The following is a 288,358-nucleotide window of genomic DNA, read 5'->3' as shown; positions in this document are numbered from 1 at the left end:
GAGCCTTAGACACCACACCACACAAATATGCAGTATGCAAAGCACACTCTCAATGGAAGAACAGTAGAACGATACCATCAGTTTCTTCCCAAGCTGCTTTTTGAGTACTCTCAGGAAGCGTAGCGTTTGCTGAGCCATCTTAAGTACTGTGGTGGTTTAGCTAGTCCCAGAGAGGTTCTCTGTAATCTGGGTTCCCAGAAATCTGAAGATGGGAACTCTTTCCACACTGACCCCATTGATGAAAAGTGGGGTTGGGCCTGTGACACACAGAATAATATGCGCGTGAATAACCCAAAAACAATGAGATAAGTACAATTGAAGATCAAAAACATCTAGTTGTAAAATTTGTTGCAGTGAAAATCAACAATTGCGATCGTAAAGGAAAGGGATTTGAGACCAGGGCATGAGATTTTGGCAGTGTGCTGACTTTGACTCTTAAGACATTTCTAATTATATATACAGTTGTGGTAAAAAAATTAGGCAACAGACAGAAAATGTTTGGGAATGGCCACCCCGTATACTGAAAATCACCAAAAGAAAAGAAATACGTCTTTACATAAGCAGAGTTCGCAACTGAACTGACTAGCAGGTTGAGTTTGCTCTATAAATATAGTGGATAGGAAGAAGAAGTGGAGTCAGAGCAGCCAGAACAGGAACTGGCAGGAAGGTGGATTTTGGGTACCGGAAATGACATCATCAGGGTTTGCCAGAAGTGATGTCACTGAGAGGCAGGGCCTTTGGCTGAACTGCAGAGGAATAAGATGAGAGAGGATCAGGTGAGAGCGCCAACCCCCAATCAGGCTGACGAATAACACTATCTGAGCCTGTAAACTGTCCTTGATTTGCATGTGTGTGACACAGTATAAGTGCATATAAGAAGTATTCATTCCCCTGGATGCTGCTGTTTTACAAAATTGAATCACAACGGATATATTTTGGCTTTTTTGACATTGATTAACCGAAAAAGAGGCTTTAATGTCAAAGTAAAAACAAAGTGATTTTAACGAATTACATCTATTAAACACAAAATAAGTATTCATCCTCTTTAAGTCAATATTTAGTAAATGTACCTTTGGTAGCCTTGACAACCTTGAATCAGTGGAGGTATGTCTCTCTCTATCAGCAATTCTAGAGAGTCATTTTTCACACTTCTTTTAAAAATTGTTCAGGCACAGTCAGGTTTCAGGGGGATTGTGACTGAACAGCCTTTTTTAAGTCCATCCACAAATTCTTAATTAGCCTAAAATCTGAACTCCAAATTGGCCACTCCGGAACATTAACATTGTTGGTTTTTAAACATTGTTGGTTTTTAAACATTCTTGAGTAGAATTGGCCATACGCCATGTTGCTGGAAAACAAATCTTCTCCCAATGTTCAAGTTTTCACGAGACTACGTTAGGTTTTCTTCCAGGATTTACGTGTATTTTGCTGCATTCATTTTACTCTCACAATCCTTCCAGAGCCTGTTACAGAGAAGTACAGTATCCCCAAAGTATGAAGCTGCCATCACTACACTTCACGTGGGTGTGATGTGTTTTGATAATATGAGTGTTATGTAGCATTTATTATGATGGCCAAAAATCTTAATTTTAGTCTCATTAGACCATATAACCTTCTTCTAGCCAACTTTAATCTCTAATGTGCATGTTTTTTTTTTAAAAAAGTGGCTTTTTCTTTGCCAGTCTACAATAAAGTTGCAACTGGTGAAGCATCTGGACAAAAATTGTTGTTAATGCAGTGACTCCAGTCTTAGCTACTGTAGCTTGTTATACCACCAGTGTTATTATAGGTCTATTGGTGACCTACCTCACTAGTCTTCTTCTTCTTGCATGGTCACTCAGCTTTTGTGGGTGGCCTGCTCTATGCAGATTTACAACTGTGCCATCCTCTTTCCATTTATCAATGATTATTTTAACCACACTCCAGGAGAAATTTACTTGGACTTTTTCTTGTCACCATCCTATGACTTTACTTTTCAATCACCTTTTCACTGAGTTGTTTGGAGTGTTCTTTTTATCTTCATTGCATAGATTAGGCCACCATACTGACTTACCACAAGCTCGATCTCCCTTAGGTGCATTTATACTATAAGCAATTGAAACCCCTTGATTACAGACATATGATCTTAATTTAACTAACTTTTGACTTTTCTAAAACAAATTTGCTGCACCTGTGTTGGTTTAGATTTGTCATATTAAACAGGATGAATACTTATGTGATCAATTATTTTGTGTTTTAAACTTGTAATTAAGGTTGGCACAGTGGTAGTGATGCTGCCTCATAGTAAGGAGACCAGGGTTTGTGTCTTTCATGTGTGGTGTTTTCAGATTCTCTCTTTGTCTGCATAGGTTTCCTCCAGGTGCTTTGGTTTCCTCCCATAGTCAAAAGACATGAAGGTCAGGTAGATTGGCATAGATAAATTGGTGTGTGTATGTCGGTGATGTATGTGGGGGTAACATCACCCTGGACTGGCACCTTCTCCAGATGTTGTTCCTGCCTTGTGTCCTATGCCTCCTGGGTTAGGCTCCAGCCCCTTCACGACTATGCCCAGGATTAATTGGCTTAGAAAATCACATGACATATTTGTAATTAATTTAGACCACTGTGCAGAGATCTGTTTTCACTTTGACATTAAAGGGTGTTTTTCTGTTGATCATTATCAAAAATCAAAAATTAAAACTACCATAAAACGTATTAATAATACAGTATATATTGTTGACACTTTTTCTATAGTGTCGTTTCTTGTGACTGAAGACAGAGAGATATAATTAAAGTTAGTGAAAAATCTTTTATTAATACACATCACCAAAGGTAAAATGACAGAGAAGCACAGTCCTAGGACACCTGCCCTTCATCTGCCTCGAGGGGTCGGTGTCCCAAATCTTTTATAGGGTCTTTGTCTTATGACTTTAGTTGCATAAGAATTTCAAACCGTTACATCTTACAATATTTTTCTTGGATCAGCATTTACCACATCCTTTAAGTTCATCAGTTAGTCACTTGTGGTTTTTTGTTCATTAGGAGAAACAAGAAGTTTCACTTGTCATGTGCACTATGGACAAGACACGGTCTGCATGGCTTTTGTCACATACACCAGATTGATCAAACTGTTTATTATTTTTCCACAATATGCAACCTAAAACACAAAGCTGACTCTCAATACTTTAGCAAAACCATCTTTATTCAACTTGAAACAGAAACAGCATGGTTATTTATTTCAGTGGGAGCTACCAATCTCCTATACACAGACACACCACACGGGCAAAGTTGGGGCCAGGTCAGTGCCCAAGTTATACTGGTCCCTATATTTATAATGTTCCTTGCATCACCCAGCTGCCACAGGCACATATAGCGTGATCTCAATTGCCTCATAGTTGTTTCCGCAGTGCTATGCTGCTGCACTGCGAAACCTGTGGTTGACACAGCGACAAGGACAAGCAGTCCTCCACTGGCTTGGCAAACGCACTTCAACCTGCCATCCCGTTGGGGTGGGGAGTCCTAAAAGAGTTCAGAAACCTCACAATATATAGCTTTCTGAGCTGCTGAATTCCAAAAAAGACATGTAGGAGATGACTGAACAGACAGAACGTTTATTTTGGCACTTGCGGAACAGCACTCAACCTTTAGTCATAGCTTAATTCAAATTCACAGCAATGAAGGCAACTTCCTACCTGTCTCTGTTACAGAAACTCTATCTTCCTTGAGAGGATTCAACTATAGAGAGAGAGAGTGATAGGTGCAGCAGGTTGCGACTGGGTCAGAGGCAGAATGCACAGGACAAGAGAGAACAGGACAACAGGTGAGAGACCCTGGCTTTAAAGACATGTAGTAATATGCAATGAGTGCTTTATTTGATATAACTGCGCCTGAACTTACAACTGCCATCTTGAGAGTGTATTTCTTTAGCACCAGAATGCTGTATAGATGACTGTTGGTCATTCTAAGGGTGCTGTTTTTTTCTGCATTAGAACAGTATATAAAACAGTGTTTTACATGTAAACAGATCTCATTGTTAAATGGCAACTGGTTATGGAAAAAATAAACAATTTATATTTTAGAATATTAAAAAGTGAGACAATTAAAATCAAGGCAACAAAGTTTGTTTCATTAGCAGCAGCAATTTCCTTCTAATTAAGAATGTGGCTGAAATAAAAACCTGCAGCCGCTACAATCCTCCCAGAGTTGAAAGTACTTCAGATTAATCTACTTGAATCCTTTAAGGAGGAAAAAAATTGCCAGGCATGATTTGAACCCTGCCTCTTGAAGCTGTTATGCAGCAGCACTAAGTATTGCACTGCTATGGTATTTTGGAAGGAATAAGAAAAATATTAATTCATTTCGTGAACTTTTTTCAACCCAATTAAATTGCATCGGTTGATGTGATATTCAATGATTTGAACCAGTCCAGGATGGGTCACATGGCTTTTTTTTTGTCATAGTGCATATTCATTCATGCTCGTGCACTGGTTCAAGTTAACCCAACAGACCTGTCCTTGGGATGTTACAGAACACTGGTGTTTCTTGAGATCACACAGACACAGGAAAAAATATGCAAGCTTGCCTGCCTTATGTCTACCGTAGTCCCCTGGAGGTGTGAGGCAGAGTGCTTACCACTGTGGCACTGTGCTGTCCTTATTATAACCAGTTAAATATAAAACACATATTGATATTCAGTGCTTAAATGTCATAAGTTGTTTTTTGATTTCCTAGCCTTTAAAATATTATTTCTGAAATAAATAATTTAAGAGAATAGTTAAAAGAACTTTTGATTGAGATTTCTGATTGCCTGGAGCAGGGGTACTCATTCTCAATGAAATCACATTCTTAACCGATGCTGCCACAAAGGCACAGTACATCAGTTGGAGAAAGGGCTTCATGGCATTTACAAAGGTAATCGCTCATGTTCCTCATTTCAGATGGATTTGAGAAAGAAGATAAAAGGAAGCGGCATACTGAAATAACAGAAAACAATTGAATTTTGATGTAATATTTTAAGATAATTTAACATGAGAAAAAAGTAAAAATTAAATTAACAGATTTTCGCTCTTTTGTAAAATCTCCTACAGGCCAGTTTCTGCAGTAAAAAAAAAAAAAAAAAGCATTGCTACTAGACAGTCTTGTTCTAATCATTAGTGCCTGTTGTCATAGATTCTACACGTTTAGCAAATCCTTTTTTGCCACCCATTTTAATTTCTCATTGCTTTATCCAAGTCCAATATTTTTCAAAGATTTATTTTTTGCTTCTATATGAAACTGTCAGTTTTCATGCTACCCCCAGTCCTGTCCCTTTTTCTTCTCCCTTCTTCACTTTAATGATCAATCTTTTCATCAGTCTTCTTGCTTTGCGATTAATGAAACATGGAAGCACATATTTTTGTAATGCAATAAATCTGGTATTAGATGTAGAGTAGCAGCCTGCGTACGCTCGCAGCATATGATTAGATATTTTAGACTTGGCTTCAATTTAAAGTCATCTCTCAAACATACCCTACCCTAATCTGGATTTATGGCTTGCATATTATTTGTGGAATATGATCATGTTTGCCTGGCGTGCTCTTTTGTATGATGAAAGTTACAGCATGTTTCTTTTTTTAATCTAGTCATGCTTTGCATGCACACTGGACAAAGCCCATACATTAGTCACAGCACTTGCTTCAACAGCACATTTTAGGCTTAAAGAAAAGCTTGAGGATACACTGGGCATCAAATGCAAGACTGGCACCACATCCAGGATTGGTTCCTGCTTTACAGCTTTTGCTTCCATGCCCTTTAAGCCTGATCAGGAAAAACACAAATTTATTTTTAAAATGAATGTGTGGATGAACTGTTAGTTGTGTTCAGCACTGCAATTTAAATAAAAGGCATATCCATATTTAAAAATGTAAAATTTAACCAGTGTTAGCTGTGGCAAGCACAGATAAAATAACACAGGGACTAACTCTGCTGCTTTTCCAGTAAATCAGATTTTACAAGCGAAGCCTATGGTTTAGTTGTTTCTAAGGATTTTCTGCAGTCTGTTTTTCATTTCAGTATGTGTAAGTTATTTTATAGAAGTATACATGACAGTCTGCCAATATGGGGGACATTATACTCTGATAGGAAATCACCTGCTTAAAAAGCCCTTCCATATTAATTTTGAATGAGGACACTACAGTGCAAATATCTACATTGATGGTACCCTGTCTTATATGTATTAGATTGTCCACCAAAAACAGACAAACCACAAATACCGTGCCTTAAAGTTTTATCTTGGTCTTAATCAAGAGCTTATAACATGATGAGGACTTCTGTGACTAAAAATTGTAGGTAAAGGCTACCCCAGTATTCAGGCCTCAGGTCCTTCTCAAGGCAAATGGTGGCACAGGCACACAACATGACTGACGGGGAAAAGAATAGTCGTGTGGAAATAAGCCAAGGCTGACAGGAAAATTGAAAAGCGGCAACATTGGCTGAGTGTGAAACAGACTGACTGTTTTCATTGCAGCCAAAAATCATTCACTCTGGCTGCAAAACAAAGTCATCCACACAGTTATGCTGTGAAACACAACAAGATCCAAAACTAAGCTTAGCGTCAATCCCAAAGATGGAGTCATTTCTTTGATAACACTCAGAAGGCCACTGCCACACATTTCAAAGTGTAAGGTCAGCCTCAATATAAAGTCACTGTGCAAGTTGCTAACACTGTGGCCCTTCGCCTTGCCATCCTGGTGCAGAATGTATTGCATGGCAATTTAAAGAGCATTATTCAGAAGAACTCTGCGATAGTAAACAGGGAAAAGAAGACCATTAACCACCTTTCTTTGTGGACCATAGGTTTTTAATTTTTTTAATAGTTTTAAATAACAAAAAATTTAGCATGTAAGATGTGCAGCTGGAGTTGTCAATGTACACACCATCATTTATTAATGCAACATTCTTTTTAATAATAAAAATATATTGTACTATACATCTTTTGTTTTATTGTTTGATCTGGGTAATTATTTTATCTTGAGGTGCAGGAAGAACCACCTATGACTCAACATCAGTAAGGCAAAAAGAATGCCAAAGAGCTTCTGAGGTGAGTCACCATTCAGGGGAAGGACTTGGAAGTGGTGCAGAGTTACAAATACCTGGGAATTTGTGCAAACAATAAACTGAACTGGTCTGACAATAAAGTGGCACTGTACAAAAAAGGCCAGATCAGACTGTACTTGCTGAGACTACTCAGGTATTGTGATGTATGCATCAAGATGCTTTAAAAGTTCTACCAGTTTGTAGTAGCCAGGGAACTGTTCCAGGCTGTGGTGTCCTGGGGAAGCAACTTGAGTCCAAAAGGCACACAATGTCTTAACAAACTTATCGGGAAATCCTGCCCTATCACAGGTTTGACCCTGGGCACATTGGAAGCTGTTCTGGAAAAGTAGCGTGAAAACAGAATGTCATCATTGAAAAATCCACTCTATCGCCTCCGGGAGGCACTCACTTGGAGCACTTTTAGCCTCAGGCTCATTCCACCATTGTGTGCTCAGAAATGCCTCTGGGAATCAGAATCCATTCAGTGCTTTCTCCTGATGTCCCAAACTTCATGCTTATACTCATTTAGCAATTTCTGCACAATATACATTTGTTTATTTATTGACTCTATTATTTGTCCTGTGAGTCTGTATCTTTGTTTTTTATATTTCCTCTTGGTATTTATAAAGTTTATCTAATCTAATCTAATGGTTCTATAAGTTTTGTGTCAGATTTTCTAATGAGATGAAGATAGGCACATATGGTATAAATAAAGGCAATTAATTCTTGTGAAGGACGGCCGGGTCCCATGCCCGGCAGGGACGCCCCTGCTACTTATTTTCCGGGGGAGACGCCATGGGCAGTCCAATACCTCCCCCGGGACGCTTGGTGGCAGCCTCCCTGGCTGACGGTGACTCCCCAACCGCCCGCAGGGCTCCATGGGAGATGGAGTCCTCCACAGCTTGGTTGGGGTCCGGCGTGGCCGCTAGGGGTAGCTGCCTGCCTCCCACAGCCACGAGCTTTCAACCCCGCCCGGAAGTTCAATTAGGACCAGGTGGTTAATCACCTGGAACTCTTCCGGGTGGGCTATAAAAGGGCCCAGCCACCACCACTCGGAGAGCCAGGGTTGGGAGGAGGAGGACTAAGCTTACAGAGGAGTGGTAGAAGAGAAGGTGAAGGAGAATTGTGGTTTGTGTTTTGTGTGGTGCTTTGGGACTGTGTTTGGGCTGTGTGGCACCGGGGAGAAGTGTCACACAGCTGAAGAAAAATAAAAGCCTGTGTGTTTTGTACATGTTGCCTCTGCGTGGTCTGTGCCGGGTCGGGCGCTATATAGCGCCTTTTACATTCTTTATCTCCTCAGTTTGTATGTTTTAAATCATTGTGTTGTCAGTGATAATATTAGTAAGTAATCACAAATGCAATGGAATAAATCTTAATAATATTACAGGATTTGCAGTCTTTTTTTAAGTCCAACTTAAACAAAGGATGTGGACTGGGACCCCTATCAAATACCAAATTCAAGCTGCCTCTGGGTTATGTGCAGCAACAACTCAAGTATCTTTCTAAATGTCCTTGCATGGCCAGAGGGTCCAAGGTTATATCTTGATGGCATCAGAGAGAAGGCAAGTTATATACAGTATGTGGATGGGGCACACTCACACTTACTGGCACTAAGACAATTTAGAGTTGCCATTAATTTTATGCTGAGCATCAGTGGAATGTGAGAAGAAACTGAAATACCCTGAGAAAGTAGACCAGACACAAGGAGAACAATAAAATTTGCATGGGCAGGTTCAGGTTCTTGCTTCTGTGAAGTGATAGTGACTACCCACACACACACACAAATGTAAATTTGTAATCCTATTTATAACAACATTTAAATTGTTGTTGAAAAAAACAATTTTGCCTCAAAATGTGTTTGTTTTGCTAATGAGATTTAGCAATAGGGATGTCTAATGTCTCTTAAAAGTAATATTTTCCTGTTTTAGATGCAATCAGTTTACAACATTTAAAGAAGTGTTATTCTGAAATAATGCTGCAATATGATAAATTTCTATTAAAGGAAAGATTAAAAATATCTGTGGTTGATTAACAATTTATAAGTTATTCAACATTTATATGCATAGGCTTTACATATATTATTTCAATTACTGATTGTTCTGATAAACAACATTTTGATTAATGTGATGCAAAACAGGTTCTTAACCTCATCAAAGAAATCAATAGGAGTAGGCTTCAGAACTTAGCTCACTTGTACTTTGAGACAGTGCCTGTCAGTGAGGAGACACACCGCAGGTACTGTATACAGTATGGCTGAAAAAAAATTGAATGGGTTTTATTAAAAAATGAAAACAAAAGGTAATTAAATGTTAAAAACATACAAGACACTTTTACATCCTAACTACAGGGTCATGGGGGTCTGCTGGAGCCAATCCCAGCCAACACAGGGGGCAAGACAGGAAACAAACCCCAGACAGGGCACCAGCCCACCGCAGGACACACACACACACACACACACAAAAAACATCCATCCATCCATCCATTTTCTAACCCGCTGAATCCGAATACAGGGTCACGGGGGTCTGCTGGAGCCAATCCCAGCCAGCACAGGGCACAAGGCAGGAACCAATCCTGGGCAGGGTGCCAGCCCACCGCAGGGCAGACACACACACACACACACACAAAAAACATATAGGACATAAATGTGAATCGATTAATTCATCGTCATCACACTTGAATTCTAATTAACCAAAGTCAGAGTTTAATAAAAATACTTTGTGTAAATATTCAATCAATTTGAAAACACACATACTCACACAAATGCCAACATATGTTTAAATATTTTTCTTCTATTATTTATTTTTCACAGTGAACAAATAGCTGACCAGAAAGAAGACCCTCAACTCTGGCCAATGCTCCACTCATCATCTCCATGAAAGATCCCTTCTAAAGCCTGCAGTTCCTCTGACTACCGACTATTAAATGGTGTGTGCCCTATTGAAACTCCCTTTGTTAGATTTTTTTTTCATATTTGTGTTATAAAACATCACTACATTTTCTAACTCATCAAATTGAATGAAGTATTGTTAACTTGTGTTAACCTGTGAAATATATTAAGTGTATTATATAATGCAGGTAAACTACATTCCACACAAAGCTGGCAGTGTGGACAAACAGCTTGAGAAAAAGTTGATAGTTACTGTTCTCAAAGTAAGGCCTTGCGCCTTAACAGCAGTCATGGAGCTACGACTGTTGTGATGGCATTTCATCTGAAGTTAGGTAGCTTTAATGGAAATACCTATTATCTTTTTCCTCATCCTATTAAAGTTGTCACTGCTATCTATCATTTTGGTGGAGAGTTTTAACCTGAACTCATGTTCCATTATGCAAGTTTATAGTGCTTAAATTGCTTGATAGGATTATCAACACTAAAATTTTTAGTCTAATGCCCAGCTTCACTTCCCAAAGGCCTTTATTTATTTCTTACTCAGATTAAACTGTTTAAATTTAATTTTATCCTGTGCTATCTGCAGTTGACAGATTTTTTTTTTTTAATATTAAACCTTGGCTTGCATATTTGCCAGTTCCTTTTGCAGCATTGTCCAATGCTGTGAATTTATGGCTACCATTCTTTTTCAAAATAGCTGAGAAAAAAATGTATGGCCAATGTTCTAATTTGAACTCTCCTACCATTGCCCTCTTTAAAATCTTCCTGTTAGCTTTATAACATTTAGGAAAAAAAGGTGCAGACCCTGTTTTAATTTTATTTAAATGAATTGTATTATTATTTACAGGGTGTTTATTAAAATAGATTTTTCCAAACATAAATATTCCACCTGTGACTGTTTCTTGTTTCAATGGCCTTTCATTCTCCGATTGATACTTAATATTTGTCTAATTTTAAGCTTCATCTCCTCAGCATATACAATGTTAGCCCACTGCTAACATTTTCCAGCGCTGGCCTCACTCAATTATTCTTTCTCTTTGTAGAAGAATGCAGTGGCAGGTGTATTTTTCTAATCTGTTAACTAAGAAATACCAACAGGGTATTTTCCTCTTTTTTTCTTTCCAAAGCACTGTTGTGAATTCCAGCCATTTACTACTTCTAGACATTTCCACTCTGTCAATTTCATTCTTATAAAGGTTTTGTAGATTGCTTTCCGGTATCATTATCTGTGGAATTACCTCAGCTGAATATCTGTAGAATTACTTTGTTGGCTACTGTTAATAAGTCATTTAACAATGTTTGCTGCATGGCTCTACTCAATTCAAGCAGCTGAATTACACTTTGGTGGTTTTGTTTTTAATTATAGAGAAAAAGAAGTAAGCAACATTTTACTTTACGTAAAATCCATGTTCCACTGTGGGTATTAATTTTTTTATTTGGCCTTATCAGCTCTGCAGATTTGACATGAGGCAGCTTCTTTCTTCATTTTACATGTTCAGTAGGTCATGTTAATTGCTTTAATGTCCTCTTATTTTAGGAATTACAAAGCAAACTATCTAATATTGAATAGTAATTGATTCACTTCTGTATATTAAAACTGGTGGTGTAAAGAAGACAGCTACTGTCATTGTCACCATAATCAAAGAGAGGAAGGAGAGACAAAATGAGGTCCTCATTTGATGTAGTGATACAAATGAGACATAAATTCAATTCCATGAAAGTGGGCCAAGAGTAAATTAAATTCTAGATGTTGATCTGTTTTGTGCCAGCATCATTAGTATGATCTTTAGGATGACCAGTCCAATGGGTAAAGCAGATACTTCTATGTGAAGCTGTAATTAAAATAAACATTGAATGGTTAATATGCCTAGTTAGAAAAAAGCAGTCAGCCATATCATTAAGTAAAGGTAATAGAATATCAGTAAAGTAAGGAATTATGCTTGGATCCAAAGTTCAATCCCAGGTAGGGGACTCTTCTTTTTAGAATGTTAACAATGTTCGGGTTAGTTTTTGCCCATAGTCTAAAAAACTATTTATCAAGGTAACTAACATTTCTAAATTACACTGGTGTAGGTGTAGTAGTGGCAATACTATATATACATAGTGTATTTATTTAATGGAATATAAGTGTGCTAGATTGACCTTGAACCCTGGACGAGTGGATGTATTTCTTGAAATTGGCAAAACTGAATAATTCAAAACATATTTTAGAATGAAACTTACATTATCAGAATCAGAAGTGACCATGTTACTAAAGCTTTGCTGAGAAACTAACCATGGATTATTTAACCTCTTTAACCAATGCATGTCTATGTTTGTTTGGTCCAATATTTAATTAATGTAAATATCTTTCTTTATAGAAAATTTAAAAAGACGATATTATAATTTCAAATATTTGTTATTTTAGTGTTGGTTAAACACCATTTGTGTATTGGCTTGGCTAGGTTGCTAGGTAATTGACCAAGAAGTTGTGTGGTTACACTGCATGAAGTTTATATCTTTTCATTCCTTAGCTATTCAAGTTTGAGGATATTTTTAAAAAGTTCAGGAGAGACATATGTTATTTTGTTACTATACTGTTTCTGACCCTTTTCTGATTCTTTGACTTGGATTCTTGGTTGTTGCTTAGGCTTTTCTGACAGGTAGGTTGGACTTTTCTTTTTTTTTTTTATCTTTGCTTGATTTTTGCTGTCACCTTCATCATTTTTACTTTCTCGTATATGAACTATAGGAAAAGAATTGTAATCGTCCAAAGATTAAATGTCAAGATTTTGATGAACCTCTGCATTTTAGACCTTCATGATTTTCTCGTATAGGGAAAGTATTGGAATCCTCCAAAAATTCCATTTTGAGATTTTGATGAATCTCAACATTTTATTCAGAAAATACCATTTTTGGAATTATGTCTGCGTGTCTATCTGTGTGTGTGTGTATATGTAACCACGATACCTTGAGTATGCTTTCACTTAGGTCAACCAAGTTTTGCATACAAGTATTAGGTACAAAATGTAGATTTCAATCAATTTTTGGGCTATTTCTGTTAACCGGAAGTGGTACTTTACCTTTTAGTCTGATTTATTTCCGATTCCAAGTCCGATTTAATCAACTCTACTTTTATAATAATTGTTCAATGTCCTATTAATTTGATTTCATTTGTTGTTGATGTTTCTTTAATGTACATAACATAAAAATATAATAATTCTCTTGTGGTTTACTCCTCAAATATCCATCCTCATATCTGAGTATATGAGAAAGTCTATGAGAGACCACGTCCTATTTTTTTGTACTTTATTTCTTTAATAAACCATAACAGATGAGCACTTACATATTCACCATTTTTTATCTGGGTATAACTGAAAACATTTCGTGATGTGCTATGAAAACCTCACAAAGGCCTAAGAGGGTGGTATAGAAAGTAGTGAGTGAAATTATTGTCACAATATTATTAATTAAATATTAAGTATTTTAATTCTCCTAAAACTTTTTCCTTTTAGTCTTTATTGGTTTAACTGTGAGCCTAAGTGTATTTCTCACAAAACTAATTCCAATATGTAGTGTGTGTTGTTACCTTTCATTACCAATAAATTAATAATAATAAAGACCACTTTCTTCTTTATAAGATTCCAAACCTGAAATTCCTATATTACACAATAATTGAGCTCTTTTTTCTTATCTCTTTCAACATGTACTATTTATACTTAAATGCATGTGTGTGCACTTTAGAATGAACAGGCTTGTTCAGGATTACTTTCTTCCTTTCTCCCTTTTATGCATGGATATGTTTTGGTCCTCCATGCCCATGAATTTAATTAAATTGAGTTGAGAATATTATATTAGATAACAGGGTTACAGTATGTGATACATATATACAGTAGATTTAAATGTTTACCTATTGCTGAAATAAAAATGATGTACTGTTACACAATGACAGCCCTAAGCTAGTAAATATTTTATAAGCCTACTGGGTGCATAAGATTCAAATATTCTTAATGCCAGATATAGTATTTTAATATGTAGCATAATATGTCATACATCAGCACTGAGTGTGTACTAAAATCCTCAAATGACAACACACTAATTCACACACAATAGCCTGACAGATATGCAGATCCCTTAACCTACTAGATTTTTAAAGCATAATAGGATAAAGTTGTTTTTAAGTTCCTTTTTTAAGTGTAAAACTGTTAGAATTAGATTAATTTTGCATAAATTAGTAGTTTAACATTTGCCATGCCCTAAATCCTGGCACTCCTTGCATCGAGCCTTCAGCCCAAATATATAGAAACTGTTATTTATTTTTGCTTCTGTCAAAATAGATTAGGAAGATCAACAAAGCTCATCTGTAAGGTTTACAGTTTGTTGCATCACTGTAGAAAGAGTATCAAATGGCAAGTATGTTTATCAAAACACCCACTATGACACTTTGCATTTACCTGCTACCAGTTTGTCCCATGGGAAGTAATTACAGATCTGCCTGAAATATCGAGAACCACCATACTGAAGATACTGGAAAACCTCACACTTCCCCTGTGGCAGTGCCTTCAAAGTGACAGGTGAAGGCAAGAGACAAAAAAAAACTGTATGATTTTTTTAGGAAGATTGGCTTAACAAATGTAAAAACAATATAATAATACGTGCCAAACCCAGTATATGCTGTATTACCTGCACTATTCAAAATATCGCTTTTGACTACAATGATTATTTTTAGTCTGTGAGAAAAAAATTGGAAGGAATATAAAAACTAGGATTTGTTTGACTTTTTAAACATACAGCAGTGTATATAAATATGAAAATTCAATGCACACAAAAAATCGCTACTGCAATAGTTTATTGTCAGAAAAATATTGGAACAAATTATTGGGTACCAGTGGATATTCTTTGCAAGCGCCAAGTTCTCTGTTTACCTGAAACATGATAATGATGTCAGGTGTTTCCACTGGTTGCTAATACTAAAAAAACACCAGTTGCATCATAAAAGGTAGTTCCCTCCTGCGTCTCTTTAACCTTTCACAGTAAGTGTAGCATGTACAGTGCATCCGGAAAGTATTCACAGCACATCACTTTTTCCACATTTTGTTATATTACAGCCTTATTCCAAAATGGATTAAATTAATTTTTTTCCTCAGAATTCTACACACAAACACCCCATAATGACAATGTGAAAAAAGTTTACTTGAGGTTTTTGCAAATTTATTAAAAATAAAAAAACTGAGAAATCACATGTACATAAGTATTCACGGCCTTTGCTAAATACTTTGTCGATGCACCTTTGGCAGCAATTACAGCCTCAAGTCTTTTTGAATATGATGCCACAAGATTGGCACACCTATCCTTGGCCAGTTTTGCCCATTCCTCTTTGCAGCACCTCTCAAGCTCCATTAGGTTGGATGGTAAGCATCGGTGCACAGCCATTTTAAGATCTCTCCAGAGATGTTCAATCTGATTCAAGTCTGGGCTCTGGCTGAGCCACTCAAGGACATTCACAGAGTTGTCCTGAAGTCACTCCTTTGATATCTTGGCTATGTGCTTAGGGTCGTTGTCCTGCTGAAAGATTAACTGTCACCCCAGTCTGAGGTCAAGAGCGCTCTGGAGCAGGTTTTCATCCAGGATGTCTCTGTACATTGCTGCAGTCATCTTTCCCTTTATCCTGACTAGTCTCCCAGTTCCTGCTGCTGAAAAACATCCCCACAGCATGATGCTGCCACCACCATGCTTCACTGTAGGGATGGTATTGGCCTGGTGATAAGCAGTGCCTGGTTTCCTCCAAATGTGACGCCTGGCATTCACACCAAAGAGTTCACTCTTTGTCACATCAGACCAGAGAATTTTTTTTCTCATGGTCTGAGAGTCCTTCAGGTGCCTTTTGGCAAACTCCAGGCGGGCTACCATGTGCCTTTTACTAAGGAGTAGCTTCCGTCTGGCCACTCTACCATACAGGCCTGATTGGTGGATTGTTGCAGAGATGGTTGTGCTTTTGGAAGGTTCTCCTCTCTCCACAGAGGACCTCTGGTGCTCTGACAGAGTGACCATCGGGTTCTTGGTCACCTCCCTGATTAAGGCTCTTCTCCCCTGATCGCTCAGTTTAGATGGCTGGCCAGCTCTAGGAAGAGTCCTGGTGGTTTCGAACTTCTTCCAGTTACGGATGATGGAGGCCACTGTGCTCATTGGGACCTGCAAAGCAGCAGAAATTTTTCTGTAACCTTCCCCAGATTTGTGCCTCGAGGTCTACAAACAATTCCTTTGACTTCATGCTTGTTTTGTGCTCTGACATGAACTGTCAACTGTGGGACCTTATATAGACAGGTGTGTGCCTTTCCAAATCATGTCCAATCAACTGAATTTACCACATGTGGACTCCAATTAAGCTACAGAAACATCTCAAGGATGATCAGGGGAAACAGGATGCACCTGAGCTCAATTTTGATCTTCATGGCAAAGGCTGTGAATACTTAGGTACATGTGCTTTCTCAGTTTTTTTATTTTTAATAAATTTGCAAAAATCTCAAGTAAACTTTTTTCACATTGTCATTATGGGGTGTTGTGTGTAGAATTCTGAGGAAAAAAATTAATTTAATCCATTTTGGAATAAGGCTGTAATATAACAAAATGTGGAAAAAGTGATGCGCTGTGAATACTTTCCGGATGCACTGTAGATGTTTCATAAATGCTCAGTGTCTGTATGAAACCTGATTAGGCTAAGCTTAAAAAATGTCTCTGTCCTGAATATAGCAAATTATATTGTGTTTTCACAATGGCCTTGTTTATAGATATCACAGACTTACTCATCATCTGCTAAGGAGTTTAATCACATTGAAAAATTAATGCAACCAACCTGAGATTTCTCAAGAGCCAACCAAAACCATGTTTAGATGAAAAAATAAGAATTTCAAGGGCATTAGAAATAATGATTATTTTTTTATCAAATTTGCAAGGTTTCTCATTTGCATTCCAATGTCACTTAAGAAGCCAAGTGTTTTTTTGCCTTCCAGTTTTCATAATTATCTTTAGTGTCACTATACCTTTTAGCTTGCCTGCTTTTATTAACGAACACTTTAGCAAGCTGAAGGTGAAATATTTTGTAAGATGTAATCAAAAAAATGAAACAGAATGTCAAAGCTTCACTTTCATGCAAAACGTGTTCAAGCAGTGCATAGAAATAAGATAAAAATAGCAGGAAATATTTTCACAGCTATTTCTGTAAACAAATTTAACCAGAATCTATATAGGAAATGTGTCTAATCTTTCTATTATATATACATTACACACACTGTATATACTGTAGTAGAATGTATCTAAAATGTTTATCATATCTTTGCCCCAATCCAAACCAGAGCCTCCTTGCATAACTTATTTGACATTCCCGCTATTATTGTCAGTAGAAGGATCAACATGGGCCCTCTGCTTACAACATGAACTAAAGGAAAACACTGTAAAGCTATCCTGATTATTTCATAGAATTCACAGGGACTAATCCCAGAGCCACCGAACTGAAACAAATAGGAAGGACATCTGCTAAAAAGTGTTCTTTTATTGAGCTAACATGAAATATATTGTTGAGACACTTCATAGGTATATGAAAAAGTGTTTTCTTTTTTTATCAAATTTCTGAAGCCCAAGCACTAAACAACAACGTCTCCGAGGGAATCAATAGTAGTGGTAGGGATATAAAAACACATACCTTTCTAAACAGATCCTTTCTTTGTATTTGGTAAGTTCTGTCTCTCCTAATTGTTGAGTGTTTTGGTTATGTTCTAGGCTGGAGATATACCTAAATCTGCCCCAATTATTTTCTGTATAAATTAGAAATGGAATTCTGTCACACAAGGTAAGTCATCAGAGTCTGGGGTTGTGCAGGCTAGTAGATGTACTATACTGTAAAAGAAAAAACATTCAAAACTTTCACCAAATGATAGGCTAGATTACTTGCCAACTCTAGATTCTATTCTGGCTGTAAGTGACCTTTAAACCTTTTGCAAGTATTTTTAGATAATTCTAGGAAGTATATGTTCCACCTTAAAAGAGTCAGATGGCCCTTGCAGACTGTGCTTCACTTATTTCTGAAATTAATTTAAAGTGTCTAACACCTTAGGCTCCTAGCCTACTTGTTCATGGAAATAGGCTGTTTTTGCATCATCTACTGATTTGAGGGATACAAAAGTTCTCCTTTATCTATTAAAAATTTTTTGGGTTACAAGCACAGAATACAGTTTCTGGACAGTGTACCACCTGCAGGTCTGGTAGCATTTAATATTTACTGTCTTGTTCTCTATAGCTTTTTATTTATGCTAGTTTCTTCCCAATATTTACATGGTAGGTTGTTGTATGCTAAGGTGATATAGGAGCACAAATATACCTAAAGTGTTTTTTATTACATTGCAAAAACACAAGGAGAGGGTTAAACAAGAGGAAAACACAATTTATCAAGTAAGCAGAATAAAAATTTCAAAAATGTTAGACTCTTTAGGCCTTCCTTGACAAACTTTTGTCATTGTCTAACCAGTAAAGCTGACTTAAACTGTCAAAAAGCACCCATCTTTCAATAAGCCTGCACCTCCCTACTCATCTCTCTCACTTTTTACCATGGTCATTTTATCTCATGCCAGTTAAGACCTTACACCACCTTACATCAGACTGCCATTGTTGTCATTGATCCTGAGGAGGATGTATGTCCAGTGTTGGTATAACTTCTAGCCAGCACTGACATCAATTGTGTACCAAGTTAACATACCTATACTCTCTAGTTGTCCCTAACATTTCTGCATTTCTGTTTTCTCAAGAGAATCACATCTCAAGTATGACATGTTTCCTGCTCAGCCAGTGGGTAAGTAATGGATGCTGTTAACCCATCCTAATATTCTCATTCCAGTCCTCCATCGATTCTCTTTGGCAGAAAGATCAGAGATTCCTGATGACTGCTGGGACATCTCATTATTTTGTCCCAACTGCATTTCACTGCTTTTCAGGTACACCTGTTGCATATCCTGAACTAGCATCCATTTTACTGTTCATACACTTACTCTAATATTGAGTGAACAAAGGTGGATCCCATCAGAGTCGGGAGTAAGGAAGGAATGAACCCTCATTGGGATACCAGTCAGATGCAAGTCACATCTATTCATACAGCCACATCCTCATTCATACCAGGCCAATTAAGATTCACCAAACAGCATACCAAGAAGACATTTTTTGGAAGAAAAATCATATTTTTTTTTTCTAGATGAAAAAATAAAAAGTATATGTTTTGTGTTTTATCCAGGATTACCATTAAGTTTTACCCATGCCAAGACTATCCAAAAAAACTCAAATAATTAAATAGTGAGTATTGTGGTCAGGATGGTTTTGTGGTGCTTATAATTCAAATGCATTTCTTTGTCTGGCCAAACTAATATATTTTATGCATCCCTAATCTAAATTATACCTGATTATATATCATTTTATTCATGGATTCATTTTCCCCAGATTCTCTGAGACCAGGTCACAAGAGCATGTCTTAGCAGTGAGGACCACACATCCTCTTCCCTGGCCACCCTTGTCAGCTCATACTGTTGGATCTCAAGACATTCCCGGGTCATCTGGGAGATACAGTCTTCACAGTGACCCCCTAGGTCTTCCTCGAGGTCTCCACCCAACTGGTGGTCCGTGAAACCATCACAGGGAGACATCCACGTAGCATCTGTATCAGATGCCCAAATCACATCAGTTGGCTTCTTTCAGTCTGGAGGGTCAGCAGCTGTACTCTCTTGGATGTCTGTGCTTCTCACCCTATCTCTAAGGGAGAGCCCAGCCACTTTGCAGAGAAAGCTCATTTCAGCCTCTTGTACCCATGGTCTCATTTTTTTAGTCATTACCTAAAGCTCATGACACTAGGTAAGGGTTGAAACATATAACAACTGGTAAATCGATAGCTTCACCTTCTAGCTCAGCTCCACTATGAACTGGTATAGTGACTGCATAAGTACGCTCACTGGCCCTAACTATTTGTCAATCTCACCATTACTTTTCCCCTGACTCATGAATAAGACCCCAAGGCACTTACGCTCCACCACTTGAGGCAGTGACTCACCACCAACTCTGAGTCAATAGTCCTCCTTTTTTCCTACTGACGATTAGGTGACTCAAAACCTTTAAGAGAAAACAGGTAGGAGGAAGTTTAAACCATACACCATTCATTGTCTTCAAAGAGGAAGCAGTCCTATCACAGCATGCTGTCACAAGGCACACACAGCACACTGCATCAAAACACAAAACCTTTTCTGCAAGTTTAGGTCTTTTTATAAACTAGTAAAGGTTACAAAATTCAATTACTCACTGTACGTCATACAAAGCTCCTATCATCATTGATTGCTTTTTTAGTTGCTAGCTGGATACAGGGCGAAAGAAATCTTACATAATTATGAGTGACCATGGTCAGAAAAATATACATCTGACTTACAAACAATCCTTACAATAAAAAAATATTTTTCAGGATAGTATGCGAGCCTGCCATTTGCAGCTTTCTTTCAGCACTAAAGCCGGACATATAGCTTCCAGACAGCATAGAAATAGGACAACAACTAGTGAATACAGGCTGAGGTAGTTCACAGAAGCAGGCTACAGCTGTCTGCTTGCATCATGTCTTAGAGCACAATACGTTTGCTTAAATGCTTTTACATTAAGTCAGTTAGCTAAATGTAGCCAATACTTTAGGATATATAAAATTCAAACTTCATAACTATTAAAAATATCATAACTGCCAAATCAATTACTACAATATCATAGCCTGAGATCTGGAGGTGCTGATCCTCATCCCTGTCGCTTCACACTCAGTTGCAACCAACCCAATATGTGCTGGAGTTCACAGCCCGATGAAGTCAACAGGACCACGTCATCTGCAAAAAACAGTGACACAATTCTAATGCCCCTGAACTGCATACTCTTCCCTCCTTGTATTTCATATATATGAAATACAGCCACCCTCCTTTGCAGGTGTTTTAAGGAGAGTTCAACTAATTGAATGCTGAAAACTTCACATTGTAAAAAAAATCTAATATATGTGACTCCAATTAAAAGACAAAAAAAAATAAGGATAATTAAAAAAAAATTACAGAAAAAAATAACAAATCAAATATATAAGCAATTAGCAAGACATTTACTTAAAGCAGAAAAAAAATCTGAAATTAAAGATTATTGTAAGGATATGAAGGATTGCTTATTGAATATTTTAAATATATTAAATACATGATATGTTTATTATGTTACTTACTAAATTTTGCTTTTGGCAAGAGCTATAAGAAGAAAATCTGAGTGAGGAGTTACAAGAAACCAACAAGAAACAAAAAGTTGTGGCTGACTGTAATTTGCTTAAATAAAAGTGACAAAATCTACAAGAACTTCAAATCAATTCCTTCTTAACATTTAAAATCCAGTGCAGAAAAAGGAAGGTAATAAGTCGACATACTGATAGCTTGATCTCTTACTGCAGAAAGTTAATTGACCAGTTCGTCAACAGGAGATATGCAGTTGTTTTTTGCAAGCTGCAACAACGTTCTCCTGCTGCTTAATCTGCTTGTTGATAAAAGCCACACAAATTGTTTACATTAATAAAATGTCATAAACAAGCAGATATGGATTTAGTGTTTTTTTTATTATGAAGAGAATGAACAATACCACATTGGACTCATTAGAGGCACATCTGTCTTTTTCAGAGAGTGTGATTTCTTCCACTAGGGCATTGCAGCATACACATATGAAGGTGTGGAAACTCCCTCCCCAGGGTGCCCCTATCTAAAACAGACGGCTTGCCTCAATGGCTGTGCGTAGGGGAAACCTTTGAGTAAAATAAACAAAGTCTAAAGGTGAAATTCACCAGAGACATGAAGCATTTGTGTAATTTTGCTTTGCACTCTGCTGGCAGAATACAGATAATCTAAAGACAGCAGTTATTTCATGGGACTAAATATAAATAATTAAGTCTAATTTCATACTTTTATTTTATAGGTTTAATCACAGCTTTGAAATTATAAATTAAAATTCAATAGTAAAATCCATATCTGTGTTTAGAAAGCATTCCTGTATTTCTCCCTCTGAAACAGGTTACACAATTATGTAAAAAGTGACTCACATTGGAAAAAAAAATTTTATTATAGGCTTATCCCTATACACTTGGTATTTTTCTGGTGTACTTCAATACTAGGAAGGCCGTCTGGCTGAGTGATTTTCAGCAACAAGGATTCTGCTTAATTTCTATCTTTCACTCAGTCTGAGACTCTGAGGAGCTCATTTAACCTGCCTGTCCTCCATTTGTATATAACAGTGTGGCATTTTAACCTCTAATGTCGTATAAAGCAGCAGAAACAGAAAGCTCAGGGTGGGTTTTGCACAAAGGTAATTCACTGGCAAAATGCTGTCAGAAGTCCAGAAATTATGAAAGGGAGTGTTTCACCTTTTTGGTTCGGTTATTTAGGAGCTGACAGCAAAAAGAAAGGGTCCCTGGGGTCATAACATTGGGTTTTAGTGAGTTAAAAAACAGATCAGCAATGAAGACAGTTGGCAGTTATAAACAGTATCTATCTGTGTCCATTTGAATTTTTCAGAGTGTTAAAATTGGTATCAGATGTGCAGCAGAGAAAACCAACAAAGCACTTGGAATAGACACACAGCTTGCAGTGGAAGGCCAACACGATCTACACAGAAAAGTTGCAATTAAAAGCAAACCAAAACCACCTGTACTGAAATATATATGGTAGGAAAAAATACAGTACAGTTTACTCCTAAAGGATCTTATGTGCCTTGCAGGTCCATGGAAGAACCACACAGGACAGCAGATTTCACACAAATGCTAGCTGGACTGAGTAAGACAGCAGCAGTGTCCATCTATGGTGGATATAAGAAGAAAAAGAGGCAGAGGAATAAGTAGTCTATCCATTGACACTTGATTAGTCAGAGTTAGAATGGTATTTTAAAAGACTAGCAACTAAATGTGACTGACTTCAGATTGCAATTGCCCTATTTTCATGAAGGCGTAAGTTGGCAGAGATGTTAGATGAAATTATATTACATTGAATTGCACAGTGAACAGAACTTGGGAAGAACTACAGATGGACTGTAAATGCAAATGCAAAAAAAATCAGCTTTTGGCCTCATAATGGAGCAGGTTCTAAAGTAACATCACATCTTTTTAATGGCCAGTCTGAGTAGGAGAAAAATTTGAGGATGTTTTTCAAGACCATATATGTGAAGTACAAAAGCAAGCTGTGCATCTAGCAACCTCAATTGGATGGTGAAGGTCTCCCAGCATTTGATGACTGGAAAGAAAAGGAAGTAATAGACTACCGTCCCTTACTACATCCTTTATTAGGCATTTTAACTGGGTTGAATCAATTGCTAGCCAGTTGGGTCTAGGGTGTGACGAAGAACATAGGGGAAAATTCAGTCTAAAGCTAGGTGCAGTTGCCGTCATTTTGAATCAACAATTCAGGATAACCATGCATATTGAGACATTCATTCATCCATGCTCTTTTGACGGTGACTTTACATTAATACAGGACTGGCTCTATCATTTAAGCAAACTAGGCAGTCACCAAGGGTAGCAACATTTTGGGTGCAATCCTTTTTTAAATAATTTCAGACTCTGACTTACGAACCCATTAACTAAGCACAACTGTCCAACTCCTATTCTCTATCATATTTCTTTATATGCAATGCACACCTAAAGTCCACTCAAAATGTATGTACATGAATGTGAATGTACTGCATACAACAGTTCATAATCCATTTATACTACCGAACTACAAACAAAATGTTATATGGGTAATTCTATGTGAAAGGATAAAATAGAAATAATCATACATTTATGAAACTCTTATGTCACAGAAATGGTCATACGGTTGGGCAGTTGCAGGGTTGGAGTTTGAAGGCTCCATTTTCAATTTTGTCTGGGGCTACAAAAATGCAAGAGCTGGCCCTGCATAAATGTGTGTGTTAGAACGGACTTTGTCTCGAAAGCTGGAGGTGCAGCATGTGATGGTTATAGTACTGGGCATCTGCCTTCAGGCAGACTCTCATAGAATCATTCTGGACAAAATAAATGGCAGCCCACCGCAATCAGCATGCCAAGTGTAAATAAAGGAAGAGGGATCTATCAAATAGGTGGAAATCTACCAGCTCAGTTTGTCTAAAGCCACCTAAGGAAGATTGCTGAGAAGATAAAGGCCTCCCTTATGTAGGTGTTGTGGTGATCCAGGGCAAATGTGGTTTTCACCATAAAGTAGACGGGCTATTAGCCCTTCACCAGGTAAAAATAAAGTGAAACTAATGCAGCTGGGATGGTGCTGATCCTGCAGGCTGTGTAGATGATCAGTGTAGGAATCAAGTGTTGTCCCGAACCCTTCCTCCAAGAAGAGGTAGTTACACCGGACAGCACTGGATTTGTAATTTATTTCTGCTTAAATACAGAAGCTAAAGACAGATTCTATCAAATGTTTATGAACAATAGTCCTTTTTCACCAATATGAGACCCAATGCCTTTCCTGAAGGAGGTTCCTGAGAACCTATGATAACCAAACTAAGTAGAGTCAAAGAGTATAGAGGGGGTGGAGGATGTAAGGTTTGACTAAACACAGCCCAGGTACCTGATCAGGCCTTGCTTCATTAATTTAGGTGTGAACTGCAGCAATACCATATCCTGTCTCCTGGGTCTGGACATCCTCGAGAAAATGGGTGCTTGTATTGACTGTCACTCAAACAAGATAACCTTTAACAGTGGGTGTAAAATGGCCTTTATCTGATCAAGTGAGCTTCAAAAGAGAACCACCCAACAAGCCCCCTGACCCCCTAACCCATCCATATTCCCAACAAGAAAATAACAGATCTGTCTCATGGATACCTAAACATATGCCCACATTCCTCAGCATCCAGTGAGAGAGTCTGGTAGTCCTCAAAATAGCCACAGCACTAGTTAAGAGAACCAGAGACTAGTGGGGGCTAGACAGCAGTTAATTGTATTAAAGTCCCATTACCACAGGAAAAATGAGCCAAAAGGATTTAATTTTTCTCAACAAGGAAAAATGTTATTACATGTAACAGAAACATGTAAATACATCAACATAAGTACAGTAGAAAAGGTATGTCTAGTGTCCACTGCCATACTAATGCAAAGTTAGTACACATCCTATGTGTCACATGTTTTAAGACTGTTACCAATGCATAGCTCAGTGTTTTCTTATATTTTTTCTGTTGCTTGTACATGAAAGGGCACAATGTCAGTACCTGATTCACACTAGTGAGGTAATCCTTGTGTTATTGTTATCTACCACAGCACAAGGCTTAGTGACTTCCACATTTCCCCTGACATTAACATTGACAGTTCCTGCATTGTAAACAGTGCTTATAGGGCTAACATCTTGCTTGTCCCTGCACTTGATCGCAATTATTTTGCCTTTCTGTCTTGCGGCTACTGTCGCAACACTGTGAAACTTCATTTGACAGAATTCATCAGGCATATTACGTTGTGCTATATCATGTAGTGCTGTATCATGCACCAGTTTTTCCTGTCAATATCTGATGACCAATTCACATCGTCATCACTTTCCATCAATTAGACAAATGGTTCAGTTCTTTCTGAAACCGCTTTAGACTTTTCGCTCTCCATTGTGTTTTTTGTTCTGCCCGACTCATGAATATCAATCAGCTACTTTAGAGTTATCATAAAGTGACAGAAAGCTTAGAAATTTTCATGATTGTTTTCTGTGAAATGTTATTTTGTACATAGATGGCAGCAGTTGTCCTTAGAGTTAATTGGGCTTAACATTATAAAATGTATCATTACACATCACCCAAACCCGACTCAGGTTTATCCATAATTCCATAAAATTCTGTGCCTGAGTCACACCCTGTGTTATTACCAAGGAGGTTAAAGAATACTACAAAATCCTAATGGTTCTCTTGGGATTCAAGAATATTGCACTGTCCAAAAAAAAGAAGGTTAAGGAACCATTTTCTGGTCAGCTAGTGTACGAGTAATTGCTACAATGTTAGTCATGGTGTGTGAGACAGTCAAAAGACCCACTTCAAAAATACTAGGTGGGAATGCCAATGGGAGTAGTAGCAATAGATGTCATTGAAGCTTTTTTCCCATTCTGAGAACATGTTTGTTTAGGCTGACATACACGTCTTCACAAAATGGCCTGAAGCTGACATAATTCGTGATCAGGAGGCTGAGACAAGGTTATGTTATTGATCAGATCACTGCTCCTGAACTTGAATATGGTCATCATTTTGGTACAGATACAGTCTCACTTGAGCTAGAGCACTGCCACCAGCTTGAGGTCCACCTACTGTATAGATTACTTCTGCCTTTGCTCATGATTAGATTAAAGTGAGAAACAGAAGAATTTTTATATTATCCAAACCTATGGCTGCCCTATAAGTGACAGATAAAAATGTATGAATATTTAGCCTACATAATAGAAAAGGTCATAGCTCAAAGCTGGACAGTTCCTGAAAGGGACTTTGCCTGGTATGGTGAGACAGCCCTTTACCTTAAAGCACTTTGGAGATGCTTATCCACTGATAAAATCTATTGGCCAGAGTTAATGACCTCTGGTGAGTCTCTGAAATGATCCTGGCTTTGTTTGCTTGTCAGAGTTGGGAAACATGAGTGCTAATGATGTTACCTCTAACATCAAATAAGCACTGTGAGGTGAAGCTAATGGCAAGAATGGGTGGGCAGGCAGTGTATGAAGCAGATGAGAGAGCAAGGATCTGCATGGGAAGAGCTGTAGACCATTGGTGTGGTGATACCAGTCATAGAAAAATCCTTATGAAGCAATATTTCTTGGTTTTCATCTCAAAATAATTTGAAACTGTCTAAAAAATTCACGGTCAGTTTTACAAAACGTTATGCAAAACAAAACACAGCACTTTTGCTCATCTGTAATTGTCACCTTATTGGGTTTACATTTAACACTAGAATTACCGCAGCCTACAAAAATACTTGTAATCCCAGCCCACCTTAATTCCCTTCGCACCTCTCTATCAGCATCTTTTGTTTTGTAAATATGTTGATCAGCACAAGCAACAAGCAGCCTACTAACCCATCCAACCCCAGCCACAGCTCAATTCGCAAAGAAAATTCTCTGCGCTCAAGTGGTTTATCTGGGAGGCGTGTAAACACATCGCTAAAACAGAAACATTCTTCATGGTTTAGTAGTAATTGACAAAATGAAGACATGATGTATATAATGTGTGTAGACTAAATTCCAAATATCAAATAAACACTTTCACAAAAGGTAAAAGTATAACAAAACAAGTGCACTTTTACTCAAGAATATAACCGAAGAAAAAGAAGTTGCCTTAAGGTAAGTCAATGACATGACTGCTTTTGTGGAGCAGTAGTAAGAACTGCTGACTCTTCACTGGTTTGATACTGGCTTCCTTCCATAAAATTAATTATTCCAACTGTCTTATATACCTATGTCTCTCTTTTTTGTCAGTGCAGCTTTAACATCATGGACCAGAAGTTGCATACTAATTCAGCATGAGCAGGAACACTCAAGAATAAAACTGAATAAAAAAAAATCACATCCACAATTATTCCCAGTCACACACACCACTCACACCCATGTCCACAGTTTTCCCAGGCCCAGTCTCATTCACACACAAGATCTGAGACTGTTTTCAAATAAAGAGGTGGTATAACAAAAGAAGTTTGTTATACCACGTCTTTATCTGAAAACAGCGTCACATTGGGAGTTTTGGATATGTGGTTGACGTGAACGTGACTAAAAGAATAAAACTGAAAAGAAATGCTACCTTTTACAACCATTCATCATCTAACCAGTTATATCCTAAGTACAGTGTCATGGGGGTCTGCTGGAGCCAATTCCAGCCAGCACAGGGCACAAGGCAGGAAACAAACCCCAAGCAGGGCGCACACATACACACACACACCAAGCACACACTTGGGACAATTTAGAATCGCCAGTTCACCTAACCTCCATGTCTTTGGACTGTGGGAGGAAACCGGAAAACCTGGAGGAATCCCAAAAGACACGGGGAGAACATGCAAAATCCACGCAGGGAGGACCCAGGAAGCGAACCCAGGTCTCCTTACTGCGAGGCAGCAGTGCTACCACTGCGTCACCACTACCTTTTACAAGTGCTATAAATTTACACCAGCTATTACAGACACAAATCAAATGTAGTTTTTTTGGTATAATATTAACAATAAGAGCAGCTCGCTACTCAAAATAGTAAATTTGGGAGGCAGCCAGTATCTAACCAGTATCTAACTATGGCAAGTCATGCACTTTTAGATGCAGCTAAGCATCTCAACATAATCACACTACCAACACCATGTTTGACTATTTCCAGGTAAATAAAACTTCTTGCCAGAAGAAGGGGCCTAAATTGCCTTGAAAGCTTGCATATTGTAATCTTTTTAGTTAGCCAATAAAAGGTGTCATTTTGCTTGACATGTCATTACATCATAAATGGCTAACACAGTACAACACCCTAGTACTACTGGTAAATGAGAAAAAGACAAAAGCATTTTTTTTGGCTAACAGTGACTTCCATCTTACTGTTCTGTGGTAAAGCCGGTTTTGCCAATTGGTTTTCATTTTGATCTTTGTTGAAGTAAAAGAAGCCTTTAAATATCTGGATGTTTTTTGTATCCTTTTGACAGCCTGAATGACTTAGCACTGTACCCTTTCAGTAATTTTAGCAGACACATCCCTCTTAGGAAGGTTCGATACTTATTTTAGTGTTTTGCATTTGGGAATTGTGGCTATCACTCTGGTTTGGGGAGACATGGACATGGATTTGTAGCCCATTCCAGACTGATAGATAGAAACGGCTTTTTTTCCGATTTCTTTAGGAATTTCCTTTGATAGTGACATCATGTGTATGCTTAATTGATGGGCTGGTAAAAGGTCAAAATAAGTGAGGTTTATATTGAGCAGGGCAGGCTGTAATCATTCCAGGTTGTTTTTAGTCAGAATTATCTGACTCTAACTTTCTCTTTAATTGGGTTGATTAAACTAATGAGAAATTGCTTTTTACACAATGTCAGTTTGTTCATTAGACAAATGAAATTCATTGAAAAAATGTGTTACTTATTCACTCTGGGATCCTTTATTCAAAATCAGATTTTGTTTGAAAGTCTGAAAACATTTAGTGACTAAAATATCCCATAATAAAGGAAACCTAAAAGGGAAAGAATTCTTTTTACTATATTGTGTATTCAAATGAATACATATGTTAAATATAGAACATTTGAAGCGCAGATGCTCAGTTGCGAGAACTACCCTTAAAGTATATTTATTTAATCAGTAAAGGAAAGAAGTGTTCATGTGTGTCATATGAGCTTGTACACTTTTTGAGGGGGCCATAGTCAGAGGCTAATCGAAACAATTTACATTCTCCTGTAAACAATAGCTTTAACTTCATGAGGAATATGGTATAAATTCTTGTGAAAATATCATTGCTTCTGATGGTTAAACATATCAATATTTTTAATGTGTCAGTTCTTATACTTCTATTATTTTTTCATTAAACTAGTTACAACCTGTGAAATTTAAAAGAAAAAATATATTAGAATCATTAAGAAATATTATCTTTATTAATGCAGTTTATTAAGAACTCAGAAAATACAAAACTCAGCATAATGGAAGTAGTTATTTTAAGACATAATTTTAAAACATTTGAGGTAATCTATTACATTGCAAAATAATTTTATACAGTTATTCCATTGTTCACAACCTTATAATAAAGTCAGACACCGTAGAATAAAATTGATTGTGTTTGGGACAAATGCATGAGACTGAAAGAAAATACTGTTATTTTTGAATTTGAATAAAAAACAGTCTTGTCACAGTAGTTATTTTTATCATTTAAAAAAAAAAACATAAGTTTTTAAATGGTATCCACAAAATCTCAATTTCTCAGCTTTTCTCAACACCATATGTGCACACATTAACCCATTTGATACCAAAGATGAACACATACAGAGTTTCCTCATGTCATCATCCTTCTGTGGCTTTCACAGCCAGTTTTATTTTTTGCACTGATAATAGCAATTCTTTCGCTGTCTCTTTCAGATAGGGAAAATTTAAGTTTTGAGGTGAAGATGAGATTGGGCTGCAACATGGATCCTTTGGGAGTCTGCTTGTTTTTGTCATATTTGGTAGAAATGATGACCAGAAAAGTATGTTTTGGGATATCCGTTGGAGCTCTTGCATGCTGATGATCTTGTTTTGATGGCAAAAAGCGAAGCAGAACTGAAGGTGAAAATACTAAAATATAAAGCTTGTTTGGAAGCAAAAGTCTTCAATGTACATGCAGCAATGCCCAAGGCGATGATTGCAAATGAAGGGGCAGAAGATGTGGAGGAAGTAATGCGTGGCAGAGATATTAGGATAAACGCAATTTAGTGCACAGGCTGCCAGAAATGGGTATATAAAAAGAAACAGTGATGCGAAAGATAGTCTGCAGGTGGCAAGTGTTTGTTTATATACAGAAGTGAAGCATGCTGATGTAGTAAGTGTAAATTTATATATCGGAAATGGAATTGTTTTTGGAGAAAGTAGGAAAGCTCTGCTGATTAGGTGACATGGTGAGTGCAGAAAGAGGTACAAGCACAGTATTGTTCACAAGGGTCAGAGGTGTGTGTTCTGTTCCCTTTCTTACTTCTAAAGGAACCTCTCTGGCTTTGAAGGGAAACATTTCTGAAAGTGTGTGATGAAATGTTTGCTGAATGGAAGGCAGACATGGAAGACGGCAGGAAAGAACAGAGATAAAAATGATCAGAGCAGAGATCAGGATGATTAGGTAGATGTATGGAGTGTAAAAAAAAAAGGAAGGCAGATGCTGAGTTAAGAAAAATGCTTGGCATGGAGATGAGAGGTGGTGTGCTGAAGAGAAACAGACTAAGATGGTTTGGGCACATGGAGTGAAATGCAGAGGATGATTAACTGAGAGTACACCAAGGTAGACCTCAAGGGGATGCGGCCCAGGAGGTGGCTGAAAAAGACATGTTTGGAGGTGGTGTTCGATGATCTGAAAAGAGTGGTTCTCACCACTTTGCCAATTTGCTATTACTGCATGGCTTGCTCTTCTCATTTATTGCAAGGGAATGCATCATTGTAGCTTTTTTTCTGCAGGAAATATGATTCCTCCCTGATGCTTTTAGCATTTGCGCTCCTGACCTAAAAATTTAATTTGTTTTTTTGGCCCTTTGTCTTTTTAACCCAATTGAATCTCCACTGATGGACTCTAGCTATTTCATTTAAGTCCTGTTTTGTCTACTCCACAATGTCCATGAACCTCTGTGGATTGCTTTTCAGGTGTCAGCATCAAGTGAGTTACCATTTCCTTTTGGGAAAACCAATTGCAGCATCACAAGACTGAGATGTCATAATGAGTTATCTTTGTTTTATTCAGGTTTCCATTTGTGGTCAAATAATCGTTGGGAGTAATACCATCAGTGTTACCAAAGCTTCCTACAGTTGGGGTGTCATGTTTCCATTAAATTCAATATGAAGGCTCTTGTATGCTCCTGAGGAGTAACCTAAAGTCTGCTTCCCCAGGATATAGTGCTAAATCAGTCTTATGTACTTGCTGTTCCATCTTATAGCTATGATGCCAATTTATCTAACATCAGAAATTATGAGGGCAAAGAAGTTTTGTTGAAAACAACAACCAAACCAACACTACCCACACAGGTTCCAGCTACAGTAAATGCAAAATTCTGTGAATAAATAGTATTCTATATTTACCCAAGAATGTATTTTTAGCAAAATCAAAGAATGTATAAAGGAAGGACCCTAAAATGAAACAGAACAAAGAATAAAAAACAGGATCTGGAGACACCACAGTATCCATTATCTTGACAAAGCTGCAGTTCCTTTAAATAAAAGAACAAAGAAGCAATCCTGTAAAATTGCTGTGTTTTACCTCTCAAGATCTATTTTCCCATTCCAAACACTAATGGTAACAAAAAAAGTTTAAACAGTCTTGCCACTATTTCTTTATACTTTACATGATTGTTTTTCTTATGATCATTCATAACTGTGTATGTGTGAACTGCTTATTGTGACAGTTCTACCGTACATCTGGTACAAATCAAAAACTGACACACATATTGAAAGCTTCTTATCTCACACATATTGAGTGTGACTGACTTTATAAATGTCTGAGATAATCAAGGTCATGAAGCAGCATAATGCATGGACAACTGAATTGTGCAAAGCTTACACAACTCTGTCAACGCTTATTCAAAAAGGAGATTAATGATTATCCTGGTGCTAACAAGGATACCTTGAAGTTATAGCAGCTGAATAGTCTATAGATGATAAAGGATTGGGAACTGGCTATGCCTTGCTCAGCACTATCAGACTCAGAGGGTCAGAGAAGCTGTGAGGTGTTATTGGGCTGCTTGGTGTACTTGAAGCCCTAGAGTTTATCGCCATCATAGCAGGTGTTCTTGGAAATTAACTGACCTCTTTTCACCTCCTCAAACTTTATGATTTATAGTTTGAAAAAATTGCTAATTTAAAAAAAAAGCACTGTTACAAGTGGATGTTAGTTATACATTTAGTAGTACAAAGTTAATCACATCCATCCATTATCCAACCCGCTATATCCTAACTACAGGGTCACGGGGGTCTGCTGGAGCCAATCCCAGCCAACACAGGGTGCAAGGCAGGAAACAAACCCTGGGCAGGGCGCCAGCCCACTGCAGGGCGCACACACACACACACAGCATGCACACAGTAGAGACAATTTAGAATCGGCAATGCACACAGCCTGCATGTCTTTGGACTGTGGGAGGAAATCGGAGTGCCCAGATGAAATCCACACTCCACACAGGGAGGACCCAGGAAGTGAACCCGGGTCTCCTAATTGCAAGGCACCAGTGCTACCCACTGCACCACCTTACAAAGTTAATAATAACGTAAATAATGAAGATATACAGTATAGCGGAAACCCGCAACACAATGGAAGATAGCATCTTGAACCTTGTAGAGAAGGAATTTATAATCTAATATTTGTGAATTGTACACAGATAGCTAGATCTGTGTTTTCAATCTCAAAAATATTAGATTTTACAGCTTCATAATTTCAACTCATTTGGGAAGTTAAAAAGCCCAAAACAAAATACAAGTTGTTAAATACCTTGCTTTTAAAAACATAACAGCTAATGTCAGTTAGACAAGAATTCATCAAACAAGAGAATCTTCAAATGCGTTTTAAACACATTGAGGACATCGGAAATTTGAATGGAGTTGGGCAGTTTGTTCTGCTAGCTAAGAGCTGTACATGAAAAAGAGTCCAGATTGAAATGTGATGCCTGTATCACCAAATATCATTCATCTGTGGACCTGAGTTGTCAAGGAGCACAGGACATCATATTTTTCTCCATATATATATATATACAGTAGGTGCAACCAATTGACTACTCTGTTGGCAAGCATCACGGATTTGAACTTAATACGTGCCACTACAGGAGGCCAGTGTCATGATTTCAAAGTAAAAGTGTCATGAGTGTGCCTTGGTTGGTTGAGCATCAAAGATTCCACTGCATTTTGAATCATCTGCAAATACTTGGTGACACATGTCAGCAGAAATTTGGAGCGGTCCAGCTGTAACAACACCAAAGCTTGGACCAGGGGTTGTCCTGCATACTATGTTAGATATAGTCTGGTCTGTGGACATTGCATAAAGTAAACCTGCAAGATCAAGAGACTATAACAGCATGGTCCCTGAAGGACAGCTGCCCATCGATTATACCATCCCAAGGTTGAATACCAACAGGTGTTAGTGATAACGAGCCAGGCAGAGCAGAGATGGGGTGCTGAATGTATAGATGAGCTGGAATAACAAGAAAGTATGTCTTTGCCAGATTATACTGGTTATGGTTTTCTTTCATCAAGCCTATAATATCAGTGAGACATGTAGTAAATCTAGCTGATACCGCATGGTCCACTGGAGGGATCTACAGGTATAGCTGTGTATCATCAGCAAAGCACTGATAAAAAAAGTCATGGGACCGGATGAAATGACTTAGTGAGGAGATGTACAGAGAGAAAAGGAAAGGGTGAGACAGCGATCCTTAGGTCACCCCCATGATTGTCTGGTGCACCCTTTGCATCTCTCCACACAATGAAACATGGTTGGATCTGCCCAAGAGGTATGTCTTAAACCACCTGAGGGCAGTCCAAGTGATGCCAAGATCACAGAGGGTGGCAGAAATGATCTGGTGGTTGATTGTGCCAAAGGTAGAGAAAAGATCTAGCAGGACAAGGATAGATGTTGTTTTGGTATCTCTAACTTGTCTTAATGTGTTAATATTAGTAAGTAGAGCCATCTAAGTGGAATGGCTTTATGTAAGTACCTTGGGCTATATTAAGCATCTTTACTAATGCCTATCTGTAGTGGCATTGCCCTCATGTTGTGTTCTTCTGCTCTTTTTTGTTCTCCTCTTTAAAATTTCATTGAGCATCAGTTTCCCGACTAATTCAGTTGTGACTTCTCTGGTTTTTGAATTTTTGGCTGCATAATATGGATTTTTTTTTTTAAGTTGGATTTTTAGACTTTATAATAACTAATAAATTCTTTTATAGTATTTAGTATTTTAAAATTAACAATTACATTTTTTGTTTTCAGTTGGTATTTTGAACTTTAAATTTTGCATTTTGTGTTGATTCTTTTATTTCAAAAAACATAATTAGGTTTGGATTTTGTAGGCAGAATTTATAACAGTTTGCATCTCCATTTTGGCGTTTGTTTTGGGGCACTACACATTCATCTATTGACCTCCTGCCTGTCCTTAACCACTTCTCAGCCTTCTTCCTAAAAATCTGTTACTTTTCAGATTTATTGGTTTCCTTTTTACTTCCAGTGGGTTATGCTTCTGCAGGATTATAATAAAAATATTTAGAGTTTTCTTTAAAGTTTATTGAGTTTACATGATAAAGTGTATGCATGTGTGCATGTTACTATTACGTTAAATGACAATTTTATATAAAAAAAGCAAGAAAAAGGTTACTTAAACTCTAACTTCAAAATTAACCAGTAACAGAGTTGTGTTATCACAAGACAAAACCTGCCTTCTCACATTTCAGCTATCAACGAATGAAACATTCTCTTACCCTTGTCTTACGTTGTCTTCATAGAAATTATTAGATTGGATGAACAGGCTGTACATGCTACTGAGCTGCTGTGGGCACAATATCAAGACCAAGCTGAGAAAGATTACTTCCAGTCTAGGTTGGTAGATAGTAGCAAGCAGATCAGTTTCAGTATATTTCATGGTGGAAAACACAAATGCATCAAGTTTTCCATACCAGCAGAAATCTTTCCATGTTATAGTGAAAAGAAAAATGTTCACACAAATTGGCACTGAACTTAAGAACAGGGTTTCTCCACAAAATACATTATTAAGAGTGTGCAGTCCATAAATGAACATTCAAACAAAAACAACTACAAATAAAAGTTAATTTATTTTAACATTTTCTTTAAAACAAATGGTTTAAAATTAAGGTTGAATTAGCATGGATCAGTCTCTTATAAGGCCCAGTGCTACTGAGAGTGTCTCTACTTTACAAATATTTGGAACAATCTGTCATGTGAGAATTTTTGATATGTATGAATGTTAGAATAAACCATCTGTCTTCTTTGCTTGTCATTTTATTTTCAGAGGGCTGTAACAATGCAGCTAGCCCTCGTGGGCTCTCTTTCTCTGCTTAAGTAGATTCACATTTACATATTTCCTGGGCTGCAATTAGCCCTTCTTGGGCATGTCTTAGACACCTGGCTTCCACTGCCACCCACAGGAGACAGTGAAACAGGATGTGCATATATATATATATATATATATATATATATATATATATATATATATATATATATATATATATATATATATATATATATATATATATATATATATATATATATATATATATATATTTATAAATATTATGCAAATTTTATTGAGTTATAGATTTAATTTTAAATGGATACATTTGACATTTTTGCCCATCACTTTCAACTAAATAACTTATTATGACAAACTGAAAGCACGCTTTCAGAATGATTTGCAAATTCATTCAGCTGAAATCTCCTGTTCATATAAGTATTCAGACCTTTCATTCAGTATTTTGTAGAAGCCCCTGTGGCAGCAATTACAGCTTTGAGTCTTCTTGGGTAAGCCTCTACAAGCTTTGGCACACCTGGATTTCGACAGTTTATCCCATTCTTCCTGGCAGACCCTGTCAAGCGCTGTTAGATTGAATACAAAACATATATAAACTGCATACTCTTCAGGGGCCTCATGTATAACGCCGTGCGTAGAACTCGCACTATAACATGGCGTAAGCACAAAAGGCGAAATGTGCTTACGCACAGAAAAATCCAGATGCAGGAATCTGTGCGTACTCCAACTTCCACGTTCTTTCGTTACATAAATCCCGATCAGCGTGAAAGCTAACGCTCTTGCACGCGCTTTATGTAACGCCCCAAATCCTCCCAGAATTACGCCTCTTTGAATATGCAAATCAATATAAATCGTCCTTAAGCGCAGCCTTCTGTGAAAAGACAATGGGAAAAGCACGGGGAAAATATAAGAATTTCAGCGAATACCAAGTGGAGGCAAAGGAAAAACATACTATTTGTTCAAATAAACTGTGATATAATCAACAAAAGGAAGTTGATCGAGTGACATAGCGTGTTGGAGAAACTTGAAAGCTCACATTCACAAAATCGCACAGTGCCGGAAATAAAAAAGAAGTGACATATCAAAGTTGCCGTGAAAAGAAGAGTTGTAAGCCCACTGTCTGAGTGTCATATGAAAGCTTATTAGGGTACAGAGAAAAAAGGCACACAGTGGGGAAAAAGCTCGAAATGTCAACTTCAATCTCGAATTTTCCACTTTAATCACGTAGTTTATTTTTTAATTTAGTAGAACATTATAAACTTCATCTTAAAATCGTTTAATTAACCAGTTTCTCAAAATTACATCGTAATTAAAGTAGCACGTTAAATGCTTTGTTTTGTATTTGATCTTCTATGTGCTCTGTGTGTGTGAATCACTACTTGCTTCTTAAACCGTCTCTCTTCCTCCAACTGGACACAGAGTCCATTACATTAGTGATATTACAGCTCTCTGAATAACTAAAATACTGAGATGTATACGTGATGTCATTTTCATGATGATAGGAGCTAAAGCACATTATTAAACATGTGTTTCATGAGCCTCGTGCTCATGACAAGCATTTATCTTTTGTCGAAATTTGTCGCTGCGTTTTTAGCTGTGTTGTTATTTTCTCTTTCTGTTTTATATTCAATATATATTGGCGTGGCCGCCCCAAGAGTCCTTGCTTTTCTTTCCCCAAGTAACCGATCGCCACACAATCAGCTCTGTAATAGAAGTTAAGCCATCTGTAAGCTTAGCGCCGATTCTTCAAAACGTTTAAAGAACACTGAAATATCTTCGTAGTACATGTTTAATTATTCTATCCTTCACGACACTCCCAGTGAAGAATATAGATTATTTAAATGAAGTTAAAGTTTTATCTGTATAATATAATAAACATATTTTGCTGCATTTCATCTTTAAAATGATATCGTCATCATATGTAAATACGCGCTTTATAAAGTGGCCCAGGTTGTGAGATATTATAACTATAGTGCAAGTTTACAGTGGGGTGATTGTACTTATAAGTACAAACCGTTCTACAAGGAGCAATTGATTGAATGCATTTAAAGTTCTTGGGATGAAACTGTTTCTGAACCACGAGGTCTGTACAGGAAAGGCTTTAAAACATTTTGCAGTGGCTGAGGTAGCGTGTCCTTAAAGCTGTATACCGATAATTCTCTTTCCGATCAGCTGCTGCTGTGATTCACACTCAGATACAGTGATATAAATACTCCGAGTCGTGCAGTGAGAGTAATATGGATAAAGATGATCCACTGTGGAAACTCCTAACGGGAGGAGCTGAAAGAAGAAGAAGAAGAAGAAGAAGAAGAAGAAGTGAGAGTAACAACGCTAAAGCAGTTATGGTATTTGGAATACTATGGCTGTTCCCTGGACCATTATATTGTTACGAGTTAATTACAATCAGATGCATTACACTAATAAACGATATGCGGTTAGTTTCAGTGTATTTATAAAGCCGCGTCAGGAAAATAATGAGTAATCACACAGGAACAGTAGCATTGCTTTGACGGTGGGTGCCGCCAGTCTGCAAAACCGAGCTGAGAACTTGCGTACGACAAGACATGAGGTACCGTGGAAAAGTGCGTGGCTTTACGCCAAGTGTAAGTTTTATACATCGCGATTTGAACGTGGAAAAGTTCTTACGCAACATTTCTTTGCGTACGCACCGTTTATACATGAGGCCCCAGGTCTCTCCACAGATGTTCTATGGGGTTTAAATCTGATATTTGGCTGGGCTACTCTAGGACAGTCATAGACTTGTCCCAAAGCCACTCCAGCACTGTCAAGTGGGTCATTGTTATGCTAAAAGGTGAACCATCACCCACTCTGAGGTTGCATGCATTGTGGGCCAGGTTTTCTTCAAGAACATCTCTGTTTGGATGCATTCATCGTTTCCTCAATTTTGACAAATCTCCCCATTCCTACTGCACAGAAGCTCCCCCATATCATGATGCTTCCACCACCATGCTGAAAACATTGGGATGGTACCAGGCAGTTAATGAGCATAGTCTGGTTTTTGACAGACATGGAGCTTAGAGTTCTGTTTTATCAGTTCATTTGTTGTCTTTTCAGACCAGAGAATGTTCTTCCTCATGGTCTTAGAGTCATTTGTATGCCATGACTTACAAAGGGTTCTCCCATCTCAGCAGAGAACTTCAGAAGCTCTTTTAGTTTGACCATTGGGTTCTTTGTCACATACCCGGATAAGGCCCTTCTTCTTCAGTTACTCAGTATTGCTGGATTGGCAATTCTAGGAAGAGTCCTGGTATTTCCAAACTTCTTCTATTTCACAATTATTGAGGTCAGTGTGGTCCTGGGAACATTCAAATGTTTAGAAATATTTTTATACCCTTGTCATGATACAAAGTCAATTAAATTTACTATAGGTGGACTCCAATCAAGTTCTAGGTAAATCTCAAGGATAAGTAAAGCAAATAGGATTCACCTGACTACCTTTTGTAGTGCTACAGAAAAGGGTCTGTTGTATACTTTAATTCAAGTAAGTCACTTTATTGTTACATTACTTAACATGAATGTACAGATGAATGAAACAAGTGCAAGGTCTACAGCAGTGGGGTAATATTAATTTGATTTCTTGAATAAATAATAGAATATCCACCTATCATCCAACCCGCTATATCCTAACTACAGGGTCATGGGGGTCTGCTGGAGCCAATCCTAGCCAACACAGGGCGCAAGGCAGGAAACAAACCCTGGGCAGAGCACCAGCCCACTGCAGGTCTGACACACACACTAGGGACAATTTAGGATCGCCAATGCACCTAACCGGCATGTCTTTGGACTGTGGGAGGAAACCGGAGCACCCAGAGGAAACCCATGCAGACACGGGGAGAACATACAAACTCCACGCAGGGAGGACCCGGGAAACAAACCCGGGTCTCCTAATTCCTAATTAGTGCTAGTCTACAGACCACTAGGGCCATATTCATTGTTTATGACTGAATTTAGCAAACTTTTATCTGATTTGGCTATAAATTATGATCACATAGTACTGATAGGGGATTTTAATGTATACATTGATGTGGAAACTGACACTTTTAGCAAATGTTTTACTTATTTGTTAAATTCAGTAGGATTTTGTCAAATTGTCAAATGTCCAACTCATAATCATAACAACACATTAGATTTAATTATAACTTACAAAGTTGAAATTAAAAATTTATATATTACTCTATTAAATGAAGTTATTTCTGATCACTACTTAATTACATTTGATTTAGTCCTGCCCTTGCCAACACACTCACAGATTAAAACAAAGACAGTGTGACATCTAGATTTTAATTCTGCTTCAAGATTTATAGATACTTTGAGTAATTGTAATTGTGGAAAACCATTCATATCAGTTAACATCAAATGTAAGCATGGAAAACAGTTTAGATCAGCTAACATCACATTATAATGTGACCTTGAGAGATGCTTTGGACACAGTGGCTCTCCTTAAAACAAAAGTGATCAAAGCACATAGAAACTCTCCCTGGTTTAATAAAGACATTCAAGCTCTTAAATTAGAGTGTCGAAAACTGGAGTGCAGATGGAGAACAACAAAACTGCATTTCTTTCAAATTGCATGAACAGAGAGTGTTAAAAAATTTAAAAAAGCTCTCTTTAAAGCTCACTCAGAATACTATTCTACAATAACAGACAGCAATAATAAAAATCGTCGGGTACTGTTTAGAACAGTGGCTAAATTAACAAATGGGAATTCAGATCTACAGTGCAAAATACCAACAGATATTAGCAGTACAGACTTTATGAACTTCTTCAATGACAGAATTAAAAATATACAATCCCAGATCTCAGCATCACAGTACAAACTGAAAAACTAGCTTAGCAGACCCTGCCTCATATTGCATTCAGCATTTTAGTAATTTTAATCCTGTGACTGAGCAGGAAGTCTTAACTTTAATTTCTAAAATGAAACCCACTTGTTCCCTACATCCAGTGCCAACAAAACTAGTAAAAAGTCCAATGGATGTTCTAGCAGTACCTATTCTAAACATTATCAATAGTTCATTATTGCATGGCACAGTACCTGATGCACTAAAAGTGTCAGTCATTAAGCCATTACTTAAAAAGTCAGACCTAGACCCACACATACTAAATAATTATAGGCCTATGTACAGAAATGTGCTGACAGTACTCCATCATTATACACAGAAGTGAGATACGGTGTCCCACTGGGCTCAGTACTGGGACCTTTACTGTTTTCACTTTACATGCCTTCACTGGGATCTATCATTAGGAAAACATACTGTTAATTTTCATTCGTATACAGATAACACCCAGTTATACCTTTCATTTAGATCAAATGAAGTTTCTCTGATGTTGTCTTTAATTAGTTGTGTTAGTGAATTAAAGGAGTGGATGGATGAGAACTACTTGTCTTTAAACACGATAAAACAGAGATGTTAATTGTTTGAGGGAATTACACTGATCACAACAATATTTTGTCATAATTTAATAATTAATTTTACTGAATCAGTCCACAATCTAGGAGTTATCTTTGACTCTAGCATGTCATTTAAAGAGCATATTAGAAAGTTGAGCAAATTATGTCTCTTCCACCTTAAAAATGTTGGGAAATTAAGGCGCTTTCTAAATAAACAGGGTCCTGAGAAATTCATTCATGCATTTATTTCTCGTAGGATTGACTACTGCAAATCAGTATTCACTGGATGTTCAAACTATTCTTTATACAGTCTCCAGTTAATTCAAAATGCTGCTGCAAGAATTATTACAAGAACAAGAAAATACGAACACATAACTCCAGTTCTTAAATCATTACACTGGCTCCCGGTTAAGTTTAGGGCAGATTTCAAAAACCTCCTTTTAACATATAAAGCATTAAATGGCCAAGGTCCAGCTTACTTGTCTGAACTTATCATGACTTACAAACCAGAGCGCACATTAAGACCTCAAGATGCTAGTCCGCTTATGATTCCAATGATTAATAAAATAACAGTGGTAGGTCGAGCTTTTAGTTACAGGGCCCCTAAACTGTGGAATGGTCTGCCTGCTACTATAAGAGATGCCCCTTCGGTCTCAGCTTTTACATTCTGGCTGAAGACTCATTACTTTAGCTTAGCACATCCTGACTAGAGCAGCTGATTAGCTGTACAGACTGCATCTCTGTTGTTAGTCATTAGCACTAAAACATACAGTAAGTAACATGATAGTTATAAATTGTTACTAATCCTCACCTATTCTGTTTCTCTTCTCGGTACTCAAATGTGGCACTTGGTGCCACAGCCAACCTGCCAAGTTGTTTTGCCTACCTAAGGTAAAGTCATCCCTGATGGATGATGCAGGAATCATGGGGCAGAGAGGTCCTTTCATCGGATTGGCTAGCCCAGTGCTGTTTCAGCTGTGGAATGGCCAAATGGGGAGGCATCTTGGTGCCTGAGGTCTCCAAGACTCTAACATATCCAAATCATATTATGTGATATCATCTACTTTTAAATTCTGTTCCGTACTTTTTTTTTTAATTTTTATTTTTATACTGTATTGAGGATTTGTTCTGTTTTGTGCGTTGCATTGTATTGACCCCATTCTTTTTGACATCGACTGCACGCCCAACCTACCAGGAAAGGGGTCTTTTTTTGAACTTTTTTTCCCTACAAGGGTTTTTTTTGGGACTTTTTGAGAGTCAAGGCTGGGGGGCTGTCAAGAGGCAAGGTATGTTAAAGCCCATTGAGGCACTTCTTGTGTGATTTTAGGCTATACAAAAATAAATTGTATTGTATTGTAATAACACAAAATTGTCATGTTACTGTGTTACGTATGTGATAGAAGAGCGGTAAGCTTTTGATTTTAAAGAAATTTACAAAGCTTTCTGAAAATATTTTTACTTTATTATTTGATTTTCCTAACTCTACTGGGTACAAGTCAAAAATCAAAAATGAATGAGGCACCAGTTCATGAAAGGGCTCATGAAAGGGTATTAATTAATCTAATACATGTCTTTGTGATTTGTTAAGAAAACTTAACCACCATGAGGGGAAACCCACAGAGACAGGAATCCACAATGGATGATAAAGTTAGGGCTGGCCTGTGAAGATACATACATTTTTATAGGCATTGCTCCAGAATTTACTGAGGATGGTTTCTGCTTCTTTGGACATGATTCTATTTCACTCTGGGAAAAAATGAAGTGCCTCAATCACAGTTGATTTTTATCTGGAGAATTTTTGTGAGATTTGTTTCAATGAACCTGAAACTCAAAATGCTTTTTAGATTTTTGTCTTTTAAAATAAAAGGTATTTAATGAATATTCACCTGTAAAAAGTGACTGAATGCACTATTGTTCTGCTGCCCATATGTCAATTAGCGCAGATGTTTTCTTGTCTAATTGGTATACTCTATATTGTCGTCTGAACTCTTTGTCATATTGCTTAACTTGATTAAAATTCATGTGTATATGCTGTGAACTGGACGCTGTATAGCGCCTAACCCGACACAGACTCACACTGTTGTGTAAAACACAAGAAGACTTTTATTTTTTCTTCACCTGTGGGGCACGTCTTCCCCATGAACCTCACAGGAACAACACAGTCCCAAAAGCACTAAACACTAAATCACACAACACTGAACCACCAACTCCTCTCTGGCAACTTCGTCCTCTTCCTCTCGATTCTGGCTCCTGTGTGGTGGTTGTTAGCCTTTCTTATAGCTCACCTGGGGCTGTAGAGTCATCCAGGCCAGTGCCGGGATCCATGTAACACCTCCTGGTGGCCGCCCCAGATCCCAAAAGGGCTATAGAGAACTCCATGTCCCATGAAGCCCTGTGGGAAACTGAGGCACCATCGTCAGCCAGGGAGGCTGCGATCAAGCGTCCCAGGGGAGGTACTGAGAAGCCCATGGTTGCTCCCCCGGAACATATGTGGAAGGGGCGTTCCAGTCGGGCATGGGACCCGGCTGCCTGCCACAATGCTTATGTGTTCTTCACAAAATATGTATTCTTGTAAATGACACATCTATCATTGTCAAAAGGCCAGCATGTGAGCCTGCTAGCAGATTAACCAAAAAATAACAAAATTGTACTTCTGCCCTTGTGATTTAAAGCTCTGTTTTTTAATATTTTGTGACTGAGTGTTATATATAATAAAACAGTACTGAGTCAGCCAAAGGTGTATTCTTCTTGTTGCACTCACAGAGAAATATCAGAGTATTTCAGAATGTTTCTAATATTGTCAATAGAAATATTACAGTTCTTTAGTTGGGGAAACAGATTTATTAATTCAAAGAACACCTATACTATAGAACTATATTATTCTTCACAACAGGCAGAGTATAAACAGTGAATCTCATTTTGATACACCACTGAACAGCAATCAACCATCATTGAGTCATCGGCTCAGATAATAATAATGGAAGCTACCACATTTCCCAGTAAGTCAGACATCCAAGGGCAGCACAGTATTCTATACACTACGTATTTTAGTTTGAACTGTCCAGGTTGCAAAATGATGGAATGACATGAATCTAATTTAAACAAAAATAATAAAAAGAAAATGGAGGAATTAGAAAATGCTGATATAGGATTACTTTAAGGCAAAAAAAAAACATCATGCATTACAAATTGATGAAAATGAAATACAGTGGTATTGCATTCTTTTATTTTTCTTTAATATTTTCAGTATTTATCACTCCAGTGTGTCAATGTTTTTTGAGACAATTCACTTAGAATTCTTTCGGCAAGCACAGCACTTTCTGCAATGGAGACACTGATAAACTATTTCATTTGTTTTTCTGAAAGTAAATTAGTTGTTTAGTTTTATATCATAGTTAGACAGCAGAAAGCTTTTTTACTGTTTAAGCAGTCTCATATATATCTAAGTTTGTTTCGGCTCGGCTTTTTAACCCATTTATTATTAGTCAATGTAATTACCAGTCAAGGTGAAAACATTAATTGTTTGAAGCTATTAGACCTTTTTTAAGTTTAGGATATACATTAAGGCTTATTCGACCAGACTGTTTTATCAGCTTGAATAGGCTCCCCAGCTCTATCTTCATCACTCAAGCTTCAGTGCTTTACAATGAATCTGACCCTTTTTATTGTTATGTGCTGATCAAAGCTAAAAGCATTATTCTATGGAAATACATATGATGTTATTATACAAGTGGCATACATTCTCCTTTGATTTATGCTCCACATGTTTATTAATGTCAGCTTTTGAATCTATGGATGAAAACTGAAAAAAGATGGCAGAGTGTCTTCATTATTTATTTTTTTCAATAATGGTTCGGTCTACATCAATGTCTCCTTTTGCATTTGTATGCTGCACTGATTTCACTGATGCCCCCACCTCACTGAAGTAACTGATAATAGCAATGTATTCTGATGTAGGCAAGTGTTGTTTTCCGACCTGGAACTTTTTTTCAATATATTCAGGTGCTGCAGATGGATTTGCTACCCTACATTCATGATTTATTTTGGCTGCAGATTATATAGATTTTGCAAAGGATTACTTATAATCCTTTAGTGCTGTAGCCTCTTCACAGTTTTGACTGAAATTCAATTTTTCAGCATGAATATGTAAAAATGCAGCAATCTGTATAGAAATTCATTTTTTTAAATGTTGCCCATCTCACCAGAATTTTATGTCAACTTTAGAATCCCTACGAATCACTGTGCAACTAAATGAAACACCATACACATTTTCAAAAACAGTAAATAAATAAATAAATAAAAGAGGGAAATGCTGATCTTCTTGCATCAATTAAATTAGTTGTTAAATTGTCAGCCTAACCTCTATTACATTAAATGAAGTACACCAATTATTTTTTGACTATGACATTTGCTATTTTAACACATGAAATGCGTGCTAAATTAAATATGTCACATTGGCTGTGAGTGGAAAACTGTAATGACCTTTACATATTAATTAAATAAATAAAACAAAAAAGACTGTCAATTTTTTTTGGAAAACGGGATGTACAAAATGTATGTTTTGGTGGTTAATGTCACTAACATTTTTTGTTTCTAGGTTTAAATGTGATGAACTACTTAATTGAGCAGACGAAAATAATTGAATAAATTGGAATGAATTATGCAAACAGTGGTAAAAGCATCATTATTTCTTCTGTCATCTCAATAAACCAGAGTTTCCAGTAGCCATGAACAGACAGTCCTCTTTTTATAGTAGTATTTGTCTTCCTGACAAGGATTTCCGATTAGTGTTCATTGCCTTGCTCACTTTTGACATGTGGGCATTGGATCTGCCCAACTCTTGACAATTTTCTGCAATTGCTGTTCCAAGTAGCTGATCCCTAAACGAAACCTCTGTCAAACTTTTGACACATCTTCTGCGCATCCCATTTTCACTCTAATGTTACGAAACAATCTGAAAAAAAGAAAAGACTTGTATGTCTATAGTTTATAAAAGGGCTTAAATATGTATGTGAATAAGTTTGACTTATTTTATTTTTAAATGTATAAAAAGAGGGAAAATTCTAAATAAAAACAATAACCTATACAGAAAAGTTTACATAAATCGACTGGCCGCTTTATTATTAATTTAAACTCAGTGATTTTTTTCCTTTTTCAATGATAAGTAAGAACATTATGTTTGAAACCTCCTATCCACTGCCCCTTTAACCAGGAACATAATATTGAAAGTGTTTCCTATTTCCACAAAAAACCCTCTTCAGCTAATTACTCAATTTTCATCACACCTCAAAATCATTAAGCTATGTGTCTGGCCACTAACCTTTACTGCTACCTCTGTTCTTTAAGTACCTCTGGTATGTTTCATCATAAGTACTGCACCTTGTTACTTCTTTCTGTAACTCTCTTTTCTTGATCCCTTTCTCATTATGTTTATGTTTTCTTCCATCTGGCCCGCTATACTCCACCTTTCTCTTAAGTATTTTACAATGAATCTTTTACTCCCAAGAGTTTCTGTGTTCTAATCTCAGGAGTTCTTAAAGTCATAATGCTTCTGTTTATTGACATACAGATCATGTACTATGTGCTGACATCATCCCTGTGGGGCTGTGTTTTGTCTGTGTGTGAAAATTGACTAAAATGCAGTACTTGCTCCCAAAACTTGGGTTTTAGTCACGACAAGAGACCAGGTAGGTCTTTTTCAAGCTTTTTGCCTTTTAGAAGGGTTTTTCTGTTTTTCAATAACCTAGAAATGAGTTTCCCAGTAAAGTAGGAATTAAAAGATTACTAGTTAATTTGAGTATATTAAGCTCAAGCCGGTCAGCATTGGTGCTGGAAGTAATGGTAAAGAACACTTTTTAAAATGAGGGTGATTAAAAAGTTATAGTAGAAAAAAGGAAGTGGTAAAAAGCATTTTATAGGGGTTACAGTCTCAAGGGGAAATATATTAAGAAATAAAATCTTTAAGTAGCAAGCTTTGATGAGTCAGTAGTTGTTGTGGCAAAAACATGCTATTCAAAGAAGGCACATGCAGTTCCAGGAAGGCAGCAAAATCCAAATCAAATGAAATGAGCAATCAGCAAATTCAGCAAGTTTACATTTATTACAATTCTTATCACTTATGCAAAATGTTCTCTTCCTTCTAGCTCTTCCCATTATTACCTAATGTCTATCACTTGATCAAAACTACCATCATTACTTCATACCCTGTGTAGGTGTCCAAAACTTATTTATCAATCGATTACCACCAACAAGTCGAAGTCAGGTGGACCCAAACATTAGATATTGGGCTAGAGGTTGGGGCAGATACATCCCTAAAACAATAACGCTGTTTCTTATAAGTTACATTTTCCTTGACTTGTCATCACCTGTCCAGGCAGGCAGACAGGGAGGCAGAGGCCCAGCCGCTGCGAATGGAAGCAAAAGGCCTATCTGGTTTTCTGTCATGGCCAAAGCCTCAATGGCTGCATTTCTTAAAACAATGGCATGTTTACCCATTTAAAAGTACACAATGTCCTTGAATGAAATTTTTAAGCTTAGCATCTGCAAAGAGAAAAATGATAAAATAGACAAGTGAGGACTTTTTATGGTTTAACCCTTACTATGCTAATGTGCATCAGAATATATAATACTTTTTCTCATACATGCTTTATGATTCTCTTTAGATATACGCAAATCATCAACTTTAAGAATATTTTTTTCTACATAGTAAAGGGGAGAATACATTTAGTAGTGAGACCGCCTTAAACAGTTCATACAGGGGGTTAGATTGGGCCAGTAAGTATTAGGTTCTGTTGTTTGTTAAACACATAACTAATTCATATTTAATTATCACAGGCTATAACTGTCACCCAAACAAATTTTAAATAGGAAGCCAGTGTAATTCAAGGCCTGAATTTTTGGATGCCTGCTTCAACAAAGTCTGCTTCCCTGAATCATACATCTGTGGGAGATGCCAGCTTATCCAGCACCTCCAGCTCAGATTCACTGAACTCGATAACATGGTGGCTAGCCTGTTTTGTAGTAAGGATCTTGCCCAGGTGTCCTTTAGGTAGATAGTATGCACCTGCAATGTGGTGTGGTAGGAGACACAAGATCAGAGAATTAAAAATAGGCACATCTTGATCAGATGTAAGTGCAAGGCAAGAGGTGCACACACCAGAGGTTGATGTAATCAACCATTAGCCGTTTTCAGGACTTTGTGAAGCTGGACAGTGGTTCTGAAAAATTTTAAGTGATAGGTAGGAATTGGGAGCCCCAACAGGTAATCTCAAAACCAGTCCCCAGAAAGAGAATAGTGATAATCAGAGACTCAGTCATTAGAAGCATTGATACACAGGTTTGATCCCTAAACAGAGTATCTCTTACGGTGTGTTGCCATCCGGGTGCATAGGTAGGTGACTTCCTTTGAAAGGTGGATACACTCTTGGCTAGAGCGGGGATGGATCCAGTTGTCATTGTTGATATTGTAACAAATGACATACTGTACATAAAGGTAGGATGTCTGTTCTGCAATCCAAATTTAAAGAGTTGGGTGCAAGCTGAACCTCTGAACTGACAAGATAGTTTTCTCTGAAGTCCTGCCTGTGTAACTCACCAGTCCAGGTTAGAATGATTAAACATGACGCAAATCTTGGTGTAGGATTGAGCAGCAAAGTTTTATGGAGCATTAGAATTCCTTCTGGAACAGATGGGACTTGTTCTGCAATGACTAGTTACATTTGAACAGATGGGGTACCAATGTACCGGGGAGGCATATGAGTAAGTTAGTGGAGGATTGTTTAAACTAGATGCAGGCAATTTAGTAAAGAGAAAATGTAGAACCTCAAATGAAAGAGTGAACAATAGTGCAATATCAAATAAAAATAGCAACTTAATTTCCAGCCCAATGTTAAACAGCAGTTTGTCTGTTTGTGGAGAGAGTGTCAGCTGCACCGAGAGGTTTATTAACCTTGGCAGAGAAAGTCATGTCTCTGTTCATTCTTCCTATGAAGTCAGTAGATGGATCAGTAGAGCATGATGGGGGTCATGAGGTTGCTGAATAGTGTGTGTGTGTGGCACTACCAATATCTTTGCAAATGAACAAAGGTCCAAGTTTTTAGAGTCCTGGTGCCAGCTGCTTTGCTATTTGGTTGTGAGACATGGACGCTATCCAGTGACCTGAGATGAAGACTGGACTCTTTCCATATGGTGTCTCTTCGGAGATTCCTTGGGTACCGCTGGTTTAACTTTGTGTTGAACGAGCTGATGCTCACTGAGTCTCAGATAAGGCACATTACCTGCATTGTAAGAAGCATCAGTTATGGCACTACTGCCATTTGGCGCAATTCCCTGAGGATGATCCAGCTCATGTGATTCTCATTGTTGAGGACCTGAGTGGATGGACCAGGTCAAGGGAACATCCACGTAACACCTGGCTACGGAAGATAGATGGTCACTTCTGGAGGGTGGGACTGGACCACGTGCCTGCCTGGGAGGATGCCAACCAGGATCCCGAGCTGTTTTGTTGTGTGGTGGGTGTGGTAACACACTGTACCGCTGCATGCTCCCCAACCTGAAAGTTAAAGTGCCATAGTAGAATAAGTAATGCATCAAAAATTGCTTACCTTAATGCTAGGACTATTAACAATAAAATAAATTAATTGAAACTCAGTGTAGCTGCATATATATTGTGACAGATAGGGGTTGCTATCGCTCCCTTGAACCCTTGTCCAAGACTCCAGACATCAGATAAAAGTCCAAATGTTGACTTTATTAACACATCACAGTGCACAAAGCACCCTCTCCTCCACTATACTCATCCAATACACAATAATAAACACAATAAACTAATCCTCCACTCCCAGACACGTTGCCACCCTTCCACCCAGCTCAGCTCGCCGTCTGGGAGCTCCCACAATCCTTTTATACTTCCTGACCCGGAAGTGTTCCAATCCCCAGTTCATGGGATCCTTATCACTTCCGGGTCAGATAAAAAGTCCTTTTCTTCATCCCGGAAGTATACATCACTTCTGCTGTCGCTTTGCCTATGACGCACTTCCGGGTTATAGGGCACATATGACTCTTTGCTCCTACCTGCAGCTCCCTCTAGCGGCCCCTGTGGTATCCAGCAGGGCTGTGGATGAAAACTCCATTGTCCATGATTCCCTGCTGGTCTTCGGGGCACCTCCATGCTGCAGGGAGGGCTCCATCTGTCGGCCTGGGTGCATTGGCTGGGATGACAAGCCGGCCATAGACCACAATATATAATTTTGATATAACAGGAATAACAGCAATCAACAGGAGTATAACAGACAGGTATGAATTATTTAGGAAAGATGGACAGAACTGAATAGGTGGGGGAGTTGCCATTTATATAAAACAGAATTTAAATACAAGATAATGAACCACCGTTTATGAGGATGTTTGGATTCAGTTAAACAGCATAAGGGACCGAGACCTCATATTCAGAGTTTGTTATAGACTCCCTAATGCAGATAATGATTGCAATTTATAACTTTTTAATAATATCTAAAAGACAAGTTTAGAGATGAATATTAGAGTCATGGGGGACTTTAACTATTCAAACTGGGCTAGCCTTACAAATGGCAAACCAAAATAACAGGAGATTTTAGATGTTATCAGTGACTGTTTTTTAACTCAGTATGTTAACATTGGGGGAGGCCTGTCTACATTTATTATTCTGTAAAAATTAGGAGAAAATCTAAAGGGTAAATGAGATTGAACCATTGGGATCTAATTATATATAAATTGGCCAAATATTTTGGCAGAGTGCATATTAAAAAAACTTAAACAGTTACATTTAATTTTAGTAGGACACGCTTTGAGCAGATTAGTTTAAATTGGGAAGAGCTTTTAAAATGTGGAAACAGTTGTAAAGATGTGGGGTAGGTTTGAAAGTGTTTCATATATAATGCAGGACACATTCATCCCAAAATTTACAAGCAGTAAGAAATTAAAGAAAACTCTAAAGTGGATAAATCTTTTCTTCTTTTTCTTTCGGCTGCTCCCATTAGGTTGCCACAGTGGATCATCTTCTTCCATATCTTCCTCTCCTCTGCATCTTGCTCTGTTACACCAATCACATGCATGTACTCTCTCACCACATCCATAAACCTTCTCTTAGGCCTTCCTCTTTTCCTCTTCCCTGGCAGGTCTATCCTAACATCCTTTTCCCAATATAAATATAAATCTAGATCTAAAGTGGATAAATAAGGAGTTCAAAAGTTACAAAGGAAAAAGACTATATAAGAATTTAAGACTAATAGTCCAGTACTAACTGTAGGGTATATGACAGCATGAGTGCACGAGTTAATAACCATATTAGGAAGGCTAAAAGACAGATGGAGAGAAATATTGAAAAAAAACAAAAGATAGGGGGTGTCTTCAGAGAACCAATCCAGGTTGAAATACAATGCTGGTATGGGATGTAGGATTGTTGGTTCTTTTGAAAATAGAAATGAGGGGATCAAATAGGAATGAATGACATTGCTTTAGCCTCCATCCCCAAAGCTCACGCTCCTTCCAACATGGACAATTTATACAATCCCTTTGCTTATGGTTGGACCTATAAAACGGCAAAGATGACTTCAACATTTAATGTAAGTTCTATCTGCTCTCTGCCCATCGAGGGCACGTTTATATGTTGTGTGTCCTGCAGTATGTACAGCTCAGGTTTTCCGCCGACAGTGCAGATAGCTTCACCTGCCAAAATGTTTAGTTAATTTAGAGTTGGTCGGGAAAATACGCAATTGGAGGACCGCGTTAGGAATCTGATAGCGATTAGGCAAACCGAAAATTGGATCGACTCGGTTTGTTTAGACAATTCGGCTACATCTGATTCGGCTTCAGTCTCTCCAGGTCCCACTGTAGTCAGTGCGAGGCAAAATCAGCAGCACCAATTCAGCCACAGGGCGAGTGGGTAACAGTAAGACGGGGTCTAAGAATCCAAAATTTAGTCCCCAGCACCCAGGTCACCAATTCGGACCCAGAACAGGTTCTCAGCTCTCCGCGCCTGTGGAAACTGAGAATAATAAAGTGCTCATAATTGGCGATTCCATAGTGCGGAATGTTAGAATTCCAAACTATGTTAAACCAGCAGTTAATGTTAAGTGCCTTGCAGGGGCCAAGATTTCTGGCATAAAGGCCGCATTGGACCGTGTTGCCGACGATGAAGTATCTACCTTATTGCTGCATGTCGGCACTAATGATATTTATTTACAGCAATCTGAGGTATTAAAGCGAACTTCATCTCTATGCACCAAAGCTAAAACAAAATGTCGGAATTTAATTGTATCTGGTCCCTTACCAAGATTGTATAGAGGGATGTGATTTATAGCAGATTGCATTCCTTTCACTGCTGGCTAGAAACCTGGTGTGCAAATAAAAGCATAGCATTTGTGAACAATTGGGATGATTTTTGGGAAAGGCCTGGATTTTTCAGAAGAGATGGTCTTCATCCTAACTGGAGGGGATCTTATGTATTATCCCAAAATATGGCAGCAAAACTGCCTGGTTGACTGATCAGAGCACCATCCAGGCCGCAGTCATGTGATCTTAAATCACAGGCTGTTGTTTATCCCACCTGTTATTTTCCTGAAGCTGTTACCCATAATCCCTGTTGTGGGGCATCCAGTAAATTTAGTCTTGAACAAACCATAAATTAATTGATAACCAAAAATAAGGTGTATAATTAGACCAAGGGATAAAACCAGACACTCCACCAGGGGCATCTGTAATAGAAATTTAATTCAAATTAAAACAAAAAATATATCAGCAGTTCAGAAAGAACCATGCAGTTTTAAATGCTGTTTATTGAACATTCGCTCTCTTGGCACTAAAGCTGTTTTGGTAAATGATATAATATTAAGTACAAAATCTGATCTGTGTCTTCTTACTGAAACCTGGCTTAGTAAATGTGACACTGTCCCCCTAGCTGAGGCGTCACCAGATGGATACTCGTTCCTTCATAAGTCTAGAGATTCTGGTCGAGGAGGAGGCCTTGGAATAATTCATTGTAACAAAATGCAAATCACTCCTAAAAATTTAGGCAACTTTACATCCTTTGAGGCATTCATTTTAAATATTAAAACAGATTCCAACACAATTATAGTGCTAGTCTACAGACCACCAGGGCCATATTCATTGTTCATGACTGAATTTAGCAACCTTCTGTCTGATTTGGCTATAAATTATGATCACGTAGTTCTGATGGGGATTTTAATGTACACATTGATGTGGAAACTGACACTTTTAGCAAATGTTTTACTTATTTGTTAAATTCAGTAGGATTTTGTCAGATTGTCAAAGGTCCAACTCATAATCATAACCATACATTAGATTTAATTATAACTTACAAAGTTGAAATTCAAAATTTAAATATTACTCCATTAAATGTAGTTATTTCCGATCACTTCTTAATTACGTTTGATTTAGTTCTGCCCATGCCAGCGCACTAGCAGATTAAAACAAAGACAGTGCGACATCTAGATTGTAATTCTGCTTCAAAATTTATAGATACCTTGAGTAAGTCGAGTGTAATTGTGGAAAACCATTTAGATCAGTTAACATCAAATGTAAACGTGGAAAACAATTTAGATCAGCTAATATCACATTATAATGTGACCTTGAGAGATGCTCTGGACACAGTGGCTCCCCTAAAAACAAAAGTGATCAAAGCACATAGAAACTCTCCCTGGTTTAATGAAAACACTCGAGCTCTTAAATTAGAGTGTCGAAAACTGGAGCGCAGATGGAGAACAACAAAGCTACATGTCTTTCAAATTGCATGGACAGAGAGTGTTAATAAATATAAAAAGCCCTCTTTAAAGCTCGCTCAGAATACTATTCTACATTAATAGATAGCAATAATAAAAATCCTAGGGTACTTTTTAGAGCAGTGGCTAAATTAACAAATGGGAATTCAGATCAACAGTGCAAAATACCAACAGATATTAGCAGTACAGACTTTATGAACTTCTTCAATGAGAAAATTAAAAATATAAGATCCCAGATCTCAGCATCACAGTACAAACCAAATACTAGCTTAGCAGACCCTGTCTCACATTGCATTCAGCACTTTAATAATTTTAATCCTGTAACTGAGCAGGAAGTCGTAACTTTAATTTCATATGGCAAGCCGAATTAACATTTAGAGATATCTCAAAATGGATTTTAAGATATCTGGAAATGCATTTTAGATATCTCAAATTGACTTACAGATATCTAAAATGCATCTATTTTAAGATATCTAAAAGCATTTTATGATATCTTAAATAGATTTCAAGATATCTTGAAATGATATGCTGTACATTTTGAAATATCTGAAATGCATTTTAAGATATCTTTAATACAATTCGAGATATCTTGAAATACGTCCTGTGCATTTTGAGATATCGCAAATACATTTCGAGATATCTTAAAATAACTTCCTGTGCATTTCAAGATATCTCAAATACATTTTGAGATATCTCAAAATCACTTCCTGTAACATTTCCTATTCTTTTCATGGGACTTCCTGTCTATTTTGAGATATCTCAAAATGAATTTGAGATATCTTGAAATACACAGGAAGTTATTTTAAGATATCTTGAAATGTATTTGAGATATCTTGAAATGTGCAGGAAGTCATTTTAAGATATCTGAAAATGCATTTCAGATATCTCAAAATGAATTTGGGATATCTTAAAATGAGAAGGAAGTTATTTTGAGATATCTCGAAATATAATTTAGATATCTTAAAAGCATTCAAGATATCTTGAAATTCATTTTTTTTCAGATATCTTAAATACATTTTTAGATATCTAAAATTAATTTCATGATATCTTAAAATGGGTCTCTGCTCCATTTCAGATATCTAACAATGTATTTCAAGATATCTCAAATTGTATTTCAAGATATCTAAAATGCATTTTAAGATATCTTTAAAAGGACACTCAATTATTTCAAGATATCTCAATAGCATTTTCAGATATCTACAATACAATTTAAGATATCTCAAATACATTTCCAGATATCTTAAAACAGCTTCCTGTCCATTTTCAGATATCTCAAATACATTTTAAGATATCTTATAATAAACAAGTAGTCCCATTGAAATAATAGGCAATTTTACAGGAAATGATTTTGAGATATCTTAAAATGCATGAAAGGTCAATTTAAGATATCTGAAAATTCATTTGAGATATCTTTAAATGCAGACACAATTATTTTGAGATATCTGAAACTGTATTTGAGATATCTTGAAATACATTTGAGATATCTCAAAATGTATTGCAGATATCTTAAAATGTAAGGAAATTATTTTAAGATATCTCAAAGCGAGTTTCAGATATCTTAAAAGTAAATTACATTTTAAGATATCCAAAATTCATTTTGAGATATCTCTAAATGTTAATTTGGCTTGCCATAATTTCGAAAATGAAGCCCACTACTTGTTCCCTAGATCCAGTGCCAACTAAACTAGTAAAAAGTGCAATGGATGTTCTTGTAGCACCAATTCTAAACATTATCAATAATTCATTATTGCATGGCACAGTACCTGATGCACTAAAAGTGTCAGTCATTAAACCATTACTTAAAAAGTCAGACCTAGACCCACACATACTAAATAACTATAGGCCTATTTCAAATTTACCATTTCTCTCTAAAATACTAGAGAAAGTAGTCGCCAGTCAGCTTCAGTCACACCTTACGCATTACAATTTATTTGAGAAATTCCAGTCTGGCTTTCGACTGGTCATAGTACAGAAACGCACTAACACGGGTTGTAAATGACATTCTGATATCCTCTGATGAAGGAAATTCCACTGTAATTATGTTGTTGGACTTAAGTGCAGCGTTTGACACCATTGACCATTCTATTTTACTGCACAGGCTAGAAAACGATGTTGGACTTACAGGCCCCGTGCTCGCTTGGTTCAGTTCTTATTTATCAAATCGATTGCAGTATGTACAGAAATGTGCTGACAGTACTCCATCATTATACACAGAAGTTGAATATGGTGTCCCGCAGGGCTCAGTACTGGGACCTTTACTGTTTTCACTTTACATGCTTCCACTGGGATCTCTCATTAGGAAACATAATGTTAATTTTCACTCGTATGCAGATGACACCCAGTTATACCTTTCATTTAAATCAAATGAAGTTTCTCCGATGTTGTCTTTAATTAGTTGTGTTAGTGAATTAAAGGAATGGATGAATGAGAACTACTTGTCTTTAAATACAGATAAAACAGAGATGTTAATTGTTGGAGGGAATGACGCTGATCACAGCAATATTTTGTCGTCATTTAACTCAGTTGGAATCCCAATTAATTTTACTGAATCAGCCCGCAATCTAGGAGTTATCTTTGACTCTAGCATGTCATTTAAAGTGCATATTACAAAGTCGTCCAAAACCTGTTTTTTCCATCTTAAAAATATTAGGAAATTAAGGCGCTTTCTAAATAAACAGGATTGTGAGAAATTAATTCATGCATTTATCTCTAGTAGGATTGACTACTGCAATGCGGTGTTCACTGGCTGTTCAAACTGTTCTCTATACAGCCTCCAGTTAATCCAAAATGCCGCTGCAAGAATTATTACAAGAACAAGAAAATATGAACACATAACCCCAGTTCTTAAATCTTTACACTGGCTCCCAGTTAAATTTAGGGCAGATTTCAAAATCCTCCTTTTAACATATAAAGCATTAAATGGCCAAGGTCCGCTTACTTGTCTGAACTTATCATGACTTACAAACCTGAGCACATTAAGATCTCAAGATGCCGGTCTGCTTAGGATTCCAAGGATTAATAAAATAACAGTGGGAGGTCGAGCTTTTAGTTACAGGGCCCCTAAACTGTGGAATGGTCTTCCTGCTTCCATAAGAGATGCCCCTCGGTCTCAGCCTTTAAATCCCGGCTGAAGACTCACTACTTCAGTTTAGCATATCCTGACTAGAGCTGCTGATTAACTGTACATACTGCATCTCTGTTGTTAGTCATTAGCACTATAACATAAGTAACATGATAATTATATTTGAATACTAACCCTCACCTATTCTGTTTCTTTTCTCGGTACCCAAATGTGGCCATTGGTGCCACGGCCCACCTGCCAAGTTGTTTGCCTGCCTATGGTAAAGTCATCCCTGATGGAGGATCACAGGAATCATGGGAAAGAGGGGTCCTTTCATCGGAGCAATGTTTCAGCCGTGGCATGGCCAAATGGAGATGCAGCTAGATGGATGAGGTCTCCAGGACTCTAAAAATATCCAAACCTAATTATGTCATATCATCTACTGTTAAACCGTAATTCTAAAATTTTTATTATGCTGTCTTAAGGAATTGTTCTGTTGTGTATATTGTATTGTATTGAACCCTACTTTTGACACCTACTGCACGCCAACCTACCTGGAAAGGGGTCTCTCTTTGAACTGCCTTTCCGAGGTTTCTTCCATTTTCCTACAAGGTTTTATTGGGAGTTTTTCCTTGTCTTCTCAGAGAGTCAAGGCTGGGGGCTGTCAAAGGCAGGGCCTGTTAAAGCCCATTGCGGCACTTCCTGTGTGATTTTGGGCTATACAAAAATAAACTGTATTGTATTGTATTGTACCTGAATCTGTGAATGAAGGAGCTTGTCAAACTTTGTTTTCTTTTATTATTTTTACTTCCTTTTGGCACAGACAACTGTGCCTTAAATGGGTTTGCTGTAAGGTGCTCCAAAACCTTTACTTTGTTCTTTTGATTTTAAGACTATATTTTAATAATAAAAGAGGAGGTGAAGAATATTAGAATTCTAATGGTGAGTTAGAATACACAGACAATGACATAGAAAATGCTTTGAAACTGCATTATAGGGACACTTTTATGAGTGAATAATCTGATAACCTCCCAAATGTAACACAAACTAGTAAGGAGGTACTTAGTGACTAAAGATCCGTCACCCTATGATGGGGGTATTTACCTATTAGGGGCAGATGTCTCTGGAAAAGATCCTCTTGGGAAATTCATTATTCAGTCACAGCACCAACACCCAATTCTGTCACCCCTACCTCCTTAACCTTCCCTACCACTGTCCTTCCTGATGACTCTCCATCGCACCCTGTACAGTATTTATGATCTGGCAAAATCGGATAGCACTTGATATGCTTTTAGCTGAGAAAGGCGGTGTATGTGCCATGTTTGGGGACAATTGCTGTACCTTCATCCCTAATAACACTGCTCCTGATGGCTCAGTATCTTGTGCACTTGCTGGTCTTACTGCCCTTTCTGTAGAACTTGCAGAAAATTCTGGTATCTCAATCCCTTGATGAACTATTTGAACTGTGGTTCGGAATTTGGGCTGGATGGTGTAAAACTATTTTCACCACTGTCCTCATTTCCCTTGCAATCATGGTTATTTTTGGTTGCTGCCTCATCCCTTGTATTCGTGGCCTTCTTCAGAGGCTTATTGACACCTCTCTCACAAAAGCCTATTTTCTTCATGCTGACAATTCCCAAAACCCTGATTACAACCCTTTGCTTTCAGAACTTTCTCCCTCTTCTGAATATGATGATATTGGGTCTGTTCATCCTCATGTGCACATTTTTTGTGCAAAAGGGGAACTGAGAAAGAAAAAAAGACTTACAACATTATTAGCTTGCATTTCTTTATGAGGAAAGACTGACCTTTGATACTATCAGAAGACCCTGTGAAGATTGTAAGATCTTTTTAGACTATAAGAATGTTTAAATTGATTCTAAGTGTGTAGAAATAGAAGGGTGTATTCCTTAGGAATGCAAATGGCTGTTTGTTTAATGGTTTAGGACATTTCAGTATGTCATAACTTAAGAGTTAACTTTTAACTATGTATAACCTCAGAATGAACTGCTAGGGTTTTTTCTTTTCTTTTTTAGGATATAAAAGAGAGAACAGGTTTACTTTAGGTATTCTGCTAAAACCCAAATCAGTCGACTGAGTTGGAAAGAGGCAGTCTCACATTTTTTCTACTCACCAAGAATTAAGAATAAAAGAAATTATTTTTACTTTAATTGGGTTTAAGTTCTTCCGTTGTTTACGACTTCAGCGCTCACAGTTTGAAAGTGTTTCATATATAATGCAGGACACATTCATCCCAAAATTTACAAGCAGTAAGAAATTAAAGAAAACTCTAAAGTGGATAAATCTTTTCTTCTTTTTCTTTCGGCTGCTCCCATTAGGGGTTGCCACAGTGGATCATCTTCTTCCATATCTTCCTCTCCTCTGCATCTTGCTCTGTTACACCAATCACATGCATGTACTCTCTCACCTCATCCATAAACCTTCTCTTAGGCCTTCCTCTTTTCCTCTTCCCTGGCAGCTCTATCCTTAACATCCTTTTCCCAATATAAATATAAATCTAGATCTAAAGTGGATAAATAAGGAGTTCAAAAGTTACAAAGGAAAAAAAGACTATATAAGAATTTAAGGCTAATAGTCCAGTACTAACTGTAGGGTATATGACAGCATGAGTGCACGAGTTAATAACCATATTAGGAAGGCTAAAAGACAGATGGAGAGAAATATTGAAAAAAAACAAAAGATAGGGGTGTCTTCAGAGAACCAATCCAGGTTGAAATACAATGCTGGTATGGGATGTAGGATTGTTGGTTCTTTTGAAAATAGAAATGATGGGATCAAACAGGAATGAATGACATTGCTTTAGCTTCCATCCCCAAAGCTCCGCTCCTTCCAACATGGACAATTTATACAATCCCTTTGCTTATGGTTGGACCTGAATCTGTGAATGAAGGAGCTTGTCAACCTTTGTTTTCTTTTATTATTTTTTACTTCCTTTTTGGCACAGACAACTGTGCCTTAAATGGGGTTTGCTGTAAGGTGCTCCAAAACCTTTACTTTGTTCTTTGATTTTTAAGACTATATTTTAATAATAAAAGAAGAGGAGGTGAAGAATATTAGGAATTCTAATGGTGAGTTAGAATACACAGACAATGACATAGAAAATGCTTTGAAACTGCATTATAGGGACACTTTTATGAGTGAATAATCTGATAACCTCCCAAATGTAACACAAACTAGTAAGGAGGTACTTAGTGACTTAGAAATTGTAGAGGAGAAGTATTGCTTAGATTAAACAGACTAAAATGTAACAAATCACCATGACCAGATCACATTTATCCTTGAGTGCTTAAGGAAGTTAGTTATTGCATATAAAACCCTTGGCATATACAGTGCATCCGGAAAGTATTCACAGCGCATCACTTTTTCCACATTTTGTTATGTTACAGCCTTATTCCAAAATGGATTAAATTCATTTTTTGCCTCAGACTTCTACACACAACACCCCATAATGACAATGTGAAAAAAGTTTACTTGAGATTTTTGCAAATTTATTAAAAATAAAAAAACTGAGAAAGCACATGTACATAAGTATTCACAGCCTTTGCTCAATACTTTGTCGATATACCTTTGGCAGCAATTACAGCCTGAAGTCTTTTTGAATATGACGCCACAAGCTTGGCACACCTATCCTTGGCCAGTTTCACCCATTCCTCTTTGCAGCACCTCTCAAGCTCCATCAGGTTGGATGGGAAGCGTCGGTGCCCAGCCATTTTAAGATCTCTCCAGAGATGTTCAATCTGATTCAAGTCTGGGCTCTGGCTGGGCCACTCAAGAACATTCACAGAGTTGTCCTGAAGCCACTCCTTTGATATCTTGCAAAAATCTCAAGTAAACTTTTTTTCACGTTGTCATTATGGGGTGTTGTGTGTAGAATTCTGAGGAAAAAAATGAATTTAATCCATTCTGGAATAAGGCTGTAACATAACAAAATGTGGAAAAAGTGATGTGCTGTGAATATTTTCCAGTTGCACTGTATATTTTAAAAACCTCTGCACAGTGTGGAAAATCCTAAGACTGGAGACTAGACAAAAGAGTAAAGTGATCAGGCCGACCTAAGTAACTATAGGACAGTAATGTTAATACAGTATGTGTCACTAGTAATGGTGAAAGGAACATTTTTAGAACAAGGTGATGATAAAAGTGGTGTCCCTCAGGAATCAGTGCTAGGGCTGCTTTTATATTAGATATACATAAACAATTTGAACAAAAATATAATCAATAGGCTGGTTAAGTTTGCAGATGACACCAAACTAGGTGGGAGAGCAGAAAATGTAGAATTAGCTGAATCATTACAAAGTGACCTGTGCTTGGGCAGATTCTGAAAGATGCCAGAAAAGTTTGTCTTTGAGATCTGAGCATCTGAGAGAGAAAAACTGTCTGATTCAGAGTGTCTTCTGACTACTTTTTGCTTTGTCCTATTGTGTGTGGCAATTGCCCATTACTTTTATTAAACAGGCCAATTTTTGTTTAAAAAACCCATGGAAATGGGGCAACTACATGGATCCCAATCCTCAAACCTGGTCTTATCTGTTTATTAGTTGACAGTGGCTAAAGAAGTTTATCAAGAATAAATTTAGCAAGCATTAAAATACATATAAAATCACATAATGAAGAATATTAAGATAGGTAGTACTCTAAAGATTTTTAAGACCTATGGAGGATGACCTAAGTATTTATTGAATACTGGGAGCACACTTTCTATTTTTATTTTTTTTTTTCATGTGTTAAGGAGGAATTTAGCAAATGTAACTGTAGGATAAGGCAATGGGGAAAGAGAAATCTTTTCAGCTTAAGAAAAGACAGATTTAATGGAGATGTAACAGACATTCAAGTATTTATATAGGGCTGATTTCAGGTGTTACTTTAAAAGAATGTTCTTCAAAAGTTACAAACATCCAAAAAACGACAAATCTCAGCGAAATGAAATAGAAATGTGCTATACAGAACATGTCACCTACAATTGCATTTGAAAGAGGAATCACTGGAACCTTTATATCTCAACATTAGTTTCTCTTGCTGACTATGACAGGTTTTCATATCTATTTTGCATCGGAATTTGCCAGGCTTTAGTACACAAAAGCTTACACATACTGTAGCTTGATGGTACCACTGTAGTGTTTCACTGAATGTATTAAAGTAATCAGTATTGATTATAAGAACAATTAGTTTCAGTGCTTTAAAACCACAGAATCTTCTTTTGCTATGTGTCAAAGTCTCCCATATGCCTGAAGAGCTGAAATCTGATGAGCACTTGTACACCAATTTTAAAGTCTAGGAAGCCCAGATTTGTTTTGTATGTGCAATTTTGTCCATTTCAGTAATTTTGCATAAAATTTTGTGAGATTTTGGAACTCTTTTGAGACCCTCCCCAACTGGGTGACATGCTGAAATGTGATTGACATGTCTGCCGAGGGCTGCTCCTCCATCACCGAGGCAACTGCAGGTTCTCAGAGCCCTGCAGGTTCACAGTACCACAGGCAATGGCAAGCTCATGAAATGGCCATTTTCTGTCTGTGTGTAGTAGTGTGGTAGCTCCTGCTTCAATAAATAACCTTGCTTTTCCTGGTTCAAGTTGAATAAAGATGGTTTTCCTGAAGTCCTTAGACTCAGACTCATCTTTTGGGTGCAAAACAACGACTCACATGTCACAATCTATTAAATGTGCAGTAGGTATGCGGTTTTCATTTACTGCTGCCCTTCATAGTCTTGGAGGACGTTCTATGGTACAAAGATTCATAATTGGCTCATATTTATATGTCATGCTTCATTTTGCTTTGGAACATTTTCAATCTCTCTATTATAAAAAAAAATCCTGGGAGAGAAAGACTAGTGAGACAAGACGTGATCTTCACGTGAAGATCACGGTAGACACTTAAAAGACCTGCGAGATGAAAGAGATTGGCCACAGAGTGTCCTACAGGGATCTTAAACATGACACTTGGTGCCAAGAGATTGACCCAGGACCATCTCAAGGGGACGTACAACATGAGATTCTTGCAAGACACGCACAACTTACAACCAACATCAAATAAGACCACGGGCAGAAAAACACTCAGTCGTGCAAAGGCTTTGAGCACACGCAGATCCAGGGCTTTCAGAGAATATAAAGCATATAAGGACAATACATTGTAGATGAAACGTCGACGACTAAGCAAAGAAGAAAGAGAGAAAGAAAAGTGACTCAAAAGCATTGGATAGAAAAAAAATGCAAAAAAGAAAAAGAATAATCAAGGTGCAAATTCAGAAAATAAGGAAAGTAATAATCAGCATGGAACAAGTGGAACTGAAAAAAAGCACGTCCAATCGGGCTCAGAATTAAAAGACAAAGAGTAAAAGACAAAGTAGAACTTCATAAAGATGTTCAAAAGTGTTGCCACTATTCACATGCAGAGCAGGTTAGAGATAATGAAAACAGTGGAATTCAAAAGACTCAAGAAAAAAACGTAGGCGCGATACAAATGCAGAGCAAGATACAGAATATGAAAACAGAAAAAAAGAAATTATTACTCGGAAAAATAACGAAAAGGTGAATAGAGATCGAATATATGGACATAGGTGATATGTCAGAATTATGTAAATATTGTAAGGCTTTGAAGTTTAAGTCAGAGAATTTCAAAAATGTGATTTACCTCACATGCATTTATTGGTTACTTTGCAAAAAAAAATTATTAACTGCTGATGATGTAGATCGTTTTGTATGTGCTGAAATTCCAAACAGAGAACCCTATCCTGAATTACTGTATGGTACAATGTCATTAAACACAAGTCTCACAGACCTCATGAAAAGATTCAGCATGTTGGGACTTGAAAGATTCCAAATGTTGTTTTTAACGAAGTTAAATGAAATTAAATAAAAGTGAAACTAATGAAATAGCAACACTTCAAAGAAAAAAAAATCTGGAAAACCAAACACGGGAGTTGGCGAGTGAAGCGAGCACGGGGCAAAGCCCCCTAGTACTTTCAGATGTTTGAAGGCTCCTTAGTCTTCATGATTCAGTTTTTAAACTTAAGTCAAGTGCATGACAATAGCTATATGTAACTTTACCTAATGTTAACAACCTCACAAAAGATGTGCCAGGGCCTATTTAGATTTGTCATTACAAAATGTCATGTCCTAATTCCCTGCTTGGTTGCTAGGCAATAAATGGACATCCTAAGACCGTCTTGTGAAAATTAGATGACGTGTAGAAGAGCACATGGATTCATCAGTCAGTTATTTTGTATATGTTCTATGTGCTGGGATTTAATGATATAGAAAAATTAAGTTATCGTGATTACATATTGCAACTCAATATAATGTTAATAATATAATAATTTTAGAGCCACTACAAACAACATTTAAAGTGAGCTCTTGTCAATAAAAATGCCAAGCAGGAGTTTCAGTTTTGTTTAACTTTTCTTTTAAAACGCTAGAATATGTAAGGCAAACAATAAAAACACAAATGTTCATTTGCATATGAATTCTGAAAAGTGTTGAGAGATTTTAGTTGACCTTGTAAGAGCTGTGATGCTTTAAAATACTTGCTTGCTTGATGTTGACATTTTAACAGGTGTTGCTCTGCCTCTGTGCTCACAGCCCAGCGAATTTCTTTGTTCATGCTTTAAAAACATATTTTAATGGCCCCTATTGCCAATTCAGAATTTAACAAAAGGCTTCCTTTATTAACAGTGACTGTGCTATATCCTACACACCATGTAAGAAACACATGACAATGGGGTACCTGTCTAAAGCTTGAATTGTGAGTCAGTTTATTCAGTCTAAAACCACAACATTTCTTTCTCATTTGCAGACCCCAGTCTTTCCAACCAAATGTCTGCACAAGAGAGTGGTTTCTATCCTGCATCGTTATTCCACATCCTGCATTTATATGCCCTGCATGGTAAATGCCCACAATGTAAATAACACTTTATCAATAAACTTTGTTTTGCATTTGTATAAGCCAGTGCCTGCTGAAGAGGATGCATCCTGTCAATATTGTACAAGATTTTTGCATAGGTTAAAATATTTTCTGAACATTTTTATTATACCGTGTATCCTTATTTAAAAAGTGAGCCATATTTTTGTGGCCTACATCTTAAAGCAAACGTTTTTATGCTTGTGGAACTGTGGAAAATTGTGAAAGATGGTTTGTAGTCAATTTTATAGTCTTAGTCCAATTCTTACTTTTAATGGAACTATTTATTTAATTGGACAATGTATCAGTCAGAAATCCACCTCTGTGAATGATAACAACTGTAGACAACAATAAGCAGGTGCTGATTCAAAGAGCCAATAATTGCAAGTTATGGTAAGTTCATCTAAAATAAAAGATTAAACTTATGTAACTTCTAATTAAAATAGTATTTTTCAGAAACTGCTATTTTCCCTTCTTAAACTTCCAATGTCCATCTACATGAAGAAGTCCATGTCTTTACAGTCATTACCTCCAAACTATTTCTTTTTATCTATAACAAATATTCAAAGCTTTTTATTTAGAGAAATTTTGTTCTTCCTTTGATCCCCACATTTTGTCATTATCCGCAATATACTATTATTAAAAATGTAATATCTATCTTTGCTCTTCAATAAACTATTGCATGATCCATTCTGGTTCATGCCTTTGTCCTAAATTCTACCTGCATTGGACCTGCTTACTGAGACCCTCTATTTGGATTTAATAGATTCAGAAAATTGATAGATATCCTCTATCTTGAAGTTTACCATTAAATTTGGCAGCCAGAGTATGACATGTGCTTTGTGGAAATCAGTCTTTCCCTGTTTTGACTGGGCAAAAGGAAGAATGTTCATCTCTCATTTCATACAAAATACACTGCAGGAAGGTGGCAAATTATGGGATTCCACTTATTTTTTGCTGTTCATTTTAATAAAGACTTAAGATATAATTCTCCAAAATATATCTATTAATAGTCTTGCCTAGTTCACCCAGAGAGGTTTAGCAGTGCAGCAAACACCACCAGGCCAGGCAGACTTCCGATGTAGGACAAAGTGGATATTTCTCTTTTTTGCTAGGCTGTCAATGGCACAGAAAGCTACCTCTCGTAACAGAATAGATTTAACAAAAATAAAGAGCCCGTATAAAAGAAAGCTAGCAGTATCCTCTCCCTCCTCTATGATCTACTTGGTCGAATGTCACTGATTTGAGTCATTGAAATGAATTCTGATCTTTTTGCAGACTTATTATTAGCCAAAATCTTTTCAACAAGCCTTCTGAATTACGGATTATGAACCCTCGTCATTACTCAAGACGACAAGATGACAAGACATCTCTGCAGACTACCAGACCAAGAGATACCTATTTTCTATTCTGGTAAGTAAACTCAAGCACCAGTGAGAGGGGTTTGAACAGTACCGGTGAGGCAATTTTGAGTTAGTCAGCAGCGGCTACTTCTTCCATTAAAAACGTGGATCATTTATCTTACTATTAATCTCACTCTGTCTCTCTTGGATGCCCTAGAACAGGGGTGGGCAAAGTCATTCCTAGAGGGCGGCAGTGGCTGCAGGTTTTTGCTCCAACCCAGTTGCTTAATTAGAAAAAAATCCTTGCCAATAATTCAATTTCATGGCTTGTTAGTGCTTTAACTCTGCCATATTAGGCCATTCTCATATCCTAGATGTTTTTTCCTTTCTAACGATATCATCCAAATGATATGAAGTCTAAAATGTATCAATAATACTTAATCTTTCACTTTTTTCTTTTCACTTTCCTCCCAAGTATTTAATTAAACCAAATAGTGCACGATAAATACACACAGGTGTAAATGGAAACAAGCAACATGGAGAAATCCTGTTTGCTTTTGTCATTTGAATGTTATTGCAAATAAAAAGCCATTAAAAACCAAGAGAACAGCTGTTCAAGATTAAAATAAGAAATAAGGGTTCAAAATCCTAATGAGTGAGACAACAAAAACCTGCAGCCACTGCGGCCCTCCAGGAATGACTTTGCCCACCCCTGCCCTAGAAGATCAGTCTCTTTGGAGTCTTCAAGCTGGAAACACTGGAATTGCTCTGAGCAATTTTGAGGATCACTAGATCTACAATACATTCTCCCAAACCTTAGCTCAGTCCCATAAGTAAACGCGATCTATGAGAGCAAGCGTTAATTCAGGAAAAGAAATTATAGCACTTAAACTCTAGTCCCAGAAGGAATCACAGTTTTCCCTGTGATGTGTGCTGGTTTCATTCAATCATACTATGAAACTGAAGTTGGCTGCTTAGCAAACATCATCACAGGTGTTACTGACACATTTATTTAATAACTATTTTTGATACTGTATGATTTAAGATAATCGTAATCAATAAAGAATTTGAGAACAGGTTGTGAAATTCTTTTAATCTAGTTTGGGACTTTCATGTGTAAAATCATGGCCTCATGTTTTTCATAATTGCTTGTGTCCACCATCTTGAGAATGCACTAATATAACATAACATTCTCAAACGCGTAATCAAATGCAGGGTCATTGGATGAGCTAACCTACCCAATTAGCCATGGGCCCAAAGAAGGAAACAGTTCCGGATGGGGCTTCAGTGCATCACAGGGTTCTCTCACATACACATACAGAGCAAATCTGGAACTGGCAGTGAACCTAACTAGCATGTCTTTAGGAAAATCGAAACACATTGAGAATGCACAGACTCCACACAGACCACGTGGGTGCAGGTTTGAAACTCAGAACACTGAATCTGTGAGATGGCTGTGCTATCCATTGCATCACCATTCCAATCTTAAGAATGCTCATTTATACTATTTATACACACAGCACAAGAGTCAACGCATTAAATTATATGTTTCAGATAGTGTACATTGACTAAACTACACATGGAAAAAAAAACAAAACTCTTCAGGCATAATTCCAAAATTTACTAATAAAACAGCAATAAAACCAGTACAATTATTTCAATGAAAATACTACAGAAAAAAACAGTTTTTAAGAGTGATTTAAAGGAGCAAAGTGAATCAGTAGAAGGAAATGTCATAGGGTCCAAAAGTGAATAGAACTAATTACAACCAAACATGACTGAGTTCTTAGGTGAAAAAATGTTGATTAGTATGTTGATTAGTATAAGTAGGAGACGCGTTACAAAGAGTTTTATATGTGAATGATGAACATTTGAAATGAATGCAGCATTTATTAGGAGGCCAATGAGGATCGTGGAGCACTGAGAGAAATATGTTCTCTAAAGGATGTTTGAGTAAGAGCAGTTGTATTCTGTTAAGAAAATTAAACTGAAGAACAGTTAGAAGCATGGAGATGCTCCATGCTTATATTCAAACATTGGGCTGCAGCCTCATAACTGTTCAAATGAAGTCTCATGCTTTATTATAGTCTGTTCATTCTTCCTGTATTGTTTTAGGATCTTCTATGGGTTTCTTTAGCCATGTGCCTAATTTTGTAGAGTCCTAAGATACTGATATGGATTCTGCCGTTATATTTTATAGTTATGTGGAGATGCTGTCACACATTGGGAGATGTTGGCTGTTGTGACTGTGAGCTGCTGTGAAAATGCTACAGTATAGAAACAAAAATGGCAACATCTTTTAAAATTTAAGGTAGTGTTATGGTAAAAATAATACAATTACAATTGAATGTGCATTTGACACTTGTGTGAGAGCTCCTGAATTTTAGGTAAGGCTAGAAGAGGGTTGTGTTACAGTAAACCTGACCTTTAATTGCATGCAGGGTACTTTGGTTGCAGAGTTTTAATTCTGCACGGCTAATGCATTAATGTTGTGTGACATTTTGTGTAGGAGCAGATGAAAAGTAAACCATGCCTTTAGACCTTAGTGCTAGAACAGACTCTGGCACCTTATGGTAAATAAATGAAAAAAACAAAAAGATAATAATTAAAAAAAATATCAAAAAACTCAAAAACATTAAAGAAATGAATGCTTAAAATTTTACTTTGGATTTCTTTTATTTTGACCTTTGTGTGAAACTGGTCTGCTTTGGGTAACCAATGTTTTGTTTATGTCAGCAGACTCCGGACAAACCAATATATTAATTCTTTTAGACCTCAGTGCAGTATTTGACACTGTCAGACATGATATTCTACTGTCCAGAATGGAGAACATTCTCTGGCACTGACCTACAGTGGTTTAAATCCTATCTGACTGATAGGCAAACGCTTCTTAGTCTTGGCAATAGCAGATGCAGCACAGAGATGGTCACACAAGGAGTTCCTCAGGCTCTGTCCTCGGCTCTCTGCTCTTCTTTATCTATATGCTTCAGCCTGGACATATTATTCATATCTATGGACTGGGTTATCACTTTTATGCAGATGATACTCACCTGTATTGCAATGTTAAAAAGTGACCTACTCCACCCACGGAGGCCTGATTCTGGTAATCTTGTTGTGCCCTACACTAACCTGCACACTATGGATGACAGGCCTTTCAGCTCTGTAGCACCCAGACTTTGGAAGGACCTCTCAAAATTAATTAGATCAGCTGACTCCCTTCATTCTTTTAAATAACAACTGAAAACTCCTCTGTTCAGAACATTCTGCCCTTTCTTAAAGTTTACCCCTCTGTCCAGATACTCAACATAATTTGTGTGTATGTGTTATATCATACATTATGTGATTTGTTCAGGCCTTCTTTTAATGCTGAATTTAGAATTTTACTCTGGTTTATTGTCTTTTGTTTTATTTAATGCCTTGTATATCCCATATTTATCTGATTTAGTATTCTATGCAGAAAATATTTGTATCCAATGGTAAATATACCCTGTTGTTCTTTCTGAGACACTGTGAAGGGGTCAGGAGCATGGAGAAGGTACTATATAAATAAATTACATTATTATTATACTTCAGCTTTTTTTCATCTGTGTTAAGGATACTTGGCTTTTGTAGACATTTCTGTTTATGATTAACACGTTTGCTTAGGCACAGCACAATAATTTAGTACTTAGTATGAAAGTCTTCTAAGATTGTTTTTGAATCTTGGCTTGCTCACTACCTGTGTGAAATATCTATTGTCTCCACTGGCTTGTGCTGGGTTTTGTTAAAATATTTTGGTTTTCCTCTCACAACCTAAAGATGTATGTGTCAGGTAAATGACTCTAAATTAGCCCCTTTTGAGTTGAGTCCATGTATGTGTACTTACATGTCTTATGATGGACTGTGTCCACATCAGGGGTTTGTTCATTTCTTGAACCCAGGATCTTGCACCATGTTACCATATAATTTCATTTAGCTACTATGAACATAGATAGAGTTAGTAAATAGATGAGCTACCTAACCTTTTTCACTGAAAAAATCATAGTGATTTTGTGAGCATTAAAGTAAAAATACTGTTTTTATTTCTCCCCTCTACTATGTTACAGTAAATAAAGGCCATAGGCATGGATTGATTAGTATCTGCACAGCATTTCTTAAACAAAAACAGAGCTTCATGTACTGTTTCACTTGTTTTTGGACTTTCTTTTGTTTTTTAAACTTTTGTCAGTTCCATGACTTTTGACTTTCTACTTACCCCTATTCTGATCCAGCCTCTATGACTTCTCTTTTGTGTCATGTCTTAAAAGTGCACCTCTATGTTGTGACAAAAGTATGCTCTCTCATTGCGATGTGTGAATAGAGCTGCTGTTGATCATAAAGTGTCAGAGGCTCAACTGAGGTTATGTTGTGAAAAAAAACAAACACATAGATTTCAATCACAAATTGTTCAATATACTAAGTTCTTGTAATTCTATAATTTGGGTGACCAGATACCCCATTTCATTCGGGGCAGTCCCATTTAGTGCATTGTGTCCTATTTTAAGCATTGTGCCTCAAATTTAACCAAATGTCCCATTTTTAATCAGCTGAACCCATCCCCTTCTCTTTTAATAGACATTTTTCTTTGAATTGATCTACATCTATTACCCTTGCTTGATTAATGAGTTGTGTCCTGTTTTGGAACTGTGTAAATCTGGTCATACTATCTGTAATTACTTAACTATATTTAATTAAGTTTTTATTTGTTGTGAATCAATACTTTTATGCATGAGTTACCTCATTTGTTGTATTAAAAACCCATAACAATACACCCTTCATTTACGCTAGGACTGGCCCACCTTTTTATTACTTATAAAAGTGTATATAAGTACAAGCACAGTATAAGAATATGTAATAGTCTTAAATGATTATTAACATTAGGATTCATGGAGGGAATTGTCATTTGTTAAAAGCTTTATTCCTAAGTTAAAAGTGGAAGAATATTTGATTTGCCATTTACTATCACTCTATATACACAGCAACATATTAAAGGAGTACTAAAAACCCTACATAAAAATATAAACCATGGAGTGTTTGGAACAAAGCACACATATTTATCACTAACAAGTAAAATCCAAAAAATGCAGTGATTGAAATATGTAACTTTGCAAAGGAGTTAATGGCCGTATGGGGTAAATCACAGTTAGATGAAGACAAGAATTAATTTCCTATTAATATATACATACTCTACAAAGAAGTAAGACTAGATGAAGGGACAAATTGGGAACTGAACCATCTGTTGGGGAATAATAGCTCAGCAAAATGATACTGATGATCATTTGTTATGCATCTATAACTTCTATATTGGGAACATTAGAGAAGAAGCCATTAGTCCTGGTAATAAGTGATCATATAATTTCAATTTTTTATTATGTCACTCATTTTATATAATGAAATATATAAATAAATAAAGTTTATTAAGCTACTTCATACCATTTGCTTCAAGATAATATTGTATTTGATTTGTAAAGCAGATATGCGATCAACATCTGCATTTTAATAAAAAGTTTGGATATATTACATTTTTAGATGCCAGATGGCAAAAAACTTAGTAAAACACTTAATGCCATTTTTTTGCCATTTTACATTTCTTTGTTCTAGCATTATCACTGTATAATTATCACAATATAATATATTACAGATTAATAATGATCAATGCCTCTGTGTGGTTTATATTTTAAAACATCCATCCATCCATCCACTTTACTTTTTAATCTAATTGAGAGTGCTGAGGGTGCCAGAACTACTCACATGAGGATCAGATGAAAGGAAAAATTCTGAACTGGGCATCTGTAGAGTTAAAATAAATAACTACACATTTTTCTTAAATGTAATCAGCTTAATCCTATATTTTGGAATTCCTAACGTCTTACTTTTCTAATAGTGAAGTTGACTAGTGTTGAGCAGTCCAACTCTTCAAAAACAAGATAGTATTTATAGATTATTGAACAATACAAGAATTATTACTCATGGGGTAATTTACAGAAAGAGCTCCATTTCTCACAATCAAAATATATGCCAGTATTTCAGATATACATTTTCAAAGGATAGTGCTTTCTAATAATGCATATTCCTTTAATATGTTTAATTAACAGTGCTGTATAAAATAAAAATTATTATATCTTTATAGTTATTAGTTTCTTATTTCCAATTCTGATTATATTTTCAATTTGGCAGTTACTATAAAGTATGCTTATTCTTACAATGACAATAATCTAAAGTACTCAGAGAAAAGTATAAATCACTGTTTTTATGACATATATAAGCTTAGTATACTTAACACATGAAAATCTTTCCAAAATAACCACAGTAAGTGACTTAGTATTTGTAAAGTCACATATTAAGTGCATTTAAATGATCAAAGTAATGAGATTAAATGAAGTAATCATTCCATTAAAGAATGATACATCACAAGACCCATCTTTAAGTTTTTTTGGGTACAGTGGCAGTTTGTAATGTGGGAGGTTGGTTCAACGCCCTCCCCCCGCCCCCATTTTAAAAACTCTACTTAAATTAATTAGGTAATGCAAAATAATCATGAAATCCATCCATCCATTCATCCATTATCCAACCCGCTATATCCTAACTACAGGGTCACGGGGGTCTGCTGGAGCCAATCCCAGCCAATACAGGGCACAAGGCAAGAAACAAACCCCAGGCAGGGCGCCAGCCCACTGCAGTAATCATGAAATAAATTTGTTTATTTACACAATGTGTCTGGTGTTAGCACCTGTCAACATCCATTAAAAATTGTTTCCAACTTGTATTTGTTTAATTTCCTGAGTGAAGGGCACTGGCCGATGAGAGTGTATGTAAGTCCTTGATCTTTTGACAAGTAGGTGACTGGAGACTGCCCTTTAATTGGTTGCATTCAGATTTTTCCAGGAGCGCAGAGCAGCTCTCAGGACCATGGACATTCCCACATTTATTGATCACGAATTAGTATTGTTTTAGGTGTTTTTAATCTAATGTAATTGAACAACTGTCAATGGACTATTTCATGTTCATGTCAATGGTTCACATTTAACTCTCATCGTTAACGAAACTGCATGAGTGAGTGCAACTTTAGGGAGATGGCAAGTTCAAATGGAACTTCAGAAATCAATGAAATTTTGGTTATTTCTTTAATGAAACACCCCTTCATTAATTGTTCACTTGAAGAAAAAAGAAGATAAAGGAGCTTGGGCTGAACTAATCTGACTTAAGAATTAAGAAATAGGCAAGTGATCTAGGACAACATGCTGACTTTTTCCCACACAAGCTCTGAAGGTGGTTGAGACATGTCTGAGGAGGATCAGTCTACCTGGAGAAGCTGGCATAAAAGCAGCTCCACGATCACAATATTGGAGCACTTAGATGTGTCTCCCAGCTGCTAGAGTCCATCTGCCCTGGATGTGTGGTTACTAGCAAGCCTCACAGGGGTGGCGGATAGTGGGCATACAAGTTGCCTTTGAGGCAGAGAGTTGTGGGTGAAGCAGCTTGGTGATGTTATCAATGTGCTCAGAAAGTGCTGTGTCTGTGAATGCTGATCTCACCCCACAAATGTATGAGATATACTACATATGCATTTGTGGTTAGTAAAATACTGGTGTGCCTTGGCATGATTTTGGTTACAAAAAATGAGCCACTACAGAAAAAAGGCTGGGAAACACTCATCTAGACAATAGTATGAGGCTAAATTTTTTGTTGGATTTGAAGGAAAGGAAGGCAAAATGTACAGTATGTTCAAGGAAATATAGGTGTACTGATTGTAAAGGCAGAATAAGATTTAAGTTGGACTTTTGGACTTGTCCTGAGGGTGTAGTACAATACAGCTTCGGGGGGTGAGTTATGTTTTAAGATGTGGGGGTCTGTGGATATTACAATGTGAATTTCTGCCCAGGTGATGTAACCCTGACAAACTTGGACTGGGCAGATTGGCAGCAAGTGTAAAATAAAATTAGGGTGGGAATGACTATATGGGTATGGTAAATAATAAACCTGGATGCATGACTTGAGATAAATCAGAGGACTAGTGATTGTATGATGTGGATTTATGGAATATAGTGGGAATGGCCAGGGACTTTGCTCTCTAGTAGCAGAGGCAGAATAAGATTTGGATTGTACTTCCACATTTTAGGAAAATGACTGAGGTTGGGGATGTGGACATTATGGTGGCGGTTTTGGGAGAATGCAGAATTGAGCAAGTTGGCAGAGGATAGAGCAATTTAGAGACATGTTTAGTATAAAATTTGGGTGCCAGGTGTACCTGCTTCTTTTCATATCTATAGGCAAGTTATGGGAAGAATAACGGGATTGTGGATTTCATGGAGTAAGGTTGTGTATCACAGCAGAAATGGGAAAACTGGCATCAGATTGGGCAGCATGGTGAAAAGGGTATAAAACATTTAACCCTGGATTTTTCCTATAGGCCTGGTACTGGAAAGGCCAAAATGTGCATTGATACTATGATGAACAACAACAAAAACAACATTTATGTATATAACACATTTTCATATAAATGATGTAGCTCAAAGTGTTACACAAGATGAAACAATATTTTATTATTTTATAAACATTAGGCAATACTAAATAACAAAGAATAAAGTAAGGTCTGATGGCTGGGGGAACAGAAAAAAAAAATCCAGAAGGCTGGAGGAAAAAAACAAAATATGAAGGGGATCCGAGGCCCCACTGGGCATTTACCTACCATAAATGATCTAAATCAGTCCGCATGGTTTCCAGGCTTCATGTGAAAGAATTTGAGGATGATGGTCATATGGACACCTGGGGTACTGCCTTCAATCCATCAATGTATCTTGATGTGTCTTGATCAGGAGGTGATGGGGCAGATCACTACAGGAGAAAAAAGAGAAAAAGAGCAGCAGAGAAAAGTAAGTATTAGTATGAATTGTGGAGCCATGAAAAAAATGATAATTCAATGCACATGGAGTTTATCAGGGTTACACTAAATGTAGCTATGATAAAGCTATATTAAAATAATGGGGTTTTAGCAGTTTTTTACAGTGCTCCACTTTATTAGCCTGGCAAATTTCTATTGGTAAACTATTCCGTTTTTTAGGTACTTAGCAGCAGAAGGCAGATAGACAGACAGATGTGAAAGGCACTATAACAAAGGCACCTCCAGAGATGTGTACTCTCCTCATTGCTCTTCTCTCTCTACACTAATGACTGCACCTCTAAGATGTAAACTTATCAAATATGAGTAAAGAAGCTGTTTGTTTTGGGGTACAGGTTAATATTTCACAACAGTTCCTTGGCTTATTCCATTATTTTTCTCTTTCTAATCCTTTCCACTTCTTCTCTGCTCACTTACAACTTTAAAGATACTCCAGGATAGGATGAGGTTTCTAGGGCTATTAGTAGATGTACTATATGTTACCCTTTTATGGGCATACAGATTGTTGCTCAAGGGTATAGGCTTTTGGGTTATCTTTAGGTACAAAACTGACTTTTAATCACTTTCACTGACAATAATTTATATCAAAAAGGACTGTCAGCCTCTAGAAGCTGACAGGTAATTGAATATATACTAGGAAGTCTTAGTAACCATCATTAATGATTAATTACATTCCTTTATGCCTATGTAGTTGAACTTTTCAGCACACAACAAATGCAATAAAATGTGCTCATCAAAGGCTTTATAAGTGCTAAATTGTTCGGCTTTCACTTTGACATCTAAAGACAAAAAGACCTTTTTGTTTCTAATGTGCTCTTTATTCAACATGCTTGAGACCATCATTTAAATGTTGCCTGTGAAGATACTTTGTTTCAAAGAATAAAGGATAGTGAATAAAACAATTTCAGAGAAAACAGAATAGTGTTGTATTCCAAAGGGTATTAAATGAACATATGGAACACAATCACAGAGGTCATTAGAGGAAGTCAGTAAAATGCAGATACTGTACTTGATTCAAAACAAGATTATTTCTTTTTTTGGAATTCAAAAGGCATTAAAGTTCAAACCAACAAGCTATTATAAGAAAAGCTTTCCAGACCAAAAAAGTGTTTTGAATCATATCTTTAGATAATAATATAACAAAGAACAGATTTAACTGGAATTCCATTTTATAATCATCAGATAGCCTGGATAGTTGATGGAGTATAGGTGATATAAATTATGTGTGAGTCCAGCTGCTTAATGCAAATAAAATTGTATTCGCTTGAGTCTACTGAACAGCATGAGGTGTCTACCTTCTGCCCTTTTTAACTCTAAACTGCCTTCTCATTGACATGATGGTATGATGGGAAGCTTCCCAGTCACATAAGACCTGAATATTTGTGTTAGTGTGTAATGGGATTTACACCAGTGAAGATGACTACTATTGTGTCAGAGTACATAGGGATTTCTTATTTATTTTGCCTGTTTTTCATTGAAAGCAGATCTTATTTTTCTTGGCGTATGAACTCTTCATATAAAGCTTCTTGATTCATTTCTATTTCACTACTTCTCTTTTTGTAGAGCTCCTTATATTTCCCTGGGGGTTAAGGCTGATGCCACCGGCTAAAATGATGGGGTTTAAAAGGACAGGTGTAATACTAGTAAGCCATAGTTTTCAGTCTGCTGTGACTTATCAGGTTGTTGCACTTTCTTCAACTAAGCATGGAGTTTTGTGTTATGTTCTTATTGTGTTGTGCCTCGGTCAGAAATATTTTACCATTTGGTAAACAAAACCTTTTAGAACATCCTTTATGTCAGAAAAGATACTGGCACTGAGGCAATGTAAAATGGAAGACAATCAAAACAGGGTTACAGAAATACTTTAACAAAGGTTTTATTTCCAGCAGAATCCTTTTTTTTAACATATTTTCAAATTATTATTGTTACTCTTGCCTAGCACACTATGCCAGTCAATATATGAATTTCTTATTCCACTGAAATTCAATATTTATTTTTTTTCATGGTTTAGCCAGGGTTTTATTCCGTGTTTCAAGTAAATCTTAATTTGATTTGTTGTTTTTATATTTTTTTAATATTTTGTATTTTTTGTTATTAATCATGTTTTTGGACTTTTTGTTTTGAATATTGCTTTATTTATTTGTTTTTTTTATTATGTTTGTATTTTGCTTTTTGTTGTACTAGTGTAGTTTAGTCCCCTATATGAAGAGTTTCATTACAAAGTGTTCAATATACTAAGAACTGTTTGGTGAAGATTGTTATTAGTAAGTATATTTGGTTTGTCTGGTCTTGTGGATTTGTTCATGTGGATTTTGATCATTGGATTTGGATTGGCTTTGTTTGTTCTGGGTTGCCTTTTATTTGTTGTATATATATATATATTTTTGTAACAATTTGTTGTAATTTTTAAAGAGCCACAGTCTGTACAGCATCCGTCTTTCTCTCTTTATTATTTTTATTTATTTATAACAGATTCAAGATTATTTTTGTACAGGGCATTTTGTGCCTGCATAGGCCAATACCTACCTAAAATTAGTCCAGCCTGGCGTTAAATTTTGGGAAGCATTGCCTTATTTTGATATTTTGTGTCAGGAAATCTTTATTGTGCATGATGTCTTAGAAAAAAACAGTACACTAAGTAACTAATCATTGGCTCATTCACTGTACTTCAATGCTATTCATTTTAGTTGTTTAGTAACTAGTAGTGCCCCGTTTTAACTAAATGGCATACAGCGATGCATTATACCCAGACTTCTGCATATACTTACAGCAGCATTTGTTCATTGTTTGTCTAGGACAATGTTATCACTCAGATCAACTAACTTCAGCATGCAATGGTAGGTTTTCCCAATCGAGATGTGTAACTACATTTGATTACATACAGCTCACTTGTCGCTTTCACACACTATTTAGTCAGCAACACACTTTCTCATTCTACAGAGCTTGAGGAGTTTATAATAATTTTCCAGAATACACTTAAAGCTGTTTAAAGATGTGGCAAAAGGAGCTCTCTGATTTTTTTTTTTTTTTATCATACCCTACATAGATCTTGTAAAGATCAAATCTGAATTTTTTTCCCCTTAAATGTAGTAACCAGAAACACAAATTTCATATTGCTTTACTATCACCATGGTGAGATACCTGGTTTGTCCACAGCTGGCACACTCATCCTGCAGAAGTAGGAAGTGAAGAAACAGACAATTTGTAAGGTGCATTAAATATAAAGTATTTAATAAAACCAAAACAAGAATTAAAGGGTCCACAGTGTATTAATAAATAAACACTGTCCTTGAAATAAATAAAGGTTCTTCCATTAAAAGACGAGAGCCAACTAAAATTAGAGATACTTAAATTAAGAGAGAGTTCTTAGAAAATCAGTTGTTTTTTTGTGAGCGTAGGATGTTTTTTTTTTACCTCAGATTGACACTGAGCGGACCATCTTAATTGTGAACGACATTGACCACATACAGCTGGAGGCAGTGCATTGATTACATCAAGTCCAGTGATGTTCTTGAATACTAAAGTACAATATGGCTTTCCAAAAAGATTTTTCCCTAGTAACTGGTTTTGTTTGTTTTTAGCACTTGCAGTGTGTTCTTCACACATGGCACGTTTATTTGTTTGACATGGGTCTTTTTGGGAGACTTTCAGCCAAGGAAGGTTTATCCATTATAAATGTAGGCTTGATAATGGTTGGATGACCTTGAGCAGAGTACCATCACTGTTTGATGGTTAAATCATTGAGCTTCATCTGCATGGGAGTTTGGATTGGTTTAGAAATGTGATATTCAGTGAACCGTCTAAATATTTCCATTCACATTTTAACAGAATTCATGAATGGTTGTCTCCATTATACACCTGGCTCTGTCAGACTAGCAGTCTCCAGTACTGCTTTATGGTATGGTGGTAATTGCCAGAAAATCTGTTGCTCCTTGTGGGAGCTGGTCATGGGCAACAAACAGGACTTTCAGTGGTGGCCAGGTAATCCAGAAGTACTCATGATATGTTATTTGGAAGACTTCCCAGCCATGGGCTCAAAATTCTCTTCCATCCAGTAGACTTTGGAGCTTGGTATTTAGAGGTAGTTGTTGAGAAAGACTGGAGAAAAGGAAAATGAAAGGCTAAGGAATTGGATAGAAGGGTGACTTACTGTAAGAGCAAAGTATAGTTTTTAGTGGAAGAACAATCCCATGGCATGAATTAAGCACTTTACTGTCTTGGTAGGTAAGAAGGCTTATGTTTTGTTGTTTTATTGTTCTGCTGTGTATTGTTCCTTTTCCTTGCTCTTGTTATTCACTTGCTGTGTTAGTAAAAATCCTCTTTCTTTTATTTCCAGTTCAGAAGGTTTAAATGTACAACTTTAAGAATGTGTGGGGCAGCATGGTGGCATAGTGGAAGCTCTGCTGCCTCGCAGTAAGGAGACCTGGGTTCACTTCCTGGGTTCTCCCTGTGTGGAGTTTCCATGTTCTACCTGTGTCTGCGTGGGTTTCCTCTGGGTTCTCCGGTTTCCTCCCACCATCCAAAGACATGCAGGTTAGGTGCATTGACGATCCTAAATTGTCCCTAATGGGTGTGTGTGTGTGTGTGCCCTGTAGTGGGCTGGCACCCTGCCCAGGGTTTTTTCCTGCCTTGTGCCCTGTGTTGGCTGGGATTGGCTCCAGAAGACCCCTGTGACCCTGTGTTAGGATATAGAGGGTTGGACAATGACTGACTGACTGACTTTAAGGATGTAAACAGGAAACTGTCAATACAGATTTAAAAGTGCGATAACATAACTGATTAAAAAGAGAATCATAAAAATTAAAAAAATATCATGGGTCTAACTTTATGTTTATGATTAAGTATCTGAGTTGTTGATTGTATCTGGTTGACTGTTATAAACTGATAATCCTTTAAAAATATATATGTAATGATTAATATTTCTTTTATTATTTATAATTTACTTCTGGGTGATTTTCTATTGCAAAGATTAGTTCAATTGATGAACTTATCTGTGTCTATGAGGAATTTGTCCTTACTCACCATGTCCACATCACTGTTAGCCATTTTTATTTAGCACAATGTTACTGCTGATTAATTTACTGCCTCAGGATGGCGCTGCATGCAGGAATTTCCCCGATTTTTTTGGTGAGATGTAATATTTTTTTTAGTAATGTAGCTGCATTTGTCCCAAATCACCAAAGTTCTGCAGCTTTTAATTTGCTTCATAGGACAGTTCTTGTACTAGTTTAACGTGTTTTCAAGTAATTCCACAGACCAAATATTTTTGTTTTAAAAGTTTTAGTAAAGTTTCAAAGAAGAACTTACTTATCTTGTTTCACTTTTCTCTATGTTTAGCCATACAGTTGTAATTTCAAATGTTCAAATCAAAACAAATCATGGCTCTAAACCATGCAGGTCTGATGCAACTGTTCACATTGTAGTTCGCTAGTAAGTCATCCATCCATTTTTTTTCCATTTCTGAATGTGCTTGACTTTGACTTCTTTCTCCGCTCCACAATTCTTTTTGCACAAGTCTCTTAAGATAAGCTTTCCTGGCAGTATAACTGGTGGTAGAAATCCAAGCGGGTCATATACTGAATTGACAATAGCAGCAGGCCTTGTAGCAGGCTACTCTTGTAACTTTACCTAAAATTTGAAACTGTTCATTTCAGTGCAGCACTTGACACCAAAGCCACTTGCTGTCAGGAGCAAACTATGGCTCAAGTCTAAATCCTTTTGTTCAACAGCTCTGTCTTCTTCAGGAATAGACAATACAACTGTTATGCTCTTACTTACCCACATAGTCAGGTGGAATCCCACTATGAAGCATAGAGTTTGGAGATTTTTTGACAACTTTATTGTTGTTTTTTTTGTAGCCACTGATTTTAAGCAGTCACCTGCATAGAAACTATTGAAGACATTGTTAACGGTTTCCATAGGAAACCTTCAGCATCTTCAGCTGTTCTACACAAAACATAAGAAGCATAACTGGGTAAAGATGTAGCACCAAAAAGATGTACTGTAATTTTAAATTCTTCCAAGATCATTACTTAAATACCCTTCACAAAAGGTCTGGGACTTTAACTTGGTAGAACATTGATTTAATGTCTGCAATTAATGCCATTGGCTCCATTCTAAATCTTGTAAGGACTGCAATGTGTGTGTTAGTTAGGTTGGGGCCTTTCAGAAGTTGTTCATTAAGAGAAGTCCCTTGATAGGTGGTTGTGCAATCAAAAACCACTCAAATCTTATTTTCTTTTGATGATACACCCCATGATGTGGAATGTACCACAAGCTGCCTTCTTTGCAATGTAGGCTTTCTTTGGGTACCTTAATGGCATAGCCCTTCTCAATAATGTCTCTCATGAAAGCATAATAGTCTTTGTGGAAAACTGACTTTTTGTTTAGTTTTCTTTTGAATCCAATAGCATGCTGTTATGCAATACAGCATCTGTTTGTTTGGCATTTTAAGTGGTTCCTTTTTTAAAGGCAGATTTAAACAATAGTGGCCACCTACCAGTCTTGCAGACTCTGAGACAGTGCGCATAAACTTGATGTCCTCTTGCAACATTTTTTCTCTCTTCACAGCTGCACCCTGGAAAATCTGAATTGTACTGTTGGTGCAGCATTGCTTCTATTTCTGTTATTAACACACGATTGATTAAATGTTAAAAAACCTTACCACTGTGTTTTGCGAAGTAATCTATTTCCTTATATGGCCCACTGACCATCCATCCCACTGCAGACATCACAGCATAAGGTCCACCTCCTCTGCTAGGTATGATTTGCCACAGCTTGGAGACTTTAGAGTTGTTGATACCAATTAAAAGATCAACTTCAGAATCTATGGATAACAGACATACCTCCTCAAGATGTGTCCTCTTCGTCTTATTGTTGTCTTATGTCTTATTGTTTTGGAATATTTTCTCTGTCCACTGGAATAGTGACATGCATATCCACTTTTGACAAATCAATATATGCATTATCATTAAGTCGACACACTTGCAGATCTGAAGTACACTTACAGTAATTAGGAGTCTTGAATCAGTATCATAGTTACTCATAGTTTTGAGGAATACTTGATTTCTTCTTCCTTGACAGTTCTGAAGATTTTCAGTATAAACTGTTACTGTACTACCGGGATCTATAAAGGCATAATTTTCTACATACCTTTGCTCTTCTTAGATTTTGCCTTAACAGGGACCACATATAGTGCATATTCTTCTCCAGCCTCAGTAAGAGCACAAATTCCCTTCTCAGTCTCTTCATTAGTGGATGTAGCTTTAGTGGATTTACTGGATGTAGCCCCAACCACTTTTTTGATATGCAAGATGTCTGGATGCTGTAAAGAGTATATCCAACATTTCAGTTTTCTTTACAATTCTTGCCAAGGAGCCCATGTTTGAGACATTGAGAACATAAACCTTTAGATTTTAAAAAATCATTGCAAAATACACAAGGTCTATTAAACGCAGAGAGCTGTTGGAGACTTTTTGACCAAGGTGTCCTGAGTCCCCTTCTGAGCAGCTTTGGTAATACTTGTAGCAAAAGTACTTCCTCTCTTCATGGGAAACTTTTCCTTGTTGGTCTTTTCTTTTTTCTGTGTGTACTCAGGGCTTTGAGATGTGCTTCCATGCACAGGAGGCAGCAATATTTTAGGCTACTGATGTAAAAAGGTAATTAGTTCAGCCCTACCTGCCCTTTTGCCTTCATCTTCTTGAAAACTGTAAGCAAATCATCCCCATTTATCTTGTAAAAGATAAGGGAACTTCAATAGTACAATATGAATGCTTGAATTTCTATTGAATTCTTTACCATTCTCTGTATTGGATGTAGTGTTCATAGAATGCAGCAAGAAAGGTTGCATAATCTGTCACAGCAGTTCCATTATTCAGCTTAATTTAAGGCCATTACAATGCTTTGTCCAGATATGTCGGCTATGTACAGTATATCTGGTCACCATAGTAACTGTCAAGTAGCATGTTGGCTTCTGTGTAGCCTAGTATTGGTGACATCTGGGCATAGCCTTTGACCATGTCTTGACAGGAAGCTCTGGTATACTGTATTAAGTAATCTAGCTTATCTTGAAGGTGCTCTAACATATCACCTACAGCGTAATCAAAAGCCCTGATGAAGTCTGAGTAGGCCAGTGGGTCACCTCCGAGGCCCCCTCTTGAAAGCTGTTGCAATGGGAACAAATAGAGTTTGCCTCCTCTTTGCTCCGTTAGATGCTGGGCTGCTGTTGCTGTGTCGCATGATATGCTTCTTGCACAGTGCTTCGTATATTTAAAAGCCTGTACAACACCTGCCCCTTTTGCTTATTGCCTTGTCTCACTTCTCCCCTGATATCCTCTGCTTTATGCTTTGTTATGCTGTTTACATATAAAGTTTATGTGCTTTAAAACCCTGAATGAATCTGTGCAATTGTGTAATCCAAGCGTAACAACATATTTAAAAACTGCACAAACAGCTGACAACACTTCTAAGCAATGGTTACTATGCCTTCTCAACAGCAGCTATGTCACAATGATAATTTGGCAAAGGCAAGTCAAAACTTCTTTATCCTAGGACAACAATAGACACAATCATCCGCGATGCCTTTATATTCTATCACAGTCTCTTTAAATTCAGGTACAGCGTCTTAGCAGTCAATTCTGATCATGCCTAAATGGAAGAGAAGAGAACAGTATCAAATTAACTCAGTTCTTTTTCTTTCGTTAACAATTTTTGGGAGTACAAGTCTTCAGATGGTAGTTTCCCATTCAAAGTCCTTCAATTGCAGTTTTCTGATGAAATTTGTAGCTGTTTGTCCCAAATCACCAAAGTTCTGCAGCTTTTAGTTTGCTTCATAGGACACTTCTGGTACTAGTGTGACGCATTTTCAAATAATTCCAGAAACCAAATATCTTTGTTTTAAAAATTTTTGTAAAGTTTCAAAGCAAAACATTTTACACAAAAATAGAGACAAATATGACATTAAAGACAATGCCTTTTTTTAAGAAAGTCCTGTTTAAGGGCTTACTTATTTCATTTTGTCTTTCTCTGTGTTTGGTCATACAGTCATATGTTTAAATGTTCATTTCAAAATAGTCGGAAAACCATATGCCAATCTACTATTTCAAAACTTATCCAACAGTCCATTCTAGCAATTAGGCTATTTCCTAACTGGCTTAATTAAAACTCAGCTTTACAGATATAGCCAAGAAAGTTCTATTTCATGTTAAATTACAGGCAGTAAAAGACTATACCATATTCTAAGTAAATAAAAGAAACTGATATTCTACTGAAATAACATGAATTTATCATCAACATGACTTTCTACGATTGGCTCTTACAAGTAATGTTGGATGTATTTATTAATAGAAATTACATTGTCTGTTGTCCAAATTTCTTTTTACGTTACATTTGTAATGGACAATTTTTAAAAAAAGAAGAAAATGCTGACCTCTGTTACACTTTGCATTGTGTATTTAAAATAGTTTCCCCTAATTCTTTTATAGACTTTCATGCAAGCCATAAAACTAAATAGGCAGTGGATATGAATTGGGTGTGCTTTTACTCTTTTGTGGACATATTTTCTTTTTCTTCAACAATCCACCAAAGTCACAGCAGAGAAGTAGTTCCTCCTCAGGATTACTGTACAACAGAGCCAATGTTCACATGACATCTTTCACATGGTATTGTAATACAATTCTACAATTCACTGGGCAAATATATCTCTATATATAATTTTCATTTGGATCTTGATCTTTGTTTGTCCGTGAATGAATTAGAAGAAGAAGCACTAGATGGCAGTAGAGAGACAGCTAAAACATAGACATTGCATTAAGAATCTCCTCCAAACTTATACTACTGAGGACTGTAGTACTCCAGTCACACCTCAAAACACAGACATTCAAACTAAACAAATTGTTGTGCTTTAAATTAACTAAAGAGATCTTCATTTAGATCTTGATCTTTGTTTGTCCGCGAATTACACGCATGCGTAGACCACCTTCCAGTTTAGTATGTTGTTGTTGCTCACGGATGTCAACAATGTGCCGGAATAACGAAAGGGGTGGTGGACAGTGTTACGCTGGTTAGCTCCTGAGGCCTGGTTAGAGAATGAGATTGCCAAAGATAAAAGGTACGTGCCTACGTAACAAATGAATGAAAGAAAGACAGTGGGTAAAATGAATGACAACGTAACAGCATGTTCTGGAAATTATTATTGTTACGTTGTAGCCGGCAAGTGCTGCGTGTCTCACAGTTGTACCGTGGCTTGCTCACATGTCAGTGAAGTGATCCCTATTTATGCTTTAAAGAGCCTGGATACCTATGTGTCCCCCTTTTATAACCATTGCTCCGTGTATATTGCCTTACTCTTTGGATTGCCACAAAACAACCTGCGAGATTGGAGAAAGGTTGAAAAGACATCTTGAGAGGAAACGATAGCGTAGTGAAAACGAGACGGACTGTGAACGGACAGAAGCAGAAATGCTCCTACACTACCACATAATTACTATTCGGACAGTGATTCCGAGTAGGCCATTTCTATCGAATCAATGTCCAATGGTTTTCTTTTGTAATTTTGTTTCCCTTGTAAAAAATCATAATGCTGTGCGACGAAGGGCCCAGTTCACGACTGGCAGCCGCGTTTAAACAGGGAGCCCTTCACAGACAACTTTAACACGCGCAACGTAGTTGGGCGTACATGGCTTGTATTAAATACTCTTTGAAATGAACATTTTTAACAGAAAATATACATCACAACCAAATTTCTATCTGTTCTCTATTAATGCTATTTGCTTTTTAACATGCTGGCTATCACATTTTGTATGTTACTCAATAATATTAGTTCCAGTGACCCTGAGCAGAAGTCATAATGGATGAATTAATAATGTTGAAGCTATCTGGCATTTTAGAAATTATTGCATCATTAGCAGATGGACATTAGAGAAAGACATACATTGTATAATATAAAAATCTTAAATCTCGTTTATCTAATTCAGGTCACCAAAAGCCGTAGCTTGTCCCAGCAGCATTTGGCGTAGAGCAGGAACCAAACCTGGAAAGGACACCTGTCAGTTACAGAGAGATAAACAAAATACATACAATAAAACCAAAATGTTTGGGTAATATAATTAAATATTTGGAAAAATGTCCTAACAATATTAGTGCTATATTCTTTTTCATATCAGAATATGGTCTAAAGCAATATGTTTCATTTTAGAATTAATGCAACGCTAATGAATAAATGGGACAAGCTGATACCCTGTTCAAACCAATAGAAGTCATTCTAAATGTAAGAAGTAAAATCAGAAGTGAATAAAACTGTATTATAGCAAATAATTTAGAGAATAAATTACACCAAAAAATACTAGTTTAGATATATCCAGTATATTTAACTGTAGATTATTTTCTCTGTTTATTCCACATTTTAATGCTAGCATCATCTTAGCTAAATGAAGCACTATAAAGTATTTTGGGACTGCCATTCCTGCTTAAAGATTTGTGTCAGTGTAAACAGGGAAATGATTTCTGCAGATTTAATCAGGTATTGAAATTAAAGTGCAGTAATAATGGACACAATTGATCTGTGGTATGTATTCTGTTATGTCCAGTCTGACTCTGGTTTTGATAGCTTTCTTAAGACTGTCATTCAAACAAAAGCTTTGCTTTGAAATGGAGCCATGAAGTTAATAACATCCCAGTTCTCTATCATTTCCACTAGAGGGAACACCTCTTTATAGGAAGGTACTCTAAAATGCATTAAGTAGCCTACAGCAATGTACAAAAACTGCAGTCTCAAATATTTAAAAGTTCACTGAACCAACAAAATAAGAAAACATAAATGTCACTCTCTCTATAAAGACACTTTGATTAAGTATGTCAACCATCTATGAACAAAGCAGATATTATTTTGCTTTAGGGTATTACATATTTAGAATTTTAAAATTTCTTGTTTACATGTGAAAGATTACAGTTTTCAGCATAAATTAAAAAATATAATTCTTTCATGCATGAACTAATTCTGATATACATATACGTAATACACATACGCAAGGAAATTTTGTTTAAAAAGGCTTAATTAATTGATAATGCAAACAGAGATGCTCAATTAATACAATATTTAATCAAAGCAGTGGTTAAACAGATTGACATACTGTATACAGTGAGACCAGAAAGTGTTCAGACCCCCTCACTATCTGTACACTTTATTATGTTGTAGATTTAATTTTAAATGGACAAATTTGCTATTTTGCCCATTAATCTACCCCCAATAGCCCATAATAATAAAGTGAAAATATTTTTTCAGAAAGGCTTGCAAATGTATTAAAAATTAAAAACTGAAATCTCTCAATTCTATACGTATACAGCTCCTTTACTGTGGCACTCCAAATTGTGGTCAGGTGCGTCCTATTTGCTTAAAATATCCCTGAGATATGTCTAGAATTTAATTCAACAAAATTTGAACACTTAGTCACTGTGCCTGGTCTTCACCTGCCTAATATCATACCTACGTTAAGGTACCATCATGCTATTGGGGTGATTCTAAGCAGCAAGGACAGAGAGACTGGTCACAATCAAGGGAAGGATGAATGCAGTCAAATACAATCAGGTCACTGAAGAAAAACTCCAGTGTGCTGGTGATCTCAAACCGGAGTTCACCTTTCATCACTTAAATTACCCGAAGAATACTGCCAAGACAACACTGGGTGACAAGAATATCTAAATACAGAATATAGAATATCTATGGAGAGACATGAAGATACAAGATTATAGATGCTTCTCATTTATTCTAATGGAGCTTCAGAAGTTCTGTCAGGAAGAATGGGATAAGCTGCCAGGTGTGCAAAGCTTGACTTACCTAGAAGACTCCAAGCTATAATTGCTGCCAAAGGTGCTTCTTTAAAGTACTGAATTAAAGGTCTAAATACTTATATGAGGGAGAGATTTCCATTTTAAAATTTGCAGTAAATTTGCAAACCATTTGGAAACCTTTTTCGCTTTGACATTATGAGTTACTGAGTGCAAATTTACAGACTTACAATTAAATCTACAACACAGTAAAGTGTACAGGAAGCAACTGGGTCTGAAAACATGCTGAAACCAGTCTTATATTATCTTTGTGCTACGTAATTTTAGTATACTTTTGATTATTGTTAAAATATTTTTAGCATATAAAGCATACCACATTATACATTAGATTACCATAATCTGGTAAATATTGTGTTACCTTCAGACCCTGTACCACTTAAAATGACACATTTCATCTGAAAGTAAAAAATGAAGTTCTTAGCTCCATTATAGAAACAGCAATTTATCATTATAATTATCATAATTATCATAAATTATCAGTTTTGACTATGGCTTGATGTGAGATGTCAAACCACATAGACCACACAATTGTGTATTTCCTTGTTTTTTTCGTTTTTTATTTCCTTAATGTACACCATTTTTTATAAATATTTTTTTATATTCAAAAACCAGAACATCAAAATGGCATGCAACTCAATCAAAAAAATAATAACTTACCATATACCACAATCTGAATATAAAGGTGGAAAACAACAACAACAATAAAAAAAAGCAAAGCAAAATAAAATTTGACCTTAGGGTAAATTTTAGGGATTTTTCCAACACTTTTCTTTAATACTATGTTTTTAAAAAGCATCCAGGAAAATAAGTGACAAAAATAATTATACATTATAGCTAAGTGAGACACAGGAACAAACTGTTCAGACATTTGTTGAAGTGAATACCTTCCTATCATTTAAGAAATTACACTTCATTCTGCGACAAACTAGCTATTAGCTCACCTAAAGAGCTAAATGGACTGAACAGTCTCGTCTTGCTTGAAAACATTATGTTCTTATAGTGAGAAATTATGAGGAAATTATTGCCAACATATCTGTTCACTTACGTGTTCAGGAAATATTATTTCTAATTGTACAAACATGTATTTATGCAAGTCATATGATAACTGTGTAGGTGTTGTTTACTCCAAAAACACTTCAATCTCCTATCCATTTATATAAAGCTACTCTTTCACACCACTAGTATTATAGCAACTGTTTCAGTTCTGACTGTTGTTGATTTACAGAATTTAATAACTGATGACCAAAAGGTTGGTTCCCTTCCATATTGGCCTTGCATAATTTCTCAGTGCAAAGCTCTGGGCTTTATTTACAAACTTGTGTTTTCTGTCCATTATTGAAGACATTGTGTTAGGTTTGTTAGACTTAAAAATGGTTAAGTTTTCACATTCTCTTTTGTTTTCTCTCCCCTGATTTTTTTTAGAATAGGACCTCATAAAGAGTGAGGTAACACCAGCATAAAGAGTGAGTACACTACCAAAATCATGGGCCATCTAATAAATAATTATAATTGGAAGCTATAAAACTATATTGATGTATCTATGTTTACATTTCTAAGATAATATAATACACTCAAACCTACTTAATCCAATTTAGAGCCACTACTGGCCGGAGCCTATCTTTGCAGCATCAGCTGCAAGGCAGGAACTGACCATAGGCCAATAATGCATCATGTGCATACATTTAAAAACTTTCATGTAAAGAGATAATGCATGTATTCATCTCGGTGCTTTCTTGCATGGTGTTAATTACCATTTTAAAAAGAAAGAGTGCACAGTGCTCTAAGCTTATGAATGGCAAGAATGCTACAATAACAACAACAATAATAATAATAGTAATAATAATAATAATAATAATTGAATAAACCATGTCCAGAGAATGGACCCTGGTGAATTTGCCTTTGAAAGTGAACTAGTGAACCAGCTAACTTAAGATCTTTGCTTTGTAGCATGCATCTCTAAACGTCAATGCATATATCCCTTAGCTGCCATGGATTTTTCTCCATTGACTTCAGTTTTGAGACATGCTGTGAGTTCAATTGCTAAGTTTAAATTGTTCCTGTGTGGCTATGTTTACATGTACTATGTGATTATCTCACATAGGGTGATTTCCTGCTTTGCACCATCAGAATAAGAACACCTGACCAAGATAAACATGTTAAACAATTGAAAATTGATATATTTTAATAATAAATGTATAGAGTGCACATGACTAGAAAACCCTTTTGATATGACATAGTAAATCACAATCTCCTTCAAATCATTTTCTGAATTCTTTTTTGCTTATTAAAGGTTTGTGAGTACCTGAGAATAGCACCACAAGCATGGCAGGGAGAAGCCCTGAGGGAAGAAACTTACATGAGATGGTGGCACTCAAACCCTGGTTTTTACATCCATGTGGTACTAGTACTGCCATTATGTCAAGGTGCCAAGAAACAGCAAGTCTGACACTTACCTTCATTATTGTTTTAGCATTGGATTGATTACATCATTCATCCATTTTCTAGACTTTCTCATTCCAGTACAGAGTCTTAGCATGCCAGAGTCTAATATGGATCCAAATCTGGAACGATGTTTGAGACGATGTCTCATTATAAGCTCCACTCGTCATTCATACAGGATTAGTTTAAAAGGACCAGTCATCTTAAACTTGACTCATTTGGGAGGACAGATGGATGGTGACTACACTGGGTTCTGAGGTTGGGAGGAAGATGGTCCCAGCTATTTCCCCATCATGTTGCCTTGACTTAATAACAATAAATTTAAAATGTTTCACAGATATTGAAAGTGAAAAGCAAAATCATGAACCAGCATGAGTTTTGGCAATGATAACAAAACACACTTTAATTTAATTAGTGTTACCATAACAATGCTTGCTTTTTCTAAGAAGTAATATATTTAGATATTAACAGTTTTTATCACTGTTGGTTTCATCTTTCTATGTAAGCCAACATTTTTAAAGAATAATATAAAACTTCAGCAGCTGAAATGTCCTTTGATTTAGAACATTGTCAACTTAAATCAGCTTTAACACAATAGTTGGTTCTGTGAGAATAATTTCACCCAAATAAAAACATTTTGATGGAGGACCATATATATTTTTTAAATCAATTGGCATTTTATTTCTCCTGAGATACTCCAACATTTTAATTTGGAAAGCATTTTCTATGATTAAACTGAAGAATGTTATATTATTTTAATAATTCAGAGGAATGAAATACTTAAATAAAAATGTTTAAAGTGAACTCTACAAATCAGCAGAAGCTGAACGGTTGTACATAAATAATGTTTTAGAATAAGAAGAATCTAATGAAAATAAAGTCTAAAAAAAAGTAATAATAATGATGATGATGATAATAATATTATACTGATTACATATTAAACAGGAGGTACAGTATAGCGCAGCTGCTTTGCATTCCCAGAGTGTTAAATGTGATGATAAGAGGCTGGTCACTGGGTCTTTACCACTGATAAAATTCAATAAACAGTGATTTTTTGAAATGGTGAGCTTTCTTTAGGGTCAAAACAAAGGCAGAACCTGAAAATAGGTTTATATCAAATATGAAAATAACAGTAAAGAACCATGCATCTAATCATAGAAATTAAGGCAAATGTAGTAGTTAGGAGCAAAAAAAAAGAAGTCCTAAACCTAATCTAGAATTCAATCATGTCTTTTATTAAACATATATAATAAAAATTATTTGGATGCATCTCAACGTGGGTGGCATTCTTTGAAAGGCATTTCAAAATAAACCTCGGTCCTCGGCGGGGTGGGTCGCCCTTGGGTCCCGGGCTGCTGGGTTCCGGACCCGGCCGACTCGGGGGTGAGCGGCTGCGGGCGGGCCTGAGGGCTTGCCGTTGATATCTCTCGGGACTCTGCCGGCTGCTGGTTGTGACCCCTGGGGTGATCCTCTGCGCCTCTCGAGTGGGGGTTGGTGCTTCTCTGGTGACGGCCTCCCTAGGGTCTCCGCGCTCTGGGGTGAACTCTGGATCTCTGGGCTTGGAACTCCCTCCATCTTCCGCACGTTTTTGGGGGCAGGTCTATGGCCCTTCACACTCACTATTGGATGCTCCTATAGGGAAACCTTACACATACAAACGTGCGTACGTACACAGGTGCTCACATGGTGATTTCATAAGTATGACTTGGACATCTTCAGCACATGATCTAAGGTTGTGGTGGACTTAATGCCTTAGTAATAATTACTGTATGATTGTCAGCAAACATTTTTACTTTTATATATCTTCATGTAGCTGATGCAGCAATGTTTTTGTCTTGTGGTTTGTTTTTTTTTCCCCCCTCTCTTTCTGCAGGTCTAGAAGCGGACTCTGGTTCATTTATTGTTTATTCTATACGAAAACCCCCCCTTCCCCCTTTACTTCCATCTCTTCCTTCTCTCTCTTCTTTTTCTTTCACTTTTGTCTCCGTGTCCGGTTCGAATCTTAAAAACATCTGAAAATATTTTTAAGTTTTGGTATCAAGCGTGACGTCAGCAGAAGCTGTAACGCTCCACCTGAGAGAAAAACTGTAAGGCTAGTCGCCAGCATTCAGACATCAATTCTTATTGCTTCACAGCCGAACAGGACACGGTAAAAAAAAAAAAAAAAAAAAAGAAAGGCATCCCAAAATGACATCATAAACAATGCCCACATGACTAGTGACAGGTGTTACTGTATCATAACAATATGGCCACCTCCATATGACCACAAAGAAATTTTATTTTCCAAGAATCTAAATGGAGATGCACGAAATAGTTAATAAATGGTGTTGATGGATATTGCAGGTCAGGTCAGGTCAGATTAGGTTGGTGAGCATGCACTGGTACAGTGTATTGCTATACCCACCACACGATGAAACAGCCTGGGATCCTGGTTAGCAACCCCTCCATGCAGAAACACGGTCCAGTTACACCTTCCGGAAATGACCATCTATTTGCCAGAGCCAGGTGTTACGCAGGTGTCCCCTTGACCTGGTCAAGCAGCTTGAGTCCACAACAATGATGATCCTGTAAGTTGGATCATCCTCTGGGAATTACACAACATGGTAGTAGTGCCGTAACTGACGCACCCTCACAATGCAGGTAATGTGCCTTATTTGGGACTCTGGGAGCAATAGCTCATTTGTCCCAAAGTCAAACCAGCAGTACCAAAGTATTCTCCAAAGACACACAGTACTGAAGGAATCCAGTCTTTGTATCAGGTGACTGGATAGCGTCCATGTTTCACGACCATATAGCAAAACAGGAAGCACCAGGACTCTAAATACTTGGTTACTGCCAAAAAAATACATACCAGAGTTCAACATAAACCAAAGTACCTAAGACCAAAACACTACCCAAAATTATTTTGTCTCCAAAACTTGCAAAGATCTTATTCAAAGGTTACAGAAAAGAACTTGCTGCAGCAGTAATGCATTCTCAGAATTTCCACATCTTGGTCACTTAAAAATATGCATCAGTTTTAGTACTATCCTGTTGATGACATTGTGTCTCACAACCTCAGGGTTTAAGAACCAAGCAATGGTACAGGATATAACAGCAACCTAAAGTGGCAGCAACCACAGGAAAAGCAAAACTGTGATGTGATAGTACCAAAATATATATAACAAGTAAAACAACAAAGAAAACAATTAAATGAAAGAAAAACTAAAATCTACAATATTAAAAACTTCAAAAAAAAGAAGTCCCTTGGAAACATTACAGACTTTTAAGATAAATTCATGAAGTTTCCAAAATTTAAAATGGCCACATCACACATGGTCAGCACTGCTCCTGCCTCACAGCTCCAGAAGCCTGTATTTGAATCCCGTTTCCTTTCTGTGCGGATCCTGCATGAGAGGGTATGGCTGATTTATGTGACTGTATGATTGTACTTTATGGTGAACTGAACTCTTTCCAAAATTGGTTCCAGTCTTGCCTCTAGTTCTGCTTGGACTGGCTCCAGTTTCCTGCAACACTGAACTGGACAAGCAGGTTAGAGAATGAATATGTGGATATAGTAACCTCTGATAAAAATAATAACAGTAATATTAACAAGAAAACACATTAGTTCAAAAACAGGGTGTGGATAATTTATGATAAATTCTGTTGTAAGTAAAAATGCAATACAGTAAACCAAAAGAAAATGTGTCCAATGAACTTAAATTCTTCCTTTTTAAAAGGAGTATAACTTTCTAAGGTAGACAGTCAAACTTTGGGGACTTTCAAAGCCCCAAACTCTCCGTGTTGAAGCGAATGGCCTCCTTGTCAACATTGTTGTAATGTTTCAACGCAAAAGTATTTTTAGAGTGACATACATTTTCAATTTAAGAGACATGGAATTCAAAGGTAAGAGCTGTGTGGGATGGCCAGGAATCTTACCCAGCCGGGACTCTCTCAGTGTGGAAAGATGGGGAGACAGCATGCACTGGGCTAGTAGTTTGCTGTTTGCTGGTAGGAGCAGAGGCAGAGAGAGAGAAAGAGAAGAGAAGACAAAGGAGGAGTTTTTTTTGTGCTTAACACTGTGTTTTGTGACTGTTGGTTTTGAGGGAAACGCTTCCTGGGAAAGTGTTTTCCAAATAAATCCCCTTATTTACTGCACTTGTATCCAGAGCCTGTTTTTGTTGGGTGTTTGGGGAGCTGGAGCACCCCCTGGTGGCCATAGAGCCTATATTCAAACAAAAAAAGTTCCACTTAAATAATTAAAACGCTTTACCCAATTCAGCTATGCTATGGTTCAAATAAACGCAGATACATTCAAATAACATAGGGGTATTTTCTGAAAAAGAATGATAGTTTTTGATTTACTCAGTTATTTTTCTGCACTATTTATGGTATATTTTTACAATAAGAGCTTAAAGCAGTGACTTTTTAATTGTTTAGTAACAAAACAACAGGCTATATAGAATAATTTTTATTTTTTAGTGTCTTGTCAGCATGAGCATAATATATGAATTTGAGAGCTTGTCCAACTAAAGCAGTTCAGTGGAAGTCAAAAGACACGCCATGAGATCAGTTGCCAGCTCTAATTTTCTATGGTTTCTGTGTTGGTGTATAGACTGCCATATTTCCCAGCCTTGTTTCATCCCTTGCTTTCTCAGTGCCAGCTTTGGCTCTGGCTTGTTTTCAGTGTGTGGTGTGTATAAAAAACATCTCAGCTACACTTTTAAGTAAAACATTACAAGGCACCAGGTTTTGAGTATTTGTTATGATTAAAGGCTGGTCATAATTTAGTGAAGAATGAATGCAGCCAAATACAGCAAGGTCTTTGAAGAAAACATGCTCAAGAGTGCATGCGACCTCAGACTTGGGTGGCAGTTCACCTTTTAGCATGACAATGACCTAATGGACAATGTCCCTGACTGTACTTGAATGGCCCAGCCAAAGTGCAGACTTAAACCCAATGGAACATCTGTGAAGAGATCTGACATTTACAGATGCTTCCCATTCAATCTAGCAGTGCTGGAGAGGATCTGGCAGGAAGAATAGGGTAAACTGCACAAATCCAGGTGTGCAAAGCTTAAAGTGACTTACTTAAGAAGATTTAAAGCTGTAATTACTGCCAAAGGAGCTTCTTTATAGTACTGAATTGAGGATCTGAATACTTACAGTCTGTGGTGGGCTGGCGCCCTTCCTGGGATTTGTTCCCTGCCTTGCACTCTGTGTTGGCTGTGATTGGCTCCAGCAGACTCTCATGACCCTGTGGTTAGGATATAGCGGGTTGGATAATGGATGGCATGCTTACAGTATATGAAGGAGAGATTTCACTTTCTGAGTTTAAAAAAAGATGCAAACCTTTCTGAAAACATGTTTTCATTTTGTCATTTTGAGCAATTGAGTGCAGTTTGAAGAGTAAAAATGGCACAATTATTTATTTAAAATAAAGTGTGCAGAAGGTGAAGAGGTCCTAATACTTTCTGAATAACACTATATATCTTTAATTATTATGTCCCAAGTAGAAGGTGAAGGTGAAGCAGAGATCTCATACACCACACTGTGATCCAAAGAATTAAGTGTGTATGGCAAATTAGTAGATGGACCAAAGTTAAGAAATGTATGAATCCAAACAAGTTATCACAATATAGAAAATATTTGTAATATTTGGTGATAGTGCAGTTTTCCTGGACATCTGTAAAATTGAGATTATAAAAGTGCCAATCTTCCTTTATAAATTATACAAGAAATAAATGGATGAATACCACATTTAAAAATGTACTAAAACAATCATTATGCATCAATATGAAGGAACTATTTTCCAGTAAATGATTTTATACTGAGAATGTGTTAGAACAGATTTGGAAACTATGACCCTTTTGAGCACAATTTTATGTACTGTATGTAATAGTACTGCACACAGTTAAAAATATTTTAATAACTATAGGTGTTACATGTGTGGAATGCCACAAATTATATCTTGAACTTAGCAAAGAAAATAGGACAAACTGTGTATCCTAGTTAGTCGGGTTATAGGTTGTTAAAGTTTAACAGCACTGAGTGCACAACAGGAACCTGGTGAATGTCTAACGGTACACAAATATATCCATATGCTGTCATACTGGGCAAATTAGGAGCTGCCAATTATCGAATGTCTAAGGATACAGGGTACTGGATTTATTTTGAATGCCAAAACCAATACAGTAGGCAAAGTCTATTGTCTTTTTTATGTGTTAATATTTACAAAGTTCGTTTTCATGAGCCATTTAAAGATTATGATTGAAAAGAATGAAATATTTTATCACCTTTTGCTGTATTTTCCTATGCTGTAGCTTGGATTTAGCAGGGAATAAATTGATTGTTTCTCTGTTCAAGTACACAGTCATTCTTGCAAATGTGATTGTTTGCAGTCTTTCTCAAAAGCTTTTGATTTAACTCAGTGAGCTACTCATGGTGAAACGTCAATAACTTCATTTCTCAAGTGGCTCAGATAAAAGACTGAATGCTTGCAAGACACCTGCCTTGTGATTGAAGAAATGGTTTCCCACTTGTTTGTTCCTTATTTAAGTATTCATCCAATGTCAGCTTCAACTTTATTATTATCTCATGGCTTTTTACACAATTTGAAAGGAAAAATATTGAGTGTTGTATGATTTTCTGTATGTTTTAACATGTAGAAATATGTTTGCACTTTGACCGTGGTATATAAAATAATCCTTTAAAAAACCATTAGGGGCAAATTATAATTATATACTATTGAATGTTTTATTTTTCAGCTTACAAAAAACATTCCCATGGAAAATGGAATTAATTATTAACAGTGGATTTTTAGCAAGTAAAAGTGTGTGAACGTGGACTGAATGGACATCTTTGTCCATACTTAGTTTATGCTAAGTTTCATCAGCTTGCTTCTGTTGCTCCCTGTTCTTTTGTCATGCAAGGGTTCTAAGGTGGCCCTATTCCTCTTTATCCTCTTTAATATGTAGACAGAGGACCATAAGAGGCAGAAGAAACGTTACACAAGTATTCATGCATTATGGATCAAATAGACAGTACCATAAGACAAAAGCATAATAATGTGTGCACACCACAATGTGTGGCACTGCTTGAAGTTTAGTCTTTCCCAGGCAGTTTCTTCTGTTGCTTGAATTGCCAGCAGCAAATAAGAGCATGGCATGACTTTTCTCTCCTCTGATCTGCACTTTTACTGATCTTATAAAGCTAATCTAGTTATGATGTTGTCATCCTGTCTCCAAGACAGCTTTGCCTTTTTTACAATTACACTTCTTTCCTTCTAAAAGGAGGCTATAGCATGGTGTGCTTGTGTAACTAGGAACAGAAGCTGTAAGAAGTCATTTTGTGCCATCATGTAAAGTTTATAAAATTATCATGTTTCTAAAATCGGCTGCTTTTGCTACTTAATCTAATTATCATCAATATTCAGATCATTTCTGAGCAAACACAGAAACATAAACAGATAAGGTACAATTTTCAGTAGCCAAATATAATGTCCAGATGCTTTAAGCTAGAAATAAAGCATTTTTCTAAAATAAATCATCTTAAAACAACTTTCTAAATGTTCACTTTTTAAACATTATAAGAAAAATCTTATTCTTCTCTAAAATGTTCTGCTCAATTCTCTAATGACTGAACAAGCTGCCATTTTGAGTCTGTATGACATTTGATTTTGATTTGATTTGACATCTAAAAATAAATATTTCTTAAATGTTAGTTTGCTTTGTTGTAAACAACTTTTTCTTGTTTGTATTTTCCCTCTTGCTAGTAGAGTAATATCATATTTCAGAATCTATACAGTATGTGTTTGTAGCCGCCGAAGTATACGTAAGCCGAGATCAAGCACGGGTAAAACACGGGCCGAAAAAAAATTCTCAATCCAAAAGTTCATTTTTAAAAATATTTAGTGAAAGTTAAAAGCAAATAATTCACTCAAGAATAAAGAAAAAAGTAGTTACACACATAGAATAAAAGGCAAAAAAAAGGAAAAATGTATCTTCTCTAAACTTAGCTTTTCTTGAGAAACTTAAAAAAGTTATTTCTGTACTTAAAAGTTCTTCACTTCTTCTATACTTAAAGATTCTTAACTTCTTCTTCTGTACACTTTAAGCGTATGGCTCTGCACTAAAATAAGGGCGTTATCTTATGAGTTACTTCACACACTCAAAAGGCCCGTATGCGCGGGCACGGTTTAAAACCATGTGCCCTCTATAACTTACACATGGCAAGGCTTTTCTTTTTTCTTGTCTGAATTGTAAGAATCACATTACCTTGTGATAAACAACCATTTTTGCAGTTTTGTTTTAACTTAAGTGTACAAGTGACCATGTCATATGTTTATAAACATTCACATGAGAACCATGTTAATGGTTTGCAGATAAGATAACTAGTGCCACAGAGAGGAAGTCAAGAAGTTATTCAGGAGCCAGATCTTTTTCATTTGGCAGGTATTGAAATTTCACATTTGCTTTCTTGCCAAGCTGTACATCTTCCAATAAGAGTATACTGTACACCTGGCAAGAGTTATTCTTTGGAAAACATGTATATATAATTTGGTCATATCAGCATACAAGTGTTATTTGAAAATAGATCTTCTTCTTTCTGCCGCTCCCGTTAGGTGCTGCCACAGCAGATCATCTTTTCCAATATGGTATTTGAATATAGATCCATCCATTTTCCAACATGCTGAATCTGAACACAGGGTCACGGGGGTCTGCTGGAGCCAATCCCAGCCAACACAGGGCACAAGGCAGGAACCAATCCCAGGCAGGGTGCCAACCCACCGCAGGACACACACACAAACACCAAGCACACACTAGGGCCAATTTGGAATCACCAATCCACCTAACCTGCATGTCTTTGGATGGTGGGAAGAAACCGGAGCACCCGGAGGAAACCCACGCAGACTCCACGCAGGGAGAACCCGGGTCTCCTAACTGCGAGGCAGCAGCACTACCACTGCGCCACCGTGCCACCCTTGAATATAGATACAAAACTAAAATTTACTAAGAGGAGTTAATTGGAGCAAAAGGGGTCCTACCCAAAAAAAAAACACAGTTTGGGATATGAAATGCTACATTACATCACTTTTATGGGGATTCATCGCTCCAGAAAAGAACATCCAGGAATTACCAGCGCATGGATTAGAAAGAACAGGTGGACAGTAATGCATGGAATGAAATAAAAAAAAACAGCGTTTTTGTAATTTTTAATCATATATTATAGAAACTGTTATTTAAAAAGTAAATAAATATCTTTATCAAATACTGCAAGACAAGTAGTTTGGTCAGTTGTTTGTTTAGAGATTTTACTGACATTCCTGATTACTGATATTTCTATAGCAGGTCCCTAAAAGTTTCTTCATTTTCTGGTCCTTGCAATTTTATTGCAATAGTTCAACATTCTATCTGTCCACTATACCTACAAGTTGTAAAAATTATTGGTTACATATTGGGTTGAAATTATGGGTATTTTATGTTTTATTGCTGTTCTTGTTAACATTTTATGTCATTGTGACATTTGTTGTTTTTTATGTGATGCTGTCCCTTTAAAAGTTGTACTGTTTAATGTTCTTTGTGTGTGTAGCCCTAAGACGTGGGACCACCCCGATATCATCACTCCTGATGCCTCCATCAGGCTATTTAAACTGAAGGAGACAGCTTAAGAGTATGGATCATTCATCATTGTAGAATACTTTATGAGTATTGCTTTTTATGGTTGGATTTTTTTGTTCTTTATTGTTATTTTTGATCTGTTTAAATTATTGTGATTTCTCAATTTCGTATTGGAATTTTGTTTGCTTAGGTTTGCCTTTTTGGCAACACCTTGTGCTTATTCTGATCTTTTGATGTGTTTTTTGTATTATTTGAAAATTTTGTTAATAAATGTTATTTTTACTAAGATTCTTTGCTTGCCCTATTTATAGAAGGCAAGGGTTTATGGTCATCCTTCTCCTTGTGTAGATTATTGCATTATAGATTTTGGAGTTTTTTATATTTGTTTTGCCAGTTCAGTATTTTTGGGGACTGCACAAGCTAAAACCAGCAGGTGCCTTAAAAGGGGTTTAATTTCTTTTCCATTTTTTGCATCAGTGTTTACTTGTGCTCAACAGAAGCTTTGTATTAGCAGCCACAAACCCTTGCTGACTTCACTATAAGCCCTATAAGGCCTCCACCATTCATTTCTTTTGAAAAGACAATGCGTCTGTTAGGGTTTCTGGCACCCTTACTGAATCTCCATGTTACTGTATAAATCCTAGAAGTTCAAGTGGTATATTTTGTGCTTACTGGATTTTTATTTGACTACTGTTGCTATGAAACTTCTTCTTCAAACACACATTATATTAAGAAGGCAGGTTTTTAAAGTCTTCTTTTGGCTGCTCCCATTTAGGGGTCACTACAGCAAATCATTTGTCTCCATCTATCCCTGTTTTTTACATCATTTTTTGCCACAACAACTACTTTTATGTCTCCTTCTCTTTGACCTTACTCATTTCTTCTTGCCTGGCAGTTCCATCCTCAACATTCTTTTCCCGATGTACCCCTCATCTTTCCTCTGGACAAGCCCAAACCATCTCAATCTAGCCACTCTCATTTGGTCACCAAACTTACATTGAAGAATATATAATATAATAATGTATAATGTAAAGCACTTTGAGCTACATTTTTTGTATGAAAATGTGCTATATAAATAAATGTTGTTGTTGTTGTTGTTGAACCCAAGTATTTAAATTCACCATTTATATCCTTTTCGCAAAGTCAACCACCATCTGCCCTTCAACATTTCTCTCCTTAACACCATACCTGCCCATTGCCTGCTCATCACCACTGTTACCTTCATCATCGTGCCCATTAAGATCCACTCCAATCACCACTATTTCTACTATGGGTATACTCTCCACTATTTTGTCTAACTCACTCTTGAAATCTTCTTTCTCATCCATCTCACATCCCACTTGCGGACCATATGTGCTGATGACATTTAAGATTACCCCTTCAATTTCCAATGTTATGCTCAGCACTCTGTCATACATTTTCTTCACCTCCAAAACACTCCTAATATAGGCTGGTCCAGATCTAATTATGCAATTTTCACTACATTATAACCTATTAAGTTTATTACATAGAAAATCACCCGAAAAACCCGGACCATCGAGAAGTGTGCGAACTGACGACATGAAGAATCATCTTTGCGCCAAACTGGAATCATCCCCGCATAAATCAAAGCCATCCAGACAATCTGGATCTGCATAATTAGATCTGGACCATCCTGCATACATTTCTTATACAATGACCCCTACCCCATTTCTCTTCCTGTCCACACCATAGTAGAACAGTGTGTACCTACCTCCACTGCTTCTGCCCTTACTCCCTTTCCATTTACTGTCCTACCTTTCTCCACTCAAACTCTTTCCCTTCCTCATCTCCCATTGTCTTTGAACCCTCTTTCCTTCTCTTGTTCTCCTTCACTTTCCTTGCCCAATGGTAGCACAGTTTCAGCCGATACTCTGTTGAACAGTAGCATCGGTGGTGGTGGTTGTTGCTAATCCGGGTCTTGACTAATCCAGTATGGGCATGTTTGATTTGGCACAGTTTTTATGCTGGATGCCCTTCATGATGCAACCCTCCCAAATATACCCGGGCTTGGGACCGCCACTAAGAGTGGCTTGTGTAACCCCGGTGGTTGGGATTTTTTATTTTTGGTAATCAAGGAGCGTGCACCCCCCCCCCACCCCACCAATGCAACAGTCCTCAAAGACTTAACTATATAAACCACGCTGAAGATGCAGAGGGGTGCCTTTTTGGTAAGTCAAGGGTTGTGTGCAAGGGGAAAAAGTCCTCAAAGTCTAATAATACACACTGAGGGGTACCATTTATGTTACTCAAACTGCACAACCTACCACACACCTACTTCTGACCACATATGGACTTCCCCCCACACTACATAATTCAGTGGAAATGTATGCATTCTTCAGTATTTTGGGATAACAAATTTCAATGAATCTTTAACACAATGAATATTGAATAAGGTGTAAAACATACAAACCAAGGCACCAAATCCAAATGTTGATTTGCATGTATTCACCTTTACGATGAACTTTTATTTAAGCCAATACTTAAATGTTTGTATTAATAATAAAAATGGATATACAGTAATAAGCAACTTGGAAAATCTTTGACAAATAAATTATTTTCAGCCAATTTACTCAGACCAATATGTGTAATGGTGAGAAAAAAAAACAATCTGTTATTGAGTGTCTGTTAAAACTTAACTGCATGTAGTGAAATGAAAGGATAACTGGGATACTGGGTTAGATGGATGTGATACGGTGTGGTATAGCGGGTCTGCGGCTTAGATAAAGGCCAGTTTTAAATAAAAAATCGGTGCACTCGCAGCTTATAGATGAGGTGTGGTAGTGTGGCCGGAGCGGTTCTCAGACGTGACGTGCTGTGGGTGTTTTCTCGCTTAAGTGCACAGGTGAAGTATCATCCACATCAATAATTGATTGCCAGGAGCTGCTAATCGCCACACCTGTGCAATGTCCCCATTATATATATATAGTAGGAGTGTGAGTATGGAGATGGGAGATAAAAAAATGAGAAAGAGAGTGGAGGTTAGGGTAAGAAGAAGAAAGCTGGAAGCTGAGAGCTGGTATGGGAGCGTGAAGTAGAACCCGCATTGTCACAAATGGTGGCAGCTGTGGGATGAGCTTGCAGTGGGGACCAAAGAGCAGGAGACAGAGCAGCAAGTGGGATTGGCGGCAGACTTGTTCAAATAACCCACAGACCCAGCCGGAGGAGGACATTTTAAAAGACTGAGCTTTTTAATGGACATTTATTTATTGCTTGTTTTAATTGTCATTTTAAAAGTTCTTATTCTTTTAATGTCCTGTTTTAACAAAGGGAGGTTTGGGTTGGTTTTAGTGTGGGATTGTTTTAGTGCTTTTACTGTTTTTAGTGCAGTGTTAGGGGCCAGGCAGCGGACATGGGTCACCAGTTGCATTGGGTTGGTTGTGGTGTGGAGCCTTTCCATGCAACTAGGGGTCTTAAGGTGGGGAGGAATGTGGTATAGCGGGTCTCCGGCTTAGACAAAAGGCCAGTTTTAAATAAATAATTCCCGCACTCACAGCTTATAGAGGGGGCATGGTAGTGTGGCCGGAGCAGTTCTCGGATGCAACATGCTGTGGGTGTTTCCTCGCTTATGTGCACAGGTGAGGAATCGTCGACATCCGTAATTAATGCCGGAAGCTGCTAATCGCCACACCTGTGCCACGTCCCCTTTATATATATAGTAGGAGCGTGAGTGTGGAGAGGGGAGATAAAAAAAACGAGAAAGAGAACAGAGGTTAAGGAAAGAAGAAGAAGAAAGCTGGAAGCTGAGAGCCAGTATGGGAGCATGAAGAAGAACCTGCATTGTCACATATGGAAGAGAAGTGACTACAAGAATTTCAAAATTTGGTCTGTGAGATGAAGAAGCCTATATACTGTATGAACTGATAAAATGCTGTGTTTTATGGGGGTAGCAAACATATCAAATTTCAATAACATAAAAAGCTTATACAGCATTACAGAAACTAGGTTCTTAAGCAAAGCAGAGTTGAGTCTGTGCAACAAGTTAGTCAGAAAGGCTCCCTTAAATACTGGTCAAATGTGATAGCAAAATATACTGTGTCATGTGCTAACGCAACTATTGCTAAGAACTTAGTTACAATTAAAAGGATCCACTCATCAAAAAAGTCAAAGAGCAACAAATGGCCTACATTTTTTCTTGTTCAACACTTTTTTTTATAAAGGATATGTTTTCTGTGGCTTAACTTGTATTTTAATTTTCTGTCTGTGTCGTTTATTATTTATTGCATGTGACCAAATGAATTGTCCATGTTTTGGCATAACATTGCTTTCCTTGGCCATTGACTAGACCAGACTAGATCATAACTCTTTAAAACAAGTGGTCATTTGATGTAGTGTAGTCTAAAAATGTGCCCATTTCGCAATGCCTAATCCTTCTAGAGAACCAAATATAAGCTGCCCAGTATTAGCATTGTACTAGTTCAAAATAGGCAATTATGGAAAGCAGTCTCAGTTTCTCATTTTTATCCTTCAATTGAGGAGATACTCCCAATTGCTACATATTTTTTGTGAGAATTTTTCCCATTTTACTAGATACTCCAGTTAACAACCTTTAAACATGACGTACTTTGTAATACAGGACTATATTAAGACTTGCATTTATTCTTTTGTTCAGTTTCAAATCCTGCTTAATCCTTAGCAGGTTCACAGTAGCTGCATCTTGGGCAAGCCAGGCAGATACAGAATTTCAAATGAATTTTATATACAAGATTTGAACCAATTTTATCATGAGTCACACTGAAAAAACCTCACACATACATAAGCATTCATCTTTTATTTCAAAGGATATTCATTTGCTTTTAGAATGGATAGTAAGTTAAACAATATTTGTAACATTTATTTGGCAAAGCCTTATCATCCTAAAACAAAAATACATAAATAATCTTTTAATTGTTCTTGTGTTTGCCTTAATAAGAAAATCCAGTCTGCCGTTTTGCTTGGGAGTGAGAGATGAGTAAGAAGGTACAGTCAAGAAGAAGAATTTAGTAAAGTTTTGGGGCCAAGCAGATTAGCCGCACAAGCTCATATTTAGATAGACTGCTTTGTGTAAATTTAAAACCGGTTTCTACCTTGTGTCCAGAATATTTTTTATCAGTCATCTTTATTTTTCAATAAAAATGTTTGTCTTTGCATGTCCTGTTCTAGTGTCCTTTCACGTGTTTATCAAATGCATTTTTGTCAGTTTTGTTTGCAAAGATTTAGCATCTCCTTAGCACGAGTGTTTCATAAATCTTTAATGATATGTCATGTGTATTCTGTGCAAAAAATGGGCAAAATAATTTTATTGTGTATATCAGTCAGTGGAAAGCCAAGAGCTTACTTTGTATCAGTGTATTTGTATAATTATTTTATTGTGCAATGTAACCCTCTGTATTCACTTTATCTCCTGCTTTTGACACAACCACTTGGAAATAAAAACAAACAAAAAAAAAACAAAAAACGCATGTAGCACTTAGCTTCTCCAAATATATTTTTCCTTGTCAGGCTGAAAGCTGCTGACTGAAGATAGAAGTAAGCACATCCATGAATACTAACCGTGCCACATACAGCCAAATTACTGTGCAGCATCTACTGAAAGCCAGAATTTCTAAAAGCTTTGGTCTTTGTGTATGAGGCTGGAATGAAAGATCACTTCCTTTTGTTCAATGAATGCATACATATTAAGTCTACAGTATGCTACGAAACAAATCACCTTAACTATTCAAGGACAAAACAGGGTCATGTTATTTTTGCTGGTCTGTATACAGCGATAGCCCAAATTATTGTATTGTGTATCAAACCTGTAACAAGGTTTTACAAAATGAAATAACTCAAAAATTCTACAAATGTGATCAGATAAAGTATGAGCGAATAAAAAAGGAATGAAAACAGTTTAACTATTACTTACACTAAGTACAGTTTTGGCGTAGAAGAATCAGATGGGAATAATAGGATTACAAGCACTAAGCCCATGTCAAAATAGATTTAGGTCTGTGCCTAAAGGCAAGAGATCACTTATCCAGCACTATTCAAGAATTCAGACAAGCTAAGCCAATTATAAAGTAAATCAGAATAAATAGACAGACAGTAGCCACTAGATTTAGAGCAATTACTAAAAAGTTGCCCAAATATGACTTTTCTTTTTTCACTTATAGTTGCTTGCTACATAAAAATTGCGTGAAATATATGAAGCAGCCACTGTTACTACATTTTCTGAAAAGTGCAGTGAGATAAAACTGTATTCATGCTTTTGGCTTAACGGGGTACATTTTGAATCTGTATGCTATAATTTTGTTACACTATGAATATCTTTTGGCGAAGGAAAGGGATATTCCTTTTACTAAATAAGCCCATTCTAGCAGCTCTCTCAATTTATACATCTGAAATTGTCCCTTCTTTTTTAATATAATTCTCCACACAGTCATGTCGGCTTGCTTGGGCAACAGTGTGATTGCTAAAAGTGCTTTATAATTTGTCTAGAAAAAGCTGTTACAAATCTCATAACCATCTATACTAGAAAGAGATGTTCCATTGCATGCCATATTTAAAAATGCAGGCTGTGCTCGGATGTCTTTTTTTTGTGCGAACATTCTTTCAAAGTCATACATAATTCAGCAAATATTCAGACCTTAGATTTTAATATTTAAATGAAGTGGCAATAGTATTTTAATATGAAATCATTTTTCCAGATCAACAATTCAAGGATTTGCATCAATCATGTCTAACAAGTGGCAGCGGTGACAAATAACTTTAATTCAGGAATCAGCTTTGTAAAGCAAAATCTTTCAGTTACAAATTAGAGTGGTTCTCAATTTACATAGGTCTCAGACACAACAGTGAGAGCATAAAATAGGTTAATTATTCAGTACTGTTTTAGCAGGACTTTCTTGCTTTTTCCTCTCAAAGCCTTTTTTATACCATCCTTCCAAAAAAAACCTTCCAAAGCTGTTGAGTACCACTATGAAGACTTGACAGCCCTTTAATGTAAAACATTTTTTCTCATCAAAAGGGGCTATTTAGAGGAAGTTCTGCATGCTTCTGTATATCTTAAAAGCTGAACCCATGACCCTGATCTTGTTTGTAAAAGACAAAGTACCTCTTTTACTAAATGGTGTCAACTTAAGCAAGATAAAGCAGCCTATTTCTAGCATAATAATTCTGAGCACTTCAGCCATTTGTGGTGTGTTAAACAGAATGCAGCATATGAACATATCTGGAGCATTGCAGTAGCTGGTATTACTCGGCTTTATATAATGCGTACACTAAGGCTTCATTGCAGTTTATATTCATGATAACTTCCAGTAATTACACTAAGTTATTAAATGGTGTTGAGCACCATCTGTAATAATTTTATTTTCATTAACACAGCGAAGCTGAACCAAATCAGCCATTAGCATGTAAGAAGTTTGTAAACTAGAAGAGGCCATTCAGTCCATCAATCTCAAAAATCTTATCAGGAAGGGTACATAATTAATGCACTGTTCATTGTTAGGGATCTCTGTAAGGGCCTTGTGCTCCAAAGATATAAGAAGTCCAATAAGTAGTGAAAGTTTATCTCATCCCACAAAGTACTAGAACAAGCACTTTTAAGCAGGAAAAATTAAGAGAAAAAGTCACACTTTAAGTAAAATATACAGAATCACAATGCACTAACAGTAATTATTCTCAATTTGTCTTCATTCAGTAGGTTCAGTGTAATTATTCATTGTCACAAAGTGCTCAATTTCATTCTTTTTAAAGCACTTCTTCTGAGTATCAGAGGTAACGGCAAGTGTATATATATATACATATACATATATATATATATATATACAGTATATATATATATATATATATATATATATACAGTATATATATATAAACGTAACCATCACCATATCAACACAGTAACAATGAAAAGCTACAATTGAAAATGCTGAGTACAATATAATTATTAACTCTATCAGTAGCATAAGCTGCTTATGTTTTGGGGAATTTAAGGCATTATTAAAATAAGGTTATCCTTGATCAAGATGATGCAAGTGGTGATTTGTCTCAAACAAAACAAATTAAAACAAAATCTACAAACATAGTAGAAGCAAAAAGGGTTCAGTGTTAAATATTTTTACATACTTGTTTAAATTCATCCACCATGTACTGTGGAAGCTTTTTATGCCAACTGATCTTTGGCTTTAACATTTTTTTCTGGCAACAGCCCTTGTTAGTGAATGAAAGAGAGGGCAGAGTGGCTATACTTTAGAAAATATGACCCGAACACAGTCCTTTTGTTAAATGATTCGGCGTTCAGAGTTTCAGGTACTTTCGGAAATTATCAAGAAAAAATGTAAGAGATTGATAGAACAGTGCCATAAAAGAAAAATATCTGTAAACAACTTATTAGTTAGCATTTTAAATCTTCAGCTTTGTATTTTAATTATTCAGATAAACAATATCGGTAACAAATCTTCCAAAGGCTAATTTATAATTATAACATATAACCTTGATATTTTTAACACTGATTTATTATAAGCTGAATAAATATAGTTTCAGAGACATATATAGAGATTGTATATGCATACATATATACCCTTTCTGTTTTTATTATTTACAGTAAAGTGGTAGCCATGTTGGCTGCTGTAATATTTTGTCTCCCAGATACAAAGTAAGCTCTTGGCTTTCCACTGACTGATATACACAATAAAATTATTTTGCCCATTTTTTGCACAGAATACACATGACATATCATTAAAGATTTATGAAACACTCGTGCTAAGGAGATGCTAAATCTTTGCAAACAAAACTGACAAAAATGCATTTGATAAACACGTGAAAGGACACTAGAACAGGACATGCAAAGACAAACATTTTTATTGAAAAATAAAGATGACTGATAAAAAATATTCTGGACACAAGGTAGAAACCGGTTTTAAATTTACACAAAGCAGTCCAAAACGGGGTCAAACCTATCCTCAGTGAATTAATCCATCTGCTCTTAGAAATTCTCAGACACTCCGATGCATGTCAAAGATATATTGCAATATGTCCTGGATCTGCCTCTAGATCTTCTTCCAGTTGGGTTTTGCATATCACACCTATCTCCGCAGCACCCATGTTTAAACGGTTCACCGAGAAAAGCGCGATAGACACATGAGCGCCAAAAAAAACCGCGACAGACAAATGAGCACCGACAAACCCGCTAACTGGTTTTCGACAAATGCACGCAAATAAAATCGCCATGACAAAATCGCGAGAGAGACCAAGAGAGTGGGACGCGTACGTGCGCATTATGTACACATTATGTGCTAGGTTATAACTGTTATAATTGCTGATGGCATGCCACGAACAAATAACTCAGTCGAGGGTTGGCATAACGCGTCGGATACAAAGCGGAATTACCAGCAGTCAGGCAGCCAGCAAGTCTAAATACGCTCAACTATCAAGACGTCTTCCTGCAATTCTTCCTACATGTGCAGGGCGTGATCTTAAGGAATATCTGCGTGCCGTGCTGATGGCATGCCGCGTCTCATAATATTGACTTCTAAAATAAACATTATTATATATGCTTTAAACTAGTAATTCAATGAAACTTTCGCGATTTTGTCGGCACGATTTTGACACCGCGTTTTAATCAGTGCTACTTTGTCGGCGCTCATATGTCTATCGCGCAAATGTCGGGTCACAGTTTAAACCACATCAATTGGCTCAGATGGTGGTTCTACTCTGTGATCCTCACACAAATTACTGAACTCCTCTCTGTTTCCTGGAGATGAGAAGCCAACAGCCCTGCACATAAAACTCATTTAAGCCACTTGCACTTTTCCTTTGATCACTACACAAAGCTTATGAGCATAGGAGAAGATGGGAAGACTGATTGGTACTTTATATAAAAAAACATTTATCCAAGGATTGAAGTTCTGCTCTATCACCACAGACAGGTAAAATATCCACAAAGGTTCTGACACAGCACCACTTTATCTGTGAATCACACAATCACTTCTACTCTCACTTTTGTGCAAGCCAGAAATATAAATTTAACTCCTTTCTCTAAGTAGCTGTTCATTGCTTATCTTTAGGAAACAAAGCACTTTTTTCTGATGTGGACCATAATCTCAGATTTTGGTGGTGCTAATTCACATTTCATCCTCATCACACTCAGTTGCATGGTAAAGATCATGGTGTAATAAGGATGACAATAAGATCATCTACACACAACAGCGGTACAACTCTTAGAAGAGCACAGAGTAGCAGTCCATAAAGCCCATATTTTGTAACACTTTCTATATTGTTTTTATTCCGGGTTCCAATAACTCGGCGCCACGTTGTTTGGAAAAGAGTAACTGTTTACTTGAACAGTCGTAGACATGTACAATGACTTCTGCAAAGCACCAAATCCTATTACCACTTCCTTTTTATGTAAATTAAGACATTACTATTAGCTGTCGAGTTCACAGATCAACATCAAGTATCTTTCATCTTTCTTTCTTTATAAACTCAAAAGACTGTAATTTCTTAAAACATGGTATCAACATATTTTCAGTATTTTAAATTTCACTATTTCACCCAAGAATTTTCATATTTTCAAATTGTTTTAACATGACTCAATCAGTCTTTCAGGACATTCCCTGTGACAAGCAGAGTCGTACTTGTTGTTCCTTTAAATTTTCTTCAACAACATTCTCCTGCTCATTATTAGATTGTTCCTGCTGATTAAAAATTGTTTCTTTCAAAAGATGCTGTTGATTCCTCCGTATTACTCTACCCCCTTCTGTTTGGATACACCCACGCACCAAGCACACACTAGAGACAATTTAGGATCGTCAATGCTCCTAACCTGCATGTCTTTGGACTGTGGGAGGAAACCGGAGCCCCCGGAGGAATTCCACGCAGACACAGGGAGAAGTAGAACATAAGAATAAGATATAACTGCTTCATTTTTGTTACTTGTTTTAAATATTACAAATACAGCACAAATACAGGTAATCAGCCTGCAACCTAAATTAAGCATATTGAATAATGGATGGAAACATGATGGATAATTAATTGACTGTAAAACATTCTTGGAAAAATATATACATAAACGTGCCGCATATATGTAATTGTTTTACTTTTTAACATTTTGTATGTGAAAACACAATATGAAACATTCATTATGCATTATATACATATACATACACACCCACACACACATATATATTGTGAAAGGCACTATATAGCTCCTGACCCGACACAGATTGGACACGGGAGGCACGTGTAAAATAAAATAATTTTTATTATTCTTCAGCTGGAGGGCACGTCTTCTCCGTACTCCCCCCAGCCACAACACAGTCCCAAACACCAGTACAGCACAAGCACAAATACTCTTCTCTTCCCTGGCACCACCACTCTTCCCTCGCAACCTTGTCCTCCTCCACCCGACTCTGGCCGATGAGTGGTGGTTGCTGGCTCCCTTTTATAGGTCACCTGGAAGTGCTCCAGGTGTTTGATCACCAAGATCCAGCAGCACTTCCAGGTGTGATGAAGCTGTTGCCCACACTGGCTCAGGAGTCCCAAACACAGCATCCCCTGGCGGTACCTGCGGGACCCAACAGGGCTGCCCCCAACTCCAATTCCCGGGGAGCCTTGTGGGAAACTCAGGCACTACACCAGCCCAGGGGGCAGCCATCTAGCGTCCAGGGGGAGGTATTGCACTGTCCAGGGCTGCAACCCCTGACTACAGTGTGCAGGCGCCTGTCACAATATATATCATGACAAAGTTGATTTATTTCAGTAATTCCATTCAAAAAGTGAAACTTGTATATTAGATTCATTCATTACACACAGACTGATGTATTTCAAATGTTTATTTTGTTTAATTTTGATGATTATAACTGACAACTAATGAAAGACCCAAATTCAGTATCCCAGAAAAATAGAATATTGTGAAAAGGTTCAATATTGAAGACACCTGGTGCCACACTCTAATCAGCTAATTAACTCAAAACACCAGCAAAAGCCTTTAAATGGTCTCTCAGTCTGGTTCTGTAGGCTACACAATCATGGGGAAGACTTCTGACTTGACAGTTGTCCAAAAGAACGACCATTGACACAAAAAACATTCACAAAGAGTGGACTGCAGCTGGAGTCAGTGCTTCAAGAACCACCACGCACAAACGTATGCAAGACATGGGTTTCAGCTGTCGCATTGCTTGTGTCAAGTCACTCTTGAACAAGAGACAGCGTCAGAAGCGTCTCGTCTGGGCTAAAGACAAAAAGGACTGGACTGCTGTTGAGTTATGTTCTCTGATGAAAGTAAATTTTGCATTTCCTTTGGAAATCAAGTTCCCAGAGTCTGGAGGAAGAGAGGAGAGGCACAGAATCCACGTTGCTTGAGGTTCAGTGTAACGTTTCCACAGTCAGTGATGGTTTGGGGTGCCATGTCATCTGCTGGTGTTGGTCCATTGTGTTTTCTAAAGGTCCAAGGTCAACGCAACCGTCTACCAGGAAGTTTTAGAGCACTTCATGCTTCCTGCTGCTGACGAACTTTATGGAGATGCAGATTTCATTTTCCCACAGGACCTGGCACCTACACACAGTGCCAAAGCTACCAGTACCTGGTTTAAGGACTATGGTATCCCTGTTCTTGATTGGCCAGCAAACTCGCCTGACCTTAACCCCATAGAAAATCTATGGGGTATTGTGAAGAGGAAGATGCAATACGCCAGAACCAACAATTCAGAAGAGCTGAAGTCCACTATAAGAGCAACATGGGCTCTCATAACACCTAAGCAGTGCCACAGACTGATCGACTCCATGCCAAGCCGCATTACTACAGTAATCCAGGCCAAAGGAGCCCCAACTAAATATTGAGTGCTGTACATGCTCATACTTTTCATGGTCATACCTTTCAGTTGGCCAACATTTCTAAAAATCCTTTTTTTGCATTGGTCTTAATTGATATTCTAATTTTCCAAAATACTGAATTTGGGACTTTCATTAGTTGTCAGTTATAATCATCAAAATTAAAAGAAATAAACATTTGAAATACACCAGTCTGTGTGTAATGAATGAATCTAATATACAAGTTTCACTTTTTGAATGGAATTACTGAACTTTGTCATGATATTCTGTATATATATATACAGTATGTATATATACAGTATATATATATATATATATATATATATATATATACAGTAATCCCTCGCTATATCGCACTTCGACTTTCGCGGATTCACTCTGTCGCGGATTTTAAATGTAAGCACATCTAAATATATATCACGGATTTTTCGCTGGTTCGCTGATTTCTGCGGACAACGGGTCTTTTAATTTATGCTACAGGCTTCCTCAGTTTGTTTGCCCTGTTGATTTCATACAAGGGACGCTATTGGCGGATGGCTTAGAAGCTACCCAATCAGAGCACGTATTACATATTAACTAAAACTCCTCAATGCTATAAGATATGCATCCCGCGCGGAGCTTGATTGTTTGCTTGTCTCTGCCTCTATCTCACCCTCTCTGACATTCTCTGCGCCTGACGGAGGGGCTGTGAGCAGAGGTGCTGTTTGCACAGAAGCTGTTTGCCTAGTGGATACGGACGCACCTGAAATGCCGCTTTATTGCGGTGCTTACAGAAGCACACTTATTGATTTTTTGATGGTTTGCTTTAATCTCGCTCTCTCTCTCTGACATTCTCTGCGCTTGACGGAGGAGATATGAGCAGAGGGGCTGTTTGCACAGAGGCTGTTTGCTTAGAAGATACTGACGCTCCTCTAAAAAATGCTGCGGCAAACTTAAAAGCACAAGTATTGATTTTTTGATTGTTTGCTTTTCTTTGCGAGCGCTCTCTCTCTCTGAAATTCTTTGCTCCTGAAGAGAAGATCTATTTCCATTCATTTAATTGTAAGAAAGAACTGTCATCTCTGTCTTGTCATGGAGCACAGTTTAAACTTTTGACTAAAGGGTGTTATTTCATTTCTAGAGGGTTCTAATAATGTTAACAGTGTGGGAGAGTTTATAAGGGCTTAAAATATATAAAAATAACTACACAAACATATGGTTTCTACTTCGCGGATTTTCATCTATCGCGCGGGGTTCTGGAATGCAACCCCGCGATCGAGGAGGGATTACTGTGTATATATATATATATATATATACTAGCAGAATACCAGCGCAGCGGAGAAGTAGTGTGTTAAAGAAGGTACGAAAAAGAAAAGGAAAAATTTTAAAAATAACGTAACATGATTGTTAATGTAATTGTTTTGTCATTGATATGAGTGTTGTTCTCATATCTATCTATCTATCTATCTATATATATATATATATATATATATACGTACAGTGTATATATATATATATATATATATATATGTTGTTCTCATATCTATCTATATATATTGTGGTCCCCGGCCGGGGCTGGAGCCCGGCCGGGACGCCCAGGAGGACGTGAGGAGGGCTTGTGCCTCCTCCAGAACGAGTGAGGGCGTCCGTCCTGGTTAGACAGGGGGCCTCGGGTACAGGGCTTGGAAGCCCAGCCCTGTAGGGACCCGTGGCCACCGCCATGCGGCGCCCCAGTGCCTGTTTATTCTGGGAGCCCGGCACTTCCGTCACACCAGGAAGTACAGGGGGGATGACGACCGGGGAGACACGGACGGCTTGCGGGTGCGCAGCCGGCACTTCCGCCACACAGGGTGTGGCCACCGTTAAGTGCCGGGAAGCAGCTGGAGCCCATCCGGCTCCCCATAAAAGGGGCCGCCTCCCTCCAGTCAGCGGTGGAAGTCGGGAGGCAGTAAGACGGAGCTTGTGGAAGGACTGGAGGCAGCCAGGAAGGCACAAGGACTGTGGGCCCTGGACTTGGGGGAATCAGTGCTGGAGGCACTGGGGTTCGTGAGTGCACGTGACTTTATATTGTGTATACAGTGTAAATAAACAGTGTGATGGGTGAGAAAATGTTGTCCGTCTGTCTGTGCCGGGGCCAGCGTTCACAATATATATCTCTATCTATCTATCTATATATATATACCTATCTACATCATATATACACAAACATACATACATACACACATATATATAATTTGTGTGTGTGTATGTACTGTATGTATGTATGTATGTACGTACGTATGTATGTATGTGTGTGTGTGTGTGTGTGTGTATATATATATATATAATGTAGATAGGGGTGTTTGTGTGTATATATATATATATATATATATATATATATATATATATATATATATATATATACACATACATACATATATATACACATACATATACTTGTGTGTATAGCTTTTATATATGTGTGTGTATAGCTTTGGTCACTGAGTGCAAGGGAGAAATAATAAAATATAGTCTATAAGTTATTAAACAGTAAAACATTAACGTTTTAAGAAGTACAGGTACATTGAGCACTACTGGAATGGTTGCGGGTAAACTACATTTTAAAGACTGTGTAACACAACAGGTAAGTAACTAACAGCAGCTAAAATATATATGGATCATCTCTCGGTAGTAGATCCCTTTTGAAAGGCGCTACACGACGGCTGTGGTATAGAAATTACATTTTCTATGTGAACGTTCAAATTTGTGCCTCTGGTAATGTGCCTTACCGGCATTTAAAGAAAATTAGTTTTGTGTCCTCTGCAGTGTTAAGCGAGAAAGGCTTTGGTTTGGGATAAAAGGAAAAAAGGTGTAAAGAAAGGAAAGTTGCCTTTTTCTTTTATATAGTATTCTCAGGATGGATTGCAGGTGCTCATCAGTGAGGCGACTCCTGTGTGCTGTTTTGTTAGTCTTTATCACTGAGAAGAGCTTCTCACACAGATATGTGTTACCAAACATGCACAACGTTCGAGCCGCATGTAGACGGACTTTTTTTGTTCTTCAAAGTCACCAAAGCGCCGTGCAAACTCAGTGCGCAATAACTCTAGTAAGCGGTAAGTGTTCGGCAAGGCAGCTGAAGCGCTGCATTATGGGATCTGTAGTTTATTGTGTTACCAGCGCTTCATATACCCGGGCTTTAATAACAATAATACAGTATATAAAATGATCTCGGGCCGGATATAATTACACGCCGGGCGGATGTATGCCCTTGAGTTTGACACATATGGACTAAATAGAACTTGAAAAGATATATTTTTCAAATGTGATCGCGCAATTCAGATAGAGTTGACGCGCACTACAGCCTGCATGCCTCAATTATTCATCCTCCCCTTCGCCCTTACTTTTTACCGTTCATCTAATGAATACACTGAGTATGGCTTTACCAAAACAATCATTGATGGCGAATAAAGTATCCATTATTCGAGTATGTAGAGCGGGATATATATATATACATATATATATATACCCAGCGTATCGCAGCGAGAAGTAGTGTGTTAAAAAGGTAGAAAAGAAAAGGGAACATTTTAAAAATAATGTAACATGACTGTCAATATACAGTATTTGTTTTGTGAGTGTTACTGAGTGTTGCTGTCATCAAGGATTTGATTATCATTATTTCTTTCAATCAGGTTCGTATTTGTAGGATGTGTTGTGTTCAAGTTACATTCCGTGTTTGTCAATCGTTGTAAAGATGACAGGTTTCATTCATCGATTCGTTTCTTACTGCATCAATAAACAGCTCGTCTTCTTCTTTATCTGAGACCTGACACACTGCATGCACGGGTTTTTTACACTGTCTTCCTTTAGCGGGACATTGACTTTTTCCAACGTGTGCTTTGTTTCCGCAGTAGTTGGATTTATGAATATGCTTGTATGTATGAGACGCTTCATATTTTTGCTGCCTTTTCAATTGTGTAATTCGGTTTTGTTCAGCTCTTTGGAACTGTTGCCTTTTATCTGTGCACTGCGTCAGTTCACGTGAGCCACTCGGTGTACATGCATCGAAGGTTCCCAGCTGTGCTGGTGCCATCTCCTGCTATGTCCATGGCTGTATTTAATGTTACCTTAGTCCTGGCACTTAAAACTTTCTCTCGCAGTTTCGCTGAGTTTGTGTCAAACACCACCCTGACCATCTCATCTTCCTCTCCATAAGCACAGTCCTTCACCCGTGAATATTTACCCGTGGCAGTTTGCTATTGGATTGCCGCTGACGGACGGCCTTATATGGGCAGGCACTAAATTACAAACGCCAGCGCAGCCTGTCTATGAACTTAATTTAAAGTGTAGGTTTACATCGTGCTTTGTTTCCGAAGTAGCAGAACTCATGAATATGGTAGTATATGCCACTCGCTCGCTTCTTATTGTTTCGCTGCCTTCTCAATTATATAATGCATGTTTTCTTGAGCGCTTTTTTGAGGTCTTCCTGGTTTTCTATGTACTGCGTGATTACGTGGGAGGCGTGATGATGTCACACGAAACTCCGCCCCACGGCGTTGAAGCTCATCTCCATTACAGTAAATGGAGAAAAACTGCTTCCAGTTATGACCATTACGCGTAGAATTTCGATATAAAACCTGCCCAACTTTTGAAAGGAAGCTGTAAGGAATGAACCTGCCAAATTTCAGCCTTCCACCCACACGGGAAGTTGGAGAATTAGTGATGAGTCAGTGAGTGAGTCAGTGAGTGAGTGAGGGCTTTGCCTTTTATTAGTATAGATATATATATATACACTGTGTCCTTTGTACTATACATAATACTGTATATAGTACTGAGCACACACACCCAAATACACAGTATGTTGTTTTATTTTGTTTTTATTTAATAAAATAGCATTCAGCTGAATTTATTAACTGGAGCTTGTCAGGAAGAAGGCTGATCCACCATGTGACCTGACTTAAACAGAGGCCAGATATTTCTAAGCTGTGTGTGTTAAACATATGGCTGGGAATCAGCTTTCATTTCCTTAACAAGAGAATTCTCTTCGGCAGTCTCCTTCATTTATTCTCACTGATCTGATAATTTACAACATTAAAAGACGAGTATCTTTTATTTTCCATCTATTGAACAAGAGAAATGATAAAATCTTAGGATGAGAACTCATGAATTAAAAAGTGACATATTTCAGCTTCATTGAAACTTGCAGTATTATTTCATTTATATATTTTTCTTTTAATTCAAATGGCTGAAAAACACATTAGTCATTCATCTATGGGTTGTCAAACAAAGGTTTAATGTGTGAATGAATAATGTAATGGAAGTATATAATTGTTGCCTGAAAGTAAAGAAAGGAATTTCAAAGTTTAAATATAAATAAGTACTGTGGACCATAATCTCAGATTTGGTGGTGCATAATTTTGACATAATTTTTACTCTTCAGTTTATGATAATGTTTGAAAAGTAAAATTGGCTAGCAATGAACATATTTAGTGTCATGCAACAACTGGAAATAAATAAAAATAACAATGGTATACACTAAACCACTGAAAACATAATGCAAGATAAAGCCCTTAATTTTATACCAAGAATAAAAAATGTCGAAGATTGTTAAGCAATGTGCAGTTAGTATGTTAAAATGGACAAAATGGTGTGTTCAACTGGAAAATGAGCTGTATATTTTACTGTATATCATGCCTCCCATGATGTCACTAGTCACATAGCATGTGCATTATATGCCTATCAACCACACAGCATCATAATTAGCAGAAAGCCAAAAATGTGGCACTCATGAAAACAGCTATAAAAAATGGCAGCACCAATTGAAAAATGAATGCACAAAATGGTGGCACTGTCACATTGTCCTAGGTTTTCCTGTAACGTGTTGTGTATCTGGAGTTGTTTTGTAGAGTTTCTTCACAGTTTATTTGCGTGTTTTACCATCAAAATTTTAAATGTTATTTGGTTTACATCATCCTGGGGCCATTTTTAGTTAACCACTGCTTTACACAGGTGCCGACATTATGTGCAGTTTTCATAACGGTTGCAACAGTTTTGTTTATCATTGTGGTGCCGGTTGCCATTATGTAATTCATGTCAAGTTAAGTGTGATGCCTTGGCACTGTAAGATGGCACTCTATTGTACATGACATCAAGGTTTTTGTAATAAAATATAAACAAATAATGATCTTAGCTTAATTTGGGAATCAATTACACTCAATCATTTACCAGTTACACTCATGACTTTTTGCTTTTCAACTACAACTTATGACTTACATTTGAATTTGTTTATTTGAACTGTTTTGACTTTACACACCCAGCCTGGTTACCGACATTTCTTTTATTTGGCTTTTTAAATCTTCTTGTCCCTGGTTTCATTTTTTTCTTATCCTTAAATGCTCTGTTGCATAACCAGAGATACACCAATGAGTGCCAGGTGTTACATTAGAACACCTTATTTCAAGTATTAATAGCTTCTTTTATGCTAACATAAAAGCACAGAATTGTTTTTGTTTACTAGTTTCACAACAAAAGCGGTTCTGGCTTTCATTTTTTGTGTATATTCTGTGGATGTTTTATAAATGAAAAATGCAAAAACATATACTTTTCTTTTTTCTGCAGTCTTTTCACTGTTTTTGGAATTAAAACTAAAGAGTTAATAGTTTTTGTCCTCTAGACAAATAAAAACTTGGACCCAAAATATCTGACCTTAAAATTAGCAGGGACTTGGCAAGAATGGAGCAGCTCCAATCTGACCATCTGTATTTGTAGAATCAATTTGAGGAGCAGTCACTTCTCATGGATTACATTTTTGTAGAGATAGTATGTTTGGCCTTAAAATTTAAGTCCATTTTGGCAGAATTAACAGCAGAATATAAAGTCAGAATTACATATTAACATGGGACAGCACTGTCAGTGGGGTTAGTGGTTACTGGTCTTTCGATGTATCACATTTATTGTATATATCATAATACTGTGCCACTGCACTGTATTTATTATTGTGTATTAGTCATACATCTTTAATTTTGGTATTTTATGGTGTTTATTTATCTAATCTGTTTTATTTTATATATTTTATTGGGTAATATATACAGTATGTGCTTGTTTTAATTCTGATATGATCTGCTGGGACACCTAAATTTCCCATCTGGGTTTAATAAAGTGTTCTCTTATTTTAGGGAATGCTATAGTGATTATAAAAAAAAAATAAATTTTTCTTAAATTTCTACAACCTGCAACTCAGAATCACTGACAAAATGAAAGTCAGAAAGGAGACTGCAGAAACAAAACAAAAAAAGATTTCCAAATTATTTGAAGGTTTTAGGAATCCATGTAGTCGGATGGGGAACCATACCACCGACTGACCTTTTATCATGTCACTTTGTCAATGTCAGGCACCACGACCTTGAGGACATCCCTAATCCAGAACAGCAGGAATCATTTGAAATAGTGGCAATATAACTGCCCAAAGTACAAATCTAAAATTAAACTACACCTATATTTAAAAAATAAATTGAGCCAATGGATACCTTAGGGTATAAAACCCCCCAACAGAAGTAAATAATATTCAAAATAGGAGTCTCTGAAAAAACAACCAAAATGTACTGTAGAACTGGGGTTCATTACTCCAGGTGTTCTTCTTTCTTTTCAGGACAGAACCTGAGATTATGTAGGGAAACATATCCAGGATGTGCCAGGGTGTAAACATTGCTCAGGGTGGTCCATATTAAGAATCTGAGTACCTCCTCTTGTGGTCACATGGCTAGTGATACAGTGGAGGACAGTAACAGAAAAGTTCAAGTTCCCATTCTGGTATCTACAAGAAGGGTGCTCAATTCAAGAAACTTGCTAGGAATTTGCTGGGCTCTATAAATTCAAGACATACTCTTACCTTAGACATACAGGTGTTAAAACTCCAGTGAGCAATAGCAATAAGATAAGCCTTACCCCAAAGTCCAGAAGCAGGGATTTGGCCTGCACTGATTGAACAAAAAAGGGTGAAAATTTTCAAAATATGAAAATAACAGAAAGGTATTTTGTATACATTAAGAATTTATATACAAAACACAGGGGTGGCGCAGTGGTAGCACTGCTGCCTCGCAGTTAGGAGACCTGGGTTCGCTTCCCGGATCCTCCCTGCGTGGAGTTTGCATCTTCTCCCCGTGTCTGCATGGATTTCCTCCCACAGTCCAAAGACAGGCAGGTTAGGTGGATTGGCGATTCTAAATTGGCCCTAGTGTGTGCTTGGTGTGTGGGTGTGTTTGTGTGTGTCCTGCGGTGGGTTGGCACCCTGCCCGGGATTGGCTCCAGCAGACCCCTGTGACCCTGTGTTCAGATTCAGTGGGTTGGAAAATGGATGGATGGATACAAAACATATTTAAAAAGAGCAAAACACAAACAAAATCTAAATATGTTTCAAAAGGTATGCTTGAACATGTCCAAATGCAGAGAATTAGAACAAAGTACTTACAACGGTTAAAAAAGAATGCAAATGAAAGTCAACAGATTAAAGTAGGAACTAATACTGCACAAGCCATCTTACAGTCTGCTGGGATTTTCAGTAGAAGAGTAGGTGGTCCTCCATCTGCAGGGAGTCCTCCACTACTCACAACATACAGAGAACAAGGAAGATAGCAACTATCAACTAAATAGAAATACATTCTTTTTTTAGAAATAAGCATGTCTAGAATTGAAACATTAAAAAAAACTGAACTGCTGTATGTTGTGTGCTCCCAAAGTGGTGCAGTTGTGATATACTGTATATGTTTGTTATTTAACATAAAAAGATCATCATAATAACAGAAGTTTAAAAGACACAAAACATGGTAAAAGTGCTTTACAGGATATATTTGCTTCATCGCCCAATCAACCACTTTTTTTTAATCAGAGGAAAGCATAAGAAAAAGGCTGCATAGATACTGAGTAAGAATTCCGGAACCGTGAGGCAGTGGAGTACTGAACTACAGTGCCACTAATATGCAAATTAGTTTGCATTAATAGATTTTGGCACAATCTGAAGGCCAGGCTTTAACTCTCTTTCACATGTTTTGTAATCTTATATTTTGGTAAGGGTGTACGGCTATTTGTACATTAATTGATGTCAATTTTTTGTGCCGTTACCCAAAATAAGGTCATACTTTATAACTGCAGTTTTTGGGAGGAGGGTTCTTTAGACAAAAGGGACTGCTTTAATTGTTAATACCCTCGTGTATATTTAGGGGTGTTCATAAAAACAATAAAATCCATGTCAAGGTTGATTGCTATCCTAATGAATGCTTGGCACATCACCCCATAGTGATTAGATATGCTCAAAATATAAGAGCTGGAGTGTAAGGGATCTTTAATATAAGTCAGGTTCCAAATAAGCCAGTGTAAGGCTTTGTTAAAATATGGACCCCATCTCTCAGCAGCCCACCACATATAAATAATAATATATAATTAATAAATAATATATACAAATGTCATTCAGAATTAATAAATAACATATAATTAGTAAATGATGCTTAGCTATTTTATGATCATTCAAAAAATACATTTTGCATGAGGTATATCAAAGAACTAACAATGGTTAACCATTTATTAGCTTCCAGTGGCTTTACATAAGATGCTTTCTCTAGTTTGGTCTTAATCATACAAGCAAGTGGCTATGTAATCAAGCAAGACAACACTAGAGTATATACTGTACATATACAGTACACAATGTCTTGTAGCAGTAAATTTAGCACAGCAAGGTCACTAAATAATCTTTAAACTTTAAAAGACAATTCCTGAAAGTTATCACTTAAGATTAAAATTGTTTTATAATTACATTTTAGATCATTTAAACCTCATGTCATCATCAGTGCTGGACTATCATTGGAAATTTTGACTGTGCCATTGCAAATTGCCATGGAGGGATTGCATAATCAGTACATTCTGTGTAGAATTTTTCTTTGTTTTTCTCTTTGCAATATTACTCATTCATTTTAATTATATTAGTAATATCATAAAAATGTTATGATTTTTATAAAACCATGTACATTATCTTTATTTAGCATATTCTGGTGTATATATTAGTGTTTTTGCATTAAGAAGTGCTTTGATTCATGTTAGGTATTTTGTTATAACCTGTACATGAAATGTGTTCTCAGTTTGTCAATGGAAGCGGACAACAGAAAAATATTTGACATTGGATACATTTGTACTTCTAACTGTGCCAGATTGGATTTAGGTTTTATTTTGTGTTCTTTGTATGATGCCTTGTGATTTTGGGAAATAGACTCCTGGGGCCTCATACTTAACGGGGTGCGTAGAATTCACACTAAAATATGGCGTAAGGACAAAAGCGGAAATGTGTGTATGCACAAATAATCCAGACGCATAAAACTGCGTTTGCCAACTTCCACGTTCTTCTGCTGCATAAATCCTGGTCAGCATGAAAAGAAACGCATATGCATGCGCCTGCTGCCACTCCCCAAACTCCTCCCAGAATTATGCCTCTTTGAATATGCAAATCAATATAAATAGCCCTTAAGCACAGCATTCTGTGAAAAGGCAATGGCAAAAGCACGGGAGAAAATACAAGAATTTCAGCGAATACCAGGTCGAAGCAAGGAAAAACGTACTATCGGTTGGTTTAAACAGTGGTATACACAACAAAAGGAAGCTGATCGAGTGACATAGAGAAACTCGAAAGCTCAAGTTCACAAAGTCGTACAGTGCCCAAAATAAAAAAGAAGTTGTCAGATATCAAAGTCGCCGTGAAAAGGCGAGTCATAGCCCACCATCTGAGTGTCATATGAAAGCTTATTAGGGTGCAGAGAAAAGAAAAAAATAGGCACACAGTGAAAAAAAAACTTGAAATATCAACTTGAATCTCAAAATTTCAACTTTAATCATGTAGTTTATTTTGTCATTAAAGCAGAACATCATAAACTTCATCTTAAAATCGTTTAATTTACTAGTTTCTCAGATACCATCTTAACTTAAGTAGCACATTTTGTTTTGTATTTGTTCTTCTATGTACTCTATGTGTGTGAATCACTACATGCTTCTTATATGGGCTTTCTCTTCCTCTGACAGGACACAGAATCCATTACATTCATGATAACACAGCTCTCTGAATAATTTAAATACTGAAATGTATACTTGATATCATTTTCATGATGATATGAATTAAAGCATGCATTAAACATGGGAACACGGTGGTGCAGTGATTGTTCATGCCTAACGCAAAATGTTTCCAATCATGGGATGGAAGGACAATCCTGACCGCTTTTATATAGTAAGAAAGAAGAAGAAGATATCGCACAGCCTGGAGTAGAAAACTCATCTTTTACCTGGAAAAACGAAACTACAAATCCCATCGTGCATTGCAAAATGGACGGGGCGTGTGTGAAACTCCGCAACCTGCGTAGCACTCACGGGACGGAAGGACAATCCCGACCGCTTTTATATAGAAGGATTATAACTGTATTGCAAGTTTACAGTGAGGTAATTGTACTTATAAGTATAAACAGTTCTACCAGGAGCACTTAATGGACTGATTGATTGCATTTATAGTTCTTGGGATGCAACTGTTTCTGAACCGTAAGGTTAGTACAGGAAAGACTTTGAAGCGTTTGTCGCATGAGACCAGTTCAAATAGGCAGCATGGCTGAGGCAGTGTGTGCTTGATGCTGTATACTGATAATTCTCTTTCCGATCAGTTGCTGTAGAGATACACTCAGATACAGTGATATAAATACTTTGAGTGGTGCAGTGAGAGTAATATGGAAAAAGATGATCCACTGTGGCAACCCCTAACGGGAGCAGCTGAAAGAAGAAGAAGGTGCAGTGAGAGTGACAACGCTAAGGCAGCTATGGTATTTGGAATAGTTTGGCCATTCCATGGACCATTATATTGTTACAGGTTAATTACAATCAGATGCCTTATACTAATAAACAATATGCGGTTAATTTCAGTGTATTTGATTAAGCCGCATCAGGGATGTGGATCTAAAAAAGAAAGGGAAACCATACTGGAACAACAGTACTGCTTTGATGTGGGTGCCACATTGTTTGCTAGACCGAGAGGAGAACTTGTGTACGCCAAGGATTGAGCTACCGTGAAAATGCGCGTGGCTTTACACTATGTTTAGATTTTATACACCACGATTTGATTGTGAAAACGGGAGTATGCAACATTTTTGTGTGTACGCACTATTTATACATGAGGCCCCAGGCCTCTACACTACTATAGAAGCATTCTTCATTATGCACTGCTTTTATTCAAGAAAGTCCTCTATTAACATCTTTCTACTGAAGGTCAGATATTATTCTGATTTTTATTGTCTTTTTGTTCCCTTTTCTTTTCAGTTTTAAAGTGAATAGTTGAAACACTCATACAATGTCCCATCGGAAATGGAATGTTGGTGTTTAAAAAACCTTGACGCTTTATATGATGCTAAGCTACATAAGAAGGAAATGTTTTGTATAAAGGGAATTGTCTTGTTTTTTGCAATTGTAAGGTACGTTTAGCTTTATTTATGTGTGAATAACAAAATAAATTGTACATTGACTGCTGATTGTAAATAATAAGAAAAATGTCATTGTGCTAATCATATATGTACAGTATATTGTTGCATTTTCTCATAATTCTACTGAAAATGAAGATACAAATACAAGTAATTAAACTAATTCTACAGATTCTGCCTATTTTAATTATATACAAATTATAACACATTTATGTTTATATGAAAAAATAGATTATGTGACATTTTAACACTGTATAAATAATGTATAAATTATGTATATACAGTATGTGTAAATTAATACAACTTATATTTTTCTGCAGTGAAAAATAGAAAAATACAAAATACATGTTATAACTTTTAACACATTATTTCATGTGAACTGAAACTTACTTGTAAGTTTAATGTCAACATTCTAATAAACTGAGCAAATAAAAAACTAGAAATGCAGACTTCCTGTCCTCCCAATATCGAGGTCCCAGCCCTGGTAGTGCAGGAGTATTAGCAACTTGCCACACCGCATGTGCTTGACTGAGAAGTGAATGTCATGTACTTGGCTTCTGCAATTTGCTTTAAGATCAACAGCCTTGTCACATTCACAACCACTTTGCCATTAGAAACATACAATCCTTTATAACTAGTAGGAGGCCAGAGTTGTCATTCGTCTTTTTCCTATCATGTAAACGGTTTTTACAATTTGCATCAGGCTCAGCAGATGTCACTACTGTTCTTTTTCTTCATGTCAGGCCACATTCTTGCTGAATTTCCCTATGCAGTTTGCCATAGGAAAGATGCAAACCCCAATAATTTTGCATAGATTGCCCCAAATACAGTTTATAGTTCACCAGCATGTATCATATCATAAGCTTTCGAATAAGACCATCAAGGCTCAACCCCAGTGGTTATCGAGTAATCATGTGACAGACAGACGCAACCTTTAGCATATTATAACATAGCTAAATGATCACTTGAATGAACAAGCTTCATTCAGGTTTTAGAACAAATTACAGTACAAAAACTGCACTGGTTAAAAGTAGTAGATGACTTGCAGGTTACTGCGGTCAAAGCCCATTTATCTGTTCTTGTCCTCTTAGATTTGAGTGCAGCATTTGACACCATTGATCACAATATTCTTATAAATTGGCTTAATCAATGGGTGGACCTCATGGAAAACATCAATTGGTTTTAGTCATACTAAACAGGAGGTAGAAAATTATTTGTTAGTTGTTGTGATTATACCTTGGAGATCCATGATATCTTGTACCACAAGGATCTATTCTGGGTCCACTGCTCTTTTCAATCTGTATGCTTTTATTAGGTCAGATTATCTCAAAGCACAGGGTGAGTTACCCCACCTATGCAGATGACACACAGCTGTATTTATCGATAGTGCCTGATGACCTTGATGCTCTTGGTTTTCTAATCCTGTGTCTTACTTATTTTTCTGAATGGATGAGCAGTAACTTTCTAAAACTAGATAAGGAGAAAACAGAAATCTTAGTCATTGACAAAAATTGATATAGTGATGGCATTAGAAATAAATTTAATCCCTTAGGCTTAAAAGTCAAGTCGGAGGTAAAGAATTTAGGGGTAACTATCCACTCAGACCTAAATTTTACAACACATATTAATCAAATAACTAGTACTGCATTTTTTCACTTAAGGAATATAAGGAATCTTTTTTCATTTAAGGAATCTCTTTTTGCTGTTATGCACCTAAAATTTGGAATACTTTATCAACAGAAATTCACCAGGCTTATACTGTAGAACAATTTTAAAAACTGCTAAAAACCCATTATTTTAAAAGGGCTTTTTCTTAGCTACATTTTAGTTGTATCAGTATTACACAATATGGGCACTGAATTATTTTCCTCTGGGTTCTGCATTTCCATCTTAATCTGTACTTTTCTCTGCTGTCTTTTCCAGTTCTTCTGTGGTGGCACCACCTGATCAAGGCACCATCCTGTTCCCTGTGTTTATGGTGTCAGGGATGCCAGGGGCGATGACCCTGCCGGGATGCCGTGAAGGACCAGAAGAGGGCATGCGCCCATCTGGGATCACGTGGGGGCCGCCACCCTGGTTGCTTTGGGGGCCACGGGTTGAGGGCTTGGAAGCCCAACCCTGTAGGGGCCCGTGGTCCAGTCCAGTCCATCCAGTCGATGGCAAAAGTCGGATGGAAGTGGACGGAGCTCGAAGGAGAGGAGTGGAGGCGGTCTGAGGACTGAGCAAGGCATTGTGTTGGCCAGGACTTGAAGGGGTGATTGGTGCTGCGGCACTGGGTTGTGCACTGTAAATAGTATTGAAAATAAAATGTGTGTGGTGAACCAACATGTCTACCTGTCTGTGTCCAGGCTGTACCCCACAATGGATTCAATGGCGGGTGTACCAGATGTCCACATGACCATCATCATAAATTTTCTTCCATGTGAAGCCTGAAAACCATAAGGACTGATTTGGAAAATCTGTGTTAGGTAGACTGCCTAGTTGAGTTTGGGTAGTCTTTTGGCTTTGGAACCCCTGCAGATTTTATTTTTCCCAGCCTAACTGGAGTGTTTTTTTTGTTGTTTTTGTCCTCCTTTGTTACAAACATACAATATTATTGCCTAATCTTGTTTGTTTATGTTTTATATTAACTTCTCTTTAATTAATTTTGTAAAGAACTTTGAGGTATATTGTTTTTATGAAAACATGCTATATAAATAAAAATTGTTGTATATACAGTATATAGATAAATACAAACAAAATAAAACTTCTTCAAAATTGTATTCATCTTTCAGGGTAAATATCACATGGGGTATGGGTTTGCAGCTGTTGCATTTTTAGTTTTATAGTCATTATTACACTTTACTGTCCGATGGCATCTTACTGCATTTACAGATATACGTAGTATGTTCCAGATCTAATCTTTTAACCTTATTGCTTACCTGTTTCTGGATCATAGAGAGTCGGATTGAATTCCATTAACATTAGCTACAAAGCAAGAACCACCATGGATGAGACACCAGTCAACAGCACACTCATGTACACACACACACTTTTTAATTTAGAATGTAACCCCTATTGGGGCGAGGCTGATATGAGTCCTGGGCAGTTGGGGTGATGGGAAATATTTCAGGAGTCACAAATGTCATTAGGTGTCATGAAAGAGTCCAAAGACATTATATGTGAGCCTCTACTCCTTATTTCAGAAGTAACCTGGGTTTGGCATACCACAGGGTTTAGGACTGCAGGCACACCAAGGACCACCGGGACGATTTCTAGGAGAATGGCTACCACAGTCTCCAAAATTACTTATGATCCTAAATGTGGTCTTGGGGCCACATTTGTTGTAAAAGAAGTTTCTGGCAGGAGCTTAAAATTTTCTACCAGTTAATCATTTAGTGAGTTGTGGTGTCTGGTGGAGGAAGACACAGATGAGACAAAGGAATATTTTGGAGGAGACAAACCACAGTGGCTAAATGTTCTAGGCACTCCGACTACTAAGTTTAAATCTTATAGTCTATTGTTATTTTATTTATTGTTTTTTTTCTATCATCTGAATGTCTATATTTACTTTTTGATTCTAATAAATCATACTAGTTATGCCTCAACTTCCTTTCCTTATTTTTAAGTTGTAGTGTACTCAAGTTCACCCCCCTACGGACCACATCAGAAATGCCAAATTCTGTATTCCCTTTTTTCCCTTCATGCTTGAAAAATTTAAGTAGTATAGTAATAGGAATTTATAGACATCTGCTTAACCATTCCACTTTACTCTAGCTTCTTGCACCTTTTTCAATTTGACATCAGTTATATGAGTTCAAGCTATGTCCTTGAAGCTTTGTAATCTAAGAAATCTGAGGCAAATAAAATTTTCCTTTGTAACACTATTAATGTTATTATTTTCTGGTGTCATATTGCTTATCAGAGTATCCATATTCAGTAAAAAATCTAACAACAGATGATGCAATAAAGTCCATGTGCTATATATATTGCCTTAGTTACAGAACAGTACTTTCCAGTGTAATGGAAACCATGGATTGGGTGGTCTCCCAGCCAGTATGGTTGGTGAAGACCAAAATAATATATGGAAAGAGGGAAACTACCTCCTGGGTCCATGTGTTTTTATGGTGCACACACAACCTTAATGGACATCAACAAAACTCACACAGAGAACATTTCAAAGTATAAACTGCCTCACACAATACAGTACACTGCAATGGTTATTGTGGAGAAACTTCCAATGTTTTATTATCTTAGTTTGTTATCACAACACTGCATTTCTGATTTACCACCACTTTCATGTAGTCTCATCATTAATATTTATCATGCTAGTTTACTGAAGTCGCATTAGCCTTCCCCTTAGTTGCATGTCATAGACAACCATTGATAGATAGATAGATAGATAGATAGATAGATAGATAGATAGATAGATAGATAGATAGATAGATAGATACTTTAGGTGGATAGATACTTTGTTGATCTTTGAGGGGAAATTCTATACCATGATACCAACACCACCTTGCTGAGTCTAATATAATGATACTAAACTATGAGAATCCATAAATACTGACTTAGATTTTCAATGGCAGCGGTTCAGATCAGAAGGCATTGTCATCCAGTGAACTGGTATGGGTCTAAGAAGCCTGAAACAGTTGTTACATTGTAAATAAAATTAAAAAAGCAAAACCATACAGGTATTTCACATATGCTAAGGTAAATAGAATGGTAATTTATTCCATTATTCAAATTTCATTTGTGAGTTTTTAATGCAACATATCCTCACATATATACCAAATGTTTTAAAAGTTGTTCCTCAGCAAATCTCTCAATTTACTTTAATATATTCCTTTCATGTGAAATAATTTTGCTTCTTTGGACAGACATCTAGTCACACTAAGTGGAATTTATCATTTATACACACAAAAAAATTATTTTCATGCTTATTCAGTAAAGTATCTGCTTTTGTGAATGCTGTTACAGAAAAGATTAATAGATCTTCTATGTGCTGTCATTTTTTTTAAACAATGCACTGTTATTTTAGGGTTTTAAAATTTATGCTATTGTGGAACAGTAAATTGTTTGCATAAAAAAAACTAACTTTTTTAACAGTCAGTCAAGGTTGAAACTTTACCTGCATCTTCTCTTAGACATTTCATTGCTACTAGCTATAAAACACAAGGAATCTATTCATCTTTCAGCAGGTTTTGCTGAATGCTTGGAAACTGCATATAGCACACACCGAGCTGGCATTTTTCATTTCATTTCTCTCTACATAAAGTAGGATTGAAAAGAGCAAGTTACCAATGGAGCACAGTAGCTGTGAATACTTCTGCTGACTCATACAATGAAATATACTGTAATTATAAACTGTGCTTTTGGGCAGGCAAAGGCATTTTCAGGTTTTAAAGGAGATGGGAGGTGAAAGTGACTCTTAGAAGATTATAATTGCTTAAAAAATGACACTGCATTCACTACACACAAAATAAAGTTGTGACACAAAATAAAATGGGATTTACTATTTTGAGATTTTGTTATTACAATTACTATCTATCTATCTATCTATCTATCTATCTATCTATCTATCTATCTATCTATCTATCTATCTATCTATCTATCTATATTAAACAGTTTAACATTCTCTGTATTTCTGAAAAAAGTCTACTCAGGTTTAAAGTGGGTAGTTTAAGGTAAATAAAATGAGTATTCAATAGTTAATATAATTTTAACTATTATGTTATAAGCAACATTGGCCTGGATGGTGCAGTCTTAGAAAATAACTGAACAGATGAATAACTATAAACATATTGTAAGCTATCAAGGGGAAATACATCTGGAGATAGTTGTAATGAATGCAAAATACCATTTACTTACAACCCAAGCTACAACTCAACAATCACTCACTCACTGATGACATAATGACCTCCTTGCCTTAACCTCTTTCTTGTATAGAACACCAGAATAGCACATTACACAAAGGATGATGGAGAAGCATAGGAAAGTACCACATCATCTGAACCAGAGTCTATGGTCCAATAGCATCATTGTCAGTTCAGAAAAGGCAAACACAAAGAAGGGAAATGCCCATCTCACACGAAAGAGCCCACCCTGCACTCATCTTGGTCAAGTGACAATGCATCTCTGTTACATTATAACTTGTGTTATAACTGTCTGCTCTGCAGTATTGTGGAGTCATTAATGAATATTCCATGCAGACGTTTGGTAAAAGTTCTATATTCACTGAGTATGACATATCAGCTTTCCAAAATAGAATTAAGCAATGACCATTTTTGCTTTGTCTGCAGTTTCAACAATATGATCACAATACCTAAGAAATTTTATAATCACTTTCACTCTGAAACATTAGCAAGATGCACAGCCAACTCTTACAGAAATGCTGTAATATTTAATCTACACAGGCCAGTCTAACTGGGTTATCTTGCCGAAAGCATTTTGAATTGAAGCTGCATTTTTGCTCAGAAAGATTAAAGTACCCCACAATTCAAGCAACTTTTAAAAATATACCCAAAACCCACCTACAATTTAATGAACAAAATTTCTGTAACTGCAGAAGCAGTATTATATGTTGCCATATAGGTGTTTATCTTCTGATAGGAAAGATAAGTTTTGACTATATCACCTATGCCTTGACCTCACAATTTAAGAGTTCTTTTAAAATAATGACAATTTAGTAAAATAAAATCCTACAAAAAACCTCTCTAGAATAATAAATGTGGTAAACCTGATATCCTCATTTCTGTTGTCCCTGGAACCATATCAAAACTGTCAATACTGGACCACCTTCAGTCAATTAACTTTAAAGTCAACCTTGCTATCATGAAGAAGAAATAGCACAAAAAAGAATGCAAAATACTCCACATGAAGAAATTCCATTGCTACATTCACAAAAACGCAACTAAATCTTGGAGGAAAAAAAAATTCACTTTAATTCCTAATGTAAATGAAGTTTGTATTAACGAATGTAGAATTATGTGCCTTTTTGCACACTGTCACTGTATTATGAAAATGCATAGAAAGCAACACATCAGTAGAACAAGAGTCTCTGGTAATAGTATATGATCATGGATGAGTTCTTCATTCTTCATCTTGGTTTAGCTGAGCTGGCTTGATTCAGAGCAATTACATCCAAATACTAGATAGTGTGTGGAATTCCAACAGAATAGATTGAAAATTTTAAACCATTATGATAAATGGAATCCAGACAGCAGCAGGCTCTATTAATTGATCGATTTGTCATGTTATTCAAGTAGAGTTCACAAGATTTGCAGCAGTCCAATAGACGATACAGAATAGTATATACCTCTTCATAGTGTCCACCACTTTAACCAAAATATTTTAGCATCTTAAAGAGTCTTTTGTACAGATATTTACATCTTGCCTTACAGTTAAATATATTGTTTATAGCAATACAAACTTCTGCATTAAGTAATATCCTTTTCCTAGTACAAGGCAGAGACATTTTTTATAAGGTATAAAAAAGCTAAACCTATGCATAAAGATATAATTGTATCAAAAAATGATCTATGAAGTTTTTAAAATCCCCAACCAATTTAACCACAAAAGAAATACTGGGGCACCAACTGGCCCCTTCCCTTTTAATCATTGCAGAGTCTCAAATTAAACATTTGCTTGATGGCATGAATAATTACAGATAGCAAAAGCAAATTAACTCAGGTAAGCCTCAGGGTGATCCAGTGCTCTGCAGAGCGGTCGATATTTGGGTAGGAGGTCTGTTTTGTAGTCTGCTGTCTCGAGAATAAAACGAGCCCAGCCAGGTGCACCTCAACTTAATAGTGACTGGACTGGAAGGAATGGAGTCAGTTTCTTTGGGCTGTGGTTGAAAAAGTAATGAAACTGCTAGTAACAGGGGTTGTAGCGCTTACCTCTGGTGATCCTCAAAGGCGAGCCTCAGGCGCACATGTGTGACACCTGTTAGCATGCATCCGTTAAATGAAAATGCAAAAATCTTTTGCAAGCAAAAAAAAAAAAAATAGAAAGGATGTTTAGAGACAATGTTTTGGCTTTGTAGCCTTAATTATGTTACCAGTGTTTACGTGTCCATTTAAAGGATAAATCACTGTGAAGTTCTGATAATGTATTCCTACACATTACATTCAGTATTGTAGTATATTTCTCCTTACAAGGTGTTATACCATGTTTAGACAGGAATATGTCTAACTGCTGTCACACACGTGCACGGGAGGCAGTCTAAGGGTTTAAGTGAGGGAGAGTCAGGGTTTGATGAACTGCACTAAAGCCTTTTCTCCCTCGTCCACAGACCACCAGAAGGGAAGCTGAACTACAGCTCCACCCACTTCCATCACCAGACCATGCCCTCCTACAGACCTCACTGCCCTGCACCTATAAGATCCAAGCACTCCAATTTTAGTCACTGTTTGCAACTACTTAATTCTCAGTTAATTGATGACTGCATTTTGCAATATACAGGGTGGATCCCCAAACCTTTCTATTTGTTTTGTCTTCTTTATACCACATAGGGTCAACTGAGTTTTCAGGAACTTGTTAACTACCATCCTTCTTAATTTAGTTATTTTTATTTGTGCATTTTATTTTTTATTTTATTTTTGTAAGATAATCACCTCACCAGATTTCTTGACGGGCACAAGCTATATGCTACATTCACGGACTTTTCAAACTTCCCACTTGTACCTTCCCACTTCATTGTGTTCATGTGATTTTATAGATGGCACTTTCAAAGAAACATGAGGTCTCTACTAATGTTACTCACACCACACAAAAACAGGTCAACATAAGCTTTCACTACAGAAATGGAAATGCCATTTTGTCCTACAAAAAGTTGATAAAAACAAAGATTTCTTAGGGTTTCCACTTAGGCAAGAACTTTTAATTAGCATTTTTCTAATATTTCCGTTTTCAGTGTTACAGCCAGGCAGTTTTATGAGTACCCTCTGTAAGGCATCTGTAATATTTTATTTGTTTAGGCTAATGCTAGGGTTTGCCAGAAACAATATCATGTGTTTTTATCTAAATATCCCCTTCACAGCAAAAATCAAGGTAACTCAGTGAAACATCCTTTTGATATATCTTGCAATTTTTTTGTGTACTGAAGGTGTGCTAGCTAAGTCGTAATTCTTCTGCATTATCCTTTTGCAACCCCAAATCCGAAAATGTTGGGGAAAAATATAGAAAATGCCAAAAAAAAAAAGGCAGAGTTTCTTAAATGTACTTTGGCTTCTATTGCAGACATTTATTTGCCTGGTCAACTTCACTTTGCTAATAAACATCCATTACTGCATTGCAGGCCTGCAACACATTGCAAAACAAGTTATAACGAAGGCAAATTAGGGCCACTAATGAGGTAAAATAATGAATTAATAATGTGATTTCGAAAAAGGTGATGTCAGCAGGTGATTGTAATCATGATTTGGTACAAAAGCTGATTCCATAAAAGGCTGAGTGTTTGAGGAGCAAAGATGGGCAGAGGATCTCCAGTCTGTCAACAAGTGCATGTAAAAATTGTTGAAATATTTTAAAACAATGTTCCTCAAGGAAAGATTGGAAGGATTTACATATATTTCCCTTGATATGGGAAATGATGATATATGATGATACCATTAAACCATTCAAGGAATCTGGAGGAATTTCAGTGTGTAAAGGGCAAGGGAACTTTGCCTTCTTCTGTGTCTGGGTTTTTTTTATTTGCATTTTCCATACTGTTCCAATGTTTTCTGATTTGGGGTTGTATATGCAATTATTACTGTATAACATTTATAGCAGTGAAGCACGAAGAGTTTGTCCTGCTGTCAATTGAAGCAATGAATGTACCTGACAACAACCAAGAAAGAGCCAACAAGTGAATTCTGTCAGTGTACACAAGTAAGCTTGCATGACTTCAACATTGCAAAGTTTAAAAAAAACAATTTATGTGAGTGCATAGCAGAAATATATTGAAATAACAAGAACTATCTGCAAAGTGTTAACGTAACTGGCTTTTCAATTTTAATGAAATTACATTTTAAATATTAAAAAATAAGAAAAAGTTAAAAATACAGAATCATAGGGGAACATGCATTCATACATATTTTACAACATGTGTGCTTTTTAAAGCTTTGAAGGTTGGATTTAAGAAGCCACATATACTGTATTTAGCTCAGATGTCCATCAATAAAATTTGTCCTCCAGATTCGGCTAATGACCCAGAAGAGAGTAAGAGAGAACAAAAGAGATGATTGTCTTTCCCTACCTTTATTCTTTCAGCAGCAAGCACTCAGCCTAAATAATTATAGATTTTTTTTTTTTACTATTTACCTACTTGTCCTCCGTAAAAAATACAGAACTTGGGTGGATTCCCAGACCTTTTTCTTCATCTTTTCCAGGATGCTAACTTGACTGTAGAGGTGAAATCTGATAGCCTATATACAGTATCTGTAAGGACCTCGAATAATTTAATATGGCTGTGATGACAGACCCATTGACCACTTCTAATTAACTCACATTTTTCCATACTTCTCCTGTGTTTTGCAAGCTTACTTTAACCACCTTTGCCATTTGAAATAAGTAAGTCTTTTTGTGCATGCTAAAGTTTTTCATTACATATACTTTCCCATTGGACTGTCCTCCTCTGTCCTGACCTTCTTCAAAAAAGGTAATTCATACTATCTACTTAAGTGCATTATGTTGTATTTTGGTAACATAGTAATTTTTAGTGCAAATTCTTTAATTCATGATAAGCCCCTCAATTTTATTTCTGCTGCTTTAGCCCAGGATGGCTAAGGTATGTTTTTATTGCTTCAGTTCCTAATAGTTCCATCTTTCACATGCATAAGTCACCTCTCCAAAACAATCCAGCATTAATGCCTTCCACCAAACACCTTTGCACTATGGCTTAATTGTATAATTTTCTTTCCAATTATTCATCTCTGATACCCCATTTGCAGTGGCTACTGTAGATAAGGAGCACCTTAGCAATGGGCTTTGTCTTGTTTCCCTGGATTTTTTGATTAGAAGATCATTTCCAACACTGCAGTTGCAACTTTTATTGTTGTGATAAAAAATGCTGTAGAGCATCTCTAATCACATTCACCACCTATAAACACTATTATACAATTTCGTGACTCAGAAGCACACTCCCACTGAAAACATTGTGTCAGTACAAGAGGTTCTCCTCACAGATGTTCACTTCATTAGAACAATCTAGATAAGAACAGGCCATTCAGCCCAACAAAGATCACCAGTTCCTAATTGTTTCAAAATAACATCAAGTCTACTTTTGAAGGTCCCTAAAGGTCTACTTTCTACCACACCACTTGGTAACGAATTCAATGTGTCTGGGGTTATCTGTGGGAAGAAAAATGTCCCAATGTTTCTGTGAAATTTACCCTTAACATGTCGGCTTCTTGCTGAACTCATTTTAAAGTAAGTCCAGATCCACTGTACTAATTGCCTTCATAATTTTAAACATTTAAATCATGCCTCCTCCTAATCTCCTTTTGCTTAAACTGAAAAGGCTCAATTCTTTAATCTTTCCTCATGACTCATCCCTTTAGTCATTGAATCAGCCTAGTTGCTCTCCTGTGGATTGTCAACAATGGAGCTGTTCTGGAAAAAGTTCTCCTACTTAGGTGACATGTTCAGTGCAGATGGAGCATGGAAGAATTCCAAGAGCTATCTCTCATTCTGACTTCAAAAAGGGACTCTTTGACATTAAACTGTAAAATTTGTGAAAGCTATGTGAGGAGTATGTATGGAAATGAAACATGGCCAATGGAAGGAGAATATGAAGCCAAGCTACAAAGAATAGAGATGAGAATTATCAGATGGATGTGCATAATGTCACAAAACGAGAAGAACATGAATATCAGGTTAAGATAATCAGTTGGATTTTAGGTGATAGCTGAGGAGAAAGAGAAAGATGGTTGACCAAATGGATTAAAAGTCAGAAAATGAGTGGGTAAAGTGGTGCACCAAGATGGAGGTGGAGAGGGAGGGTCCAAAAAAACCATCATAAGAGATGGTATCAGTTGATAAAAAAAGGGTCTCATTCCAGAGGATACCCGAAAATGTGGTGAGTGGAGTAAAAAGATTTGAGGGACACCCAGCTAACCTGGTTAAACTCAAGAAACAGCAGTTAAATCGATGATTATTTATAATATTTAGTCTAAGAGGCATAGTATTTCACTAATGGGCTGAGTTATATACAAAAGGTATTCATCCTTTTTTAAAATATTTGCTTGCTGGTGACTATCACAACCAGTGGCTTGCAGTTTATCTCAAGTTACATTCATTTCTTCAGGCACATACTGAATTGTACCGCTAATATCATCACCACAGACACTTCTCCAGCTTCTCTGAGATTCTTCTAATAGCTTTAGCTGCCTTTAGATGGAATCAGGTCTCAGTGGATTGCTCTGACTGCTTTACTCCACCAGAGACTATTAGAGGTATACATGATTGACAGAAAAAAAACACTTGCCTTTGTGTCTCCTAGTACAGCTACACAATTATATATGTACAGGAATCCACAAGAAAACACCAGGTTATCCCCTTTTAGATTATCATCAATAGGTTCTGCAATGGTTGAAACGTGTAAACCAGCCACCTCAGAAATTTCTCAAAATTCAATTGCGGTCCCTTTTAAGTTGGTTTTAGTAGTCATGTACATTTGAGATCTAAAACCCCATTTACTCTGAACTTCATCTCTCAGGCGTACCTTCTGTTTCAGGGTCACTTTGCCAGGAAAACCTTCAGTCTCATGCCCAGTACCAAATAATATGACTGTTGTCAGCCCAGTTAGCTGAGTGCAAATGTTTAAAGCTCACATTCAGAAATATACATAAACCCATTTCACACATGGCTATTTCAGGTACCGTCTTTAACAAGAGGCCAATGAGAGTTACTAAATTTGAAAAACCAACCTGTCTTGCATTTTTCCTCATCACTTACATTATATTCTGCTGTTAAGTGTATCATAGGCAATACTACTCTAATTATGAATTAATTACAATTGAAAGGTACCTTTAACATTGACCAAGAAGATTTTTAAATGATTTTTTTTACTTATTCTTCTATAGCAATCTTCACTTAGTGCAGATTCAGAATGCTTACACATACTATAATACAACCATAATATAACATTAAAGTACAAAACTTTATATGTATAAATTTTGTTGTATGTTTTATACTTATATCATATATATTTGTAGGCAAACAAACAGTAAAACATATAATATTAAATGTGAAATATAAAAAATGTCATGTTGAAATAAAATCTTATTAACATAGGACCTGATATACTGTAAATTAAAACAAAACTGTGCACCTGTAGTATAGGTTTACCAGGCACACATATTTCTGACAAGTAGATTTTTATTAAAAAAAAATCTCCTGCATTTGTCAATTTCTCCTGAAATCACTTAAAACCTGCTGTGTTGAATAGTTTTTGTTTTTTTCATTTTTTGTGAATTCAATGCAAATAAGTTATCCTCTAAGAATCGTATTCTTTAAACAGCAAAAAATGAATATATTTGAAGATTGTTTACTGTTTGTGTGCTTTTAAGTGTCATGCTGTTTTTTGAGTAAATTAATGTTAATGAGTACTAAAATGGGAGATGTTGAATTTTAACAAAAATACAAAAAGCAGTAGGGGAATACATACATACATATATACAGTATATATGTTTATATATATATATATATATATATATATATATATATATATATATATATATATATATATATATATACTTACTGTATAAAATATAGTTACTGAAGTTAATGTTTCTTCATCATTTTGTGAAAGTACTTTTTATCGAAGCCTTTATATATAATTTAGTATTTATAATTTGTTATTGCTAGTATAGATATAAGATTGGTTTATTTAGTGAAAGTTGCAACAGTATGTTCAGAAAAATCTGTAATTTAGGATAGATCCAAATGTTATGCACAATGATACTGATAGGAATGTACTTGAAGTGAATTATAGCTTTGAACTGGATTTAGTGACCACCATTCACTGAATTATGAATTATGCATTATATGTACAGTATATGCTTAGTGATAGTCAGGATTATAGATATCTGAGGATGCTATAATATGTATCAGCTGAAGCAGTCTTAAGTGCAAGTAAACCATGACAAATAAAGACTATTTTTGACTAATGATGGATCTGCATTGTAAGTCATAAAATGTTTCACCTTATTCATGCATTTTCCAAAATCAAATAATTTCATTCACAGTCACAAAACACTTGGAGCCTATCCTGACATATTTAGTTAAGAGTACAGTCCGAATGGAATACCAGCCCACTGCAAGCAGTGTCACACATACACTAGGGCAATTTTGACAGGAAAGCTGAAAAATGGAGCAAAAGTATGAATTTATATTTTACGATTTGTATTTATTTGTGTTTGTTGTGCAAATATTAAGTCTTTTCACTGTCTGGGTGTCTGTGGTAGCACTTAGTCTGCCTGGAAGCTGATGTGTCGTCAAATATGAAGAAACTGTTTTCAGACATCACTATGTAATTAAAATTGTGGTTATGTGCCTGTGACATGATCCTTTTGCTTTCTTGTATACGAAGTATAGGGAAAGTATTGTAATCGTCCAAAGATTTGATGTCAAGATTTTGATGAATCTCAACGTTCTAGACCTCCCTGAGTCCAAAAATACCATTTTTGGCATTATGTCTGTGTCTGTGTATTGTAAAAGAAAGACAAAACAAGCATAAAGTTTTGGAATTTTCCAGCCCCATATATTGTAAGTTTCAAAGGCCAGTTCTAGCTCTCCAAGCATAACAACAGACAACATGTAACTCTTATGGGGGACAATTTTTGTCTGGGAAGAACTGTGGTGATTGATGGGAGTCATGACATCATCAGAAGTGGACTGAAGGGAAGGAAGGAATGCATAAGTGGTAGCACGTGGTTAGGGAGTCCGTGTAAACTCAAGGCGCCATTGCTTTGATCTTTCTGTGGAAATAAAGAAAGAGAGGTTAGTACCCCGCCTTTGTCCCCTGGCACGATATACTCCGTTGCTCGTCGGGTCTTTAAGTTGCTCCCTATGCACGCGTGTGTGACAGTATGTAAACACGATAACTTGAGTACGCTTTCACTTAGGTCAACCAAATTTTGCGTACAAGTATTAGGTACAAAACGTAGATTTCTATCAACTTTTGAGATATTTCCATTAACTGGAAGTGGTACATTACCTTTTATTCATGCAGCTGCAGAGTCCAATTTATTCAACTTTACTTTCATAATAATTGTTAAATATATTATTAATTTGATTTGTTGTTGATGGTTCTTTAATGTACATAATATGAAATATAATCATTGTATTATGGTTTACTCCTCAAATATCCATCCCCATATCGAGGTATATGAGAAACTGTAGGGGAGACCATTCCCGATTTTATAGAATATGTTTGAAATAGGAAAGTTGGGATTTGTACTTAATAATCCTGTATACTGTATACGAATAGTGATCGAAATGTTTTGAGCCTGACCTATTAAGAAAAACACAAGTAAAACCAAAAAAGTTTTATTGTTCATGCATAACAATGATATGTCTGCCATAACATTGCCTGTTCCTGCGACCACTCATCTGTAGCTGACTTGACATGTTCATCATTGGCAAAGGGTACCCCACACAGGTCAGGGATCTCTTTTATAAAACTTTGCATAGATTCAAGTATCAAAAAACAAGGAAGTGTGTACACCAAAAAAAACTTGTTTAAAAAACTGGCTTATGCGCACATTTCTACACAATTTACTTTTATAAATCACAATAATGTTTTAAATGTTCGTACATGAATGTGCATTGAACCCCACATGGTTGCTCCTCAGTGTAACAACCATATATACAGCAGGCTAATAAACCTCCTATGTATGTAATTACGGTGCCACAGAAGTTCTTTGGATAACAGAGCAGCCTACCACCTGACACTTTGAGAGGCCGCCAGCTACATGCAAAAGTATCTGACTATAGAGTGTGTAAGATCATATGTGACATCATAGTTTGTTATAAGTTTGTATTTGCATATAAGCTTGTTATTTTCTGCATCCATGTTGATTCTAAAACAAGAAAAATTCACTGTAAACTGAAATGATATAGTTATGTAATTCACATAGTTTACCATTCAGTACAAATAAATACCGCTTTCAGGTTATGTGTTAAAACTTTTTCATATCCCTTAAAATGCAAAGGCCATTTTTTTTAATACTGCAGAATTTTTCCCTGTCATCTTTCAATATTACAAACTGTTTTTGTTTTCGTTGCATTTTATTTGTTTTAATTGTAATTATTGTACAAAGGGGCTTCACAAGAAAAAAAAAGTTATATTGATATTCCTGATCCTGTTTATATTAAATATTTTTTGGAAACTAATTAATGGGTAACCAGTTACAAGAAGCACAGTTCACTTCTTAGTTATGTGTTTCTTCCACATTTTCCTAGCTCTGCAGGGGTCTTCCCTCAGATATTTTGGTTCAATTGAATAGAGTAATATTTTTTTGGAAAAGGAGTCTTTCAACAACACAGGAGAAAAAGAATTATAAATATAAGTCTAAAGTTTATACAGTATATATCTAAATAAACTTTTTTAAAGATATAAAATATATTTTTTTATAAATATAAAAGGCTTCTTACTTTTTAATAACCATAATAATACATACAGTATCTACTATCAGCTGTTATAAGATAACCACCTAAATCCTTCGGTAAATCTTTAGAAAGCCTGACATTTTAAGTATTTGGGTTAGACAGCCTTCTTCAGTTATATAGTAATTTAAGTTGTTTCTGTGTTTTGAACATTTTAATTTCAAATGTTGTTATAATATCATTTTATTTTTTTCATTCTGTCCAAATCTGCATGTTTTTTTAAAAAAACTTGATCAGGGAATGACACCATAAAATGTTCCTGTCATTCAGATATACAGCATTTTTGGCAAATTAAATTCATCTGCTGGATCACTTTATGTCTGAAAGTAAATGATGAAATGTTCGTATCTGCTGGGATTTTTTTTCCCTGTCAGTATTTAGGCTTCTGAAGGCAGCTTTGGTGGGTTAGGTTGAAATCTGTCAGAGGTGTAGGGGGAGAAAGTAAGATATGTTGTTTGTAATGTTGGTGACGACTATATTAGAGAATAGTAGAAGAAAGCTAACACTGAAGTGGTTTGTCTGAAGTGGTAATTTGCACAGTAATTCTTTTTCTGTGATTGATTCTGCACCAAGGCTTCATGACAGCAGTAATTTCTCAATTGTACTACCCTACTTAACCTTACTGTTGCATTTGAAGTATAGCAGTAAGTGCCTATCAGCCTTGGATTTATTGTATGAAATACTAGATACATAAATATAGGTATCTAAAATATGTAGTCCATGTTGCCAAGTTATAAATTAAGTTAAAAGTTACTTCAGCTGTTGTCTTTGATAGGGCTTCATTATCTGCATTCACTAATGTAACTCTATTTACTAAACAGTATTCAAGGCTTTAGTTTACTATATAAAATTTACCTCTCCATTCATCCACTTTTTATATATATTTTGTCACCATAAGTCAGTAACTAATCTAAATTGTAGTGACAATCTACCATAGGATACTTTTTGTCCTACATATACTTACTAAGAAACTGACACCATTTCTTTAGGCTGTTGGAGGAAATGGATTCTGTGTTGCAAAGCTATCAAACACAGGCTGAACAAACTGCACATAGAAACCAGCTAGGATATAAATAAGGGCCTACGTAATAGTAGAAAGTAGTGTTGTGATCAGGCTCACACAGGCCAAGGTCTTTTACAGAGGTGGCTCCTTGCATAGCATGACTTTCCAGTTTCAGTCTCTGTAATGTGGAAACTACCTCAAGGGTAGGTAAAAATCAGTGTGCTTGGCTGACAGCATATGCCATATTCAGAGGTGCACGTCAGGGCAAACAAAAAATGAAATAAAGACATGAAAAAGAGATGAAATGAAATTAAAATAATATTTTTATTAAGGCCATTAATCTAAAAAGGAAAATAAACCAAACAGGTATAAGATCATCACAGAAATTCAATTATGGAACAGGCAGTAGAGTCCAAAATATTAAAATGAGAGGGAAAATCGTAAGCCAAGCAAGATGTCAAAAATACTTAATCAAAAGTCAGACAAAAAAAGCAGTGGGATAAACTTGAAACTTTTCACAATGATATTCTCTATATAGTTATTAGGAAAACAATTCTTGTAAAATACAATTTAGAAAACTGAAAAACATTGTGTTTCACCACAAGAAAAATCTGTATTGTTAGAATGTATGGTTTCATCTTATGTGCAACCTACTTTGTCCACGTGAAAAAGCGTGGCAAAATGTATTCTGGTGCAAAATGTGGAAACGAATGTGTGGCTTACCTCCAAGCCCTTCAGGGATCTACAGAGCTGGGAAAAGTGAGCACAGATGATCTTAATCTCTGAACCCAAATGACCATTGCAAAGAGGAACAAGTGATGTGAATTGGAAGGCAGGAAATGCACAAAGCAAATGACAGTGCATGGAGCTGAGGAAAGAGACAATGGATTTGGCTGACGAATGACCCTTATGTAGCAATACTCCTTGCTTTCTACCTCAAAACCTCATTGTGCTTTGCAATTGTGAAACCATATGTAAAGGGAATTTTTGGGGACAATTTTGCCAAACTGTATGTGAATTGAAACTCTGTTATTTCAGTCATTACTAACTGCAACACTGTAGAACACAAGTGCTGCATTTTATTTCTCTTGTCAATCCCATAACATGACTTATGTGCAATTACAACTGACATATTGGCAGTGCCTGGGGTAAGCAGCAGAAAGAAGAGGAGGCCAGCAGCAAAGCCTGGGCCCTTTCTGACAGCTGTAAATAGAACAACTGGGTCAAACCAAGATTCATTTTGCAGGTATTAATGAGAGCAAGACATCGATTTTGCCAAGAATATGTGATTTAGCCTTATTTTACTTAGTTCCTATTTAACCAAGGTTTGAAGAATATCCCATGCTGAGATTTGAATGTTCCTGTGGATTTGCTTTCATTAACATTCAATCATTCACATATCCAGATTAGAAGCACAGGAAACTAATGCATTATTGGGTGCAGGTATGACCATACTTATGAATTTGACAGTTTGAACCACGTACTTGTATTTCTCTATGTGAAGTAATATTTTCTAACATTTCTACAAAATATGCCTTAAGTATAGCTTAAATCAGCTGACTTAAGTAATATATGTGCTTATGTCACTCATATGTTTGTATTTGTTTAAAATAAAGAAAAAAGATTCAACTGCTTTATATGTTCTTCATAGGTCCACACAGTCCTTGTATAATTCAAGTAACTCTTTTGTGGATTTTCTTTACAGTCTGTTATTATTCTTATCATACAGAAAGCACAAATGCAAATATTATTTCTGATGTGGGATCACAAGCATATTAAATCCTGATCTAACGCTTTTAGAAAACAGATTATCCACCATGCTATTAGCTATACAGTAAATACACAATAAAAAGTTGTTTCAGTAATGTTTTTGTAAAAAAAATATACATCATTAAGCAAATTCTATGTCAAATTATCAAGTAGTTCAATTAAATTAGAATAATATGAAATAAGTGGATTAAAAGGAGTAGCCAGGCTTACTTGCACTGCTTTATACACAGTCTATATAGCTCTTTTCTTTTTCTTGAATTTTAATGCATGACTCTGGATACAACACAAATGTATAGGGAATAAAAAAAGAAACACATCCATCTATTGTTTCCCTGAAGCCACAGATCCACAGCAACCCAGAGTGAACTCTAGACTCACTCATGCATACACCTACTGTACATTCACTCATACGCAAGTCAATGCAATTTATGTTTGTTTGGGAAAAAAAGGAAACAGAAACCTTAAAGAAAACAAATGTGGACATGAGGAGAATGCATAAACCACATGTGGTTACTAAGCCAGAAATAAAACCATTGTTAAATAAGGTGTAAAATAAACCTGGGGATTATTGCAAGCCATAGGGAGTGGCAGTGTACAATAAGACCTATATATATATACAATATATATATATCCAGTATATATATATCCAGTATATATATACAGTATATATATATATATATATATATATATAGCAAAGTACCCGCGCTTGGCAGCGGAGAAGTAAAAAGAAAAGGAAACATTTTAATAATAACGTAACATGATTGACAATGTAATTGTTTTGTCATTGTCATGAGTGTTGCTGGCATATATATATATATATACATACATACATGTGTACATATATACATACATACATGTGTACATATATACACACACACATATACTATGGGGTGCCAAACAGGCAAATACATTGATTTTGTGAATATATAAAGTCGGCGTCAGAATATATAAAGTCAAAACTTGAATATATAAAGTCATTCCCAAATATATAAAGTCACTGTCGGAATATATAAAGTCAAAACTTGACTATATAAAGTCAGCGTCAGTATACATAAAGTCAAAACTTGAATATATAAGGTAATTCCCGAATATATAAAATCAAAACTTGAATTTATATAGTCAGCGTCGGTATATATAAAGTCAAACTTGTTTCTGAATATATAAAGTCAAAAGTTGAATAAAAATATAAATATAAAGCGCTGACTTTATATATTCAAGTTTTGACTTTATATAATCAAGTTTTGACTTTATATATACAAGTTTTGACTTTATATAGTTAAATTTAGTCATAATTGCATAAATTTTTCTTTACCATAGAAATTTAAAGACTAAATTCAACTTCCATTCCTAACAAAGATATTTCTGGCGACTAAATAGAACCTACTTATATCCAAATTCGAGCTATTGAGCTGTCGCCTGCCTGCCTGAATAAGTCACCCTCGCTTCGCTCTTACTTTTTTACCATTCATTTAATCATGGCTAGTGGCGGAAAAATTATAAAATGGAAGGAGGATTACACTGAGTATGGCTTTACCAAAACAATTATTGATGGCAAATCGATTATTCATAAAGCTTTAATTGGTGATCTGTTTTTCTGTGTAAGGGTAAAATGAATCGGGAAGCGCTTTATCAATGTAATCGGTGTACCAGGAAATCATGCATTGACAGAAGTTCCCCTTTGCTAGTATTGCAAAGTGTGATTAAATGCGTGATTTTTTAACGCGTTATGGAGCATATGCATCGAAGCTTCTCAGCTGTGCTTGTGCTAAGAAAAGGAAACATTGTAAAAATAATGTAACACGATCGTCAATGTAACCTTTTGTAAGTAGTGCCTGGAGGATTCAGTGTGGAGAAACTGTAGAGACAGCATGTGTATTAACTTGTGGATTTTTCTATGAGTATTTGGTGGCAGCGTCACAAACTCACTTCCGTAACACTGCATTAGCTGCGGAGCTCAGCTCAGAATGCAATTTTAACTTAGTTACAAAGTGATCAAAACTCTCGTTTATATCCTGCGTCCTCTCATTAAACTTGTATCCCGCATTACCCGTGGGCATGACAAACGCCAGCGGCAGCCTGTCTATGAACTTAATTTAAATTTTAGGTTTACACCGTGCTTTGTTTCTGAAGTAGCAGCACTCATTGTATATGTCACTTACTCGCTTCTTATTGTTTCGCTGCCTTCTCAATTATATAATGCATGTTTTCTTCAGCGCTTTTTGGAGCTCTTCCTGGTTTTCTACGTACTGTGTTGACAGTCAGTTCACGTGATTATGTGGGAGGCGTGATGATGTCACACGAAACTCCGCCCCCCACGGCTTTCGAGCTCAACTCCATTACAGTAAATGGAGAAAAATAGCTTCCAGTTATGACCATTACAAATTACTTTTGTAAGGAAGCTGTAAGGAATGAGCCTGCCAAATTTCAGCCGTCCACCCACACGGGAAGTTGGAGAATTAGTGATGAGTCAGTGAGTGAGTGAGTGAGTCAGTGAGGGCTTTGCCTTTTATTAGTATACTAGCAAAATACCCGCGCTTCGCAGCGGAGAAGTAGTGTGTTAAAGAAGCAATTAAAAAGAAAAGGAAACATTTTGAAAATAACGTAACATGATTGTCAATGTAATTGTTTTGTCACTGTTGTGAGTGATGAGTGTTGCTGTCATATATATATATATATATATATATATATATATATATATATACACACACACATATATACATACATATATATCTACATATATACACATACATATACATACACACATACATACATACACACACATATATACACACAAATACATATATATATACATACACACACACATATATAAACATATATATACATATACATACATATCTACATATATACACACACAGCTATTTCAGATCAGTGCAATACGCTGCTTGTTAAAACGGATAACTCCGCCTTACGCAAGTCTGCGTGGATATTATGAACTATCGATTTGTTCAAGTTCTATTTAAATTTTAAATAGAAGGAATTTTTATTTAGTCGACAGAAATATCTTTGGTAGGAATGGTAAAACAGACAGGAATATTATTCCTGAATAAATCAACTCAAACCTTAAACAACTTATAATATTTTGCTCTCCATAAAAATATATCCTGTCTAAATTATACAAGTTAGAAATAAAGTAAACGTTAAAAGAACAAACATTCAAATTTCTTTACTCTTATGTAATTTTATATAAAAATAAACTTAGATTTTAAATATCCCAAAAGATTTTGCTCTCCATAAAAATATATCCTGTCAAAATTATACAAATTCAAATATGAACATGCTGCATAACAAAACCTGGAAATATAAATAAAATGTGTTCCTTTCAGCAATAACAAATCAAATCATTCAGTTGTCTTTGCTCATATGTCATTTTAGAGCTGGACGCCTGGCATCTTTTTTTGGCAACAAGTTCGTTTATGTTTGGTGTGAGGTTCTGTGTTGTGGAGATTCTCAGGATGGATTGCAGGTGCTCATCAGTGAGGCGACTCCTGTGTGCTGTTTTGTTAGTCTTTATCACTGAGAAGAGCTTCTCACACAGATATGTGCTACCAAACATGCACAAGGTTCGAGCCGCATGTAGACGGACTTTTTGTTCTTCAAAGTCACCAAAGCGCCGTGCAAACTCAGTGCGCTCAGTTTATCAGCGTATTTTGGGAACACCGTAGTGACGACTTGGTTTAACATTACTTGGCAACAGGGAAAGTGGGGCAAGTTGCACTGGTGCATTTGTGTCTCCCATAAAAGCAGCTTCACTTGAAATCACTTTGTGATTGTGCACGGGTAAAACGTCCGCTGAAGTGTCAGATTCTTATTTAATTCTTCTGCTTTCTGTATCTTCTGCATTGCATTCAGGTCTTTCAGGTTACCCTGATGTTTTGTCTCATAGTGCCGTCTTAGATTAAATTCTGTAATTACAGCCACATTAGCTCCACAAATGAGACACACGGGTTCAGTAAACATATACTCAGCCTCCCATCGGTTTTAAAGGCTCTATTTTCAGAATCAACTTTTCTCTTCAGCATCGTGTGAGCTAGCTTCGCAATAACTTGCAGCATCATAAGCTAGACTTGATTAACGCGGTAAGTGTTGGCAAGGCAGCTGAAGCGCTGCATTATGGGATCTGTAGTTTATTGTGTTACCAGCGCTTCATATACCCGGGCCATTAATAACAATAATACAGTATATAAAATGATCTCGGGTCGGATATAATTACACGGGCCGGATGTGGCCCTGCCCTTGAGTTTGACACATATGGACTAAATAGAACTTGAAAAGATATATTTTTTCAAATGTGATCGCGCAATTCAGATAGAGTTGACGCGCACTACAGCCTGCATGCCTCAATAAGTCATCCTCCCTCGCTCTTACTTTTTACCGCTCATCTAATGAATACACTGAGTATGGCTTTACCAAAACAATCATTGATGGCTAATAAAGTATCCATTATTCGAGTATGTAGGATATATATATACATATATATATACCCGCGATCGCAGCGAGAGTAGTGTGTTAAAAAGCTAGAAAAGAAAAGGGAACATTTTAAAAATAACGTAACATGACTGTCAATATACAGTATTTGTTTTGTGAGTGTTACTGAGTGTTGCTGTCATCAAGGATTTGATTATCATTATTTCTTTCAATCAGGTTTGTATTTGTAGGATGTGTTGTGTTCAAGTTACATTCCGTGTTTGTCAATCGTTGTAAAGATGACAGGTTTCTTTCATCGATTCGTTTCTTACTGCATCAATAAACAGCTCGCCTTCTTCTTTATCTGAGACCTGACACACTGCATGCACGGGTTTTTTTACACTGTCTTCCTTTAGCGGACATTGACTTTTTCCACCGTGTGCTTTGTTTCCACAGTAGCTGATTTATGAATATGCTTGTATGTATCAGACGCTTCATATTTTTGCTGCCTTTTCAATTGTGTAATTCTTTTTGTTCAGCTTTTGGAACTGTTGCTTTTATCTGTGCACTGCGCCAGTTCACGGAGCCGCCGTGTACATGCATCGAAGTTTCCCAGCTGTGCTGGTGCCATGTCGTGCTATGTCCATGGCTGTATTTAATGTTACCTTAGTCCTGGCACTTAAAACTTCTCTCGCAGTTTCGCTGAGTTTGTGCCAAACACCACCCTGACCATCTCATCTTCCTCTGCATAAGCACAGTCCTTCACCCGTGAATATTTACCCGTGGCAGTTTGCTATTGGATTGCCGCTGACGGACGGCCTTATATGGGCAGGCACTAAATTACAAACGCCAGCAGCAGCCTGTCTATGAACTTAATTTAAAGTGTAGGTTTACATCGTGCTTTGTTTCCGAAGTAGCAGAACTCATGAATATGGTTGTATATGTCACTCGCTTGCTTATTGTTTCGCTGCCTTCTCAATTATATAATGCACGTTTTCTTCAGCGCTTTTTGGGCCTCTTCCTGGTTTTCTACGTACTGCGTGATTACGTGGAAGGATGATGTCACACGAAACTCCGCCCCCACAGGTTTCAAGCTTATCTCTATTACAGTAAATGGAGAAAAACAGCTTCCAGTTTTGACCATTACGCATAGAATTTCGAAATGAAACCTGCCGAAATTTTGTAAGGCAGCTGTAAGGAATAACCCTACCAAATTTCAGCCTTCTACCTACACGTATTAGTATAGATGTATATATATATATATATATATATATATATATATATATATATATATATATATAGTCACAAAACAAAGAAAATTAAGAAGGTAACAAAAACTTTGTAAATACAAAGCAAAACATGAAACTGTGATAAGGTTATGCCACAGGGTTTTGTTTTAGGCAATAATAGAGTCGTTATATATATATATATATATATATATATATATATATATATATATATATATATATATATATATATATATATATATATATATATGTGCATTAATGTTTTTTCCTTACCTGGTTGTTTAAAACAGTCCAGATAGGACACAGATAAGAGATGGCAACTTGTACTCTGAGGAAAAGGTGTGCATTTAGAGGATCAGATGGCTGAAAAACTTTACACACTCACAAGTATGGGGGCAGACAGCCATTGCAGAATTACCTTGTAGTTGTGGGGGACAAGCACAGCGATGGGGAAAGAGAAATTGAGTTGATGGCAGAAAGAGAAGGAAGTTCTTTATGTGCTGAGGGCCCAGACATTGTATTGAAAGGATATTTGTATGAGGTTCAGGAAGGTGCCTGGATGGCACACACACAATGTTGGACCACCTAAAATCGAAGTGTTTGCCTGCTTGAGGTACGTTACATTGCAAGTGAGGTAGCTTACACTCCTAATGGTGGGAAATGATGGGGAGTCCATTAGGATTAGAGGGAGAAATTCTGTAGATGTTTAAAATGACGAAATAGATATTAGGTGGGTATCTGTCTGTTCTACAGTGCCCCTCTGAAGTGTTTGAGTAAGAGGGATGGTTTGTAGTCAGTGTGTGAGGTTGTTAGCCTGTAAATACAGAAGATTTTTCAGTGCTGTTTGAGAGAAGGTAGTGTTGTGCTTAGAGAGGAGACAAGAACTTATGAATACACATTTCAATTAGTGCAGTCTGTGGCATGGCCGTGAATTGGTTCAAGGCACATGGGTACTTTAATTTGCATGAAGAGATAGCCATTTTAGCATCGCTCCCAGGGCATTAAAGTGCTTAATGTTCATGAAAAGTAAGTTTTATGCGGCTTTTGCATATCTAACTATAAACTGTTTTTTTCTTATTAAGAGATGCATATCCTAACATGTACCTTTCTGTATAGGTAATGTAGTGTACATTCATTAACACCAGAGTAAGATTTCAGTGATCAGCCAACATTGGAGCACTAATAAAACCAAGACATCCACAGGGTATTTTATACAAGGATTTTAAACACAGATAATGAATAATTAATTTTAATATTAAACTTTTTTCTTTTTTACTGTAAGTTAATTTCTAATTGAAGAAATTTTATTTTTGATATTTTATTTCCTTTTAATGAGATGATGATTTTTTTTTTAATATGATGTACAATCCAAGTGTGAAATGCTAATAATTGTAAATGTATTCTCAAAGTGCTGACTGATAGCACATTTAAGGGATTTGTTAATTCGAGAATGCGGACACTCAATGTCATAAATCAACACAATAACAGAAATCTTGGGTCCTGGAGTCCTCATTGATGTCTTACAATTGTACAGTATCTGCCCTCTACAAGGAAGAACACTTTTATATGCTCTTTTTCAGAGTTTTGTCACATCTTAAATAAACAAAAGGCTTCTTTTGTATTCCGAGCAAAAAGCAATTTTAAAAAGCCAATATGGATTTTGAATGGGAAGTTATGTCCATATACAAACATACTTATGAGTCTGGTGGGTTGTTGTCATACCTTGTTACATAATACACTATAATTGATAAATGAGCAAATTAAATGAAATTTAAAAAAAACTATATAATATAATGTGCCCTGCAATGGGCTGGCGCCCTGCCCAAGGTTTGTTTCCTGCCTTGCACCATGTGTTGGCTGGGATTGGCTCCAGCAGACCCCAGTGACCCTATAGTAAGGACATAGCGGGTTGGATAATGGATGGATGGAAAATACAATGTATTCCCAAACCTACATATTCTACTTTTTCTGCTTAGTTGGAAAGCAGTAAAAAGTTTTGGCTTGTTTTGGGACCAAGAGATTGTGAGCTCAAAATTTGTAGTCAGAAGAATACTTTAGGTAAGTAAAATAAAAAACAAAAGTGAACAAAGTCCAATATATATATATCAAAATAGAAAAATAACATTTGAAAAGTATTATGCTTTCAGCACTTTTCCAGAAAATTAACACCATGAATAGCTGTTTATTCCATAAAACTAAAAGCTTATATGACAGGAGGAACAGACAGTTGCCTTATACAATCCCTGAATGTCACAATGTGCAACTTCCTGGCATCAGGTGGATGCATTACTATTCACAAAATGCCTGCCAAAATCAAAAACATCATACAAAATGGTGGTGGTGCCATGTTTTAGCCAGGGATCCCACTGGCTAGGTACAAAACTCTCATTTATGTTTATTTTGTTTATTTATGTTAACTTTGTTGATTATTCCGTCTTTTTTGTCCAAGTATCTTCTGCTATATTCCTGGTGTTGTGTGGGTGGTCCCTCAAGAGGTGAGGCCACCTGCTCATCATCACAAGGCACTGCCCTCAGCCATATAAACCACAGTTACTTGCATTTCATTGAATTTGCTTGTGGTGTGTTGAGTTTTTCTAGTGCTTATTCTGTGCTTTTGTGATATTCTGGGTTTTTTTTTGGTTTTTTTAAACTTCCCCTACTAAATTGTGTATTGGTACTTGTCTCCCTGTGGATTGCCTTTTTGTCTTTTTTGATCCATGAAGCCTTCTTTTGTTTCAGAGCAATTTTGTACTAATAAATCTTTTTATTTATAAATATACCACAGTACATGTCTCTTTTTGTTGTTAGCCTGGATTTGATGATCTTTTCTGCTATAATGGATATTTTAAGTATTTTTGGGACTCTTTGTGCTTAGGGACTGTTTAGTTCACAGCAGGCAGCAGCCATGATAAACAAAATTGCATTTAAAACTATGAACAAAATATTGAACTGATATAATAACAATAATAATAATAATAAATTCCCATTTATACACACAAAATTAAGAATTACATGCAGAAACCCCTTATCAAATTAACATATGTAGGTAAGAATTTCAATGCTGTCTGTACACATACAGTAACAATAATGAATCTATAATCTTATTCATAGACCCTATTGCTCCCATAAACAGAAAGCACCCTTGCTTGGAGCACCATTTTACTGAAGGGAATACACAACAAACATACATACACACTGGGACAATTTAGGATTACCAGTTAACCTAATTTGCACATTTTGGAAAGGTAGGAGGAAAACCTACATAGAAGTGGAGTAAATGTGCAAACTTGGGTCCATGATTCACAAATAGTACACGGGGTCCACGAGGTAGCAGTGATGACCACTGGAACATACATTAAAGTCAATAAATACAGGTATTCCATCCTGTTTAACCATTGCAAAGAGGCGTATCTGTTGGTAGATATCAGAGAGAGCATGCGAGTACAAATTTGCCATATCCCTGCAGTAACATGATTTAATAGTGTGTAATGACAGCATAAGTGATGGAAGCTGCCAGTCGTGACGTTAGTGGTGGCGCTCTGATGCTTTTATGTTTACATTTAGTCTAAACATCAATCATATGAATTGCATATTGAAAAAATGATAGTGTACAATGGACTTACTTACATTTTTCTTTTACCACCAATTGATTGTCTGTACTGTTATTATTTCCAATGGCCTTTATATTTATGCATTGTTTAACTGCTTGCAAATTAACACATTTTTTTCAATTCATATAGACTTTGTCTGTTTGTTAAATAGCTTCAGATTACAGGCTCTGCACTATAAGACATGTATGAACTCTAACGAACTCAGCCATAAAGCAGTTTTCCTTTGTTACAATCAAATGATGTTGAAAAAAAATTATTCAACACAGGCAAAAATGTGCGACTTCCCCACCTCCCACCCCTGTTGGCACTGTCACAGCAAAATACTCACAGACAGCCAGCTAAAACAATACTGAAGCACTTATTTTTGTACGTCTTTCCTCACCCCAGAAGATCCTGGGTGCTCTACTTCAAACATGCAGGAAACAAGAATAGTAGATGTTCACAAGAAGGTATAAGAAGAGATATAATAAGACAAAATGAAATGCCCTCTCAATCAACATATCATACTCTTACACAAAAAGACTGATCCAGTTTCCACAAGTAAGGCAGTCTGATACAATTCTGTATGTAGGCAGCAATAGAGTTCATCCCAAAGTCAATATATCCCTGTGGTCTGGGTATTCCACAAGCTTTACACTCATATAACCATTAATATTATTCTTTCATAAAGAATACATATTTTATTTCTACTTATTATTATGCTGCAATCCTTGATTTTCCATTGTATTATACACTTTTGCTTTTTGTTTTCATTATTATGCTTTATCAATCTGTAAGAAAAGCATTTCTAGACCCCTGCCAAAAGAAACACTGAGAAGGTTCTTTGTTTCTAGCAGACAGAAGCAAAGCAACCAGTTAACCAAAACAATATTATCTTAAACTTATAAAAACAGTGTTCGAACACACTGCTATCTGAAGTACCACAGCTGCTGACCTGCTCAACCCAGAGACTTTTGAATTGCCGTCCCCCATAAATGTCCACCCTCTAAACTCCTGATGCCTCTGACATCATCTGGAGAAGATAACAGCCAGAGCACTGAAAGCACATCAGCCAACTGCTACGTTCAACTTCAATTGGTGTCTCCTAGCAGAGCCTGATTGTGCATTTGTATGATGAAAGATCCATTAATACAAACTAAATGTAGAATTGGTATTGTTTGCCATAATTGTGGCTTTGAGATGCTACTGGAAGCTGATTCACCTTTCCACTGTATATTGAACCTTGTCCATATGTAGAGTTAATGTTGAAAACTCAGCCTAAGTTTAAAGATAATTTTGTGAGTCTGCAAGTTTAATAGGGGACTGAATGAGTTACTTTGAAATATAGTGACCTGGAATTAATGGGGGACTTCTACTTTCTGTTAAGGTTTTGTTCTCTTCTATCCCAGGATTAAATAGAGCAGAACCATATGCACAAACTTGCAACAGAGGAGCAATTAAAGACTATGATGAAAATCAATAAGCAAAACATTTTAGGCTAAGGTTGGAGTGAAAAATTTGGATACCGTATATTTTAGGTGATAAACCTGCTGACAAGATAATTTGATCACTACATGAGTCATCCTATTACTAATTGAATTTTGATTGGATTGGTGAGTGTAAGCCTCTACATGGAAGGGCTGCAGTTTAGCCTTCAGGTGATAAATCAGGACATGTCAGACCATGACTTCTGCCAACAAGAAGGCTTAAGAAGTAAAGAGGAACAGCTGTTCACAGTCACAAAGAAAGACTGCCTAAGCCAGGATGAGACGTAAAATAGCATTGTGAAGCAGCACCTACTAATGTGGCACTTGCCTCACTAAGAAGTGTGAGGGACTTTGACATTCCTAGGAAGATTACTACACTAAATAGGCTTCACATTGCTATTATGTTTCAGCAGACGGTTCAATCTAATGCTTTTACCAGAAAGTTAACACTTCTGTTAAACAAATGCACAATCATAGAATTTGGGTTAAGAAAATAAGATCAAAGCAATCTACTATTATTAGGCTTTGAAGCTTTTGGAAGTATTGTAAACGTATTGCAATTTGCAAAAAGGGGTAGAATTTTTGCCCTGGCACAGCCTGCCCTTTGATTGCCATGGCATAATGGAAAATTTGGAGGAAGTATTTAGCTTTATATTGTGTTGTATAGCTTTGCATAGTGGAACCTGAAAGGTTAATAATACAACTAAACATCCACTGTTTAATCTGGTTTGGGATTTACAGGTCTGTGCTTAAGATCTATGCAATGTGTTCAACAACAGCAGTTTAAAGAAGGGAAAACAGTATGTTTTAGTGAACATTCAAAATGTTTATAGTACATACTTTCGATACTAAGTGTAATATTTCAGTTGTCCATCCATCCATTTTCCAACCCACTGAATCCAAACACAGGGTCATAGGGGTCTGCTGGAGCTAATCCCAGCCAACACAGGGCACAAGGCAGGAAACAATCCTGGGCAGGGTGCCCACCCACTGCAGGACACACACAAACACACGCACACACCAAGCACACACAATTTTAGAATTGCCAATCCACCTAACCTGCATGTCTTGTACTGTGGGAGGAAACCCACGCAGACATGGGGAGAACATGCAAACTCCACGCAGGGAGGACCCAGGAAGCGAACCCAGGCCTCCTAACTGCGAGGCAGCAGCGCTACCACTGCGGTACCGTGCTGCCCTTTTTCAGTTGTTATAAACGCAAATTATTTCTACATAAAGGAAACAAATTATAAAAAATTCAACTGTATTAAACTTAAGCTGCATCTACATACCTTTAATAAGCTCCTTTTCCTTTACAAGGTTATTGGAAGATTGAGCCCATACCAGCATTACTGAACACAAAGCAAGATCAAATAATTATTAACAATTTTTAACTACTGGAAATTTTTCTTCATAAGTAAAGTGGGCTTCTTTGTCATCTCTTTCATTTCTTTGATGCAAATATTGTAAATTGGCATCTGAAGATATTCTTGCCCGCATTTTTAGTATTTTAATGTTTGCTTCCATTCTGATGCAGAGGATCTGCCATCTCACATATTCAACCTGCTGGATTCTTATTCTGTGCACAAAGGTTGGCTTCTGGAGTTTGTATGTTCTCTCTCTGCCTGCTTGAATTTTACCAGGTTCCCACCCACATCCCCAAGGATATGAAGGTAGAGTTAACTGGTGACTTCAAGTTGCCCACTGTGTCAGTGGGACTATCTGATACTCTGGTGCCCTGTCCAGCAATGGTTCCTACCTTGCTCTCATTGCAGCTGAAATAGGCCTACAACCCTAAATTGGACTAAGTGGGTTTAAAAATAAGATGGGTCCAAAAGCCAGCTGTATTGGAGATTCTCTTTGCTTGGAAACCATTCTTTCATGGATGTAAAATCCTGGGTTATATGTTTATGTTACTATACAAGATTCTTGGAAGCATCATGGTAATGTGGATAGTGCTGCTGCCTCACAGTACCAACAAGTGTTTATTTCGTATCCTAGTCATTACCCGAGAGGAGTTTGCATGTCCTCCCCATGTCTGTGTGGGTTATGCACTGATATTGTGGTTTCTTCCCATTTTCCAATCAAGTGTGTCAGAAAGAAATGGTTTTTGTGCAATTTTCCAGAAAGCAAAAGGAAACCTTCAATCCAGGATGTTAAATGGAGGAACCTTTGATTTTTTTTCTTAAAATTGGATTAAGGTAGTTCATTAAATAAATAAACTGGCCATTTTTAAAAATTTGGTTACAAATAATGATTCATTTTTTGAACCAATGTCTTCCACTGCTGATTTATGGACAGTCAAAACCTATCCCAAAAATATCAGGAAACATCCTTGGGTAAGGCATCCATCCATCATACAGCACATGCACATATTCATTAATTCTGGACCATCTGGAGTCTCCAGGCAAACTAACCCAGTACTGCATGAGCACTGGGAATTGGACCAAGGACCCTGGAGCTGTAATGTAGAAGCACTAACCATAGTGCCACTCCAGTGGATTCTTTGACTCTCTTTTGAAAAACAGCAAAATACTAAAAACACACTGGAGTGAGTCACATAATGTAATGACTGGTTTTGACACCACTATAAAACTATAATGCTATTTGTAATATAAGTTATTAATTACACCTTTAGAAGTATTTTTCAGAATTTTTTATTTTACAGTTGTCATATTTCTGAATCACTGCTTCTTCTAGATTACACTTTTGAAATCTTTTCAGAGGCTTTCTTCAATATGTTCTTCAATTACCACTCTTTCACCCTGTTCCCGCACAGTTTCACAGCCCTAGAGAGAAATTTGACACTAAAATTCTTCCTTTCCTGGCATCAGACCTTGTTGGTTCCTCACCTCCCCAGTGCTTCTACATTCCAAGATGTTTTGAAAGATCCTTTAGTCAATACAGACAATTTATCTTTGCCAAAATCTTTAGCTCTTTGGATTTCTGAGCACAGAAAATATGTTCCTTTTAAATTTATTTTTAAATTCAACAGTTTTATTGTTTTTTTTTTATATTAATGGTATTGATTGTGGAGTTTCCAATGTATTACTTAAATTACATTAAAAAAGTGTTTCTTTGAAATGACATGTATTCGTTTTTGTGTATTCACATTGGTTGTTTTATTGAATGAATGGTTATCTGTGTATATAGTTAGGTCCATAAATATTTGGACAGAGACAACTTTTTTCTGATTTTGGTTCTGTACATTACCACAATGAATTTTAAATAAAACAACTCAGATGCAGTTGAAGTGCAAACTTTCAGCTTTAATTCAGTGCGTTAAACAAAAAAACGTGCATAAAAATGTGAGGCAACTAAAGCATTTTTTTAACACAATCCCTTCATTTCAGGGGCTCAAAGGTGATTGGACAATTGACTCAAAGGCTATTTCATGGGCAGGAGTGGGCAAGTCTGTTGTTATGTCATTATCAATTGAGCAGATAAAAGGCCTGGAGTTAATTTGAGGTGTGGTGCTTGCATGTGGAAGATGTTGCTGTGAACAGACAACATGCGGTCAAAGGAGCTCTCCATGCAGGTGAAAGAACCTAGCAAACAATAGACACTATTCTGATCTCATGTTCTACTTGGCACACCCTTCCCTATCATAGTGTTGTGTCAGAAAGTACAGCAGGTATCTTCTACATATCAGGCATCAAAATAGCTCATAAACCTGCAAATACTATATGGACTGTTCTTTATAATGCCAAACATAAGAAATCTGCAAAAGAGACATAGAACTCAGTATACAGTATACCAAGCTGTATATGTGGGACAAACATTTAAAACACTCAAGAAATGCTTGTCATATATATATAGATATATTGTGATAAGAAATATTTCTACACACAGAAAAAAAAGGTTTGGGGATCGTCCCCGTATATTGTCATCCAGACAAATGAAAAAGAGGTTGATTCATATGACTTTTCAGTTTTCATCAACCAATATGTATATCTCAACCAATGTATATATTTGAACGGATGTATCGCAACCAATGTATATATATCAGAACGGATAAATGCAAACCAATTTATATATATCTCAACCAATGTAGCTAAACCAATGTATATATCTGAACGGATGTATTCAAACCGATATATATATATATATCAACCAATGTATCCCAACCAATGTATATATCTGAACCAATATAAACTGCTCAAAAAAATTAAAGGAACACTTTGAAAACACATCAGATCTCAATGGGAAAAAGAAATCCTCCTGGATATCTATACTGATATAGACTGGGTAATGTGTTAGGAACGAAAGGATGCCACATCGTTTGATGGAAATGAAAATGATCAACCTACAGAGCCCTGAATTCAAAGACGCCCCAAAAATCAGAATGAAAAAATTATGTGGCAGGCTAGTCCATTTTGCCAAAATTTAATTACAGCAACTTAAAATTGTACGCAGCACTTTGTATGGCCTCTGTGTTCTTGTATACATGCCTGACAACATCGGTGCATGCTTCTAATGAGATGACAGATGGTGTTGTGGGGGATCTCCTCCCAGATCTGGACCAGGGCATCACTGAGCTCCTGGACAGTCTGAGGTGCAACCTGGTGGCATTGGATGGACCAAAACATAATGTCCTAGAGGTGTTCTATTGGATTTAGGTCAGGAAAGTGTGGTGGCCAGTCAATGGTATCAATTCCTTCATCCTCCAGGAACTGCCTGCATGCTCTTGCCACATGAGGCCGTGCATTAGGAGGAAACCAGGACCTACTGCACCAGCGTAGGGTCTGACAATGGGTCCAAGGATTTCATCCTGATACCTAATGGCAGCCAAGGTGCCTTTGTCAAGCCTGTAGCGGTCTGTGTGACCCTCCATGGATATGCCTCCCCAGACAATCATTAACCCATCACCAAACTGCTCATGCTGAATGATGTCACAGGCAGCATAATGTTCTCCATGGCTTCTCCAGAACCTTTCACTTCTGTCACGTGCTCAGGGTGAACCTGCTCTCATCTGTAAAAAGCACAGGGCACCAGTGGTGCATCTGCCAATCCTGGTATTCTATGGCGAATGCCAATCGAGCTGCTTGCTGCTGGGCAGTGAGCTCAGGGCCCATTAGAGGACATGGGGCCCTTGGGTCACCCTCATGAAGTCTTTCTGGTTGTTTGGTCAGAGACATTCACACCAGTGGCCTGCTGGAGGTCATTTTGTAGGGCTCTGGCAGTGCTCATCCTGTTCCTCCTTGCCCAAAGGAGCAGATACTGGTCCTGCTGATGGGTTATGGACCTTCTATGGCCCTCTCCAGCTCTCCTAGAGTAACTGCTTGTCTCCTAGAATCTCCTCCATGCCCTTGAGACTGTGCAGGGAGACACAGCAAACCTTCTGGCAATGACACGTATTGATGTGCCATCCTGGAGAAGTTGGACTACCTGTGCAACCTCTGTAGGGTCCAGGTATCGCCTCATCCTACCAGTAGTGACACTGACTGTAGCCAAATGCAAAACTAGTGAAGAAACAGTCAGAAAAGATGAGGAGGGAAAAATGTCAGTGGCCTCCACCTGTTAAACTATTCCTGTTTTGGGGGTCATCTCATTGTTGCCCCTCTAGTGCATCTGTTTTAATTTCATTAACACCACAGCAGCTGAAACTGATTAACAACCCCCTCTGCTACTTAACTGACCAGATTAATATCCCATAAGTTTCATTGACTTTATGCTATACTCTGATTAAAAAGTGTTCCTTTAATTCTTCAAAGTTCGTGAAGAAGGGGCCATAAATAAGAAAGTTCAACATGGCGAAATTTGTCGACCGTTATGACCGTTACACGTAGAATTTCAAAATGAAACCTGCTTAACTTTTGTAAGTAAGATGTAAGGAATAAACCTGCCAAATTTCAGCCTTCTACCTACACGGGAAGTTGGAGAATTAGTGATGAGTGAGTGAATAAGTCAGTCAGTCACTGAGGGCTTTGCCTTTTATTAGTATATATATATATATATATATATATATATATATATATATATATATATATATATATATATATATATATATATATTTGCAGCTGGAGATCCACAAAGGGAGAAAATGAATCAAGTATCATAAAGTATTTTTATTCCTGAGCTTTCAATTTTAATAATTTATATATATATATATATATATAGTATATATATATATATATATATATATATATATATATATATATGTACAGTATATATATATACACTAGTAAAATACCCGCACTTCGCAGCGTGAAGTAGTCTGTTAAAGAAGTTATGAAAAAGAAAAGGAAACATTTTAAAAATAACGTAAGATGATTGTTAATGTAATTGTTTTGTCATTGATATGAGTGTTGTTGTCATATCTATCTATATATACTGTATATAGCAAAATACCCACGCTTAGCAGTGGAAAAGTAAAAAGAAAAGGAAACATTTTAATAATAACGTAACATGATTGACAATGTAATTGTTTTGTCATTGTCATGAGTGTTGCTGGCATATATATATATATATATATATATACACACACACATACACACACATATATATATATATATACATCATATATATACACATATACAAATATAGACATATATACATATATACACAGTTATGTATATATACATATATATATACATACATATATACACATACATATATACATATATATTTAAATATATATATACACATATATACACACACACATATATACACATATACATATCTACATATATACTGTATATACACATATATAAACAAATCTACATATATATCTACATATATATATTAGGGGTGGGACTCGATTAAAAAAATTAATCCAATTAATTAGAGGCTGTGTAAGAATTAATCTTGATTAATCGTATGTAATTGCACACGTAAATTTGCCCCAAATCGCAAATGTTTTTTTTAATTTAAAAGGGTTTTAGTGGGTGACAGAATCAAATAATAGACATGGACATGAATATTGTAAAGTCAAGCTGTTTTAATTTCTGAAAAAAAAATGATTTTAAACTGCATTTGAATTCAAAACAGAAATAAAAATATCATCCATGGTTAAAATTGGGCGGACTTAAAAATAAAGTGGTAGTTTAAGTACTTTAAGTACATTTTCAGAATGGTATTGTCTTTAAATAATAATAACCAAAATTTCAACATAAAGTGCAGTTTTTCTTCTTAAAAAAATAAGTCAGAAACATAAAAGGTAATTTGACCAACTTAATCTTTAAACTCTGAGTAACCTCAGCCAAAATTATTTTGTACATTAGGCTAAAACAGTGTGATCATTGAACATTTTGTAATTAGATGTAATTAGAATTACTAACGGTTCTGGAAGTCCAATGATCCCCAGTAAGAGCCACAAAGTCCGCTTTCTGTAATGCATCTAATTTTGCTTGCTTTTCAATGTGCACAAAACCATACTTTTATCAAGGCTTCTGTCGGGTAGTCTTTTGAAATGAAATTTGCCTCTGATCAGTCGTGGGAACGCGCTTTATTCTGACTCTAACATTTTTGTAGCTCTGATGTGTGCATCAATGTCATCGATGTACCAGGAAATCATGCATTGACAAAAGTTCCCCTTAGCTTGGAATTGAAAGTGTGATTAAATGCGTTATTTTTTTTAACGCGTTATGAAGTATATGCATCGAAGTTTCTCAGCTGTGCTTGAAAGAAAAGGAAATATTTTAAAAATAATGCAACATGATTCTGCGTTAACCGCATATTTTTTCATACGTCCCAAGCCAAGGAGATGCGAGGGTAAAATAAAACGGAAAGCGCGCGTACATACTCAGTGCGTCCCTTCTCGGGAATCATATATATATATATATATACCTGCGTTTTGCAGCGGAGAAGTAGTGTGTTAAAGAAGTTATAATAAAGAAAAGGGAACATTTTAAAAATAACGTAACATGATTGTCAATATACAGTGATTGTTTTGTGAGTGGTATGAGTGTTGCTGTCATCAAGGATTTGATTATCATTATTTCTTTCAGTCAGGTTCGTATTTGTAGGATGTGTTGTGTTCAAGTTACACTCCGTGTTTGTCAATCATTGTAAAGATAACAGGTTTCATTCATTGATTCGTTTCTTACTGCATCAATAAACAGCTCGTCTTCCTCTTTATCTGAGACGTGACACACTGCATGCACGGGTTTATTTTACACTGTCTTCCTTTAGCAGGACATTGACTTTTTCCACCGTGTGCTTTGTTTCCGCAATAGCTGCACTTATGAATATGCTTGTATGTATCAGACAATTCATATTTTTTGCTGCCTTCTCAATTGTGTAATTCGTTTTTTTTTCAGCACTCTTTGGAACTGTTGCTTTTTACCTGTGCACTGCGTGAGTTCACGTGAGCCGCTCAGTGTACACGCATTGAAGTTTCCCAGCTGTGCAGGTGCCATCTCGTGCGATGTCCACGGCTGTATTTAATGTTAGCTAAGACCCGGCACTTAAAAGTTACTCTCTCAGTTTTGCTGAGTTTGTGCCACCCTGACCATCTCATCTTCCTCTGCATAAGCACAGTCCTTCACCCGTGAATATTTAGCGGCAGTGTTTCTATTGGATTGCCGCTGACGGATGGCCTTTTATGGGTAGGCACTAAATTATGTGGGAGGCGTAACTCCGCCTCCCACGGGCATCGAGCAGAAGTTTATTATAGTATATGGACGAAAAAAGAGGTTCCAGTTATGACCATTACGCATAGAATTTCGAAGTGAAACCTGCCCAACTTTTGTAAGTAAGCTGTAAGGAATGAGCCTACCAAATGTCAGCCTTCTACCTACACAGGAAGTTGGAGAATTAGTGATGAGTCAGTGAGGGCTTTGCCTTTTATTAGTATATATATATATAGTCACACATGGCCGATTAGGAGGCAGTCAAAGAGCCTAAAGGTGAGTAAAACATCGCGAGATAAGGGGTTGTCATGTGGTAATTACCTGAACTCTTTTCTCTCATCAACAGAAAATAAGAAGAAATCTAGTACCACAACTTCTGGGTTCCACAATGGCTGCGATGACGTCATGTCCGGCCACTTTTGATGACATCACTTCCGGCACCCATAAAACACCTCACTTCCGGTTTCCGTTGCCTACATCACCACCTTGCCAACTGTTTCCTGTCACATGTTTTTCTCTTGCTATATAACCGCCATTTTGAAAACAGTTCATTGTTCATTGTGCTTTTTTCAAAGACTCTGAATCAATTCTTTTCTTATTGTCTAACGACAATATACAGGGATGGTCCCCAAATCTTTATTTTTTATTTTGTGGAGTTTATTGGATCACTATATACATATATAAAACTTAAATGGTACATAATAACAAACGGCAAGGACAACAGATTTTGAATAGGGGTATCTCCCAGGTATACACCATTGATTGCTGGAGATAAATGTAAACACAAATAAACAGCCATTCTCTGGAAGGGGGAATAGACTTCCAAGCTTATATGGGAAGTACAGTAAAGCATCTTCTTGGCTTTGCCCCTCAGTTGGAAAAGAAGAGGAAGTTAACTGCAGTGTACTCTCTCATCCCAAGTATATGTATGTTACTTTATATACTTTCTGCTTATCAATGTCAAAAAATGCTAATTCAATCCACTATGATTCAATGTTGTGTAACAATAAAATATACAGCTTTAAAGAGGCCAAATACTTTTTATAAGCACTTTTTAAAGGTATCTGATAGTGCTTGCGATCGGCCTATAAATATACACTAATTAATATTAATTTTCTATCCCAATTCCAGTTTTGTTCATGATCTTCCCACTTCACTGCCATTCTGTTTGCCAGGATGGAACAAAGCCTGCAGAAGTGCAGATCTTCCATTGTGAGACAATATATTCATTATCACTCCCTAAGTACCTACACTACATAATAAGATGTTAACACAACACAATCATACTCTTTAACTGTGAAATTAGCTTTTGATATTTCATTTATTAGCAGAGGAATGCTATCACAAAATGAGTAAAATAATGGCATTTTCCCAAAGCCACTGCTCAGGTCACCATGAAGAGATCTTTATTTTTTTGAACTGTATTTTTAAAGTGCATTGAATTAGCATACAATATGTAAGTGTGTGCAGTCTAGGTATATTTCTTTCACATTTCAAAAAATATATTTTCTGTAATATTTAAGGTTATAATTATGTTAATTTTAATTATGTTACATCAGTTTACGTTTACCAGAAAAACAAGGAAATGAATTAGAGACGCACCTGTGGCTAATGATTTAATCCTGAATTGAGCTGTAGTCCAAACTAAACTCTGTCTAATGACAGGGTATGGTTAGTAATCTGAGCAGTTTTTATTACTAAAGTATTAATAATCTGAAAAGCGGATACCAAATATACTAGTACCTTACATCTCTTTGTTGGAATTAATTGTCAGGTGTGCCAAGTTAATTCTATGCCACTAGTAAATGCTATTATATTTTATTATATATAATTTTATGCACAGTACACTTCTCCTGCCTTACCAAAAATGGCTTCACAGCTGACCTCAACATTGATTGTCTCTTTCAAGTGTATGAATGTGATTTTACACAAGAAAGTCACCCATGGAAAGGTTTGTCTCTCATTGGCCTGATGCAGTTTATTTTTTATTTATTATTGTTAATAAATTTCCTTTTCATATCCTTTCTTCTGCAGCTTTCAGCAGGACTCTGTCAGCTTATACTGGTTTACTCATCCTAGAAATACAATCATTTTCTGTCCACAATCTGAACAATCACCCCTGGATGAATGCCAGCTCATTGTTTAAATTGTTGATGTCACTGCTTGATAACCATTCATCTTTCTTAACATGAAAGGGATTGCTTCTTATGGGCTCTTCAGTATTACATAATATGCTTGTCTCTTACCACTTGAATCCAAGTGCTTGACAGCTACTTCACAACAAACACAGGAACACTCTATAATAATTTCAGGAGCTTTGTGTTACCATTTCTTTTCACATACAGTGGAGACTAACAGCAGGATATCTTTATAGCCCCCTTATTTGACTACTGAGACTAGAAATGCTATAATTTAATCACATGTCAAGTCTAACATATTCTGTGTTTTTAAATTGTTAAATGCCCAGGTCTTTACCTTTTGTTAAAAGTAAACACAACAGAACAATGAATAATGTAATATTCAGTCATCACATTTCTGCATCTTCGCCATCTTCTTTGCCAGTTTTTTAATATACAAGATCATAATAAAATTGGTCATTCATTTAAAAAAAATGATAAGGCATTAATTTCATTTGATTGAAACTAACATCAGTGAGAAGCAAAGTCAAAGAAACTAAGTATATCCCAAAGCTTAAATCACAACACTTCCTAATATGGTTCAATTATAAAATTTTCTTTTTAATATTTATACACAGTAAACAACATGTCTTTAAAGAATATATTAAATGTTTTTCCTCCACTGCGGTGGGTTGGCACCCTAACCAGGATTGGTTCCTGCCTTGTGCCCTGTGTTGGCTGGGATTGGCTCCAGCAGACCCCCGTGACCCTGTGTTCGGATTCAGTGGGTTGGAAAATGGATGGTTGGATGGGTTTTTCCTCCAGATCATACTTTGCAGTCTAATGGTGAAGGCCCATTTAAATAAAAAAAAAAAAAACAATACAAAAAAAAAACCTTCAAGAAATGTTTAGCAATAGGGCTTAACCATAATCCTCTGGAATGACCTACGTGACACTATGGGAGGTGTCTCATTTGCTTCAGTATTTAGTACAAGGCTGAAGATATGTTATTTTGAAACACCATTCACTTTCAGTGGTTACTGCTGTAGTTCATTTCCTTTTAATAATTGCAAAAGTCTTTGTAATTGGAGGATATTTATTTTCTGGAGGCTTCAAAACAAAGACTTTAAAATTACACAATGACCACAATAGGAGATGAGGAAAGCCATTAAAGCTGTGGTGAAAGGCAAACCAAACAAAGTTATTTTATATTTAAAAATTTATTAAAGAGGGTTCAAAAGTTGGTGTATAACACAGAGGCAGGAGCAAAACAATCTAAAAGCAAACAGAGGCAAAGTCACAAACCAAAAGCAGTACCTTTAGTTAGCAGGGGTCAAAAGCCAGAAATCCAATAACAAAAAGGAAAAGTACACACCATAAGAGAGGAAAGAAACACAATGCTGAAACCACAGTGTTAACTGCTGCTTCTCCTTAAATATCACTGATGGCAATGCCAGGTGCCAAACCCCCACTTCAACAACTAATACAACAGAGAAAGCTTGAAGAATAAAAACATTCCTACAGAATAACTTTAATAATAAACAATATAACAAATAGATAATACAAATGGTAACACTTTAGGTACTGCAGAAATGCATCTATTACTCATTTAATCTTCTATAACAAGACCAAAACAAAGGCTTCCTTTGGTCTTCAAACCACTTATAAAACATCAATGCGTGTGATTTTCATCTCTGTGCAGTGTGGCCTTTTGATATGATGGTAAAATTACTTTGTTAATATAAAGGAATTCACAGATACTAAATACAGTATGTAATATCAAGAGAAATGTGTCTCAGTTAAACCACCCTAGACCACTCCAAAATGAAGTTTTGTTAGTAGGTCACATTGCAGGGATGAATAAACTCTTTACTGCTGCTTTGCAAGTGTTCTGAATACCCAAAGAAGTGTTTGTTAAGGTCTTCTTATCTTCTTTAATAAAACCCCTGTGTGCGTCCAGGTGTCCGTGTGTGTGTGTCTTCTGATGAAGTGCGCATGTGCGGGACCACACGTGTTCAGTCTGTCCCTGTGCATTCCATGTGCAGAGAGAGAGAGACACACACAGGCCCACGAGAGAGATACACACACACACACAGGCACACAAGACACACAGGCATGTGAGAGAGACACACACACACACACAGGCGTGCGAGAGAGAGAGAGACACACACACAGGCATGCTAGAGAGACACACACACACACATAGGCGCGCAAGAGAGAGACACACACACATAGGCGCGCAAGAGAGACACACAAACAGGTGCGCTAGAGACACACACAAAGGCGCGCAAGAGAGAGACACACACACAGGTGCACGCGTTCATTGTTGCAATGTTACTTTTCTTGGTTGTTTATTAAATTAAGGATTTTTCAAATGTTCATTTTTCTCCCTGTGCTTAAAACTCATTAAAAAAAGCGTTTTTAGCGAGCACTTCGTAGCGCTATAGCGCAAACTCTTGCAGTGTTACTTTTCTCTGTTGTTCAAGGTTTTCTCAGTGTTATTCAATGTTTTTACATTTAGCTTACTATTACGCTGTGCATTCTATGGTTTAATCAACTATATTTGTGCTTAAAAACTTTAAAAAATATATATTTACATTCAGTTCATACGGTCTGGAACGGATTAATTGTATTTACATACAATGCTATGGGGGAAATTACTTCGGTTCCACTGTAGTATTACTGCGAGATGAAATTAAAGGCACACAATACAGGGACGCATATTATAGCTACATACAAGGTCCCTTGCCATTTAATATAGATTGTTCCTACTAATGTTTATGCACTACTGTTCTAGCGCCTGTTATTGTAATGGGCTTAATGTCTAGTACAATAATAAATGACTAACAGATGCATTTTTTCAGTACCCTAACTAAAGTGTTGCCAAACAGATTTGTTTTAAATTATCGTTTCCTTTGTTTTGCTTATTCAGTCTACTGTTATTTGGCACTATGGTGTTGTTGTTTGGAGTCCAGACAAAGCAAAAAGAGTACTCTACAGTCCACAAAAATAAACAAAGGTGTGTGTATATATAATATAATATAATATATAATATATAATATATATATAATATAATATAATATATATATAAGTAAAATTCCATTACAACGAACTCCCAGGGACCTAAAAAATATTTTGTTATAACGACAATTTCATTGTAATGAGATTCTATATTTGTTACTATAGTGCTTTCTTTAACTTGCACCCAGGCATTTGCAATCATTTCAATAGCTTCTTTTGTGTTAATTTTAATCTCCTCCTGCCTACAACTTATGCTGGTGAGAATTTTTCTCAGCATTTCCTTGCGATAATACACTTTCCCGAAGCACAATTGCAGCATCTGTGGAAGATTGTTTGCGCTGCAGTGAAGTGACACAGAAGCAAATCATAAAAGATCGGGGTTGCGCTATAAGTCCCTGTCTTGCACCCCAAAACACGAGGCTGAGTCTCAGTACTTTAGGAAAACCAACTTTATTCAGCTTGAAGCAGGAACGGCACACTTATTTATTGTAGCATGATCTGCCACTCTGCTATACACAGACACAGCAGTCAGGCTGCATCACCCATTGATATCTTTTCTGTTTGCTTTGGCGGAGAGAGGCAGCATAGCTGAGAGACGCAGAATATCATTGAGCCAGCTGTTGCCACGGCAACAGATAAAAAGTCTTCAATAGACACGGAGATCGGACTTCACAATGCTCTTCAGCGTGCCGTCCAGTTAGGGGAGGTCCCAAGAGAGTTTACAAACCTCACATTTTCTTGAATGAGTGCTGCATTAATTGGAATTTTTTCTTGAATGAGCATCTCTGAACCACATAAAAACCATATAAAAGCTACTTTTTCAATATCTTCAAATGCAGCAGTTCACATACGTTTGCAACCCGAGATTTGTTTTCTCGGTCTTTCAAGAAAGTTGACTCCGTCAATGGCGAAATTCCGAATTCACTGGCCATGTTTTTTTTTTGCCGTAATCGAGAGCTGCAAAAAAGTTTTTTTTCTAATATGAACTGTTATCGTTTTTTTTATGTCTGCCGTTTCTATAGGAGGGTGACGATGAGTTAAATTCCAATGTATGGTTTTTAAATGTTGACGAACCATAAGCAAAAGGTATCACTGAAAACTGCAGGAAACAAAAAGGGCAAAAAAAAAAAACAGTACAAGGAAAGTTCGAAGAAAGAAAAAAAAATTACAATGTTTCTGTTTGGGGATCGTTGTGCATAACTGAGCTGCGGCCACAGAACTAGCTGCTCTATGGATTATTCATTCAAGCATTTCAAGGTCTTTTGGGCACCTCGTTATAATGAAAGTATCTGCTGAATGTACTTCATAGTAACAAGATTTGTATAAAGTCGTATGGGGAAACTGTCGGGACCATAAAATACTTCGTTGTAATGAAAATTTAGTTGTAAAGATATTCGTTATAACGAAGTTTTACCTGTATATATATATATATATATATATATAGAGCCACCAGGGCACGTACACCCGCCCTAACCCAGACATACACAGGCAGGACACAGGTTTATCACAACACCCGGTTTATTTACATTAAAGCACACTGTGTATAAATCACCAACACAATGCCCTCCTTGCCGCTAGTCCTTCTCCCTCCTCTCCTACAGTATATAGAATTGCCTGCCTATTGACCAGAAGACATTAAAGTTGGTGCTTGAGCCTCCACTGATGATATGTCAGACACCTATGAGGGTTGACAAGGTTTTGCAATGCCTCCTAACCAATAAAGGGCAGCTCATGGTTCCAGACTAATACAAATGGGAACATTTTGCCCTTTTAAAAGCTGGCAGGATGCTTGTTCTATTTCCCATTAGGTGGTAGCACATTGTCTTGTAATGGAGAGATGGTGCTGTGTTGAATGTATTGACCTCTTAAATGAGGCAGCAGAAAATCTGCTTTGAAAATATGGCCCTTTAAAATAGTGGAAGGTTAAGGGGCACTGGGAAACCAGTCTCTGCTGCTGAAGAAATTGCTAGTGTGGTATGCTAGTAACTAGGGTGGGACCTTCTACACCCCGAAACAATTCTATCATTTGGCCAGATGTGTCCCTTGGATTGGTTGTAAAGCCAGCTTGAGCCTGTGGATCCATTGAGTCCAGAGTTGGGAATTTAGTGAAGACAAGGGCTTAGTTATAGTTGGGAGAGAAACCATAAAGTGAGAGAGAGAGAAGGAGATAGCCTTTAGATCAGACAAAGAACCAGACTGAAAGTAACTCTACTAATCTGTAGACCAGTGTTGAAGGGGCCCATTAAATCATAGATCTAGTCAGGTATTTTTTTCATAGAAGTGAAACCTTCAGGGATAGAATCTTGAGACAGACATAGATGCAATTGAGAAACAAAAGGAAACTTTTTCAGGACACGAGATAGCCTGTACCTGTTGGATGAGTATATAGGCAAGTCACCCCCATTGAATGAACAGGGCTTTAACACCCATATTAAACTAACCTCTGGCACTTGCAGGATTTAGTTTTTCCTTTGTAAGTAGGAAATCATCCTATTAGATCAACAGGAGTTTCCTCCCTTGTGTGTTTTGTGCAATAAATACTATTTACATGCAGATCTGTTCCTACCAATCTGATGGTTTTTCATAGATCCGAATTATGAAGCATTTGTTACCGCATAACATCCTGAAAAAATATATTTCAAATGAATCATAGTTTAAGAAAATTCTAAGTTTAAATTCTAGAATAAAATGTATTTTTTGCAAACTATACAAATATTCATAGATGTAAAATAATTTCATTCTCAGCTAAAGGAATTCCTAATCTCATATATTGCCCAGTTGTTTTACACCACATCGATAAGCGGCTTTGGCAGGGGAATGAAGGTTCCATATCTTCATTTATTTTTGGGAAGCAAACTATCTTTTTAGTACCAGGGAAACCATCTGCAGAAACCAGCTAAACAGAGACATAACACTTTAATGCAAATATGATGACAGAGAAGGTCAAGGAGAAACTCTGCACCAGGAGAGGCTAATTTGCCTTTCATAAAACAACAGCAGAGTAGTTCAAGATTGTACAAACCCTCAACCAATAAACTCTATATTATAAAAAAATAAATAAATTGCTAGGAATTTGTAAATGATTTCTCAGAGAATGCAGTGGTAGTTCCTAATAAGTGACATTTTGAGGAATATTTTCCTTTTGGTAAATGTTTTTAAACACAAATTCAACAGCTACCAAACCACCCCTTTTACATTAACTTCATCAGAGATTGGCAGTATTAGTACCGATGCAGGTTCTGTCAAAAATCACTAAATTGTATATGATTGACTTGAAGATAACTAAATATGATGATGACAGCATCCAAACCAGCTCCTTCTTATTAATTGCATTTGTGCTGTGGTTTCTATATAATTGAACTTTTAAACAGAACAAAAACTAAACAAGTCTGATTATGCCATGAAGGTTTCTCTACTACCCAGCATCTCCAAAGACCCGAGTTGGCCTGGTCCACCAGTTTGTGTTGTTTTTATTCTTTCTCATTGTCTACATAGGCTGAAGGCATACAGGTTGGGTGAACTGTTTCCTCTGTCTTGTTGTGTGACTGAGTGTGCACTTTGATGGCTTGGTGGTATCTTGTGAAGAGAAAGACCTTAATTTGCACCAGATGTTCTTGGGATAAAGTCTGACTCCCCAAAACTCTGTATTGGAATAATTATTTTTAGAAAATAATAATAAATAAACCATAAATGTTTCATAATATTAATGAAATAAGTCTTCTTGTACATTTTGAAACATCTTAATACACTGTATATTTAACAGGCTCACAGGCAGATGGGCCCTTTTTTGGAAGTATTATGTTGCAGACTTAAACAAACTGTGAATGGGATGCTAATCCACTGAAGGTCACACTCACACCCCATCATTTTAAAGTTACCAACTAACCAGGCATATTTTGTGAATAAACCCATGTGGGCATGATGAGAACACAGAAACTCCAGACAGAGCATGACAAGGCACATAAATTTATCTAATTGCTAACAATTCTACGGAAGCTTATTAACCACTCTAGTAGCATGCTGTTCATTTCAATACAAGAAATTATTATTTTTACTGTATTTAAAATATGATTTATGTGTTCGACAATGGGCTGGTATTACAATGAGGGCATGCTACTCCATGCCTCACATGCATACCTAGAGGCAATACTGTTTACTCTGGATGAAGATTCAGACAGCAATTCAACAAAATATAAAAATATTTCAAAGAATGTACCCTTCGATGATCCTAGGGTACAGTGTGAGAGGAATCTTTTAATTAGCATCTCAGAAAATGAATGCAATTCAGGAATCCATGAATAGATTCTAGTTCTAAAATCCTTCATCAATCACATATAGCAAAATCAAAATGTAATAAAATGTATCGAGATCAAGATCAAACTTGCATGAGTTGCCATCTAACCCCAGGATTACAAGTACTACTCAGATAGCTATGTCACAAAATTTCAGACAAAAGTCCAAATAAAAATGAACATGAAAAATATTGAGTGGGTCGGTGGTTCACATGTTAATTTCTGAGCTATATTAAGTACAGTATTAATTTAGTTACAAAGGATTTTGAGAACCACTCCCTAATTAACTAACAATGCTTTTGGGAAATCCATACTCAATCTAAACTTTCTGACATGTGCCCTGGGAGATTATGCAAAATCCACAGACAAAGTGGGACAAAGACCAGTTTGAGACTGAAACACTGAATGTAAGACGAGCGAAATACCAATGTTATTATGTATTAGAACATTATTGATTATATGACAAACCCACAACCTACTAGTGATAATTTAGAACAGGCAGCAAAGCTGCATTTAGTTGCAATGTCCTAATCATCTGCAAAATCGTGTTTAAAACTGGGGAAAGAAGCTACTTAAGCAGAGTGAAATGCCATTGGGTATCTTCATTCAGGACCTTTAAACATTGAGAAGAATGCCTCTATATATTAAAAAAAAAACTTACCAAGATCCACCAACCCAAGTGCAGAAAGCTGTTTTTCAAGTTCTTCTTCCAACTGTCACCTAAATTGCAAAGCTGGATTAATGAAGGTGTTACCAAAAACTTGTTTGGCTCGGTCAAGGTCTCTGAGAGACACAACTGATGATGAAAATATTAATATTGTATACTTATGGTGTTTTCACATATGAGGCACTAGTTTTTCTAAACAGGGTGTTCTTAATTTAACCACAAAACACAACATACATTCTTATAGTTTAAATATATTCTAAAATTGTTCAATTATATTCTTATATAAATCCAGTTGAGTATTTTATTTACATTTATTTATTTATGTATTAATAGAATTTGGTTATTTTCACAGAGCCCAAAAACCAAACATGGATGAACAAGCAATTATCACCCTGAAATTCTGTGAGACACAGAATACTAGATTGATTAGTCATGTTAAAATGACTTGTAAGGTTAATAACTGGCTTCTGTATAGTGAGGACTTTAAAAAAAAGACAGCATCCTTAGCATCCATGTGAACAGTATTTTAATTACTTTATAAAATGTGTCTTTTCTATGAAATATGTCAAAAAGAACAGATGGTCAAAGAAGATAAGAAGGGTTTCGGAAAGATAAGATATGTATGTCACATAAATTATAGTGTGAAATATTCTAGGGAAGGAGCATAATCCATCAGTTATTCATTATTATTAATTTTTGGTATTCATTTTATGCATTAGATGTACTTTTATTGTCAGTCTCTTCCCTTCCAACTATTATTTTTGGGTATAGACAGATATCTTTTCTTTTAAAGCTTTAAATGTGAGGTGTTGTCTGAAAGGAAGAATTCTTCAATATGTCAAATGATTTTTGTGGGTAAAATGTACAATATGACTAGAGTTTACTTTAGCATGTGTCAGACCTAAAAATAATAAACAAAGTCAATTTGTGTCATGGCCCCTAAGTGCACTCATGAGCAATTCCCAAAATCAATTCAAGAAGACAAAAATGTACAAAACAAGAAAGGTTTGATTAACACAAAACACAACAAGCAGCAAAAAATGGAAATAACAAAAGACCTTGTGTCTACAAGGCACACAATCACTTGACACTGACTATCACATGGGGTGGGTAGCCCCGTTAACCCCAACACTATACTAGCAATCATTGCTCACCTTCCTCTAAATAAATCCTCCCAACACTTTCTCCACACCCAGGGCTTGCCTTCCTCCTACCATTTCATTAATCAGAAAGAGCTTTAAACCATGGCCACTTTCTACCCAGGAGTAACTTCTCGTATAAACACAGATGCTTTCCCTGGTTCTTTATTTCTAGAGCTCCCCACAGTGACCCCTTGTGTTCCCTTACTATTTTACTTTGACTATATTAGATATGACTAGGCAAAGCCCAGACAGGCTGTTTTTCCTAATACCAATTTCCTGGTGTGGCGGAAGTGCTGGGCTCCAGACTTCTACAGGCACCGGGGCGCCGCCTGGCAGTGCTCACGGGCACCTGCAGGGCTTAGCTTCCAAGCCCTCTACCCATGGTAGATTCTCACTGAAGGCATCAAAACTATGAATGAACACATGTGGAGTTATGTACTTAACAAAAAAAGGTGAAATAACTGAAAACATGTTTTATATTCTAGTTTCTTCAAAATAGCCACCCTTTGCTCTGATTACTGCTTTGCACACTCTTGGCATTCTCTCGATGAGCTTCAACAGGTAGTCACCTGAAATGGTTTTCACTTCACAGGTGTGCCTTATCAGGGTTATTTAGTGGAATTTCTTGCTTTATCAATGGGGTTGGGACCAGCAGTTGTGTTGTCTAGAAGTCAGGTTAGTTGGACGATCATTTATTTTTCAACAAGACAATGACCCCAAACACACCTCCAGGCTGTGTAAAGGCTATTTGACCAAGAAGGAGAGTGATGGAGTGCTGTAAATGGTCATGAAAATAAAGAAACCACATTGAATGAGGAGGTGTGTCCAAACTTTTGGCCTGTACTGTATATATATATATATATATATATATATATATATATATATATATATATATATACACTGTATATACAGTATATATATAATATATTGTCCATTGCTTTTTCTTCACTAGCTAATCACCTTGAAAAGCTACTATATGATCTGGTCATACAGCACCCATTGGTGGTTATAACTTACATTAAGTTGATACCTACCATCGTTCCACTCCATATGATTCTGTATTCCATAAGCATTTTGGTTACCTTTTGCTAGAAATCTGCAAGAATGATATGAAATGTGCACTGTTTATCAGCCAACTGTGTCTGAGATGCCTTTAAATCCTACACCATATTTATACTTAGAGGATAGTCTATGATCACTTAATAATCTAACATACACATATTATTTGCACACACTTACCCATAAAAGCCAATTAGGAGTTTCCAATTTAGATCACATGTAAAACTTTGGGTTAAGGGAAGAAAACTAATCAAGTATCAGTAGAACTTGCAAATGCCAGCCAGACAGCAACCAGTACAGCATATGGGTGATCCTGGTTACTGCCAAAGAAGTTTGTTTATCATTAATGAAAAATGAGATTGAAACTAATTAAAAATAGTTTCTTAATTAAAATAAAAATAATATAAATTAACATCATTAAGCTTTTGATTAGTGATTGTGAGAAATGTATTTTTGTAAACAACTCACAATTTCTTCCTTTTCCTTATTAGTAGAGAGACTTAAATAAGCTTGTTGTTTATATTGCCATTTGTTTATGTATTTTATATTACTTACTTAACAAGTTGCAAAGATGTGGGATTACCATAAATACAAATGTATGTCTATCCCTGTTTTCATAATACGAGTAAGGATCACCAACTTATTTTTTAAATAGAAATTCCACCCTACAAACCAAGCCTATCCACTTTAGAGTTATGTCGATATGCACACAGTTAGTAGTAAGCAATGTAAACTTAAAAAGACTAGTGATAGCAACAGCCACAGAAATCAAGATGTTATGAAGCAATCCATTTTTTTACCAGTTGGGCAAGGGAAAGCTTAGTCTAAGAGTGTTTCATATTTGGCAATATTAACTATGGTGTTTACAACAAAATGTTAAAATTGAATAATCCTACACATTTGAGGTTTCACTTTAACTATTAACACAGAGAAATGTTGAGAAACAAGAAAAGAGACACACAAAGAAATTCAGCCTAGACTGTGTACCCATGTGGATCATTTACAGGCACTGACATGTCTGAAAAAAAACAAACAGCAACTGTGGCTGCCTAAATCTAAAAAGAGGGGAAAAATGTGTTGTACCTACCTAATTTTGTAAAATGTCTACTTTAAGAAGAACAGTCAAACTCATTTTCTTGATAATGAAATTGTTTACGAGTGGCACATAAAACCAGAAATGAAATTAAAACTAAACAGATATTTTGATTAAAAAATAAAAGATAAAATAGAAAAAAAAAAACATCCCTCTGAAAATAAAGTGAATTTCAGTTGAATGCTAAAATTGAAACAGTAAAAAAAAAAAAAAAAGAAAAACGAGACTAAAGTAATATTGCCTCCAAAAGCTCATCTTTTGGTGCAAAACAATGAACCTTTGCAGTAGAACAGTAAAATGCTTTATCACTCTATTAATTGCACGGCATGTTGACTCCATTAGAAATTGAAATTATTATTGTTTACTAGGGGGTTCCCCCCTGCTTGCCTTGCTCGCCAGCCACTTCACATGTCTGCCGCTCGCGTTGTGAAACCCCTTCTTAAACGGTGATACAATGGGAAACATATAGTTTTTTTTACCTCCTCTTTGCTCGATCAGCTGCTGGCTTGCTGCTGCTGCCATGTCATGTGATTTGCATCTCATATGGCGCTTCGAACATTTACAAATCTGTATAGCAGCTGTCCTACTCTTTGTGTTTTATTTCTGGCCCCGGGCATGGTTAAATCTTTTGGCACAAAGTCCCATCTCATGAGACGTGAGTTCTTGATATTTTTTAGTTTATAATTTAAAAATGGAGTAAGAATCTGAAAATCTAACAACATCACATTAAATAAACATATATATGGAGGTTTTAAAATAAGCCTTATTTAAAGCGTGACAAAAAATTGACATAAAAACGTCACTGTTGCACTTTTAGGCTTTTAGGATTTTATATATATGGAGTAGATAAATATACAATACCGGTGACTAATCAAAGCCTGATTTAGACAAGCTTTTTTTCCCCACCTGATTTTGTTCTGTAGATTCTACCCAGAATCCATGTTGAGAAGCATCTTATACATTTACTTCTGAAACAAAAACTAAATCAAAAGATAATCAGAGGATAAACAACATAATTAAAATTAAAACTAAAATCATATCATCCATTAAAGTTACAAAAACTGATCTGTGTGTTCTTAATGAAACCTGGATTAGTAAAACTGTCAATATTCTTTTAGCTGAAGCAGTACCAAATGGTTTAACATTCCATCATAAATCAAGTAATACTGTAGGTGGCCTTAGAATAATTCTTTGTTATGAAATGCAAACTGCTTATAAAAACTTCGGAGCACTTACATCTTTTGGAGTACTTGTAATAATTATTAAAATGGACTCCAGTATAACTGTAGTACTAATGTACAGAGCACCTGTCCCATATTCATTGTACATGACTCATTTTGGCATCCTTTTATATGATCTATAAATTAAGTTTATGTAGCATTAATGGGGAGTTTTAATATACACATTTTACTCATCTGTTGAACTTAGTAGGGGTTTGCAAGACTATTGACTCATTCTCCTAATCACACATTAAATGTAACTTTTATTTACAAAGTTAACATTTGTAGTTTATACATTACTGTACTAAAAGTTATCTCTGATCAATAATTAAGCTTCTTCTTCTTCTTCCTAGCTATTATCTTGTGCTCGTGCAGGGTGAGCTGTTAAGCAGGACTTTCAGCACTTGTTTCAATCGAAGGCATCTTCGGGGCAACATCGACTTGTCATATATCTTCATTGATTTGGTTTATCGAACACTTTTTTGGCTACACGGGCCCAATCATAAAGTTATCTTGGTCATTGCTGTGGATGACATGGCCGACCATTGGTGGTGTGCACTGTCATCTTCTCGTCGATCGGCGCCATGGTCATGATCTTCCGAATGTCATCATTCATGATATGGTCAGATCTGGCTAGTCCGAGATCCCACTGCAGCATTCATATCTCCTTGAAGTGTAGCACTTGCTTATGCTTGGTGGAGGCTGACAAACATTTGGCCCCACACATGGCCAATGGATGGAGGATTACTTCATAGATCTTCGCCTTGACATAGTCTAGAATCTTGAGCTCGCAGAGGACCTTAGTAACCTGTCACCATTTCAGCCAGGCCACATTGGTTCAGGCTCAGGTGTCTGGCAGAGTATCGCTGTCGATGCAGATGAGTGATCCAAGGTATTTAAATTCGGTGACCTTCTTGAGTCCCTGGCCATTGAAGTCGATAGTGCCATCTGTCTGTGTGCTGTGATCCATGTATTCTGTTTTCTAGTTATTCAGTCTGATCAATACTTAAGGATTTCTGGTTTATTTTTGTCCTTACCAATTGCAGATGAAAAACAAGAACAGAATGAAATCTAGATTACATCTCTGCATCAAAAGTTGTATAAAATTAGATCAGCCAACATCTAATTACCACGTAACTTTGAAAGTGGAGTGGTGGCTCTGAGACTAGGGATCTGTGCCAGGTTGAATCCTATAAATGCCAAAAGTGACTGTACTCTGTTGGTCCCTTGAGCAAGACCTTTAAGTTGCAATTCGTCCTGGGTGTAACGTTAATCCGCATAAAGCCTTGCAAGTAGGTCGTCCAACTTACAGGGAAAACTTGGGGGTTGGCAATCCAGCCACTGTAAAAAACCTCACACTGTTCCAGTGTGGTGCTGAGGTGTCACCCACTGCACTTGGGTCCCAATCCAGGTGGTTTGTCATGTGGTCGGTGTGGCAAAACTATCAGCGCATGCTCCCAAACCTCTCTCTTTGAAAGTGGCCTTGAGTGCAGTAGCTTTCCTTAAAACAAAAGCGATTAAAACACATAGAAACTCACCCTAGTTTAATGAGAGTGCTCAACCTCATAAATTATAATGCTGAAAACTACTGTAGGTGGAGAGCCAAAAAGATACATTCCTTCCAAAGTGCTTAGACAGAGAATGTTAAAAGATAAAAAAAGGCTTTCTTTATTGCTCATTGTGACTGCTATTCCAGATTATTAGATCACAACAAAAAGTAATCCTGGAATATGGTTTAGAACTACTGCTGCTAATCTAACAAATGGGAATTGTGAACTGCAATGCAAAATACCTACAAACATTAGTAGTGCAGACTTTATGAACTTCTTTAATGACAAAATTGACACTATAAGATCACAGATTTCAGCATCATCTCACAAGTCTAAAGACAGTATTGCCAAACCAAATCTCACCCAGAACACACCACTTAAGTAATTTTAACTTGATAACAAAACAGAAAGTCATACTTAAATTTCTAAAACAAAACCTAGTCCTTTAGGCCCAGTCCCAACAAAACAAGTGAAAAGCTCAGTTGCTGTTCTTGCAGCACCCACTCTTAGCATTATCAATAGCTAGTTACTGACTACTAAAGTTGGTAATGCACTGAAAGTTTTCAATTAATCAGATCACTGCTGAAAAAAAATCTGAACTAGATCTACATACGCCTATAAATTAAAGATACTGTATATTTCAGATGGACTTTTTCTTTCTAGTAAACTTAAAAAGCTAGTGACCATTCAGCTTAAGTCTCACCTACACATTACAATTTTTTGAATAAGTCCAGTCTGGCTTTTGCAACATTTAAAGTAAAGAAACAGCACTGAACCATGTTGCACATCACATACTTGTACAAAAATACCTGCACATACAAAAGGAGAACCCAGATAATAAAGTCAAACCCAGGAAATATGTCCATGAGGCACCATACTAACCATTGTGTGCATTGTTTTTCAATCCTCTTTTATTATAGCTAATTTAAGTAAACAAATATAACATGCTTTTTTCACTTTTTAAAAATGTGAAAAACGCATGTTATATATATTTGTTTACTTAAATTAGATATAATAAAAGAGGATTGAAAAAAATAAAACAGAAATGAAAGTTGTAACAGAAAAACCAACATTTATTTTATTAAGTGATTAATGAAATAATTTATGCATTAAAAATTTGAAAATAATTAGGAAACACTCCATGTTACTGAAAAAATCATACAAGTTACTTGTGACCTACTTACTATACATAAAAAAAAAAAAAAAAAAAACTTTGAGCTAACATAATGGGGTAGTCATATGTGTGATGTGTGGATTCTGGTGTGTTAGTTTGTTTCATCATTACTTTTGTCTTCAAAGAAATGACTACTAACACAGAAAATATGAGTCATATTTAAGTCATTTTGTTCTAATAAAAAATATAGTAATATAAACGATACGTTTTCCTTGACTCTTTTGAAAGATATGCTTATACTGTTGCCCGAGTAATGCTTGGCACTAATTCTGTTGGCACTTTTACAGCTTAAATAAACCTCGGGTCTTACATGAGGCACATTTATACTGTTGCCGGAGTGACACTTGGGAGTAACGTTTTTAGCACTGTTTTTACAGTGATGCTTGGATTTAACTCTAAGGAGCTTATCAGTGTGTCAACTTGGAGCTGCTGGTTGTAGGTGGGAGAAAATGCAGCAGAGGGGCTACCACCAGTTATTGATACCGTCACAATATATATAAAGAATTGAGAAAAGAATAGAAACAACAAGCTGGTTTAGTTTGCAGACGATACCAAACTAGGTAGAAGAGCAGATAACATCGAATCAGCTGTGTTGTTACCATGGGACTTGGACATCATTCAGGCTTAGGCAGATTTGTGGCTGATGCAGTTTAAATTAAGTAAATGTAAAATATTACAAGTAGGAATTGGAAATGTTAGATGTGAATACATAATAGGAAATCTGACAGCTGAAAATACACCTTACAGGAAGGATCTAGGCGTTATAGTGGACTTATCACTATCCGCATCAAGACATTGTACAGAAGTGACGAAGAAGTCTTAACAGCATGTTAAGTTATATATCATGATGTGTGAAGTACAAGTCAAGGAACATTATAATTTATTTATATAAAGCACTACTGAGGCCTCACCTGGAGTAATGCATACTTTAATCTCCATATATATTATACAAAAAAGATAATAGTACTAGAAAAGTTCCAGAGGAGAATGACTAGGTTGATTGTGGGACTGAAAAGTTTGAGCTATGAGGAGAGATTGAAAGAACTGAACCTTTTCAGTTTAAGAAAACAGATTAAAAGACAAGAGATTAAAGTGTTTAAATTTGTGAAGGGAGTTAGTACAGTGAATCCCAGCCATTATTTTAAAATAAATTCTTCAAAAGGAAAATAAGGACAATGGTTGTAAACATGTTAAGGGCAGACTTCATACGTATGTAGCCTATTCAGGGCACTGTGGTATGTAATTAAAAATATACTATGCCACCCTGTTTTACTGGTGTAAAGGGACTTCCATTGCCAACTCAAATAAACTTTCCCAACACACGTCTATTTCAAATAAATGAGTTTAACCTTCTTAGCGTTACATTTTTTCTCAAAAAACATATGAAGTCAGAAGTGTAAAAACTATAAAAATAATATGAAATAAATAATAAAAATAATGACGCTAATACCATATATACCATCAAAATATGTCTTTTGTGTGTTATCTTTGAACGGGAAAAGGTGTATGGTCATTTACCCGACACTGTTCAGCATAACGGTTCCTCTCAACAACAATACTTTAGAATACGTCATTTTCAAGAAATAATGTTGGCTGTCAATGTTCACGTTTTTCTTGGCTTCCCCACAAAATCTAAATGAGGTGGTGCTGGTTTACTTGATACAAGGTCAGAAACCCAAATGCAAAGGTCACTTTCAGATTCATCAGAATCACTTTCCCTGTCCATTTCAATTTCACTGCCTGAAGGCAGATTCACTTCGTCATCACTGCTGACGACAGGCTTCTCAACAAACACCTAGGCTGCTGAAAAACATTTCTTACTATGAAGACACACCTATACCATTGCCAAGGTAATGCTGTTCACCTATAACAGCCCGAATGATGATTGGATTTAACACTAGGGAAGTTAAAGTAGGTGCTCTGCCTTAAATATAACTGGCCACAGTAAAAGAATAATAATCATAATAAACTTTAAAAAGGATTAAGGTTTTAAATAGTATCTGAGGAGTCTGAACAACTAGGATTGTTAAAATAATTTAATCCAAACACCACAGCACAAGACTAGCACATGTTGGGTATGTGATTCAAAGGGGTTAGTGAATAATAAAAACAAACCATATCAATTACATACCACACAACATAAATTCAAAACTAGCATTCTCCCCAAAGCTTGGTATTTACAGGAGTGAAATACACAATTTACAGTATATTATACTGCCCAGGCTATTTAAACATCCACATAATATAACATTCAAACTAAACTGTTAAACATTAATTAGTTAAAATCAAATAAAAATTAATGAAATCATTTCTTATGGTGTCCAGGACAAAAAAAAACAGCAACAAGTAAACAATAATCAGTGCTTAAACTCTCAAGTCACTTTGTTTTTGAGTAAACAGGTTGCCTGACATTTACCTCTATTGAACCTCAAGGAACCACAGTTTGCAATGGAGAGTAACTCAGTTCAATCCATTTACTTGGAAGGCCTATCTCTTTCTCCAAATTCTTACACCTTCAACAACCCCAACTAAACACTTCTGGGTCCTAGTGTTCAATAGTTTACACAAGGAACCACAGACAAATGGAACATATTTTTGGTACACTGTATTAATCCCCAAGGGGGAAATATTTATAATGTGCAGGTTGTAACACTACCCTGTGACCCTGTATTCGGATTAAGCGGGTTAGAAAATGGATGGATGGAGGTTGTTACACTATGAATGTCGATATAATAATGTGAGGAGTTTTTATCTACAAATTACATGTGCAATTATAAAAATACACAAATATAAATGAAACAAAAAATTCACTATTCTTGAGCAAGTTCAGATATATAACTTAGTTTGTTTAATTCTTTGTGTATAACTTCGCATTACTGTTAAAAGACAGTACAGACTTGATCTGTAAATTTTTGCACTGCTCTACAAGACACTGCTCTTTAAGTCCAGAACACCTCCATCACTTTCCTTCAATGTGAAGCTGAGTTCACTGCACAGGCCTCACAACAAATTTATTCTGTATGTCTGTTGCACACATACCCACAACAGGTCAATTTTTTTCCCAACCTATAAACTTGTGACAGGTGAAAAACAACCAATTTATCAAACTGACCTATAGTAAATTTAAGCTCTTTTAGCTTAACAAAGCAATAGTTTACTTGTGTTTTGATGTACACTACACGATCAACAGAGAATTTCTGATGTCACTTGTTCAATAATCAATTTGTGATCTTACAGGTCATGGCTGGCATACTGGGCATAAAGAGTCCATTACAGTAGTGTTCAGTGTGAGGCTCTCCTGTAAAATGTGAACTCGATGAATTACCTGCAAGAGAATTAGTAAGAGCTGCAATCAAAGATACAATTAAACTTTCTGACTAAATAAAAGTTAATTTAGCTCATATTGATAATTGCATCTTTTGGTCTGCTGTGCTGAATGGTTGGTGAAGTTTTCAAGTAGTGGGTTATCATTCTTGTGTGAAAGAATGCATAACAGGAAAAAGAAGACATTTATATAGCATGTTGCTAGAAAGATTTTATCTATTTGATTACTTTTAATATTCTGTTCTAATTGAAAGATGTTTTAATTGTTAAATACATTTTATTTTTTTCAGCAACATAATGCTAGTGATTTTTGTATATGAGTGTTAGATTAATAAATAATCTGTTAATTGATTTTTTTATTATAAATAATTACAGCAACTGGCATATTCAAACTCTTGATGTGAAGATAATAATTATGAATTACAGTAAAGGTCAACAGAGCCTATTAGTCAGTTTTTAAATCTGTTTAATCCAATTCAATGTTGTGTGGGCCTGGAACCTGACAGAATACCTGGCCAGCAAAAGGCTGTAAGGCACCACCAGGATAGCAAAGGCCTTCCACATGTGAAAAGCACTCACAGTAATGGTGAGAAAGGACAGGAGTTGCTAGGAGCAGCCACACTCATCATAAGTGATAATTCTAAAGGGAACAGTGCAAGAAAGAAGAGATTGTTAGGTTAATGGGCAATGTTTCTCTTTGACACTATAAGCAGACAGGTGGCAGAGGTGTCTAGCACTCTATTAAAATAAACAGGAAGACTATACAAGTTTGGCAGTAGATGTTCCTAACTGAACAGCAAGAGCAACTGGTTGCAGGGAATGCATGGGGAGACTTTTATTAATTAACTTTGATGAAGCACCTACAATACTTTTTCTTCTGTCTCTGTAACTGGTAGATTTTAAACACAATCATTTTAACAAAAGAGAACAATATAATCCATTGATGAACACAAGAATTATAGAAATGGAATAATTGCCTATATGTTAACACAAAACAGAGGTCAAGGGGGTTACTTTCTTGGTTTTAAAAGCTATTAAATGGAGTTATTTATCCTTGTATATGACTCGCTTAGTGTCACATAAAAAAGTTCTCTTTCTATAAAGCTAGTGCTAGGGTTGGAACATTACAGAACACAGTTCTAGTAAATTTCCCTGGAGTTATGGTCAATATATAACCCCCAACCTTATTAAACACCCTGAAAAACCACTCTCTGCACTGTGACTGTAATCGGTGAACAGTCACAGTAAGACATATGAGTTTCTAAAAGGATCTGAGGATTTATTTAGTTGAAGCATAATTGAAAGAGAGGAGGTCGAAGCCACCATTTCTGTATGAATCTTACAGGTTGTATGGGACATAATTTTAATGCTGCTTATGAAACTGAAGTTGGTTTAGCAGGCTGAAATATTTAGAAACAGGGCAGAAATGTAATTACAAAATAAGCCATGAGCAGCCCTCTGTTAAGTGCACTACAATAGTCAAAATCACTCAGAATGCCAGGAACAGCCTCAAGACCACTTCCCTGCAGCACACAGAGCAACACAGCACAGAGTGGGAGTAAATCTCGAGGAATGATGGTAATAAGCAGTGATTCTCTCTTGATCTGAGGTCTGAAAATAAACATTGTTTTTCATTGTATGTATAGTCTGCGCTGTTTCTCAATTCTCAAAGAATATCTGCATTGCATGTTGAATCATCTAGAGGTCTACAAGTTATGAACACCTGATGGAATAACAAGAGTTAAATGGGAATTGTGAGTTAGTAAGAAATAGACCAGGGAATTAAAGGCAAATTGGGTTGCCAGAGACATAGTCTAAGCAAGAGCAGGGAGTCAGTAACCTAGAATCAGTCCAAACCAAATCAGCTAAGTCAAATCAGAATTAAAGTCAAAACAAACATTGCATGGACCTTACACTACATAGTATTAACTTCTCCTAACTAAAGCAATTTTAATACTCTGGTACTTTCTTTTTATGAAGGCTGAATGTTGCCATTTTAAAAATACATTGCGACATCCATCCATCCTCTTCCGCTTATCCGAGATCGGGTCGGGGGAGCAGCAGCTTGAGCACAGATGCCCAGACTTCCCTCTCCATGGCCATTTCTTCTATCCCTTCCGGGGGAATCCCAAGGTGTTCCCAGGCCAGCCGGGAGACATAGTCCCTCCAGCGTGTCCTGGGTCTTCCCCGGGGCCTCCTACTGGTTAGACGTGCCCGGAACACCTCACCAGGGACATCACGACATATAGTAACAAATCTTGGAAATGGCCAATCAAGTGACCAGTAATAGACACCACAGCTACAGTATAAAACAATAGATAGATAGATAGATAGATAGATAGATAGATAGATAGATAGATAGATAGATAGATAGATAGATACTTTATTAATCCCAAGGGGAAATTCACAATTTCTGCAGCCATCAAATAGTGGAAAATATAAAGAGGAATAAAAACTTACAAAAACTGTTAAAAAAATTTAAAACCGTAACAGATAATACAAGAGTACTGGTTTACTACACTCTGGTTTGTAAAATCACAATGATTGATCTATAGCAGGTCAGGCCATAATTTTTCATTTGACATGATCTCTTCAGTGATGTATATTAACATACAGTAGTGAAACACCTGTTTTTTTACATTGGACTTAATGGTACAATGGTAAGAATGCTGTTTCAGTCACATTGTGCATTTACGAACCAGATATGCCTTACATCGCTCTGTCTATGATCTTCTTGTTGCCTTTCTTCATTGGACATTCCAGCCCTGTTGTGGATACCAAATGACATGCCGCACAGACTCATGTTTCAAAGTTTACTGTCCTACGCCACTTGCTTTTGTTATTTGCACATTCCTGACTTCTTGTGAATGCAGACAAGACATTACACCTGGGCAGAGGCACAGATGACAGACGGATAGATGTCTTATCATGTTTTATAAATATGTATATATATATACATATATATATATATATATATACACTCACCTAAAGGATTATTAGGAACACCATACTAATACAGTGTTTGACCCCCTTTCACCTTCAGAACTGCCTTAATTCTACGTGGCATTGATTCAACAAGGTGCTGAAAGCATTCTTTAGAAATGTTGGCCCATATTGATAGGATAGCATCTTGCAGTTGATGGAGATTTGTGGGATGCACATCCAGGGCACGAAGCTCCTGTTCCACCACATCCCAAAGATGCTCTATTGGGTTGAGATCTGGTGACTGTGGGGGCCATTTTAGTACAGTGAACTCATTGTCATGTTTAAGAAACCAATTTGAAATGATTCGAGCTTTGTGACATGGTGCATTATCCTGCAGGAAGTAGCCATCAGAGGATGGGTACATGGTGGTCATGAAGTGATGGGCATGGTCAGAAACAATGCTCAGGTAGCCCGTGGCATTTAAACGATGCCCAATTGGCACTAAGGGGCCTAAAGTGTGCCAAGAAAACATCCCCCACACCATTACACCACCACCACCAGCCTGCACAGTGGTAACAAGGCATGATGGATCCATGTTCTCATTCTGTTTACGCCAAATTCTGACTCTACCATTTGAATGTCTCAACAGAAATCGAGACTCATCAGACCAGGCAACATTTTTCCAGTCTTCAACTGTCCAATTTTGGTGAGCTTGTGCAAATTGTAGCCTCTTTTTCCTATTTGTAGTGGAGATGAGTGGTACCCGTGGGGTCTTCTGCTGTTGTAGCTCATCCGCGTCAAGGTTGTGCATGTTGTGGCTTCACAAATGCTTTGCTGCATACTCGGTTGTAACAAGTGGTTATTTCAGTCAAAGTTGCTCTTCTATCAGCTTGAATCAGTCGGCCCATTCTCCTCTGACCTCTAGCATCAACAAGACATTTTCGCCCACAGGACTGTCGATACTGGATGTTTTTCCCTTTTCACACCATTCTTTGTAAACCCTAGAAATGGTTGTGCATGAAAATCCCAGTAACTGAGCAGATTGTGAAATACTCAGACCGGCCCTTCTGGCACCAACAACCATGGCATGCTCAAAATTGCTTAAATCACCTTTCTTTCCCATTCTGACATTCAGTTTGGAGTTCAGGAGATTGTCTTGACCAGGACCACACCCCTAAATGCATTGAAGCAACTGCCATGTGATTGGTTGATTAGATAATTGCATCAATGAGAAATTGAACAGGTGTTCCTAATAATCCTTTAGGTGAGTGTATATATATATATATATAGAGAGAGAGAGAGAGAGAGAGAAAGAAAGAAAGAAAGAAAGAAATGACTAAACCAAGCCAATCAACTAGCTGGTGTATTTTAATAGGCATGAGTCTCACGTTCACAGGAGAAGACTAATTAAACCTAGGGCATCAAGGCACCAAAGGTGCTCTATATTACAATACACCCAGTCTACATAATTTACCTGATTGATAATTATGCTATTAAATATTTTTTTAATAAAAACTCAGTACCCTTTAATTGAGATTAACATACAATCATGACTTAGTAATGCCTTGTCATCCTATATAGCATAAGGAATTTGCATTACTTTGATAATTTAGGGTGGTCTTGCACTATAATTCAAGGCTATTGTGTCATCTTATAAAACCATTGTACATCAGCATTGTTACACTAAAGGTGAGCTCTCTCAAATATTATGTTTCGCCATCTAAAGCACTATATCATTCACAGTCATGACTAAAATAGAGATTATGTGCTATACTCTCACTTTCTACTTTGGCGGTTTGAACTTAAAAAGCCTGTAAATCCAGAAGTTTTCCCATTACAGATCCTTATCACATAGTAACAGTTGAACAGATGAAAGCGATACTTTGGCTGGCAGTCATTCAAACAGATAAGAGGTCTAATTTATATTGGCACACATGAAGAAGTTAAAGATACTCAAAAGTGTCCATGCAAAGTTTGATTGTGTATGAAAGGAAGGTGTCTTTCATCTGCTTTTCAATGTTGCTTATTCATTTTGTCTTGTTCTTTGTGTGACCTGTCGGTCTTCTTTATCTTGCTTCAGCTTATGGGCTCTTTACATGTTTTACATGATCTGAGATCCCAGTCTACATTTCGTTCTATCTCAGGTTACTTCATTAGCAGTAGAAGCAGCATGGAGGTAAGATAGGGTTAGATCTATACATGTAGATACACAATAAGAAGTTGACAAAAATCTATAATAGTTTAATACCTATTTCTGATTGGTCTAATTTAGGTGCTGGTCAATGCCTAACTCCTTAATACCTTTTGTTATCTAGAGCATGCCCATTAGAGATGTTCTAGCCATATTTTTTCTCTGTGTCGTCTTAGTCTGGTGAAGTCTGCAGAAACATCAGCTTATATTGAGTAGCACCACTGTTGTACTACTAAAGGTCCTGAGGTACAGGAACACTGGACTGTTCAAGGGACCTCTGGCCTTGTGCTCCTATACCACGGGAAATGATCCAGAAGTGACCCTGGAAGTGGAATATTAGGTGTCAAAAGTTGGAAGATAAAATGGGGAGAGATGTCTCAGTAGCAAAAGGCAGAAATAATGGGTTGAAAGAAAGAGAGATAAAGAAGTTAAAGAAGGTGAAAATGAAGTTCTTTGGTTATAATATAAAACAAAGAAAGTTGGGAAGTCATCTCACCTCTCTGACAGGAATTTACAATCAATGGTAGCTACATTCTCACTGTGTTAATCCATCTTTTAATGTCCCTTATAAATCCTAGACCATTTTAATACTTTTGGCTCCTGAGGAAAGACACTAGGAGGACTATTCCTTTATAGAACATTTAAAATAAAACAACTATATTAGTGTCTCTTGCTAAGAAAATAGCAAAAATCAAATACAGAAGATCTGAATGTTTTTTTAACGCTTACCCAGATACTCTCTCTGATGACAAATTTTCTGAGCAAAACTGACTCTAATATAGTAGTCATTTCCTTTCAGCTCTGTAAGCTAAAACTGCTTAAATTAATGCCAGGACAGGCTTGCCCCAGATTGAGAACATATTAGAACTGATTTTGTTTTTGACCTTTAAATCACAGAGCTCACATATTCTCAGTTTTCTGTTTCACACCAATCTTACACTTAAGAAATTCAGGTAAAAAGAACCTTGTAAAATATGAAAGGAGAGTAAATCATTGTTTCGGGATCTCAATCACTGTTAAAGTATACATACAAATTACAAGCATCATTCCACTGGAAAATTATCAAATCACATAAGATTACTTGTAAATAGCGTAATCTTATTTCATCTGTGATGTCGCTGGTCAGTGAACAGATGCTGCTGGATCTGTGGTCTCAGGAGGTTAGTGTGTGATTGGACCCAAGGGATAAAGGATTAGTGCAAATGTAAGACGATCCTGCTGTTTGTTAAGCTGTGCTAGAGCTTTGTGTGAACATGTGTCTACATACCTGTCAACAAAGCTAGCTGTTCTCATAACTGTGATTTGTACCACATAATAGGCATAACAAAAACAATAAGTAAAATCTAAATGACAAGCAAAATGATATCTCTCACCCAAAATGTCTCATTTCTATAATGTCTACAAAACTTTATTTTCAAGCCCTTTGTATCTTTTTATTGATTTGACAAAGTAAAACATCGGACTTGAAAATGAGTAAATGAAATAAAATTCATGATTCCTCATGGTTAATAATGCTAATTTCTACTGAAGTCTTCTTTTCACAGACTACATTCTCCTTTAGTATTTTCACTACAGAAATTAGAGTATGTGTTTTGTTAATGATTTATTCATTTTAAATGTTTTCAGCTTTTGCCTGTATTTATATACACTAAAGTCTAAACTGTTTCAAATAAGATCCATTATTTGTAACAGTTCATCTATCTCCATTTTATCCTGTTTATTTTGGAAAATACCTTAACATGACTTTGTCCAAAAAAAGAAATAACCAGAAAGAGAAAAGAAAATTGATAATATGAGAAACTCAATATTAGATTACTAGGGGATGAACAACCTAAAAAGAACTATATTGAACTATGAAGCTAATGTCACTCTTTGAAAGGTTGGTGTGGGTCAACGCGAAAGTTTCAGGATCTGATTAAAAGAAAAGACCAAAGATTTTTGTAGCAGTCAAGGGAAAGACAAAGTCAAACAGAATTGCAACAAATTAGGAAACTTCAAATACAACTAGAGACATAAGTACCAACTAGCCTTATTAAATTTTGACTTTGAAGGAGCCTGCCATTGTTAGATCATAAATACATGTGGCAGTACTAGAAAGTATATGTTTCCTCCACAATTTAATCAAATGGATAAGGATAGAAGACAAAAATATAAAGGAAATTGATTTTTGGGTAGTGCATAAACCAACTGCAAAAAGTGGTGAGGGAAGATTGAAATAAATGTGCAGTGTATTTTGGAAAACTGGTTGTTTTTTCGATATACGGTTGAATTCACAGAGGACGGAAAGTACATAATACTCCTCTAAATACATGGGCTGCCCTTAATACAGTGGGCAAAAAGAGAGAGCCAGAATAAGTGTGCTGTCTTTGGGGATTCCGAGTACTATAGGGCAAAGCAATTGATACACCCACGTTCAATCATAAAGGATGTAGCTTAGATCAGTGCTTTTCCACGGGACTGGTTCAGCAGAAATTTCCTGCCAGTCCATCAAAGAGTCATTGCCACTTAAACGCCTAGATCATGTAGCGGAGTGGAAAGGGACAAGACTGCCCGGGATGACAAGTATAGGTGACAGTATGTAGGCATACTTACTGTCTACCAAGGAGCTATGGAGGGGGCAGCTTCGTTCTTTTGATGACAGTACATTGTTTTGCTAGTATTGCGTCAGCTTGGCTGTTGACAACATGTGCATATTGTTTGCAAATACTTTGTTGTGGTATTTTGCAAAGAAATTATTTCTAGGGCCATTATGCTGTTAAATTTTAAAACCTACAAAAAGGTAAGAAAAAAACAACAAAACCTTATTACCTTCTTTAAAAACAAAAACAATAGTCAGAAAAAAAGTAGTGATGACACCGAAAGTGAGCTAAGTATGAGTGCTTCAAGTTTAAAAGAAACTATGAAAAAGACATGTGTTGATACTTTGGAATGTGCGACAGAAACCAAAAAAACAAAAGGAATCTTTATTAGGTATTACAATAACAGTGATGAGATTGTTAGTTGTATTTTCTACTATTTGTGTGAGAATAATTTTTCAGCCCTATCACTGAAAAAAAACAAACAGTGAAACTGGATTTTAGCACAGCGCTTTGTCTCTTGGAAGCAACACTACACTACAATTATTAAGTGTTTCTGCAAAGAAGCAACAGCAAATTTCATACTAGCTTTATTTGAATTAAATATTGCTCTCTATACTTTTCAGTTCTATTCTATTCTATTCAATTTCATTGTTCAATTATTTTATTAGCATTTTTACTGCTCGGTTTCCGGTTATTTTAGAGAATTTTAATTTTATAGTATTATATACTGCTCAAAAATGTTAAAGGAACACTTTTTAATCAGAGTATAGCATCAAGTCAATGGAACTTGTGGGATATTAATCTGGTCAGTTAAGTAGCAGAGGGGATTGTTAATCAGTTTCAGCAGCTTTGGTGTTAATGAAATGAACAACAGGTACACTATAGGGGCAACAAAGAGGTGACCCCCAAAACAGGAAGTTTAACAGGTGGAGGCCACTGACATCTTTCCCTCCTCATCTTTTCTGACTGCTTTTTTCACTAGCTTTGCATTTGGCTATGGTCAGTGTCACTACTGGTAGCATGAGGTGATACCTGGTTCCTACAGAGGATGCACAAGTAGTCCAACTTCTCCAGGATGGCACATCAATATGTGCCATTGCCATAAGGTTTGCTGTGTCTCCCAGGACAGTCTCAAGGGCATTAAAGAGATTCCAGGAGACAGGCAGTTACTCTAGGAGAGCTGGACAGGACCGTAGAAGGTCCTTAACCCATCAGCAGGACCAGTATCTGCTCCTTTGGGCAAGGAGGAACAAGATGAGCACTGCCAGAGCCCTACAAAATGACCTCCAGCAGGAGGAATGTCTCTGACCAAACAATCAGAAACAGACTTCATGAGGGTGGCCTGAGGGCCCGACATCCTATAGTGGGCCCTGTGCTCACTGCCCAGCACCAAGGAGCTTGATTGACAGTTGCCATAGGATACCAGAATTGGCAGGACGTGAAAGGGTCTGGAGAAGCCTTGGAGAATGTTATGTTGCCTGTAACATCGTTCAGCATTGACCAGTTTGGCGGTGGGTCAGTGATGGTCTGGGGAGGTATATCCATGGAGGGACGCACAGAGCTCTATAGGCTAGACAATGGCAACTTAGGTATCGGCGAAATCCCTGGACCCATTGTCAGATCTTATGTTGGTGCAGTGGGTCCTGGGTTCCTCCTGGTGCACAACAATGCCTGGCCTCATGTGGCAAGAGTATTCAGACAGTTCCTGGAGAATGAAGGAATTGATACCATTGACTGGCCCCGACACCTAAATCCAATAGAACAACTCTGAGAAATTATGTTTCATTCCAACCAATGCAGCCAGGTTGTACCTCAGACTGTCCAGGAGCTCAGTGATGCCCTGGTCCAGATCTGGGAGAATATCCCCCAGGACACCATCCGTCGTCTCATTAGAAGCATGCCCCCGACGTTGTCAGGTATGCCTACAAGCAAATGGGGGCCATACAAATTACTGAGTACGATTTTGAGTTGCTGCATTGAAATTTCGGCAAAATGGACTAGCCTGCCTGCTTCATTTTTTCTCTTTGATTTTCGGGGTGTCTTTGAATTCAATGATAATTTTCATTTCCATCAAATGATGTGGCATCCTTTCATTCCTAACACATTACCCAGTTCATATCAGTATAGATATCCTGCATGATTTTTTTTTTCCCCATTGAGATCTGATGTGTTTTCAAAGCATTCCTTTAATGTTTTTGAGCAGTTTATTTAAAAAACTAATACACAAAATACTCTAGATGTAAATAATGTTTTTTTTATTTCTGAAAAGTGGTCCCCAACATAATTTTCCTATTTTCACCAGTCTCCAAGTGTAATAAGGTTTAAAACCAAAGGTTTAGATTAACTTATCAATGTGACCAAAATCCCATACACACATTGTATGTAGAATTCCATACAATCAGATGGCAGTCCAAGATTTAAAAGCAATCCCCCAGAGATGTGTGGAAGCCACCTTCTCACCAATATATGGAGAGGTATTACAATAAAATGTTTTTATTCTGTGATTTGTATTAGAAAGCTAAAATGATGCCCATACTCTAACATATGTTCTGGTCCTCTGTTTATTGAGATGGGCTATATCTCCACGTGGCTTCCTATTAGTCATATTAGTCATATGAATAATGAAATCAGAGTGTAAATGCAACCTAAAAGCTTACTGGACAAAAAAATACAATAAAACTAAGTGTATCATCTTCCATTAAATTAAGCATTGCTTCGTTAATAGGAGTGTGCTATGGGCTATTCAATTGATCTTATCATCATTTCATGATAGGGGTGTTTAAGCTTTCTCACTAGCTTGTCCTCACTTATTAAGTGGTTGTTGTACACATCTAATTCATTTTAACCTTAGCAACTATCTTTGTGGCTTTTCTAGATGAGGCAAAAGCTTCACATGCCCAAGTTTTAAGCTGCATTTAGTTAAACCCTCATTTGAAAGTTACCTTCAGATCTTTTACTTATGCTTTTAATAATCCATTATTACAACTTAATATAAGTATATGCTAGTATCAAATAGTAAGGATTATAATATACTGATTAAAAATACTGAATTGAAATTCTACAATTCACTAGTGCACCATTATAGGCAAAATTAAACATCTCTGAATGCAGACATGAGAATAATGCTTTGAATGGTGTTGTTAAAGGTAACCCAAAAAATGGCTATTTAACTATTGATGGTGATGATGAATTAAAGGTAGACACTTGATAATCATTAAATAAATGTTAAATTAAGGGTACCCTGCCTCCTTTACTTGAACATTCGGCCCAGAACAGCTCCTGAAATCACAAACCTTCTGCACTGGCAATTCTTCTGCATATTTATGTTCAATGGATGCTCAAACTATATGTAAAGGCTCTTAATCCTCTTAGACTTTGTGTGTCTGCCATGTCAGTTTATTAGAACATTTTACAATGCTTCATAAGTATTTTTTTTCTTACACACTATGATGAGGAAATGAAAATTGTAAGATAATTAGGATGCTGAAAATGCAAACCAGGAGGTGTGATGGAGGCAGTGCATTCTAAACCCAAGAGTCAGAAAATTAAATTAAATGTTAGCAATATGAAGAATACAATTCATTTTGCTTCCGCTACTCGCATTTGGTTTAGGCATATGTTATATGTGTGTGAACTTTCTCTGCAATGTGCCAAGTTAAGTCACGTTTTGTACAACTTTGTAGTGCCCTCAATGACAATGAAGAATTATTCTTGTTCAGACAGCTCACAAGAATTTGTTATTTATGAAAGTTGGAAAATTTATTAAGAAAATTGATAAAAGGCTAATTTTAAATTATTAACAAAGAGGATCGGGACTGCTATTGTTCTTACTATTGGTAGAAGGATGTTGTAGGTTTAATTTAGTGTTCTTTTTCATTAGTTAGTTTTATAAAGATTTGACCTTACATAATTATTAAACAAATGCTAATGTTGTTAACCACTAAAAAAATACATTCTGTTTTATGTGTGAGCCCAACATTTACTGTGGTTTTTTAAGGAAATATGTTGATTTCTTATTGTGTGGTTTAAAGAGCTTGTTCAATGTTAGAGATGTGGCGCCTCAGTAAAAAAGTTTGAGAACCACAGCATTGGACATTAAAATAGATATAAACCATGCACACTAAAATGTCAGCATTTAGCATCCACAATGCTCCACCAATGCCTATTCACATCCACCATAATAAAAGGGTGTCAGTGTGTCTATCCAGTTGCTATGTCTCTGTCATTCCAAAAGATAAAATAATATTTTAAATAAATAAATTACATTGCATTTGTCATTCTATTTGATGGTGCATCACAAATATTAACACTGCTTTCACGAATCACATGTCAAATATGCATTGCATGGTGCACTGCAAACATTACCACTGAGGTCTATATTGACTACTTAGATGTCAACATGTCTTATCACTAGTTGTGCTACCAGTCTAATGTAAATGGATTAAACATTGAAAAACATTTGTGCCCAGCTTGGAGAACAAAGCTCAAACAGACTAGGTATAGTTCAAATAACAAATATAATATAAATATAGTATATTATAGTATAAATATACTATAATATTACATAAATATACATAAAGAGGTTCTAATGATTCAATACATCTATTGACCTCTATACAAAAATTACTGTCTGTTTAAGTCCATTGTGTTACAGAGTTGAGCTGGAAACATCACAAACATATCAACTGGCAAAACAGAAAAAGTGAAAAACAAAAATATTACATTCTGCATACATCTGAAAAAATGAAGGTGTTATATTTTAAAAAAAAGTTACTGCAATGCATATGACTACTGAAATGTCATATTTGTGGTACACCTTCTATGTGAGGTGAGAAAGCAATGTATAGCACTCAAAAGAATGATTGTCATTTTCATTTACCAATAAATAAATACCAAACATAATTTTTTTCCTTAGTTTCTATTTTTAGTGCCCTTTTTATGGGTGCTATTTTTACATCAGCAGGGCAAAATGCATCTTGAAATGTTTGAAAAGAAATACATGTAAGCATTATGTAAACACAAATGGGCCTAAACTAGCTTGGAACATCTGCACAGACCATTATCTTTTGTTTTGTCGCATCACAGGATTAGTTTTTCTCTGGCTTCATTTTTCTGCATGTCATTAGAGGGACATCATTCAAAGCTGACATGCAGTAAATACCTAATTATTGGAATACGCTGAGAGTAGTGCTGTGAAACAATAGCAGTCATATTTAAAATATTTTCACACCAAACTGTGAAAACAAAATAAAGCACATTAGGTCAAAATATATGGGAAATATTGTGAAATGAAAGCTCCTTTAGTAAATGTTAAGCCCATCTGAGATTATTTACTTTGATAATCGAGGAGCAATGCCTTTTGACAGGGGTCCTTTAACAGTCATTTTAAAGAAAAACTGGAAAACAGCAATATATCAGATTAAATAAGAAAATTATCATTAGCAGTATCATGAACTGTGTTCACTTTGAACAGAAAATAAGACATTGATGTAGTATATGAACACATAATGTAATTGTGCGTAGTATTTGGAATAAATAACACCTTTATACAGATAGAATCTATTATGACCCAAATAAGAAAGGGAAATAATGGAAAATGCTTCTTATACAGAATTCATTTATTTTCTTCATTTTCAGAACCAACTTATTCTAGAATGGGAATAAAGAGGAACAGGGTCTATGCCAGAAACACTGCAGAAACCAATTTTGAATTGTGCACACTGATTTGAAAATACTCAATCACTAGCACAGGAAACATTTGTAGGGCCCACTCACACATCCATAATCTAATCCAAATATATCCTGGTTGTTTTTCATATTTATATATATATATATATATATATAGTGGAAAGCTCAAACCCGACACACACAGGCAGACATGTAGCGTTTTAAAACACACTTGCTTTAATTGCAACCCCTATTTACAAGCCCCAGTGCAGTAATCACCAACACAGTCCTTTAAACTTCCTTCTTTTCCCTATCGCCTCCAACTCCTCCTAGGCAAGCTCTGTCCACTTGCACCTGACTCCAGCTCCTGGAATGTAGGGAGGCGGCCTCTTTTATATCTTCCCTGGATGTGCTCCAGGTGCTCAATGGCAAACTTTCGATAGCACTCCCCAGTGTGGTGGAAGTGCTGTCTTCCAGGGCACCACAGGTATCTGGGCGCCACCTGGCAGTGACCACGGGCCCCAACCGGTTTGAGCTTTCAAGCTCTGCTTCAGTGGCCCCCATGCAGACCAGGGCGGCTGCTCTCTCATGCCCTGGGGAAGGTATTGCTCCTCTCCCGGACCCTCCAGGCATCCTGGCTGTGTAGGACCCCTGACCATCTGCCACTATATATATATATATATATATATATATATAGACAACAACCTGGAGTGGGATTTCAATTTAACCACGGTGGGGCTAACCTTAGATGTAAACTTCAGACAAGTATAAAATAATAACAATGTAATAACAAAGATGATAAAGAGGGACATCATCATCTATTATTTTATTTATTTCTATTATCTTACTGGATTGCTGTTTCAGAAAACAACTGGTGTCAGGCAGGTAACTGGGCTTCACCCATGGCCCTTTTTTTCCCCAATGGTGTTTTACCGAGTATTGCTCATATGGCTGTGGTTTTAGGAAATATAAATACTACAAAAGTTGGTGGATGGGGGTGACCTTACAGAAATTTGGGAAAAATAAAAACAGTACATGAAAGGGAAGGGCCTAGGCCCCTTTTTAACAATAGGGGATTTGAGCTTGGGCTCTGCAAAGACTTATCATATTTTCAGGGGCATTTGGCTTGTTTTTCAACTCTTTAAATTATTTACCTTCTTTTTTAAGCACAGAGGGAACTTTATACAGTTATCTATACTAATAAAAGGCAAGCCCTCACTGACTGACTCACTCACTCACTGACTCACTCATCACTAATTCTCAAACTTCCCGTGTAGCTAGAAGGCTGAAATTTGGCAGGTTCATTCCTTACAGCTTACTTACAAAAGTTAGGCAGTTTTCATTTCGATATTCTACGCATAACGGTCATAACTGGAACCTACTTATGTACATATATACCGGCCATAGCCTGCAGCTCTATCGCCGTGTGGGGCAGAGTTGTATCCCTCATCATCACACCTCCCATGTAATTGAGTGCCTGCCCATATAAGGCCGTCCGTCAGCGGCAATCCAATAGAAACACTCTGCTGCGAAGGACTGTGGTTATGGAAAAGAAGATGAGATGGTCAGGGTGGTGTTTGACACAAACTCAGCGAAACTGCGAGAGAAACTTTTAAGTGCCGGGGTCTTAGCTAACATTAAGTAAAGCTGTGGACATTGCACGAGATAGCGCAAGCACAGCTGAGAACCTTCGATGCATGTACTCCGAAAGGCTCATGTGACCTGAATGTGAACGTAGTACGCAGACAAAAAGCAAAAGCTCCAAAGAGCGCTGAACAAAAAAGCATTACACAATTGAGAAGGCAGCAAACTAATATGAAGCGTGTGATGCATACAAGCATATTCATAAGTGCAGCTCATGCGGAAACAAAGCACACGGTGGAAAAAGTCAATGTCCATCTAGACAGTTTAAAAAAAAAACCCGTGCATGCAGTGTGTGATGTCTCAAATAAAGAGGAGGACGAGCTGTTTATTGATGCAGTAAGAAAGGAATCGATGAATGAAACCTGATATCTTTACAACTGTTGACAAACACGGAATGTAACTTGAACACAACACATCCTCCAAATACGAACCTGATTGAAAGAAACAATTATAATCAAATCCTTGATGACAGCAACACTCATAACAGTCACAAAACAATTACATTGTTAACTTTAACACAGTACTTCTCCTCTGCGAAGCGCGTGTATTTTTCTATATATTTATTTATATATATATATATATGTGTTTGTGTGTGTGTATATGTACATATATATATCCGGAGGGCTTCCGGATGCACAGCCGGCACTTTCGCCACATGGGGGTTTGTCTGCGGGGGATTGCCGGGAAAGCAGCTGGAGCCCATCTGGGTTGCTATTTAAGGGGCCGCCTCCCTTCCATCGACAGCAAGAGTCGGGTGGAAGAGGACGGAGCTCGAGAGTGGAGTGGAGGCGGCCAGAAGGAAAGGCATTTAATAACTGTGGGGCCTGGACTTTGGGGGATCAGTGTTGGAGGCACTGGGATGTGCACTGATACAACTGTAAATATAATCTGTAAATAAACGTGTGTTGGGTGCGAAAACGATGTCTGCCTGTCTGTGTCCGGGTCCAGTTCCACAATATATATATATATATATATATATATATATATATATATATATATATATATATATATATATGTATATATATATGTGTATATATATATATGTGTGTGTATATATATATATGTGTGTGTATATATATATATATATACACACACATATATATATGTATATATAATGAAACCTGTTATCTTTACAACGGTTGACAAACACGGAATGTAACTTGAACACAACACGTCCTTCAAATAAGAACCTGATTAAAAGAAATAATGCTAATCAAATCCATCAGGTTATGTTATTTTTAAAATGTTTCCTTTTCTTTTTCATAACTTCTTTAACACACTACTTCTCCGCTGCAAAGCACGGCTATTTTGCTAGTCTTTGAATAAATCATCTTCTTCTTCTTAAGTTGTCTTAATGTCTATTGAGGACATGGCACCGATTCTAGTTCACATGTTTTTGACCACCAATGTTCAGAACAAGTTAATTTACATCATTCTCATCCAGTCCCTCAAGTTCCATATCCATGATATCCTGTGCTGATCTGGTCTCCTCTGTCTATCACATTTCTAATGTGTGACTACAAAAACCTGTTTTTGCCATTGTGAAAGATATGGCCAAAGTAGGCAATTTTCCTCATTTAAATGGCAGGGAGGACTTTCCTTACCTTATTCATGTGACTGAGTATTATAAAATTTGTCACATGATGCATTCAAGATACCTTTAACATGCACCATGTACTTGCATTCATTTCTGTAAGTGTTCACAATTCTGCTCCAAAAAGCACATCTGAGGCTATGTAACATCCCAGTATTTTTACCCAGATTCCTTAGTTCAGATTCATTCTACAGAGTATCTTCTTCATTCCCTTCCAATACAAGTTTTTACTTCATGGGAGTGATCCCATCTTTCATTAAGTGTAGCACCCAGATAAGTTAATAATTGCTCTTTTGTAGCCGAGGTAGTTCTTTATGTAAAGTCATGCCTATGCACACAAATACTCAATTGAATTAAGTACATTTCAGAATGTTATGTTCAGCACAAGCTGCGCTTAAGTATTTCTGGGTTGTTATTACTTGTTCCTTATAAGTCCAAGATTTTCAAGGACTGCTTTCTGTTATTTATTTTTATTATTACTGTTTTTGTGTGCATCATGTTAGACACTGTCTATAGATAGATAGATAGATACTTTATTGATTTTGAGGGAAATTCAACTACCAGTAGCCAAAAATTAATTAAAAAAAATTAAATACAAACGTATAAATACAAACCACACAAATAACAAATACAATACAAATAACACAATCACAGTATACTGGGTTTGGGATCTTAAAATCCAATTCAGGTAATGTAAATGGTGCATCAATAATGCCAGTGCAACAATACTACTACCAAAGTGGCAGATAATATTAAAGTGACAGATACTAAAGTGAATATATTAAAGTATATAGTAATAATGTTAAAGTAATATAGTAATGCAATAACTAGAAGCTGTGTTTTTTTAAGATAATCAAACTCTGACTTTGCATTTAAAATTAAAAACTGTAATTAGTAAAAAGCAGCATGCAGATGAACAGAGTACAGTAAACCCTTCTCTCATTAGTATGTTTTTAATTTTACTTTAAGCCTTATTTATACTAAATTACACATTCAGTGTCTATTAACATGACCTGCATTCAGTTCTGGGTATCCATATCTCTGTATAAAGATCAATAATATATAGGAACAGATTAAAAGAACTTAAATACGCAAAAGCCAATTAAGGATTAGTTTGGATAAAGCTGTAGTTTTCTAAACACAAAATAACCCATGTAGTGCTTTACCATCTGTGGATTCCTGTTATTTAAATAAACCGAACAGGCTGTGATGTAAGCTTAATCTTACACAAGCCTGTATAATCAGACTATGTACATTTTTAAACTTTCAAGTCTCAGGCATAAGTAAAGGCTAAGCCTCTATAAATCTAAAATTAAGAATGATTTGCCGCATTTAAAATCATTTTTGTTTTTTAAAGGCTAGCTCCATTGAATGGACTTAATGGAGGGAATTCTGCCTTTTTTTGCAAGGAGATGATCCTATTATAAAAAGGAGTAGCACACATAGATATTCAATGTTCAATGAGGGTTTAAAATTTTGATTGAAAAAATACACCTAGTATGCTATCGTGGTCAATAAAATTTTATAACAGAATTTCACTCAAACGCGCAGCACATAATGATAATCAGTTGTGCATGTCATTAGAGATGCTAATACAGTATATATGTGTTTATGTGTATCCTGGAGTGGACTAGCATCCCATCTGGTGTTTAGTGCTGCATAATGCTAACTGTAGCGAGTCTGCCAACCAACAAACCAGAGTGGGAAAAAGCAGTGATAGGAAATGAATGGATGAAAGTGTGATTTTGGAGCACATTTGTATAATATAATATAGTCTAAAAATAACATCTTCTACATATGTATGTTGGATAAAGTTCACTTTTTGCGCCATTTTAATAATTTTTGGTCATTTGGATCTCTGTTTTTTTTTTTTTTTCTGCTACCCATTTGGCTTTAGTCGCCACATTGTCACCATGCCTGTGTCAGTACTTACGATCCAGCTTATTTCATCCATCAAGGTCCATTGGCCTCTTTGTACTTTTCAAGAGGTTTTCTTGAATCTGCTAAACAGAGATTTTTCTTGCAAGAACTCTAGAATCTAAAGAACTGGAAGTATACCTTACCAATTAACTCTTACAAATGACTAGAACAACAATTAAGTTACCCTATGATTCATGTCAAAATAATTCAAAATCTTAATGGAAGAATACAATCATGAATTGAAATATAATGATCTTAACAAGAATAATGTTCCTTAACTAAGAGTTATAAGAAAAACTTTAGGTTTTGCAGAAGAATCCTCGTACTCAAAATACTGGTCATGTCTCTGATATATTTTGCTAGCCTCTTTAGGTAATTATATTATAAGTAGTATCATGAAAATATTGTTAAATATTTGTGGAGCTAGGAAAAGAATAGACCTGAAAACAGTAGACATAATTATGCTGTGGCCCACACAAAATCAAAAAAAGCCAAGTCTGGAGGCTGTGGACTAGACAGCCTGAAACAGGATTTACCCTGTTTTCAGGCCATCATCAAATGGTTTGTGTACCTCCATCTCATATGTTATATCTGACCTTTGATGATCATCTTCATGGGGCCTAGAATTACATTTCTTGAGCAGAGTTTTTCTTTGTAAAGCTCAAACAATGTATATATTTCTCTTCTGCTTTTTGTTTTCGAACTTCTTAGTTACTCTGGGATAGGAGAGAGGGGAATGAATCAATTGTAATATGTTATAGAGAGAGAGGAATGACACATATAATGTGTGAGTTTTTCTTTTTACATCTTGCCTGAAGAAGGGGCCTGAGTTGCCTCGAAAGCTTGCATATTGTAATCTTTTTAGTTAGCCAATAAAAGGTGTCATTTTGCCTGACTTTTTAAACCTAAAAAACAGAAAAAAATATGTACTTGTTTTTTAAGCATCTGATTGTCAATAAATCAAGTATATTAAACAGAACTGTAATGAAATTCTTTAGAACATGCTTAAGTGTGAAAGAGACTGCAAACTTGGATTTTTTTTAAAGGATTGTACCAGGGAATTGGATGTACCGTGGTGAAAAGAACAAGGAAGAAGTCAGACAAGGCAGAAGACCTATAACCAAAGAAGTTAAACCCGAGACACCAAAACCAGAGCATTAACCCGTAGGTATAGTCTAAATCTAGCCAGAGATCATAAACCAAATTTAGGCTTCTTTCCCCTAACTAATTTGCTGCAAAACCAAGTTCTTTCAATAAGATCCGGCAGTAAGATACTGATTGCTTAACATCACTATCTTATATAAATATATAAATGGAGTTTGATGACAACATGCCTACCGTGGTCTCCACATCCCACAACCAGCAATGGGCATAGTAATCAAATGACAACATGAAACATGGCAACTGCAGTAAACACTTTTCAAAATGACTCTGTAATGGCATCTCCATCATAATGCTTAAACTAATAAAGAAGAAATGCAACAATAAAATTCTGAATATATACTGTAGTTACTGTGGTGGGCTGGCGCACTGCCTGGGGTTTGTTCCCTGCCTTGTACCCTGTGTTGGCTGGGTTTTGCTCTGGCAGACACCCGTGACCCTGTAGTTAGGATATAGTGGGTTGCATAATGAATGGATGGATGGATACTGTAGTTAAAATGTTCCAGGAAGGCTCAACAACAGATTCATGATAAACACATTATTCATAATTGGAGCAATGAGAACTCCACTTAGGGAGAAAAACTTTCAACAATGAAAGATTTGAAACTCAGTTACCCATCTATAGCCAAAGCTAACAGCACTAGATGGAATGAAACATTAAGGTAGCAGTTGTATCAAATAATTTATATTTATTTATAAAATATAATATTTTGACCATTTTAAGTAATTGTTCCTCAGTAATTATTTTACACTGTTTTCACATTACACAAATATGCCATCATCAGCTTTGCCATTTTCAGTTTTGTCAGCTATGATGCAACCTTTCACTAAGGGCATGTCTTAAGTGCACGCAATGAATATGACACCATGGTAGCCATCTTATTCAGAGGCAACTTATTTCAGACAGTAACTGAATAAATATGTTTGCTAAAGGAAAGACCTTCTTCTTTAAAAGTTAGTATCTCTGTCAGTTCTTCTTTTGAGGGAATTCCTGTCAATTTGGCATCAAATCATTTTATTCTTCAGTACTTTAACTTCTGTTCTGTACATACTAAGCCTTACAGTTTACCAAATTGCTCTTCTGCTTCACTGTTGTTATTTTTCTAACCTTTTTGATCCAATCCTTAATGGAAAAACCAAAATAGTTATGATAGCAGCCTCCTTCCTTGAACATTTTCACAAAAAACACCTTGAGCTGAGACTAATTTTCTATATCTGTTCGCTGACAACATGTAAAACAGCAACCATCTCCACAGATTGCCTGGACAAAAAAAAGGAACAGTTGGCCATGTGATCCAGTATGATGCAAAAAGAAAAAAAAAACTAAACACTTAGATAAGTTAAAATAATGCCCATTAAATAATACCAGACACACTGGTCTCTAACCTTTTTAGATTTTAGTCAGTACAATTCAAAACATGTTTTCTTTTATTACATAATTTCTTTTTTGTGACAAGTAATAAGTACTGCTGCATTACTCATCATTACTCAAATCTCCAGCAAGGAATCTTTAGTATTTTCCATGTACTCATATCAGTCGTGGGGCGGCACGGTGGCGGAGTGGTAGCGCTGCTGCCTCGCAGTAAGGAGACCTGGGTTTGCTTCCCGGGTCCTCACTGCGTGGAGTTTGCATGTTCTCCCCGTGTCTGCTTGGGTTTCCTCCCACATTCCAAAGACATGCAGGTTAGGTGCCTTGGCGATTTAAAATTGTGCTTGGTGTGTGTGTGGGCCCTGCGGTGGGCTGGCGCCCTGCCCAGGGTTTGTTTCCTGCCTTGTGCCCTGTGTTGGCTGGGATTGGCTTCCAGCAGACCCCCGTGACCCTGTAGTTAGGATATAGCGGGTTGGATAATGGATGGATGGATTTCCGTCGTGTTCACAACACTGCTTTGTTGTTTAATTTTCTGAAATTATTTGTCTAGCATAGGGCCATATAAAACTGCAGCCTATCCCACCAGGATCTGGCACAAGCAGAAATTGTCTGAATGAAACACCAGTACATCAACGAGCACACACTAAAGCTCATTCACACTGGACGAGTTTATTCTCACCAGTCCACATCAAATTATGTCTTTGGTCAAAGACAAAATAACCAGGGAATGCAGAGCAAGATGAAAAGGTCAAGCTAAGAACTCTTATTTATTTTTTGGTATGAACTTTTACTTGCATCAATGTATTTTACTTGCTATGCCAGGTCAACTTTCTGGATGCATTTTAAAATTTTCAAAATATACATGACGTCCCAACATAGACATTTCAGCTCAAGGCTGAAAAGGTTCTGTTTCCTTTTCTTGTAAGGGTAAGACATGCCCTTTAGTTAAAGGATATACTTGTTTGCTCTTCTACACATACAGTAGGTTATATTGTTGACTCCAGATATGGAACTAATGCATATTACTAGGTTTTAGCATAACATTCCTCGATTTATATTCATATTCACATATTTTATAACAAGGACGGTTATTTATAACCTAAAAGGTTATTTAACTATTTGGCTGTTTGTGCACACAGATATTATGATGGCAATGCTGAAAACTTCTAAATCCTTTACAAAATCTTTTTTGTTTTAATGTAATAAATTCAGTTTACTAGAGTTATTTTTGATGGTGTAAATAAAACAAAAAAAATTAGTTGCACAAGATGAGAAAATCTCCATTTATTGTGCAGGTTTATTGACAGGGGAAGAGTCACAGTCACACTGCTGGTGATTAGTTTTCATTACCACAAAGATCCTTTCTTTTAGGCAATTGAAAAGTCACATGGAAGAAAAAAGGACTGACAGGTTGTCAGAGGTGGCAAGGTGGAGTCTGGACAGCATCGTTGATCTTTGTTGACTGTGGCTTAAATAGTCAGGCATATCACTCCACTGACATCTGTGTAACTCCTTCCTTCATTCTCTCCCTGTATACTCAGCCAGATGATGAAATTCTTGAAAATGCATACACCTTCCAGCTGCAAGTATGTTATGAAGGATATGTAAAATCTGTACAGGAGGCACTTCCAGCCAGAAATCACAAAGTGGGATAGAAATGCCTCTTTACTGTACTGCCCATCAGTATAATCACAGGCACTTCACAAAGCTGAAATGATTACAGTGCAGCATCAAATTGAAACTTTTGCAAATAATATATTTTAAAAATACTTTTAGGCCAAGTAGAAACAAGACTGCAGTATTCACAGATACTAGGAACAGAATGAAGAAGGCCTCAGTTCAAAAACTCAGAAGAAGACACTTTGTAAATAGTAAAATCAGTCGAAATATGAGTTCAATAGAAAAAAATTCAGTGAATGAGCACTGAATAGCATGGTAGAATCAATCTGAAAGAGTCAATGAAGAAAAATTGTTTTGCAAGTAAGCAAAATTGGATGCTGAACTTTGATTTAAATGTCATAATGCAGTGAAACACACAAACTGAAACAAGGTGTGTGTTCAAAAGAATACGAGCCAAAAAATAAATAAGAGTTTGAAATTACAAGAACACTGATACCACAATTTCTTTCTTTTTAAGAAGTATTTTAACAGCTTTGTAAGTTAACACCAAAGTTGTACAGATGATACCAGGCAGGAAACCAATGTACTGTACTTCAGTTGAACTAGCTGAGATGTAATGTGATCCGTTGCTGTTGAAAAAAAAAGATTACAGGGTATCTTGCATGGTCCTGTACCTTTGTTATTAAGTCTGCATTTTAAGTTATTCTTTTGGATAATTTAGAAGGTATACATTTTGAGTGTGTATTTTGTATGGCTATTTTTTTTTGCACTTGGTGGGATTTTGTTTTGCTCAATTATTATCTTCTATTTGGTTTTCCTCAATATTCGAATTATTCCTCCTGCATGTTGTAGGTTCACTGCTACCCTGTGCCTTATATCCTATTTAACTCTTGCTATTCTGGATTAGAACCGGTAAACCTGTTCTTTATTGGTTACAGAAGAAAGCTAAATGAATATAATACCATTGAGTTAGCCACTGGCAAAAATAAAAATTATTTGGTCTCATTGCACTCAGGAAAACCTGGTCTTCTCATCTTCTATCTTCCTGAACTCTTGCAGTATGGTATAGCTACTTCTATCCTGTATACTCTCAACCTGTATTCAACCATTCAGGAATCTTTCTTGTACCGAATATGAAAAAGTAACATTCACATCTTTTTTTTTTTTTTTTCTTTACTTCAATCGTGTGTTTAATTTATTTTACTGCTCAAAGCCCTCAAAGGCATGCAATTGTGGATCTCCCTATATAATGCTTGACCTCATTACTGCATTAAAATGGATGACCAGAAAACATTTTGGACCACCTGAGGAAGTGCACTGAAGTGACTGGAATCTGTTGCACGTGGATATGTTCCTGCCTTTTGGCCCCACATTTACCCACCTTCTTTAATGTCAAATCCATTCTGCACTGCCTATGACTGAAGGCGTTATATAAGACATTAACTGCTGAACAATTTATTAACTGGATGCTACAGTATTGGTCTATACATTTATGATAGATAAGTATCTTTATCTTAATTCATAAAAAATGAAAAGAATAAATTAGAAACCAATGGTTTTATTATCAACAGTAACCCTGTCAAAAATGTAAAGAAACTGTTAATTACTTTATTTTGACCCGCAATATAACTAAAAGTCTGCAGTTGAGAGTCCTTGAAGCATGGCACCACATAAAAGGCAGGCTTAGCAGCACATGTGCCACAAATATAGCACTTCACACTTGTTGCACACTACACATTTAGTATTTGGTGACTGTTTACAGTCAATGGGTGGCACAATATCCATTTAGAGGTGTCCTAACAGTCGTGACAAGTCAGATGCCCTGTTATGAAGAAACTCCTTCAGGGCAACTGTCTGGATTAGTACCATAGCCTACAGGTTCCACATCATCCAATTGATTGTTATTGTCACGACGCACAAATCTAGTTGTTTTAAAACATCAGCAGCTTTATACCCTTTTCAAGATGATCTATTTATAGCACTATTGTTCGCAAAGCTGTTGCATAAAAAAAAGACTATCCACTACATTGCAGCACTGTAGTAGATAACTAACAAGCTGGCTGCATCTATAGTAGCTTTATACTGAGATACAAGTTATATCGTAGACAGGCTCCATGAGATATGGCTTAATTCATAGCTCACATTCAAAGTGTTAGGGTTCTGTATTTGCTTTCCTACTAATAAATGCTTTTTATAGGCTAATGTAACCCCCAACATGGCCTTATATTACACCTATTAATGATGATGCTTTACTTGATTCACATCAGAACTAGACATGCTCAGTGTCAATTACATTAGTGCAAGATTCCCTCAACTAAATGATAAAAAAATTGAATGGTATCTGTCAAAAATGTACTATTCCAAACACTGTACTGTATATTGGATTGTGTCCCATAAATCACTGTTTTCAACCTGTGTAATCTGTTTGAATAATAACACAAATACTTACAGTACTTACATATCTCCGTTACAGTGAAAACGTTTTACTACAGATGTCATATTGAATGATTTTTTTTCATATCTTCAGCACCGCTCCTCTGGATCACTACAATTCGCTTTGCAATGACATTTCTTAATCAAGTATCAAAAATTAAAAAGCCAGACACCAGAGTCCTCATAAAACACTAAATGCAGTAACAGCACACTACTTCATTTGGCTTGTCCATAAAACTCCACTATTCATTGCAGCAGTGAAGAGCAAAACAAGCTTCAATTTTCATAAAGTTTTGTGAAACTGTCGATAAAGTTTGTTTTTGCAGACAATTTTGCAATTGTGGAACACAAAACTCACTAAAACATTTTTTTTTGGTGGGGGAATTGAAATTTTTTTTTCTAAGGCAAACATGGAATACTGCTTCCTAAACCTCATTCATGCTTCCTTGTTCACCCAGTGTTCTTTTCTGCAGCTGCATAAAGTATGCCATCTCACCAGTAAAATCAATCCTATTTATTTATGCTTCTTGTTTACATCAGCACGGAAGAGTGTAGTATTTTTGATTTAATGTGACACGGTACATACTTTCCACACAAAGACACACTAAAATGTGTTATTGTGCACATTACCTTGTTTTGTTCCAAAGGAAACTGAACTACATGGAAAGCTGCTGGTGCCAAGCACTGTTAGCTAACTAATGCCTTATCCTAGTTCAGGAGATGCACACCTCCATGATTTAGTTTTTCCCTGTAGAACTTAATTTAGATACTAAATGGTAAATGCATTCGAAATTCATGCATTTAGGAACTAAACACTTTCTGTGCGATAGGCATTAATTTCTCTTGGAACAAAATACAATTTCATTCAGTATTCTTTTTTGCAAAGCAAAACACTGACTTTTGTTGCAAATTGAATTTCACAAAAATCATGACACTCATCACTAGTTAACACCAATAGCATAATATTGTTTGAAATCAAATAAATCACCAGGCCCAGATAATATTTATCCTCGTGTTCTTAAGGAGGCTAGTGAGTACATATATAAACCCTTGACACATATTTCTAGTAAGTCACTGAGCACTGGAGAGATTCCGAAGGACTGGAAAATGGCAAATATCATCCCATTATATAAAAAGGGTGACAGGGCACATCCAAGCAACTAGAGGACAGTAAGCTTAACATGCTTCACAGGAAAATTAATGGAAGGAATTATTAAGGATAAGAATGTGCAACGCATGGCAAGGACAGGAGTTATTCTGAACAGTCAGCATGGGTTCAGAAGAGGGAGGTCGTGTTTTACTAACATGCTGGAATTCTATGAGGAGGCAACAAAAGGATACGATCAAAGTGGAGCTTATGATATTATTTATCTGGACTTTCTGAAAGCATTTGATAAGGTGCCACATGAGAGGTTGGGCATCAATTTAAAAGAAGTGGGAGTTCAGGGTGATGTTTTTAGATGGGTGCAGAATTGGCTCAGACACAGGAAGCAGAGGGTGATGGTGCGAGGAACCTCATCAGAACTGGCCAATGTTAAGAGTGGTGTTCCACAGGGGTCAGTGCTAGGGCCGCTGCTATTTTTAATATATATAAATGACTTAGATAGGAATATTAGTAACAAGCTGGTTAAATTTGCAGATTATACCAAGATAGGTGGATTAGCAGATAATTTGGAATCCGGTATATCATTACAGAAGGACTTGGATAGCATACAGGCTTGGGCAGATTTGTGGCAGATGAAATTTAATGTCAGTAATTGTAAAGTATTACACATAGGAAGTAAAAATATTAGGTTTGAATACACAATGGGCGGTCGGAAAATCGAGAGTACACCTTATGAGAAGGATTTAGGAGTCATAGTGGACTCTAAGCTATCAACTTCCCAACAGTGTTCAGAAGCCATTAAGAAGGCTAACAGAATGTTAGGTTAAATAGCACGATGTGTGGAGTACAAGTCCAAGGAGGTTATGCTCAGCCTTTATACTGCACTGGTGAGGCCTCATCTTGAGTACTGTGTGCAGTTTTGGTCTCCAGGCTACAAAAAGGATATAGCAGCACTAGAAAAGGTCCAGAGAAGAGTGACTAGGCTGATTCCAGGTCTACAGGGGTTAAATTATGAGGAAAGGTTAAAAGAGCTGAGCCTTTACAGTTTAAGCAAAAGAAGATTAAGAGGTGACATGATTGAAGTGTTTAAAATTCTGAAGGGAATTAGTACAGTGGATCGAGACTTGTATTTTAAAACGAGTTCATCAAGAACACGGGGACACAGTTGGAAACTTGTTAAGGGTAAATTTCGCACAAACATTAGGAAGTTTTTCTTTACACAAAGAACGATAGACACTTGGAATAAGCTACCAAGTAGTGTGGTAGACAGTAAGACGTTAGGGACTTTCAAAACTCGACTTGATGTTTTCTTGGAGGAAACAAGAGGATAGGACTGGCGAGCTTTGTTGGGCTGAATGGCCTGTTCTCGTCTAGATTGTTCTAATATACCTGCCAATGCTGCTTACAAAAAAAAGCCTTTAGACCACTATAAATATTCATTTAGTTTTGTTGTCTCTACTCTATGGATTTTCTTGGGGCAGTTAAATGGAGACTGAAGATCCATATCTTGCAAATGCGTCAAGCATTTTTCTATTATACAATTATGCTTTCTTTACCTTACATTATAAGATTTCACCTTGTCTCTTTTTTAAACTTTTGTTACTCCCTGCTCCCCCTAAACCTTCAGTGTCATTTGCACCTGTGCCTGTTCTGTGTTAATTGTCAGTAATTGCATACAATTAAGGAAATAAATTCCATAGAAAAAGTCATTAAAATATTAAAATGTCAAAAGAGACTTTTAAGTACTTAATGCTGTTGCAAAAAATAGACATCCTCCTGAATTTCTAGAAATGTAAATCTCACACAGCCATGACTTTCTGTGTATAGATTAAGAGCAGAAAAACGGCATCTAATTAAAAATGAAATTAATTCAAATTAAGAATGGCTTACTGATTGTGAAACTGGTTGGAATAAAAAACAGAAGCCACAGGGTTCCCAGGGCTAAGTTTGTGTCTGTGCTTGGATGTTGTATAAAACACAAATGGATACATTTTTTAACTTAACAAATAAATTTTTTTGACTTGGCATTCCTTTCTTCTTGCTAATGGCATAGCCATAAGCTTATTCACAACTAGGGATGGTGCTTTACAAATAATTCTACAGCTGTAAAATAATAAAAAAAAAATAATAAAAACAAAAAAAATAGTAGATTCATAATATAACACCCTTAAAACACATTTAAAAAGACACCAAATGACCTAGGAAAGGTCGGAATAATGAATATTTAGTAATCTGATATAATAGTATAATTCCAAATGCAGGTTACTTAGCCTCGATTAAATCCATCCATCCATCCATTTTCTAACCCGCTGAATCCGAACACAGGGGTCTGCTGGAGCCAATCCCAGCTAACACAGGGCACGAACCAATCCTGGGCAGGGTGCCAACCCACCGCAGGACACACACACACAAACACACCCATCCACCAAGAACACACTAGGGCCAATTTAGAATCGTCAAACCACCATGTCTTTGGGAGGAAACCCACGCAGACACGGGGAGAACATGCAAACTCCACGCAGGGAGGACCCGGGAAGCGAACCCAGGTCTCCTAACTGCGAGGCAGCAGCGCTACCACTGCACCACCATGCCTCCCCCTCGATATATGTGATGCATTTACTTCAGTTTTTCATAACTGGAATCAAAAGTCATATGCATAAAGTACCATATGAGCATAAACATAAGTACCATAACACTGAGCCACATTTAACAACCTGATAATGCAGCATTTTATTATTTCATGTCTAGGAGATATTTTGTTTCTTAAACTACCAAAAAAGAATTGAAACATGATTTAGGAGTTCACAAACCATGACTGGTAAGTGATTTATTTGTTATTAGTTATCCTATTCTATGAATTTTATGCCTTAACTACTTAAGTTTAGGATTGCAATTATAGGCTTGTCAACTGACAGTTTTCACTTAACGGTTTTGAACCTTGCTTCATATTTGATCCATTCTTCATCTTCTGGTTCCTTATGCAAAAAAAAAAAAAAGGCAGTTCCACCTGGGGGATGAAATAGCATAATAGCACAATGAAAATGTTAAATGGGGAATTTGACTAAAATGGTTAGATTTGCAGTAAAGATAATAATGTAAGCATTAGCTGATCATGCCATCTGAAAAAAAAAATACAGTACCAGGTAGAATATATTAAGAAACAAAAGCCCACACATGAAAACTTGAGTAGTGAAACTGCAAACAAAAATTAAACCATGGACCAAAAAAATAAAGGGAGTATACAATATTAATTAAGGTCTCATTCAAATAACAGTGCACATATGCATAAAAAATGATGACAAGAATATGCTAATAACAGAAGTCAATATTTTTTTATTAAAAATAGAGTGAGACTATGCACTCTTCACAAATAATCTGTAAACGCAGGCCACTAAAAGAAACCTTTATTTGTTTTTATTTGTGTTAATTTCCTACTTCCAGGATCTTTAAAACTTGGTGTCTATGATTACAGCTTAAATGTTTTCTAATAATGAATAATGATACTGCTCCAGGATAGTGCTCTGGAAGGGATTTGGTGAAATAAACAGGCAGCATCTGTGGCTATCCTCTTTAACTAGATAGAAATTAATGTGACAGCTGAAATCCTCACAAGTCAGACTCCTTTGCAGGATGCCTCAGTTCTATAAAGTTCAAGATGAGCACAGTTGGAACTATTCAGAGCTTTCAAAAAACTACCTCCCAGAAGTTGTTTTCACAGAAAAGAATTCAACTTACAGACTGAATTACAAAAAAGAAACTGGTGTACAAAGTAATTAAGCCTTTATCTTGGTCTGTCAATTAAACATTTTGATAATTCACTGATTATTTATCACATTTTCATAAATGTGACCAACCACTAATCATTCCTCATGATTCAGTAATGTACATCTTTTCTGCATCTTTAACCACTGACCGCTTCCTTCAAACTTTTTTTTTTTTGCCAAGAAAGTACTGTTTTGTTTATATCAACACTTGGAAGTCATAATGGTAAAAATATGATTATAAGATTAGATCTGACCCTAAATGACCCACTGTGCAACTTTCTGGGGGGTCCTAATAATTAACACAACCCCAGTCAATGTCTCCATTTACAATTCCAGGCATACTTACTGTATATCTTTCAGATGTTTGCTAAAATATGAACATTTGCTTTCCATTTGTGTTTTCTTGCTGTGTATAATAAGGAAACAATATTCCCCTGTGACATTCTCTTACTAGCTTTATCACAGCATGAAAAAGTATCCTTTTATGGGTTTCACATGTCCACCATGATATACATAATTATTATCCTCTCGACATTATATTACCAATGACAATATGTGACTACTTTTAAAAAAAAAAATTATCTTTGACGCATGGCTCAATGAAAGTAACTCCTTAAAAAAATAATTAAGCTATACTACATAAAGGATGGAGAGTGCAGGTTTCACTTTGTTTTATTTTGAAATTTACAAATTATTGCTTTACCTAAAATGTTCCCCAAAAATACTTTCTTTTGACATATCTGTTATGAGTTAGGGTGGCTCATTACAGTTAAAAAACATATGATAACCTGTCTTAATGACTACCGACCACTCGCACCCCTGTCTTCCCAAATGACTGGTAATCACTCATATAAAAGCCCTTGTCCTGGCTGATCTAGATCAACACCAGTTTGCCTACTGGGCATACAGACTGAGAATGACATCTGTGTAGTTCTGCATGTTGCCCTCTTGCACCTGGAAAAGCCCAACAGCTATATTAGGATGCTCTTTGTTGAGTACAGCTCAGCATTTAATACCAACGTACCTAGCCAGGTGATCAACAGACTTAATGCACTGGGACTAACTCCCTCCATATTATAACTGGTTACTGGTTTTTCTCATCAACTGACCCTAGTCTGTCAGGTTGGACAATCACACACCCTAAGCACTGGTGTGGCACGGTGCTAAGCCTCTTCCTCTACACATGTTTATCCATGACTGCCAATCCACCCACGAATCAAGCATTGTTGTTAAATTTGCAGATGATATGACTGCCATTGCACTCATATGAAACAACAACGAAGCTGTTGTGGACTTGAACCCGGACACAGACAGGTGGACATCGTAAGTTCACCCAACACACGTTTATTTTCAATTATTTACAGTGCACTCCCCAGTGCCTCTTGCACTGTTCCCCCAATGTCCAGGCCTCACAGACAAAATGCCTCTCTCTCCTGGCCCCTTAAATAGGAACCCGGATGGGCTCCAGCTGCTTACTGGCATTCCTCCATAGCCACACCCCAGTGTGGCGGAAGTGCCGGCTGCGCACCCGGAAGCCATCGCGGTGGCCACGGGTCCCTACAGGGCTGTGCTTCCAAGCCCTTTACCCGAGGCCTCCAAACATAACCAGGGCGGACACCCCCTCACGGTCTGGAGGAGGCACAAGCCCTCCTCCAGTCCTCCTGGGCGTCCCGGCTGGATGCCACACTGTATATAAGGAGGAGGTTCAGAACTTGACAGCGTGGTGTGACACAAAAAACTTGCTCTGAAACACAAAAAAGATCGAAGAAGTCATTGTGGACTTTAGGACCACTAAAAAGACCAATCACAATCCATTAACAGTCAAAGCAAAGGCTGTGGACAGGGTCTGGAGGTTTACTTTTCTGGAAGCCACCATCACAGAGGACCTCTCCTGTCTGGGCTGATAATAAATCAGTGGTAGTAGTGAAGAAGAGGCCTGAGCTGCCTCAAAAAATAGTATATTAGTGTATTATATAGTAGTATATTATATATCTGTTGAGTTTACCAATAAAAGGTGTCATTTTACTTGCCTTCTCATCGCATCCATGGCTAAGAACATTTACAGATGCACAGTAGAGAGCATCTTGACTAAATGTATGACAGCCTGGTACAACAGCTAAACCAAAGCCGCCAAAAATGCCCAAAAGTGGGTTGTAAAAACAGCACACAACATTGCTGGCACTGAACTGCAATTACTTGAATATCTGTACAAAAAACACTGTGTGAGAAGGGCTAAAAACATTATCAAGGACATCAGTCATCCTGGACATAACTTGTTTAACTTCCTACCACCAGGCAGTTGCTTCAGATCAATTCATACACACACTAAAGACTAAAAAATATCTTTTCCCCAACTGCCATAAACTTGTTGAATTCTGATATCTCTTCAGTCTAACATTCTTTTTCATGTTATTTGCCTTTTGGTTTTTAAACACACATTTGGGGTAGTTATAATAATAATTTTGTTGTGTTACACAATGATGATAAAGTTCTTGATTGATTGGTTATTTTGTCTTCCCGAGACCTGATTTTTTGTGACATCACTTATGTGGAGTTTGCATCTTCTCCCTGTGGATTTTCTTCATGTGCTCAGGCTTTTTCCTACATTCTAATGTTGCACTGTCAATCACTGGCTCTAAACTGACGGAATGTGAGTATGTCTGGATACTGTATGTGCATGAGGGTGAAATGTGATTGATTTGCATCCCATTCAGTGTTGGCTTGTACTTTGTCGCTAGTACTGTGGGGCTACACTCTAGATCCTTGTGATCCTACAGATACAGGTTCAGATAACAGATCGACAGTTGGGATCAGGAAACAGATGTGTAAAACATGAAACAGATGCCTGTTTAGAGACTGTACTTTACATTGTGTTTTCCTATTGTTTGGAAGGATTTTCCCAAGTTACTCCAGTTTTTTTTTGCCACATTCTAAACATGTGCAAATTGCTTGACTTGTGTCTGTAATATGGTCTTATACAAGTCTATGTGGATACGCGTTTGCAGTTTGCATAGTTTTGCATAGTTTGTTCTAAGATGGCTTAGCATATCATGCAGGGTTGGTTCCTTCCTTATGTCTGCTATATTGCTGGGACAGAAATTGAATAGTAAATGTGTATGTAAACTGTATGTTCACTGACACAGCATTAGACCATCAAATTATATTACAGTCATGGACTGCAGCATATGCATATTCAGTAAGCTTAAATCTAACTTTGATTAATTTTCTACTGCTATATAGCCAAAGGAGCAGATCTTATTAGTCCAATCTAATATTAGCATTATTTCTTTTACATTTTAGCCAAAGGTTACAGATTTTATTTTTACTGCTTACTTAAATAAGCAATTATTTGTGCGAGTGAATTTTACATACTATAGATCAGTGGTTCTCAAACTGTCCTGGGCACCCACTGTGGCTGCTGGTTTTTCTTCCAACCAGCTTCTGTTTTTAATTGGATGCCTGGGCTAATTAAGTGAGCTGTTATTTCCCTGATTCTGTATTTTGGGGACAATACAGAAATTAGAAAATTATGTTTGGTAAAAAAAATATTGAAATTCAATAAGTAGTTATATGGAAATAATGTATTTTGTCTTTTTAACAATATTTTCATCCTGATTCTCATTCTACTTTTCTAGGTGTTCTAATTGTTTAATTAATCTGGCGCTAAAGTAGCTACATCCTTTCATGATTTAGTGTGTCTGCTCTGTTCATTTTATTGTCATTATTAACATACAGCAAAGGCGGCAAACTGCACAGAGAAAGGGCAAAATATTATGAAATCACAAAAGAGAGTTAAACATTGGAAACTATAGCAAAAACAGAAATATTTCTAAATGTCTTATAAATGTAAAATCATGCTGTTGTGCTTTTCTGAATGTAGAATAAGAGAATAGAAAAAAATAGCTAATTAATTGAGATCAGTGTTATCAGTTTTAACTGATTATTAATCTGGTTAAAACAAAAACCTGAAACCACAGTGGGCCTCCAGGACAGAGTTTGAGAACCCCTGCTGTAGATGTCCATTATTATAGTCAGGTATGCTTCAAATCTGTGTAAAATCTTCTAGCTTACATTCAATAAAAATGCTACATAAGAATAAGGAATTGAAATGAATTTGTATTATAGCTTTTCTCTATTTTCAACTTTTAAGGATGAATTTTTTTCGGGGACATTGAAATCATTGCTTGCTTTCTTTCATTGCTTTGAAATATATTTTCTATTGATTTTTAAATATTTTAGTGAGAGTGTCAAATTTGCAGAACAAAATTAAGAAGGCTGAACAAGTGATAGTATAATTAATTTACATGATCGCTGATTATCAGTTAAATATCAAATTTTAAGTACAAAATGGCATTTAGTGTTTGTTCTTATTGTTCTAAGTTAAAAGAGCTCAGCTTTCTGTGAATGATTAAACTTATACTCATTTAGACAAAATGCAGCTCAATAAAAGTTAATGCATCAGGCCAGATTTAAAATTTAATTTGAGGACGCTTACTGTATGTGTCTTTTGTAGTCTCTCTTCCATTTCAGAAAGAAACAGATATTTCACAGCCAAATATGAACTGATTAATATTTTCTTATTAATTACATTCAAATATACTGTCAATCTGGCGGCCTCAGCATATTTTTATAGACAAGATTATAGAATAGGTAAAAGTTTCAATCATTTTTGTTTACTGTGTATATTCTTCAACAAAATAACACATGTGGAGACAAACTCAATAGGAAATTCTTTACAGAAAAAGACATCTCCAATGGAACACTGACCACATATTTGTGATTTCTATCTGAGGTTCAGAGTGCATGGCCCAGTTGTATTGCCTAATGCAAAATTCTGCTTCCCCCATTACTCACATTACTCAAACCTCATTTTCTTTGCAGAAGTTTTCTGCCTTTTCATTTGCCAGAGAGCCACTGCAATCTCAAACGGCTCAGGGCTTAGATGAATAAATACAGAACTATGTTTCATATCCTACATGTTAATCTAGTGGTTAAAAAGGACTAAGTACTGCTGCCTCTTCTAGGATAGAAACAATTATATATATATGATCATCAAACACATTTAACCATTTGTCAAATATAACACAAGTAAACACAAAATGCAGTTTTTAAATGATGGTTTTTATTATTTAGGGAGAAAAAAAAATCCAAACATGGCCCTGTGTGAAAAAGTAATTGCCCCCTGAACCTAATAACTGGTTGGACCACCCTTAGCAGCAATAACTGCAATCAAGCGTTTGCGATAACTTGCAATGAGTCTTTTACAGCGCTCTGGAGGAATTTTGGCCCACTCATCTTTGCAGAATTGTTGTAATTCAGCTTTATTTGAGGGTTTTCTAGCATGAACCACCTTTTTAAGGTCATGCAATAGCATCTCAATTGGATTCAGGTCAGGACTTTGACTAGGCCACTCCAAAGTCTTCATTTTGTTTTTCTTCAGCCATTCAGAGGTGGATTTGCTGGTGTGTTTTGGGTCATTGTCCTGTTGCAGCACCCAAGATCGCTACAGCTTGAACAGACGAACAGATGGCCGGACATTCTCCTTCAGGATTTTTTGGTAGATAGTAGAATTCATGGTTCGATCTATCACAGCAAGCCTTCCAGGTCCTGAAGCAGCAAAACAACCCCAGACCATCACACTACCACCACCATATTTTACTGTTGGTATGATGTTCTTTTCTGAAATGCTGTGTTCCTTTTACATCAGATGTAACGGGACATTTGCCTTCCAAAAAGTTCAACTTTTGTCTCATCAGTCCACAAGGTATTTTCCCAAATGTCTTGGCAATCATTGAGATGTTTCTTAGCAAAATTGAGACGAGCCCTAATGTTCTTTTTGTTTAACAGTGGTTTGCGTCTTGGAAATCTGCCATGCAGGCCGTTTTTGCCCAGTCTCTTTCTTATGTTGGAGTCTTGAACACTGACCTTAATTGAGGCAAGTGAGGCCTGCAGTTCTTTAGACGTTGTCCTGGGGTCTTTTGTGACCTCTCGGATGAGTTGTCTCTGTGCTCTTGGGGTAATTTTGGTCGGCCGGCCACTCCTGGGAAGGTTCACCACTGTTCCATGTTTTGCCATTTGTGGATAATGGCTCTCACTGTGGATCGCTGGAGTCCCAAAGCTTTAGAAATGGCTTTATAACCTTTACCAGACTGATTGATCTCAATTACTTCTGTTCTCATTTGTTCCTGAATTTCTTTGGATCTTGGCATGATGTCTAGCTTTTGAGGTGCTTTTGGTCTACTTCTCTGTGTCAGGCAGCTCCTATTTAAGTGATTTCTTGATTGAAACAGGTGTGGCAGTAATCAGGCCTGGGGTGGCTACGGAAATTGAACTCAGGTGTGATACACCACAGTTAGGTTATTTTTTAACAAGGGGGCAATTACTTTTTCACACAGGGCCATGTAGGTTTGGATTTTTGTTTCTCCCTAAATAATAAAAACCATCATTTAAAAACTGCATTTTGTGTTTACTTGTGTTATATTTGACTAATGGTTAAATGTGTTGGATGATCAGAAACATTTTGTTTGACAAACATGCAAAAGAATAAGAAATCAGGAAGGAGGCAAATAGTTTTTCACACCACTTTATATATATATATATATATATATACACACACACACATACATACATACATACATACACATCTATACTAATAAAAGGCAAAGCCCTTACTGACTCACTGACTGACTGACTCACTCACTCATCACTAATTCTCCAACTTTCCGTGTAGGTAGAAGGCTGAAATTTGGCAGGCTCATTCCTTACAGGTTACTTACAAAAGTTAAGCAGGTTTCATTTCGAAATTCTACGCGTGACTGTCATAACGGTTGACAACGTCCGCCATGTTAAACTTTCTTATTTATGACCCCATCTTCACGAAATTTGGTAGGCAGCTTCCCTGCGCTAACCGAAATCGATGTACGTACTTATTTCAGTGGTATGACACCACTGTTGGCCGTCATATTGAACTTTCCAATGGCCTTTGTTGCCCTCACTGACTCACTCATCACTAATTTTCCAACTTCCCGTGTAGGTAAAAGGCTGAAATTTGGCAGGCTCATTCCTTACAGCTTACTTACAAAAGTTAAGCAGGTTTCATTTCGAAATTCTACGTGTAACGGTCATAAAGGTTGACAACGTCCACCATGTTAAACTTTCTTATTTATGGCCCCATCTTCATGAAATTTGGTAGGCGGCTTCCCTGCGCTAACCAAAAGCGATGTACGTACTTATTTCGGTGGTATGATGCCACTGTTGGCTGCCATATTGAACTTTCCAACGGTCTTTGTTACCTATGGGCCCATCTTCATGAAATTTGGTGCGCGGGTTCCCAATGCTAACTGAATCCTACTTACGTACACATATATATGTCCATAGCCTGCAGCTCGGTTAGCCTGCAGCTCGGTCACCGTGTGAAGTGGCATTGGGTCCCCCTTCCCCACGCCTTCCACGTTGTTGGCTGCCTGCCTATTTAAGGTGGTCCATTGCTCCAGTCTCTTCATTCCCTTCCTTGCTTCGCCACAGTATTCACGTCTCCCTGCTGATAACTGCAGCCTTTTTATTTAATCCACGGCTTCTCCTCTGTTTTATTGTTTGTTTATTATGATTTATAGTTATTGTATAGGTATTTTAGACTTACCCATCCCAACGCCTCCCACATAATTGGCTGCCTGCCCATATAAGGCTGTCTATCGCTCTGGTCTCTTCATTCCCTTCCTTGCTTCGCCGCAGTATTCATGTCTCCTTGCTGATAACTGCAGCCTTTTTATTTAATCCACGGCTTCTCCACTGTTTTATTGTTCGTTTATTACGCTTATAGTTATTGTGTTGGTATTTTAGACTTAGTTCACATTGTTCAGGTACCCATTTCTTTTACCATTCCAACTGTACCCCCATTAACATGTCTATTGAGGTGATCACCATCGATCAAAGAAATGTCACTTACCGAGTGGTTTCCATGCCCGGAGATGCGGCCTGCCTTTTACATTCTCTTTGTTATATATTGCATATCAGGCTGAATCTTGATATCCGGAGGAACATTGTGTCTTATGTATTTAATGACTGGGACAGGTTCAAGGTGTGGACTGATAACAGGACAGGAGATAATTATACTACACAGGAGCACTATAAGAGTGAAATGCTTAAGCCCTTCACCTATGTTTCTGCATGTGAGTTGATGGCTGCCCCTGAATTGTTCGGTTGTCGCTTTTAAGTGTACCGAAATGGCTGAATATTTTACACCTTTGGAGAACCGCCAATGCCTCTTAAACATCTTAGATTCACAGATGACGATTTGAGTAGTGGACACTTTGATGTTTATGAATGTTTTAACTCTCAAAAGCTGGATGCGAAGTTATCGATGAAGCTGGTTGTATGCTTATAACGCTTGACAGATGCCAAATGTCACTTCAACACAAGTCCTGCAAATACTAACTAATTGAAACTAACCATGAAACTCAAACCGATTATAACAGAAGCAATCCAAGCTGTGAGAAAACAGTAAAAAGGAGACGTGTCAGACGTTGTGGTACATTTTCTGATGCAGCTAGACGGAAACAACTTTGTGATGGTGCCGTGAAATACTCTCAGAAAAATCCACAAGTTAATAGACATGCAGCCGCTAAATACTCGCAGGCAAATCCACAACTTCATAGACATGCTGCTGCTAAATTACTCGCAGGCAAATCCAAAAGTTCATAGAGACGCTGTCGCTAAATACTCGCAGGCAAATCCACAAGTTCATAGACGCACTGCCACCACAAGTTCATAGAGACGCTGTCACTAAATACTCGTAGGCAGATCCACAAGTTCATAGACACGCTGCCGCTAAGTATTCGCAGGCAAATCCACAACTTAATACGGGGAATGCCTGTTAAACATCTTAGATTCATGAGTACTGATTTGGGTAGTGAACACTTCAATGAATGAAACCTATTATCTTTACAAGGGTTGACAAACACGGAATGTAACTTGAACACAACACGTCCTCCAAATACGAACCTGAATGAAAGAAATAATGATCAAATCCTTGATGACAGCAGCACTCATAACAGTGACAAAACAATTACATTGACAATCATGTTACGTTATTTTTAAAATGTTTCCTTTTCTTTTTCATAACTTCTTTAACCTCATAACCGCCCTCTGCCGGATATACATCGTAGCGTTATTGCTGACGCCATACTGCCGGAATTATCCGGCACATTTGTCTATGGTTATGTGAATGCCTGGGGCGTAGTATAACTGACGCTTTGGCGTGGGTATTATTACTACATTGTGTTTCGATAACTCTGTGGTTGTATTATCCGGAAACTTTTTCTTTTCTGGTCACGTGATAACCATTCAGAAGTGAACGTTGTGAATATGGCGAAATGTAAACTGAGTTCAAGTGAGGTTTTGCAGGCGATTTTGGACAATAATTCTGATCATGATTTTAGCTGTTCTGAAGAAGATTTTAGCGACAATGATGATTAGCAACGTGCGCTGCTTGATACTGTGAAAGCCGACGCATCGGATCATGGTGATGAGTGGGTGTATCCGTTTGAGGCAACGTGTAGATTTACTGTTGATGTAAACAATTACACTGCTGAGTAGTTTTATGAGCTGTTTGTGTCACCTGACTTGATCAGACATTTTGGTCATCAAACAAATCTGTATGCAGCACAGTTTATTGAGAAAAATCCCGATTTACCTCCACATTGTTCCACGTGTTCATGCTTAGGTAGACACTGATGAAAACGAAATGAAAAAATTCATTGAGATTTTGATGTGTATGGGAATAATCAGAAAACCAGATATTGAGATGTACTAGTCTACAGATCCTATGTATGCAACACCTATTTTTGCAGATACAATGAAACGTAACCGATTCTCTTTGCTACTGAAATTCTTTCATTTGAATGACAACAGCAATGAGCCAGATAAGAAAGATTCAAACCGTGACTGCTTGTTCAAGCTACCTGAGAAAATGTATATTTTGTGTTTTATTACGTGTTTGCCCATTTCTAGAACTTGAAAAACATTTAGTGGTAAATACTGCTTGAATAAATGTAAAAAAGTAAAAAAACGAAAATTGTTCAGATTTCGCCCGGCATGGGGAATATTTAGGGAGTTGGCGGTTAAAGAGTTAACACACTACTTCTATGCTGTGAAGGGCGGGTATTTTGCTAGTACTGTATATACAGCACATACACCAGGCAATCCTGAACTGAACTGACTCCTGATTCTTGGATATACAGTGGAACCTCGGTTTATGAGTAACTTGGTTTACGAGAGTTTTGCAAGACGAGCTAAATTTATTAATAAATCTTGACTTGATAAATGAGCGATGTCTTCCAATACGAGTACTATGAATACACTTTGTCTGCTGGGCGTCATGTGATCACAACTGAGCTGATGGTTCTTCTCTCTCTCGCGCATGTGTGTGTGTCTGTGTGTCTCTCTCTCTCTCTCTCTTGCGTGCAGCGCGTCTCTCTCTCTCTTTATCTCTCTCGCTCGCGTGCGTCTCTCTTTCCTTATCTTGTTTGCTCACATGCGCGTGCGTCTTCTCTCTTTCTCTCTCTTCTCTTGAGGGCAATCGTCTCCTATTCTCTGTCTGCCTCTGTGTGCCTCACTCATATAGTCAACATCAGTCTGGAGGAATATTTGGAAACTAGTGGTACAGTGCATGGTTATGAAATTGATCATCTCTATGTTACAAAACCTTAACAGCTAATATTGGTTAAATAGGAATTCACCATGATTCAACAAAAGAAAGCCTTGAAACACTTCTTAAACACATTGAGGGAGTCAGAATTTCAGATGGAGGTAGGCAGCTTGTACACCAGCTAAAAGCTTCACATGAAAAAAGTCATGATTGAGATTGGATGTCACACAGGTGTCATCACTGGACATTTTATTAGCAGGCCTGAGTGATCAAGAAGGACCATAGGGCCTCACTTGTATCTTCACATATATAGGTGTTGAACCATTGACTACTCTGTAGGCATGCATTAAGGATTTTAAGTTAATACTTGCTGCAAATAGAAGCCAATATAGTATATCTAAAGTGAGGAGTGATATGTACCCACCTTTCTGGTCACAGCATTTTTAATTATCTGCCATGGCTTGGTGACACATAGCGGTTTTCCTACCAAAAGAGAATTGAACAATTCCAGAAGTGACAAGGCCAACGCCTGAATCAGGAGTTGTGCTGCACACTCTGTTAGATACAGTCTAATCTTGTAGATATCAACAAGGAGTGAAGCTAATGACCATGAAATAATATTATGATAAGTTGATCAATTGATGAGTTACATTGATAGCAGGGAGAAAGGAATGACAACATTACTTAGAAGAAAAGTAAAGTAGTTGAAATAAATGTTTCAGACACAAGCCCATGGCGAACTTGCAAGTAAAACATTCTGCAAGGGGAATACACTGCTTAAGAGGAAGTGAAGACTGATGAAGCAATGGGTTCATTAATGCATTTGCATTAATCCCAGTAACCTTATAATCTTACAGTTTGAAGGTTTCATAGGTTATGTAATATACAATGGAGGCTTATATGAAGTCATACAGTAGATGACAAAAAAGTGTTTTGGCGAATAAAACCTTTGTCATCTCTATACTATGCAAGTGAATCCATTTAAAGAATGAAAGAGACCATTCCAGATCTTAAAAAATCAATAGTATTTTCCTTTAATAATTTGTAACTTGCTTCAGTGATTCCTACCATTCAATTACTAATTTTGGACATAAAAGTCACTACAAGGTCTATTTCTTTTTTAAACATTTAGCATGACAATCAATGGAGCATCTCTGAATTGTAACCTGTAATAAGATTTTAATTCCTCATCCCAGACAATTCAGATGGAATAGCACCATGGTAATTTTGGAAGCTATGGTGGAAAGAATCACACTTTCCTACAATTTCCTCTGTAATAATGCATGTTACATCATTGAGCAGCACCTCCATGTTAAGGCCATTTGCCTGCTCAGTCATGGTCTCAACAACCCACAGCAACTTCCTCACAGGACTAGAGGATTCTCCAGCCTGATGGCATGCTTAAAATCCAGTGGGTAAGCACAGCACTAAAATTACACTTTTGTTTTAAATTTGAAGGATAAAAAATATTAAAAAGGGAAAACTAAGAGCAGCCTTCTATTCTATTCAATTTTTAAAGACACAAATCCATTTCTGTTGATTGGTTTAGGTATTTATTCAGTTTGGGGTGTCTGCTAGACACGTAATTCTTTAAAGAGTATTTCTTCTGCTAACTATGGAAAAGAACTTTTATTCAAAACTGTAAGAAGCAGTGTACACACTTCTCTCTAAGACAATACATATGAACATATCCAGCATACAGCAACATGCGGGGACTACTCAATCTGAATAAAAAGAAAATCAAGTGACGGTGAGATGCTATAGCGTCTGTATTCTGTTTCTTTTGTACACCAGGGCACGCAGAGGAGAGAATAGTAAAGAGCAGTAAGTTCGGCGCTATATTATCAGACACTCCCCACTGCACGCAGACACTTAGCAAACAAAACAAGTGCAAGACTACCTGTATAACCGAAGAAAAAGAAAGCAAGTTTATGACAGCTTGCATGGTGCAATGCTAAGAAGTGCTGATTTTTCCGTGCTATATGAAATCATCACATTCAAATATTAACAGTTCCCACACACCCAAGGACCGTCCTTCCTACATTTACGACATGTGTAATTGTTGCAGTGCACACATCACACTGAATGAGCACCTGACAGTGTACTTTCTTACACCAATATATGTTCCTGTGACGGTGAGATAAGCTTCGCCAGCGTTTGTGTGTCAGAACCGGGGTTGATTGTGCGTTAGTATGCATTATTACCAGCATGTCTGTATTTCCATATACATTCATTGGTCTCACTGTGTTCTTTGCCTAGTGTCCAATAGTACTGTAGTGACCACTGTATTTTAGACATACAATAATGTATATATATTAGCAGCATGGTAACTGTTTGTATGTATGGCATTTACATATTCTACCCAATCAATCAATCAATCAACATTTATTTATATAGCACATATTCATACAAAAAAATGTAGCTCAAAGTGCTTTACAAAATGAATAGAAAAATAAAAGACACAATAAAAGATAAACATAAGTCAACATTAATTAACATAGAATAAGAGTAAGGTCCGATGGCCAGGGTGGACAGAAAAACAAAAAAAACTCCAAAGGCTGGAGAAAAAAATAAAATCTGTAGGGGTTCCAGACCAAGAGACCGCCCAGTCCCCTCTGGGCAATCTACCTAACATAAATGAAACAGTCCTCTTTGTATTTAAATCCTCTTTGTATACCCATGCCTATGCAAGGTTTCTTCACATACCAACAAAGATGCTGGATAGGTAAACTGGCAGCTCCAAATTGGCCTTGTGGCTATAAGTACATAAGTGAATCTTGCCTTGCCCCCCAATACTGCCAGGACAGGCACACAACACTGAACTGGATTAAGCAGGTCCACGAAAGTTATATTAAGTTTTATACATATAAACAAATATACTATTGTACATTGATACCATATCACATTTATATCAATAAACCTTTTAACTAATGTTAAATATAATGTGAAATAGCAGATTCATTCGTTTCTTCTTAACAATGCATTGAGTTAATAATAATGTATTCATGTTCATTTGAAGCATGTTAAGAATCTTAATGATATGAAAGGTACACATCTTTAATCAAAGTTTTTACTGTAATGTGATATGATATTTACCAATTGGTATCAACAAAGGATATCTAAATTCCATAGTTTAAAATAAAAAAAAAGTTATCTGACAAAGCAGATTCATTTTGATGCATTGTACAAAATCAGATGTCCAACATATGTACATGTAATTACAGCAAATTACAAAAATTGAAGAATACTTTATGGCATTCCAAAAAACACTTTTCTTGTACAAAGGTTTTAAATGGAAGATAATATGAATGGAGTATACTGTAAACTAAGCTAAGAATTAACTTTAAGAATGGAAATTGATTACATAGAATGTTTCTGCTAAAGAAATGTAAGACAAATATAAAATGTATAATAAAACAGGACATGTATTATTTTCATAAATATATACTTCACACTGTGTCAAGGGAACAATTGTGAATAAAGTCTGAAAATGTCTGCGGCAAAAAAAAATACTAAATTCTGAAGGAAATGTGCCTAATGTACTGTAAATGTGGCAGACAAGACATTGTAAGTGTTGGTTGGCTTAAATGTGTAATATAAATTAGGGTAATGATGGAATGAATCTTATTTCAAAATATGTGAAGTAAACCCTAAAAGAAACAAATATTTTAGTAGGACCTGAAAATTTTGATCTACAGTATATTTAAAAAGCATACATTTATTTTTTTATGTGTAAGGAAAACTCACTTATGTTTTCTCTCTTTGCCATAAAAGTCTTTGACATTTGTCTTCGTAGTTTAAAAATATTTTAGCAAGTCAAAGTTGTAGTCAGGTGATCTTAATTAAAAACTGTCCTAAAAAAGATCAGAACAAAGGATCTCAAATTGTTTGTGGCCTATCAATACATCCTTTATTGCAAGAATGTAACCCAGTCTACTTTAGCAGCCTGAACAGAAACAAGAATATGTAAATTATTCAATAATTAGGAGATATTTCAAAAATCAGTAATGCTCTACCCTTCAATTTAGGGACGCATGAGGATAAATGTGGGAAAAACTATTCAGACGAGAATGTGGAGTGTGGCTGCTTTTATGAGAGTCCACAATATGGGATCTCTCAGCGTAACCCAATTTGTGTATCTGTAATTTAATAGAAAGACTGGTTTAATTATCTCTTTCCTTGTGTCTCATGTGGGAGTTTCTGTTTTCACTGCTAGTGGAAGTGAATTTACTAAGCAATGCTTAGGAACATAGAATAGAAGTGCCAATTAAAGAGTTGCCTGGCTCATTCTCTGTGAAGAACTGGCACTGCATTCATCATTTAATCTTTACTGGCTATTGTTAGACATAGAACAAAGAATACAACACTTCAATGAACACTGAAGGTGTAACAGCATTGTAAACTGAGGACAGGGCAATTGAAAATTCACAGGAACACCTGGTTAATAAGACTGAGTCAGTGAATACTTTTTGTATAAAAAGAGGTTGTAGAAGACCATGCTAATATACACTAGAAGCAGCTGTACTGCCAGCGCTTGCAGATTGATCATTCTGAATTAAGGAAGGACCAAGACATGAAGTCTTTAAACAAAGCAAAAGTTGAAGTCTGTTGCCAAAGCCAGACCATTTACCCAAAAACATTTTGAAGTGTAAATGAATAATTTGTAACCAAAACACACACCTAAACTGCACAAAAACTTAGTTTGTTTGTATGCACAATCACAGAACCTGCAAAATGTGTGACGCCAGTATATAAAGTGTTGTGCTAATGATGTCACAACACATGACTTCTGGAGCCACGCCAACAACAACAAAATACATTCTGACAATTGAAACAAAATGTCTTTGAAGTCATATTAAAACATAACACAAATAATATATTCATAATTCCAGAGATGAATAATGATGAATACATCAGTCCATAATCAATCATTTAAGTTCATAAACTCCAAAAATGATAAGGACAATTGTGGAACAAATTTTTTAGGGTGAAATCATTTTTTACTGTGGTCTATATTGCAACAAAACCTCCCTTTCAATGTGCGAATATCAGGTGTCCTGGTAAATCAAGATTGCAATTACCACAATTACCTGGAAACATGTAAAACATTAAGGGGGAAAATGGAGCATCCCTTAGTGTCCATAACCCCACCAACTCAACAATTACTTCACTTGAAAACCATGATGACGTGAGTCTAAGATTCACTGCACTTTATACTCATTCTAACCCTTCACCTGCACCTGTGCAAATAAGAATGAATCAGTTATATTAAGAATATTATTCACAGATAAGGAATCATTTCAAACAACAATTCCATCCTCTTTTGTAACCATCCCATCCAAACTGGCTGTTAGGAAAGACATCTAAGCAGGATTGCACTCTCTCTCTATGGACTTTGTTATTAAATCTGTTCTGCATCATCCGCTTTCATTTTTGATTCCTGGCAACAATTTACCATCTCAGCAACATCTTAAAAGAGTTGCAGTGCTATAGCACATAACAATATATCTGTCATTAAATACACAAATAATAAAAAAATGGGTGATTACTGTCCAACAGGGTTAACACAGGGACAAAATGGAACCAGTCTTTCAAAGTTCAAAAAAGCACTTCATATGTTCCAGAAATACAAAAAAACAAAAATGCCCTTCACGGGGAAGAACCATAAACACACTAGTTTGGAAGGACAAGGCTAGACAATAGAAAAATACATAAAACCAGAAAAATCAATAAAATATTCACAATGATCTTTTCTCCTCCAACCTCAATGAACTTCTGAGAGACTCATTCTCCTGATTGAAATATACATGACAAATGAGGTCCCTTCAGTAATGATATACCTCTTGGAGTTCTACCCACAGAAAACAAGGAATATATTCAAACTTACATACACAATACATACATGGTAAATAATAAACATAACAATATTAATATATACTATATATATAAATTATATAAAACATATAAAGAAAAAACACATGAAAATTACTATTTCAGAAAAAATGAGAATACCAATATATAACAATATATAAAATAAACATATGCCAGGGAACAAAGTTTGGATGTAACCAAACAAATATGTTGAATAACCAGTATCTTAAAAAATATAAACGTTAAAACTAAATACCAAAAACTGCAGCTGAAACCAGCATGAACATGCCTGGAAGGAGTGTGTGAAATAAGTGAACTGGCTTTATTTGCCAAATAAACAGAAGATTTTAAGGTATGCCAACATACACAGCTTTCAATAACTTACAGAGCTGGCAGGCATACTGCATGCCTGCTTTATTTATAGGATGCGCCAGAAGTTCAAGCCCTTTTAAACCCAATTACATGCAGACCACACACATAAGGGAAGGGCTTTAATTCAGTCCAGTAAAGAAGAATGACAGAATCAGTTCGGAGCCTACAGTCAATCCTCGTTTCATGGGCTGCTGAAACCAGTGCAGCTATATTTCAATCTAATGTACTGACATTAAATGTAACTCAAACGTAAAGCATATTTTAAACAACTTGTTGCAGATGATCATGCAGTGCAGATTTATAAGCTCCAAAAAGTGAAAAAGCTATCAAAAAAAGCAAATACAACACTCGGGCTTAAATGTAGACAGAAATGTTAAGGAGAGCACATTCAATTTTGAGCAGGTCATAGAGAGCAAAATGAAAAGGCAGAACTGTGTGTTTGAAAAGGTAAAGTTCCATTCTAAAGGAAATATTCATCGAAAGGGAAGAATTCTTAAACTATCATTGAGGTGTTCACATGCTAACACAGGTTTAAGAGAAAACAGTTGTTTCTTTATGTAAATCTGCATTATGTTAATGGATGATTTTCAAAGTATCTTTTATCTTTTGTATTTTTGTTCTTCTTTGTCACTAGATTACACTAGCAGATTATAATACAGATGAATGACTGATCATTTATTTGAGGAAATCTGCTAGAGAATATATGATTTTTTTGATGAACTGAGAACTTAGAACAACATGTGAATACATAATACATAAATAACAGAAAAATACAGTTGTGCTTGAAAGTTTGTGAACCCTTTAGAATTTTCTATATTTCTGCATAAATATGACCTAAAACATCATCAAATTTTCACTCAAGTCCTAAAAGTAGATAAAGAGAAACCAGTTAAACAAATGAGACAAAAATATTATACTTGGTCATTTATTTATTGAGGAAAATGATTGAATATTACATATTTTTGAGTGTCAAAAGTATGTGAACCTCTAGGATTAGCAGTTAGTTTGAAGGTGAAATTAGAGTCAGGTGTTTTCAATCAATGGGATGACAAACAAGTGTGAGCGGGCACCCTGTGTTATTTAAAGAACAGGGATCTATCAAAGTCTGCTGTTCACAACACGTTTGTGGAAGTGTATCATGGCACGAACGAAGGAGAGTTCTGAGGACCTCAGAAAAAGAGTTGTTGATGCTCATCAGGCTGGAAAAGGTTACAAAACCATCTCTAAAGAGTTTGGACTCCACCAATCCACAGTCAGACAGATTGTGTACAAATGGAGGAAATTCAAGACCCTCGTTACCCTCCCCAGGAGTGGTCGACCAACAAAGATCACTCCAAGAGCAAGGCGTGTGATAGTCGGCGAGGTCACAAAGGACCCCAGGGTAACTTCTAAGAAACTGAAGGCCTCTCTCACATTGGCTAATGTTCATGTTCATGAGTCCACCATCAGGAGAACACAGAACAACAACGGTGTGCATGGCAGGGTTGCATGGAGAAAGCCAATGCTCTCCAAAAAAAAACATTGCTGCTCATCTACAGTTTGCTAAAGATCACGTGGACAAACCAGAAGGCTATTGGAAGAATGTTTTGTTTACGGATGAGACCAAAATAGAACTTTGGTTTAAATGAAAACCGTTATGTTTGGAGAAAGGAAAACACTGCGTTTTATTATAAGAACATTATCCCATCTGTGAAACATGGTGGTGGTAGTATCATGGTTTTGAATTATATCAGAGAATTCTAAAGGAAATTGTCAGGACATCTGTCCATGAACTGAATCTATATATATATATATATATATATATATATATGTATTTAAAAGTAGTGCTCATAAAATGTTTTTGAATTATTTATGACAGCAAAGTGCCCCTCCTGGCATCAAAGAATTTAGATTCATGTTTAAAACAAACGATTGAAAATCTGTATCGAAGGAGGACAGGATTAGAAATGAGTACATTAGATGGTCAGCGCAAATTGGACGGTTTGGAGACAAAGTCAGAGAGACAAGATTGCTTTGGTTTGGACATGTGCGAGGAGGGATGTTGGTATATGGGGAAAAGGACTGCCAAGAATGGGACTACCAGGTAAGAGGAAAAGAGGAAGGCCTAAGAGAAGGTGTAGGAATGTGGTGAGAAACAACATGCAGGTGGTGGATGTAACAAAGCAAGATGCAAAGGAGAGAAAGATATGGAAAAAGATGACCCGCTGTGGTAACCCCTAACAGGAGCAGCCGAAAGAAAAAGAAGCTTTAAAACAAACGATTGCACTGTTAGAACTGAATTATTATGTGTTACTTAGACTGATATTTTGGGTTTGTAGGCTTTTGACCTCACATGTCTTTTATCTTGGCAAATTATTTTAATTTTTGTCTCATCCATCTCTGAATCCTCTTCAAAATGTTTTCCCCTGTCTTTCAATCCTACAGCAGAACAGTCACAATGTGTTACCTAGAAATTACATTATCAAAATTTGAAATTAGAATGAGAACAGTGTAATAGTATTATACAATTATATATTAGCCCACTAAGGAAATATAAAAGTTTTCTTTCTTTTGACAGTCGGAAGGTGACTATTGTTGAACTAAGGTTTGGGTATTGGTGTTATGACGTTTTCCAGTTACTAACGCTTTAATTAATGGAATCTTTTTTGTTTATAAAAGAGGTACTTTCTTTTACATTTACAAGTTAATTATCAAGGATTTATAATGAAAGAAAATTTAACATTTATGCAGTAAACCCATTGTCCTAAGTAGAAATGGAAACAATATAAAAATCACAACAAAATATTAATAAAGCTAAATAATGCATGTGCTAATTGAAAAGTAGGTTCCTTTTTCTTATAGCTATGTTATGATTTAGGTTATAAAACTGAAGGAAAGACTGTGAGCTGTCTAGACTAGACAGAACTTGGTTCATTGACTAATTATTAAAGGCAAAATCATTTAATTATTGAGCAATGCAAGTACATACAAAATACAAATAAGCCAAAATATGAAAATAAAATAAAGATAAATCCAAGAAATACAAATGCCAAGATAAAAAAGAACTATGCAAATGGCAAGTGATCAAGGTACAAAAAAGCAATAATGAAGAAAAAGCCATTTAATGCAAAAATACATCAACTAGGAAAATGCCAAATAATATCAAATCAAAGAATTCCAAACTCACCTTGATTAATAAAATTTGAATTTTTAGTAAAGTGAGAAATGGGAAGCCAACAGCAAAGAGAACAAACTTAATGCCCTAGCAGTTAGCCTGTTATTTTACAATTATATGTGAGACTCACTAAAATTACACTTTTTAGGGTTTAAAATGATGTTTTGGGTGGAATGCAAGGAATATTACTCCTTAAGCATAAGCCATAGCTGAAATTGGTGTTTGTCATTCCTTGGCCTCCCACCAGTGCTGATGCTGCCACATGCATGTCTCTTTCCAAGTAACTCGGCATGCTTTCATGTGCCTCATGCACTGCCTGCTTTCCTCTTCCCACCCCTCATTTTAGGTTATAGGGAGTTCTTTACTCACTTTCCTCAATTTAGTAAGCTGATCTTAGCCAGTATCCTTCTAGATTCTTGCAGGCAGCTGCTCATTGGACAGATGCTTGGAGGTAAGAGCTGTCAAGCTGCATTCTATCTGTGCATGTCATGCAGAAGCATACATTTACCTTTGCTTCAGCAGATGGACAAAAAGAGTGAGATGAAAAAATGTAGTAATGGCACAAATTTTGCTGGTTGCAAAACACAATTTGTTTTAATTTTTTTTTTTTTTTTACAAACTGAAACTGTAGTTTTGAATAAATGACTTTGCTCATCTCTAATGTTGACTGAAACTGTAGGTCCTAATTTTAAAAGTTTTAGCTCCTAGCACACTGTGGTTGGCTGCAATTAGGCTTAACATGGTAAGTTTTGGTGGTGAAAAAAGCACACCTGCCTTTCACTCTGTTTTTCCTTTGTTTGGGTAAAATCTGGCTAAACTCGCAATATGAAGAAATGTCTAAGTTTTCTTTTAATTTAAACCAAAACATGATACTACAAATTATATTTATAAATGTTTACATTTTGCAAATTATTATAGTGATGATACTAAACATTTTTAATCAAAGTTCAAGTGAAAAGCTATCCATGTACTGAGAGAGCTTTAAAGCAGATTATAAGAATTCACAAAATGTTTTTAAAAAATATTTCTTTGAATAACTATATTGAACAAGTAGATCAAAAAAAGTGATCAGTTTTTATAATCTAATTAAAACACTCCAAGCTGTGCGGCCACACAGGCTTGGTAGATTTTTGACACTCCATTTCACACCAAGCTATAATGCATCCAGCCATGCTGTAAGTACTCTCTCGCCACAAGACCTGTCATGGTTTAATTCTTAGTTCTGATTTAACTCTAAATTGCATTTCTGTGTCTACCAGTCTATTACACCATTTTTCACCAAAATTTTGTTTTAATACACATTCCACTGACAGCACAAGGAACATCTACACCTAATAAACACTCTTCACAGTTACTGTTTTTTTTTTTTTAGCATTAAAGTATTTTGTGTCAGCAATTGCTTGAGCCATGTCTAGGTTCTTATTACACAGAGCAAATTCTTTTCCCTCACTGAGGTACATTTATAATAATAAGACAAAGAGAAGGAATGAAGTGAATAGTCTAAATAATTTTACACTTGAATGAGTAAGTCAAAGGATTAAACAAAATACATAATCAGCTTCAACTAAGTCATAGTCATGAAGGAAAACTGAATTAAAATACCAATTACTTTAAAATTATCATTCAAGTAAACATAAAAAAAAAATATTCTTTATTGTATAGTATAAGGTTTTATCTACCAGGCAGTATAAATGCAGAACTCTGCAAAATATAAACAGCAGCTGAACTGAGTGGAATATTTGTTATACCTAGCCAAGACTGTTAACTACAGCAAATTATTTAAAAAATCTACTGTTTTGTTGGAAATTTTAATGATACTTCTTTCGTCCTCCCTGGCTAGTTGATGTTTCTGTATGGGGTGGCCTACATTACCTCCAGCTAGAAAACATGTGTACAATGTGATTTATCTCCTGCCCATGAAAGACTATTTTGAAGAGCTCTAAGACGAGAGGTGAACTCGGGTGTCATTTTATATAACAGCCACACATCTTCCTAGAACAGCAGTACTGTGGCATAGTATTGCAGAATGTTCCTTTAGGTATTCAGAAGTATTACCTGTTATCTGAAAGCACTGTCTGAACAGACTCAGATGCTAGATGCATGGCCAAGCAATATTCAATATCCCATAAGACCACTACAGGTCATTCATAATTGTTGCTCACATTGTCTAAACCTCCTATTTCCCATAGAAACAACATTCTCTACCCTGGCTACCTAAAGTATTGCTGTCTTCAGCAGATTCAAGAACCATCTAATGAATTAGATAAATGATGGAGACCAAGGTCACTATACGTCTGTACTATGATCCCGGATCCTCAGGCCACCTACCAGTAATACTGCGGTGTAGCAAAGGTGTTTATTTCAGGTACTCCCTACAATGACTAGAAATACTGAACTGCCTTTCATTTTCAGGATAATGTCTAAAACTCTATTCATTGAACTCCCTCCCCTTCCTTTACAGTTATAATTGTAGTTATTTATTACTACACATGTCATTTACATCTTTATACAAGCTAACTAAGACCAAGATACAGTACAATTGTCAACATATTTGACACATTTAGAGCAGAAGTGGGTTATTTGACTTACTAAGGATTACACAGTGTTAACAGTAAGAAATATATTGCCAGCCATCCATTACGTTAGGCAATGTACAACACTGCTTTGGTATACCACACCACGATGAGTATTTTGCATACCTTTTGTCAAAAGGAATCTGCCCAGTAATTAACATCTAAGCTTGAATATATTTTAGCTAATAGTGACAAGGAGGATATTGCTAGCATTTCCAGACTTTCTCAGTTTTAGGAGACAATGGGAAATAGTCCATTCAATTTATATCTCAGAGAAGGAATACCTTTAAGTCATTTCAAACATACATTCTTCTTCAGTCTGTGAATGGTATATGTTATTCATCTACAAATGTTACATCACACATATCTTTCATGATTAAATTTTCTGAAACCTATCAGACACCTTATCCTAACCGAATCCCTCTTGCAACTTATGTTTAGAGATTGTCCAACATGGACTACTTCGAGGAAAATATTTTTTTTGTCTGATAGTGTTGGGTTTACAATTATTTCTAATCCTTTAATATAATTAGCTGGAATGCCAGATGGGACGACTCTGTGATATTAGATCAGTCCAATTTGTCATTGATGTAAACCCCTGGCATAGGAGTGCACCATCTCTACATCCACTCCCTGAATAGTGACCACAGGCTGTTTCATACATGAAAAGTCAATAACCAGTTCCTTGGTTTAGCTGATGCTTAGCTGCAGACAATTCTTTCTGCGCCAATAAATAAAGTTCCCCACCTGCCTCCTACACTTTGTCTCATTTACCTTATTGATATACCCCATAACAGTTATCTAATAATTTCTGCAAGTGGCATAACCTGGTGTTGTATAGTATGTATAGTCTAAAGTGTACAGAGTAAAAAGAAAAGGAAACAGTACTGTTCCTTGTGGTGCTCCAGTGTTGTTAATATTTGTATCAGAAACCGAGTCCTTGAGTCTCACAAACTGCGGCCTGCCCAAAAGATAGTCCATTATCCAGGACACCTTAGCCTTATCCACCTGCATATTTCTGAGCTTACCCTTAACAGAGATCACTGTATGGTATTGAAGCAGCTGGAGAAATCAAAACATTTAACCCTCACAGTGTTGCCAGCTTTGTCCAGGTGAGAAGAAGCCTTTTGGAGGCGATAGATAATTGCAACCTTCACTCCAGTCTTTGTGCGATTGGCAAACTGCAGTGGGTCTAGGTGGCCTACTACAAGAGGACTCATATAGTCCAGGAGATGAAAGTGCCATTGGTCTGTAGTCATTAGGTGAAGAAGCACCTGCCTTCTTTGGAAGAGGAACAGTACAGGATGTTTTTTTTAAAGCAGCGGCACCTACTGGAGCCTTATGGACAGATTGAACATACACTATGATAGAGGAAACCACAATGTTGGCCAGCACAGGCCTTAAGAACTGGAGGACTGACTCCATCTGGTCTCATGGCTTTTCCCGTGTGTAGCTTCCTCAGTTGTCTCCTCACTTGGCCTTCAGTTACAGACGACCCATACCGATGGTCACAGATGCATGAGATGTTGATGTAGTAAGGAATGGTGTGAGGGGTCTGGTCATTGGAAGAAGGTGACAGTGAGAGCACCCGCACATCGCCTTATTCTCAATTTTCCATGATGCATAATACAAATTGGACAGAAACCACAGATCAGATAGTGACATCCACTTCCAACATTGGCTGCTATAGCTGTATTATGTCAAATTGACCACACAAAGAACTGGAAAAAAAGTTTGCCTAAATTTGCCACACTGCAAATTTTCAGGGAAAAAATTTGGTGAACCAGTACACCGGTGAAACCAGAAAATTCGCTGTGAAACATACTTTGGCAAATCAACAATAATTAGAACTTAATCTGCTATCCCCTGGTTTTATATCTATTAGGAAATTATGAAAAATTATTGTGACATTTGTGGTGAATTACATTAAAATTGTGTTACTAGGATTTTAAGCACACTTCTGTACTGACTATTCTAGCTGTCTAAAACTGCATAGTTGAAAATAAAGCACTTAACTATACAAATGACAAGCATCAAAATGTGGCAATAGCCAAGAAAGCAAAAGTTTTTTTGGCATTCATCAATATTTTTATTTGCAATATCTTTGGGATGTACCAAAAATGGTGCTCTACTTTAATTGCTGAGAATAGTGAGATTACATATGCAGCAATTCAGGAGTTTAGTTAGTGTATGACTCAAGAAACTTAGCCTGAAGAATTGATAAGAGGCAGGAAAATGAAACATTCCGAGGTATGAGATCTTAAGTTTTCCAAAAGATTCTGGAACAAGGAAAAAGAGTGCTTGTTAGTGCTGGTTCATGAACCATGAACAGTGAGTGCCTTAGAAGGTAGCTTACAGGGATGATTTACATAATAGAAGAGTGCTGTGAGACTGGCCTGTGGAACTGTCTGTGCATTCATTTTATCCTTAATTCTTGGCCTTAGTTGCACAATTCCCCATTTTCCACCATTCATCTCATAAAGGCAAAATTCAAATCTTGGCATGAAAGAAAGAAAGAAAGAAAGAAAAGAAAGAAAGAAAGAAAGAAAGAAAGAGAAAGATAGATAGATAGAATTAAAAAGAAGAAAATTGTGGTTGGTAAATAACATCTCTGAAAGAACTCACTGAAGCATTACTCTTGTGTGAAAGGTGTTCTGCATGTTTGAAATGGGCCTTGCCCATGATAAACAGCACTTTGGGAAATAGCCTTCTGTCTGATACTGCCTCCAGTCTAAGAGTGCTCAGAACAGAACCAGCTGTGATTACTGCTTTATTAGCTTTATTGTTGTCTGCTTAATTCAACTACATCTAGATAACTCTGCATAAATGAGCACACTTGCAACCAAAGACCAATGAAACATATGCAGGACTGCCAAAGGGCATGAACAATCCCAGGAAATATAGGTGATAGCCTTTCTGAGTATGGCAAATATATTGTTGTACAATTCTGATTTCTGTCAGGGGATACCCATACTGCAGTTTCAATTCCATGGACAAAGTCAGAGTAGTCTTATCCTTCCAGAAAGGTAAAAAGAAATGCAGTATAGTGAAGACTATTGAAGATGAGATTTGGGATTTTCAGAAAAACAACATTTATATCATTCTGGCTAAATGGCTCAAACATCCCAGACATGCTGAGAGCAACTATTATTCTACTGGTTGCAGCACAGCATGGGTCAGATATTCTTTTGACACAGAAGCATAACTCAAAAAAGAGCTCATTTAAATTGCTGGTTCAGTTTTACTGTGCTATTCAATTTTCTGCTGGATTTCTTTATCTGACTAATGTGCACTAAAGATGTGCTTCTTTTGCCGTTGAAAATGTCTCAGAAACATTAAACTTCCACCTCCCATGATATTTTTTTCAAACATGTCTTTGCTCAGTCATGCTAAGTGAAAATATATTTGAGATCTAGATTTTAAATCAACAAAATTAATTTACTTATCATTTTGCAGTCTGTGCATCTAGAAAATTAAAGCATACATCTATGCATTTTTTTGAAATTATTATTTTTTCCATAAAGTTGTAAATAATCATTCAGTATAATTAGCTAAAAGATACAATTGTATCAGCAGGGCCTCTATCAGGACTTTCTGTTAGGTCTTTTTGCTGGAACTGTAGGTATTAGAGATGCCCATCTGGGCTGTTAGCATGAAAGAGGCTTTAGAATTGTACAGTCATACCACCCAGTTCTGTTGGCTCTAATAAAAGCAACATAAACAGTGCATTAAAATGCAATTAATTACAAGTCGGTAGGTATATCAAGGCCACTACAGAGCAATAAACAGTAGAAAAAAACTTTATGGATGACTTACTTCAATGGGTATTTGCTCTATCTGAAAGACACTATATGGAGCCATTTATTAAGAAAAGAAATGCATTGAACAAGCATTCATTGTAATATGCAGATTATTTTGGTAAACTTTCTGCCTGTTTTTTTTTTCTTTTTATAAATTACACAGCGCACTACAGCGATAATTAAAATGTGATTAAGATACAAACATGGATAGAACATTAATGCTTTCTCATACCTAATTGGAAAATTGTAATTAATTGCAAATATTAGAGACTCGAGTACATAAATGTTTCTATTTTTGTATGTCATTTTTAAACTAAAAAGCATCTTAATATTATATAGCACTCTGAGCAGTGAGCATTACAGCACAATACATTTACTTATACTGAGTCTTAGTTATATAGGTCTGTTCAGTTGGTGCTCAGGCTTGTATTCGTGTCTTTCACACTATGGTGAACATTAAATCTGCTACTCTGAAACATTCAGTCGATCTTCTTCCTGGTTTCGCATAGATGTCTTGCTGCCTTATTTTTCTATTTATTTATTTTTATAGTTTATTTTGTTCTGTGTTGTTAACAGAGCAAAGTGCAGAGGACAGGAAAATATGGAAAAAGATAATATGCTGTGGCAACCCCTAACCGAAAGTAGAAGTATTTTGTTTTATATTGTATGTTGCTTAGATGAAATGCCAGCAGATCTATGCACTTATCTGTTACCAGTTCACCTTACAATCAGTTTACCTTAGTTGGCCAGTCCTACCCCAGTCATGCTTCAGTATCCATGTTTTCCATATCCACATTGTTTTTCAGGAACATAACTCTCACAAATGAGAATTGACTGTATAAGCATCTCTAAAACAGCTTACATTAAAACTTGCAAATGCCATGTATGATTTGACTGATTACATTCTTTCCTCAGATTAGCTCTTGGCAAACTAAAATAAAAGTTATCTATATTCTGTCTCTTGCATTGATTGGATGGTGATATTGTGCTACATGCATAAGTTAGTGAGGACATGGTAAGGAATGATCATGGTTAATTGTGTTTAGGATAATCATCATACCTTGGTTTTATTTAATTTTGTGATTAGATTAAATTACTCATTTTATTTCAGGGACCTAAATTAAACGTACATGTTTATAGTTTATGGGACTATCTCAGCAAGGTTATGACTGTGCTTTCATCGTCACTGTAAGTTGCCTGTGAGGCTGATGAGAGATAACCTATACAATTTGGTTTGCTTTGCAGTTGTTATAAAATGAAAACCTGCCCATACAGTCCAATTGGTACGTTTTCCCAAAGAGCTTACGCCAAGCGCATATTTTTGTGAATAGACTTTGCCATAAATAATTAAATGCCATTGATGACATTCTCAAATTATCAATCCTTAGTTTTGCATTAAAGTCCTCAAAATTTCATTATCACCAGCTCCACCTCCCCTCTTTTTGTAAAGGCCTGTACAAAAAGGCAATGATTCCACTAAATGCAAAGGCCTTAGACTTTTCTTTTTTGTGTTCATAAAATTAACTTATAAATACTTGTACTTTGAAATCACTTAAGCTTTTTTGTCCAGACCTGCCTAACTTGCTGGTATGATTGACCCATCTTGATGTGCAGTTATGCAAGATGTCAAGCCTTTTGGGGTTCCTACTATTTTTCTTCCTCATTTTCATGCCATTTTCGAGCCGTATTATGTGTTGGAAGTTACACCCTTATGATAAAGAGTAAATCAATAGGTGTCTCAGTAATAATGCTCAGAAGGGCTTGTAAGGTGTGCATGCCATATCCACTGACCCCCAGGGGTTCACCCCATAATGGGATACAAGGAGTCAAAGATATGGACTTTCATAAAACATCAGAGAAATTGCTATTTTGAGGTTGCTGATCAAGATTATATTATTTTTGATATTTGATTCTTTACGTGTAGTCCTAGTTTAATGTTACTGAGCACACTAACCAGATGGGGGATTAGTTTTGACTCATCCTTCAGTAAAAGTGCTGGCTGCTAAGGTTCGCTCATGTTTATGCTACTCAACCAGTTTACCAATACGTTTTGTGAATTCGACAAGATTTTTACTTTGTGATCACCTGCACACTATCATTTTTTTTCATTTATTTTTGTTGAATGTGCCTTTGAATGTTTTGCTTGCAAATGTGTGCATTCAACCAGTCTTATTTTCAAAATGTGACATTGATTTCCTCATAATTTTTTAAGATGATCTTTTTATGTAAAAATGACTCACAAAAGAACAAGTGGGAGCCATTTATGTTACAGAAAAATTTGGAAGTCATGTGTAGAAAATGATGGGAATAAATGAAACATCACAGCACAGTGTGGTAACTCCCGTAGCATATTCCTGCAAAAAAATCACTTGTGCCTTATAGTAACAAAACAGCCAGACAACCGAATTCAATTTTTGCAATATTGGCTTTCTTCCACCAATATCTACTGACGTATTACACTTAGTCAGTCCCCTGGCATCGCCAGCCATAGGACTACCATTGCTTCCACATGACATTTGTATGGGCTTGACTGTAATTTAATATCTTTTTGCAATCTAGTTGTTACATTTACCAAGTCACAGTATTTATTTACTCTTAGACCGATATAAATGTTGTAATATGTATCCCAGATATCTTGATAGTCCCATGCAGCATTTTTAGCTGGTTATATAAACTGTTAAAAGTTCTTTGCATACAATAACAAAATGGAGGAATCAAATGTCAAATTCTTTCCCATCTGCTGTGGTGAAAATAAATTTCTCCAACAGCTATATTAATGTGTTGCCACTCAAAGTGACAACCCAATTCACTGTCCAGTAAATCTAAAACTGTTTTCTGTAATAATTTGATGGGCTTTGAAAGGTGTGACCAGCTTCACTACTGTCAAATCTTGTTGGATGCTTTAGCTGCCTGGGCAGTAGAGAGGAATCAGTCAAATCTTCAAAGGCCTTTGTCAGAGAGTTCAGGAAAGAAAAGTATCAAATTCTTGAATGTTGCTATAGTTTAAACATACACATTCCTGCCACTGCTGTTTGCTCATCTTGTACTGTTATGTTGACTGTTTACCATGTTCAAAACAACTCTGCTATAGGCAAAAAATCAAAGTGTGCAACATAAAAGGCAGAAAAATTACTAATTTCCAAACTATCATAAATACTAGAACATCTGTCACAATATGACTGCTGCTGCTGCATTGTTCATTTCAAAGTTTGTTATTTACATGAAATTAAATGTATTTTTGTTCAATGATTATGTTTGCATTGATTTGCTGAGGTTGCCAACGTGTCTTGCAGAGTTGGAACTCTGAACTTTTTATTATCTCAGATTTACAGTTGGACCTGATAAATGCTGGTGGTACTATTTGTTTTGTGAGGGCCAGGCTTTTCATTCTGACATGCCTCCTGGGTTTTGTTTCTCCTTATAATTTCACCCACTAGTATCAATAAATCTCTCTTTGTGTCTTTTTGTCCAAAACAGTTCTAAGTGGGCACCTGTTCTCAAAATTGCATGCAGCAAGTGTTTCTTAAAGGCAACACAGAGTAAAGCTCATCATAAAATTATCATTTTTTTCTTGGCTGTTTATGGGCAAGATTGAAACCAAACAGGAAAACTGTGCTATTTGTGTATTGCTCATTTGATTTCATTTTCTAATCTGAATGTGCTGATGTGGTCGTATTAAAGATGTGTCAATATTGCACCCTATCGCGGGTTCTTTTTCTGCAGTTATATTCTTGAATAAAAGTGTACTTGTTTTGTTATACTTGTACCTTTTGTGAAAGTGTTTATTTGATATTTGGACTTCTAGCTTCACACATTATACGCTTCATGTCTACATTTTGTGAATTATTACTAAAACATGAAAAATGTTTATTTTTTAACGATACGTTTGCATAGATTGTTGTAGACATGGAACAGACATGAAATGCACGTGTTCCAAATAACGATTTAATATTTACTCTATACAATTCTAAGCAAATGACATGCAAGTAAACAGACTTGAGCTGAGAAAACTTTGTGCAGCGATGGGGAGATGCAATAGCAGGCTGTTTGCTGCTTGCTGCTTATCGTCATATTTACAAGACAAAAGATGCTTTCGGAGAGGTGCGAAGGGATTTAAGGTGGGACAGATTTATGAGTTTTTTCATAGGCTTTGGTAATTCTAGTGTTAAACAGGCATGCAGCTTCAAAAGCATTTTCTCTTGCAATTCCTCCCTTTTGTTCTCTCAGAACAACTGACAAAAGTTTTTAACTAAGTTTTTAACATTATCATAAAAGTAGATAGATTTGCCCCAAGTCTTTGTTTAAAAAGAAATTTAATTAAATATAGTTCCATCTTCTTGACAAAACATTGGTCATAATAAGAAAAACATAAGAAAAACATTTGTTATGAGCAAGACCTGCTGCTATCTAGAAATATAATTGTGATCATTGTGTTTGAATATTAGTTTGAAATCAAAGGTTGTGCCCTAGTCTGGAATCAGCTTTATATTTAGAGCTTAAAATCATGTTGCCCTTTGCTTTCAATAATGGGGTGGCTGTGAAACTGTTTGAACTGACCAGTTAGTAAAGGATAAAAAAAGTCCCATGCCAACCTTTTGGCCAAACCTGTAAAAACATTTTGTCTACAAACAATGTACCATTAAAGAGCAACTGCCCAGTGTGAAAAGAGTATTCTTTGGAGATTTAACAATTTTGGTAAAGCTTGTAAAAAAGGTAATAGTAGCTTGTCTGTACAATTAAATCAAGATAGGCTGACACCAGTCACCCTTACTATGACGTACAGTTGATCTAATTTTCTGTTATAACCCTGTCTGCTTCTAATTGTATAATCATATGTGATAGTGGTATTAATTACATTTTCCCTTCTATATATCTCAAAATATGCCCCATACCTTTCTAACCATTTTGTCAACAACTACTTGATTAATATAATTTTTCCTGAGTTAGAGTATCTATTTTCCTTCTTAACCAATAAATATTAGCTAGATCAGTTTAAAAAAAATTATTCTAGTCTTAGGTTTTGTCTTTGATCAGACCATTTAATAGTACTATTGGTAGTGACAGAGCAGGTATTTACTTTGAAAACCTCAAAAGTTACTAGTTTTGCTACCAATGGCATGTTTACAACAATGACAAGAGACAGGGTCCTCACACAAACAATCATACTTGCATCCAAAAAATCTCCCTGATTTATATCCAGCTGTGGTCTATACCTTATTCCCACCATTAATTAAAACATTAGTTACAAATATTCAATAAGTAAACAGTTCAATTGCCTTGTTGTGCTTGCAGATCATTAACTTTTTTTTCTATGTCACCTATCACCCCACAGTTCAAATTCTCCTTAAAAAATGTTGCTGCAGAAAAATAAAGATTAGGGTGGCAAAATGCTTTCTTTACTGGGGATTTAATATGACACCGTAACCCGAAGTAAAGGATATTAATATCTAAACCTCTTGAGCTGGTGTGGACTAATGCCATCTCTGATTCAGACCCAAGGCCCATGGAAATCTTTTTTTTTCTTTTTGGTGTCAGAGGTTACAGGCACATAGCACCAGCACCTTAATCTTTTAGTTGGCTTATTTGTATTACATACCCAAGGGCCCTTTAACTGGAAGTTCAGAATGTTGCAACAGATAGGTTCAGTAGTCAATTGGTTATTATCCTGATCCATGCCTTGATCCCTTTGTAGACATGGAACATTTCAGCAATGAGATGTGTGGATCCAATTTGGTTCCTTTTTAGTTTTAGTGAGGTGTTAGTAGTTAGAAGGATGTGTCATGGCACATTTCTCCTTGAAGTGAGGCAACTCCTTTGTTTACAGACCTTACTACAGCTCAGTCTCTGATTTCAGACTCTTGTGCCGTTATCTCTGATGGGATAGGAACAGCAGCTTAAACTGCAGGTGTAAAGGCTTAAGAGTTTTTCTCATTATTGATCAGCATCACAATATTTCCTCTGTAATCTGTAAAGTTTGCCTAATTTCTTAACCCATAACTTCTTGTTAAAGCTAGTTTATGCATGCTGTGTAACTGAAATCATGAGGTTTTCCTTGTATATTTTTAAAATGCTGGATCTCTCAAAAGAGCCTAGCCTAAACCTTTTTGTTGGTTGAAAAATGTCTCTTTCATTATTTACACATGACCCTTATTGCTAGAACATATCCCATTATGGATCAACACAAGAAAAGGATGCCAGCCCACTACAGGTTTAGTAAACACACACACTCACACACATATAAATGTGCACACACACCCACCAAACTAATACCTGAAGAACCCACACAGGCACAAGGAGAATATGCAAACTCTACATACACACACAAAATCAAACTGAAACCTTAACTTTATTATTTCATAGCAGGAAGGCTAGTCTCTGTGCCACTCTTTATCTGACACACACACCCTCATACACACCATAATTTGTAACATTTTTGTTTTAGAAGAATGTATCTCCTTTGTATTTCATAATTAACAAAAGAATATTTTTCCTTAAAACTTGATCAGGGTTTGAAAGAAAGATTTTTACACATATATAAATAATTTTATTAGATAACGTGGAGATGTTTTCCTCATACCAAATATTAAAGATATTCAAAGCTCATTATATTTTAATCCATATTCAGAGCTCTGTTTACACCAAAGATATTTCCAATTTTATGTGTACAATAGATTTTTAGCAATCGATTAACAATTTTAAGGGTACCAAAATTGACTGAGTAGCTCTCATTGACAAAGTCTATTGTTTGTGCTCTCTTCAGTTGGCCTGTTTACTTCACCAAAACAAGCACGCAAACATGGTGAAGGGTGATTATCACAGGTGTCTTCTTCCATCTTTTAAGTGTAGTACGCTGGTGTCTTTCTATCTAAATACTTCTCTTGGAAGACATTATTGCCATAAATGGAAGGATCTAAATTAAATGATATACTTGCCAACCTACCCATTTTTCACAAAGGACTAAAAAGACATCTCCTGGTCTTGATTACATTTTGAAAGGTGTTCTGATAAGAACAAACATTTCATATTTATGATTCTCATCTGCGTTTCATCTCATGAGTACACAAGAGTTGCTCAGTATTTTAAATGCTCCCAGTGTCTAATATTTGCCCAGATAAATGGGGAGGGTTAAGTCAGGAAGGGCATCCAGTGTAACATTTTGCCAAATCTATATGCGGACAACAATACAGATTTCCATTCAAATTGTTCTATCATGGTGTGGATGGTCGGAGAAATGGGGGTAGGGATTATTCTGAAGGAACAGTATGTCAAGAGTGTTTTGGAGGTAAAAAGAGTTTCACACAGAGTAATGATTATGAAGCGGGAAATTGGAGGTTTGATGATGAATGTTGTTAGTGCATATGCCCCGCAAGTTGGGTGTGCGATGGAGGAGAAAGAAGATTTTTGGAGTGAGCTGGATGAAGTGATGAGCAGTGTACCCAAGAGACAGAAGGTGGCGATTGAAGTGGATTTCAATGGACATGTTGGTGAAAGGAACAGAGGAGACGAGGAGAAGATGGGTAGGTATGGTGTCAAGGAGAGGAATAAAGAAGGTCAGAAGACAGTGAATTTTGCCAAAAGGATGGACATGGCTGTGGTGAGTACGTATTTTAAGAAGAGGGGGGAAGATAAGGTGACGTACAAGAGTGGAGGAAGATGCACACAGGTGGATTACACCCTATTCAGAAGAGTCAATCTGAAGGAGATTGAAGACTGCAAAGTGGTGGCAGGGGAAAGTGTAGTTAAGTGGCATAGGATGGTGGTCTGTAGGATGATGATGGAGATCAAGAAGAGGAAGAGAGTGAGGGCAGAGCCAATGATCAAAAAAGGAAGACTGCAAGGTTGAGTTTAGGGAGGAGGTGAGACAGGCAATGGAAGGCAGTGAAGAGTTACCAGACAGTTGGGCAACTACAGCAGATGTAGTAAGGGTGACAGCAAGAAGGGTGACATCTGGACAGAGGAAGGAGGAAAAGAAAACCTGGTGGTGGAATGGGGAAGTACAGGAGAGAATACAGAGATAAGGAGATAAGACGCAAGGTGAAGAGAGAGGTGGTAAAGGCTAAAGAAGAGGCATATGATGAGTTATATGAGAGGTTGGACACTAAGGAGGGAGAAAAAGAATGTACAGATTGGCTAGACAGAGGGACCGAGCTGGGAAAGATGTGCAGCAGGTTAGGGTTTTAAAGAATAAAGATGGAAACATCCTCACAAGTGAGGAGAGTGTGTTGAGCAGATGGAAAGAGAACTTTGAGAGGTTGATGAATGAAGAGAATAAGAGAGAGAAGGTTGGATGATATGGAGATAGTGAATCAGGAAGTGCAAAGAGGAAGTAAGGACAGCTATGATGAGGATGAAAAATGGAAAGGCCGTTGGACCAGATGACATACCTGTGGAAGCATGAAGGTGTTTAGGAGAGAAGGCAGTGGAGTTTTTAACCAGATTGTTTAATGGAATCTTGGAAAGTGAAAGGATGCCTGTGGAGTGGAGAAAAAGTGTACTGGTGCCGATATTTAAGAATAAAGCGGGATGTGCAGGACTGTAGTAACTACAGTGGGATAAAATTGATGAGCCACAGCATGAAGTAATGCGAAAGAGTAGTGGAAGCTAAGTTAAGAAGTGAGGTGATGATTAATGAGCAGCAGTATGGTTTCATGCCAAGAAAGAGCACTACATATGCAATGTTTGCTATGAGGATGTTGATGGAGAAGTTTAGAGAAGGCCAGTAGGAGTTTCATTGCGTCTTTGTGGACCTGAAGAAAGCATATGACAGGGTGCCTCAAGAGGAGCTGTGATATTGTATGAGGAAGTCAGGAGTGGCAGAGAAGTATGTAAGAGTTGTACAGGATATGTACAAAGGAAGTGTGACAGTGGTGAGGTTTGCGGTAGGAGTGACGAATGCATTCAAGGTGGAGGTGGGATTACATCCGGGATTGGCTCTGAGCCCTTTCTTATTTGCAATGGTGATGGACAGGTTGACAGACGAGATTAGACAGGAGTCTCCATGGACTATAATGTTTGCTAATGACAATGTGATCTGTAGCGATAGTAGGGAGCAGGTTGAGGAGACCCTGGAGAGGTGGAGATATGCTCTGGAGAGGAGAGTGTGGTGTAGCAGGCCCACAGCTCAAGTCAAAAAGGCCACCTTTTAAACAAATAGTCGCTGCACTCACAGGTTATTGAGGGGGTGTGGTAGTGTGGCGGAAGTGGTTCCCTGGTGGATTTGTGATGCAGTCGGTCCTCGCTTAAGTGCACCAATTGATTCCGGGAGCTGCTAATTGCCACACCTGATCCACATCACCATAATAAACAGAATCGTGAAGTGGCTAGGGGTGAAGGAAAAAAACAATGAAAAGAAAAAAGAGGGGAGACAGAAAAAGAATGGGAAGAAAGATAAAGAATGGGAAGAAAGATAAAGAATGGGAAGAAAAGACAGACGGACGTTAAGTAGGAGAGAAGGCAGAAAGCAGGGAGGAGAAAGCCGGTGCATGAACTAGAGAAGAACGTGCAGCTGAGCAGTGAGCCTGGGTGTTTGGCTGGCACCCCGAGATCATGGGGTAGTGGTTGCTTCCGCTGAGCCCTATTGAGGAAAGGAAGTGACCAGAAGGAGGATGTTTTGCCGCTTAAGGCCGGAAAGGCAGCGGGAGTCAGGACTTGGGATGTGAAAGCCCCAGCGTGAGCAGCATGGTTGCTGGGGAGCCCAAGTCACGGTCAGTTGAAGCCCACCGGAGCCAGGGATCAGCGAGGTAAACAGACCAGCAGTAGAAGGCAGTAAGAAGCTCAGCTGCAGGTAGGGTAGCTCACCTGGTGCATAGCCTGGACGGGAGTAACAGGGGAGTCACCAGTAGAAAGGCACCAAGCTTTGTTTTAAAAGATTGCTTCCAGCCATTGCTTTTAACCTCGTTGTTAAAGGATTTTTTTTTCTATTGGATTTTAACCTCTACAATTCACAGTTTTTTATTGGATTATTTATTTACTTTGAAGCACGGCACTATTTATTTGAACACTGTTTTGTTGTTGCTGTTTTTAATAAAACCACTTTGCACTTTTTGCACCGTCCACTAGCTTCATTGTTGTGCCTCACTGCCTAGCTCATCGATGACATTACCGACAGTGTCTGGTTCGAGAGCTCCCAGAAGCAAGATGGGAGCATGGAGTAGAACCCGCATTGTCACAGAGAGGAATGAAGGTCAGTAGGAACAAGATAGAATACATGTATGTAAATAAGAAGGAGGTCAATGGAATGGTGAGGATGCAGGGAGTAGAGTTGGCGAAGGTGGATAAGTGTAAATACTTGGGATCAACAGTAGAGAGTAATAAGGATTGTGGAAGAGATGTGAAAAACAGAGTGCACGCAGGATGGAATGGGTGGAGAAGAGTGTCAGGAGTAATTTGTGACAGACGGGTATCAGCATGATTGAAAGGGAAGGTCTACAGGATGGTAGTGAGACCTGCTATCTTATATGGTTTGAAATCGGTGGCACTGACCAGAAAGCAGGACACAGAGCTGGAGGTAGCAGAGTTAAAGAAACTAAGATTTGCATTGGACGTGACAAGGATGGATAGGATTAGAAATGAGTACATTAGAGGGTCGGCTCAAGTTAGATGGTTGGGAGACAAAATCAGAGAGGCGAGATTGCATTGGTTTGGACATGTGCAGAGGAGAGATGCTGAGTATATTGGGAGAAGGATGCTAAGGATAGAGCTGCCAGGTAAGAGGAAAAGAGGAAGGCCTAAGAGGAGGTTTATGGATAGAGGACATGCAGGTGATGGGTTTAACAGAACAAGATGCAGAGGACAGAAAGATATGGAAGAAGGTGATCCGCTGTGGCAACCCCTAACAGGAGCAGCCGAAAGAAGTTATATTATAACATATATTGCAACCTAAATTGCAATGAGTGGGGCAGAAAAAAATGAAATGCATTGTTCTCTTCCATTCATTTTTGGTACATTGCTTTTAGTGCTGTATTTTGGGATTCATTCTTATTGATGAAAAAGTGGGTTAGACATCTTTTGTATTAAGGATCATTTAAAATAAGATCTTTCAATAACTGAAAATGCCATCAGCTGTTCTGCCATATTTATCATGAAACTTCTTATTGTTCAACATCATAAGAGCACGGTAAACAAAGAAATGGTCGGTTATTGTTTTACCAGTGTTGATGCATATTGTTCATTGTATCTATGATTTTTTATTTTTGGAATTTATTTCATTATTCAAGACCTGAAACATGTGGAAAACACTCAGCTATATGTCTCGCGTCTTCCACAATGTCAAATGCATCTCAGATGGCATTACATTTTTTTCTGTATCCTGCAGTCACAAATTTAAGCAGTGTGACAAGCAATGCATATAAATGGCTGCAGGATTAAGCTATTTGAAGTTTGCACTGACACCTCTCAAATGTCCAGACATATTAACAGCACCATCATCTATTAAAATGTCATTCATTCAGCACTGTGAAAATGGTCGCAGTGTCAGTTTTAGCTAAGTCAAAGAGAACAATAAAATCTTTGTCAATTGTGTCATTCACTTTCACCCATTGAAATAAAGTCACAAGCTGTTCTAAATTTGAAATACCCCTGGTTTCATTCTGAAGTATGGTATTAAATCCGCCACAACTAGATGAAACAGCACTTTATGAATTATGTCGATTCATCATGTCATAAAAACATACTTTTCTAAGCGCGTCTGCTCTTAAATTAGGATTAGCTCTCTTTTTAAAACTGCATCAATTCAAAAAATTGCCTAATTTAAAATTTGTTGTATTCAATAGCAGGAGCCTGGCCCATCTGATAATATAAAGAAGTATGCAGATTGAGTGAAATGTCTTATGTAAATTGACAATTATCTCTCAGGTACATGTTAGACTACATTTGACGTATATGTGAATTCTAAATTGAGCCCCTTCTATCATTGCATAGAGTTTAAAAACATGCAAAATAACCTAATTGTGTGATGTATGCAAAACAAAATAAGATTGCTATTTGGTTAGGTGAAGTTTCTTGGCTAAACAAACCTGATATATACAAAACAAGAACGAACCCTGAATTCTGAAACAAATTGAAGTTGTCTGAACACATTAAATGTAAAATCAAAAACATGAATCTAAAATTGAACTGTTTTAGCATGAATTATTTCGACAACTTAATGAGAGATGCACATAAAACATAAAAGTCTAAATCTTAAACTGTTCTAGCATGATTGTAATTTAATGTCATTGTGAATATGCCCTATGATGGAATGGCATCCCGCCCAGGAATGGTTCATACTTTTGACACATCACAGCCAGAATAGGTTCTAGCTCCCCGAGAGCTCTAAGAGAATAAACAGGTTAAGAAAATGGATGGATAGAAATTCTTTACATAAGACAAAACAATAGACAACATACTGTATATAGTTAAATATATGACACTTCTGCTTTCTTTATTTTACAGTCAGATTCACTTCTAGTAAAGAGACTGCAATCAAAGCAAATTATTTAAAGATTTTAAAAGGTCTGCTTTACATTCAGGTTATTTTGGGTTATATTCAGGGACACTAGTTTTAAAAATGACTCTTTAACAGAAAGGACTGGCATTTTGGGCGCTATCATATTTTAGTGTACGATCAAAACTTTTTGTATAGTCATTTATAAATAGAAGGCTTCTTTTGTTTCAGATCCTTTAAGTCAGGCTATTATAAAAAGAGCAAATGAAGTTTTAATTACAGGTGTGCAGACATAAAGTCTAACATGCTGTCAAGCTAAGCAGAATGGCCTTGAAGCACATAAATACCAACTGATAACCATTTTGGAACAAGAGCAGGAAATGTTTCAATAATCTTACATTTTTGCCTGCAGTCTTTTAAAAAAATATTTAACTTTTTCAAGTATTAGTACTTAATTTGAACACTGTCTCCCTTTCAAAATAACAGAAAAAGAAATTGGTATGACGGTCAACTACAAGAAGATTGTTACAGCAGTATAGTGTATTTTAAGAAATGAAAGTTGTATGTAATTACATTGTCTTATACACAGATGATTCTTAAGTATACATACTGTATGTAGAGCTGCAGGCACTTCTCTACTTTAAGTGAATGTAAGAATTTTCAGCTGTATAAAATGAATTAAAAAAATGTTAAATGAGAAAGATACTTTATTCCATACAGTAAATATGTGATTCCTGTTTCCTGTTCAGAATGCCCATCTGCAGCAATAGTGGAAAGGTGGAATTGGTGGACTTGAAATATGAGAATGTAATATAACATATTTGTCTTTGTGGAAAGATAGTTCAAATAGTAATACTGGAATAACCAAACAGTGAATCAAATAATATGAATCTGATATAGTGTGCCATTTATTACAAAATAGTTCATATATGAATACAGCATCGGTTCATGTTTTATGAATAGCCTAATCAGTACTTCTTCAATTTATTTTATGGCTGCCTTGCATTGGCTCCTGGCTTAGTAACCGGTACATAATTTTTCCCCAGATCCTTGTGAATTATGTGGTGACCAGAATGGACAGAGATCACAAGTTTCTTGTGCACTTACTGGTGAGCTGAGTTTGCACATCTAATTTGCAAGTATCACATAGAATATATTCCTGCCCTGTTCTACATTTGAGAATAAGATCCAAGTCACTATTGATGGACTGCTGTATAACACCTATTACATTTGGTTCCTTGCACAGTGGTTTACATTGTATTATGGTTGTAAGAAAAATGTTGCAGGTGATATTACACACACCTGCTTACTTTACTAAGCACAACTGCATTTTAGGCAAATAAATAATCAGTTACCCTCATGACAGGACAATAAGTCAGCTATAAAGTGAATATATACAGCATAGATAGTGTCTCAAAAGCCACAAAGAGCCATAGCAAGGTTTGGGGCAGCCACCCGTATATTTGGTTTCCTGGCTGCAAATTGTCATTTGAAATTATAGCACTGCTGTGCACAAAACCAAGTCCAAAACAGAACTGAGAGAACAGGGAAAAGGTGCAGGCTTTTAAAAGGGAAGACAGGAAGTGAGATCAAAGGGGACGGGCTCAGGAAGGTCTTCAGCCATAGGTTCGAGCCTGGACGTGACATCACACGGAAGTGACGTCAAGAGGGCCAGGTGGAATCTCCCATGAATTGTCTGCAGGCAAGGGAGAAAAAGAGTCAGTGCACTCTGCCACATCCCGGTATGATTCGGAACTGCCCTTCGTCAAGCCCTTTAGCTGCCTCCCATACACATGTGTGTGACAATAGATAGATATATAGATAGATAGATAGATAGATAGATAGATAGATAGATAGATAGATAGATAGATAGATAGATAGATAGATAGATCCTGTAACCAGAAAGTACAAATTTCAGTGAGTCAGTAATGCAGCCTAACCTACACAATAAAAAAAATAATCTGTTCTTAAAATCTGTCCTGCTCCACTGACAGACTGAGGAGATTGTTCCTCCCCCACACTATGCGACTCTTCAATTCCACCCGGGGGAGTAAATGCGAACATTAATTTTATTTTAATTCTTTTCATTTTTATTATTATTTAATTTAATATTGTTTCTTTGTATCAGTATACTGCTGCTGGATTATGTGAATTTCCCCTTGGGATTAATAAAATCTATCTATCTATCTAAAATAAAAGAACACCCCAAGCAACTCTATAAAAAATGATTGAAAAGCACAAGATAGGATAGATACAAGAACATATGCAAGTCACTAAATATCCATTGGAGGTCAGTTAAATCAGTTATTAAGGAATAGAAAGAGAATGGCACAGCTATAAACTTGCCTAGAGCAGGTCATTCACAAAAACTGAGTATTTGTGTTAGAGGAAGACTAGTGATGGAGGCCAACAGAGACATAAGAACTCTGAAGGAATTACAGTGGAATGTTTGGAGAGACTGTGCAGATAACAACTATTGCTTGGGTGCTTCACCAGGTGAAGTCTTACAAGAGAATGACAAAGAGAAAACCACTGTTAAAAGAGAACACACTTGATGTTTTGGTTTGAATGTGTCAGAAGGCACATTGAAGATCCCAAAGCATAAAACTAAAGTTACACAGGAATGGCTTAGAAACAACAATGTTAATGTCAGATGTGGAAGGGTCAGTGCCCAGATATCAATTCAAATAAGAATTTGTGGCTGGACTTGACAAAGGTTGTTCACTCACCACCTCAGGGTCAACATTGTCATTGGCTGCCAAAAGTGCATCTATTAAATCAGTTATTTTGTGTTTTATATTTATAACTAATTTAGACAATTCGCATATATTTGCTTTCCCTTTGACATTAAAAGAGCATTTTTATTTTGGTCAGTGTGAAAGAAGCCACATTAAATCAATTGAGATTCAATGTAGTATAACAATAAAATGTGAAAACTTCCAAAGGTAGGAACGGCCTTGCTGGCCTCTGAAACCTAAAACCTGATACAGACTCAGAGACAAGTGTTTACATGAAATGAACAAATTTTCTACAAGCCACCTGGTGGGTTGGATTATTTCATTCACTCTTCTGGTACCTTACTACTAAATATTTTCCATCGTCTCCCTTACCTAAACAATGCATCCACCACATCTCTCTAATATGCAGCTATTCTACTAATTCTAAGTACCAGTGGGAAGCATTCTAAGCCTACCACATGGTTTGTGCTCATTACCAACAGTGAAATATGTTATGCTGATTGATCTTTTGATGATCTGTGAACGCTTCAGTGATGGTCATTGATTGGCTTCAGCTGCTATTATTATGTTGTTACAAGACTGTACTGCAAACATTGCATTCTATTTTAATAACAGTTCAGAGTAGTTTTATTATGTGTATTCATTTCTGTTATAGGTATAATAGGCAACAGACAAAGTGTAGTCACTTTTTCACAGTGATCAGCATGACTTTGATCCATGACAAGCACCATGCATAGGCTTATATGAGCCTTAATGAGCTCCAAGTCTGCACTCTTTGAAGAGAGCAGTATAAAACTAAGCTAAACTAATATTTTTTTTAAAAAATGACAGCAATGGATACCTGTGCAGCATGAAAAAGTTACAAGGTAAATTTAAGAACAGAGAAAAATTAACACTACATTAACTTCCTCCATCTCCATTATTTGGTAAGTACACAAATGTAAGTTGCTTATGTTAGAAGTGATTTAAGTGCCCATAACAGAACTTTTAAAATAATTCCTCATACAAGAAAATGCCTAAATGCAAAACTTCAGTCTTGCTTCTGGTGGTTAGTGGTGTTAATGGAAAGGTGGCACTAGTGAGTCATTACTCTTTTTTGCTCTAATATTTCAATATACTGTACAATGCAATAAATGTTAATGCTACTAAATCACAAAATGCTGTTTAAAATTTTTTGTGTTGCTTTTATTGTACTGAATGACATATGTTTTTTGCTTGCACTGTAAAATACATTGTGAGGGTTTAGATAGATAGATAGATAGACAACTTTAATTGTCTCAAATGAAAACTAGTGTTTTACCGAGGTTCAAGAACAATTATCATAAACAACAACCACTCCTTCAAACAAATGCAAAAATTACAAAATGAAGAAATAAGATAAAGGTAAGAGTAGTCTCAGTGAGGCACTGTAAAGGCCCATTATTGTTGGTTATAAAACCCCAATAGCATTTCTTGACACATTTCTGGTGAATAAATCAGAGAAGAGAGAAGATATGCAGCATTGTTTATAATGGCCATCAGTTATATATTCATTCTCTCCCCTTTCTTCCAACTTAAGCATGTCGAGAGTGTGTCACATAACCAAGCCTGTCTTTATGATTCTATTTGTAGATTAGGCGAGTCTCTATTGAAGTGATTGTACGGCACCATACAGCATAGAAAAATTACACTTGCCATCAAAGAGTTGTAGAATATGTGAAGGATGTCACTAACCACACTAAAGGAACAGTTACCCTAGAAAAAAAGAGTATACTGTGCCCTTTCATATATAGTTCCTCTATGTTATGAGCCCATTCCAATCATTGATGTCAAATACCAAGTACTTACTGGCAGTGCAGAACTTCCACATCCACTCCCTGTAAAGTAGCCAGGTGAAGAGGCTCTTTGGTCAACAACCACTTTCTGGGTTTTGCTGATGTTGAGGTCCAGACAATTCTCTTTGCACCAGGAAAACCTTGTCAATATAACCTATAAGTGTAGAATCATCTGAGAATTTCTTTGACACAACTAGTGTTATATTTATATTTAACTAGCTGTTCCCAGCGGCTCTACCCACGTAGTAATGAAACAGAACAAACTTTAAAAATCAAGTCACTGTAATCTCTTTGCAAAAAAATGTAAAACGTTGGCAAGGTATCTCTGGTCAAGCGGAAGGTAGGTATTATCCAATGTCAAACGTTGCCATTGTATCTAATCGTGTTCAGCTCTAAAGGGAGAGGGCCCGTGGTAGTGATATCTCTACCATTGAGCGGGTACCCTAATAAACACATGGAGCTGGGATCTCTCTCTCAAAAACATCAAAAGTTACTCTAACAATTTCTAGATTATAATGCCTGCTAATCAAACAGGTACTGCTAGCTAGTTGGAGGCAAGGTTCACTCCAACACGTGGCGAGAGGTAAAGCAACTTGAACAGAGACTGGCACGTGTGTGAGGATGGCCCCGTAAAAAGCGGACAGACATACAGACAGTCGTTGGATTTTATATATACTGTATATATATATTGTGGCGGAGGGCTGGGGGTGGTACCCAGCTGGAACGCCCAGGAGGACCGGAGCAGGGCTTGCGCCTCCTCCAGACCATGAGGGGGCGACCACCCTGGTTGTGTTGGAGGCCACAGGTAGAGGGCTTGGAAGCCCAACCCTGTAGGGGCCCGTGGTCACCGCCAGGGGGCACCCCAATGGCACCAGGAAGTGCTGGGGGGAAGAGAAGCAGGGACACCCGGAGTGCTTCGGGGAGTACAGCCAGCATTTCCGCCACACGGGGGCGTGTCGGCGGGTGATTGCCGTTGAGCACCTGGAGCATATCCGGATGAAGATAAAAGGGGCCTCCTCCCTTCATTCGAGGCTGGAGTCGGGTGGAAGCAGGACGAAGCAGGAGGAGCGAGAGTGGAGGCGGCCAGAAGAAAGGCAACGTGTGCGAGAGACCTGGACTTTGGGGACTTGGGGTTTGTGTGCACTGAACTTTATTGTAAATAGTGTTGTAAATAAACGTGTGGTGGTGCAATCCAACATGTCTGTCTATCTGTGCCTGGGTTACGTTCACAATATATATATATATATATATATAGTATACATATATATATAGTGGAAGCCGGCCCGGACACAGGCAGGCGGACACCAATGGTTCACCAACCGACACACGTTTATTCATCTGTACAATATTTACAGTGCACACAATGCAGTACCCTGTACCAAACACCCTCAAAATCCAGGCCTATTAACCAATGCCTCTCTCTTCAGGTCCGCCTCTACTCCTCTCCTCTGAGCTCTGTCCTTCTTCCACCCGACTCCAGCCATAGAATGGAGGGAGGCATCCCCTTTTATATTCAACTGGATGTGCGCCAGGTGCCTCCCAATGAACTTCTGTCGGCACTCCCTGGTGTGGCGGAAGTGCCAGCTGTGCACCCGGAAGCACTCCGAGTGTCCCTGGTCTTCTTCCCCCCAGTACCTCCGGGTATGGCATAAGTGCTGAGGTCCAGTGCTCCTCAGGCATCTCTGCACCCCCTGGTGGTGACCACGGGCCTTTATAGGGTTGAGCTTCCATGCTCTTTTCACAAGGTCCCCAAAGCCACCAAGGCGGTCGCCCACTCATGGTCCGGAAGAGGAGTAATCTATCCTCCTCTCCTTCAGGGTGTCCTGGCTGGGTACCACCCCCAGCCGCTCGCCACAGTGTGTGTATATATATATATACTGCTCAAAAGAATTAAAGGAACACTTTTTAATCAGAGTATAGCATAAAGTCAATGAAACTTATGGGATATTAATCTGGTCAGTTAAGTAGCAGAGGGGGTTGTTAATCAGTTTCAGCTGCTGTGGTGTTAATGAAATTAACAACAGATGCACTAGAGGGGCAACAATGAGATGACCCCCAAAACAGGAATGGTTTAACAGGTGGAGGCCACTGACATTTTTCCCTCCTCATCTTTTCTGACTGTTTCTTCACTAGTTTTGCATTTGGCTACAGTCAGTGTCACTACTGGTAGCATGAGGCGATACCTGGACCCTACAGAGGTTGCACAGGTAGTCCAACTTCTCCAGGATGGCACATCAATATGTGTCATTGCCAGAAGGTTTGCTGTGTCTCCCTGCACAGTCTCAAGGGCATGGAGGAGATTCTAGGAGACAAGCAGTTACTCTAGGAGAGCTGGAGCCATAGAAGGTCCATAACCCATCAGCAGGACCAGTATCTGCTCCTTTGGGCAAGGAGGAACAGGATGAGCACTGCCAGAGCCCTACAAAATGACCTCCAGCAGGCCACTGGTGTGAATGTCTCTGACCAAACAACCAGAAAGACTTCATGAGGGTGACCCAAGGGCCCCATGTCCTCTAATGGGCCCTGAGCTCACTGCCCAGCAGCATGCAGCTCGATTGGCATTCGCCATAGAATACCAGAGTTGGCAGATGCACCACTGGTGCCCTGTGCTTTTTACAGATGAGTGCAGGTTCACCCTGAGCATGTGACAGAAGTGAAAGGGTCTGGAGAAGCCATGGAGAACATTATGCTGCCTGTAACATCATTCAGCATGAGCAGTTTGGTGGTGGGTTAATGATTGTCTGGGGAGGCATATCCATGGAGGGTCACACAGACCGCTACAGGCTTGACAAAGGCACCTTGGCTGCCATTAGGTATCAGGATGAAATCCTTGGACCCATTGTCAGACCCTATGCTGGTACAGTGGCTCCTGGTGCATGACAATTCCTGGCCTCATGTGGTGAGAGTATGCAGGCAGTTCCTGGAGGATGAAGGAATTGATACCATTGACTGGTCACCACACTTTCCTGACCTAAATCCAATAGAACCCCTCTGGGACATTATGTTTTGGTCCATCCAATGCCACCAGGTTGTACCTCAGACTGTCCAGGAGCTCAGTGATGCCCTGGTCCAGATCTGGGAGGAGATCCCCCATAACACCATCTGTCATCTCATTAGAAGCATGCACCGATGTTGTCAGGCATGTATACAAGAACACAGGGGCCATACAAAGTGCTGCGTACAATTTTGAGTTGCTGCAATTAAATTTTGGCAAAATGGACTAGCCTGCCACATAATTTTTTCACTCTGATTTTTGGGGCGTCTTTGAATTCAGGGCTCAATAGGTTGATCATTTTCATTTCCATCAAACGATGTGGCATTCCTTTCGTTCCTAACACATTACCCAGTCTATATCAGTATAGATATCCAGGAGGATTTCTTTTTCCCATTGAGATCTGATGTGTTTTCAAAGTGTTCCTTTAATTTTTTGAGCAGTTTATATACATATATATATATATATATATATATATATATATAGATAGATAGATAGATAGATAGATAGATAGATAGATAGATAGATAGATAGATAGATAGATAGATAGATAGATACTTTATTAATCCCAAGGGGAATATATATATTGTCACACACATGCGACTAGGAGTGAGCTGAATGGACCAAGTGGAGGTGATTACCCGCCAGGCCAGGGGGTGGCAGGGTGCTCTAAACCTGTTTCTGTTAATTTTGCAGATCAAATACGGGAAAACCTGCCTGATTCAACATCACTTGACGGCTCCCAGACTGACATCACTTCCAGTTCCGGCTCCCAGATTGAAGTCACTTCCGGGATACGGACTATAAATCCACTGTATTGCCAAACCGAGTCAGTTCATTTTGGGAACTCAAACCAACAACATCGATTGTGCTCCAAAAGATACTTTGCAGAACAATATATGGGTGGCTGCCCCAAACCCTTTTTTTGTGTGTTGAGACTCATCATTTCACAGTGGCGTAGCCGGCAGGATGGCCTCCTGGTGGAATCGGAAGCCGAACCAATTTTACGTCTCAACACACCAACATCAGGTAGGGAAGTACCTTTCTTGTGTTGCCGTGCTAAGGTTTGACAGTGTGTGTTGGGGAGATCTGGAGTATGTTCCGACCCAGTTCTCCTTAAAGAGGACCTGGGAGCATAGGCAGAAAACCTACAGATGAGGCCCAGGTTCTGAAGGGAATACAGTAGGGACCTTTTATGGGCTCTCAAGGATGGGGACTGACCCAAAGAACCCCACAAAAGGAAAATTTTTTCAGAAAGGTGGGGATGCCCTGGGTCGGCAGGTGAGGGAAATAATGACTTGGGAATATAACCCAGAGGAATCCCTCCGAGAACAGGCTATGACACTATGGCAGAAAGTCAGGTGTTGGCCATACAATAAAAATGCCCGACTAATTGTGGAAAAGGTGGCCTGTGCCATAATAATAAAGGGCCAACCTGCTAAACTCGCCCAGCTGACCTGGGGACATGCAAATGATAACATGGTTACCCTCGTGGGGATTATTAACACCTTGCGGGAGGAAACCTACTTGGGAGACCCAGAAAGGAATCCCTGTGAACCCAAAGGGAGTTGTGCCACTAACTTAGAGTCTTACTCTTACATTGCGGAGCATGCTTTGGAAAAACTCTGATGCACGGCGGAAGGCTTCGCGAGGTGACATGAGGGTCTGCGGAGAAACACAGAGCGGGGGCAGGGTGCTCCTACTAATCCTCTGGCCTTTTCCCATACCGGAGAAGCGATTGTCAATGGCTTTAAAGTACCATCTTTATTTGACTCTGGCAGTACATTACCATTGTTGCTCGCCATTTAGTGTTGCCGCGACAAAGATTAAAAATAAAGAACCGTCTAAACTGTGTTCATCGGGACGTCCGGTCGTACGAGTCCGCCCGCTGTTACATCTGCCAAAACGGCATTCTAAAGAAAATAACAGTGGCGGTACACGACAATCCTCTATTCCCCTTGATACTGGGTAGAGACTGGTCAGATATAAACTGCGGTATAATGCTCGCTATCCTCAATAAAGCACTCGGTCTTGTCATGGACGCCGATTCTGTGTCCTCAGCTACCTTCACGCCGTGTACACAGCCGGTAGGGGAACAGAATACAGCCTTAGAAAATGATGTGGAAACAGCTGGACCGTTGCAGAGCGAAACGTCATCACCAAGCGCTGTGCCGGCTCGGTCTGAAACCACGCCCCTTGAGGTTGAATCTGATCCCCTCAGTCGTCTGCAGTTTCAGTTTAGGCAGACACCGGCTTCATTTAAAAGTGAGCAATGAAGTGATGACTCCCTTAAATTTGCGAAAAATGCAGTGGTCTTAGTAGATGGCCAGCGCACCACACATCCCATGCCACAAGGTCCCCACTTTGTATTAAATAATGACCTTTTATATCGGGTGGCAGAACATGAAGGAGGGGTGAGGTCTCTGCTCTTAGTTCCATGGACTTACTGGCGACAAGTCTGTGAACTAGCTCATACCCACCTCCTGGAAGCCCATCTGGGTCCTGAGAAAACGTTAGAGAGAATCAAGCTCCGATTTTTTTGAACTGGGATTAATGAGGAGGTCTGCCACTTTTGCATGTCCTGTCTGGAATGTCAATTATGGCAGATTCCTAGAAAGGACCGTGTTCCTTTAATCCCTTTACCCCTAACTGATGTCCCTTTTGAACAACAACAACAACATTTATTTATATAGCACATTTTCATACAAACAGTAGCTCAAAGTGCTTTACATAATAAAGAATAGAAAAATAAAAGACACAATAAGAAAACAAAATAAAATTTTGAACGTATCGGGGTTGATCTGGTGGGACCCCTAGAGCCTGCAGCCAGAGGACATAAATATATAATGGTCCTGGTAGATTATGCCACCCGATATCCAGAAGCTGTTCCATTACACTCGGCTACTTCCAAAAATATCGCACTGGAGTTGGTAGGAGTATTTGCGTGAGTTGGAATCCCTAAAGAAATCCTGACAGATCAAGGGACTCCATTTACCTCAGAAACGTTCAGGGAAACTACTAAGTTACTGAAATTAAAACATTTAAAGACCTCTGTATATCATCCTCAAACAGATGGTCTAGTTGAGAGGTTTAACCAAACTCTCAAGCAGATGTTACGCAAGGTAGTCAATGAGGACGGAAGGAACTGGGATCAGCTCCTCTCCCTCATCCTTTTTGCATATTGGGAAGTCCCACAAGCCTTCATGGGGTTCTCCCCCTTTGAATTATTGTATGGACGACAACCCCGGGATTTATTGGATATATTAAAAGAAGGCTGGAAGAGGAGGTCCTTCCCTCTGTAAATATACTGTACTTGAATATATCGCGCAATTACACGATAGATTTGCAAAAATTAGACCTATCTTACATTCTCACATGGAAAAGGCGCAAGCAGCCCAGGCTCAGTGTTATAACCATATCCCATCTCTACGGGAGTTCCGCCCGGGAGATCGAGTCATGGTATTAGTTCCTACCTCACATTCCAAATTACTGGCCCATTGGCAAGGCCCATATGAAGTTAAGGAGAGGAAGGGTTTGGTCGATTATTTAGTTATCCAGCCTAATCGTTGACCTAAAGAGCAGATTTATCATGTCAACTTGCTGAAACCGTGGAAGGAAAGGGATCCCGATCCCTCCTCCGGACAGCCCTGCTCACTCTTCGCTCATAAATTACACCTTAACTTCGGTGATAATTTGACTCGCCAACAACGACAGGAGTTCGAAGCAGTTATCCTGTCTGTCAGTACGCTTACAAAATAAAGCAAACTCTGCATGCAGCAAAAATGTACTTCTCCAGCTAGATTCCATGCTCAGAACCATCAACCCCTTCGCTAAATCATACAAACACACGCATGAAATCGCTCAGTCCAATCCAACAGCATCTATACTAATGGTTTGCAAGGAAAACCCTATGCAGGATTTACGACGATACACTGCCCCGACATCGCAGTGATTTTCATCAGAGAAGATGGCGAAACACCTGCCGAAAGGGACATTTGCATCTATCCCATACACAACTCCTGTAAACAGATTTCCACGCTCAATATGAATTCCGATCCTATGGTTTACCCACTTTTATTCCCTTACGGAGACATTGGCTGGCACAAAGATTTACAACATGTTCCCAATAAAAGAACCACCAAGCGAATAAGGCTTACTCAATGCCAGTTTTACGCGTACAGATTAGCAATGAGGAGTACATTTAGTATTTTGCACTCCAGCGGCAAACTATTCCAACAGTACATCGTAGATCCGTATGTTAAAACAGAGGGCGCGTGTCTCAATTATCTCAGATACAATCAACAAGTTCTGCACGTGGAACAATACAATGTTTGAATACAGACACACTGCAAGCAAACTCTGAAAATAACAACGTACGTGTAGGCAAAACGATCATATTACCGTCCACATTTCCAGGAAGTCCAAGATACATGCAACAAAACTATCAGGATGCCATGGCCATAGTACGTAAATTCGGAAAGCCTGTTTTATTTATCACTTTCACATGTAATCCTACTTGGCCGGAAATTCTACATGCACACTGCGTCTTTCAAGAAGTATTTATTTCTTCTTGATTTCTGAATTCCTTTCTCACCGTTTTCGTTCCTATTCTTACACCAATGTATGCTACAGTGGGCGTCGGCTAGTATATATATATATATATATATATATATATATATATAGATATATATATAGATATATATGTGTGTATAGTGAGAGAGAGAGATGTTATATTTATATTTAAATATTTTTTTATGTTTAATGTTGTATTTATAGTCCAAGGTGTGAAGGGTGAAAAAAAGGAGACAGGACAGTTCCTTCTGGTGCTCCAGTATTGCTCACATCCACAACAGAGACACAGTTCTTAAGCTTCACAAACTGTACTATGCCCAACAGAGTCAATTATCAAGGACAACATAGGCTCATCCATGTCCATATCCCTTTGCTCATTCCTTAAAGGCATTGTTAGTAACTGTAAATTAAATGAAAACTGAATGGTTGGATTGACAGGCATTTGCCCTAGGTACATGCCCCCTAGTTCTATTGTTAGTGCCTCTATGTAAAAATTACCCCCCTACCTCCTAGTGACAGCACACACAGACTATACACACATAGGTGGCTGTTCAAGGAGCCTATTACATTGTGATCAATGAAGAAATTTCCTGACTCAGCAGTAACTGGATGTCTCATTCTTCTGGTCTGATTCTTCTGCCTGCTTTATTGTTTGCCTTACGCTTTTTGAATATAAAGCTATCACCTGGATTTTTTGAGTCTCGGCCCTTGATTGTTTCAGCAATACACACCACCAACAAATTTAACTGAGATATATATTAAGAGACTTGGCCATCTCATACATTTTGTTTATTACAATGCATGCAGCACAAACAAAGTAACAATCATTGTGATAAATTCACAATAGAATATTGCACAGGATGTTAAATAAAAATAAATATAAATAAATGTATATGAGTTTTTGTTTTAATACAATGGTTTATTACTTAAAACCCAAGTACAGATATAAAATACAGATTTTAGAAATAAACACAATGATTTATATATTTCTGAATGTTAAAATTTAAGTTAAATAATGATAACAGCCAAGAATAAGCAAATGTTGCGTTGGCCGGCTTAATCAAAACATATCTTGTTACAGTATTTAATGTTTTAGCCTTTTTTGTGAAATATGCAAATGCCTTTTTCCAGCAGTGAATGTCTGCCAAATAAGGTTTTGAACAAGGGCAGAAGAGGAGGAAGCTGTTTGCCAATGTTCACTTTCTGACTCAGTGAAAAATGCCTTGCTATTAAGATAGATGCTTACATCAACAAAAATGTCTATCAAAACATTTGAATCTGTACGCTGAAAATGAAATAAACCAAACCTAAGCACTAGCAATTGCTCTTTTCTTGTGGTCGTGAATATATTTTTCCTTTTACATACACTGCTAGAATTATGTGGAGCAGGACATTTCAAAAATAAAGAGAAAAACATAACAATTTCAACTAATTTAATTGAATGTGCCTTTATAAGCAAGGAGATTCAATACATTAGGATAATAGCAGGAAAAGAGATGAATGGCAGTGTTCTTTGTCATTCGTAAGACATACAACATAATAAATAGGTTATGTATTTTTTCCACACACATTAGGATTTGCCATTATTGTTCAGGTTCTATGTACTTGGATGTGGGAAAACAAGACAATGAATAATGACTCTGATCCACCTTTTATTTTTATTTTCTTTATGGAGTTCTGGACACCTAGTACAACAAATCCTGGAGGAGACAATTTAAAATTTCCAAGGGAGATCTGTACCTCTAAACTTATAAAGGAAACCTGAATACTTAGAAAATGTCACGTTGATAGGCAGTTGACTCCCAAGTTGATAAGCAAATTATTAAACAATAATAATAATATACACACATAAATTTAGGAAGAGCTTATGATTATATTGAATCATTTCTAAGACTTCATACAAGGCTCTTCAAGAGGTAGACTTCAAAACAAAAGTTCTGAAGGTCAACCAAAAGATCTTGTATATGCCAAAATGTTCAGTTACAGAGAGGCCACAGAGGGTATCAAACAGTTTATTGGACTAATTTTAAACAAAAATGCAGCAACATAACAAAGTGCAGTTACTTGTAAAACACCTGGTTGCTTGCTGTCTAGACTTATATGACAATGGCTAACATTTCAATGCTGTCTTGTTTGAAGTTGTGACTTTTTCTCTGAACCAAGCCATCTGGACACAGGAAAACAAGGAAAAACTTTACAACAAACAAGCAATGTGCCAATTACTGTATCTAGTGTTCATGTTGCATTAGAGTCTGTTGTTGTAATGATGTCAAAGTGCACTGAAAGTGAAATCAGCATTAATAGACAAGATACAAAAAATTCATATAATTTTAAAAATGGATAAAAGTACGTGAGTGTATGTTTGCTGGGCTCACCTTTTAAGTGTTGTGCCTTCTTGTGTACAAAAAGCTTGTGAACTGTCACACTCCCAGCAACTATGCTGATGATTATTAGTAGACATGTGGTACAAACAGCACTGAACAATAATGGGAGACATTATCTCCCTGTCATTTTCATGTATTTGCAAATAAGGAAATATTTCTTATGTATGAGTAGACAAATGAAGTTGGCACTGAAGTAATTCCTCCTCTGTAGCGTTTGGGGTTGTCAGTATCTGGTTACAATTAAGGGAGCATATCCTACAGAAGAGGGTAAATTACAAAGAAAATGTCAATTAAAGTTTTGGTAAAAGGTCAAATAGTTTAGAATGTTTGCAGAATAAGAGTACAAAAAAGTCAGATCACTAAAACAATGAAATCATTTGAAAGTACTGCCCTGTTTATGATACTGGTTGAAATGAAAACCCACAGTCACAGGAATTTGGGAACCACTGCCCTGCCCAGGAGTACAGGCATTATTGTACTGTGTAAATGGTATCTAAGATGTCATGAATCATGTTTTATCAACCTGTAGGCTTCATTTTTGTTTACATCTGAATCTTTTTATTTTATATTTGGGATTGTTATTATTTTCATTTCTTATGTGATATCATTCTTCTGATCAGAGCCATTTTGTTTATGGTGGTTGACAAGTGCCCAAGCTTTTGGATTAAGAAACATTCCACACTATTCTTTACGAATCAATTGTAGTTAAAGAAAGTAGTTTTTAGTTACAGATATGACCTTCTCAGACTGCTGGCTTTTAACTTAATTTGGTTTAGTCAGTTGGTTTCTAACAGACTTCATGGGCCTCAGACTTCTGGCTGACAAGCTATGATTCTTAACACATTACCTAAGGGTTTCTTCATCTCCCGGTCTTTCCATATGGCCACTATGTAGGCTGCTTATAACTCTGTACATCCAAAAATGGAAACTTTAAAATCAACTCTCAATTTACTGGGAAAAGTATTTAGTAAGAAACAGAGTTTCTACCTCTAGTTATAATAATTGATACTATTTTGAAACAACTGTTATAATGACCACATTAGGAGATCAAAGGAACAAAAAATTGGATTTTTTTTACAACGTAAAGGAAAGGTCATAACCAGGAAGTCTAAGCTCTAAAAATCAAGTTTAGAATGTGAAATCAAAGGTATATATCAAGGAATGTGTCAAGATAGTCAATTACCAATGAAGATCAATAAGCAGGTTTAAATCACAAGATGTAAACTATAGAGAAGAGAAAATCATTTCAAACCAGGAATGTGGCAGAAGCAAGGGGAAACTGTAGGTGTTAACTCTTTTGAAATGAGCACAAATTTGGACAAGCAGGAAGCATTTGATGTTAACCTTAATGCCACTGCAGTAATGATGTGTCATAGTGAAGAATCTCATCATCCTAGCAAAAGCTTGGCAACCCTACATCATAAACAACAAGGAATGGCAGCATCCATAATGAAAACAATAGCATGCCATGGAAAGACATATTTCATAAATAAGATCTTTAACTATGCCTAAATGCAAAAACAAAAACAAAACAATGTGACAAGTAAACTCTTTGCTGAGTAAAACCACCAAAATTATATCTTTATTATTTTTGCAGGCGAAGGAAAAGGCTGTAAAAATTTAAAACAATGTCTGCATCATTACAATTGTAGAGTAGTACATGAATGATTTCAGCAGACTAAAAATACGTAAACTAACTTCACAAAATCCTTAACTGGGTCTATGGAAATACGAGAACTAAAATTAAAAGCCTGAATTTTATGTTCATCCTGCCAGACTAAAGTTGAAGACCCTTATCCTAAGATTTATTGAATTTCTTTGCTATTTGTCAAATTCCTACCCATTAAAAGAACCTTTGGTTTAACTGAATTTATGAACAAATGACTTAATTTTTCAGCATACTTTCATTAATATCCTTATAGTAAAGGTATCATTTAGTTTTATTCAAGCTTTAGGCAATATATTATAATAATAATATCTCCTAATAGCAATATATAAAGATCAGAAGGTGTCAGTACTGAACCATTACAAACAAGATGTCTAAAAGCTATCAGATATTAAGAAATACAGTACTGTCTTCAGATTAGTTCAAATATTAAAATGATTGTAATTCTAGAAAGGCTGTGGTGGACAGTCAACTAAACTGTCATGTCTTGTGATGGTAATATCAGAAGCTGCTCTTAAATCTGAAAGCCTAAAGACTGCAGTATTTTCTAATTATTTTGTGCTGTGATAGAGCAAAAATCACAGTGAAAAATTTAATAAATGTTATGCTTTGAAGATAAAAATCAAGTTGCAAGCTAACATGTTTTGGCAAATTTAATAAAATGTTTAATGTTCCTACTCTCCAAATACTAAATTTCAGTGATATGAAAAAATGAAAAACCTAAAAGCAAGTACTAAAAGTGGAATAATGACTGAAAGAAACAGAGAACAGCAGAAATGTCAAACATTGAATTCACACTATTTTTGACTTTTTAAAAGAAAATAAATTCTGAGGTGACTGTGACAATGATGATGGCAGACTTTGATATAATAATATACAGCAGATGTGCTTTCAATGTTTACAGTTTGCCTCCAGAATTAAAAAAATGTAGTGTATGTATCATAATTTAGATAAAAGGTAGACTATTAGATTTCTTTTGTTAATCAACATACTGCCAGTAGTACTTCTACTGTTGTCTATTGTTCTTTAAATATAGATACTACAGCCATTAAAATGTGTATTGCTTTTACACTAATTGTTTCTTTTTTGTAACTGTTAAGTCATCAAGTTGAGACAAAGACATCAGTTCATGAAAAGTAACATTAATATGAGCATTAAATGAAGATATCTTTCACTATGGGCATGCGGTACACTTACATGTGATGCCTGTACTCCTAATATTCACATCAAGAAGGGTGTGAGCTAACACTGAAAAAAGAAAAGCAAAAAAAAATATAACATGCACTTCATCTACTAAAAAAAAATCTGATAGTTGATGAATTAGAATGTGAGAAAAAAAATCTGTTAGGCTTTCCATTAAGCAGGATCTAACATACAGTGGAAATGCTGAGATGCATGGCTGCAAATGTTATTTTTTGGAAGCTGGCACTCGAGGTTTAAAAAAGACCTTTTCCACATAAACAAAACTTTAAAATAATGCTGTCTTTTTATCACTAACACCAAGAATCAGCAATTAAAAACTAAACAGAACTTTTAGTTTAGGCCGCCAATATAAAAATATGTTGATAAACTAATGTATGAATTTTAACAAGAAATAATGCCAAACAACTACGCAGTTTATTAACATATTTTTATATTGGCTGCCTAAATGAAAAGTTTTGTACAATCTAAATTATTAGAAATTCTGAATTGGCCTGGAATGAAGTTGTGAACGTGAGTGTCTCCTGCAACAGTAAGATGGATACAAGTTAAAATTTGGCTTTTACCTTGCTGCTACACCCATGACTCTGTACTAAAAAAAAATGCTTTAAAAAAATGATGGATATATAGTTATTTCTTCAAATTAAACTTTATTTTCAAATGCTAATCTTCTTGATTGCAAAAATACAATTTGCTGTTTTAGTTTGCTCAAAAAATGTATAATAATAAGATATGCTTCTTCATTTTACTTGCATACTTTAAAATAATGCCTTTTCTCAGCTCTCACAGTAACATTTCATGAAGGGCACCTTTAGATTTTACTTATGTGAATCTTCATGAAGCTTTTATGACATTGCTACATGATAACATTCCAACATAGATACTATACAGTTAGCAGGTTCACAATTCTGGAAATCTGGGATGTATTACCTTATGCTGAAGCCTAAGGGCATATTACTCATTGGTGAGGTTTATTAAATAAAAATGTGAGAGGCTTGCATAAAAAGTCCTGCTTCAAAACTGGCACAAACCTCATCTGACCCTGCTGATTTATTTATTTTAAGTGACCCTCCAAGCCTTTCTAGGTTGATCTTCTCTGATTGTAATATTAGTTCATTTAGGTTCCACTGCATTTGCAGTCTGAGGTAATTCATCTTTTATCTCTCTTGTGAATTTCCACATGAAGCGCTGGTGAAGAAGTTCAGACATTTCTTACCTACTGAATTTACCCCCATCATCATCTTTCTGGCTTTTGACCCATCTCTTGATTACTCCCTTGCACGACACGTATTGAAAGAATTACTCCAATCATCGTGAAGCCATTAGGTAGTTGTCTGTTCAATATAGTTTTTGTCTTTCTTTCTAGCAACTATGCATATTTTCTGCCTTATTTGATGATTTATATTTAATGGCCAATGTTGAGAGTTATTAGACACAGAACATCTTCTTTCTAATAAAGGTACTACATTTTGCAAACTGTACATGAAATGATTGGTTTTCTGTTGTTAAACTAAAGGCCAAGATGAGCATCTTTTTATTTATGCTACAGCTGTGCACACTGTGGAGATTGCAGCAATGTAATCATATACAGCCTTAAATGTGTCATCAAAGGACAGGTCCATATAATGAGTACAAATATAGCAAGGAATCCATGCAATCACCCATCAGTAGTACTTTACAAAAATCTACTAGCTTTTTTTTCCTCAGTCAGCATGACCATATATGGCAATTTACATCTTTGAGTAAATCAGTAATTTTACGATAAAGATTTATGTTGTTTGTGCATTTAGAATGAGCAATTTCTATGAAATGTTTTTGAAAATGAGATACAACTCTCAAAGGTGAGAGAGAACCGAGTTTTAGCAATGACAACACACATACAGGCATCACAGTATAAGAAGGAGGGAATCATCAAGGAGTGATAGCTCTTGTATGAGTGCAATTCAAGTTTAAGTATGAGTTTTCAATCAAATAAAATCATTTTAATATTAAAAAATATTTGTTGCATTGAATTAAATTTGGTTAAGTTCATACAAATGAACCACCAATACAGACCTACAAGCTGAGAAATACTGAAAAGCCCTGCATGTGTGTGTGTGTGTGTGCTTGCGAGTGGTAAAGTGAGTGAGAAATACAGAGATGGTCAAGCACCTAAATGGCACCACTTATGAAACCTGCTCCTCTGTTTAAATACATTGATCCTTGGGTGATCTTGGGAAGGATTGTTTTAGATCAGCTTATGGAGTTGGTGAAAGTATTGCAGATATGGTTGCCTCTCAGTACAGTTAAACAATGTGAGGCAAAGTAAGTAATGTAGCCATACAGAAAGAACCATGGAACAACTGAGCAGCAGCGGCGGCACTTTGCATAAGGGAATAATGGAGAAACACTGTGTTTTTTTTACAATGTACAGGCCAGGGAAAGGTACACAATAGCCGGCCGAGACGAGAGGGGGGCTACCGCTGACCATGTCCTGCTCTTCCTCTTCCCCCACAGCTCCGAGAAGGTGCCTGGCAAGGGCACTTAACCCCTTTTTGAAAGTATGAAGAAGTGACGATTGCATTGTGTTTATCATAATCATATTATTTTGAATAAATGCCCTTTTGTTGCTGCTGCATTAAATTCTTTAAGGTTTTCCATCAATTACAACCTCAAATATATTCATGAGAATAAGAGAAAAAAATAAGTGTCCTTTTGTACAAACTTCTTAATGAGCAGGAGAGATTTTAAAGGGTCTTTGGTTGTGGGTTCATAAAATAGTCAAAATAATTAATTATATGACAATTCTAGGTGGTGAGAGGAATTTTTGAGGAAACAAAAATTAGAGATTTGAAAATTCAAAATCAGAAGAGGTGTAGTTAGGAAGGAAATCACAGTTAGAAGCCTACTAATCAAGCAGTCAAAATCAGAATCATCAACCAAAATTTGTAGTCAAAATTTTACGAAACATCAAACTAACAGTACATCCCTCGCTAACACTACTACTTTTAACTTTATTCTCATATCAGGCCATACTTGGGTGCATGCTGCTGGGTTGGTTGGCAGCATTTGATGATACAGGATCCTAAATTAGTGCTGCCGTCTTATATAGGGGAGCATCGTGGCACAACATGTCATGTGATCAGCAACAGGAAAGGCAACCATAAACTATATTTCCACAACCATGGAGAAATACATACAAAAAGAATCTCACTTGTGACCAACAACAATTCAAGGCAAAAGACATCACTGTCATAAATATAACAATAATAATTCAAAAGCTTACAAAAATTAGATGGAATGCATCCTAAGGTCCCCCTACATAGGAAATTTGGCAAACAGGAGAAGACCAGTCTACGACAATTGTTTTTTTAGTTAATATTTTATTCTACTATATCATACAGATTTTTTTTTAATAGTTGTCAAGATTTCTGTATGACTTGGTTGTTTGTTCAGAATTCTAACAAATCTTTACATAAAGTTGTTCTTTCTAGTTTCGGTTTGAAATTCACCTCTCCTTAATTTCCAAAAGAAGATTCACTACAGCCAACAGGAGCCAATACCAAGAAGTCATTTAATCTTTTCACCACGTTGCTAGGACTAATAATCCTGAAATCTTTTTGCTATTTTTTTCATGCCTAAGTGCTAGGTCATTCCTGAAAGTCTTTCCTTCATTTGAGTCAAAGTCTGAACACCGTTTTTGCAGCACAATTGTGCTCTTGTCACCTGTCATGCCTGGTTCAAGCTTTATGCACAGAAATGTGCCACATTAGCATATACAACATGGTGGTGCCAATGAAATTAAGTACATTAAAAATTGCTGGCTTGCATAGATACAAGATAACAGTTTGATTAGTGGGTAAATAGAAACAAAAAAAGATAAAAATTAATAAAAAGCAACTATCAAAATTGAAATAACAATGTGTTCCTGGAAGAATAAATGAATTACTATGCACCAGTCAGGTCACAACATTCTCGCCATAAAGAATGACTGTGGGTTGTGTCATGTTAGGCAGATTTTTTTTTAAGTAGCAGGGACTGGCAGTCTTTTTAGGAGTAGCTCTTAGTAAAGAAAAACACATGTTAAAAACCTATACCTTTTAAACAGTAAACTTAATCTCGGGAGCAGCAGTTCAAACCAAACCGACAGAACAAACACTGCACTCGCTAAAAATGACGTAAAATCTCCTGAGCTTTATCCTATTAAAATCTGTGACGAGATCTCCAAATTGCAGTTTATCAACCTTGTTCAACTCATAGCTACGGTAATTTTGCAATAGGCAATAGACAAATATACTGTACCTCTGTTACAGTGTGTAGCTAATTCAACCTTAACAAAAAAGTCTGTTGTTATACTTACAAGAGACAGTTCACTAATGCACCAATCATTGAGGTTAAATACCGAAGAAATGTTGGCATTTCATCGAACTACAGGCTGTTAGATTCTTAAATGTAAAAAAATGAAAGAGGCCAAAAAAACTTTTCTTATGAACCGTACCTTGGTTTATAGCTTTAGGATGTAGTTTTTTTTTATATGTACAGATACTCCTAAAGTATCTAAAGATAGCTGTGTTTTTGTGCATCTCTGTGCTTTTAAAACATTGTTCATTTTACATACCTGATACAGTATCGTAATTGTGGTTGCCATGTAAACAGCTACGTGAAGATGTATGCTGTTAATGTCGCTATATAAAAGAAATACTTAGGACTGACTAAAAAAAGTATATTTTAACAGCTTTTAGTTTTCAAACTTTAAAATTTGCTGGCAATGCCCAGATGATGTAATTTTCATATCTATATTACTAAACTAGACAAATTCAGAATTATAAGCCACACACTCCACAGTTCATTTCCTTTTTGACAAATTATACAAAACACACATTTAACATGCACAGATTTTGCATTGATTATTATTATTTTTCTATAGCTCTCATTAATCAAAATGTATTTAATGAAAAATGAACACATTCACTTTCCCTTATTACATGGACTACCAGTGGCTCCAACAGATGGGAAGTACTCCTCCTCAGTGCTTCATCAATCAAACACTTGTAAAAAGAATGAAATTTACTCATCATCAGAAACATGTAGAACACTGAAGCCTACACTATTGTAGGCACCTCACTGGCCCACGCTTTTCAAGATTTTATTTTGGCACGGCTCCTCCAATCTACTGGAGCTCTGGCATACTTGCAAAAACTTAATTATGAGTATGCATTTCAAATAAAGGCTTTTCCTAAACTTCCAAGTATTTTGAGAAAATGAAATGGAAGCCTTAAACCAAACATCTCAAACTTTTTCCCCCCATGTAACAGGTTAATAAAAGTGTGCATTGTAGCTAAGGCAATTGTATACTTTTTTCTTGCTTCTACTTTATTTCTTTTTCTTTGCCAGTTTTTATTTTATATATTAACAAAGCATGCATTGTATCATCAGTAAAATCTGCCAATGAAATAGACAGATTTTAGATAAAAAAAAAAAATGAAAAAAATAGAACACATGATTTTTGTCCTTTTTATAGAGGTTACTGCCATGACCATAAACTTGTTCACTGTTCAAATATTCCCCATGATTTAGAAAAATAAGACAGATGGCTACTAGTTTGTGTTCAAAGTGACAATTTTAAAGCCCAAATCTGACATAATGATTTGTTTTGAAGTACACAGTTGCTTTCTGTTTCATAAAACCCACAGCACAGAAGCATACTTGTGGTACTTTTTAGCAATCTGCGCTGAGAACAATCTGTGATTGCCAACGATTTCAAATCATTAACAGTGGCAAGTACAATTAAATTTAAAAATAAATTTGATCAAAAAGAAAATGCACAGAATTACTGAACATTTTCATAAAAATAAATTGGTTTTCTTTGGCAAGTTGTAGATGAATGCATAAAGGAAGAAAAATATGCATAGGCAATAAAATTAGTATCACTTAAGTTGGCAAAATAATCACTGCAAAAATAAAGAAATTAATCAAGGAGAACAAAATTATCAAGATAAAAATGAATAAGAATAAAGTTGGTAAAGTCTTTGATAATGATAAACTCCTTCTTATATATGTGAGGATGTGAGGTATAGTATGTGATACATTTTGGAAATATGGTATGTGGTAGATATCTTGAATATATATATATATATATATATATATATATATATATATATATATATATATATAAGCACTATAAGTAGGGGGCCAGCATTAAAACAGAGAAAGAGATCACATTTCCACTCAGAAGGCAAAGGGTTCATTCAGTTCAAAATGGTATCTCACTGTCCTGCCATGATAGTATCACCATTTGCATCTTTATATCATCACATTCTTAACTACAAAGTACATAGAGGCTAACTGAGATTTACATGGGCGAGAAACTCTGCATATACTAAAGGGCTCAAAGGAGGAACCAGTCCTTGACATGAAGACGAGTTCACAACAGCTTGCACATGCACACACACAAGAAAGAGAGACAGAGCGGGATAATTTAAATCCTAAAAAACACATTTTTGGAAAATGGTAGGAAAACAGGCCTGACCAGACAAATAATTTAAATACTGAACATTGGAATTGTGATGCTATTTTACTAACTTTGTAGTAAGGCTACATAACATGTTAAGCGAGTTGGCTTTCTGGACTGGCCGTCACTGTATAATGTGGCTGGGAGGGTGTCTAAGGAATATCCCTTCAGGCATTTTTGTGGACTACCAAGTGCTGGGAGGACCCCGCCTGGTAAGTATTCCAGCTGCCAGTTTCTGGCATCATGTTGCTATTACAACTAAGCAGGTAAGGGATGTTTTGGTGGAAAACTTTTCTTTTTAAGGGGAATGGAGGATCGAGGAAGATCGATAAAAAGAAGAAGGGAAGGAGGCAACTATCTACGCTTAAAAGAATCTTCAGGATCAGACTACACCCAGGCATGTCTGCTATTTGTGGGTGGCCACCCCGAAGTTGAAACAGTTTGATGAATCCCTGAGAAGAGGCCAGGGGTTAAGGTTCTCGGGGTGCTCCCATTTGGTGAGTCGGACTTCAGGATAGCCAGCCGGGAAACCGTTTTCGCCTGAGAACTGTTTTTTTTCCCACTCCGTCCTACAGTAGGAACTCTACTGCAGATTTTTTAAGCGTGTCATGGACTACGTTAAATCTTTCTTTTTTTCTTTGAGATCTTTTTTCTTTATGTCTATTTCAAACCGGAATTAAGATTTGGCTGCTGGGGAGGGATATGGGGAAAAGGGTTCACAAATGAACACTCGGGCACCAGTCAAGTAAATGTATCAATTGGATTATAATATACTTAACCAATCCAACTTCCTTCTGATTTTTGCCAAGTATTTAGGGGCATATATAGGGGAGAAGAGAGGCCGAGGACCGAATATTTTAATACTATTTAATCCTTCAAATATCGTCCACTTCCCTCTCGGGGGGTGAAGTGTAGTAATCGCGTCCCGTATTGGGCGATTGTTACAACTTCTGTGCCGATACATAAAATTACATTGTTTTTAATATATGCTAATTATATGTAACCAATTTTATACTCATCTACATACCATGTCTTGAATTCCCACTTTTTAAATTTTAATTTCTCCATCTGGACTCATGTTGACTAGTTAATACTTCAGTTGTATGCATGCACCACTCAATCTTTTTCATAATACTTGCTTCCATTAATTTACCTGTGATGGGCAGCTGATGAAATGGTCCTTACAGATGACACTACAGTTGTGACCTGCTGGACTGGCTACTTTGAGCAGCTGTTTAAAGCTGATCCTCCAGCTAGGACACTAGATATTTCTGGGTCCACGGTTCTTCAGGCTGATCTTACAATTAGCTGTGAACCACCCAATCTCACTGAGAGAGACAGGTGGTGAACTAGCTGAGGGTAGGGAAGACTGCAGGGATCTGTGGTATCTCGGGTGAACTTCTCCAAACTGGTAATAAGGCTGTCCTCCTGGCATTGTAAGCAATCTTTGCTTCCATTTGGGAGACAGGCCTCATTCCAACTGATTGGAAAATGTGACTTGTCGTCCCGCTCTCAGTGCTGGGTAAGGTCCTTGCTAGGGTCATCCTCAATAGGATCCGTAATCACTTGCTCATCTACCATTGACCGGAGCAGACTGGTTTTGCGTCTAAGAAGTCTACCATCGGCCATATCCTGGCACTGAGGGTTCTTATGAAGTGCAAATGCGAATATTGGCAGAGTTTCTTTGCAGTCTTTGCCGATTTTCGTAAAGAGTTCAACTCAGTTTATCGAGCTGCCCTGTGGGACATCCTGAGACTGCGTTTTTCCCAGTTGATTCTGGTGTTCGTCAGGAGTGTGTTCTTGCTCCTACTCTGCTTAATGGTTGCATGGATTGAGTGCTGGGCAAGGTTTGTGGGATCCAGCGGCTGTGGGACATCTGTTGGTGAAAAAAGACTTACTGATCTTAACTGACAATGATGTGATCTTTGCAGAGTTAATTAAGGCTCTGATTGAGGCTCTTGAGAGAATGAGCAAGACGTCTGTGTGTCTGGGCTTGCGAGTGTCCTGGATGTAAACCAAGATCCAGGCATTTAATGACCTCTTAAGCACAGCCATCAGCAGTGTGTCTGTCTGTTGAGAGAGTGTTTACCTTGTCAAGAGGTTTACTTACCTCGGCAGTGACATTCATGTCTCTGGTGACTCTTTCTATGAAGTCAGTAGATGGATTGGGAGAGCATGAGGGGTGGTCATGAGGTCGCTGGAAAGGGGTGTCTAGTGCTCCCAATATCTTGCAAAAGGACGAAGGAACAAGTCTTTAGAGTCCTGGTGCTTCCTGTCTTGCTATATGGCTGCAAGACATGGATGCTATCCAGTGATTTTAGATGAAGACTGGACTCCATTGGTACTGTCTCTCTTCAGAGAATCCTTGGGTACCACTGGTTATGCCTCTACAGCCATGTGTCCCAATTCCTTAAGGGTGATCTGGCTCACAGGATCCTCATTGTTGAGGATCCAAGTGACTGGACCAGGCCAAGGGGACACCTATGTAACACCTGGCTGTGGCAGATGGATGGTCATTTCTGGAGGGTGGGACTGGACCGTGTGTCTGCCTGGGGGTTTGCCAACCAGGATCCCAAGCTGTTTTGTCGTGTGGAGGGGTGCAGCAATGTGCTGTACTAGTTAGTGCATGCTCCTCAACCTGACCTGACCTGACCTGATGCACATTAAACTAACTGGTATATAGTCATTTGAATCAGACATTTTTTTTGCAAAGTGATAATATTTGCTAGTTTATAATCTCTGATGTACAGAGATTACTGGGTGAAATGCAAGGATCCCATATGTCATCGACACTACTTCTCTGAGAACTACCAATCCTCTGCTACTAAAAGTAGTTAGCTTGTTCTTTATGTATATGATTGGATTCTAGAATTGTGGTAACTGCTTGCAGGGTTGCAACTATGAGTGTTACTTCCTTGTATTTACAGGTTTACTTTGCTTTGACACATAGATGTTTAATTCTGCATTAAACTGGATGGTTAACCAAATCATGTAAGCCGGGCAAACTTTCCAATTTTTGTGTTGTTTCCTCCATGGAACCATTATTCATGATAAAACTTTTGAAACGCCATAACATCTGCATGTTAAGTTGGGGATACTGTAAAATACTGTATATGCCAAATTTCATGAACTCTCAGCTGTTTTGGAGTAATGTTTGGTTTTTGTAGGGCTTACCCTCCCATTAAAACCCCCTAGTGAAATTCTTGAAACTCTATGAATCCAATATTTTAAATTGCATGAACAATAATGTTAACACAAAACTTCATTAAAGCAGACATAGCCATTTTGAGTGATATGATTGTTAGTCCCCCATCACACCACAATCACTTGTATAATTTCATAAAGACTGACTTTTTTGGTTGAAATTTTTTGAAACACCATACAGCCTATATTTTAAGCTGGATCAATGGCAACATATGTACAAAATTTCATGAAAATGGGTTCAGCTGTTTTTGTGTGTTTGGTAAACAAACAAACCAACAGCCAAAGAGAGATGATGTGATCTGAAGGCTGAAATGAGGTCCTTATTGTGCAAAACAAAATTAAACAAAGCCAAAAATTTCTAAAGATAAACAGAGGATATTATGATTTTTTTAATATAGATTTTAATAAAAGCACTCTCAATGCTTCAAATACATATCTTTACATTTTTTTAAATTGTTTGCAGTATTCACAATATTTGTATAGATATTCTGTGGCTAACCAGGTTTTTTTAATTACCCAGAGGTTAGCATGTTAGGGTATCTGGTTTTGATTCACCTGGTATAAGATTCATAAGTGAACACTATGATAGAGTGTATCTTGGTAGCAATAGGCACAATTCAGGATCCAACACTAGATGTCCTGACAATTCTTTGCAACAACAATTCCTTTACAACAAACAATTAACCTGATGCACACATCTTTGGATTACCACAAGAAAAATACATAAAGCTATGAGGAGAATTGGGCACAGGATGTGAATGCTAGACTCTGGATACATGACACTACATTGTTAACTGTACCACAAGAAGGTCTTAAGTTGAAATTTTATTAATATCTGTAGATGTAGGTATTTATTTGATGACTATGATTGGTAAAAATATACTTCATGACTCAGTGGCGGCACAAATTAATCATATGGCATGATTCACAGGGAATGTGTTATTCTAAATGTCTGAAGTATATTACTTGGTACAGACATTTGTATGTTGCAGCCTAAAAATTGGAGGACTTGGAAACTGTCACATTTGTGTGAAATTTACCCTTAACAAGTTTCCATCTTTGTCCCTGTGTTCTTGTTGAAGAAATAATTTTAAAGTATCTAGGTGGATTCACTGAACGAATTCACTTTATAAGGTGTAACATGTATTTGTTGTGTTCATTTATATCAATTAATAACAAATAATGTCAAGAAAGGAAATCAGGAAAGTGAGCAAGAATATATTATTCACAGCATTCAGCATTTCACCCTTAGTTAATCCTAGGTTTTCATTATGCAGAAAGAATGAACCTCAGTTCCCATAAACAATACAATGGTATTCATCTAGTTACAGCATATACAAATCAATGATGATGGCACCCCATCAACTCTCCATTTCTACATCAGCCTTTTCCCAGTATTCTATAGTGATGGAGAACTTATTATTCCTTGAATTGCAGGGCTGCGGGTGAATCAAAAAACCAAGTGAATCAAGTAGTAGAGATGTCATTACTTCTGCTTGATTACTTCTGTTTTCTTCCCACACTCAAACAGCATGCTGTAAAATGTAAAATCTCAGTTTACAACTTTGACATTTTACAATTGTTATAGGATGATTTTGTTGTGTTTTACACAAAACAATTAAATTTATGATGTCACATTATGTATGGTCTTCTTTTTTCTTAAGGCTGCCAAACTGCAGTACTGACATCTGTAAATAACCTATTTCATCTTTTTGTGCAAGTAAAGGTTTAAATTTGACATAAGCATTAGTCTGAACAATCATACTGTATTTCAGGTTGTTGTTCATTGAAGTATTCTTCTCATAACTGCTTAACTCAGGGAAGCCTGTATTTGCATATATGAGATGTGGATCACAAATATTAACTGGAAAATCATCTGAAAGCCAAAGCAATCCCACCCTAAGAGTTTTGGATTAAACAGAGCAAAGTACATACAGCTCTGTGCTCTCAGACAATATAAATCTGCTGATAGTTTAGGCACAACAAAAAATTCACGCAGCCAGGTTGTTCTATACATTAATGTGTAAGCATGAGGTAAAATTAAGCAAGATATTCCAACATAAGCTTGGATTAGTTACTGAACAGGAGACTGGTTTTATGCTTTGCCAATCTTTGTTATATGTATTAGTTTTTGATGCTCCTATTATTAGAGATGAGGACCAGAGTTTAGCTTTAGCAGAAAGTTGTGTTTATCTGTTCTCTGAATTTGGGCACCAGTATAGATACATTCTTACACTATAAATTGGGAAAGCTCAACACTTCACCCATTGAAGAAAAATTGAAAACTGAAAGATCTGAACTTTGCCCACAAGCTAATATATTTTTAGTGTGGAAAATAAACTGTTTCTATTAAAACTGATTCACAGAGCAGGCCAGTACCACAGTTCTGCTCCTGTTTCAATAACGTCTTAATCAAGTCCCAAATAGACATTAGTAAAAGAAGTTTAATCACAGCAGCAAAAGTAGAATAATACATTTTATGTCAATCACAGCATGTGTTTGAGTTGGCTTCATTATCTTTAAAATAAACATATTAGACATTTTTCTTTTCTGAGCTGATTGCCAATTTACAGTCAAATACAGTAGTGATATTAATTTTATCTCACCATACAAAGCAGTACACTGTCAAATGAGAATTACTCAGGATCCAGATAAGCAGTATGTGCATTATGGGTTTTTAGACTTACACATATGACCCCCGTTTTAAATCACCTTTAGTTAAATCTAATCATTTTCAAATGAAAGATATTTTCATAAGAAAAACATTTTGATTCAGAAATTCTATAGACTGCTCTAGCCACTTCAAAGGAAGTGTGTGTTCTTAAACTGCATTGAAGCAATCCAAAGCACACAGATATTATTTTACAGTTCTTCCCTTTTAAAGATCCAAGAGGACAATGGGAAAAAGATCTCTCACTCAACATATCAGAAAAGGAGTGGAAGGTAGCAATGCAGAGAATTCACTCGAGCTCCATATGTGCATAGCATACAGTTATTCAACTCAAAATTATATGAGGACTTCTGTCTCACTTAAAACTGTCCAAAATGTTTCCAGGGCAAGATCCAACCTGCGAACGTTGCAATCAAGTGCCAGCCTCACTGGGTCACATATTTTGGGCCTGCACCAAATTAACATCATTCTGGACAAAACATTTTAAGTGCCTTTCAGAGAGCCTTGGTCTCACAATCCTCCTAACCCATTAACAGCTGTGTTTGGTGTTCTTTCAGATGGGCTTAAAGTGGAGAAGGACAAACAAACTGTAATTGCCTTTACTACACTATTGGCATGCAGACTTATTTTACCAAACTGGAAGAATCCTAACTCTCCTCTTTTAAGTCAGTGGGTAAATGATGTTTTATACTATTTGAAACTGGAAAACATCTAATTCTCAGTTAGAGGATCTGTGCAGAACTTTTTCAAAACCTGGCAGGATCTAATCAATAATATTTTAGAATAAGCAGATTCTCTTCCCATTTCTTTTTCTTCTTCATTTATCTTTATCTGCCTATTAAACTCATCAATTTATGTATTTTTACAAGCTTTAAGTTTTACTCTGTTGGCCATGCTCTCTTTCTCAGGGGTGGGGGTTGATTTGTTTTCAATCCTATTTTTTTTTAAATTGATCTATCTGTATGGAATGATTACAATAAAATCAATACAATAAAACAAATTAAAAAAAGAAATTCTATAGACTGCTCTAGTCACTTCAAAGGAAGTGTGTGTTCTTAACCTGCATTGAAGCAATCCAAAGCAGACAGATATTTTGCAAATTTTAGGAATGAAATAAAAATATTGGCATGCTTAAAGAAAAAAAAGCATAACAAGATAATAACATATTTTAATTGGTTATATCTGGATTTAAAATGGCCTGCTACACCACCTGGCAAGATGCACTTTGTACAGGTTGGTATGATTATTTAAAGAGTCATTATTATCACATGTAATGAGTACAGTAAATTCATACTTGCAATGTGGAGAGACATCCAGAAAAAATAGCAAAAATGTGACATACTCCTACCAAGAAAAATTCAATAGCATCACAAGAAAAGGTAGACTCTATTAACATGTAATTTATCCACGTGTTGCTTCTCTTTCAAGGTGACCAGAAGTATCTTACTGAGAACAGAATCAGATATGGCACTGCCCATTAGTAAACATTAAAAAAGGGGGCCCAGATTTATATCTAGAAGTCAGGAGGATCTCAATTTTGCATGAAAAAGAACAGAAAGACATTTTTCTACTCAGCATTATGCTAAATAGTAGCACATTTCTTTCAATAGCATGTCAGAACAATAATAGAAGACAAAAGATGATGACGCAGCATGAAAACTTTTTGTGTCTTCTCCAGCTCAGGAGATGGTGTATCACGTGCTTGTAATGAAGGTCTAAGGTTTTAATTTAGTCTGTGGAGAGAAAAATCCAGAAACACGTGGCTGAAGTCTGAAAAAGTGACATTAGAATGATAAAAAAGAAACAACCCAAACATGTTTAACAGGTGACGCGAACAAAAAAAATAGCAAAAACGTAGCTTTCTGAAAAGCACAGTAAAAGAAAAAAGGTCAAAAATTGATTGTTTTAGTTAACTTGTTAACTTTAGTTAACAGTGCACAGTGCAGTCCAAAAATCTATTAGCATAATTGTTTAATTTATTTCTCCATTGTTACTACCAGAGCACTAACAGCATATTTTGCATCTCCTATTTTTGGTAGTGGTCCGTGTATTTCTGTGATCATTTGAAAATTTTTTTTAAATTTTGCATGTTACAAGGGTGCTCCACCCCCTGCTTGCTTCGCTTACCCACCCCTGGGTTTGGTTAACCGGATATATAATTTTGTGTTATTTTCATGGGAATTGCTACATATGCATTATTTTCATTTTTACTTTAAAACTTTAGTAAAAACAATATTGGGAATTAACTTTTCTTCAAGATTGCATTGAATTTTAATTCCGTGTTTGGACACCTCGTGACAATGCAAAATTTAACTGCCTGTGAGTGAATATCATTTCTTTCTCTCTAATATGTGAAATGACTTTTTTGAATGTTTGTCCATGCTCTTTCTTCTTCGCTTAGATGTGTCATCTAGAATGTATAAAATTATTGTCCTGATAAAATTTATAAGAGGTGAGAGCGCAGGAAGTGTGTCTGCCAAAAGCATTCACATGACTGATGTTAGATGACCATGGTCTTGTTTGAAAATAGTTGTAAGTAGGGCGTGACTTGAAAGAATCTCATGGGACTTCATACCACGTCATTTTTGAAATCTTTTCATTCTTGCTGGCAACACGAATTAGAAGATCTACAAGTCTTTGACTTAAAGTTTAAATACGAACAATATAATTGATCTCTTTTCGCTGTTTAGTTATTTCACAGAGTAATAATTTCTGTTTGTTTGCACTAATGCAATCTTTCCTATCCTTTTTTTGAGACTTTCGAATTTTCGTACTTCCATTATCTCTAACTTACTATGCATGTGTACTGCGCCAATATTTAAATTTTTTTTTTTCTTTACGACGTTTTACTTTGTCATCTACTTTTTGTCCTTTATTTCTGGCCCCGTCTGTGGACTCGTCTTGTGGGACGTATAAGTGTCTCTCTGAGAAAATCACGTCTCATCTCCTTCCAAGATTTTTTTTTATAATAGAGAGACATCTCTTATATATATTTCTTTTCTGGTTCGTCCTGCTTCCACCTCAAAACCGGTCCTGCCCACACGCAGCCAACACGGCATTTCTCAATTCCTATTCGTCCTCTTCCAAACCCTCTCCATGCTGCCAGCGGCTCCTCTTCAAAACCGGTCCCGCCCACACGCAGCCAACGTGGCATTTCTCACCAAGCTTCTGAAGTATGCTTAAAAAATAAAGCAAACTATGCATGCAGCGAAAATTTACTTCTCCAGCTAGATTCCATGCTCAGTGCCATCAAACCCTTCGCTAAATCATACAAACACATGCATGAAATCACATCTGTACGAATGCTTTTCGAGGAAAGCCCTAAGCAGGATTTACGATGATACAATGCCCCGACATGTCACACCAATGTTGCAGCGATTTTTGTTGGAGAAGATGGTGAACCGCCTGCCAAAAGGGACATTTGCATCTATCCCATAGGCAACTCCTATAAAAAGATTTCCACGCTCAATATGAATTGCGATCCTATGGTTTACCCACTTTTATTCCCTTACGGGGGACATTGGCTGGCACAAAGATTTGCGACATGGTCCCAATAAAAGAACCGCGAATAAGGCTTACTCAATGCCAATTTTATGCATACAGGTTAGGAATGAGGAATAAATTCAGTATTTTGCACTCCAGCGGTGAAGTATTTCAACAGTATGTCGTAGATGCGTATGTTAAAACCGAGGGCGTGCATCTCAACTATCTCAGATTAGATCAACAAGATTTGCGCTTGGAACAATACAAAGGACTGTCAGACGCACTGCAAGCAAACACTGAAAATAAAAACGTATGTGTAGGCAAAATGATCATATTACCGTCCACATTTCCAGGAAGTCCAAGACACATGGAACAAAACTAGCAGGATGCCATGGCCATAGTATGTAAAGTCGGACAGCCTCATTTATTTATCACTTTCACATGTAATCCTGCTTGGCCGGAAATTCTACATGTACTGTCGGAATACCCAAAGACCGGAGCACAGACCTGATATTGTAGTACGAGTCTTTTGGATTAAGCTGCAGGAATTACTTAGAGACATTCTACAACAACATCTTTTTGAGGTTGTTATTGATTATATTTACATAATCAAATTTCAGAAGCGTGGCCTTCCTCATACCCACATGCTGTTTACTCTTCACAATAATTCTAATAACCAGTCTTCAGCCACAGTCAGTTGTACGTGGCTTTTTCTAGGGTTAAATCTTTCGACTCATTATATATCGCCAATACACCTATTCACAACTGCATCTTTCAAGAAGTATTTATTTTTTCTTGATTTCTGAATTCCTTTCTCACCGTTTTCCATTCTTATTCTTACACTGCCGTATCCTACGGCGGGCTTCAGCTAGTATTTTAATATTACATCACCGTCATGTACATTTTCATTTCTATATTAATATACAGTACAAAGTATACTATTTCTTTTAGTTTTATCCACTGCTTTACATGTTGCCATAGTGTCTTTTACTGTTTTGGGATGTGGAAGGAAAACTGGTGTACCTGCCTAAAACTGGGAAGAATGTGCAAACTCTTCACAGGCCATGCCTAGGCTGGGATTCAAAGAACTTGGAGAAGTGAGGTAGCAGTATAAAACACTGAACTACCCTGTTTTTGTAGTCATTACTTTTTACCGATCTCTTACCTCAAAAATCAGCAGAATTCAGCTGTATTTATCACCAAATGGCTGGAGAAAATAATGAGTGATGAATATGAAAATCCATCCACTTCTTTTACGATGAATTTTAAGGATTATAATAAACATTTGGATTATCATAACAACATTATTTTAGGAAGATAAATAATGCAAAATATAATTGGCCACTTCTGAATTTGTACATTATTTCTTTACATATGTTAACTGACTGCCTTAAAGTTTGTGTCTTCCAAATATTTCCTAATGTGTGAATGTTCTGCTTAGAGAATTACCAGCAGTAAGATATCCATTTTCAAGGCCACCTTCTAGGACTTCTTTTATATTAATTATGTGGAGAATAATGTGGGACTTGCGGTGGAATGGCGCCCTGCCCGGGGTTTGTTTCCTGCCTTGCACCCTGTGTTGGCTGGGATTGGTTCCAGCAGACCCCCGTGACCCTATAGTTAGGATATAGCAGGTTGGATAATGGATGGCTGGATAATGTGGGACAGATGTGGGCACTACACAACAGGAGATTCACTTGTAGATATCCAAGAGGGCTTTGTTAGCAAAATGATTTGACAATACATAA

Source organism: Polypterus senegalus, chromosome 4 (assembly GCF_016835505.1).
Source record: "Polypterus senegalus isolate Bchr_013 chromosome 4, ASM1683550v1, whole genome shotgun sequence".
NCBI lineage: Eukaryota > Metazoa > Chordata > Cladistia > Polypteriformes > Polypteridae > Polypterus > Polypterus senegalus.
Note: the sequence above shows the minus strand (reverse complement) of the source record.